This window comes from Lepidochelys kempii, chromosome 8 (genome assembly GCF_965140285.1).
Source record: "Lepidochelys kempii isolate rLepKem1 chromosome 8, rLepKem1.hap1, whole genome shotgun sequence".
NCBI classification, from domain to species: Eukaryota; Metazoa; Chordata; order Testudines; family Cheloniidae; genus Lepidochelys; species Lepidochelys kempii.
In genome coordinates this window covers 19,109,421-19,397,778 of record NC_136387.1, presented here as the reverse complement: position 1 = coordinate 19,397,778, position 288,358 = coordinate 19,109,421, and the positions used below count along the sequence as shown (strand labels likewise).

The 288,358-nt window shown below is 40.9% G+C and overlaps 3 protein-coding genes across 11 annotated transcripts; 2 read left to right on the top strand and 1 right to left on the bottom strand.

The window, feature by feature from the left end:
• Window positions 1-73,028: 73,028 nt before the first annotated feature.
• DRD1 (dopamine receptor D1) lies at window positions 73,029-78,766 on the bottom strand. The gene is made up of 4 exons (XM_073355770.1): window positions 78,627-78,766; window positions 76,997-77,904; window positions 76,703-76,841; window positions 73,029-76,401 (listed from the first exon to the last, which is right to left on the bottom strand). The coding sequence occupies exon 4, from the start codon at window positions 76,194-76,196 to the stop codon at window positions 74,841-74,843; it is 1,356 nt and encodes a 451-aa protein (XP_073211871.1). The 5' UTR covers window positions 76,197-76,401; window positions 76,703-76,841; window positions 76,997-77,904; window positions 78,627-78,766; the 3' UTR covers window positions 73,029-74,840.
• A 26,172-nt stretch (window positions 78,767-104,938) lies between these two features.
• Window positions 104,939-147,908, top strand: SFXN1 (sideroflexin 1). 5 transcript variants are annotated; one of them, XM_073355765.2, is made up of 12 exons: window positions 104,939-105,133; window positions 122,762-122,936; window positions 123,711-123,881; window positions 127,518-127,616; window positions 128,235-128,310; window positions 130,140-130,225; window positions 131,395-131,522; window positions 133,262-133,311; window positions 135,748-135,835; window positions 139,636-139,685; window positions 140,526-140,573; window positions 146,252-147,908. In XM_073355765.2, exons 2-12 carry the CDS (start codon window positions 122,767-122,769, stop codon window positions 146,714-146,716), a joined length of 1,431 nt encoding a protein of 476 aa, XP_073211866.1. In that variant the 5' UTR covers window positions 104,939-105,133; window positions 122,762-122,766; the 3' UTR covers window positions 146,717-147,908. The 5 variants fall into 5 exon arrangements, with proteins under 5 accessions (XP_073211866.1, XP_073211867.1, XP_073211869.1 ...); XM_073355766.2 differs by lacking the exon at window positions 146,252-147,908 and adding an exon at window positions 142,330-144,760 and having other exon boundaries at window positions 104,945-105,133; XM_073355768.2 differs by lacking the exon at window positions 146,252-147,908 and having other exon boundaries at window positions 104,945-105,133; window positions 135,748-135,845; window positions 140,526-140,579.
• A 17,806-nt stretch (window positions 147,909-165,714) lies between these two features.
• JAKMIP2 (janus kinase and microtubule interacting protein 2) lies at window positions 165,715-273,501 on the top strand. 5 transcript variants are annotated; one of them, XM_073355760.1, is made up of 24 exons: window positions 165,715-165,812; window positions 191,410-191,598; window positions 208,235-208,449; window positions 225,730-226,000; window positions 230,373-230,870; window positions 236,628-236,837; window positions 237,983-238,081; window positions 240,992-241,138; window positions 247,632-247,772; window positions 249,032-249,088; window positions 250,873-250,992; window positions 252,639-252,767; window positions 253,601-253,684; window positions 254,831-254,893; window positions 255,664-255,762; window positions 258,084-258,182; window positions 258,801-258,854; window positions 260,013-260,078; window positions 260,888-260,956; window positions 262,078-262,155; window positions 263,373-263,576; window positions 264,539-264,604; window positions 266,316-266,388; window positions 272,528-273,501. In XM_073355760.1, the coding sequence occupies exons 4-23, from the start codon at window positions 225,872-225,874 to the stop codon at window positions 266,364-266,366; spliced, it is 2,463 nt and encodes an 820-aa protein (XP_073211861.1). In that variant the 5' UTR covers window positions 165,715-165,812; window positions 191,410-191,598; window positions 208,235-208,449; window positions 225,730-225,871; the 3' UTR covers window positions 266,367-266,388; window positions 272,528-273,501. The 5 variants fall into 5 exon arrangements, with proteins under 5 accessions (XP_073211861.1, XP_073211863.1, XP_073211860.1 ...); XM_073355762.1 differs by lacking the exon at window positions 191,410-191,598; XM_073355759.1 differs by lacking the exon at window positions 208,235-208,449.
• Window positions 273,502-288,358: the final 14,857 nt, after the last annotated feature.

The window sequence follows — 288,358 nt, the reverse complement described above, 5'->3', positions numbered from 1 at the left end:
TTGTGAATAGCAGTACTCTGCGCACTAATTGAAGCCAACACAAGCTCTATGCTCAAGAAAGAGCCGTTAGCAGCAGAATTAGCTCCCCAGCTGATCTCAAATCCATTCTTAAGTGTGTACAGGTGCTATATCTATAAAACTGTCCCAGTTGCTGGGTAATTAATGACATCTTCATAACTGGGGCGATGAAGCAGCACATGGAATTGTGCACTGCAATCTCATTTTGCCTTTTAGAGTGCATTTCTGTCATTGGTTGTAGCAGGAGCTGTATTTTGTGCTCCCATAAGACACATTATTGGTGTGACAGTGCTCATATGGTATCCATAGTATTTCAGTTCCCAATAGTGGCAATAGAGAAAGAAGAAACAGATTTATGTATGTACAAGCTTGCAAAAAATGGATATTTAAAGTGAATATATTCCGCACTTCATGGAATATTCATGACTCATTTGTCTTCTTAGATTGCATACTCCTTGGGGCAGGGACCACGTCTGTGTTTGTACAGTGCTTAGCTCAGTTGGGGTCCCAATTCTAGTCAGGGCTTCTGGGGTTCCTGTGATATAAATATCAAAATAATAAAATGGTGAGAAGACCAGCTCTTGCATTATTCTAGTCTCTGAGACAGAAAAAACATCAATACAAATAGTAAAATTTGGGGGTTTCTGAAGAACCCAAGTTCACAGTGTCACGGTATGCATACAGATAGGATGAATATATTCAGTAGATCATAACCTTCACAGAGATATGTTACATGGCATATGTAGCATAAAACAAATTCCAGTTATGTCATATATACATTCATAAGCATATCATTATGGGGTGTAACATCACACACAGTCCTAGAGAGGCTTCCCAGTTAAAATCATCCTTATTACGTAGAGTATAATATACAGGAGAAGCAGTTTGGCAGACCAGTGTATCCTAAAGATTTATAGATTATCCGGTGAATTAATGTTCAGACCATTTTTCAGATGCCCATGGAAAATCTGGGTTCCTTGTGTTCAGTGCCTCAGAGGTAGTGCGGCTCTTGGCTACTGCATGCCTTTTCTAGACCTGCTCACCTTATCTTTTTAGGAACACACAGCATTTGTCTGGGGCCTTCCATGTAAGTACCTCAGTGTGCTTTATAGCAGTATTGGCCCATTCCCTATGTCCACTTAGCCTGCCACAGGAGGGCCATACCTCTCTCAGAGCTAACACTGCTACACACCCTCCACATCGCCCTCAAGTTAAGGATGCCTGGCTGTGATCTCCCTACAACCTGCGAATGTCACCGCTGCATGGGCTTCTTGGGGCCATTGGCAGCCAGCCTCACTTTACAGTAGCCTACACTTTGCACAGCATTATAGTGAGGGACAGCCCAGAGGATCGAGGAGTACGAAGGTCTCCCCTTCTCAACTGCACTGTGTGCTCCTTGGCCATAGCGGAGGAGGGATTTTTCCAATGCTAACCGTGCTAGAAGCCTAAATGAAGATAGCACATCAGGAAAGAGAGATTTTGCTGGTAGTGTCCATTTGCCGCTGAGAAGTGTTGGCTCTGCTGCAGAGCTGCTTATGCAAATTCAGCCTCATTTCTGCTATGGAGGTTCCCTTCTGCTGCATCTGTTCTGTCTCTAAATGGAAGAGTCGAGTTCTGAGGCTTATCAACAAGTCTAAGCTCATAAGCACTACACTGAGAAAAATACCCAAAAGAGAAGCTCTTGAAGAAGAGTTGCAAGAAAGAGCCAGGGATGCATCAAAAATGAATGCAGTTTGGTTCCAGGAGGTTCAAGTCAGGTTTCTTTTTCCCCCTTCAGAAATAATTTTTCCCCTATCAAATATTCTTGCAGCTGTGTGTTTCCAGTTTCTCAAATATACTGTAATTATGTCAGAACCAGGGCGATTGCATAATCTGTCAAATTGAACATGAACTGTCTCAGGATGACAGCTGCCCTGCAATAATAAGGTCTCAGTCAGAAGCCAGGAGAATAATCCCAGCCTTTATTACCAGAGGCAGAAAGAAAAGCATGGCTCAGTCCCCCAGCCTGGGTCACCAAGTGACGAGAGAGAGAAATTTCAAGCGCTTTTCAACAATGCATTTTTCCCCTGGTAGCAGACATACAGAACCTGCAGTTCTTCTTTTTGGATCTATCCCATTTGCTCATTAATTAACCAAAATAATCTCAACATTTAGGATAGATTGGTAGTGCTTAATTTGTGCCAGGGCTGAGCCCCAGCACCGATAGGCTTGGCAGTTCATAGCCCCAGCACCTCTGGGCTTCCTGCATCAGTTATGAATCTAAAAAACCTACTGGAGCCCCAGAACTTAATTGCTTAAGCCCCAGCACCTCTTTCATTACAAATTAAGTACAGCATATTGGCCTGTCTGAATTGGTATTTAGGATTCCTTAAGTACAGATGAAAGATGTGTCTTCTGAATGTAAAATCATTGTTATTTTTAGTGTGATTTTTGGATGACCTCTGACATATTTGTATCTTCTCTCCCCCCCTCCACCCCCGCCTGGAAAAAAAAAAACCCTTCCCTTTCAGTTCATGACTTTTAGGAGTGAGGTGTTTTTTCCTCATACATAGTTGTGTTGCAGAGTGATGGATTTCAAAAAGAAAAGATATTTAGTAACAGATATTGCAAACTGTGTTCCCTTTGTGTCTCCAATTTTAATTGCGCCCATAATTCAGATCACTTAGCTATCTAACTGCCAGTGCTCTGATTTCACCCACCAGCTCTCATTGAAGCTACAGCCTGTAATCTGGTTGGTATCTGGTGGAAGTACAGTCAGTGACAGCTACTGGATGCTCAACACTTTAAAAAACCAGGTTACTTATATAACTTCCTAAATAGGAATTTAGGATCATAACTTTAGGCAGCTCGTTTTGAAAATCTTGGCCCTGGTTTGCAGACAGCAAACAATTGTCGGTACAAAAGAGCACATATAATTTAATCTATAGTGTTGCAGGCTGAAGCTGGTTTCAAATTCAGATCCTTGAAGTCTAGAAGATGTTTTTCACTGGGTTTGTAAGGCAGATCAAATTTGAGCCTAGCATGCTTGACAGCATGAGTGATTATATCTGGATTGAATTCCATCACCCTTTGAAACTGTAATCTTTGGTTGCTCAAGATGTTTCATTTTGTGGGTGTATTTTTAATGCGTGGAAGAGCATTGAAAGGAATTTATTGTTTAAGCAATTTCTGGTGGGTTTGTCTGCCATAGACAAGAGTGAAATTCACTATTTAGCAGTCACCCAGACATGGGTAGCCTCCATGTTACTGCTTTTGAGACCTGAACCAGGAATGCTCGACCCTCAAAGTCCTCAGACAGCAATCCTACGAGGTGAGCATCCATCTGTGCTGTGTTAAACCAGTCGCAACCAGAAACTGCTCTTTGCATAGCTCATACTTTTTATTATTTCCCTTATGGTAGCCAAGATAAAGGGCTTCACTAAACTAAGTTTTGCACACTGACAGGGCTGGCCCACAACATTTTGGCACCTGAGGCAGGGAGGTCAAATGACGTCCCTATACCCCCTCACTTGGGCCAAAACTTTGAAAGGTCTCAATTCTGCCTTCTTCCTGTTCTACTCTTATGGTACTGCTCTGCTACCTACCCCAATAAAGGAGAACTAACAACTTAAAATGCCTGTTCAAAAATTTTAAGTAACACTTAACTTTCAAACGCCTGAACAGCAAATGTAACTTTTCTTGTCCGCATAGTAAACATTGGCATTATCTGTTTGAATAATCAAAGTGGTGCTTTCCGTGCCTTCTTGGTTGCAAAGATTTGAACTGCTTCCTGAAGGTCCACAGTCTGGGCCAGCTCATGCTCTGTTGAGATGATTGCAAGGCCGACCAGCCTCTCCTGTGTCATTGTGGAGCGTAGATGTTTTTTAATTAACTTCAGCTTGGAGAAGCAGCGTTCTGCACTGGCAACTGTTACAGGAAGTGTTAGAAGTATGCGCAGAGCAACAAAAGCATTTGGAAAGAGGGTGGTCATCTTATTTGTGAACATATATTCCAGAACAGCCTTTGGAGTTGATCCTGCTGAAATGTATCTTGAAAGGGCTTTCGGTTCATCACCTAAATCACTCGCATCAATATCGCGCATGTCATCATGTGTCAACACTGTCTCTAGTGCCCTGCATTGCTGGTGTAGGTCTTGTTCAGGTATAGTGAGGAGTTTTGGAATATCATACAACATCCTAAATATACTGCTGTGTTCCTTGAGCTGCATGAAATGTTCTTCAACTGACTGTATTGCACAATCGAGCACCTGGTTAAAGAATTCAGCTTTGAATTGTTGTTTGGGGTCTCTTATGAGATTATCCTGTGCCTTGTAATCAAAATGTCTTCTTCTTCAGTGACTCCTGTATTCTTGAATGGGTGGGAAAATATCTTCAGTGTGAAGTTCCTCTGCCAACTTCTGTGCACTCTTCAGAACGTTTTGAAATCCCTCATCTGACCGGTAAGATTGTAGGTATGACTTTGCTTTGTCCAGTTGTTCCATTGCTCCAGATACATCAAGGTCAACACCTTGGAGTCTCTTGCTTACAACATTTATTTCAAAGTTTGTCATGCCACAACACTAAGCCACACAGAATTTGAAGTTATGTATGTTTCTGGTGATTCCTTTTCCCTCTGCCACTGTTCTCCCACGAAGAGTTCCTGTCATAGCATTATCCTCCATAATGGCAACTATGGCATCATCTATTTTCCCAATTTGGTGTTTGATAGGCTTTATCGCCTCCACTCGACTTTCCCATCGTGTGGCACTCAGTGGTTTCAGTGTTCAAGAGGATGTTCCCAGATGTTGCTTCAAAATTTGCCATCGATGAGTTGATGCAGAGAAAAATGCATAGATGCTTTGAATTAAATTAAAAAAATTCAGCAGCCTCACTAGAAGCTGATGCTGCATCACTGACCACCAAGTTCAATGAATGTGAACTGCATGGGACAAAAAAAGCTCGAGGGTTTAACTCTCGGATCCATGTCTGCACTCCTCTGTTCTTTCCTCTCATATTGGCACCATTATTGTAACCCTGACCTCTCATGTCAGCTATCGCAATTCCCGTATCTTCCAGCTTTTTAAGAAGCACATTTGTGATACCAGCTCCTGTAGTATCATCAATGTCAATAAATTCTAGAAAATGCTCTTTGACAGTCACCATTGCAGGGACATTTTCACTTGGTTCTGTTGTTGTTACAAAACGCACCATTAAGGTCATTTGTTCCGTAAGGCTGATGTCAGGTGTGCAGTCCAAAATAACAGAGTAATATCTTGCTGACTTCAGATCTGCCACAATCTTCTGTTTGACTTTTGTTGCCAGTAACTGTATGATCTCATTTTGAATTGTTTTTCCAAGGTAGTGGTATGTGTACATTTCTTGGGTGGTGACTCTTCTTAGATGCTCCTAGAGTACAGCATCAAACTCAGCCATCAGCTCCACAATTTTAAGGAAGTTTCCATTGTTTGGCACATACAGCTGATCTGAAGTGCCATGCAGTGCTAGGTTTTGGGTAGAAAGTATTCTCACAATGGCAATGAGCCTTTTCAGAACATTTTGCCAGTAGAGACTCTGATGCAATCTTCTCTTGATGCTGATCTATGGTGACCTTTAACCTTAGTCTCATCTCAAGCTCTTTCCACCTATGGTATGCTCTCTGGTGATTTGCTGCCTTCTCATGGCATGCCAGATTTCTAGCCAGATTTTTCCAGTCCTTTGTTCCTGTGGAACCCAATGTGGCTGGAACATTAGACTGGAAGAATTTGCAACAAAAACAGTATGCAGCATTCTGGGTTTTTGAGTACATAAGCCATGGCCTCTCCACTTTGTCACCATTGGGGATTTCACGCCAGTAATGTGTTGGATGGAAACTTCTATTTTCATTGTCTTTGGGGAACATGAAGTTTTTCACTTGCTGTGGCCCATGCAGTACAAGGAAATCCCTCAGGCTACTGCTCAAGTGGGGCCACAGTCCTGGATCATCTAGACTTAAGGAACTAAACTCAGCAGTAGCTGTTTCTTGTGCCCCCACCACACTGTTCTCTGATCTACACTTTTCTTCAGGAATGTGCATGGTTACATCCATTTGAGATGGAGAAATGGATGCTCAAGTAGCTGCTAGGTCACTTGCAATCTGACTAACTGGAAGATCAGGCATCTCCTCACCACTTACATCCACACTGGGGCTGGAAGGCTCACCGTGAACAATTGTGTCTATGTATCTCAGGAGAGCTCCTTCCTGCTTAGATAGAAAAGCTTCCTTTGCTTGCTTTCTTTTTCTGAATGCTGCCCCAGAGGGACGTTTTCTTCTTTCACTCATGACTGCTGTTCTGTGCCAGCTAGAGTGGCTCTCAACACTCAGTTGAAAGGGACAAAGAAGCAGGCTGGTAGCAAGGCCTGAGTGAGGGAAGGTATCAGTGTCTTAAGGGCCTAACTGGCTCCTACTACTTCAGTTGACTGCCTGTTCTCCTCAAGTGAGTTCAGGGAAGCAGCAGGAAACAGGAAGCTCCCTGAGAAGCTGGTGTTAATCAGTCCAGGTTCCTGGGGGTGCTAGAGAGGTACATAAGAGGCTCCTCCTCCTCTCCCTCCCTGCAGCTCCTGCTGCTTTCTGTTATTCCCTCTCACCTTTTCTCCTGCCTGCCTTTTATGTCTCTTGTGCCCACCTTCCTCCAGCACAGCACTCCACCATCTCTTGACATCTCGAGCAGAGAGAATGCATATGCACAAGCAGCAGACACAATTTTCTATACTCTGGATCCTAGTGGCACGCCCCACCACAGTCTGGCACCTGAGGCGGCCACCTCAGTTCACCTCATGGTAAGGCCAGCCCTGTCACTCACATGGTAAGAGACATTCTAAAGAGTTTACAGACTAACCAGTCAAGTCAGACAAAGGGTAGGAGGAAAAACAGCGGTGAAGAGACTTGCCCAAGGTCAAACAGTACATCAATGGCAGTAAAAGGAATAGAATATGGATTTCCTGATTCCCAGCCCTGTGCCTTATCCATTGCTTCTCCCCTTTTCAGTGCCTAAAGCCACAGGGAAGACTTTAAACTTTAGCCCAAATTCATATAACTGAGGTTATTTAGAGACCTATAGACTCTCTTGGTTTAGATCCTAAATTAAAGAGCTTATTTAGTGTCTCCTTCCGTGTAGCAAGGTTAAGAAAAAATTCAACAAAGCATTGATTTTTCTATTTAATAAGATCATAAGATAATTTTCTAAAAGACACCCATTTACTCAGTGTTGTTGTCCGGCCTTTAACATTTCAGCTGATCCCTGAAAGCTAATGAGACTTCTAATTAAGGCTTTGTATTAAAGCCAGGCTGGATGTTCCCTGAATGCAGTACAGGTGCAGAAATGTAATGGCATAGCAAATGAGCCTAACCACTAGGTCTTTTATTTATTGTGTGAGTAAGATGTTAGAGTCCAGTCACTCAATTATATAATCCTTTGTTGTTTCAAAATAAATCATTAGCTCTGTATTATCACCCTAATTAGGAGTGGCATCTCTGGTGCTGCTGTGTTAAGGCTGCACTAGTATCTCAGTAATGAATGATTTTTTGCTTTAATAAAACAGACTGTAAAAGCCGAATCTAAAAAAGGTTTAATACACCTCAAACATACACATACACAGTGAATATATCAACACCTGACTTTTTTCTTTTGAATGTTGCCTTTTTGGACAGCTTTTCATTGAGCAAGATCTATTCCCTCAGTCATTTCTCCAGCTGAGCCAAATCCTGTCTCCTTTTTACTCGTGCTTTTTGCCTGTCAGGTCTGCAAACTTAGTTTGCAGTCATCTATAGACCTGCGTTCTCTCTTGCACTTTACACTAAACTCAGCAAGACTACCTGCTACCTCCTCCACAAAATCATCAACATCCAGCAAACACCCTCAACAGTTACTCTGCCGCTCCTATCTCTATGAATCTCCTGAGTTCCTCACCTCCCAACTCCAGTTTGTTCAGAAGACCGCAGCATGCCATGCAGAGAAATACAATCACATCCTCCCTCCTCCTTAAAGACTTACCCTGGTTCCCTCTCCACTGTCCATTTTATGCATTTATTATATAGGATTGTATATATTTGATGCATCACAGCCATGACATATAACTTTTTCTTTTGCTAACGGGTCACAGGAATGTTCTGGTTTGTCTGTGTGATGGCATATGCCTGGCTGTCACCTATATCACAGTCTACGTCTAGGTCAACATGATTGTCCACACTCTCTTTCCCTGCTGAAAGGTTACCAGGAAAGTCATTTAGCACTAAGGTCGCCTGGAAGATTCGCTGGACCAGATTCTATTCTATGGGAATTAAGCAGCATCTTTGCAGAGAGAGTATTTGCAGCATTTTCATTTTAGCATTAATCAAATACCAGCTTTAGTTAACTGAAATCACCACTGGCCCACAGCTATTAGTGTCACAGCAAATGCCAGGATAGATGGGGTGGGGGGGAGAGAGAGAAATTCCTCGGCATGGTGCAACAATAGACGTAGTGCTTATATTACTTCTAGAGAGTAAGGCATCATCTGTCACAGAATGTGAAGTCTCAATGCCCTATGCAGATAACACTTCTGTCCCCATATCTTAGATTCCCATCTCATTTAAGGGTAGGATGTGGCTTGCTTGATTAAATTATGCACATTAAAATATGAAGCATCTTGTGAAACTTAATAAGCACATGGGTTTCTTCTGTAGCTATTGCGACCATCTCTTGAAATGAATTCTGCTTGACCTCATTTTGTCCCATGGCAGCATCTGTTCTGCCGACTGTGATCTGGAGCTGCATCTCTTCCCTTCCCCCAGCCGATGTCTTCTCCACAGTATATTCTCGCTTGGCATTATCTAGAGCACAGCTCTTGCCCTAGAGCCTTCTTGTAAGAGAAATATCACAAGCAACCCTGTTCTCTCCCTAATAGAATGTCCGACTGCTCTTTCTCAAGTGACCCACTTAGCTCCTGTACAGCAGCAGGCTAGTTTTTTTCAGGACTTTGTGTAATGTATCTGTACTGGTCCTGTCTCCACCAGCTCCAGATCTGTACTACAGCCCATTGCATACAATCCCCAAAGCAAAGCTTAGCTAGCCTCACTTGAGCCCAGATGATTGCCAACAGCACGGGCTCAGTGCTCAATATCACAAACAGCTGGTTCCTTTCCAGCCTGGAGTCAGAAGGCATCATGAGAATGCATTACTTCAGTGCCTGACAACCTGCAGCCTTCTCCACTTCAGTGACTGGAAGGACCAACACAGCCTTGCTTTTTCCAGTGCTCCCTAATAGCCCATCTCTCCCCCACCAAGCACGTGCATGTTCCACCCTTACAACAAAACAAAATAAAAACAGACAGAAGATTAAAAACCTGACACGGGGGAAGGAGAGACAATGGAAAGAGAATCAAGAGAGCAGGGAGAGCTGAGAATTGCGTAGAGCTGTCCAAACCTCCCAGTTTTTGCATGAAAACTTTAGCTATTTCTGTGTGGCTACATAATAAATATGCCCTGCTGTAGTCTGGTGGATAGGCTCTGAACTGGGACTCAAAAGACCTGGGTTCTAGTCCCAGCTCTTCCGCTAATCTGCTGTGTGATAGTGGATAAATCACTTTGCTTCTCTGTGTTGTTTATTTACATTGTAAGTTCCATGGGGCATGAACAGTATCTTACTCTGTGTTTGTACACTGCCTAGCACAATGGGACCCCAACTTTGGTTGGGCCTTCTAGGCACTATTGTTATACAAATTAATAATAATAATTAATAATGAATTAATAGAAATAAAGCTGTTATTTTTGCACCATCTGTCAGGGAATGTGAAGTCTCAATGCCCTATGCAGATGACACTTCTGTCCCCATATCTTAGATTCCCATCTCATTTAAGGGTTTTTTTGTACCAGAAACTATAAACATTTGGGATTTGAATGTTTTCATCAGTCTGGGCCCCATTACTGGCTTGGTTTATCTTACATTTTTTCTCAAAAATATTTGCCATCCCGGTAAAGTTTTCTGTGAGACGGGCTTGGTTTTGAGTTCATAATGAAATGCAAAAATGTTACAGATATGCCACGTACTCTAGAATCAGCACGTCCATAGGGAGCTGCATTGCAGCAGTGGAAGAAGTAATCCTTGTGTACTGTCTGAATAGCTCAGTTTAAGCTTTGAGATCCTTCAGAATGAAAGGCACTGTTTAAAGATATAATTATGTCCCACATAGAGTAATCCAGATCTGCATTTATACCAGCCTCCAGACACCCATATGAGCATGCATAACAATAGACACCAACAAATAGGTAAGACATTCTGCCAGTCTCATGAACAAATTAATCGTATCTTCCACGCCAGAGAAGAAGCAATAAAAGGGAGAACCAGATGAAGGAGCCAGCGAAGGAGACTGGAAGTTACCACCAGTTGTGAGAGTCTGGGACTGTTGTTGCTGAAGAGATGCAGAGAAGGTGGGAGCAGACGGTGGAGCTGATACCCATCTCTAGTTGTAGGAATTTCAAGAGACGAATGTTTTGAACTGCACACAGGACTCACTCCATGAGAAAGCTGGAGGGAAGTGTGTGTATGTGTGTGGGTACAAGGTACTTGTTTCTTCAATGTTTTGTAATAGCAACAGGTGTGGAAGTTTTGGTTAGGAACATCAAAGGGCTACCACATAATAGTGGTTTGAGAGAAATAGTCACAACTAATCCTAATATTGCTTGTAGATTGTTTATACTTATTAAATGTTATTTGTTAAGAAATTGTATGTCTTTCTCCCTCAGAAGTGTAACGTCATATAATATTAAATCTTAGCCCTAGAAGGACTAAGCTCTGGCTTGTGTGTCAGCGAGAGAGTAAAGTGAAGTGCAAGAAAGGGGAAGTAATCAGATATGATATTACCTCAGCCCCCTTACTTGCTACAGTTCTAACTGAGGTTATTACGGGCATTACTCAGAGGTCCAGTAAACTCAGGAACTCCTTGTACAAACATTTAGGCAGAGTTCAGCTGCACAGAACACGCTACAGAATTGCAATCTAGGAGGAGACAGCTCTAGCTCTAGCTTTTTCTTAATTTTGGGAAACTGCCTTCCACTAATATCCAATTTGACTACTATCAAATCTGTTCATTTAAGATGCTCTGGCAAGGCTGGGAGGCCTAAAAAATAAACAACTTGTGCTAATTTCATTTCAAAAGCATGGTGGAAGTGGTTCCTGGGATGAGTCCTTTGTCATTTTCACCCATTTTCTGCACAGCTGCACCAATTTTGAATGAATTCCTGCAGCTTAGCAGGGGAATGTACAAAGGTGGGCTTAAGCCACCCTGATCATCAGGTGGCTACACGGTAGTCCAGTCACTTTAGAGCAGTAATTATTAGATCGTGTGCTGGTTTGTAATTTGAAGCAGTTGTTAATAATATATTTTTAGATCATAAATGAAAAGTTATATGTAGGATTCATACAGGGTTCATGCGCTTGGCAACATTCAGGGCACACCCGGAGTGTTGTATAGGAGCTGTGCACACACACCTCCTCTCAAGGGCACGAACCTTGGAATCTCACCCAGATGACATGAACCGTGGGAAGCCTCCCAGGACTGTGCTCAAGGCCCGAGAGCAAGGAATGCGGTCGATAGAAATTGGTAAATAAGAATGTTAAACAAAGCCAGTGTATTCCTTTTATCTGTTGGAGAATGTAACGCGCGGGGGGAGAGAAAAGAATAAAGGAGAGGGTGGAAAGCTGACAGGCAGAAGTCCGTTGGCAGACCAGCCTGTTTGCTTGCTTAAAGCTCTGTGCTGTCTTGTCATTGAACCGCAACAAGTTATACATGTTCCTTTGCTATGACAGTGCATGTAACCCAAATAGCATAATAAAGGTCCACCCTGCTTCATAAAAATAATTTCCTCTAAATTAGTATAAGGATAACTAAGGCAAAACTGGCAGAATTTTAAGGCTTGCCAGCTATATGTTGAGTTCTTTCTGTTTTGAAACTACATGAGTTCTCCAGGATTCGGTGAGACATCAAAACAGAAACATACAAGTCTGTTAGTGATCAAATCATCCAAGAGCCAGAAAAGAGAATTTTAATTACTTGCCAACCAACTGTACTGGATAGTCCAGGGACATGAATGTGAAAGTGTGACTAATGCCATTCTTCAGCCATCAGAGGCATATTTAACATTTTTATGTTACACATTATTTTGTATGTTATCCCTTTTATACTGCAGATATCCACTGTTCTAAACAAAACTGAATGACATTCTGGCCCACTTAAGTTAATGGATGTTGTGTCTTTTGCTCTAAATAAAAATAATATGAAGAAGCCACTGGATATAGCTGGGTCCCAAATAACCATCTTTATTCAATAGACACAAACATGCAATGCAAGTCCTATTATTCTACTGAATGCTGGAGGCATCTAAAACACAGAACATGGTGAGCGCCACTAGAGAGCTCACAAAATTTAAAGGGGCTACCCTACTCCTATTCCCGTCTGTAACAAAACTCCCATTGACTTCGATGGTGGCAGGATTTCACCCATTAACTTCACAGCATAAAGCACAGCAAAAGGCACTTGATAGATTGCTGTTGTACAGAGGCAGTTTACTTTACCGCTCCTAATGGCCTTTGTTTTTGCCATTGCTTTGAGTATATTAGCTCCCTGTTAACAATCTGAGTTATCCCAATACCATCAGATCACCGCGCCATTCCAGCCACACGAGCCTGTTTTAATCTGAAGCACTTGCAAAAGAGCTCTCCGGCCCACTCTTGGCCTGTGCTGCTGATGTGCTAGGCACGTGCCCGAGGGTTGGCAGCTTGTCACGGTCATTGACACTGACAGCTTTTACTATGTATTGCGGGCACTGAGGGCTCATCTACATGGCCCCGCAGTTCGCACTGGGGGTGGGGTGTGAACTGCAGGGAGCGCTAGCAGGCTGTGCTATAAATCCCATGTGTGGATGCTGTGGGCACAAATTAAAGGCCAACAGTAATGTGAGTTGAGTTTCAATGGGTATTTTCCAGATTTATAATATTCCACATGCTGTAAGGGCATTGTTAGACCTTCAGCTTGCAAATATGGAGCACATTGTTAATATAACAAAGGAGATAATGCTGGATGTGCACTCTTTCAGAGTTGCAAGAAAACCTCATATCTCTATGGTATTTAATGTTTTTTCTGCTCTGGGCAGTTTCCTATAATCTATACTGGCATTAAATCCATTATACAGCCAGTGTCATGGAAACACTGAAGCCCTAAAGAACCTTCAGAGAAGAAATAGAACTTACGCTGGTGCACCTTTCATAAAGAAAAATGTATTTTAATATTTAAAATGAATGTAATGTTCCTTATTGTAGGGACAGGGGATGAATAGGGATCGTATTACAGTGAATGAAAATGAAAACTCCCTAGAAACAAACTGGGTTGTAACCCCAACAGCCACAATACCAACTTCCTTAAGGGATCCACATTGATGAGTAGGCAGAGTTTGCCATTGGACTCTGCCTCAGCTCTAATAGTTCATGCTGAGAAGATGCTGACAACTCTTTGCCAATGATTAGACCAAAAACAGGATGAAAACATGTGTGTCATACAGATCTCCCTGTAACTTGAATTTATTGACAGGATGCAGGTATTGAGAGACATGAAATCAAAATCAGAGCACTCAATGCATTTCCTTTTTTCCTGGGTGGGAGACAGGCTTTTATTTGATCAGTGCCTGTGGCTCCCTAAGCAGCTTCTGATGTACAGTCTCACTTTCCCTCATGCTGCCACGATTATTTTCAGGGTTGTCTCCCACTGTCATTGCTGGGCGTTCCCAATAGCTCAACAGCAAACCGCTGTGTTACTAAAATACTCAGCACAGCTTCAGATCTGGGATGAATACCTTTTCCACCAAGGTGTCAAGCAGCCAATGCCAAATTTTGGACTCCTTTCCAGGGGGTTTAAATCCAGGAGTTTAAATCCAGACTCACTTTATTGACACTGACTTATACTAGTGTAACAGAGAACAGAATTTGGTCTTTTTTGTTTTTGTCTATGTGGAAAGTATTGCAAGAAAGCGATTTGTCATTCACTCACTCCTTGTATTTCAGATCGTATCTGGAGTCAGAAGATGCAGAGACAAATGAAAAACATTAAAATATTTTCAAACACCACAAAGTGGTTAATTTGAAGTTATGAACAAAGGGTAGGGTCAAGTCTGGTTTTATCTGTACTTGTGAACTTACCCCTCCATGTAATTTATATTCAGGACTATACAAATTTATGTGACTGGCTGAACTTGCTCTGTTCTGCAACTATCGGTATTAGTTACAGGAAGATGCTATTCCAAATAAATGAGACTTGTTTAGTCCTTGATCATTTTTGTGTATCTGGCCAGCATGGTGCAGTATGCTAAAATGCATGGCAATAATCTACATGTTCCTGACTGATTTAGTCCTTTCCGCCAGTGGACAAAGACTAGTTTTGCGCAGTTGCTTATTTCTTTCCAGTTTGGCAGGTGTTGATCCTCCACTAAGAGGCTATACAAAGCTCTTTGAAGTCGATGGATATTTTCCATTAAGTTTAATTTGCTTAACATCAGGCCTGAATTTTGTCCGTCTATGGAAAAGCAACAGCTTGACAGAGACTCCCTGAAAATTTCAAGCACAGGTCTCAAACTTTCACATGCTGGCGTACAGATACCTGAAGTCATTACACACTAAACGATGACAATGTTTCCTGACTCTCTTTCTTGCTTTAAGTATATTTTAAGGGAGTTTTGTTTGTTTTCCTTAATCTGAATGATGAGTTTTATTTCAAGCCTTATAAACAACCCAGTGTCTCCACCTTTGCTGGCTCCTTTCTAACCATAACTTTTATTTAAGGCAACAAGAAAGTCATGGTTGTTTGGTTCAGAAGTTACACCCACAGTTTGTTTCAAGGTGCAATTTTGATGCCATCATTTCAAGAACTATTAAAGAAACACACATGCATGTGCATAAACACAAAATAGAAACAAGTGCCAAATGTGAGTGGCATAGCAATGCTATTCACTGAAATTTGGGGCAGCCAGGCAAAATTTAAGTGAGTAATGTTGCACTCCGGTGCACAGGGTTGCAAAGCCATTCAAATTTGTGGCTACTATAAAAAGTTGCTGGGTGAGTTAAAAGTTGCATTTTCCACAACATAATCACAGATTTTTTTTATGGCTTTACCGATATAAGACATTAGCTTGTTTCTTCTTTTTAGAAATAGTGCTCGCTTTCAATTTTAAGTAATGGAAGGGTCACCTGACAGTATAAGTGGAATGTTAGCAGCCATCTTGGTTCTCATCATAATGTGATAAAGAGCTTTCACAAGGAATTAAGATTCCATCAAGAGCCGTTTCAAAAAACTCTTCATCAGTGCAACCTGTGGCTATTGTCTGGCTATCCCGGAAGATGGACAGGAGACACTGGATATGATTTAATTAGGTCGCAACTTTATTCTTAAATGTCTGGGAGTACCTGGCAGATAAAAGTGTATGGTGCAGGTAATTTCATAATCATTCAATATGTACCCAGGGGACTTCTGTGAGTCCTCCCCCTTATCCATTCTGGTACCCAGCCAAACCACTGCTGGAACCTCCCCATCCTTCCCATCGAATGGGGGCTAAGGGGGTGGCAATAAAGGAGGTGGGGAGCTGGCTCCCTGCTGTACCAGTCATAGGAGCCCTGAACTCCCCCTGTTTCCACTCCTTTAAAGAACTTCTCCTTTAAATCCTTTACCAATCCATTTTGTCTGATCACTGTATCCCTTCCCCATGAACTACCTGCACTGGACATCTGCCCCCCATTTATATAATGACTTGTGACATCATAGCCTAATTCCCATTTCATGTTCACCCAACTAAGCCTGAACCTGCTGTGGAGACGATGAAAAAAACCCACTTTCCCTTGGCCAATCTGTAGTGAGGGAAAAATTCCTTCCCAGCCCCCCAAGAAAAGAGCACTAGTGCAATGCCCACAGTGAATCCTTACAAAACCCAGTATGTCACCACTTTTAAGGGAAGGAGGGTGGATGCTGCTGTGCGTGATCCAGGCAAAAGAAGGCTTCTCCTGCACCACCATGGACTTGTATATTCCCCTCTCTGTTCCAATCACCTGGGAGGGGGGAGAGGTCAGCGTCCCCACACTGATCTGCTGCTGCAGTCGAAAGTAACTCTCTGGCTCTCTAGCCCTTAAAGGGTCACGCACCTTTTCCAACAAGCCAGACAATGGACCCCACCACTTAATGTGCGGTGAAGTCATTTTTATGAGGCATAATGGCCCCTCTCCCTTCAGTTTCCTCAGAGTTTCTCTCTATCCTTTGTCTCCTCACTTTGGTATTGCTTTGGCTACTGTAGCAAAAAATCCTTGTGTGTTTCTCCATGAATTCCTGGAGATTTACTTGGCTATTCTGGACGATGGAGAGTTTTCCCTTCAGGGTCCCATATATATATGTGAGGCCTCTTGCTATAGTGCTCATTTGTTTGTCATAAGCATGTTCCCTTTTTTTTTTTTTTGGTATCGCGCAAGTCACACAGCTATATAAGTAAAGATTAGCATGAATGAATCACTTCCCAAGTGCAAAAAAAATGATGATCTTTCACTACTATTGTGATGGATGTGGAGCCGCCTGTACTAATTTATGACTATTGTATCATGAGTGGGGTGATTGTGGTGCTTCCTGATGAGAGACGTATTGAGAGACACACAACCATAAGTCAATAGTAGGGTTGTCAGGGAAAAGATGCACCTGGGCAGGAAGGAGGACAACAACCCAGATAACACCCCCCAGCAAATATCCACAACTCCTTACTTAATAATGGTACCCCCGCCTCCTGCTGAGCCGCCCAAACCAATATAACCAGGGTCAGAATGCACAGGAAACCAGAGGACTTAGACTGGATTTAAAGAAACACACTCCCTAAAGCAGGGCGGAGGGGGTGAGGAGAGACAAGGTGAATCCAGACTCCAGAGGTTGGGGTTTGGGGTAAGAGAGGCCCACTTTGGGCTCTAGTTAAGCTAGTTTTGTTGTTTTAAAAACCCATTCTCTTATGTGTTTTTTTCCTACTGTTAAGATCAAACTGTACTTTGTTTTAAGAAGAAAGTTTGGGATCACAATATTCACTGCTGGTACAACCTCCCAAAAGAGAGAACCACAGGTACCAAGTCAAGTCAGACCTCTTGAGGTAAGCACGGTTAAAATACAGAGCACTCTCATATAAGGGTGGGAGAATCGTGGAATTCCAGCCCAGAAAAAGTCCGGGCACAAGGCCTGACACCTGAGAAAGTGCATTCAGAGAGACTAGAGAAGGGGTCACAGGTGGAGTTAGCCCTGAAATATGTCAACTTTCTCTTAGATTTTAAAAAAAATAAACACATATTTCAATTACATACAAATCATGCAAACGCTCTTGCATGCGCAATCCATGCGTGCTTAGTGTGGCACTCTGTCTCAGATGGCAGCTAGACCAGTGAGAGATTGATGAGCCTGCTACAGCTTTGGCTAAGAAAGATTTGTTCTTTAGCTCATGCAGTAGAGGCTCATGCATTAACTAGAGGTCTCCAGTTTGATGCCAGCCAACGACAACCACAACGACAACTGGGGTCTGTCAGTGTCACACATGCAGTCACATACCATATTCCACTTGAGAGCTCTATCTCAAAGGACTGAAGCCATTACCCCAGACATACATATCCTGTATCTTTCCTCTTAGCCTGTTCACCTGGCATCAGAATATGGATGAAAGATATCATTTTTCTTTTGGGATTATCAGAGTTTGATATTATAACAAATAGAGTTTCTTAAATGTACATTAGCGGGCACTTATAATATCTCAGATGTCACTATGATGCACAACCATGGACACTTGGAACTTCATGGTGACAACTGGGGACAGAACTTGCATGCTCTTACACAAAAAAGCTGAACTCTCCCACTTCTTACACTGAAGAACCTGAAGAAGAGCTCTGTGTGGCGTGAAAGTTTGTCTCTCTTACCAACAAAGGTTGGTCTCGTAAAAGATATTGCCTCACTCACTGTGTCTTCCTAAAGAAGAATGACCATTAGAGCAGAGGTTCTCAACCTTTTTCTTTCTGAGTCCTCCCTCCTCCCCCGCTCACCCTCATGCTATAAAAACTCCACGGCCCACCTGTGCTGCACTAACTGGTTTTCTGCATATAAAAGCTGGGGCTGGCGTTAGGGGTGTCAGGGCAATTGCCTGGGGCCCCATGCGACATGGGGCCCCATGAAGCTACATTGCTCAGGCTTCAGCTTCAGCCTACAGGTTGTGAGTGGGCTCAGGGACCTGGGCTTCAGCCCCATTCAGTGGGGCTTCAGCTTTCTGCCCTGGGCACCAGTGAGTCTAATGCTGGCCCTGCTTGGAATCCTCCCTGAAACCTGCTCAAGGTCCCCTAGGGGGCCCTGGACCCCTGGTTGAGAACTACTCCATTAGAGGTTAGAAATACAGGGCCTATAACACATAGCTGATGAGTTCTGATTTCATCGAGTAGAAGATAATGGATGCACATACATACTAGCCAGTTAATTAAAGTATTTTAGGACTAACTGAAATGGACATAAGCATTATTTCTGCTTTTAAAAGACCTCTGTCATAGATATGCTAATAAGAACAAATATATATTTAAAAAATGTGATGTGGTTTGTATAATTTGTCTGAGAATTGATGTCCCCTGAATACAAGAATACTCAAGGACCTACACATTGGGCTGGGATGGAGACTTGGCTCAGAAAGCTGTCTACTCATATTGCAATGAATTCATATACTTTAAATAATAGACACAATTTCCAGATAAATCTCACACATCCACAGCCACCACTCCATGAAGGCAGGACTAGAACTCTGGTTCTTTAGCATCAGAAAAACATAGCCCTCTGCACCTGGAGATCTCCTTCAGCTGGTAATAGTGATGGGTCTCTTATGCTGCCTGTAGATCAGCCATGATGGGGCAACATGATCACATGCACACAGTGCAAATACTTCATACCACATGGTTTTGAGTAGTTTAAAATCTATCCAGTCTTCAGGGCTTTTGGGAAAAGAGACATTCTGTTGCTTTTGAGGATCCTAGAATTCATCAAACTAGTTCAGTCTGTTTCCCCAAGGCCTCATTTCCTTCCAGACACCTCCATACCCATTCCCAACCCTACATTAATGTATTAGGAAAGAATAAGTCCAATATGAAGCCAAATATTGCTTTTTGATAAATATGTCCTAATTTAATTCTGTACTCTGGTCTCACCTGTGCACTGCATGCACCCTAGTGTCTGTAACTGTTGTTTGGCAGGTCTGCTATCACAGCATCTCACTAAAATTTCCCCCAAGTTTTCAAGGGCTTATCATTTTCAACAGCTCTGGAAAATCCAAGCCATTCAGATAAATGGAAGCAAAAACTGGCTGTACCTTGAGCTATAAAATAAACCATTATTCCAAAACCAATTAAATGTCTGAGAGATTCTTGCTCTGGACCTTGTTATGGACCTTCATGCTGCTGTGAAGAATGCACCCTTTGGAAAGTCAGGACTCTTAATAACATGATGAGCTGGGCTCCAAAGGACCCCATATGCTATATATAATATACATGTTTTTATTTCAAACCTATAGTTTTCCTACTGTGCACCTGCAAGGCAAGACCACTCTCCCTCCAGATGGCACCCTGCCTTCTTCGCTCTAACCTCCATCTGGAAAAATAGGACAATATCTGCCTCCAGACCTAAAACCAGCACTTGCTCCATTTATCAGTCAGCAACATGAGGCAGCAAGATAGCCAGTGCTGTCATAGTGGAGGTGGAACATTACATTGCTATGGTCACGCAGCTTTCCAATGGATTAGACCCTTGGGTCCCTTCCAAGCTAAACCCTCTGCTATCTCATTTTCTCAGCTCAGTTGCTGTAAGTGAAACACTGACCTAGCTTGGTCAGCACCCACATACTGGATTGGGATGGAACAAATGAAAGAGAAAGCTGTTAACTGGAAATGGGGGGCACTACAGTAGCTGAGTGCACTAGTTTTTCCCCTTCCAGAGACCTGAATTCAAGCCTTGGCTGAGCTGTGGTGGACATGGTAGGGAATCTTACAAAGTGACTATACACTACTAAAGCTAAGTCCTGATCATAGTCCAAGTAAATTGAGACCTCTGTTGGAATCAAGAAAGATTCATTCTACCTTCCAGGCGTCCGAGTCATTCTGCATCACCTACTGTTGCCTTGGATATACAGAAGACTCTGTGCATGCTTGTTCAAACCATTGTTCTTAGAACCTCACCTTAATAAGCACTAAAATATTATATTTGTAAAGTTCAAGCTGCTCTCTACAGCTTTAAGTGAGTCACAGAGAAGATAACATACCAAAGGCATAGTATTAGTACGTTCCTATTGATCGAAAAGTCATCATATCACAGGAATGAGGCACATATTTTAATGCCAGGGAGAACTCCCTTCTCTCCTTTTTTCCTCCCTTTTCTCCTTCTTGTTTCCTTTCTCCCTTTTTTGGGTTCTCAGTGAAAGTTCCCTTCCCCTCCTCTGGCCCCAATGGGGGCAAATCAAGAGGAAATCTTCCTGTTGGTATGCGTGGACAGTGTCTGCTGGAACATGCTGGTTGTAAGGATAAACCTTGACTCATTAAGAATTATAAACTGCCATCCACAGATGGTATCAGTTTTCATGCATCCTTGCATGAGACTGCATATGGCTAAAAGAATTTGGGCCAATTACCACCAACTAAGTTTTATTAGCAATTTCTCTTTAGCTGAAATGGAATTTTGGAGATAATCCCTGTGTGTCCTTCCCTCCCCTCCCCCCCGGCAGTATCCCAAGTTCCTGTAGGTAATTATAGTGGAACCTTCAGCTTTTCTGTCCTTTCTGATATGTTTATTTCTTCTTTGATAGTTGGATAATTCCATAGCAAAAAAATCTGTTCCTGGAACATTTAGGTTGCAGAGTTAAACCACCAAAGCTCAGTAAATACCAAAATATAGGTACCCTATTCAACCTTAACTCAGCCCCACTGTGTTTTCACATAGTGACAATAGGGAGAGATTTTTCAAAGGCACAAATGGCAGTTAAATGCATAACTCCCATTGACTTTCAATGGGAATTAGGTGCCTATCTATTGCTTGTGCCTTTAATAATCTCTCCCATTATCATGATTTCACAATCACAAATAGTAAAATGGAATATCAAACAATCTTTTTCTTCACAAGGTTGGTCTCACTATTAATATGATTACTCACTTCCATTCCAATTTCCCCCTGCAGTAGTTTATAGCCTGGAATTCAATTGATGTAAAGTTATTCCAAGTAGAATATAGCTGGGAATCAAGTGATCTGGGTCGCAATCCTAACTCTTCCATGGATGTTTTCTGCGATTACAGCCAAAACCTCTTCATTTTTATCAGTATCACCATGTGTAAATGGATTTAATAATAAAGTACCCATCTCATGGAGCTCTGTGAGTCTTAATACCATAAAATGTTTGCAGAGAACTTTGTGATCCTTGGATGGGTAGTACTGTGGAAATGCAATGTGGTGGTGTTATTATTTCAATATTTCTGGTCCCACCCATGACGCAGGAGAACAAAAGTGCATGAAAATGGGACAAAATAAAAAAAAAACAGGATTAAAAAAAAGTTCACAGCATTTGGAAACCTGTAAAATGATTTGGGGATCTGTTCCATTTTTTGGTGAAACACTTATTTTTATAATCTAGTTTGCCCATCACTAGTGTGTGAGGGTTTGACAAAGGGGAAAAAATCCTTGCTTTTCTTGAGTGCCTTGTCCAAACTTCTCCTTTTGGAGTGGATTTATTTTCTCTTTTCAGCCTGTATCACACAACAATATCTGAGCATTTGACTGGCAAGCACAGTGGTGATTTGTCATTCCATTTTGAAAGCAATGAATACTCCTCACCCCTCTTTCTTTAAGAGTTTGTTCCTTATCTATAAATAGCAGTATATAATCAGAGGCATTTCTGTTCATACCCTCAGTTCTGCTGCGGCTGCTAATGTTCACAGACTCATTTAAGCTGGATATTTTCTGTTGAAGATTAATGTCACCAGCACTACCTTTTCAACAGATTTACAGCCTTTATTTCTTAACGCTCATTTTATTTTGGAGCTATTTTCGGTACCAGCATCTCACCTGATGACGCACTATATTCTTCCTGCAAACTAAGGTAGAAGTTGTCCCTTCATGATTTAAGGAGAGATGTTTGCAATAATTAACTCTGAGGAATTGATTGCATTAAAATTATGGGCTGAATTCTGGTGATTGGTGACCACAAACACACGAGAACATATTGACTTCTAAGAGACATCCCAAGGAGACATTCTACAAACTCACCTCGACAAAAGCCACAGAGAGGTATTATAGGATATGGCTGAGGGTTTAACAGTATGATCTGTATCGACATGCTTCCTAAGGCAGTGATGGTCACGACACATAGCCCACTGTGTAACTGACGCCTACCTTTAGTAGGTATAGCTTGCCTGACTGGGACATGCCAGAGGCTTCTCTCAACCAGACCACTGGAGCACAGGAATAGTGTCAGTTCTGGGTATACCTCTATTGAGTTAGGGGAGCACCTTATGTCAGTTTTCAGGTCCTTATTTTAATTGGACATTGTCACTATTTATTATTGTGACAAATTCATGACCACCTTGGATTTTACCATACTGTATACCGTGATGTCTTGGAACATCCACGCATCAGTGATAATATAACCCTTGTTCTGATGTTCCAGGACCCTGATACATCAAAACATTTAATCTCATGCAAATGAGTAATCCCAAGTAAATCAATGCAACTACTCACATGGTTAGCAACACATTGTTCTTAAAGGTCTGATCTAAAGCCCACTGAAGTCAATAGAAAGATTCTCAGTCACTTCATTTGCCTTTGGATCAGGCCCTAAGTGCTTTGCTGGGTCTGAGCCCAAGTTAAAGGAGATTCTCTAGCTATTAGCAGTAAAAAGCCTAGGACACAACTAAGCAGTTCTGTTTCATTGGTAGACATAGATACTAGCTAATTCATTGTGATATTAAAGCTTTGGAAGGACATACCAGACCTCTTAGAGAAGGAACATGTTACAGGAATGATGACAAGAGCCCCCCATATGGAAAATGAAGGACTTGGAGATACTAAACGCATTTGGAGGCTACTTAAAAATTTTAGTAGAAAAGATGTCCAATGGAAAGGGTGATATCGAAGGTGCAGAGCCTCACTTCATGAAGCAATACAATCTCTCTCTTTCCTTTCAGCTATTTGGTGTGCTGAAAATCATAGGTCTGACCCAAAACCCATTGAAGTCAGTGGAAAGGCTCCCATTAATTTCAATGGGATTTGGATCAGGCCCTCTATGCTTGTCATCAGAATGAATAAAATATGGCATCACTTTTAATAACAGAGAACCTTCAGCTTGTCTATTTCAAGAACTTGTAGGACATCAGTAATAGTGGTGGCAGGAAATCATCATGCTGCACCCACTCCTTCTAAATAATGTAGTAACATTTTCAATACAGCATTTGAAAGCTGGAGATGCTAACAGAGAGATCATTTGTTAGCATGCACTCTAGCAAGGACAATGCAGATTTGCATTTTGCTGTGCAATTTCAGCTCTGGTGCCTGGTGGTGTGGGCGTTCCTATATTAGGAATTCCAGCAGGTAAATGGTTGTGACAGTGGTCACTGCTAGTCGTACGGTCATTTAGTGTAACTGTATATGAGAGAACTCTGAACGTTGCTCCAGCTTATTTTTAACTAGCTGCCCTGCCCTACTTGTTTATTATTTTTGATCCAAAGTACTTTTAATTTCAGAGGAATAAATGCACAACATGTAGCATGAGACACAGAGGCATACCGTGTGAACAACATGGAAGACACGACCAGGGAAAAAGGCTCAGAGTTTGAAATGGTGACATGTAAAGTGTCATCTAGTTAACAGCATGGATGCTTCTATGGCCTCTGCAGAAGGGACAATTGATCCTGTTGGAGCATGTACAATGAAGGCAAGACGTGGGAGCAGAAAGCCATTGGGGAAACCTAACTAAAAAGAGAAACCAAGAAGCATGTGCGTTTGTATGTGGGTTAAAATGATGGGCCAAATCTTCTACTGGCATAAATCAGCACTGTAGTCAATGAATCTATGTCCGTTTATGCCAGCTAAGGATCTGCGCCAATGAGGCAAGAAACAAAAACAAACAAAAAACCCCAAAACTGTCATTAGAAAAAAATGAGAGCCAGAAGAAATCAATAAAATACAGTATAGTATAGTATAACTTAGTATAACTGGGGGACTCTGAATGGCTGACTCAAAGGACACAATCTTCCTCCACTAATAGGAAACAAAGCCTGGAGGGTTCAAAATGCAATTTTCCCTACATCTGTAATAATGTATCACATTGCACAAAATCCTGGGGAAAATCTTTATTTGTTGGGAGTGGGGGGAGATCTTAGAAGAGGAGGCTTCATCACAGAGCCAAAATATTCATTACTGTAGAACAGATCACACACACACACACACATTACTACAATGACCCAAACTCTTCAAGAGTGCAATGATCTTTTCAGCTGACTGCTGAGAACTGGTTACATTCATTTCATTCTGGATACATCCCGACCGTGCAAGATGCAGAATTCCTATGAGTTTCTGAGCACCCTCAGCTCCCAGTGAAATCATTTTCTGGATTTTGGTAGACAGCTTCTTTTTGCAAATACAGACTAACATGGCTGCTACTCTGAAAGCTTCCAAGGTCATAATTTTTTTATTTTATGACTAAGACCCTGTATTATTTTGTAACATTACCCTGCAGGCACATATTTGTACAATTAACTATTCCACACACACACCGAGCCAGATTCTGCTCTTAGTTGCACCAGTGATATTAAAGCCAACGGAGATTTTTCTAAAAGAGAGCAGACTCTGGCCATAGCTGTTTGATTTTACAGTAGTCTCTATTCTCTCCCCTCCTGTCATAGTTAAGCAGAGGGTTCTTGATGCCTTGGGGTTTTCATTTCTATGTTGTAATTTCTCACTGGATGAATTAAACTCACCCTGGTTTCACAAGTTAATTGAATCTGTCTTTATTTACACATATATAGAAATTAAATAAATGTATTAAGTTTTCCCAAACATCTCTGAGTGCTAATTAAGGGGGTTCCTTCCAGCCTACTTACATGTACAAGGCAAATTTATTTGTGTGTTTAAAGCTGAGGTTAGTGAACCATTCCTTTCTCATCAAAATGGTAAAACTACTGGCTCGCTCAGCCAGCAAAGCAGTCTAGGGAACTGGAAAAGACCTACTGTACAGTAGCTAAGGAGGGCACATTAGCAGAGCATCAAAGCCATTCAGTTGTTAAATAGTTGTTAACAGCTCAGAAGTGAAAGACCCCAGGAGGTTAAGAACAGTATTAGGCATTATACAATTTGGTTCACAGGACCAGTAGGGAAATTCAGAAAGGGATCTAATCTGTTGTTAAACGCTGCCTTACGCATCAAAATATTAACTCAGATTAACCTACAGATTGAAGATGCATAAAAAATCAAAGAACTGCTTCTAAAATGCTTTAGGAAAGTCTAGCACTCAAAATATCAGGCCCAACCATGGGGTGCGGCTATGCCATGCTCAGCACAGGTCCTGAGTGGGGTCAAAGGTGGTTTCACGCTACCTTTTTGATTTGGGGGCCATCCATGGCTCAGCACAAGTTAGATCAACCTCTGAGCTCAGTGGCAGGATCAGGTCACTACGGTACCAACACTGCTCCCCTTTTGCTCCCACCAGCAGTGTGTGTTTAGGCCTAGCTGTTTGAAAACTCTGATGTATTATAGTGAGGCACATTCTCAGCGGACACAGAGAAGCATGAGAAAAGAGAGTGATTTATGAGGAGTTAGTTAATATCGTGCTGTCCAGCACTAGTCCTCAGTGGCAACCTTGATTTGTGACCAGAGGCATCGAAATTACGAAGATTAGCTGTTACCCATATACCTGTGGATTTTGATTTACTTAATGTCACTACAAACACAAAATGCCAGCATGGTTCTAAAGAAAGAGAGGGGGGTAATTGGGGTGTTTTCAGCTATAATGAGGGTGTCCTACCAATATGGTTTGTATGCTCACATCTTGATAACCCAGTCAATGCACAAAGCATTTCAAGGGCACAGTGTTATCATCTCTGGAGACTTCTGCTGTTATTTCAACAGTACATTTTAATATGTTATAGGAGGAAAATGGAGGGGAACATTTGTAAAATAACATGAAATATTTAAAATTAGGTTTGGATGAGAAATGGGAGAAGGGGGGAGAACTGTAGAAACTGTGGCTTCAAAAAATTCCCAACCCAGCTCTACTAAAAGTTCAAGCTTTTTAATATTCTATCAGGAATTTGAAAATGAGCACATTTCATAGCAAATTTCAAAGAGGTGCACACACACACAGTTTTCCAAAAAAACCTGACACAATTTTCCAGGGAAAGAGGGCTGGTTTCCAAGCCAAACTAGATGCATTTATGAATGAAAATAGGTTAATTTTTCCATCTAATATAGCTTTTGCATTGAAAAGAGTCATTTTTTTTAATTGCAAAGAAGAAGAAATATAGGAAGGGATAAAATAAATGAAAAAAATTGTGTGGAAATTCCCAAAAAAGTGTCAATTTTGCACTGCTCTGGTACAGATAATAACTCAATATAGACAGGCCTGCAAACATCCCCCCTGAAGTGAGAAAGTTCAAAATACCTGTTTTTTTTCATTGTCCCACTCACCATCTATGAACTTTCAGAGGGAAATTTGCTGGTAATGTTAGCAATTATGGTCCTGATTCTAATCACAGACTGATTTTACACCAATGCATTGTAGTCTGATTGTCCCCCAATGGAGTTACTCCTGATTTACACCACTACCCAAGGGACATCACAATGAGAGATCCGTGGTGTAAATCATAATCACGAGAGAGCTCAGACTGAAACCCTTTGAGTGTTTTTCTTTCTGAATGCATAAGTCAAAATCAGAGCTGCCGAGTTTCATCTGAGGTGCTAGGGTAACACTGACAGACCCCCAGTCATCGTCAGGTGGGATTGAACCTGGGATCTCTGGAGCTTAGTGCATGAGCCTCTACTGCAGGAGCTAAAAGCCACATGGCCCTTAGCTATGGCTGTGGCAGATTCATTAATCTCAAAGTGGTCTTGGTGCCACTCAAGGGGACAGAACACCACACCCAGGAGGTGTGTGGCTCACACTAGTACACAGTAGAAGACACATGGCCACAGGAGAAAACATCAATGTCTCCCATTAGTCCTGTGTCCCAGGTTAACTTTTCAGCTTTGTCCCCTACCCTCCAGGATGGGAGGAAGAAGCCTGGTTGTGTTGCCTGTGTTACTTATCCCAGTTTCTTTAAGGCATTGCAGAGCCATGATGATGTAGAACCCCAAAGCATTTTGATGTAAATATTGCTGTATGACAGTGTCATGGCATGTGTGGGTCTCACAAACTCCTTCGAAGCCGACCTGACTAGAGGTACCCAAAACCTAAAGCCAGCCCAGCCAAGCATCTAAAATAAATCTCAAAGGGACAGGCATTTAGAAACCCCAAGTGCATCCCTTACGATTATAAGAAAACTAGCAAAGTAGGTAAGCATTGGCAGCACTGCCTTCTTTAAACCCCTTTCCTTTGATACCAGCATCATCTATTTTCCTCTCCAAAAGAATACCCCTGTGGCTGTTTATTAAGGTAATCAGGACTACTTGAAACAAGAAAATCTGTAGCAAAGAACTCTGTGGGGATCAAGTAATTATAGCTTCAAGGCGGCTGCAGTTCCAGAAAAGATCAAGCTACCATCCGAGTGGAATTAAGACAGCCCTGGATTTCAGTGGAATTGTTTATTTACTTGCCTGCTAGAGAATTAACAGAGATGATTATAGCAGGTCTTTTCACTTGTGTTCAACCATGATGAGAAGCAGATTACTGCAATACCGCAAATGAGGCTGTCCTTGATGCATTTCCATCCTAAACAGAACCAGGAAGTACCAGACAGCTCATAAAAATTACTAATCTCGGGATCATTCTTTATCCTGAAGAGTTTTCCATAACCTAAACTCCTGAATTTAATTAGAGATGAGTCTGATAACATGCCCTGGATCTGAACACTCTAAAAATGTGAAAGGTCATCTTCACTCTTCTCCCTGTGAAACCATCTGAGGTTCACTGAAAATAGTCTTATGTACATATTCTTACTGTATCACAAACCCAAATCATTTGCCTTCATTGGCTCCATCACTAGGTTTGAAACGTCCCATTAAAGCAATGTCTCCCTGACACCGCACCACCGGTCCCAACTACCACCATTCACAAACACGCACACTCCCAAAGCCCTCCTGCCACAAATATAGCTACATACAAAAATCACCTCCATGATAATTGGTGGGGGAGTTTTAACTTGTATTCTGCACAGATAAAATGGCCTTACCTTCTCTGATGAAATAGCATAGTTTTCCATCACAAGGGTGAACAATACACTAGGTCAGAAAATGGTTTCTTCTTTCCCCCCACTGAAAATTTTGACAAACACAAAAAAACATGTTCCACTGAAATTTTCATGTAGCCAAAAACCTAATTTTCTGTCAAAAACCACTCTGATGAGAAATTTTTGAACAGCCCTAATGAGCAACTCACTAATGAGCACACCAAAATCACGAAAATCAAATATAGATTTGATTTCCAGATGTGATGGATTCTTTCCCTATGTCATAGAAATTAGAAGTAATGCACATGGATACATCAATTGAATAATTAAATGACAAAATCTTATTAGGTCACGGAGTTCCTGAGCCATCTCTTATTAAAGTCTCCCACGGATAAATTTAGTGGGGATTAGAACAGCTTTCACTCTCTCTCTACCCACAGTGTCCCAGGGTGAGTCAGGTGGATGCAGCAAAATGAATATATTTCTTCAAATATTCATTTGCATTTTTTAATTAATTTGCCACAATTGTGTTCCAGCTTACCAGCTGGAATATCCACCAGAAGAGGGCATTTTAATTAAATACTGGATAAGATTCAACAAAAGTAAATCCTGAATTTGTAAATGGGAGTAGTTCCCCTGGAAGTCTTAAGCGTTGCATATTCACTTAAGGAACACAAAAATATAATGTAACTTATGTATCTAATCAAAACACCTCAGTTTTCGTATATCAAATAATCACAATGGATGCTCACAAATGAGCTACAAACCAAAAGCTATTCACAGAAATTATTCAGCGAATGCTGACAAATAGCAAATAAACCTGAAATTATTATCTTCCTGCTGACAATTTGCAAACAGCAAAAAAGAGATTAAACTCATTGAATAAATTATTCGTTACAAATTATTCACCAAGATCTATCTCTAGACTACTAGACAGTCTTTAAATGAAAGATGAAAGCCTAGATACATAACAGTGAAGTATATAATCTGGCAGACATTCAGATATCATGATGATGAGCAAGGCATAGCAACCTAGATAGACTGCTTTTGTCTGTACTGCATGAACACAATCCCTGAGTTGGCACAGTATAACTAAATTCCCAAAGTTCAAACCGGGTTCAATGTATAACCTGGGATGGATTTCTAGGTGCTGGTCTCTGCTTTGTTTGCTCCAAATTTCCTGATTAGGAATCAAGTGGGGAAGTCCCAGAACATCATGACACATCAGCCCACCAGTCATGTGAAGGATTTTCAATGTTTCCCTTAAGAGACGCTTCCACAGTCTCACTGCTAGGAAATTATTCCTTTTCTTAATTTTAGCCCACTGCTCCTAGATATGTTCCCTTGTAATGCCCTAAAAATATTCCACTACTTCCTTTTTCCCCCCATCCTTCAGTTATTTGTAGGTGGTTTCATATCCTCAACTTTAGTCAGTGGCTACTTTATACAAGCCAGATCCAGATATGGGGTAACCCATTTAATGCCATTCATTTCAATTGACCTGTTTTAATTTTCACCAGCGAAGGATCTGTATCCACATGTTTCTTTTAAGCTTTTCTCTTAAATCAGAATTGGTAAGTAAATAGACAATGGTGGGCAATATTTTTGTAACTCAATTTCCCATCTGCATCAGATGAAATAAAGCTATTGTATATTTAAAACAGAATGTGGATGCATATATAGCAGTGTTTCACTGCGGATTTAAAGAAAATCTTCCAAAGACCCTTCTGGAAGAAAGAAACAATAACTCACAAGTGGAATCTCGAGTGAGTCACAATAGACATAGCTGCTTCGTGTGCTGCCATGTGTTATATTGCTGCCCACACTGCTTTGTTCCACTCCAAACTCTTAGCTGTGTTATTCAGGTGGTAAAACCTGGAAATTAGTGAAAAAAGGTCCCAAACACATATGAGGCCTCTTCCAGTTCCTCTGAGGGTGCCGTACAGGAATGGCCTCTGCCCTTGTGCTGTAGTAATCCCTACAGGTGTTATTGGCCTTATTCCGCAAAGTGATGTGTGACCCCGGCAGGTATTGTGCGTCCTTGACTTTGATTGGCTTCGAGGGGCTCACGGGAATGTCCTGTGTGAGAGGTTCTCAAACTGGGGGGCATGTAGAGTGTATTCTGGTGGGGGGGTGAGAAGCTTGAGGAGAGCGGCGGCTGCTGGTTGGGCAGCGACTAGCAGCAGTGGAGAAGTAAGGGTGGCAATGCCAACCTGGCCACCCTTACTTCTGCGCTGCTGCTGGCAGCAGCCTGCCTTCAGAGCTGGGTGCCCAACCAGCAGCCGCCGCTCTCTGCTCTGATGTCAGAGCTGGGTGGCGATAGATGTACTTGTGTGGCAGTGGGGGAGGGCATAAACAACTACAGCCACAAAGAAGGAGGGTTGCTATCGAGTAAGTTTGAGAACCACGGCCCTGTGTAAAGACAGCAGGAAAATGGAATCTGCAAAGGATCACTCAAGTGGTGGAAACTCATGTACATAATATTTTCACAACATCTCTTTACAGTCTCCACACCCAGTATCACCACCCATTGTTTAATCCAGTGTGGAGATATATGAAGCTGTTCCACTGGCCAGGATCAAATGGCTTCATATAATGTACTTCAGCCCTCCACCCTCCTACAGCCCCTGACTTGCTTCCTCCTACGGTGACCAAATTGCAAGTGTGAAAAATCGGGACAGGAATGGGGGGTAATAGGCCTCTCTATAAGAGAAAGCCCTGAATATCGGGTGTCCCTATAAAATCAGGACATCTGGTCACCCTACTTCATCCTGAACCCATGCTCTGCTCCAGAATTCTCACAGCGCCGTATGTACGAGGAAACAGTCTTACACCAGCTAAGGATTCCCTTATGCACTAAATCCTCTTTGTGCCAGCCAGCACCACAAAGGAGAGTTAAGAAAGGGCTGAGGCTCTGACCCAGTGTATTTATTTGTGAAAAGGGTACTTTATTTAATTTTTCATCTCTGTATCTCGCACAATTGTACAATTCCTGTACACTTACAATAAACAGCTAAAATCAAGATTATAATAAATGTTCCAGCACAGGTCTTATTGGATGGAATAACGCAGAAACATGATAGACTTTAGTACCACTTTGCTAGAAGCTGGGAATGGATCACTTGATGATTACCTGTCCCGCTCATTCTCTCTGCAGCACCTGGCATTGGCCATTGTCGGAAGACAGGATACTGGGCTAGAAAGACAGACCTTTGGTGTCATAGAATATCAGGGTTGGAAGGGACCTGCTCAAAGCAGGACCAATCCTCAATTTTTGGCCCAGATTCCTAAACAGCCCCCTCAAGGATTGAACTCACAACCCTCGGTTTAGCAAGCCAACGCTCAAACCACTGAGCTATCCCTCCTGACCCAGTATGATTGTTCTTATGTACCAGTAATTAATTTATCAGGTGGCTTGGATGGTGAAAGAGTAGTTGTCTATTATAGAGATGATGACTGTCACTTGAGGGAACAGAAAATATAATTGTGCTAAAATAACAAACACAACTCAATTTATTGGCATATGAATCATAGATATGTCTTAAGAAAAATAAAATGTAAGACCAAATTCAGAACATGCAAAGACTCAGAACAGAGAACATTTAAGTACCTCTTAGAGAAACTGCCAAAATGGTTTAATGCTTCATTTAAAAGTCTTCTATTTTCTGCTTCTCAAATTTTGGACACCTCCAGACTCAGCAGAGAAAAAAATGGAATTTACATGAAAATTATAAAGCATTTTACTTCTACAACCATTTCACTTTTTAAAAATGAATTTAGTACAGGTGGAGGATGCTGGATTGACAGCCCTAGAGACCGATGTATCTATTTATATCCAAGGAACAGGAAAAGCAAAGGCAGGAGCAGTGCAAGCTGCCATGGTGTCCCCTAATCTCCTTCCCTCCGGTGTCTCAACTCTGTTCTGCAGTGATTATCTCTAAAGAGTAAAATAGTGTCTGTCTTCACTCCCAAGCAGTCTTTGGCCTCTCTGCTGAGTTTATCAACAAGGACCAATGGCAATGGACATTTTTGTTACCGGAACATCTGGACACTGGAAACTAGAGCTGAGGTTCAGCAACTCTTTTCACCAACACCACTGAACAAATGGCAAGTCTTTGGTCACTATAAACCTTAGGCTAGATCTGAGCTAGTGACCAGGAGATGAAAGCTTCCACAATCTTGTCTGCTCATTTTTGGTATTCAATAACCAAGGATGAGTAACGATGCAAAGTCTACAATGTATAGAGGCTGACAATTAGCATAGTGTAGGATGATGCTAATATAAAAGGAAAGTTCCCCAGTGATGTGCTACAACTAACATAGACACAAACATACCAGCAGTTTATCCCATACTTCCTCCCACAAAGCATGGGTAAAGAAATGGGGCTTGTAGTTTGCCCTGAAAGTCAACAGACTGTACTAAAGATACAGAAAGAAAGAGATTAGCACAGCGCAGGAGTGGTATTTACAGCTGACTGTGCACAAAGTTTGACTTGGACTCCAAATTCATCAGAAATCAAGAGGGGTCGTCAAGAAACGTCAGGTCAGGTGTGTGGAAGATTCTGACCTGAGTTGGTGCAGTTAGCACAGTTTGTTGACTTTTCGTTGCAAGCCCCATCTCTTTACCCAGGCTTTGTAGGAGGAAGGATGTGATAAACTAGTGATATGTGTGTAGCTGGAAGGATATTTGCAGCAGGATACTTGGTTCAATTGTGATCTACAGTTGTGTATTTCCTTACCTTTTGTTTTGGGGAGGTCGCTGCTACTTTTTTTATATTTTGAAATTTTTTGAAAATGCAGTATTTTGAAAATGCAGTTAAAGGCACCTAGAATTAAGGATAGACATTTTTTCATTACTGTTTATAAATCTAAATAAATTAACAAAATAAAGAAAACTTGAACAAATTGATTAAAAAAAGAGCCACAAGTCACTAGGATCAGACAGTGTTCACTCAAGAATTCTAAAAGAGTTTGAGAATTCCGGGGGTGTATCCATATTTATAGCAGAGCTCCCTGGGTTTCAAAGTGGCTCTATCTAGCGACACTAAAAGAAGTAATCAGTAAATCTGACTGACAACAATGGGGACCTGTTGATGCTGACTCCTTCTCTAGCCCAAACTCAGTTGAGCGCTATAGATTGTTTCCTTCAGCCTTCACACCAATGCCTGTACATGAAAAAGCACTAATGTAGTCTTTCACATTCCCTCTGTAGTACATCAATCACCTTGTGCAGCTCAGATTAACCCTTTATACTGGATGTTAACTAATCCATTGTCCAATAAGATGTGCGTACTGTACAGGATTGAAATTTAAACAAAAGACCAAGATTAATTTTGCAACACATTTAGCTCTTAATCACTCAATTGTTCTCCATCCCCAAGCAGTGATTTAAACTTTACTGATGAAACAATCAGGTTTTACTGAATAGGTTGCTAAGCAATCTGAAGCCATCAAAGTTTAAATCCTGAGTGCTACCCTTTATTTCCTCAAAATACCATACAAATGAATGAGCCAAAATGCAAGCTGATGTTCTCAGGTTCAACTCTCAAGAGACTTTAATAGCCACATTCAGTGCTGACGTAAATTATGGTGTACCTAAAATGGGAGTAAATTGGTTTATAAATGGGCCAAATTTTGTTCTCAGTTACACCATAACAGTCTCATAAAAGAACATTTATATTGTCCCAACTAATAATCTCCAAACAATTGTATGTTTATAATTCTGTTGATTACCCACAGACATTTAATCACCCATGGCGGCTTAACTTTCAAAGCGCATTACCATCACTGGCTCATTTAATCACTTGTTTTAGACATAATGGGTTTTCAGCAGGAAATTGTCCTCGGGTGTTTTGACAGGTTTGCATGGCAGTTGATGGAAGCCAGTATGGGAGTTATTGATTGCTGATATAGTCATTCTCTGTATATTTTTATTCCAAGTGGGTAGGGACCTGGGGATATCTGTGTTCTCTCATGTGTTCTGAAAAGAATTACACCAATATAATAAATATTACTTTACAAAAACTAATACTCCATGTCAAATTTCTGATTTGATCTAGCTGATATGGGTTTTTTAAGTATGGTGGTTATTTGCGGAGATATTTTTAGAAAATATAATCAAATTACATTGGGGCTTTTTCCTTTTTTAATGATGTGTAAAAGTTGTATTGGATAGATAAGAACCTTTAACATTACACATAGGAGTGATACAGAATTTTGTGCTGTAATTCCCTTTTTTTACCTTATGTTGCAGGCTAATAAAATAATAGCCCAATATAAGGATGACAGAGCTGCTTTTCTCATTACGGGTCATATTTTCGCAGCATGCATGTTGATTTTTTAAATGAGACAAGATGTATATACAAAACTGCCAGATGAAGTAAATGTATTGATTTAATTGGAGCTACACTGAGATACTACATCAGCTGAGAATTTGGGCTCCTGATGAACACACACAACTCAGGGTTGGACATGTACACCAGGTGGTAGCACATGCAACTCAACCGTAAGCAAAACTGTGTGCCCACATTTGAGTACCCGGTTAACTTTTAGGTCCAAATACTTATTGTCCAGGACATGATGAAATAAATGGTCTCTCATGAATCAGACAGAAGACTGTGTGACAAAACTATATGTGCAGGTGTCACTGATTTCATTGTGGCTTCTGTCATGAATCAATGCTCAGCCTTGTGCTGCGAAGGATGTATGAGCTGCCAGGCCTGATGAGACGGGCCATCAGCTGTGGCTCAATAAGAAACAGCTATCCAGCAGGGGAGAGAGGGTCCTTAGGGAAGCAGGTTTCTGACTTGCAGGAACTGCACTTTGTTCCTTTCTGTGGTTGTTTAGCTACTTTGCAGAAAAGAAATTCCTTTTGAGGTGGTTGATGGTCCCCTACAGAAAGGGAACACCTCTATGTCATGTCCTCACCACAAGAGAAACCTACTTTGATCTCACCTTACCAAATGGGAGCCCTCAGTAGTTTGCTATCAGGTACTAGAGGTCTGGAACCCAGGCAAGTAGGCCTGTTAAAGGGGAGCCTTATCCACTGCACCACCAAACTGCCAGGGCTGATAAGGGAACTGTTGCTAACACCCCACCCCAGAAGCCACAATCCATGACTCAGCAGGGTCAGATGGCTTACAGCAGATTGCTGATTGGACACCACCAGGTATAAAGGTTCCTGTTCCTGTCCTATCCTGTGTCTGAGCAATTAGGTGTTAGGCCTGTTGCTGCCTAGATGTCCCAGATCCAGATCCAGATCCAGATCCAGATCCAGATCCAGATCCAGATCCAGATCCAGATCCAGATCCAGATCCAGATCCAGCCTGGCTCCTGCTCCTGCTCCTGCTACCTTGCCTGGTTCCTGCTTCCTTGCCCTGCCCTCCTTCCTTCCTTGCCAGTTGCTGACTGTGACTTCTGCCTCTGATTCTGGCTTGAATTCTTGGTGTGAGCTAACGACTGCTTGTTCTTGGAGAAGCAGCAGCAGTTCCCCTCTTACAGGGGATTTATTTTCTTCAGATGATAGTGGTGAACCCTTCCTGTGCAGCTCAGCAGTACTCCTCTAGCCCGGGTCAATCAGCATAGCGGGGAGCTGCCCTAGCCATGTCTCCAGGGTTCCAAGGTTCCAGATCAGAAAAGCCTTGTAACCCTTTTGCCAGACGTTGGCAGCAGCAGGATTCAAATAGTTAGGGACCCCTCTTAAAACTAACAAACACCACTAGCTCAAGCCCCTACCCAGAATTTCTGGGATCACTGAGACCTCCCTTGGACACCCTTAATAGGCAACACTTCCCCACTCTCAGGGAGGGGAGTCACTGGAGTTCACTTAGCTCTGCTACGCTCCTCAGTGACTTTAGCAAGTCCTTTCTGTGACACCTCCCAGCTTGCAGCCCTCTGCAATGGATCTCCCAGCAACGTGCTCTCAACTTAAAATCATCAGTGAAGGGGAGCCAGTAGCACGCGGAACCCTGAGTCCTGGTTCTTTCCGTGCAGTTCTGCCAGCTCATCAGTTCCGAGTATGCGTGCATTTATCGGTTCTGAAGTGTCAGTGGAGGAATCTGGGCAGACAGCTTATTTAAATGAAGCTTTCTCTCTCTGGACACTCTTTCCCTTGTAAATCAATGGATGGGGACAGAGCATCTTCCACTCTGCTGGTTTTGCCCATCTAGAGTTCTAGGGAAATAACTGATGCAGATGCTGTTGCTCTGTGTTCATGCTTTCCCCAGTACCCCACGAGAGATGGGAGCAGAGATATTCTTATCCTCTACAGCTTCAAGCCAAAGGAACATGCTTAACTTTAGGCACATGAGTAGCAACAACTCATGCATCTAATCTTCAGGACATGCTTAAGTCACAAGATCTTTCTGCGTAAGCATTCTCATGTGCTATGGTGAAATGAGGCCTAAGGATCTACCAACCCAAAGATCGAGGGAATTTTTAATATCAGTGCCAACGTGCAAAATATCTGGTAGTCTGGAAACTCAAAATACCCCAGACACAAAAGCTACAGGTTGTTGGTTTTTCAAATCAAATAAAAATAGACTATGAAAGCAATTGCAGATCTGAAAGAGAGAAGAACACAAAAGTTTGGATGATTTTTATATTGACTGTCTGTAGCTCTTGAACAGGCAAACCTGGGATGGAAATTTCATGGAAACAGGCTTCCCCAGGAGATCACTCATTCTTCTTTCTAGTGCTGTTCGAGCAGACAATGTGAAAATCGCCTGCAGGGGTCAACAGTTTATTCTCTTTCCCACTTCCTTTGGGAGGCTCCCATTGCTCATTCCCCTCCCCGCAAATCTCCTTATCCTCCTTCCCTTTGGATTCTGGCCTTTCTCATATCCCTTCCATCTTTGAACCAGAGTCTTAGCAGGTGCAAATTGGCATAGCTGCATTGTGGATCTGGACTACATTCATTTCTGATAGTCCCAGCTGCCTGTGTATCAGGCCTTGATGGGCAGGTACCACGGGGAGTGGAGCAGAATGTGCTACTTTGTGGTTTGCATTTCTCTAGAACTAGCTCTGTTTCTTCTGCATTGGTCACAAATACTGTACGAACCCAAAAATGCAAATAACTATTTAAAAATTACTTCCAAGTTTACTTTGAAAGCAAGGATTAGCGCATTCTAATTTGTCAGATGTAATATCTACATGTCTATCTATCTACTGATCAGTATGCTCATCACTGTAATAGCGAGGCCTCAGTGCAATAATCATCATTGTCTGGGTATGGGCCATCTATCTACTCACTTGGATAATGTTTTTCGGTAGGTTCTTTTCTTTTGTATTAGCCACGAGATCTTTCTGCATAGGCATTGTCATGCTCCCCTGTAATAATAGCATACATAATAAATGTGCACAGTTCCTTCTCTTTCTTTTTCCTGTTCCTTTTGATATGGTAGATTTACTAAAATATAAAATTTAAATATTTATACAGTGGGCTTTGTGATTAACATATTTTGAAGCTAATCATAATGGGGCTTAGATCACTTAGTAGATGTGTCAGAAAAATGATTAATGAATTCAGTAACAGGGACAGGAGGGAAGGTACAGAGATAAGTGTGAAAAGAATAATGCAAGTTAAAGAGGGAGCAGAACTAAGGAACAGTAAATATGAGGTTGTTCCATTGTTAACTCCCAGAGCATTTATTCAGTGAATACCCCTCCTGAATAATAAATATTTTCATTTAGGGCTGAATCCTAGTTCCACTGCAATCAGCTGTAAAACTCCCATTGAATTCAGTGGAAGCAAGATTTGGCCCTTTGTACATTTTGTGTTGTGATGTATAACTGGTCACTAGATGATCTATTGATTCCAATTTCCAAAGCTGCCACATGAACTGTGCTTGCTTTTATCATTTCAAATACTAACCATATGGGAGTGCAAGATACAAGAATGAACGGAGTGATTCTTTTGGCTAGATTTATAACATGAGTAATTCTCAGGTGTGCATGACATACCCAAGGCTTCTATAATGCATGTGTCTGAATATATCATCTCTTCCATATACAGTTCTTGATATTTTCAAATTATTATATAAACAGTAACTACAGTAGTGAATCATCTCATCACTGTGATGGGTAGGTATTAATATCCTCATTTCACAGATTTATTTAAATGTATAAGAGTATTGATCCAAGGCTCTAGGCATAATGCAGTCAATATTGCCAACCCTAAGTGTCTAGGATCCCCACAAATCATTATTTTAAAAATAATATATTTGGGGTTCTGGGTTTTCTTAGGTTTTAGGCTTCTTTTTGAAATATTTTCTCTGCTACCAGGAGAGCTAGACACTTTAAAAAAATGGAAGCAGAGGGTCTGATACATGACTCCAGAAGCTGGAGCTTTAATGAAAACACCAATTTGTCACAAAACTTCCAGTCAAATCATGAAAGTTGGCAAAACTGCAGTCCCTGGGACAGATAGTAACTAACTGCTGAGGCAAATGAAAAACCACATGGATTGGAGGGTTTTTTTGTTTTAAATCTCGTGGTTTTTAAGACAACCCCAATGGGGTTTTTACCACTTAGTATTAGCAATACTGCACCAGAGCAGGAGCAAATATTCACTCTCAAAGTTCTATACCAATCTGAGGCATTTGTTCTGCTCTGGTTTGTATGGCAGCCAAGCTTCCATTCAGAATCCCTTTCTAGTTTAGCACTGTGGATCTAATGACGAGAGGACTATGGCTGTTAGCGAGGAGTATTCATGTTGCCAGTTGCATACCAACCTGTCTAGCTGTTTACCAGGAATTAAAGCCAAGTACCCATTAGAGTACCATTGCTTCAAATAGTCCTCTGTCCATGCAATAGCACGCTGCTGGTGAGTACCGGAGTGGCAAGAATATGATGGATGCTGCGTTGCCATTACATTGTGTTTGGAAACAGAACACACACAACTTCCATTTTGACATAGCTCTGTAGGCATATGCAGACAGTTGACATGAACAATGATCCAATTTACATCATTTCAAATACCATGGTGAGACAGACCTTCCCAACCTCAAAGCAAATTTATTCCATTATCATCCGCCCCATAAACCCAGTTAAACCCATTCCCTTTTCAAATAATGCTTGGGAAAATAGGTGAGTCGTAGCATGTCTTGAAGCATATCAAATCCAGGCTGCGGCAGACTACTGGGGATGGGAGGAACACGTTAGGGTTCAGGAGCAGAGGTCCCCTCTTGGAGACTAGCCTGCCTCCAACACTTTCCCATTTAACTTGTGCTATCTTCTGTAACTCTCCTGATTGCAACTCATTACAGACAATGTCACACAGTGTACTGGCTAGTATGTCTCTGTACCCCTCCCCTCTCCTGGATGCAATCAGAAGAGATGAACTATGTGCCACAGGCCTCAAACGGTTAGCAATTAATGGGAATTCTTCTTTAGCTCCAGTGGAAGTGGATTGTCCTTTTGGAGGATGCAGGTCTAGGAGTTCTCCCCGCTGTTACTGTGAAGCTCTGAAAGCAGCACAGTGACTATTGTGAATTCCTAGATTGCTACAATATGTTAATTGTTGCTTAGCAATATTGTCCAAACCAAGTAGTCGTTTATTTGCATCCTTTTCAAACATTCTGCAACTTTTTGGGTACTTTACTTTAAAAAGAATAATAAAATATGAGCAATACACTTCTTGTGTATCTGATACACACAAGACCATGAGTTTATAAAAATATTCAGGAAACTACCATGTCGTAAACGTCACAGAATAAAGTTTCTCTTTGACAGTACAAAGTTAATATCAAGCCTTGAGCTTTTACAGCACTCGTTACTAAAGTCCCTTGCCTTCGTTACTGTAAATTTTAGTAAATTGAAAGAGTTGGCTTATGCTTATGCTTATGATGCTTAACCCCATCAGTTCCCCATTGCAGCTTTGAGGAAGAGCTAGGCTGATGAGGAGTATAGTTCGTATTTGGGTATTTGATAGCTGGGAAATTAATGTCAGCCTCTGGTGTACTTAGACACTTTCTAAATCTTCCCCTGACATTTAAGAAGCTTTGCTTTCTACTTCAGTTGCATTTAACACTCTGCTTTTGCCAAATACTTCTGGCAGGGAAAATAACGAACCTTCTTAAAATATTAAAGTCTCTTTTAGTATTAAATGTGTCTAGTGTGCCTGGGTTTGTCTGATCTGCAAACGCAATATCTGAAACTCACCTGTTACAAACATGCTATTTACTTTTCTTAGGAAAGATTGTAATTGAACATGAGCTGCAAAACTTTAGAAAACCAAAAACAAGGTAAGATCTTTTGGGGGAAATTGCAGAATACAGCTTCAGGATGTTATCCCTGGGGACTGATAATGAACTGCTTAAGATACCAGATAAGGTTGCAATTGTGCCGTCCTTTTGCACTCAGAATGACCATTAACTTCCTTGGGAGTTTTGGGAGCACAACAACTAATAGATCAGGCTCCTATTATCAAGCTGTAGCCTTGATCCTGAAGACATTGGGCCTGATCCACATGTAGTTTTTGTAGCAATATAACTGTGTTGGTAAAGGGTGTGATTTACTACTGTAATAGGTATACTGGTGCAACCCCTCAACTAGATGTAGTTATATTAGTATAATAGTGCCTTATATCAGTCAAGGTTATTCCTCTTACCATACTGAAATAAACTAAACATAGGTTTGGCAGAATTAATTTTTTATATAATTTTGATGGATAATATCGATGTTTCTTTTTAATCTTTTTTTTTCTTCAATTTTTATCCATTTACATTTTCACAGTTGTGCAAAATGATGGGTTTTAAACTTTTTTTTTTACTTGTATCAATTTCAGTGCTCACAGGTTTAGGAAATGGAGGAGGAAGTCAGACAATTTTTGAATGAGACTAGATGTTGACATTCAAAAAGTTAAAGTTTCATAATCGTTAAAACACAAGTTGCCAACAGCACGTCAACATATACAATGTAAACAACCTTAAATCAAATGCTATGATGTTCTCAAGCAGCATTTTTCTTACTTTGCCTATTTGTAAATTCTGATTATTATTCATGGCAATATTTTTCATGGGTTTGTGTGTGTGCGGTGCAATCGACTCTTACCAACATTTACTGATAACAATCTCATCCTTCCAAGACTAGCTATAAAGGGATAAGCAAATTTATACTGGAATAACTGCATGTACGCTAGAGGAGTTGTAGTGGTGTAACTGTACCTGTACAATTAAAACCGTACAACTCTTGTGTGTAGCCCCTTTGATATGTGTGTAACTTAATCAACTGCAGTGCTTGCAAGTATAAAGTTACTCACATGCAGAAGTGTTTGCAGCTTGGGGTCCTACAGGTGTAGGCTTCATTGTTCCTCAATTCTTTTCACCCTTTCTATTTCTAACCTATCCCCATCCCACCCCTAATGCTGCTAATGTACCTCAATCTTGATGTGCAGCATCCCCTACCATTCCAGTCCTCTGTCCCACATCTATGGCAGTGTACCACAGTCACAAATTGAAAAATGTCTTATTCCAGTACTGGGCCTCACTTGAGCAGGTATACTGGTGATCATGCCAAATGAGCTGTGGTTTTGTGAATGAACAGGATCATAACCCCTTCGTTCATAACCCTTCGTGTGTGTGTGTGAGAGAGAGAGACTTACTGAAAGCAAGATCTGAAGAAATGTCTCGAGAGATGAAAAGCTAGTAGTCAGCCAGAGCCTACACTTTGGGCCTGCTCCAAAACCCAATGGAAGTCTTCCAATTGACTTCAATGGGCTTCAGATCAGGCACTTAGTCCTCTAACACATTTAGAGCAACGGGGTATTTCTTACACAAAAGTTTAACTGAGTAATGGCTTTAACAAATCAACACAAGAGTGCATCAGTCGGCTCCTTAGGAGATCAAATTAAAAATTTATATTTAAAAAAAATCAAATAATTCATGTCTATAAAGTTATTTCAACATTTAACAACAGATGCTGCGATTATAAAAGAAGCCAAGGGAATTAAATGCCCACCCACAGGTTTAATAGGCTCTGGGCACCTAATTCATCTTCTTTGACAATTTCAGCCATAGCAATTTCCAAGATAGAGTAAGATTTTTTTATGCACTTTCTCTAATCTCTATTGGAATTTTCTTTGTATTTTTGGTTTGCTTGGAAAGGTGGTTTAAATAAATATTCTGTGATTTTTAAGAATCTCAGTAGACAAAAAAAGACACTTTCAATAAATCAATTATATTTACGTCTGAAAAACAAGAACTCTTTTAAAGGAAAAATGAACTGGCTTCCTGCAGAAGTTTAACCAGTGAACATAAATGTTCTACAGTGTATAGTATTTCCACCAAGGAATTAAGAAACGAAAAAAGGAATGAGATTTGGGGAGTGATGTACTTTTGTTGTGGGGCTCAGGAGAAATGCGTGTCTATCCTTTCAGACAATGCTTCTGAGTTTGTTCATGGGCTGATTTTGATAAATAACAAGAGAGCGAAGAATCCACTGAGAGAGAGACAAGAGGGGGCCTATTCCACCATCTCTGTCATGTGGTGTCAACACTGGGAGAGGGCAAGCAGGTAATCTAAAATGACTGAGAATACACGTCAGGGTTGCATTCCAGTTCTTCAGGGTGAATTGACTTGTGGGCATTTTAATTAACATACACGTCTAGTCTCATTTACAAATACTGAAATTAGTCGAACGTCCTAATATATGATTACCCCAAATATTCCTTTGAAATGTGCCAATGATGGCAACTGATCCCAATAGTTTTATTAGTTTTCAGAGCTCAGACTTCATTAAGGATAGTTTGAGGCTATTTTGTCTAGTTCATCCAAAGAAATACATCTGAATCCTTAAAACACTGAAAAGTGGGGGTGTATTTGATCCATCTTTCTAAAAGATATGCTCTAGCTCAAGCAGAAGATATGGGCTAGTTGCAGGAAGCGGTTGGTGAAATCCTGTTGCCTGTGTTATGCAGGAGGCCAGGCTAAACGATTGTAATGGTCTTAAAATCTATTAATTCAATGTAATCTGCTTCATGCTAGCTAAAATGGGAGACACACCAGAGTTATACACATGGGACAATTAATCATTCCATGAGAATGAAGATTTAAAACAATCTGGCCTCCTACAGGAGTTTTCAACCTCCAGCACTATTTAATATCAGTGCTGTATATGACACTTCATTTATACATCTGTTATTCTGTGCTGCAAAACCATTCAAACAGATGGTTCATTTTCACTTACATTAGGTGCACAAAGATGAGAGCCTTCTTGTAATAAGTGTGGATAAAGTTTGATCCATAAACATGTATATTAATTAGAGCCATATTTCCATAACAGGCTCCCGTTTTCTATACTATGGGTAGTTTGAGTTTCCAAATGAACACAGACCAATCCTGTTCTTCCTGGAGTTTAATCATTGACTTCACCGAGACCCTTGGTGTTGTGTGAAGGTGGGTCTGAGCCAAAATTTCAGACCTGGAGCCAAAGTTGGAGGGTGTCTGGATCCAGGGTTTTCACTCAGTCCAATTTCGAGATTTAAGGGCGGGGACGGGACTAAAGAGCATGTCTCTCTGAGCCATGTTTTGTCCTGTTCTTTCCTTGCCCCTTTCGTCATCTGAGAAATCTCTCAATCTGTAACTCATCCAGAATTAGAAACAGAACTATAGTGAGAGGAATCCAGAGCAATAATGTGAATGAATGATTGACTTTTTGACTATTAGAGTTTCTTCTATTCTTGTTTAAAATGAGACAGAATTTCCCTATTCTCCAAGCTAATAAAGCAAGGGTAGCAGCGGATCAAGCTTGCCTATGTTACCTCCCTTGTGACACCACCTGGACCTGGAAAGACTCCTTTTGTGGGGTGACAGAATAGTTCAGTCTCCACAAGCCGTTTAGACTTCACCCTTCTACTGAGACTGCCAATTAGGATGCTAATTGCTAGTGGTGTTTTCTGTGATAAACAAATCTAATCACTAGGAACTGAAATGAAACCACCAACCTATTGTGCATGGGCCACTGATTAGGGATTCAAACAAACAGCTTTCAGTTCCTATTTTCCTGGGCTGAATATCAATTTATGACTTAGAGGGGGAAGTCTCTGAGATGTCGTTCTTTAATATCTGGCCTTAAGCCCTGAAGCACAAGTTTTAATATCCTTTCCTTGCATGGATCAATAACTGGTTAAAAGATAGGAAACAAAGGGTAGGAATAAAATGGTCAGATTTCTCAGTGGAGTAAGGTAAATAGTGGGGTCTGCTAAGATTCCGTACTGGCACCAGTGCTGTTCAAAATCTTCATAAATGATCTGGAAAAAAGGGGTAAACAGGGAGATGGCAAAGTTTGCAGATGATACAAAATTACTCGATAGTTAAGGCCAAACTAGCCGACTGCAGAGTCACAAAAGCATCTCACAAAACTATGACTGGGCAAAAAAATGGCAGATGAAATTCATTGTTGATCAATGCAAAGTAATGCACAGGGGAGAAATAATCCCAACTAGACATACACAATGACGGGGTCTAAATTAGCTGTCACCACTCAAAAAAGAGATTTTGGAGTCATGGTGGATAGTTCTCTGAAAACATCTGCTCAATGTGCAGCAGCAGTCAAAAAAGCGAACAGAATGTTAGGAGCCATTCGAAAAGGGATAGATAATAAGACAAAAAATATCATAATGCCCCTATATAAATCCATAGTGCGCCCACACCTGGATTACTGCACGCAGTTCTGGTCAGCCCATCTCAAAAAAGATATATTAGAATTGGGAAAAGTATAGAGAAGGGCAACAAAAATGATTAGGGGTATGGAACAGCTGCCATGTGAGAAGAAATTGAAAAGACTGGAACCGTTCAGGTTAGAAAAGAGGCAACTAAAGGAGGATATGTGTACGTCCATAAAGTCATGAATGGCGTGGAAAAAGTAAACAGGGAAGTATTATCTACCCATTCACATAGCACAAGAACTAGGGGTTACCCAATTAAATTAATGGGCAGCAGATTTAAAACTAACATAAGGAAGTCTTCGCACAATGCACAGTCAACCTGTAGAACTCATTGCCAGGGGATGTTGTGAAGGCCAGAAGTGTAAATGGATAAGTTCATGGAAGATAGGTCCATCAATGACTATTAGCCAAGATGGTCAGTGATGCAACCCCTCTGAAGATGCTCTGGGTGCCTCTAACCTTTGACTTCCATAAACTGGGGCTGGATGACAGAGGATGTCTCACTCGATAATTGCCTGTTCTTTTCTTTCCCACTGAAGTATCTGGCACTGGCCACTGTCAGAAGACAGGATATTGGGCTAGTTGGAATATTGGTCTGACCCAATATGGCCATTGTTATGTTATGTTCCAAAATTGTGATTGTTGTTAATTATGATAACTCTGGATATTCTTGATATCCATATAAATATCCAGTCCCTTCTGAAATCTTGTCAAGTTCTTGGCGTCAGTGACTTCCTGTGACCATGAGTTCCACAGATTAATTATATGATGTATGGAAAAGTGTTTCCTTTTATCAGTTTTGAATTTCCTACATTTTAATTTCATTTACTGTCCCCTTATTCTTGTGTTATGAAATAAGGTAGATCAGGAGCTTATGTTCTCCCTATCTAGACTATTCATTATTTCATATACTTTTATTATGTTTCCTCTTATTCGTCTCCTTTCTAAAGGTCTCAATCCTAGTCTTTTCAATCTCTCTTCATATGAGGGTTTATCCAGGCCTTTTATCATTTTTGTTTCTCTTCCCTCATTTTTCTTCTCTTCTGCCATTTTTTTTTTGAGATGAGGTTACTGGTACTGCACACAATATTCTGGTGTGGTTACACCATTGATTTATATGAAGACACTACAAAAACCCCATGGTGATGGGTTAACAGGAGATGTATTCAATGTTCTATTGAGTGTTTTAATATCTAACTTTCTCCAAAATTAATACACTTTCCAGATCTAAAGCTTAGAAAAACAGCTGCGAACATTATTCAAGTGAAGTGGATGAATGAGTTGTTTACCCATAATAAAAGACGTTACACAGTCAGATTGCAGCATGGTTCTGAATACTAAATGTATTGAAAGTGACAAACATAGGGCAAACTCAGACATTTTGGATTTTTGGTGGGTTTGAAAAAAATTTAAGTTATTTGACAGTGGTGGTAGTTTGGGATGTTTTTTGTTTTCTGCTTTGTTTTTGTTTTTTTTTTTGGGGGGGGGGGGAGTTGCCATCAGCAAAAGAGCTGCTTCAGCTGAGGGTAAAAAAATGTTTTGCACTTTTTGAGGAAACAGACAGATGGTTAGTTATCACCAGCAAGATGTAGGAAATGGGCAAACACGACTGTGAAATTCACAAAGTGAGTGCATTCAAAATTCACTAGAACAATGAGATGGCACAATTTGACCCATCTGACATGTTACAACAGTTCACAAGAGCTTTAGGAGCAGAAGTGAAGACAGCGCCTTACTGTATTCAAAATGGAAGGGAAAGGTATATTGTAATTAGCCAAACCTCGCATGTGACCAAGACACTGGGGCTTACAAGGAATTACTTCCTGCCTCTCTATACTACAGTGAGTTGGAAAAATACTTCCTTTCCATATAGATTGCTTGGAGGATCATTCCGGGTGAAAGGAGCTATATTAATGGAAGATACAATGAAGCTTGTTTTACAGATGCTTCTCAAAGAACTGACAAAAATGCATGCTTATATGAGTTGGTCTTCTAATAAAGAGAGCAGAATTGCACTGGGTACATTTAGGGATAACTTTGAGTGGCCTCTCAAGACAGGAGGTAATCTCTTGTGCAGGTTTCAGTATGTTATATCAATGTACAACCTGTTCTTTGAAGATACTGTTACAGTTTCCAAGGCTGGAATCCCCAAATAGTGCTTCAATAGTAGATGAAATATTAAGAAACAATATCCTGCAAGATACAGAACATTGTGGCCTAGTCTAGCATAACTAAAGATTAACAAGTGCTTAAATTCTTTGCTGGATCCAAGCCTAAAGGACTGAAGTGCATTTATTTAACTGACACTGAACAGGTGTATTGGAGGTCACAGGCGTGTGTGTATGTGCGTCTGTGTGAGAACACTGTTTAGGTTCTAGAGATATTGAAGCCACAAATGATGAGTATCCCAGAGACATTTTACAACTACAATTTTCAAGGAAAGTGTAATCACAAACTCCCTTCTGTTATACATTGAAGAGAACAGTAGATCTCCCTTGTGGTAGAGAAAAAGACTGGCCTTGTAAATAAATTCTCCTTCTTTATTGGTGTGTGTTGGGGACAGGAGGAATTACTACCTGAAACAGAGCAGAGCTGAAAACAAACTAAGGTACATAAAAACAAAAATAATCCTTGTGAACGAAGCGGACTCTTCTAGCTGATTGTTAAATAATGATACTTAGGGGAAATGTTTTCATTTGGATCTGAATTGGGAAGTTTTTTTATGCTGGAGGAGATAGAAAGAAAGGAAAACACAAAATACCATTAACAGAAATTTCAAGTTACCTTTTTTAAACAGTTTGTATATGTAATGTATTAATAATCCAGACACCTTCAGAGCCCTTTGTGCTGGTAACATTGCTTTTAACCAGGTACCGTTCTAATAATTATTTTCTTTCAGTTTCTGCCTGTGTGCAAGTAAGGTCTGTGGGAATTATAAACCATTTTTCTTTCTTTTCTTTTCTTTTCTTTTCTTTTCTTTTCTTTTCTTTTCTTTTCTTTTCTGAGTCCCCCGGTCCTCTTTCTGGGGATGTGTGTGTGAAATTTGCAGCAACTTTATTTTGCTTGTTTGGTGCACCCTTGAAATTCCATGTTTGTGCAAATGGTCCCTCTGCTACAAAAAACATGCAAAAGAGCAACTTCTCACATGGAATAGCTGTGAAAATGTTGCTCATAAAAGGAGCCCATTCCCTCTGAAAATCTCACAAAACCAGCCCGATTTTCAGGAAAATGTGAAAAATGCTCAGATTTCTGCTGATTAGATCAGCCCGCTTCTTATGTATTCTGTATGAAGATAATTTCCTCATCCAAACTCAGAATCTAAATTAAGTTACATACAATCAGCTACACTTTTGTGTTTCTCTATTACCACTAAAAGAATGCAGTATTAGCAGGAAAAGCAGTCAATATTTTTGTTTTGTGTGTGTCTGAAGTAAAGCATCAGAAGCTGAAACTTCCTACAAGTTAATTTATCTGTATCCTCGTGCATTCCTCCTTTAGGGCTGGGGACATAGTGTTCTTTTGAACCATCCCATAGTCTCCATATCTGTACTCGCAGTATAAAGTGAGTCAGCAATGGGAATGTGGACTACATGACAAATATATATGACCCAGAGCTGCAATCTAGATTGAGATCGATATTGTGAAACCCTCCAGAGTTCAAGGATGTTCTGATCTGTGGGGGTGGTAAGATATAGGAACTATTCATGAAATTCTCATCCATACCCATATTTGGATGCCAACAGTCCTCCACCCCCGAAGTCTGTGGTATGAATTGGAACTGGAGGTTTGGTTCATGACCATCTCTTACGATAATTCCTTGACTCACCACCCACACACCCACTCTTCTTTTCCCAATGGTTTTTGGTATCTGAAAAATAGCAGAGGTTACATAATGCAGCATATTCTCGTAGAAATGCCTTGAAGATGGTTAAAAAACCCTCTTATTTTAGAAGGACTTTGACACTGAGAAAACTTTAAAATGGATCAGACTTACAGCATCCACTTCATGTTAACAAGTATTCTCCGCAGTTTGCCAAGTATTAAAGCTGGGATTGTGACTGCACCTGGCACCACTGCACAGTGGGAAATCAGACCCTACCTCCTGTCTGGGCATATTAGGGCTCCCTGCACTATGGGCCTGAGCATGAGGGGGTGAGTAGGGACTGCATGTGCAATGCTTCCCCACCTTCCCAAGCAGGGAGTGGGTGGCACTGCCTGAGATGCCAGCCCACTGAGTTTAGCTGGCGTGAGGGAGGAATTAGGCAGCCCCCTTTTCAGAACTGCAGAAAATTACTTTCACCCTGAGCATGGAAGAGCAAGGGAAGGAATTGTGACTGTGAATTCCATCTCAGCACTTCTATATACACACGGCTCAGTCTAAAGGCTCAGTCTGGTCCTAAAGTTGCTGGTATTTAAACTAGGGATGTTTCTCTTATTGTCCATCATCTTCCTATATGACTGTGCAATAAAGTCATTCCAGGCTGAATTTTCAGCCCTGGCTACCAGCATTGATGTACTATGTGCAAATGATTGGCATGAACAAAGATTGTCCTTTCTTCTTGCAGCCTGTGGGAGTTCAGTGCACTCGGAACCTAGCAAGTTCCAGCCCTCAGATGCTAGGGCTGAACATCTGACCCATAAGGACAATCACTCTTGCCATCCTGTCTTGCTGTGAAGTGAAGAATCATGACTTCATGGATGGAGTAGAAGAGGCTCTATTTCACGTACAAACACCTCCAACACCTGCAAAAGAAAACACTGGAACAAAACTACCAAGGCAATTTATTTCTGTGTGTAGTGTATATAAATCTTTTCTTTTTCCCTAATGGTATATTATATTAAAGTCCTTCTTAAATAATAACTAGAATTACCATACCGGAATAACAAATCCACCTCCAACCACCCCACGTCCTTTGTTCTTCCTTTGTTGTATAGAATGTGTAACACAATAGAGAGTACTAGATCATGGATACAATACTTTAAGAAATAACAGCTAAGCAACAGTGCTAAGCTGATTAACTCTAGTTCAGAACTGAACCTAAGCAAAAACCACGTGATGAGACACTATAATCACACGCTTGTATCTTGCGGAATAGGCCTAACCAATCAATTACATATGGGCCTGAGCTACAAAATTCATGCCTGAACAAGGATTTTAACTCAATCCACTTCATGAAATTTCAGTGGTGTTCAGACCTGAGAGTTTGATTTGGACCATTGCAGGGATAAGATCCAGCCATGAAATCAAAACCCTGTCTCTATTTGAATTCTAAGCCCCACCAAAGATTGGGAGTGTTAAAATCCAGGGTTTTGATTTGGGCCCATCTTTGCTATTGAGCTTAAGAAAGACAGTCTTACTGCAAATACATGCAAAAACAACTGATGAGAAATAAGTAACAATTTAAGTCTGTCCTTGGGTATTTCTCTCCAAATGTCCTTAACAAGCAACTCTAAGACACCGGCTGTATTCAGTTTAAATCCATGCAGTCCCCTACATATGTCTACTGCACCCCAAATTAGACAGTAACATGACTGAAGCTGTGGCTCTAGCTATTCAAGTCTTACAGTTTCTCTCTGGAATCATTAACTTCTAGTATCTTTTCCATGACCCATTCCTGCCTTGACAGACTGCCTGAAAATCCTAGTTCATTTTCTCTCTCTTAGGCTTATGCTTCAGTTCCTGAGTCACCTCACATCATATTCTAGAATGAATCTTTCATTTGGTTTGAGCCTCCTTATTAGCTTCTCATGGACTTAAGGACATACCTTACAGGTCCCACATCGAACAATAGACTTAATTCAGGATGTTTATATTTTCTTGACCTTGCTCTGAGTGCAGGTGATTCACTTCCTGTCTTCTCCCTCCCTCTGAAGCATACAATTTATGCCCTAGGGTACCATCTCTTCTAGATACATGAAGGAATAGTATATTTTATTCAGCCATTTCTTAGCTGTCTTTTTCTCTAGCAGATTGCATCGGAAACAAACTGCTACAGTACAGAATGCTTCTGCTGTGTGTGTTTTCCAACCCACAGCCCATTTGGTTTTCAAGGTTCTTGCTTGTGTCTGAAGATTATACTCCATCACACATGCCAATCTCACTGGCTCTCAACATGCTGAAGAAAGGGTTTAAGAAGAAAATATCTTGGAAACAAATCAAGCATATAATCATAAGAATGGCATTACTGGGACATACCAATTGTCCATATAGCCCAGTATCCTGTATTCTGACAGTGGCCAATGGCAGATGCTTCAAAGTCAATGAACAGAACAGGGGAATTATCAAGTGATTCGTCATCCTGTCCCAGCATCTGGCAGTCAGAGGCTTAAGGACACCCAGAGCATTGGGTTGCATCCCTGAACATCTTGGCTAATAGCCATTGATGGACCTATGTTTTTATTTAAGAAAAGCTTTAAGAAGAAAATATCTTGGAAAGAAATCATGTAGTCCCATCTGAGTTCCTCTTCTCTTGACAGGCAATGTTAGTTCTGAGATTAATCCCATACATTTTAGAACACAGATTCTGAACTAAACCATGATAAAACATCTCCTTATGATTATTTCAGCACCCAGCCAAATGATTGCTCAACCCCACCCCACCCCCCATCCCCCAAAATTGCAATTATAGCAAGGAAATAAGTGACTTTTCATAAAACAGCCTTCTAAATCTGGAAACCTGTTTTGTGTCTTGTTCCCAGCCTCAAATAATTCTCCAGTCTCTTGACTCAGTTTACCTTGGTCTCTTTCTCCTGTATTCCATCACCCCAAGATCAGATCTATTTCTTATATTTGAAACTAACCTTAGGACAAATCATAAACTGGAAAGGACCTATGTCTTCCTCTGCATTTGGAAAGCATCTAGCATGTTCCGGGCACTACCACAACCTAAATAACAGATAATAACCGTGTGAAGGTTAATACAAACTAAAATAAAACTTGTATGAAATATGTCTTGAGGGGAAAGGTTAAGGGACTTGAACTTTAACAACCAAGGCTGTGTCTACCATACATACCATTGGTGGTGGTGTGTAGGGTATGAGTAGTTACACACCCTGCATGCCGCCACCGGGTAGCTACTCCAGGAGTAGGGTGGCAGTGGGGAAAGCCTTTCCCCACTGGTGGAGACTTTCCCCACTGCCAGAGTCTCTCTGTGTCGTAAGGAAAGGCCCCTGTAGTGGGGAAGCAGCAGGATACTACACTGCTAAAAATAATGGTGTAGATGGAGAAATACGGGTTAGCCTAGCAGAGCGCTGTGTAGGCCATGTCTTTATTCACCTAAGCCGTCCCTCACCAGCTATACTGCTATTTAGGGGGGCTACATGTATATGTACACTACACACCGTAGGTGCTGGAACTAGGGGTGCTGGGGAGCGCAGCTGCACCCCCGGGCTGGAAGTGGTTTCCATCATCCACAGGGTTTACAGTTTGGTTCAATGACTTTTGGCACACCCACTATACAAATCGTTCCAGCCCCCTGCTACACACTGCCAAAAGAACCATGCAGTGTAGACATAGCTGAAATGAGAAACAAAATATCTGTCCCACCTTTTAGAACTAGCCTGTCCATGAACCTCTTCATCTAATTATCTTCAATTAATAGGTTATGGCCAATAAGGATCCTTACAACAGCATCCACTGTTTCACTTTACTCACACCCACATTTAAATGCCACTAATCCTAACATGGTGGCTTAAGGTCCAGATTCCCAGCTGGTGTAAATCAGCATAACTCAATCAAAGCCAGCAGTTTACACCTCCTGAGGATTTGGCCCCAATTGTACAAAGGGCTGGTGAGAAAAGACAAGTGATTGTCATAAAAATAAAGGGAAGGGTAAACACCTTTAAATCCCTCCTGGCCAGAGGAAAAACCCTTTCACCTGTAAAGGGTTAAGAAGCTAGGATAACCTCGCTGGCACCTGACCAAAATGACCAATGAGGAGACAAGATACTTTCAAAGCTGGAGGGGGGGAGAAACAAAGGGTTCTCTCTGTCTGTGTGTTGCTTTTGCCGGGATCAGAGCCGGAATGCAGGTCAGAACTCCTGTAAAGGGCTAATAAGCAATCTAGTTAGGTATGTGTTAGATTCTGTTTTGTTTAAATGGCTGATAAAATAAGTTGTGCTGAATGGAATGTATATTCCTGTTTTTGTGTCTTTTTGTAACTTAAGGTTTTGCCTAGAGGGATTCTCTATGTTTTGAATCTGATTACCCTGTAAGGTATTTACCATCCTGATTTTACAGAGGTGATTCTTTTACTTTTTCTTCAGTTAAAATTCTTCTTTTAAGAACCTGATTGCTTTTTCATTGTTCTTAAGATCCAAGGGTTTGGGTCTGTGTTCACCTATGCAAATTGGTGAGGATTTTTATCAAGCCTTCCCCAGGAAAGGGGGTTTAGGGCTTGGGGGGCTTGGGGGGAAAAGACGTTTCCAAGTGGGCTCTTTCCCGGTTATATTTTGTTAGACGCTTGGTGGTGGCAGCAATAAAGTCCAGGGACAAAAGGTAAAATAGTTTATACCTTGGGGAAGTTTTAACCTAAACTGGTAAAAATAAGCTTAGGGGGTTTTTCATGCAGGTCCCCACATCTGTACCCTAGAGTTCAGAGTAGGGAAGGAACCTTGACAGTGATAACAACACACCATTGACTGCCCTGAGAACAGTATTTCAAAAGGATACTTGCTTTTCTTGTTCATTTCTTCTGTCACTGGAGCCTGATATTAAATTGAAATCATTTCCTTTCATTTAGAGAGCAATGTATCTGAACAAGGTAAAAAGTATATCAGTTTTATTATTATTTAATGGAGAAAGCGGAGGTTAACTGACAGCAGAATGAAGAGGGATAAAATGGTGAGACTATTAGTTTCTGCTTCACAGACCGAGCAGTAATATATACTGTTACATTACATGGGATTCCCAGGCAGCTAAGCTGGTTAAATGAGTGAATGCCTGAGCCAAGAGTGATTACTTTGCAGATCCAAGATCCCTGGTGTTTCTGAAACATTATCTCATTACTTCCTAAATCATCCATAAGTCTTTTTTAGAATCTTTTATGAGGTATCATCTTGATCACCTGGAACCTATCAGCTCTGCCACCACACATATAAGTTATCGACAGCTCTGTGCACCAATATGTAAAACATAGCTTGACATAAATGAAATTCCAGGCAGGGACTGCTAGAGTATAGACTACAGAGAGATTGCAATTGCTTGTCCAACGTGCTCACTTTAACTTGCATCAGTCAGAAACAGGACCAGTGCGTTCATTATAGCTGAATACCTGCTGGATTTTCTGGAGGGCTTCAGATTCTATCCTACTCACGTTGAAGTCAATGGGAAATTTGCTACTGACTTCAATAGAGTAGGATCTGGCCTGCAGGTCAAAGCAGGTGTGTGTGCACACAAGTTAACAGATTCTATTGTCTGCCTTTCATCCATTTACCCAGGGTCATGGGAAATTCCTTTCAGGTTTCCATTTGTATGGGTTCTGTTCCTCACCCCCTCAGTTTCTTAGTGAGGTTCAGGTTCAAACAAATGCAAAATTGGAAAGCTAAACTTATCCAACTAGGTTTTTCTGGTTAAGACTCAAAACCACCATATATGGTTTGACATTCACCCACAAGCACCACTCCACACAGGGGTTGTGCTAAACTCAGCCCAGCTTCATCCAAAGGCTTGCAAACTCAGATATGACCCAGCTTTATCATTTGTAACAAGGCCCCAAATCAGGCAAGTTGTGTCTGGCTTTACTTTTGGTTATGAAAGTTCTCCTAATTCTGCAGACAGTTGTACCACCCAGTACCGAATGAAGCCGCCATGTTTTTGCTGCCAATCAACTGTGGTGATGCAGGAATCTTAAAGGGTTCCATTTCTTGGGGTTCAGATAAGCAGCACCAAGTTTAGTCACTTCTTTAAACTTCTTTGGTTTGGAAATATGGCTGGAAACTCCAGAGGCCATCATGAGATTTCCAGAACTTCCTAATTTCAGATCATTCAGAAAAATTAAATCTCATTGTGATGGCCATGAAAATTACATGAAAATTAATCGATGCAATATCCTCCCCACCTCCAACCTTTCTAAGCACCAGAAAAATGGATACAAATTGATTATGGAGCTGAACCGTAGGTTAGTTTTTTATTTCATTCCACACCAGTTTGCACGTTGCTCGCCAGCAAAACTCCCCTGGGGGATGCCTAGAAATGCCTGGAGGTAGCGTCTTTGTTAAAATCACACATCATTTAACTGACTGTACTTAGCAAAAATACCAGAGACTGAAGAGCTGCACAAGTTCTGGAAAGTTGAGTCTCAGCATCTGCAGTACCTGGAGCTGGGAAATAGAACCGCTGCACAAGATGGGCAGAGAATTCTCAATTCAGATGACTCTTCAGGATGAAATAAAGTTAGTGTGCTCAGCAAAGCACTTCAGCTGGCCTTTTGGGGACGGGCTAGGAATTTCTCCCATAGGCTACCATTCACGGGAGCGCTGTTGTGTTGACCTGCACAGCACTGAACAATAGTTCAGCAGTGTTCCAATACTTCATCAGTGTAATTGTTTGCTGTTGCTTCCACAGTACCAGCAGGCCACAATCATTTTCCAATTTACCAAATCCCAGAAACCTTTGCATCACCTATTCCCTTCGGAGGCAACAGAGACCATGTGGAAAGCCAGCTGCTCATTTTCATTTTTTACTCCCCCCCACCTGAGCTGTGTCAGCTTTAATAGAAAACACTTCTGCTGATTTCATTTCCTGGATGGCAACTGCTAGAGTTACCCTGAGCACACAGCTGTCCATCAAATTCATTCACGGAATCCCTGAGAGTCGCAATTGGCCTTTCCTGGATTTTTGTGTTTCCATTTAAAAAAAAAGTCACTTTTTATATTATTATTTATTATTATCAATAGTAATTAATGGTTTTCAATTAATATGGTCTTATTATAGTAGGGAGATGATCCAGTCTAATAATTAATGCAAGCGACCAGGAGCCTAGGCTCTTGGGTTCCATACGTCTATTCTTGGTGACCACGAGCAAGCCAACCAATCAGCATGTGTCTCATGTTCCTTATCTGTACAATGGAGGTAACAATACCTCCCAGCGGGGTGGTGAAGCTTTATTATCATTATAAATACTATCATAACAAGATCAAGCAATTAAATATTTTTTGTGCTTTCTATGTTTCCATTGGGCCAGATCTGACCACATGGAGTAGTAATATTTACTTTGCAAGGAGTGCTGTGGAAATCAGAAGAAATATGACAATACCTGCTCTACCTGAGAACATTTGTAAATCAGCAAAGCCAGGGAAAGAGGGTGGGGCAGAGGGCGGGAGTAAATAGCCTGATAATTCATGAGGCAGCAGTAGCTAGATATGTATTTGAGGGAATCTGTTACTATTGATCTCTTTCTGGAGTAAGTGGACATCAGAATTTTATTCTTCCAGAAAAGAAATGCAAGCAAAGTCCCAGGTTTGAATCCCGTTGAGCTCTGAGGAGGTTCAGATCCAGATCTTTGCAGCCTGAGCCAGTTACCGATTTCTAGCAGTGTATCTTGGGGTAGGGGTGAAGGGGCCACATGAAATTTAGAGCAATTGTGTAAGCTGTAAGAGCAAGCTCTAAGTGCTTGCAATGTTCCTTCAAGCCAAATGCAGTTTGTTGCTTCCCCTGTTTGTTGCTTTCCGTAGGGAGGCAGTACTAGGGAAAAGTCTTCACATATAGGAAAAAGAAAAGGAGTACTTGTGGCACCTTAGAGACTAACCAATTTATTAGAGCATAAGCTTTCGTGAGCTACAGCTCACTTCATCAGATGCATATCGTGGAAACTGCAGCAGACTTTATATATACACAGAGAATATGAACCAATACCTCCTCCCACCCCACTGTCCTGCTGGTAATAGCTTATCTAAAGTGATCATCAGGTGGGCCATTTCCAGCACAAATCCAGGTTTTCTCACCCTCCACCCCCCCACACAAATTCACTCTCCTGCTGGTGATAGATTTGTGGGGGGGGTGGAGGGTGAGAAAACCTGGATTTGTGCTGGAAATGGCCCACCTGATGATCACTTTAGATAAGCTATTACCAGCAGGACAGTGGGGTGGGAGGAGGTATTGGTTCATATTCTCTGTGTATATATAAAGTCTGCTGCAGTTTCCACGATATGCATCTGATGAAGTGAGCTGTAGCTCACGAAAGCTTATGCTCTAATAAATTGGTTAGTCTCTAAGGTGCCACAAGTACTCCTTTTCTTTTTGCGAATACAGACTAACACGGCTGTTACTCTGAAACATATAGGAAGGGAGTTCAGGAATCAATCAGAGAACACAATTCACCAACTCTTCATTTGTAGAACAGGATGTGTTGGGCTGTACATGAAATGTGCATACATTTTTAACAGTGAGACTAATTAATCATTGGAACTACTTATCAAGGGTCATGGTGGATTCTCCATCACTGACCATTTTTAAATCAAGATTGGATTTTATTTTCTAAAAAATCTGCTCTAGGAATTATGATGGGGAAGTTCTATGGCCTCTATTATACAGGAGGTCAGACTAGATGATCACAATGGTCTCTTCTGGTCTTGGAATCTGTGACTCTATGAAAACCCCTTGAATGTGGCTACTAGTGCTACATAAATCAAATCACCAAAGGCCTAGTTCTGTCATCCTCAGTCAAAACTGAAAATATTGTAATTGATTCCATAGTACTACCTGGGGAATAAGGCACTTCTCGGTGAGAAAGGATAACTGCTCTTGTCCCCTCTGCATTAGACTAAAGCAGCTTTTGCCTTTATGCTGCCTGGGTGCCAGCAGAGGGGTTTTGACAGGACAGGACAGACAGTATCCCTTCCCTCAGCTCTGGTGACTGGAGCCACAATGGCCTACAGCAAGCAGGAGGAGCAATTGGAGGGAAAGGCCTGCTCAGCCACTGCAGTCCTTGGCTTAAAGCATGCTCTGTAGCACTGTGGGAATGCCCCAACTACAGTCCAGTTGGCAGGCAGGAGCTGTGAGAGGCTGAAACATACTCAGTGCTGATGGAATTTTTGGAGAATTGAGTTGCCAAACTCTAACAACACTCTACTGAGCATGTGCAAAGTGAGCTTTTTCAAGGCTCAGAACTTAGCCAAATCTGGGCGGTTTTTCCGCAGGAACAGCAAAAGGCACATCCCAGACACCAATGTGACCCTTCTTCAAATTTCAAGCCCTTGCTCCAAAGCATGGAGGCACTTGAGCTTCTCAACAAAATTGCTGTAAGAACTTTTTTAACATGAGTAAAACAATACCCATTCCCCTAATCTCATTCTCAAGAATGGCTGAACTCTTTTAATTGAGCAAACACAGCCTGAGACAGACACCCACCATGGAGCATGTCAGCCTGAATGGTTAAAGTTTGGCAAAGTTATAAGCAACTGAAAACAGAGTCTTATTAGGTAGTGCTACCAGCCCACCTATAATATCAGGTTGGAGGGGTTTCATGTGCATTACATTGCAATAATGAACGGATGGTGACTCATGCCTTTTGAGGGCCAATTTCTGATCTCACATGCACCAGTGTAAACCTAGAGCAAGGCCAGTGAAATAAATGGTATTAGCCTGGATTTAGCTGGTATGGCAGAACAGAATTCACCCCTGCATGACTCCCAAACTCCCTTCCTATGCGTGCAGCCTCTTTACTACTATGCATCCCCTTGGGAAGAAGCATTTCTTGTGTAAAAGTGACAACAGGGGAAGCAACAAGCTGCATTCAGCTTGAAAGGAGCATTTCAAGCACTTAAAACTTGTTACAACACAATTGCTCTAAGAGGGCCTCCAGTCTCATGAGAATTCAGGTTTGTTCTCACACACGCGCACACACACGATACGTTGCTGGAATGGTACAGCTGCAAAGCTCTGGATCTGGATTTTGTCAAAACTGCTGGGATTTCAGATCTGAAGTTTTGATTGTATTTCTTTCCTGGGAATACAAAATTCCGATATCCGATTAGGCCAGAAAGAGACCAATAGCAACAGGTTTCCTCAAATACACACACAGTCTCTGCTGCCTCATGAAGTATCAGAAATGAATTGCTTTTTCCCTCCAACTGCCTCAGCCTTTTCCCTGGCCTTGCAGAGCTGAGATTGCCATATATTTGCTTCTAATCCTGTTGCTGCAAACTAAGCAGATATTAGAGTGAAATTAACCAGTGGTATTAACTAGTCAACTACGGTGACTGCCCTTGCCATCTCACACAGTGGCAGAGGGCCACTTTGAACCAAAACTCTTGTGATCTATAGCAGCAGTACCAACAGATGGGCCAATCGTGTTAAGCAGCAGCAGATTCACATAGCTATGACATAGCCATGGTGGCACGGATTACCACCTTGCACTGTCCCATGCAGATCTACTTCCTTTAGCCAGAGTCAGAAGAGATCCCAGAGGACTGCAAAAGAGCAAATATAGTACCGATCTATAAAAAGGGGACTAAGGAAAACCCAGGGTATTATGGACCAGTCAGCTTAACTTCAGTATCTGGACAGATAATGGAGCAAAAAAATCAAACGATCAATTTGTAAACACCTAGAAGAATGGTAAGTAACAGTCAACATAGATTTGTCAAGAATAAATCAGGTCAAACCAACCTAATATCCTTCTTTGACAGGGTAACAAGCCTTGTAGATGGAGGGACAGTAGATGTGATAGTATCAAAAGCCTTACTGAAGTTGAGATATATCTCACACGATTTCATAAACAAATTAGAGAAATATAGCCTAGACTAACCTACTATAAGGTGAGTGCACAAGCTGCAAGAATGGAACATCCAGTGAGGATCATCAAAGTCTCAAATTCTGGTCATGTCTTTCGGAAGCTCTCTCAGTACACTGTGCCATCCTATTCCACCACTGATTATGATCATTCCAACAGGCCCTCTTCACTGCTCATTCGAGACATTTCTTTTCCTTCATTGCCCTTTCCTCCTCTCTTCACTGACTTAACTCTGGCCTTAGAGTGCATCAATTCTGACCCACACTTCTTTTTCCACTCTTTCTCCACTGTAGACAGCTGGTCTTCCAATATAGTGGAAATCACTGTTGCTTAACTGTTAGTGATAGCTTCATCATGAAGTTTATCTGAATTGAATTGTTGCTATTAGGAGTCAATCATCAGATTCTGGAGTAAGATCAGAACTCCTAAATACCCATACATCCCTGGTGAGTTTAGCCAAGGGCTTCCAAACTAGAACATGAGTCAAGGTTTCATTGTCACCCCGTGGATATCAAAATGTATACTTTTGGCAATATTGTGCTGAAACCAGGTAGTCATTAAAAACAGTCTATGTGTGAAAGCAAGTTCTAACAGACGCATACCATTATCTGATCTCTCTTCTGATAAGCTGTGTGGTCCCAGTACCAGTACAAATCCAATTCCATCATGGCCAATTCTCCCATTCAGCTCTCCTAAGATGACAATATGAAGTCAGGATGATGTACTAGATATAATGTCATCTAACACGGCATAGAAAGCATTTTTTTCAGCTTCAGGCTTTGCATCTTGTGGCGCACTTGAGCTAATAACTACCACACATCCTACCATCAAACTGAAAATGACAGCCATCAGGCATGGAGAATACACCTGCCAAATCAGTAGTGCAGATCACCCATGGGGACAAACCCAGAGCAACACCAATGTGCCCATCAGGTGTATCATAGGCATGCAACAATTCAAAGGTCTGACCGCTATGAGTCAGAGTTGTGCTCTCCGTGTTCAAATTCTACCATGTCTCCTGCATGCTCAACATACCAGCCTTTCCAATTCTTCAGCCAGGAGAGTCATTTTTCCAATGGCTCTTAATGATTGAACATTCCACAATCCCATCCTGAGACTGACGTCACTGCATAAGTGGATTAACCATCTTTATATCCAGCACTTCCTCTCATGTCTGGTTTATGAAAGAGCCATTGTTATAAGGTCTGACTTCTCTGCATGTAGTAGAAGATTTAGGTGAAACCTGAAGCTTGGTTCCATTATGAATAGCAGAATGAAACTGCCAACGTTTTATGTTCTTTTCTTGCATGCGTGGAAGCTAAAGATGTTATATTGCAATGACTTGTCAGGCCATTGCCCAACCCTACCACGTTATCTGGGTTTGGGACCAGCACTAGGAACAAGGAACCTGTGGCATGGGTCTACGTTCTAAGTGTTCCATCCGAAAATCTCATAGCAAGAAGTTGCTCCCAGTTGCTGTGCATGATTTGGAAGAATGATAGTCTTAAGTATAGCTGAGTGAATTATTTGCAGTGAATAATTCATTCAAATAGCACAGCCATTTTTCTGTTAATGAATTATCTACGAAAAGACTGAGATTTTTAATTATTTATGTCTTTTTCACGATTATTTGGTGAAGGGTTTATGAAACATTATTACAGCCCATGCTCACAAATGAGATGCAATGACTGTTGTTTTGAGCAATTGCCAGGCATGATGTGCAATTCACCACTTACATCACACAGAATTGTTTTATTCACTGACTGGGTGACACGAAGAACTTCCAAGATAGTTAGGCAAACACTTGCGTAGGGCTGGGTTGGTGGCACACTGCGAACCAGTCCAAGTAAGGAGCAGCCAATAGCTATGCTGCCCTAGGAATAGGGCAGGGACAAAACTATGACTCAGAGTCACAATGGAGTCCCTGCTCCCTTTCCTGCACAACTTACTGTCACATCCACACCAACTCCGATGCACTGGTCAGCAAGTTGGAGAGGGGAGAAGGGAGTGCAAGGCTCTATCTACTCCCTAGTCCCTTGTGCGGGAGGCGAGCAGCCATGCATTAGCAACTGCTCTGGCCCCCACGACAGTTCTGAAGCAGAAGAATAAGGGGTTCTTTACACAAAACCCTTGGTCCCCTGAATGGGCGTGCAGCCAGGCTCTCAGCTGATCTGCCCATGTGAACACATACTGGGAAGAGCATTCATGACACTTTGTCTTGACATGAACATTTCTGCAAACAGTATTTGCCCATACGAAAGTTTGCAAGAAGCATGTAGAAGGAATTGTGAATACAATAGAAGCAAAAATGTGAGTTTTATTCAAACAAATGTTTCTAAATCCTTTTTTGCCATATTCCCCCAACTTTAATCTAGTGGCCTAGGACTCAGAGCCAGCAGATCTCTGTGCTAATCCCAAACCTTCTGGCACCTCCAGTTTTTGGGTGGGGGGCAATCTTGTGCTCAGCTAGCCAAGGATCAGGAAAATAGGACACTCCCCTATTCAGCTACGCCAAATGTCCCTCACCAAAATATTCCTGTGCTTTTTTTTTAAAATTAGAAAACAATTGTTTCTTCAGTTCAGAGACCGATAGGGCAGTATTTGCAGTCCCTGGCTCACATCTGAGAAAAAACAGAGATTGTTCCTTTAGTTTCAGTGTGGGGGGATGGACTTTGGCACCTGTGCTTTCTTATTTTAATGAAAATATATTTGTGATACGGGGGCTGCTCATGTCTGTTCGTGTCCCCTTGTGGCAAAATGGGGAGCTACATCAACCTGGCTCTGTCCCCCTTATGTCACCATGCCCAGTCAGTCATTTGACAAGTCCTTGTTATGACCAGAGCCACCCTGGCCTGGGTCCTCTGTAATCTCTGTCCCTTTCAGGATGGTGGGGAGTCAGTAGTTCCATGTCTCTAGCGGGGACTAATCAGCTCTAGGTCTCCTCCGTTTAAGACTTCCTCCAAAAGCCCCTGGCTGGAGTAGGTAAAGGAACCCAGGCCTGCCCACTCCACTGGGTTCCAGCTCAGGGCCCTTGTTTGGAACAGACAGAGCCAGTCCTTTGGGGCCCCCTAGCTACTCCCTACTGCTCCTGCTCTGAAGGCTTCCCCAGCCTCTTGTCCTGCTTCTCCCTCGTTGGAGTGTTGGTTTGTCTGGCAGCTTCTCACCAGCCAGCTGGAGCATCCTTTCTGGTAGTCACCCCACCCTCCGCCTTGCAGCCTTTCATCCTGACAGCTGCTATGTGGCTGCTAATCAGCTCTGGCTGAAAAGGCAGGCAGTTGCTTCATTAACCCTTTGGCTGCTGAACCAGCATGGGGTGCACGACAATATTATTTGTTTTTCTTTCCCTGTCATCCGCGAGTGGAAATGCATTTCCTGCGGCGCTCTGATTGCAGTTATCCATCACATGGGGAGTCCACTCGGAGAGAGCAGCACTTATGACATTAAAAATATATTCTCTGTGTAACAAAGCAAAAAAGCATGCCTCGAGGCAGCATTCATTTCAGCTCACAGAATGATTTTAGTTCACAGAATGAACAAATAAATAAAAGTCCAACTCGCCCCTGTTGGACCTCAGCTGGGGAGGTTCTGTGGGCATGGAGGTCATGTGATTCAAGCAGGCACTTGGGAGGTGGGGTTTTCGTATCTAAACTGCCTCTGCCATGGACTTGCTGTGTAGTTTCAGGCAAGACAGGTAGGCTGGGATTTTCAAAGGAGTTCAGTGTCCAGCTCCCACTGAATTTCAATTGGATTTGGTGCCCGATTCTCTTAGACTTCTTTGAAAATCCGAGCCTTAACCTCCCTGTGCCTCAGTTTCTTCATCTAGAAAATAGGATTAATAATACCTGCTAAGGCAAGCAGAGGACGAATGCTTCTAAATCCAAATTTCTCTGGGCTAGACAGAGAACCTTTTATACATACTGGTGAGCAGTTACTCACACATATAGTCCCATTAACATCAGCAGAGCCACCAATGTGAATAACTCCTCACTCCTCAATGAGAGAAAGCAGCATTTTGAGATCCTTGGATGGAAGGTTGTAAGGAAGCACAAAGAATTGTTGTTTTTGTAGCATACAGGAGAAGGAAAATGTAAATATCTATGGGATTCAGAGACTAGAGGTTCATTCACTGGGGAACTTTTAAAACTGACTCACGGATTGTGCAGAGGGAGATGGTTTGGCAGTCCAAAGTAGGCCAGATAACTCAGCAGCTGTGATGAAAAGTGGGTAGACAGCACTGCAGGTGTACATTGTCCTATAAACCTGAGAACAGTGAAACAGCCTTAATGCCAGTACTTCCAAATTCCTTTTGCACTAATGGGTGATGCTGTGATAATATTAGCCAAGATTCCTCCAGGGGGTACAAACTAGAGTGACAAAGGAAAGCAAAACCAAAGCTCTATGTGTCTTTCATAGCCTCCAGCTGCACTAAAACATGTTGTGATAGATTTGAATGAACTGCAATAAAATGTATAAAATGGCATCGCTCCCTGAACCTGTTATAATAAACAATAAATGGGTCTTCCCGGACATCCTGAGACTTAGAACTTATAGTCTTTTCAATCTTGTAGCTCACATAATGATTACAGAAGCCATTATGTAGGAGTACATCTAAGCACTATAAATAGCCCCCAATTTGTCTGCAATGAGGCAGAACTGTGTATTACAAGGTCTGTTTGTTTATTTATTTTTCCTGTACATATCTTTATGGCGTATACTGTACATACTTGCTTGACAAGCCATGCCAAAATGATGCACTGCATTTCAGATTACAAGCTATAACTCACGTGCAACTAACTGCTAACGTCAAGATCCCAGGAATCCATTCTATTATACAGCAAGTGGCTAATTTTGTCTTATCACATTATTTTTCTTAAGGGAAAAATATAGGGGCATTTTTATGGTACAAATTCAATGTTACCATTGATAACAATTATGGCTTATTTTAATTTGTGAGCACTTGAGTTATTGACATAGCTATAAATCCATTTGCTGGCATTAACAGAGGAATCTGTTAGAGCAAGGTGATAAAGGTCCTTGGGTTGGTCAATGGAGTGGGGAAAAGGGCGGGGGGGAATGACAGCCAAAAAACATTTGAATGGTGGATAGGCAAGGTAGCAGAATCCCCTACATTAAATCATGTGGTCAGAAGAGGAATTCCTATGTCATGTTAAAGGCCCAGGAACTGGCTGCCACAAAGATGAAGGAAGCCAAGGCTTCACCCTGGTAATGTTGTCTTAATATCAAGGTTGTTGTCTTGATATATGTCTCATATTCTTGAGTGAAATTCTTCTAATCTGCATAGCATTTTACATAATGCAGAGGATTGAACTGGATAGATCCAGTGACTACTAATGGGCAAAAAAGCAGAGAATCCCAAACTGGTTTGTGACACACTGGTTGTCCATGGAGCATTGGCTGGTAGTCCGCAGACAGCTACCTCGTCATACAGTTCTGGCTCCTCCTCCTGCTAAATCATACAAAAGACAAGTAAAATACATTAAATATTATATTCCGTGTAAGCCTGGAGTGAGGGGAAGCCACAGATAAATGCACCAAGAGGTTACATGGAAATAGAGAGAACGTGTGATTCAAAAAGGGGTAAGGCCCTCTCTTGGCATATGCACACGCGCACACAAACACACACAGAACAGATTAACTGCATGCAGTTCGGATCCTTAGATCTACATCTCCCACCCCTCCACGCTCCATGAGTGATGCTATTATACTGTAAACCTCAGAGGCCTTTTCACTAGTAGCTATTTCCTAGTTCTAATTTAGAACACGCACAAACAAATACAAATAAAATGGAATCAGCAGTCATTTTGAAAAAAGGAAATGACTGAAATATTGAATGCTTCATTGATTGCAGTCTGTGGCATATACAGCAACGTGTTCCTTCTGTCTCGTTTTCATAATTTTAGTGCATAAAAATTGCAAAATATTTGGCAACAGTATTACACAGCAGGAACTTTAGGCCCAATTCTCCTTTCACTTATACCATTTTTATGTGAGTGTGACTCCATTAATTTCAGTGGTGTTGCTCCTTTTATACACTAGTGTAAAGGGGAAGAGAATCAAGCCCTTTATGTCTGTCAACTATTATTTCAAGTGCCAAGCTCAGGAACAATAGGTTATTTTCCGCTCTGCATTTTATTGACTAGATTTTCTTTGTGTAAGTGTGTATGTATTGTGTGTATGTTTGTATTAGAGTTGAGAAAATACTGCAAAATAAATTCCAGATGTAATCCTTTGATGTTTTGCAAGGAATTTAGTGCCTTAGTGTGTTAGAGTTAGTTGCATTGACTATCATACCCACTGACTTTCAACAGGATTTGTGCTCCTAAATTCCTTAGGCACTTTTTAAAATGCCCTCCTGTCTTTCCTTTCACTGTGTTCACACCCCTTTCAAATTTGTATTGTTTGCACCCCTTCTGTGTACGTGAGCATTCTAGCTCATGAGTTCACTGGCCGGAATATTGGAGGAGAGAGCAACTTTTAAAGCCTTGGGCTTGTTCAGAAGTTGCACTGGTTTAACTAAGGGTTTGGTGTGGCACTGATTTAGTTAAATTGGTGCAAGTTTCTGTGTGGACACACTGCATTGGTTTAACTCAGGCTTACATCAGTTTACCTGCTCAGAAGCAAAGTTCATAGTTATTAAGTATGAATTATTCTTGACCAAAGAAGGGATACTGTAGTGTTGCTGAAAGAGGACATGACAAGACATAGGCAGCAGCAGCTTCCTCCACATTGTCTAGTCTCTAGTTAATGTTCCCCTATCCTGATACGAAGAAGCTACTTATTGAGGGGAGAGAGCAGGTCACTGGCCTAGGATCTATTTTTTGGCCTGTCTGCTGAGACTCCCAATGAGGGGCTAATGAATGCAAGTTATAATGGTGAAAACTATCACTTGGATTTATTGGTTCAATCATTTCTTTAATGCAGTCAGCATTTTAAGGTATCCCCTGACAGCAGGTAAAACTCAATAATGCACGTTGCATTACTTAGTGCCTCATAAATCCAGGTGACATGCATAAGAGCAAAGCGCTGACCAGTAATCTAGCATGTTTCAGGCATTTAGGACAGTCATCATAACTATATTTAGCACTAACATAATGCTTTTCTTTTCCAAATCACTTTGTAACCTTGAATTCAAACCTCACAATACCCTTGTGAGGTCAGATTATTAGTTCCATTCTACAGATGGAGTAAAATGAGACACAGCAAAGTTAAATGACTTGCCTGTGACCACAGAACAAATCAGTGGAAGAGCTGGGATTAGAATCCAGAAAATCCTGGCTACCAGTCTCATACTCTATCCATGAAACAATCATACCTACAGGGCACATTTTCCAAATCCCTTTGGAAAACACTCACCCATTAAACAGGAAGAAGGCCGGGGTAAGAGCTAAGCCAAAGTGTCTGAGTGAATGAGAGGGATAATGCATTAGGGATTCCTCATTCTAATAAAAAAGTCTTTTCAGTTTTAGGGGATTCTTTTCCATTGTTACATGGCAAATATTTCTTTCTTTCAACCACGCTCCATAGATTATCAGTGATGTCTTGGTATCAACAATATTTTGTCCTTCCAAGCAAACATTGAGTAGAGCTGGTTGAAATTTTTTGCACAAAATTCTGTAAGCCAAAAAATTGCCTTTTTTGTGAAAAATTATCAACAGTAATGGAAATTTTCTATTTTCTGTGAAATTTCATTGATATTTTAATCAAAATCATTTTAAATCATCACTTTTAAAAATTTCCCAATCATCCAGTTTTCAGTAAACAAAACATTGCTGATGATGTCAATTAAAAATTCAATTAAAAGTTTTGCAGAAAATTTCAAAAAAAGTGAAAATGGGTTCATTTTGAACCTCAGAAAATGCAAACGAGTTTGACATTTGAAAATTTTTCACAAAATCGTTTTCCCATATTCCAATTAGCAACAGCCTCTTTAGGGCTCAATCTTCCATTTCTCTCCCATTCTCATCGAGTGTGAGGTACACACAGAATTAAGGATGCAGTTCTAAATCTGCCTAGGAGGAGAAGCTGCTTCAACAAGAATGTTATAAAGATGATACATTTATAGAAAGATTTAGCTATAAAAGTCTCACAAAAACATAGAAAAGCAAAGTGACATGGAAATGCCAGCATATTTTTTATGCATTAGAAATCATTACACATACGGTTTTCAATAACCCTACCATTTATAATAACCCTTAGAAATCTAGAAACTGAAGTAATAATAAATAGCAAATAAATAAAAAATAATTCTTTGTAGTAATATAGCGTTTTTCAGCTAAAGATTTAAATAAAAAATCATTCTTTGTACTAATATAGTGTTTTTCAGCTAAAGATCTTAAAGCATATTATTTCTAACTGTTTTGTTTAATAATTTGTTTCTGTCCTCTCTCACACACACACACACACACACACACACACACACACACTTGTTTGTTATTGTAGGGCTTCCTCTGAGTACTCGATTGCATATACTGTTTTGTTGTTTGTTTTTATTGTAGGGTTGCTTGTGAGTACCATCTTGCATTTGTTATTGTAGGGTGCCAGGAGCATTGGGTCACATACAAAGGATTTCTAAAATTAAAGACTGATCGGTCTTAAGAATTTTGTCCTTTTGAGGCAGGCCCTGTGTCCTTGCTTCATGGCCTTTTTCTCATGTGTGGGGTGCTAAAACTCTAATTTCATACCAGTCACTGAATATTTCCTCTTGAGGTCAACAGCAAAAATCCTCAGTTCAAAGGAGGCAAGGATGAGGCCCCTCACTGTAGAGTACATTGTGCAGAAGTAATGAAGTAAATACGCAATCCTTTAAACAGCTGAGCTCCTTCAACTCCTACTACTTCAGTTGGACTTGAGGGTGCTCAACAATTTGCAGGATTGAATCTCATAAACCAGATATTATAATCTCAGCACTCCTAAAATTCCCATTGGTTTCACGACCTATGTTGGGCCTGATCTTGTAAGGTGCTGAGCACCTCCTGAGGATGCTGAGTGCTTTCAAGGGTCATTGATCTCGGCGGTAACTGAGTCCTCAGCATTTAGCAAGATTGGGCCCATAATGGTAGTGATCCAATTTCATCCTTGGGCTAGCACAGGAACTGGTGCAGAGGGAGGGGGAAGGCAACTTAGTCCCTGGTTCAGGCTAAGGCAGTCTGAGTGCTGCCCTAAATTGTTCCCCCGTTTCACCAGCCCCTATGAGCTATTGCAGGGTGCAGAATGGCCAAACCACAGGACTGCCCTGGCCACACCTCGTCCCTTCTCCAAACTGCCCACGCTGCATCTCCACCTCCAGCCAGCCCTGAAATGCTCTTTCTGCCAGGGCTTCTGTGTTGACACTGCAGATTACAGATCCAGCTCTGCGTTTGGCATAAAGGCCCTCACAATCCCACAATCAGATGGGGAAGGGCTTTCATCTGTCCTATATCTCCTTTACGCTGGCCTAGCTGCCACAAAGGAGCCACAGGGCAATGAAGAATCAGACCCAGAATCTCTATTACTACAATGGATTCATATGAATTCTCAGTTTCTACCTGTCTGTTTTAACAGCCAGTGATCTCTTTCAAAGCTACCGGGACAAGAGCATTGCTTTTGACTCCCGTCACATGGTTCTATAGGGAGACTGGAGCCAAGGATAGTTGTTGCTGTTCAACTTTACTTGTAATAGCCATTGCCTGATGCAGCCAACATCATTTGTCACTAATGACGTCAATGCTGGTTATGAGAAAGTCAGCAGCTACTTTGCAAAAGAATTTAGCAGCAGGAATTTTTCTTCTGGACTGTGAAAGCTACAGCCTGACAGGACCTAAACAAGGAAAATATCTTCAAAAGAGAAAAGCCACAGTCACAAGAAAGCCAATACAGACAGCATTCATCTATATTTTAACCAGTGTTTCCAACTATAAAATGAAAACAAACAGAACCATGTTAAATGCATTTTTTTAAACTCACGCTCATGATCACAATTACAATCAACTTATTCATAAGTAAAATCCATTTGGTCTAAACATTCAGCCTCAAAAGTGAATTCATAGAAATCCTAGGAAACACATTTCTAATAATAGTTGTCTGATATTCTGGGAAGGAATATGCCTACCTGGTTTGAGCACGGGTCTGGGTGACAGGACTCCTGGGTTCCATTTCTACCTCGCTGCATCTCATTTAAGAAGTCAGATAGGCTAAATTTACAAAAGTGGCCACCGATTTTGAGTTCTTTCATTTGTTGGTGGAAAATACCCAATCTAAGACCCTCAAATGGAGGCCTGAAAAATTAGAAGCCACTTTTTTGCTGGAAAGCTCTCTATCAGCAGCCCCGTTCGTAAAGATCATATCTGTTAGATCCAAATTGTGTAGCTTGTATTCATCTCTACCATTAAGCCCATCTCTAGTATTATACAACATTACAGGAAACTCTTATTTGATATTTTTACTTCCAGAGTGAAAAAAAGAGTTTGTCAGGGAGATGCCACAGTTAAACCTTTTGGATTAGAAAATGAGTTCTTGTATGACCAGTTCAGTGAAATTTACAGTGACAAATTCTGTTCTCAGATAAATTGATAGCAAGACATTTAAAATGGCCTGAAGTTCAGGGGTGGCGCACCAACAGCTCCTCTGGAGTTCAGTGAGCTTTGTGGATGCTCAGCATTTCTGAAAATGAAGCCATTGTTGTTGCCAAAAGGACTGGGACTGGATTCTGAGAACTGGTTTATTCATCCTGTCTATCTTCAAAGATTAAGTTTTTCTTCCCCTCTTTTTAATGTGTGATTGCTATAGACAATTTTCAGGTCTGTTGTATAGTTTTCACTCTTTTTTGCCTGGGAAATGGCCAAGTCCATTCAAGTTTTAACCTTGAGGACAAAGGTAGATATGGTTCATTTGCGTGTAGGTTGTTCTCAGTAGCATAATGGCTTCAGGGCCACCATTCGTTTGTAAATGGAAGAGGTTAAAACAATCTTCCGTCACAACGAAGTTATAAGGAAGAAAGGCTACATTAGATTATGTGTTACTGGGGACATTTCAAACACACAGCCATTTTAACTAGTGCGTAATAAGAGCAAAGGTGATGGAAACTAAAAAGCTTGCCTTGTGCTATGTGCTGTCAATCTTTTTGATGCTAGCCCTCCAGTGTACCAGTGGGCTGCCGCCATCCTTTCACATTCCACTCAAATCACTCCAGCATTTAGGAATCTTTGTATTGCCAGCAGCACAGCAGATGCATTTTACCTGAAGGTAGCTGGTCACGACAGGCTATGACCCATCCATAATATTCCTGCTATCCGTTGTGCCAGGGGGCCGGCTAGGGCTGGAATTTATCCAGCACCTGAAGGGTGCAATGGCTTCAGTGCATCTCGCAAACCCTGCTCTGCACCTGTACTCTAGCTGCAAGAGTTTTCTGAAAGCTAGGGAGCAAGGTGCATAGCAGGTAATACAGGCTTCTGAGAGGCTAATTCAGATTAGTGCCCCAGAGGCAGAGGGTGGGTCCCCTTGTATATGCTTTGGAAACTGCTGGAAGGGACTGAGAAACAAATAGGCCAGGGTAGAATCTGAGCTAGAGAGACACAGGTTAGACTGACAAATGAATAAAGGAATGGGGTAAATGGGTGACTAAGGATATGGATAAAATAGTAGTGTTAAGAATGAGATGTGTGGGTGGTAGGAACAAGGAAGGTAAGAAAGGGTTTGAAGGAGGAGGTAGAAAGAGAAAAGAAGGGCTGACAGAGAGAAAACAGTAGCATTGTCTCAGAGGGGTAAATCTCTCTCCTCTCCTGCCCTTTCTGAAGTGTCCCAATGCCTGTTCTGAAAGGGGGAACCCAGATTGCCTCTCAGAGGCAAGTTATGCCACATCCCCATGGACAGTGCCCCTGGCACTCCCACTGGTGCCCAGTCTTTCACTTTGAAAAACTGGTCAATCTGTGGGCAAAGGAGGCACTGGGATGGCTCTGGTTACCTGCAGCCTCTCCATTTGCTTGGGCACAAGCAACCACTGTATAATTGGGACAATAATGAATGTGAAGTAACTTTGAGTATTATGTTTAAACTCTATTTCGCCATTATACTCCAGACCAAAATTCATAACTGCGAGGTCTGGGGAATAAAAGGCCAAAGTCTAGAAGTCAAGGAGAGATTTGCCCAACTGAGGACCATAGAAAGTCCTTTTGCTTATATACTCTTTGAAATGGAAGCCAATCCTTCATACGTCTCAAATTTATTACAAATATCAGGACCCAGGCATCACCCCAGAGCAGAGAGAATCTCTGGCCAACAAGCTAAAAAAGACTCAAAGTAGGTTTCTGTTTTGCAAAGTGACTATCAACCTACACCTCCTTGCTCTGTGAAATGTGCATTTACAATCAGGTCTGCTGGTTTTACTGACTGAAATAAATCTGTATTATTTTTTACTCATGTTAGAATTGCAGAGCCAATACAGCTTGGGGAGAACGAGCTGCATTCTACTCTGGCTCAGTCCTGATTGCAGAATCTTTACTACTGGTAATACTTGAAGCAGAAAGAAGTGAGCTTGACTTTCCATTTTCAAAATGGATTTACAGGCTGATGAAGAGACAAGCCAGTGGGCTGGACCCTCAGTTGGGATAAATTTGCATAGTTCCACTGGAGTCAATAGAACAACATTGATATACACCAACTGAGGGTCTGGTCCATCTTCTTTTTACTTGTAAATGGAGTAGTTTTGAACAGAAACACACTGAGAGACAATAGTGATGGAACCTTACAATGCTATTTTTACAAATCACTTTGAAGAGTATCACAGAGTTTTAAAGAAGGACAACAAAAAGGCCCCAGGCGTGTAATTCACCACTACATTATTCCTGTTTTACACCAGTCCAACATCTTTGATATCAATCAGTCACCAGTGAATCAGGCCCTATGCATTTAAATGGTTCAGACCCATCATTTTAAAGCAGCTATTTCGAAATCAGACATCTGAGCCCTTTTAAATTCCAGTCCAGAATGAATGGCAGTAGCCAATTGAAATAGAAACATGAAGCCATCTCAATACAAAGGGCTTTCTTCTGCTCCTATGGAAAATTCCTATTAACCTCATTGGTACGGTTCCACATTAGGGCAAGTAGGAAAACGTTAATATGTCCTTGTCTTTAATGTAATCAATATGAGAAACAAAAAACAGAATATATTTAATAAATGCAATGTAGATTGTTTTATTTGACCTTCTGTTCACAAAATAATTTTATTATATGTATGAAAGCAGCATACAGGCAATAAAATTATGAAAACATTCACAATACATAAATAACACAGACCTGATGCAGGATGTATATATTTCATTAGACTTCTAATTTTTCTCTCAGTTTTCTTTTCCTGATAACACTTTTTGATAAAGGTTGTGAAGAGTTTCTCTGAAGGATATTTTGCTAACATTCCAAAAACAAATGGCTCTCTCGGAATGTGTCCGTATGGTAATGTCTGCCAATGACTGTTGCTAATGTTTACTGACTACTTTTGACATTACAAAGGAAAAACGGCAGGAATTTTGATTTCAAAGTACAATGAAAAAGTAGCAGTTGTCAAAATAAACATTGGCAAATTTTATGGAGCTCACAAGACATCGGGAAATGGGGATTGAAGCTCCATACACATTTAGAAATGTCTTCATCCAAAATGGAAATGAGGCACTATTCATTATTCAATGTACTATTAACATATTTAAGACTAAAATTAATGTCATTCTAGTTTTCAAGGTAAAGCACTAAAGTACCTCACTTGTTAAGTTATTCTGGCTGTGATGCATTAGCAGACAGACAGCATGATTTTTGACTACTGGTGTTTCTGTAATAATACAGATGGTAACGAGATTTGTCATATTTACTACTATTATAATCAGTTGTGTTTATTCAGAAAAGATATCCAAGACTTGAAATAAGAAAAGTCTGAGAAAGCTGTTTATCTTACATAAATACAAAACATTATATACTAATGATTGTTATATAAGAAGCTTCTCTTCTCAAATTGGATTCTTCTTAAGGTGGTATTCATATTTAAGGTATTTACAGATCCACAAACTGACATTCTAGCAAAGTCTTTGTAACATGAAACTTTTTAAAATAAATAGCAGCAATTCCTTTTATTTCTATAGGGGAAGAGCTTTCTCAACTTGTCAATCAGTCAACTCTGGTCCTATTTTTTTAAGCCATCCCACAAAAAATAAATAAATTCTACACAGCTTCAGCTTTATGAACTCCCCCATCTTTTGCTGTGCTTTTTATGGTTGCTTCTTCTTTATGTACTTCGTTGGCTACCCAGACTATCAGAGTGGGTTTTTTGTTTTATGTTTAATGGTCATTATTAAAGTGCTGACTTGTTGACTGGTCAAAATTCAGTTGTGAGACCCTTGAAATATCCTATTATTTAGACATTTTAAATAAGTTAAATAAAGCTAGATCTGTTATAACATATGAAAAATATCCATTTAAAACAATAAATAAATAAAACCAGTATCAACATATTATCTCCCAAATCTTTAAAAATACCCATTCTCATTTGTAAGGCTCAGCTGTTTTTCAGAAATAATTTAAGAAGGCATCTACCTACCTTTTTAATCCCTCAAACTTTACTTAGAACCTGGTAGCACCAGTAGTACTAGACATGGCAAATTAAATCCTCTCATTTTCTTCAAAGGTTAATTGTTAAGTTGTTAATGGGTTTTTTCTTGGCCCAATTTAAGACAGAAACCAGTTTCTATAAATACTTATAGAGCAGAAGAAATATTTTCTTTGACACTGCATTGTACCTAAATTTGTGTCTCTGTTTTATTCAGTATGAACAACACAGAAATACCTTTAGGTTTTCAATATCTTTTTTGTTTAAAATTTTATGTTTGATTTGAACACCCAGTAATCAAATCTGAACTTTGCATGACAGTATAATTCTCACTAGAGCTTGGTTTCTTACCAAAAAATCTTGTATATCTTTTTTGACTGTTAGATTTTGCTGGGCTAACTTCAGTGTTCATGTTTTATGTTGCCCATTCTGAGTGATGGGGTTGATCTTTTCCAAAGACACATCAGCTTCAAAATCCAAGATACCAGACAGTGCTGGAGACATTTTCTCCAAGGTCTTAGATAGTTCACCCTCTTCTTCCTTTTTCAGAAGTTCTTCTTCTGGGCAAATAATAGCATGTGGGATCAGATACACCAGGTTACACTCTTTTGGGCTAGACCCTCTGGGCTCATGATGGCTTGAAAAAACAACTGCCCCATTGTTGTTGATACTAACAGTCTCTATAGCATTGTTGGAAGTAGGGCAGAGTCTGTAGCATCCTAGCAGAGTTGAAAATGCCTTGCGGAAATCAGCATTGAAGGCATAAATGATGGGGTTCAGTGAGGAATTAGCCCATCCAAACCAAACAAAAACATCAAAGGTGGTGGAACTAATGCAAAAGGGTTCTGCTCCCTTGGATGGTGGGCTGGGCTCACAAAAGGGCACCATGCAGTTCAATATGAAAAAGGGTAACCAGCAGCATACAAACACCCCCATGATCACTGACAAAGTCTTTAAGACTTTTGTTTCTCTCTTGAAGGACATTTTGAAGGAGCTTTCTGGTTGTTGGCAATCTATACTGTTTCCATTCCCTGTGGTGTTTTGGCAGTTCTTAGCATGCACTGCTGCTCTTTCCAAAGCTGAGATGCGTCTTATCTGTTTTTGAGCAATCCTGTATATCCTTGTATAGGTGACAATCATGATGGCCACTGGGATGTAAAAGCTAATTAGAGAAGAGGAGATGGCATACATCCTGTTTAGACTGGAATCACAGTTGTCCATAGTTATGCCTTGGAAACTGGCATTTAGCTCTAAAGAGCTTGTGGTTGTAGCCTTGTGCCAGTTCAGCTGCACAGGAATGAAGGAAATCAATACAGACAAGGTCCATGCCACGCTGATCATGATGAAAGCTGCCTTGGGGGTCATTTTCCTCTCGTACCTGAATGGACTAGAGATGGCCCAGTATCTGTCTACACTAATGACACAAAGGTTTAAGATTGAGGCTGTGGAGCACATAATATCAAATGCCACCCAGATGTTACAGAATGAACCAAAAGGCCAGAAACCAGCTATCTCAGCAACAGCTTTCCAAGGCATGACCAAGACTGCCACTAAAAGATCTGACACTGCCAAGGAGATTACAAAGAAGTTGGTCACCTTGGACCTCAGATGGCGAAATCTAATGACAGCTGCACACACCAATGTGTTCCCCAGAAGCGTGGAAAGTATCAGCAAAGAAAGGAAGCAACCTGTAAGGATCCGAAAGGAGGAGTCCCTTTCAACGAGCAACCCTTCCCCGTCCATTGTGGTGTCGTTCCAAGTCATAGCTTTTTCTGAGGGAAAATCATATCATGAAAATCATGATGACATCAACTCCTTTGCTTGCAGAGACTACAGATACATCAGGCGTCCATTAATTACTCATTGCCAGGCAGACCGAAGGTTTGTGTTATAGTCTCTTCACCCTTGCGTGGACCGCATACTCCTTAGGAATCACATCAAGAGGCATCAAAAGCAGTGTGGCAAGTAGCTGAAATTTACAAACACAGTCAACTCTGCACCGATTTTTTTTTTTAGTAATCCCTTTCAAATTACATTGTACTGCTCAAGCACAAAATATCCCAATTAAAACAGGCCATCTGCATATGTCCTGTTTGAGTCCCCTACAAAAATACCCAACAGACAAGAGTGCAATCACTTTTCAAGCTCGCATATATTCCCACTTAAATAGGCTATTGATCCAGTGTTTCCAGTGTCCATTTGACTAGCCCTTCAGATCTACTGAAGCGTATTACATTAGGTGCTTTTGTTTCTAATTTAATTTCACAAACCTCTAACTGATGAGACGTTTTTTTTCTCCCCTTTTCACCCTCAGTGCATTCCAGCTACAAAATACATTGATTCTCTGTTTATGGGAAGCTTCAGGGAGCAACTCCTCATTTTGTTCCACATTGTTTAGGTCTCACAGTCCTAGAAGCAAAGAAAATAAATTTACAGTGTGTGTGTGTGTGTGTGTGTGTGTGTGTGTGTGTGTGTGTGTGTGTGTGTGTGTGTGTGTAAAGGCTTTCAGTAGAGAATGGCTTACTTTATTTATTTTTAATTAAATGAGAAAATCTGAATCCTACCTTTCACCTTTGATTTTCTGTTTGTCCTGGGATGAAAGTTTGTCTCTCCTTCTTATTTAGTATTTGAATTGCATAGCAAATCACATATACAAAACCAACAGAGAGGCACTGCATTGCATCAGGTGGGGAAAAAATAAAAGCCAATGGTTTAATCGGCAGGAATTAATTTTCAGATAAACAATAGGTCTGGTTTTCAAGCTCCTTCATAAAGATCTCTTGTTTAAAACTAGAGTCCTATAAGTGCATGACAGGCTGCTTCCATTCCACCCAGTCTTTGTGCTCAGCCTCCAAACTTTGTTAACCAGCTCAGTCCTGGCTAAACGGTCATCACCCAAGTCACACTTTGTACATCCCATTGAAGTGGCACATCAGTACAAATCATCCCAAACAAAGGCACGGTATTTCCAACACTCTAGCAAGATCTGAGTGATGTTTCTGTCTTTCAGTCTTCACTGGAAGAAGAAATAAGGGGAAGAGGAGGAAGAAATGGGAAAGACCTGAGCGGAGCTCCCTTCAGCCACTGATGTAGCTTTCAGGCCGGTGGCTACCATACGTTGTGGGAGTGTGTTACTATTCCTGTGGGAAAGAGTTTACTCTGACACTTTGCTGACAAGCTAGTTCTTCATAATCATCAAGGAATAATCCTCTTTCCAACTGCTGCTCCTCACAGTTGCATTCCAGGGATCAGGTCCAACAGCAACATGCCTTTCCCTTTACACAAAGCCCAGGTGCAGCAGGCTCTTCAGGATCTCCTGCACCCTGCCCTGGGATTTACATCTCCAGTCCCAGGGACTTTCCCTCCGTCTTGCTGAGTGGGGGACCCTGATAGCAAAGACTTCCTTCTGCCTGGGGTATCGGGTGGCAACATTGCCTCTCCAGGAAGTGTCTGTTTTACTTGGGTCTCCTTCCTAAAGCATTAAGAAAGGGAAAAGACAGACATGGGACTATGCAATGGCCAAACGCCGCAGCAGCCCCCCAGTCACTCCCTCTGGCATCCAAGGAGTGATTCCATAAAGAAGCATTTCCAGAGCATCCCACAGGACTTCCTCCTGTCTCATTGTCCCCAATCATTATGTAGCTTAGTAGGCTGTATACTGCACACTCAAGCCACACACACAGAGGGAGACACAAAAAGGGTAATAAATGCCAACACCCTGGCGTTTGATTGAGCAAAGGGTATTAATTTCAGCTGTCCTAAATGACATTCATCTCAGTGGCACACGGGGTGACACAGAGTATTTCACCATTTAAAACTAGATAAGGTTAATTAATTGACATGAAAAGTAAGCAGATGCAATTAACTTGTCCTCTTTGAAATATTCTAAAAAATGTAAATGACAACACCCATGTGCACACACATACATTCACTGTGCAAGTAAAGATTATACACAAACACTAATGCTCAGCAACCCATAATCAGACACAAAACACACACACACACCAAACACTGAAGAGTTTCAAAAAAACTAGAAAACTCCCAAACAAATTAAACAGCCACAAAAATGCACAGACACACTAAACACAAACAAATCACACACACATTTACACAGACTAACAAAAGACACAACATACACACCTGGACTTGACACAAAGACCTAGTCAAACTCTTTCCCCTGTGGCATGTACTCACCAACATAGGGGAGAAGTCATTTATCCCACAGGCTGGCTGTTATGGCTTGCAGATGAGGCAGGGATCCCAGCCGAAAGGACACTCGCCTCATCTTTCCCTGCTGGTTTATTTCTCGTTTCTTTCCCACCTCGCGGTTTTCACTCCACATCCACACACTCTTTGACGTTCATTGTTCACCACATTCCAGGGGTGCAGCAAGTCAGTGGGAGCCTGGCTCCCCCTGCTGGATGAACCCAGGTTTCTTTTCCACACATTATTTGACAGCACCTTGTGTGTGGGCGAAATGATGGGTGGAATAGAAAAGGAGAACAAGGGAGGATGGTGATTTCTCCCTTGGCTCCCAGATCCTTATAGCATAGGAGGGATTTATGTAAGAGGAGCCTTAGGCAGCCAAGCAAAGTAGGAAAGATTAAGACCACCATGCAGGGCACCTTCCCTAAAGGAAAGTGAATTCCTTTTGCTAGCTCTACGCAGCTGAAGACTGGGTTACAGAACAGACAGAAAATGGCACACATCTTCCACAGTAAATTGGAGGCTCAGACCAGTCTTTTGAACTTTCTGGCCAAAGTTCCCCCTTCCCCTCAAAAAACACCATCAAAATACAAGGGAGGAAGTTTCACCATTTCACCCCAGAAACAACAGGCGCAAACACATACTTAGGAGGAAAGTGAATCATGGAATCAACATGGAGTTTTAGGTTAACACACACACACACACACACACTCTCTCTCTTTACCATTTTAAATCAATCTTAATCAAATCATAGAATTAAATCTTTCCACTCCCCTCTTGACAGCTCTGCTATTGACTTGCAAATTGTGCCCTGCCCTGTGGGTTACTGATGCACTGAATGCTGCCCACAGAGACTGCTTGCTAGCCAAGCTGGCATCTGGAGAGAAGGGGAGCAGCAAAAATACTGCTTCCCAAGCTACCACAAAATGCTGCGTCTGACTCTTCTTAAGAGGTTCAGCCTTTTTGCCTGCTATTGCTGAAAATGAGAAACTACAGCAAGGTGCTGTGTCTCACACCAGTGCCTCTACCTGGCCAAGGTGGCACACCAGGCAGTCCTCCACCCATGGTTGTGCTAGACACGGTTCATACCTACAGGAAGGCAGTCCTTGCTCTGAAAAGTTTAAAATCTGGCTAGACAAGTCAGACAAAGGGTGGGAGAACATTAGCATTAATTCTCCCCATTTTACAGATCCCATCGACAGAAAGATGAAGCGACTTGCCAAGGTCACTCAGGAAAATTCTGGCAGAGTACAAATTAACCTCGGATCTCCTGACTTGCAGTCCAGTGTTTTACGCATAAGGAACATCTTTCCTCAAGCTGCAGAGTTTTTCCAAAAACTTGAGTTTTGGTCATTTGGCTTTATGTCTGTTTTAAAAATCCAAAGGACTCCATTTTCTGTAGTGCGAAAATCTGCTGTTTTCCAACCACAATTTTGTCTTTGCAAAAGTTTCCAGGTGAACCCTTGGAGCCACAAACTCAACTCAGTATTATGAGGCAGAGTTCTGGCTAGGAGCAAAAGAGAGTTAGGGCTAGAAATGCCCTTTTTCCCATGATGCATTTGAGCTCAGCTCTGGTCTATGCAATGAAAGAAGGTAAAAATGCTGCTTTGCATGTAAATCTCCATTGAACAAAAACCTTACTCCTCTGAAGTCAGTAAATGAAGATATAAGACATCATAGACAATTCGGGGAGGGAGTTAGTCTCAAAAAAGAACAAATCACTGAGCTGCCAAGCACTATCAAAGACAATGTCCTAGGGTTTATCATTAGTAAAGTTGGTTTTATGCCAGCTATAATTTTTCATAATGTCAGTTATAGCAGATAACATGAAACTAACCTTGACTAACTAACTGAAATGCTTGTATTTGCCTTTCTCTTTCTTTCCTTTTTTCTTTCTTTCTTTCTTCTTCTTCGTCTTTTTGAAATTGCTTCTTAGCAAGTTCTCGTTCCCACATCTTATTATCCTGTCCTTTAACCATCATCCTTGAAGGAAGGAGTAAAAAATAGACAAGAAAATAAATACTGTAGTGTTTGGTAATCGAGGTTGGCAGTCACTCTAACAAAATTCTTTGTACATTTTCTCTTTTTTTCTCTCTTAAAATATATTTAATCTTTTTTCAAAACACAAAAGTAGAGCATTTATTTAGCCTTCAAAACTCTCCAAATTCCTACTCCCATCTTGCAACAGAGGCCATTAGACAGCCTGCCCGATATAGGGAATCGTGGCTGCATATAGGAACTTAGAGCAAGGTTCTGAATTCACTTCCACTGGTGTAAATCTGAGTAACTCCTCCAGGTGGACTTTTCATCACTGTCATCATTCAGCCCTAGAATATTCTAGGAGAAGCCAGTATAACCCAAGGTTGGCTATAAACTGGTATCGCCTTTGATCCAAAATAGTTTAGATGATCTTCCAGGGTTTGGGGGAGAGGATGAAGATATGTTCCTACAGAGGGGAAAGGTTCTGTTTTGTTTCTTTAATTTATTGGTTGGCTGAGTTAATTCGGTATTTTTGTATGATTATTTTTTGTTGCTGGATGGTATTCATTTGGAACTATAAATTTAATCAATTGTTATGAAGCCTAAAGCTGTTTGTATGGGTGGTATTTTTGAAAAAATTAGTTAAAGCTAGAATAATAAGCCTGTGAACCTCCTAGAACCACTGAAGATGTGACATTCTCTGCTTGGTTAGTGATTCAGTGGTTGGTTTCAGAAGCCAGAACTGGTATGGATGTCTCCCCAACCTCTAGCATAAACGTAAATGTTCTCCAGTGGCAAATCTGTGGATGAAGACTGTGTTTGGTTCAAGAGAGGCTTGGATGGAGTAACAAAGCCCTGTAAATATCGAGGCAGGTTTTCAAATCTAGCATTTTATACTGTGAGCCCTGTGGTACTCATACATCACTGCAGATAATTTGCAGGCTTTTAAAACCTGTATGATTTAATAGTGTTTTAACCAGGTGAGTAATAAAATGAAAGCCATTAAAACCCCAGTATTATTAAAGTGAATTTAGTGCTGGTGTAAGGTGCCAGACTGACACAACCTTGGAAATCATTTACCCACAACAGAGGCTGGACTCATCTCCCCACTCATGTGCCTTTAACCTGTCATGGAGGGATTAGCTCTCTTCCAGGTCAGGACCTGACTGAAACAACCAGCAAGGGAGCAGTTATAATGGTGTTTCATGAGTTTCAGGAACAAGACCAGCGATCACCCCATTCCCATGTCACTTAAGCTACCAAACAGCTGTTTGGCTAGTTAATGTCTTTAAATCACTATTGACCTATGCCAGCATCAAACCAGTGCCCAAGAGTTGAAATCCTTTTTAGCACCATTACCAATCACCTCAGACAAACACAGCTCCCACAAACTCCTGTTGAAGTAATAAAGCGCATGAAGGGTTAAATATACAGGTCCCTGACTATATTGTGTAGCACCTTGGCACAAATGGTTTTAATCCACAAGGTCTTTGGAAAACTGAGTCAGAATTGAATGAGGTGTGAATTTTTCATCCAGAGATAAATATGCTCCTATCTTCAAAATTGCACACATACTAAAGCTGGGAGAAAGGCAGCTCATTTACAAAAACTGTTTACAGTGTGTGGCTAAACATTGTGCTCTTTTCACTCTGGGAATGAGGCCATGTGCATGGAATTTATTAGACATGAAATCAGCATGGGAATGTTAGCAGAGATAAACTCTAAACAAGTTTCCAAGTTTCCAAATAACTGTTATATTAATAAGCAAAAAAAACATAAGTCTTAGTGTTGCCTACTTGAAAATCAGTGGTTGTTGGACATTGAACAAAAAACCTCCTTAAAGATCCAGGAGCCACATCAGTTAAATTGATATTATCAGAGTCAGGCACCTCCAAAGGAAAAAGATGTGGAGTGGGAGGAAGTGCATGATGACAAATCATAGATATTATACAAAGGTGATAGACAGTTCTATTAATTACTTTGTACTATAAAGCCTCTTGCATCCAGGGATGGCAAAATAATTCACAAACAACTAAGACACAATATCCCAGTGAGGCTGGTGTTATGGCTGGTCTACAGATGTTTAACTAGATGCACAGAGAGGTTAAGCTCAAATTTTCAAAAGTGGTAAATTTTGGGTGCCTCTGTTTTTAGGTGGCCCAGCGTTAAATAGGTAAGGCTGGATCTTCATAAGTGCCCAGTAACCTCAGCTCCCACTGAAAAACGAGAATGGTGGGTGTGGAATCTGGCCACTTTAAAGTAAATGCCCACAGCTTTCATGTCTAAAACTGGGCACTCAAAAATAGAAAGTTTATGAAAGTTTGAGCCTAAATGACTTGCCCAGGGCAACTCAGTATGTCAGTGACAGAGCTGAGAATTTAATCCCGCAGTCTGGCTCTAATCGATAAACAATACTCCAACCTAGTTGAATTTACACTAGGAAACTCTGCATCACTTTATTAAAGGAGCTTACTTCATTTGGAGATTTAGATACCAGATTTTTCAAATCTTGTCATCTTTGTTTGCATGATTTTGCCTACACAGCCAAAAGGATCTACAATCGCACATACAAGTGACAGGGAGTGAGCGATAGCTGATGCTCAGAGTCCGAAGTTAAAGTTCTTTTCTTCTCATTCTCAGGAGATGTTTATTCAGCTTGCTGATCTCTGAAAGGATTCATTGAATATAAACCACCAAGGATCCCTTTGAAATGTAGCTCACAGTGCTTTATAACAAATTGATTCTCTTCTGAGATCAGCAAGCTGAACAAAAGCACTCGAGAGAGAGGGAGAAACAATAGAACTTATACTTTGGGCTCTGAGCAGCAGATGTCACCAAAACAATTCCCTATCCCTCCAGCCCAGGGGAGCCCTGTAGGCTGTAAACAGCCTAAATAGATATGAAGAGAATGATGCTATTTAACCTGCTGGTCCTATACAGTCACCGTTTACTTTTTTCATTAGATTTCGCCCATTCCCCAGCTCCACAGAAAGAAAAGTACTTCTCCATAAGCACACTAAAACTAAGCTCAAACCTGCTTCATACATTCAGTCGAATCAGAGTGGGGCTACACCACACTGGGAATGATCCACATAGGGAATTCTGAAACTCCTCAAGGATCACTTCATGGAGTTTCCATGCTATTGGTCCACAGCTGGACAAGAGGCTCAGGTTGCCTCCTCCCCCAGGGAATGAAGATGTGGTTCAGCCCTCAAAAATCACTGGCTTTCCAGAGATGTTAAGGCCCTGTGATTCCCCCAGCTCCAGCCTTCTACAACTCTCCTTCCAGATGACATAATTCAGCAGCTAAATGACCAGGGCTGCCTACTGCCTCTTTTCTCCAGGGGCGTGCAGAGATGGGATATCAAACTGCAGAAGGGCAATGTAAGTTAATGCTGATAAGAACAGCATTACCTTACCCATTAATGATCCAGAGGTTGTAGGGAGGCAAATAATGCTACAGAGCAATGGTCCCTCAGCACCCCCCTCTTCCCAGAACCACAAGGCTCGTGTCTGTTCCGGCTGCAGCAAAATAGGGCCCCACCTCTGGAAATCCAGACCCTGCAGCCAAGATCCTTTCTTTTAAAAAAATAAAGTGAAATAATAAAAAATAAATGAAACAAACCATCTGATTATTTAAAGAAACAAAATATACACTTGATGCATCATTGTACTTTATATTCAAATGAATGCAGACAAGTGTGGGCTATAACCGATGGGTATGCTGAGCACTGATGGTATGACTAGCCCTCTGATGATGGCAGACCAAAAATACTGAATGGGTCCCAGTCCTCCTCTTATGCATTAATGTAGGACCAAGGGTGGTTATTATTGTAACCCCCATTTGGTGTCTGCTAGCTCCTCGAAATCTGAACTGAGCCTCTAGGGCAGTGTTCTTCAGTTAGCAACCTGTGGGCCAGAGGGCCTTCCATTTGGTCCACCAGGTGTCAGCTGTTCTGTCCTTCTCCTCACTGGGGCCTCTGTTGTACAGGCAGCTCCACCCTGGGCTGCAGGTGGCTCTGGCCCAGGCCCATCCTGGCTGCAGCATCCCCATGCTGACTTGTCTCTGAGTACCTCCATCCACCCCACCCAGATTGGCACCTGCCAGCTCAGAGGATGCTCTGCAACCAGGAAGGGAAAGGGTCCACCTAACAGGGGAGCACAGATCTGGTCCACAGGCTGCCAGTTGGACGAGCCCCAGTAAAGCCCCCCTTTGTTATATTATTATTTTGGGCTGTGTCATTTCTTTGTTGGGGTTTGTGTTGATGTATTTGATTGTTTCTTGTACTGAGTTTTATACCCCTTGCCAGCAGTGGTAAGATTATTCAATTTTCCCAAAGGACAGATCCTTTGTATCACAGGCACAGCGAGGAGTCACCAGGGATAGAGGCATCAGGTGTCACAAAAAAGAACCCAGATTCAACCCATGCCCGGCGAAGGGAAAAGCCACCTCAAGGAGCAACCATCAGTGAGGAGGTCTGAGCGTACTACACCTTGGGCGAGGGGCAACATTATTATTATTAATTAAATTATTATTATTATTGCAGTTTGCTTAAAGACTTTTCTTTTGTTTTCACCCCAGCTAAGCAACATACAGAGAAGTAGAAACATGACCACATGAATCAAAATGAAGTAATCAATAAAATGTCAGGCACTTTCCTTGTAAAGCTGGCTTTGGCTTATTAATTAGCAAATATAAAATGAATAGCCAAAGCCAAAGGTACAGGATAATTCATTAAAATGAACTTAATCTGAGACATAATCAATCCCGAGTGGATGGCTAAGGGTGGAATACAAATAAACAGTGATGTTAGCAGCAAAACTGTTCATACACTGATGTGTGTTATACTGACTTATGACTGCAGCAAATGGAATCTGTAATAGCATGGTTTGCCAGAAAATACCTCAGTAAGTGGCATTCTTGATTTAAGGTTATGGCCCCAGTCCTAAGCTGCATCCCAGCCATTTGTGTTGGTCCACAAAGTGGATCCTAAACCCAATCGATCCAATCCCCAAAGGATCCTCTCCTACGTAGAGGAATCATCAGATAGCAAAGTGCTGACATAGCAGCTCCAATGACAAACATCTGGCAGTAGCTGGTATCGGATGTGTGGTGAGGATGGAGCATGTCTGGAACCCCTTTGCACCCCACTGATTTCCAGTTCCTGTAAGGATCCCTGGAGTCATTGTCAGCTGGCATACATTAGAACAGGCATCACACTTTTTATGTTGTATCCTGCCTATTTTTAATAAAAATAAATGCACATTTTCATGGACTTGACTTATTGCCAATGAGTTGAAATGCTGCGTACTGTACCTGCTTCAGCCTTTTTATAGTAGTTGTGCCCAACCATAGGTAGACCTAGTACTCAGCCTTGTAGTTTACCTATTATTATATTGGGCATAGTCCAAAATACACAGGGCAATATCCTCAATGATGAGTATACCTGAGAAGGAAGGAAGCAAAGTGCTCTTTGTGTTCCCCCAGTTTGGGGACTATTCCCCCTGCATTGTTCAGAGTTTTTATCACAGGACCAACTCAGCATGAAGCACTGCTGAGCTGCAGATAAGAATATGGCCCAAGTGGTTTAGAACAAATAATAGGATTTAGATTCATATCTAGTGTAGTACCAGGCAGGTTCTAAATGGAGTCCTTGATCTAACTAAGAGTTGGGTACAACCCCACTGGAAAAAAAACTTGAAGCTGATACAACATGCAACATCATACCTCATTAGCAAACAAGATCACATCACGCCTATGCTCCACAGCTTCCATTCTCATGAAAGCAAAGTTCTAAGAGCTGATTCTAATTTACAAGGCATTTCATGGTCTCGGAGCTTGCTACCTAAGAGACCAACTTATCCTTCATGATCCCCCAAGACCACTGCGCTCCATAGAGATGACACAGCTGTATAGGCCTAGGTTCTGACCATTAGGCCCTGGAAACAGAGTATTCCTGGAAGCAGCAATATGGCTATGGGCCTCTTTGCCACAACAGATCAATCTGAGCCTGATGGGGTGTTCACAACAAGGGGTAAAACACATCGACAAACAAACAGAGTTAGAGCACTGTCTTTCAGATGAGACATTAAACAAAGGTCCCTTCTGCCTCAATTGGAAGTTCAGGTGAAAATTAAAGAATTTACCCAGTGTTCTGACCTATTAAAAAAAAAATCCCAGCTCCGTTTTTCCTCTTGCTTCCCTCATTAGGATAGCCATTCCAACCACAGCCTTCACTGCAGTGGTTCCAGTGCTGATTTTGACAATGTCAGATGAGATCATTGCTTCATTCTGATCCCAAATTCATGACATTCATCTAGTCACAGTCTGCTTTGATACCCTTAATTCCTTGTCTGCCCTGTATTGCTATGTGACTTGTTTGCTGTGAGTGGAACTAGAAGAGCGGTCTCTGAAGGGTGGTGCTTTCCTCGTCTGGAAATGTTCTCTGCAATTCATCACAGATTTGTAAAAATCTGTCTCAGGGCCAGTGTCCTCTAATGTCTCAAAACTGTCTTGTGCGCTTAGTTATAACAGCACAAGGTCATTTTTAGGGCATGTTTATATTCAGCTATGGCAACCTTATAAAACCTAAATGTATTTTTTGTATTTATACCACTCTAAGGATACACTGGCTAGGTCCTCTGCAGCTATGAGGAGTACAATTGGCTTTGGTTTTTTTTTAAAAAGGGCATTTTCAGGCTAAAAATCAGACAAATTTAGAGCAGTTTTCTTTAACAATGTTGCTAATTAATTCAGGTTGTTAAACCTGACACCACCTACTTGATTTTTCATTATTTACAATGGTTGTTTACATTTTTTGCATTTCTCCCAATTTGAGCCATGAAAATAGGTTGGTCAATTCAATTTCACATTTTAGTCACTTTCATTTTCTTGGTGTCTTGCACTGGCAAAATGTTCCAATGCTTTGGCTGCAAACACAAAAGGGAATGCTTGTTTATTTGGTTTGTTTGGTTTTTTTTTTAAAAGTATCCCCCCTCCCTCCCCTTTTTTTTTTTTTTTTTTTAAAGCCACAATACCAATTCTATTTGTTATAGGTATTGTAAAAATGTGTTTTTGTAGAACCAGAATTTGGGATCAAATTTGACCTGATAGTGTTCCTACAGTGCTATACGGTGATTTGCTATAGACATAATGATCTACATGGTTTTCTGTTTCTCCATTCCTGCATTGAACATTGGACCAAAGTGGGGGGCAAAGCTTTAAGCCACCTTTGTACTTCCTGAATTTTGAGACTGAGGGTCTGCTCAGCTCTGGTGTAAGTTACAGCAACATAAGGCTCATTTTGTTCTGGCTGGGACAGTTCCCAGTTGGCTGTCTCCACCAGCCTGGAATAGCAAGAGCAAAACATACCCTGACCATGCCGTCTTCCTTCCCTTCCTGGCTCCTGGCATTCTTTTACACAAGGGAGCCAGTGTAGATCTATTGCAGAGGCTCTGTGCCAAGTGGGAAAGCCCCTAAGCCCAGCTACTCCGTTGTCAGTGTTTCCACTACTTTTACTAACTGCAAGGAGGTGGCAGAGAATCATCTCCAAGGGGTAAAATACACAGAGAGCTGCTAAATTTCAACCTGAAGCTTCAGGAAGATTTTCAGTAGATTATCAGCATGATCAGTTTCTCAGCAAGAAATTAAATGTGTAATGTTGATACTTAATGCAGAATAAAGCTAAAATGTGTTTGCAATTACATTTTTGTGTCTATCATATGTTCATCTTGAGATGTACAGGGGTGATGCACTTAGTTTCTTATCCTGCAAGATGCTGAGAACCAAAACTCCCAGAGAAGCCAGTGATGGCTGGATACCACTCAGGAGTAGGCCATATATTGGCATTTTTACAATCAGTTACCCTGAATTGCTAGTAGACAGACATCCACATCACAAAATCCACCACCACAACTGGCACTGATTGGCACACAGACTGGAAATCTCAGCAGAGAGGCAAAGGATCAACTGGAGCGCCTCTCTCATCCCTAGAAGTGATCCCTCCAGTTTTGAGACATGGTGGTGAAGGAACGGGATGACGCTTTCTGCTGCCTATCCTAGATGTGTATAGAAGATAAATAGAGGATGTTACTCCACAGGGCTGTCAATTTCACCCATTCCATGAGCAGTAAAATCACATTAAAATCCCTCTGGTAGTTTTAGAATAATCTAAGCCTTCAACTACTTTTAGCTAAAAGATAAACATGTTGAATGTCTCAGAGTGGATTGGTGAGGAATAACAGATGGGAAAGGGACCCTATAAAGGGGCTGGGCCTTTTCTGAGCTATAGTATATTATGGGATCTCAGTATAGGCCATATTTAAAGGTTCAGTGGACATTCCAGGCTGATTCCTATTTGTCATGCCTTTAAACTTACCAAAAATAGATCTTTGGGGCTGAAATTTCACATGCTTATTTTCAGCCAAAGGTGAATTTGATGGTGAAAATTTCGACAAGCTCCAACATCTTGCTTTAGAGTTTCTCACCTATGAAAATTTTACTTTTTTATCTTAGTTATTTAACGTGCTACTATTTTTTTATTTGCTTACATGACTATAATTATTTGCTTTGGAAAGTTCAGACCTGTCATCTTCAATGAGGGGAAGTCAATGTGACATGTTCAGAAACATTTGGTTTGGAGCTAAGAAAGTTGTTGTTAACGTTTGAATTCCTTAGCTGATTTAGGTGTGTCAACTCTGATCGTTCATGATAATGAACCTTCTAATATTCACTAGTGCCTCCACATCTTACAATGTTTCTTGACAGTCCCATGCTCTGTAAGAGCTATAACCTAGTGGCCTCAGCATAGTACTAGGAGCTAGCAACTGCTGACACTGACTCCCAGTTTGGCCTTGGACATGTCAGACCTCTCTTTCTCACTTTCCCTGTCTGTAAAATGGTGATAGAAATACCTTGAACTGCCACACAAAGACGTTTAATCACTCAGACACTGGGAACCGTACAAAAGAGTGAATGTTAAATAGGGAGATAGGGCAGTCTAGCACAGGGGTTCTCAACCCTTTTTTTGCTGAGGCCCACCCCAATATGCTATAAACACTCCATGACCCACCTGTGCCCCAACAACTGGTTTTCTGCATATAAAACCCAAGGCCAGCATTATGGGGTAGCAAGCAGGGCAATTGCCTGGGGCCCCCACAAAGCTACGTTGCTCAGGCTTCGGCTTCAGCCCTGGGTAGTGAGGCTCAGGGCCCTGGGCTTCAGCCCCACGCAATGGGACTTTGGCTTTCTGCCCTGGGCCCAGCAAGTCTAATGTTGGCCCTGCTTGGTGGACACCCCTGAAATCTGCTTGTGGCCCTGCTGGTCTATCAGACAAAGAACTCGACTAGGATTTAGGAGAGCCAAGTTCTATTCCTGACTCTGCCACCGTGATGCTGGAAAAGTCATATCACCTATTTGTGCCTCAGTTTTCCCTTCTGTAAAAAGGGGGAAATGATGTTGATACCCTTTGTAAAGGACTTTAAGATCTACTGATGACAAGCACTATATAAGAACTAGGTATTATTGAGATGAATTAATATTTTAATGCTGTTTGAAGATTAAAAAGGCTCCTTATATAATTCTCATTATGGAAGGCGAGCGATGCTTTTTGTCCAGGAAGTCATTCAGATCTACTGAATGGTGATCCTTGAAGCATATATATGTTCTAAAGTGCGGGACATCTTACTCAGGAAGACCACTGCTCAAACTTCATTTTGATACTAAAGATGTATATGTGCATCCTGGGATGAATAAATTATAGGAGTCATAGTAAATTTTGAAAATCAGAGGGCAGTGTCTGGATGCCTCAAAACAAATTGTGTAAACAGACTTCACCTTAATGATTTTTAGAATTAAACTGGAGTGGGCCTGGTGAATTAATTGGATGGCTGGCAATCTAATGCTCTAGGCTTTCTGGTTATCTCTGATAGCAGCAGCCGCTGACTCCTGAGGGCTGTAACCTTATCAGAGCTTGTAATTTAAGTAAAATAGGGCCCAGTGAATACTTGGAAGGGAGACCTCCAAGGAATAAAAGGAGTCTATGACCCATGCTATAGCCACTATTTATGCCACTGAGGAGTTCTTCTTACAATTCTACACATGCTCAACCTCGTTCTATTTATTTATTCTTATTCAGGAGTCTTTGGTATCTTGGAGAATGGTCAGGTCAGCCATTTTGAAGAGGAGATGGGCAGATCTTTGTTGTTCCTTTTTATCTGCAAACTGTGCTGCTCCTGAACTTTAAAATCAAAATAAATGCATATTAGCATAATATTTCTTACTCTGTGTATCTTCCTCGGTAGACTAATAAAACTAATTTTTGGTTTGAATTCACCTGCAACAATCTACAAGTGATCATTTATGTCTTCACCTTGCACTCACAGGAAAAAGGGGACCATGGGTTACTGATTAGGGGTCAAATTTTCAGCTGGCCCACAAACATGCATCCATCAAATAGTAAAGTGCATCTATTTGCGCCCACAATACACATTAGAGCTGTTTGAAAAATGGAATTATTCTTTAGAGGGGTAATTTTGACATTTCAAAATTACTTTCCATTTGAAATCTAGGCAAAACGTCAAAATAGCAAACATTTTCATAAAACCAAAAAAATCTGAAAAGTTTCAAATCAAATCAAAATGGAAATTTTTGACATTTCCAATTGAAAGAAAATATTCTGGTTGAAATGAAATTTCTCATTTTAAACATACACTTCCAAATGAAAAATAAAAGTTTCATTTCAAAATGTCAATTTGAAATAAAATTTTTCGTTTAGATTTTCCTGATTTGGGCAGAGAGGTAGGTGGAAGAGCATCAAATATCAACATTTTCCTGAAGAAAATTCCAATCTTGATGAAACCGTATTTTCTGACAGCAAAAAAGTTTTGGTAAAGAAAAATTCAGCCAGCTCTATCCCAAACTATCTTGATGTCCTCTTATTTAATTCTACTCCCTTTCCCAAACTCAAATGAGTAAGAATACTCTGGGCAATTTCCGTCTCCCTCACCACCCCCAAGCACCTTCTAACCCCCAGAATGCATCACACTCTACAGACAGTCTCATAGTTTTTTGTCTGCCCACTCACAAATGGTTCCTGGCTCAGCTTCAGCCACCTTGAACTTTCTGTTCATTGCTACAGGAAGAAGAACAAAATGGCTATCTGTCAACTATAGAAAAAGCTCCAAGCAGGGACCAGAGTAACCCTTACAGGAAACACAGATGTAATGAGGTTCCCATATTGCATTTTAACATGTCTTTTTCAAGGATATCCATAAATTCAGAAAATTGTGAAGCTTAATACAGTATTTGTTGTGAAAAATTAAAAATTAAATTAAAATTTCAAATATCTATATGAATTAGCTCACGTAGCTATTGATTTTGTTTACTTTTTACTATCTATGAGTAAGAGTCTCTTAACTTTATCACTGCATCTCCTTCTTTAGCTACATATTCTGATATCCTCAGTCGTATACAAATGGAGCTTGGGGAAACTATCCCCAAATACTAACTGTAAAAGAACCCTCATCAGAACTTAAATCTGCCCTCCCATGATGTAACCTCCAAAGGAGGTGGGAGGCAGGTTATATATGTAAAACATGAAGCTTGAGCAGTGAGGTCCTCTCTTGATGATTTATTCATTCCCGCTTGTTCTGTGCCTGCTGGGTCCTTTCCTCAGTGAAAATATTCCAACGAGAAAGCAAAAAACTAAAATAAAACTTTTTGCAATTTTCCTTGGGCTTGTGTGCCTCCTCCTACAAGAGTTCAGTACCTCTCTGGGGAATCCAGCCTTAGTTTGAGCAATACTTTCTCAAAGCTTATTGAAAAGCATATGGTACAGGGAGGATTTGTTGGCAATCCCCATGTGTGTGTTTTAGTGCTTTTTAATCATACCCTGGAGTGATTATAACTCAGAAGCCAATGGGCAGCTTTAATGTGTCCTAAACAATTTCAGCGAACACATACAAGATGGTCAGCCATTTAGAAAGTAATAATTAAATATTGTCTTTCTCTAAGCAGTGTAATTAGTTCTATTGTATTACAGCTAATTTGCATAATTTTTCCATTTCCTCAAAGCATCAAACTTCTAACATGTATTTCCCATCTATTAGCTTATGAATAATCAGACATGGGCCTGATCGTGTAGACCAGAGGTTCTCAACCTTTTTCTTACTGAGGCCCGCCTCAACATGCTATAAAAACTCCAGGGCCCAGCAGGGCTGAAGGGGACTTGGGGCTCCGGGCTGGGGGGACCCCTTGGGCATAGGCTCGTTTGACTTCTATTGGGGGGGGGGAAGCAAGGGTTGACAGGGCTCAGGCCAGCTCTGCACAGCGCAGTCTAGGGAGGGAGCGCCGCCTCCACCCCCAACTCACCTCAGCAGGCCATCCAACCTGTCTGGCTTGTGGAGGGTCGCAACCAAAAAATATAACTCAAAGGGGGACTCAGCTCAAGAAGTTTGAAAACCACTTAGAGTGTAGGCAGGATGTAGCTAGGGGCCATGTGCAGTGAGGAGTGTAGCTCAGGGTGCAGGCAGGGGGTAGCAAGGGGCTGTGCGTGGGCAGGGGGGTAGCTCAGAGTGCAGAGAGAAGGATAGTTAGGGGCTGTGTGCCAGGAGGGCTCCCCCTGCGGTGGCTGCTCCCCGAGGGCTCTGCCAGCCCCACCCGGGTGGCTATTACCGGCTGCGTGAGCTGTGAGCTGCGGAGCAGGCACCAGCAGCATAGAATCATAGAATCATAGAATATCAGGGTTGGAAGGGACCCCAGAAGGTCATCTAGTCCAACCCCCTGCTCAAAGCAGAACCAATTCCCAGTTAAATCATCCCAGCCAGGGCTTTGTCAAGCCTGACCTTAAAAACCTCTAAGGAAGGAGATTCTACCACCTCCCTAGGTAACGCATTCCAGTGTTTCACCACCCTCTTAGTGAAAAAGTTTTTCCTAATATCCAATCTAAACCTCCCCCACTGCAACTTGAGACCATTACTCCTCGTTCTGTCATCTGCTACCATTGAGAACAGTCTAGAGCCATCCTCTTTGGAACCCCCTTTCAGGTAGTTGAAAGCAGCTATCAAATCCCCCCTCATTCTTCTCTTCTGCAGGCTAAACAATCCCAGCTCCCTCAGCCTCTCCTCAGAACTCATGTGTTCCAGTCCCCTAATCATTTTTGTTGCCCTTCGCTGGACTCTCTCCAATTTATCCACATCCTTCTTGAAGTGTGGGGCCCAAAACTGGACACAGCAGAAGGCGGAATGCCACGCCTGCCCAATCCATGGCATCACCAGCCAGAGGAGCAGCTTCCCCACACTGCCTGGCTCTGGCTTCCCACGTACAACCTGGCCAGAGGGCTGGGCCTGAGGGGGACTGGAGGAGTGGAGGAGCTGCCCCTGGACTGCCCCACTCTGAGTAAGGCACTGCAGTTTGGGGGAGCGGGGGCAACACCCTGGTGCCCCGCCAACTCTGCCCATGGGCTCAGGGCTTCTGCCCACAGAGCGCCGGGACTCCAGTCCTGTGTGGCTCCCAGCTTGCTGTCAGCCCCGTGCTGTCCCAGCTTCAGATGGGGGGTTGGGGGCCTGCCAGCTTCAGCCCCGCTCCTGGCTTCAGCCTGGGGCGATGGGAAGACGCCGGGGCTTGGGTCACCGGGTTTCAACCGCAGGACTCCGTGGTCTTCCTTAAAGGGCTCATGGACGCCCAGAGGGCCACAGACCCCCGTTGAGAACCGCTGGTGTCGACTTTTCTTGGGTGAATAATCCCATTGACTTCAATGGAAATAATTGCATGAGTAAGGTCTGCAAGAAAAGGCCCCAATGTAGGGCAAACCCGTTCTCAAAAAGGGAATTTCAGTATAACTAGAAGTTAGAAAAACATTACAGTGCTTTGCATAGAAAACAATTGTGAGGTGATTTCTAAATAAAAATACTTTCTGTATTTGAGATTGCTGTAAGCCAGTGAAAAGACTCGGCAGAAAGCCATTTGCAATCAGCAATGTCTGGTCCTCAAAGGATAATGGAACATATATATTGCCATACCAGATGAGACCAGCGATCCATCTAATCTGTGGTACGGAGGTGGGCTGAGCTTCGTAGATGAAGAGTCTGGATGGGGCGCTGGGAAGCTTTTGTTATTATGTACAACCAGTTGGAACCAGACTCAGAATAAAGCAGATCTCTTGCAAGCACCTTAAGCCACTGAGTGATCGCTGAACACCATATGATACTAGGAATAAAAGGGATACATGAAAGTTGTTTAGGGATTGAAAAAGTTAAAAGAAGGGCCAGATACATTTTAATGTCAAATGAACAGTGACACTGAGGAAGCTGTTAAGTCTTGTTGCATATGCCAAAAATACAGGCCAAGTCAAGCAAAAGTGCCCATGTTGGTTGCACAGGAAAAATTAGCCCTCTGCAGCAAAGTAGGCATAGATTTGTTTTTGCTGCATGGAATATGTACTTGTCCTAGATTGTTGTTCTCACTTCCCCAAGATAGCCTTACTAGAAGTTACTACCGCTAAATAAGTGACTGTGCATACCAAATCTATTTTTTCTAGTGATGGTATACCTGACATAGTAATGTTTGGCCACAGTTTAATGGGCATACGTTTACACAATTTGCAGTGAAATACAGATTTAGGCATGTAACCACTAGTTCCCATTATCTGCAATCCAATGGGTTTGGTGGAAAACAGTGTCAAAACAATTAAGTGCCTACTGAAAATGGCTGGGAAGTCAGACTCTGATCTGTATTTAGCACTGTTAATTACAGAATGGCATCAATGAAGCACAGCTTGTCACCTGCTGACATTTTGTTCACACGAAAACAGAATGCTTGCACTATTAAAAATGGATGTCAGAGTCACTGAGGACTTGCAGATTTGTAACGAGACAGATAAGGCAAAACAAGAAACTCAGTCTGATTTGGGGGCCCAGGAGCTGCCACCATTTCATGAAAATCTCTGTGATGGGACATAACGGTTACAAACAGCACTGTGTCACAAAAGCTTGATCTGTGGTCCTATGAGATTGTCACCCCAGAGGGACATGTGCTACTGAGGAACAGGCGACAACACCTTCTCCAAATCCCAGAAGGGAAGGAGATAAAGGGGTACTGAATCTGCCATTTTGCCTCAGGGGGTTTCAGACAGGCAACAACTAGTGCAGATTTGAGACAGTGGAGCACCAGGACATGGAACAACCGGAACAAGTGGACTTGCCTCCTCCTCACAGCCATAGTGCCGATGTTCTGGGAGAGCCCTGTGGGTCCACATGACAGCACAGGGCACCTCAGAGACTAATTGACTATTGTTGGTAAGTGGCAGTTATGAGTTTGTTTATAAGTGTTTGTCATTGTGTGCTATAACAGTGTTGTTTTTAAGTGTTATTTTTATTAAGATTTGTGTTGAAAGGGAAGATGTGGTATTGGGAACTGTGCTTTTAAGGATTTTGCTATAGAGATGAAGATCTTGTCTGGCAGGTGTAACTCAGCAGCATCCAGAGAGAGGAAGAATTGTATCACTCACCAGAGAATCATTCCCAACCCTCCCTTTACCTGAATGTTAATGGATTGCTCGTAGGACCCTCTGTGATTCCTTCTGGGAAATCTCTGAAAAGGGACAAATCAGTATAAAGCAATAGACCATAACACTCATCTTCGAGCAGAGTCAGCAGCTCAGCACTTTCTAATGCCATCCACATCGCTTCAGAGAGGTAAGCATACTTCATTTCCCACCTGCTGCATACCTACCTTACACAAAGATCAGAAAAACCTGACATAATATCCCAGGCTTTGCCTTTAGCCTGTTTCAATATGTTGTATATGACACTGTGCTGCTGATAACCTAGTCTTGCAGTGCCCCTTTCAGGACATGTATGTTAATGGCGAGCCATAATGTAATATGCAGCAGTTATGCGATTAGATTTTCTCAAGCATCAATAATAAACTAGGTTTCAGAGTAGCATCCGTGTTAGTCTGTATTTGCAAAAAGAAAAGGAGTACTTGTGGCACCTTAGAGATTAATCAATTTATTTGAGCATAAGCTTTCATGAGCTACAGCTCACTTCATCCGATGAAGTGAGCTGTAGCTTATGCTCAAATAAATTTGTTAGTCTCTAAGGTGCCACAAGTATTCCTTTTCTTTTTGCAAATAATAAACTAGCAAGATGAAATGGATCTCTTGATCCCAATCCATGATATAAATACACTAATTTCTTAAGGTATCTGTGATTATTAATACAATAAAGAATCTAGTATGGGGGGTATTTTGTTGTTGTTGTTTTTTGAGGTGTGGAGAGCTGTGTAAAAGCAGAGATCTTTGGTATTCTAGGGAGTGAAGGGAAGATTTTGCTTCCGATAGTGAAGAAACTCATTCTGTAACAATACAAAGAAGGCTACATTCATCACTGGTGTAACTCCATAGAAGTCAATGGGCTCAATTCACATCTGATTTCCTCAGGGACCTCATTGGTAGCAAGTCTTTGTTGGGTGAGGGGACTGCAAGTTTTACACTACCTGGAGTGAGGGTTATCCTAATTCAATAAATACAGTTGCAGCCTCCAACTGTAGAGTTCTTGTGTTATTATTTATTTGTATTTGCTATTTGTGGGTGCAAATACTAACCTTTACAGGTTTAAATACTTGAACTGCAGGTGAAATCAGATACATACGCACCTAGGGCTGGATTCTGTACTCATTGAAATCAGTGGCAAAACTCCCACTGACTTCAATAATGCAGGATTAGGCCTCTAAATAGGAGTTGCTCCCATAGATAAATGCAAGTGTAAAATTGCTCCTGTAAAAGAAAAATGCTACCTTGAGGCTACTTCCAAAATAAAGGTCTAAGACCACACTGTCACTGGCCCTATATAGGTACACAACATGACAAGAAAGAATACAGAAAGCTTTTCCTTTCCACTTGAGTGGCTATAAAAATGGGCTACCACAGTCTAAATCCTTGAATATCTGGGGCCATCTGTTATGATCCTTACTCAGTGTTTATTTAATCCTTACGCAGGCAAACTCCTGTTGGTCTCAATGGGCTTATGCTTAATTAAGGACTCTATAAACATTGAATTAGACCAGTGGTTCCCAAACTTGTTCCGCCGCTTGTTCAGGGAAAGCCCCTGGCGGGCCGGGCCGGTTTGTTTACCTGCCGCAGCCGCAGGTTCGGCCGATCGCGGCTCCCAGTGGCCGCGGTTCGCTGATCCAGGCCAATGGGGGCTGTGGGAGGCAGCGCGGGCAGAGGGACGTACTGGCCGCCACTTCCAGCAGCTCCCATTGACCTGGAGCAGAGAACCGCAGCCAGTGGGATCTGCAATCAGCCAAACCTGCAGACGCAGCAGGTAAACAAACCAGCCCGGCCCACCAGGGGCTTTCCCTGCACAAGTGGCGGAACAAATTTGGGAACCAGTGTTCTAGAGGGTATGGCTTAGGCTGGGAAAGGCCCAGAATTAGAACTGGTATACAAATAGAGGGAGGGATTTCAATGAAAATGAAAAAATACTTTTGTAAAAATGTTATGCAGAAAATTTTGAGTTTTCACTGAAAAACTGAAAAACAAAAATTTTTGGTCAAAACTGGAAAAGTTCAGTGTGACACTAAGCCAGACAGGGTTAAGCAACCAGCAGACTGGGTGACCTGGAAGCAATCCTTGAGGACATATTAGAAGAGTATTGAAATGGTAAACAGAATACAGCCTTAGTGAAGGGAGAGAATAACCAAACTGAGAAGAGTACAAACCTACAGAGCATAAATTTACATCTTTGTAATTTAATAATGCATACATATTAGGTGGACAAAATCCTTCTGAAAACCAGATGACCAGAGCTAGACAAATAGTAAATACAAGAAATTATCTATATATGTTTATATTAGGGATGTCAAGAGATTAAAACAATAAATCGCACTGTTAAACAATAATAGAATACCATTTATTTAAATATTTTGGATGTTTTCTACATTTTCAAATATATTGATTTCAATTACAAAACAGAATACAAAGCATATGGTGCTCACTTTATATTTATCTTTATTACAAATATTTGCCTGTAAAAACAAAAGAAATAGTATATTTCAATTCATCTAATACAAGCACTGTAACGTAATCTCTTTATCATGAAAGTTGAACTTACAAATGTAGAATTATGTACAAAAAATAACTGCACTCAGAAATAAAACAATGTAAAACTTTAGAACCTACAAATCCACTGAGTCCTACTTCAGCCAATCGCTCAGACAAACAAGTTTGGTTACAATTCGCAGGAGATAACGCTGCCCACATCTTGTTTACGATGTCACCTGAGAGTGAGAACAAGCGTTCACATGGCACTTTTGTAGCCAGCATCACAAGATATTTACATGCTAGATGCACTAAAGATTCATATGTCCCTTCATGCTTCAACCACCATTCCAGAATACATGTGTCCATGATGATGATAGGTTCTGCTCAATAACGATCCAAAGCAGAGCGGACCGACACATGTTCATTTCATCATCTGAGTCAGATGCCACCAGCAGAAGGTTGATTTTCTTTTTTGGCGGTTCGGGCTCTGTAGTTTCCACATCGGAGTGTTCTTTTAAGACATCTGAAAGCATTCTTCAGTTTCAGGTGACATTGTAAATAAGAAGCAGTCAGCAGTATCTTCTGTAAATGTAAATAAACTTGTTTGTCTTAGCAATTGGCTGAACAAGGAGTAGGACTGAGTAGACTTGTAGGCTCTAAAGTTTTACATTGTTTTGTTTTTGAGTGCAGTTATGTAACAAAATAAATCTACATTTGTAAGTTACACTTCTGCGATATAGAGATTGCACTACAGTACTTGTATGAGGTGAACTGAAAAATAATATTTCTTTTGTTTATCATTTTTTCAGTGCAAATATATTTAATAAAAAATAATAATATAAAGTGAGCACTGTACAGTTTGTATTCTGTGTTGTAATAGAAATAAATATATTTGAAAATGTAGAAAAACATCAAAAATATTTAATAAATTTCAGTTGGTATTCTATTGGTTAGCTGTGCGATTAATCACAATTAATATTTTTAATAGCAGTTAATTTTTTTGAGTTAATCATGTGAGTTAACTGCGATTAATCGACAGCCCTAGCTTAAAATAAAAGGAGGGGAGAGAGGGTGTATGTGAAGATACTTGTGCTATTTCTTTAAAACTATACCAGGATGCAAGACAGTTTGTCTGTTTTCCATTGTGATCACTTTGAAACAGGGGGCAGGAAAGAGCGGGAGCAGCACAACTGAGTATCTCCCCTAACTTTCAATAATCTCATGAACAATCCAGTCCTTAATTTAAAAACAAAAGCTATGATATGCTATAGGTCAGATGTTAAGCTCTAAAGATCAAGAAAATGTTTGAAATCAAAGAGCCAAATAATTCATACATGATCATGTCAAACATTGGCATTTTTGTTTTTAGAAGAAGCCACTGTGCAAAAATATCTCCAATGATGTTGAGTTGTTTTCAATTACATTTTAGGACCAGGCACTGAGAGTAAATTTCTTTCCTGTCATGGGTTCTTTCCTTCTGCTTTCCTATGAGCATTTCCCTGTTGCTCCTTTTTTCTGCAATATTTATAAAAGCAGAAGTGAAAATGATAAAGTAAATTAAAAAGTCCATTTTTATTGTCAGGACTGGCCTTTGAACCACACATTTTCCTTTGAAGTTTTCATGAAATTGATTGATGATCCAATTTGCTTGTCATCCAGATGAAGTATATAACTATCCCGTTACAGAAGTGACCAGTAATACTGTTAAGTGTTATGTCAGCTTTTTCATTATGCACTTAGCTTCATGATGTGATCCAGAAGACCACTGGTGCCAGCTAGGAAAAGTTCACTATTCTGTGTCAGCAACTCCCATCAGGCCTTACAAAGTCACTACACCCAACACACTGTTTTCATAGTACTTATCCAAAAAGTATCTTGTAAGGTTGCAAATGAAAGCCAATGTCACACTGGTCATTAATATGATTATGAACTGTTTGTACTGACACTATATAAAGAATTATTTGACACTGAAATTAATTATTATACACTGAAATCATGCTTTAAAGTCTGCAACAAGGCAGAGTAGACAAGCAAATCTTCTGCCACACAAAAGCATGTCTATTTACCTATCCCTGTATCCAATGTAAATAAAGCATTGTAAAGCCAACACAATGGAAATCCTGTCTGTATGTGAAGTCAACAAAAAAATAGTGGGGAGAACATGTGAAACCAATGGGGGAAGCACACCAGAGAACAAGCAACAGGGGAGAAGAGTCTTATCTGGGGATGAACTTTAAGAGGGGCATCAAAAAGGTTTACTGGACTATTAGAGGAAGAAAAAAGGACCCCTTTCATATCCTTCACTAAAGAAAGCAAAAAGAGGGTGTTTTTTGCGTTCATGTAAATTGCATCCTGGCCATGTGGGCTTGCGATGCGGAGAGATTGCGTTAGGTGAGAAATTGCTTTGGAGAAGGGTTTTAGCATGTTACAGTTAAGTTTAGACTCTAAGAAGCATATTATCCCTTGTGTTTTACATGTAACCTGTTGTTCTTGTTATCCTTGCTTACAATCTCTTACATTTCAATCTTTGTAATGTGATGGAGTCACACCCGACAATTCTGGAAGAGTGCTCCTGTTGGGTTCCGTGAGATGGGTGGGCACAGGGCCGCCCACAGCTAAATGCCCCTCCCTCAGCCTAGGGGAGGAGCCACTGAGCCAGGGACTCAAATAAATAAGGGGGACAACAGAAGAAAAACAAGGACAGGTGTGAAGGTCAGAGGGTCAAAAGTAGGGAACCTGACGGGGACACCAAGCAGAGAACCCTGGCCAGCGCCTCAATCTGGAAGAACGGTCCTGTTGGGTTCCAGGAAGTGGGCAGGTGCAAATTATGGACATCTGCATCTAATTAAGGGCATACAATGACCTTTAAAAACCCCTTTTAGTGGGGGGGTGAGAGGAAGGATGAGAAGCAAGCTACAGAAGGCTTTTTTGCAGTGAGGGGAAAAGGGCTTCTCCTAGGTAAACAGATGTTTCTTCTCCATATGGGGAAATCTTGTGTTTGTTTCTGTTTGGAGAGGTTCCCCATGTAGCTGGGCCCAGAGTGGGTTAGAGATGGTGGCTGGCAATTAATAGCCAGCTTATTACCCAGTGGGATTTGGGAAAACCCAGTGGGATTTGGGAAATGTATTTTTTTGTTTGTTTAAAGAAGTCCCTTGGGCTAACCCTGTCCATATTGTAAACAAACCAATGTGAAGTAATACCACAACTCCAATGCCAGAGAGAGAAATGCTGAGCCCTCATGTGATGAAACAGGTGCATTATCACAGCACATAAACTCATATTTGTGTAAGCAGAGTCAGGATGAACTCCACCCTGACATCTGGTGGTGAGTTGTGGCAAGTGGTGGAAAAGAACTTCAGGGGCTGATCTCATTTGCATAGGCACACTCACCTCGCCTAGCATGAGCCCATAGCTGCCGAAATGGTCACTTTCGCTGCTGTGGGATCGCCAGTTTCTCTGTTATTGGGGCAGGATGAATAAATTGTTATTATCCTGATTATGTGAATCAAAGACAGTGCAACTGTACTTGGCTTTTTGTTATGGTGGAGGGACTCGCCATCAACTAAGTAGCACTCGCTAGGCAAGGGACATGGGTTCCAAAACTCTGTGAATGGAGAGAGAGGTTGGGGACAAGTATTAATATGGTGGTATGAGTCCCTGATGAGGGTCCTACATGCCAATTGCTCTTCTTCCTTTTCCTTTCTTCCCTCTTCTCCCCACTCTTCCCCTCCTCCCCCCCCTGTGGAATTTCAGAGCCAGTATTGTTCCATTAGGAGTTTAGTTACAGGCTGCTGAGCTCAATTCACTTTGGGCCAATGCTGCACCAGCACTGAGGCTACCCTACTACAAGCTGAAATCATGACAAAGCTGAAATCACTGATTGTTGTGTTAAGTAGTGGGGGGGCCTGAAGATATATTGCAGAGCAATTTTTGGGATGTCTGGAGCAGCTCCCGTGGGGGGGGAGGGGTGCTAGCAGAGCGATTTGTGGGTCAGCTGTTAGAGCGGAGCAGAGCCCCACGGACGGGTGGGGCAATCAGCTTCAGACCACGTAAGGTGCCCCTTAGCCCTCCCATTTCCACCTAGGCTGGGAGGTAAAGCTCTGCAGATAAACTTTCAAACTCTGCACTGACCAGGGACAGAGACTTTTGGGTTGTTGGACTTTGGGGACTTTGGGTGACTTTTGGTTTGCTGGACTCAAGAACCAAAGGGAAAGAACACGGCCCAAATTTGCTTGGGATGGGTTTTGCTCATGGGTTGTGTTATGAATCCTGTTGGTGGTGTTTCCCCAACATAATGCCACATTGTTTCTCTCTGTTATTAAAAGGCTCTTGCTACACTCAGACTCTTTGCTTGCAAGAGGGGAAGTATTGCCTCTTAGAGGCGCCCAGCAGGGGTGGTATATATTTGTCCCAGGTCACTGGGTGGGGGCTCGAGCCTGTTTTGCATTGTGTTATTGGAATGGAACCCCTAGATACTGAACCCGGCCCTTGTTGTTGCCAACTCTGACGGGCAGAAGGGTTACATTTGTTTTCACTTTAAGTAGATTCCAGTGCTGTGCTGTTATAAAGGATCTGATCCTGAGTTGTGCCAGCTAAGCAGTGTGCACGCTCTCTCTTTGAAGACAGCTTACCTTGTTATTGCTGTGAGTGTCTTGTGACACTGGCTGGATACGACAGCAGGGCTAGGATGTTGATATGTGTCTGTCACTAGCCTGCAAGAGGGTGCTTGGCTGTGACCAGAGGCTGTTGGTTTCAGGGAACAGAACGACAGCAGGCATTAGGCAAGACTCTCCACACTAAGAGCAGGTGGTGAGGTGTCTCACAATCGGAAGTACCCCTGCATGAGCATTACATGTGACATGTGATATCCCAGCAGCTTCACGTTATGTTAAACTGAAATCTGCTAGCCTGTAAGTATTCTGCCTGACAGGGCTGGCACAAGGTGAACTGTCCTGATGTCCCCTCTGCCCTTTTCATACTGGCAATCTCAGACTACTTAACATCAAGGAGGAATTCAATAAGAAACTTGTGAATGCAATGCAGGCCTTATGAGCAAACTTACAATAGGAAATCAGTGGGGGCAGAACATGTCTCCTCCTGAGCAGCCTTAAAATGCCATACCAGCGCACACAGCTACCATGCTGATGAGTGTGGAAGGGCTAGGCAGATACCCATGCCTTGCAATAGAAAGCCTGATTTGCTGCAGCACAGAAGTGCAAATACATATTTGGGGATTCACTGTATGAGCTTTGAACACCTGAAGTGTTGATTAGATCCTGGACCTATATATCTAGATCTGATTTATCTTAGAAGCAAATGTTTCAAGAAAAGCTAACACACACGACTTCACAGAAGTGTGAGTAACTCATCTAAATCAAACAGAAAAGGAGGACTTGTGGCACCTTAGAGACTAACCAATTTATTTGAGCATGAGCTTTCGTGAGCTACAGCTCATTTCATCGGATGCATTGTAGCTCACTGTAGCTCACAAAAGCTGATGCTCAAATAAATTGGTTAGTCTCTAAGGTGCCACAAGTACTCCTTTTCTTTTTGCGAATACAGACTAACACGGCTGTTACTCTGAAACCTGTCATCTAAATCAGTTGAAAATTAATCTTTTGTTTGAATGTTTAACGAAAATTAATGTTTTGTTTAGCACAGCTTCAAGTACCTGAAGACCTACAAATATAATTTTGAATTTACCTTGTTCATTTTAATTACAGATAATTGCATGTATTAAAAAAAATAATAACAACAAACCCTAGCGAGGTTTCTGGCTGTTCCAGGTCTCCCAGGCCAGCGTTGCTTTGGAGGCAAGTGTCAGATTTTGAAATGACACCTTCAAAATTGCAAAACTTTAATTGTGGAAAGATGATTGTAATGGGGCCCTTCTCGGACCCGGGCACCCTACAGGCCTCACGGGGATGGGCGGGCAGGGTAGGTGCTGGACCGAGGGATGCTGAGGGCGCCGCCGCACCCCCCGGCTTGACGTGTTTTACATCATCCACAGGGTTGACAGTTCGGGTCACTGGCTCCCAGCACCCCGGCTCTACCCATTGTTCCAGCCCCGCGGGCGGGGAGCGGAGCAGGGACTGTGCTTAGCCAACCTCTCACCGGGTTTGGGGCGGCGCAGGGAACGGGGGAAGGGCAGTGCCCTCTCCCCCCCCCCGGGGCTGCCGAGGGGCCTCATTACAGAACAGATATAACAAGCTACGGCTAATACCAATGATTTCCCCCACCCACCCGGCTGCCTGCCCCGCCCAGCTTTTCCCCGCCATCCGCTTCCCCCTCCCCCTTCCTGCCCCACTGCTCCGGCCTTGCTGCCCCCGTCTCCACCGGGGCCTGCCCCCTCCCCCGCTCGTCTCGTCTCGTCTCCTCCCCTCGCCGGGCCGGGCGCCCGCCTCCCGCTCCCGCCTGCCCGGCACTGGCTGACTCTCTTCCGGCGGCGGGCTGTGCGGAGCGGCGGGCGCGGTGAGTACGCGACAGCGGGAACCCCGCAAGGGTTAACGCCACCTGCCCTCCCCATCCCCGGGGCGCTGGGGCAGCCTCCCGGGGGCGGGCGGGTTAAGCTTCCTGCCGCAGCCCCCTCCACGCGCGGCGGACTGGGGGCTCCTCTGCCGGGCAGCCCCCACTGCAGCGAGCCCCTTCCCGGGCAATCGCATCCCCAAAAGACCGGTGACTGGGTGGCAGCTTCCTGGGGGAAGAGGGGGGGTAAATCCAAATGCAGAGTCCCTCCCCTCCAAGCAAGAGGGAGGCCTGGGGGTCACCCCTAATGCAGCAACCTCCCTCCAGATTGGAACCCCCCCTCCAATTAATAAATAGGCATGACATTGCAGAGTGAGCGGGGGGGGGGTCCGTGTTTGGCCCGTACCCTCCAGGGTTGGCTAGTAGCATGCCCAGGGGGACCGGTGGGTTCCTCTGTGCTGGATCTATTGCTCCTCGTGTACACCCCACCTATACGGACTCGACTAATGCACCCGGCTTGGGGAGGGATGTATAATCAAGATGAGGGCATTAAGGAGGCGGGGGGGTGGGGACACAGATTTATACCTAGGCACAATAAAGATCCTCAGTTTCAATCCTTTCCGGAAAAGATGCGTTATAATGGGGAAAAGTACCACGATGAGGGCCACCTGAGTGTCTAGATAAAGAGAAATAACCCCTGCTTCAGTTTCCTGTTGACATAGATAAGGGGAAGAAAACGCATTAACCCTCCGGAAGAGGCAATCATAGTTGCCTTTGGGGATGAAATGAAGAGTTTGAAATAACTGTTCCTTAACAAAGAAGCTCTTTGAAAAAACAGGGGAGAAATGTGTGGTGAATGCCCATGTGCGTGGTTCAGGGGCGGCAGGGATCAGAGGAGGGGTTGTAAATTGACAGCACGCTGCCGAGCTGGCTGCTGCTGCTGCTGCTGCAAACCTCTAACATCTGGAAGTGGCTTCAGTGCAGAATGATGAAATCTCCCTCCAAGTTACACACCAAAGATGGCTGCTGTATTGAGCCTTCTCAGCAGCAGGCCCTATCCATTTAACACAGACTACAGCTTTTGTTGCTAGGCTACAAACAGGACTGACTTTTTGCCTTATAAATCTATGTGGTAGTGGTGTTGTGATGGGAGGGGCTGGTGCTAGCATGTGATGTGTTTTTATTAATGCCCTTGGGAAAGTAGACATTTGCAATCAAAGCTTTCTGGTTTCTACGGATATTTACCAGCAAATGCTATTTTAGGGGAGAAAAAAATCTGGCTACTCATTTGTAATTTTCTTTCTCACTATCTTGCTCTGCTGCTGACTCCTAGTTATCATCTTTTTAAACTGGGGCTGCCAGCATAACGCAGAGAGGGAACAGCACTGCTAAATGACAGAGATAAATCTGAAATATGCTGAAAATTTGGCATCATGTAAAGACGCTCCTCTCCCCAAAATTATCCTCCCTTAAAACAATCTAGCACTAATGATACTTAAAATGAGAGGTGTTGGCCTGATGTCTCTGGAGCCTGAAGTCTTTTTATCATCAGAACAGTTACAGTAGGAGTAGTTGCAGTGTGTGCCGCCCCATCGTTGCCTTGTCAGACTGCCTCAGCCTTGAGGTAGAGGGGTCACCTTTTCCAGGTGGCAGGAAGTAGTTCGGTCCCCAGGGTCTTCAGGCTTGGCTACTCCACAGAAACTGTCAAAAGACACGTCATTGTGATGGGCATTTTCAGGTCTGGGGGAAGGATAATCCATATCCATTGGGGACAAGACTGAGACTACCCAAAAAGAGTACGTCTACTCAGTAGTTAAACACCTGTGGCTGGCCTGGGTCAGCTGACTCGGGGTCAGGCTGCAAGGATGTAAAATTGCTGTGTTGGGCTCTGGGATCCAATGAGGTAGGGACCAGGGGTCTCAGAGCCCAGACTCCAGCCCAAGCCCGGACATCTACACAGCGATCTTTAACTCTGCAGCCCAAGCCAGAGTCAGCTGACCTGGGCCAGCCATGGCCATGCCGCAGGTCTTTAATTCTAGTGTAGACATACGCAAAAAAGGTGACCAAGGTCGGATCACTTGATGATGACCTGTTCTATTCATTCCCTCTGGGGCACTTGGCATTGGCCACTGTCGGAAGACAGGATACTGGGCTAGATGGCCTTTGGTCTGACCCAGTAGGGCCGTTCTTATGTTCTTGAAAGGGCAGTGTGTTAATTTCAAAATTAAGGTACTGAGAATGGTTAGCAAATTTTTATAGCATTAGCATCCTTATAAATCATGCTGTGATGTTTGGCGCATCATAATAAATTATAAGGGTGTTGGCTCAAATTAATAGCTACTGCTATTAGCTTAAATGAGCTTTTGCATCACAGCAGTTTGTTTTCATGCCATCTCCCATTCTGATGGGCGAGGTTGCACAGGGCTTGAAAAATGTACCTAGCATCATAGGTGGCAGGTATAATAGGCCAGGGGAGGCTTTGCCTCCCGTAGCGCTGCCACTGGACACCGGTTGCAGGTTCAAGGGGGGAAATGTTTGCTTTTTATTATACTCCATGCGGGTTCCTTCCCTGTCTCATGCAGGTCAAATACATCCCTGCTAGTCTTTCTCTGGAAGCACTCTGCTTCTCCAGTTAAAGCTGGACCTCCCACACAACCTGCCTCCTCCCCATTCAATTTATGCTGGTCAGACACACAGTGTCCTCTGCTGGAGTGGCAGGAAGACCCTTGGCTTATTAACAAAGCCTGCTGCTATGGTGACAGGCATCTGGGGCCATTCTGTTGGATTTCATTCTGCTCAAAACCAGGGAGCATCAGGCTGAGGATCAGGGGGATGTTGGATAGAGTGAAGGAGAGAAACAGTGGGTCCCCTGTCTGCCAGCACAGCAGAGAATGCTTGAATAAGGAGGCCCTACAAAGCAGAAGGGTTGGGGGGGAGGAGGCTTTGCTGACACCAATTCAGCAGATCCCTCGTCTGGGATTATTGCCCCCCCACTAGTGCCTTTGCCTAAGGTTTTGGAGGTGGCAGTCCCCATTGTACATAAACGCTGCCTCCTCAATCATTAGCAGTGTTGGAACCGTCCCACCCACCCATCATAATAACATTAGATGTCCCCTTTTTACTCTGGAGCTAGAGATGTCCATCTGTAGAGTTAGGAAGGCATCACTGCATCAGTTTATACTTGGTTCACATTTAGAAGTTTATGTTCACAATTATACGGTCTGGAAACTTTATTTTATTTTTATTTTATTCAATGAACACTTGGATTCTGCAGAAACTGGTAACACTTGTACAGAGAAGATTTCTGCTCACCCAGGAGTTAATGAATTTGTCACTGTGATTTTAGTAACCAGTACAATTTAAAATGTTCTAAAATCTTAAATTCTGACTACAGCTAAATTCAGTGCTTTTCATTTGTATTTTAATGTGAGTAAAAAAGTTACCAAGTGTATCACCCTTCAAAACCTCATCTAATCTGTGACTAATTGAATCACATATAGTTGCTGCTTCGTTTGTGACTCTTGCTTCAGGTTACAAAGTAGCTATAGAACATTTTACATTTAATAAAGGAAAAAGTGAACTTTGAAACATTACAGTTGAGAGTTTAATTCCTGACGACTTCTGAACGTGCAGTTTTCAGACCCGTTGCAGCTACTGTTGTTATCCTTTAAACAAAGTTTAAAGTCTTCCCGCTGCTGCTGATCCCATGGTAAAACTAACAGTAGCCTTTGTACTAAAAACTGTTGTTTAGACTTTGCTCTGGTTTGTGATTTCATTTTCAGGGGAGGACGCTGTCACTTCTTACGATATTTTTAAAATTTATTCCCCATTAAGTTTGGTACAGGACACTTGAAAAAAAATTGCAGATGTTTCCATCTTATCAGAGAGTAAGTCAGAAGGGGCAAACTTGAGTGTGTTTGGTAGTATTGCTTTTAGATGCCCCTTCAAATTACCCTCCTAAATACCAGTAGGGGATCAGAAAAGATAAAAACTATTAAATGAAGTTTCTGTCAAAAACTGATTTTAAAAAATTAGCCAATTAAAAAATGAGTTGAGAGTGTCCCTTAAAGAGTTCTAATCTGTTATGCACAAACATCTTTTATAATGTCTTCTAAAGTGCCATGCACACCTAACTATATATGAAGATAAGGGCCCACATCTGAGAAGTCTAATCTGAGGCCATGATTCTGCTAAGAATTGCATATGGACTACTCACAGTGCATCAAGTTAAGCACAGGCATGGGTTGTTGTTGGGGTTTTGGTTTTTTTGTTTGTTTGTTTGTTTGTTTGTTTGTTTGTTTTTGCAGGACTATGGCATCCCTCGTCCCAACCAATGAAACTACTCACACACTTAAAATTATGTCTGTTTGTCATTGTTTGCAAGACCTGGGCCTAAATGGAACATAATGTAGACAAAGGAGGAGGAAGAGATGCAGGAGAGAAAGTTATACATAACTTTATGCATCTGACTTCTTTCTTAACAACATCTTTAAGATTGTATTAAAGTTAGACTAAACTGACATAGGAGAAGTTTTTTTACCCAACTAACTTAATCTGGAGGCAATGTGGTCCAGTGGATAGGACATTGGACCTGACCACTGGATGACACTGTTGTAGGAGACCTAGTTTATATTTCCAATTTTGTCATTGCCTTTCTCTCTGTCCTTTGACACGCTGTCAAGCCATATAACCTCTCTGTGACTCAATTTCGCCATCTGTAAATTCAAGATAATGATTCCTTCTTTCATGAAGCATTCTGAGATCTATAAGTGAAAAGTGCTTAATAAATATTGTTGTTTATGATATTTTTCCTCATAATCTTGAATTCTGGATTAGAACCATCTGGATCTATATGTCTGAGTTTTATTAAAAAGTAAATATACTTTGAATTCAAGTGGTGGATGTGTTGTGTTTCTGGAATCAGTGAAAAAATTTTATTGTCAAAAAGTAACAAATAAAAAAATACATGTTTATATATCCACAGCAGAAGCAACTGTTTAACTGTGTTATACAAAAATATCTTTGGGGTTTTTAATACTTTCCCATAGTGCATGTCCTTGCATTGTGACAATCACTTCAGCTTGACTGTTCAGTGTGAATTATGTAAATAGTTGACATGTCTGCATAATTAATTTTGTTTTTCAGCATCTCTGCTTATGAGCTATTTGAAAAGGAATGCTGACAATAACTGGAAGTTGAATACCTGATGAGATAATTGTGCTGCTTGTGTTTAATTTTCTCAGATTTTGAAGCCTCAGGGATGAAAATGTTGTGGCGCTATTGATTCAATACTCTTATTAAATAGATTATTCCACTTCTGATGGTGTTTATTAAATAATGTAATCTCTGGAGGTGATAAAATAAGATGCCAAAAAAAGAGCAGTAAATGATTTGATAGCTGTTGAGCTCTGGCTTCATCAGATGGCTGTAGCTGCTGAAATCTTTTTACAAGATTCGTTCATTTACTTCCCATGCATGCTCCCTTTAAAAACTTTTCATTGCATTTATCTGATTTCCTGAGTTATCTTAATTTTATGTAACCAAAATGTTCATTATTTTTCTTTTTTTGGACAATTTTATTAGTCGTAATATTCAGGTACAGATTTTGTATCACTAAAGACATAGTTCTGATCACAGTATAAATCAGGAGTAACTCCATTGGAGTGGAGTTAAACAAATGGAAAACTGGTGTAAGTGAAATCAGAATCAGGTCTTACATAATTTGTTATAAAATTTATTTGATCACTTCTGGTGTTGGATTTTTGTGCCTTCAGACTGGTTAAGTCTGGCATTCCTCTAGGGTAATTTAAAACTAGCTTCTGAAAATTAATGTATCTGACTAAGATAGAGCTGATTAAAATACTGTTACAAGACTGCATGAATACAAGGTATTGTACCAGTTCAAAGGATCTTTGGCTGCAGGCTCATTATTTCACCAGAAAAGAGAATTATGCCTTCCAGTTAAGTAGGGCATCTTCAGTACATTTAAAAATAGCCATGATAAAAATACCTTTGTGGACAGTTCCCATTTCTTGCTTCACAGTTGAAGTATTTTTTGTATATAGGAGTATCTTTAAGTATAGGGATAGTTTCCAAAGTATTTGTTAAAACACTTTGCTTGTATAGTTTAGTTTGTATGGGATTTTATGTACATCTTCACGATTTACTAACCGTGGATGATAAGTTATGCAGAACAGGAAAGAAATACATGAACTGTTTTTTCCATTCAGACTGTTGGCATCTACCTCTCTGTTGTTAACAGATGGTCTACCAACCAGCAAAACAAAACAAAAATTGGGATTTTACAATCCCAATAGCACCAAGGACAATACTACTATGTCAAAAATATTTCTGTGAAAAGTTTGTAAATTTGGCAAGACAAGGAAATATCCTTGCTCTTTGTTAGGTGTATACCATTTTAACAGTGCTTTCCACTGTGAAATCAGAAAGCTTAGCAGCCTCTTTTTCAACTCTTAGGTGACTGCAAAGTGTGGGCTACTTACACTATTGCTCTTTATGTGTTAAGAGGACTTAAGGTTTCATTACACTCAGATAAATTTATTGTCTGAAGTATATAGAATTATCTTGAATCAATGCATTTTCACTTGATACAAACTGTCTTCTTTGCTCCTTGGATTGTATCCATCACATTACTGGATGATACGATGTATTTTAGATTTTTCATACTTGCTTTTATTTTCTCAAGATTTGAGCATCTGCCAAATATACCATAAACAGAAAAAAATCCAGAGGGGGAAGAAAACTTTGTTTTCTTAGGCAGCTGCTAATTAAGTTCCCCATCTTTCACTGAACTCCATGTGGACTGACAGTTGTGCCCACACCGAGCTCCAAGCAGGATTGGGGCTAAAAATGGTGAACATAATTGTCATTGGTTTTCATTGTTCATGAATCATTTAACATTTTGAAATGTTTTACCTGTAGTAATGAAAAATATGGTGTTACAATAATTTTTAAAAGATAAGTAATGAACATTCTCTGCCATGAAATTTATCATTCTTTCCTTGGTGCATTAAGTTAATGTGACGGTGAATAAAAATCGATATTTTTTTGAAAAAATCACAAAGATCAGATTTTTTTATTAAATCAGATTATTTTAATTTGTTAAATTATTTTTTCTTTTTAAAAATACACCTCTTTAAAATATGCTAGGGCCTAATATTATTATTTCTTAAACATTTTAAATAAAAAATAAATATGCTGAATCCATGAGCATCTATCAAAACTTTGAGTTCAAGGCTTCTTTTCTATGTAAAGAAAGAATCGGGGGGAAAACATTTAACTTTTGAGGTCAAGCTTTGTGAATATGGCACAATAGACAGTAGAGTTTGATCTTGTGCTGGTGGGTACAAGACTCTGATGTCATCATAGGGGCCCAGCCTCTAATTCCAGGAAACACCACCAGGTATCTCGTTAGGATCATCCACTGAGCCAACCTGGGTGGTTTCATACTCCTGTTTTTTTGGCTTCGCCCTAATGGAGCTCTGATTTGACTCAGTTCTCAAATTATGAATATTTATAACCCCACCCAGCATGGAAACTTACTCTCCAGCACATGGAAAAAAAACTGATGTTTATGTATCCAAAATATTTAAGGTTAGTTTGTTTAATCAAAATAATCTTATACGCTGTTTTGTGTGTTTAATTAAATTCCAGTTACCATCCTAATGCAGCTTGATGCAAATCATGATCAAAATGTTAATTAACTAGTAAATAGGCAATATATCATTTGCCATTTTCTAACATACTAAAAATGTATGTATTAATAAGAATCTGAAAATATTAAACTATATAATTGCTTAAATAAATATATATAGTTATAGTGTACCCTCCTAGGTAGCAAAAAGATGGGCCAAATCTAGTGTAAAGGTTCTGTTTAGCTGTAAATCAATATGTTTTAATGGTCAGATCAACCAATGAGAGTGCGTCTTTCTTTAGAAAATAAGTTTAATCCACTTTTCCATTTCCAGTTGATGATTTATCGAGGCTTTCCACTTGGTGATTAAAATTGCAATTTCAATAGCCTTGATTTAAATCAGTCTATCAAATGAAACAATGTTGTTGGCCCTCTTCATCTTATTTAATTTGTAGTCATTTGAACATTCATCCTCAAGGAAAATGTAAACACTTGTTTTTGATAGAGGTGGCTCATTCCCATATGAAGGGTGTTTGTGGATGCAAAAGTGTCTGAGTGTAATTTACACAGAGAGGGTCCTACTTTAACAGACACATTATACCCCTTGTTAATTTCTTTTACAACTATAGATCTTAACCTCCTTGTGTAAATTACAGCAGTTCAGGCTTGCGTATTCTCACTTATAAGTCAGTAACTTACAGTTCACCTCTGAATTTGGCCTATTGAATTTGGCAGGATGGAAGCTGACTTAAAATTTTACATGCTCCACACCTCTCAAGGAAATTCTAGATATTTTCCCGTCACTTTAGTGCTGGTTGTATGATCAGAAGAAACACTAATATTTAAATGAATGCATAACTTTACAATGTTAGCATTACTTTGATGATTAAACCAACATTCATGCAGCAGAAGATTTTGTGTACAGTCCCTGGCACTGTGTGAACCTTATGTAAATGTCAGTACCTTTGTAAAACAAAATGACACTTTGAAATGAATACAGCTTCTCTTTGTAGACCTCTTTCTTAAATATGGGAAAGATTATATAGCACTGTGGAAGAATTCATCACATTAAGTGTTAGAGATTAAAAATGAGCTATTTGCAACAGTGAATCAAAGCAAAAGTTCATTACCTTAAATATATGAAACAGGTCAAATTGGCTTCTTTCAATTTACTGTACATTACAAGCTAACAAAATCTGAAAATTGTACTAAACTGTTAGTCAATGAACAGATAATTAATTGTGTTTCTTATTAATGTAGGTTTACATTTTTATTTATTATTTGAATGCTGGTAATATTGTTGATGCTATATAGAATTTAAAGGAAGGTACAGCACATGCCCCAGGAAGCTTGGAAAGAGTACAATTTAGATACACAACATGCTGGGTCTCAACATATGGAAGTAGCAGGATTTATTCTTTTCCCCCCTCTCTTTTTCTAAGCAGTATTTTATTCTTAGTAAAATGTATCTGCCCCTACTGTATAATGATTTGGCCAGACAAGTTTCTCACATATGATCAAACATTACCTACGTGGATCTGGTAGAATCACCTGCATCAGTATCAATAGTCTACCTATTAAAATTCCTAAAATAAAGTACCAGTTTATGCTTAATTGATACATCTCCCAGAGATCAAATTGATACCTAATGATATCAGTGGCACTGAGTCTTGCTTAATTACTTTTGGTCCTCTTGAAAATTGCTTGGAAGTTTCAGCTAACGCTTAATGTGTGCGCCCTTTTTGAGTAAGGCAGGACCAAGAGAGCATAAGATGCTTTTGATGCACTCTGTGGGCTGACTCAGTTTATTTCCACATGCTAATTAACAATCTGTAAAGCACATTAGATGACAAGTGGGAATTCTTTTTCTTCCTTCCCTCCCTCCCCCAACTGGATAATTTGTGAGAATTTATTTACTACACTATCATAGAGCAGTGGTTCCCAAATTTGTTCTGCCGCTTGTGCAGAGAAAGCCCCTGGCGGGCCGGACCGGTTTCTTTACCTGCCGCGTCCACAGGTTCAGCCGATCGCAGCTCCCAGCGGCCACGGTTCGCTGCTCCAGGCCAATGGGAGCTGCTGGAAGCGGCAGCCAGTACGTCCCTTGGCCCACGCCACTTCCAGAAGCTCCCATTGGCCTGGAGTAGCGAACCGCGGCCACTGGGAGCCGCGATCGGCCGAACCGGCGGACGTGGCAGGTAAAGAAACCGGCCCAGCCCGCCCGGGGCTTTCCCTGCACAAGCGGTGGAATAAGTTTGGGAACCACTGTCATAGAGTATGTAAGTAACTGCTGTAGCAGAGATGGTTAAAGATTAGTATTCAGACATTCTGGGTTCTGTTCTTGGCTCGGACTTGCCTTGTAGCCATGAGCAAGATATTACTGCTTTGCCTCAGTGTCCTTATCTTTAAAATGGGGGAAATGATACCTCACAGAGGTGTTGAGAAACCTGATAAGTGTTGTCAAAGGTCTTTTGAGAACCTTGTTGAAAGTCACTGTATAAAAGTAAAGTATTATTAGATTTTACTGGTCTATTAGCAGTTACTTAGTTATCATGAAGAGTACCTTCAGCATTTCAAAGTACCTTTGTAAAAAGCCTGTCATTGTGCCAACTTGTTTCTTTTGAAGTTCATGAATTAGAAAGGTGTTCCGCTTTTTGGTGAAGGAAGGTTGCCAACTCTCTCTAAAAAAAATGCAAAGAGACAGTGCTGTCTCCTAACTAAGATTCCCTTCCAATATAATAATAGAAGTAGAGTCCCCAACCTCCCACCCGCATATTGAATTGGTTTTATTATCCTTCTAGTATCCTGGGGGACTTTGAGCTTCTCTTGTGTAAACTGACTGTGGAACTTTGAAATATGAGAGATAATGTAAGTTATCTGTATATTTAACATGTACTGAAACTATATTTACAGTACGTTTGGCCAACAGTGTTAGTGCTCTTTGAGTCCCCTGGTTTATGGTTACTTATTTTAGTAAATATACAGTAGTTTTGAATATATTTACGGTACTTGGAAAAATCCCCACTTTCCTGGATCTCTCTCTGAAAAGGAAAAAGTGAAGTTCGTAATGGAACGAAGTTATGACAGAAAGGAAGAAAGAGGTAGTAAGTAGAGCTGGTACAATAATAAGTGACTATATTTTTAAAAGTTCACTGGTAATTATTGAATAATTCGGTTGACCTATACTCCTATGCAGTATTAGACTGACTCCTTAATTGGTCAAAGGATATTTAGTGAATATATCATTTGATGACTACTTGTGAAATTCATTGAATAATTATAAAAAGAAAAGGAGTACTTGTGGCACCTTAGAGACTAAAGGTGCCACGAGTCCTCCTTTTCTTTTTGCGAATACAGACTAACACGGCTGTTACTCTGAAACCTGCCATTGAATAATTACACACAACAAATTTTGTTTTCTGTTATTCAGCTAGGTAATAAAACTGTATTAAATAGAAAGTTGATTATTATGAGTACAATATAGAATTGCAACAACAATCAGCACATAAAGGTGCCATTTAAACTGCAAGGCTCTGGCCTGAAAAGGAGTGGTGGCACTAGTACTTTTAACCTTGGCAAGAAGATGTAGCTCTCGGGCTAATAGGTGTTGGGCATCAACTGCAGTAGATAAACCTTTTTTATCTGGGGACCAATAGTGAATTCTGCTGCAAGTGAGCAGTTTCCAGTTAGGTCAGTGGGAACTCTTCATGTGCCCTAATCATTACTGGAAACTGTGTGTCTTTATTTCATCTTTATGTTTTCGGGTTTCACAAGTTTGTGTTCTATTTCACATTTAGGTCATGTGATTTTTTTCAAGTCCCATCTGTTGGAAAGACCTTGGCACACTTTGCTTTGACAAAGCCAGCATTCAGAATAGCTCTTTTGCCTTTATTGCCAAATAATCCAACCTCTTAATCCAATGCAATTGTCTAAATAAAAGATGTGAGAACATGAACTGCTTTGCGAGTCTTTGAAATGACCTGTGACAGCAGAGGCTTCTGTTTATTGAGACAGTAACAACGTTCCTAAAACAGCATTGCACAAGCAGTGCATCACAGACCTCCTGTTGTAAAATAGCTAGGCTAATAACACTTGTCGAGAGAAACATTTAGATGCTTAAATGATCTTAACACATTAAGAGTATAAACCAGGAAAACAGGCTTAAAGCATCAGACAGTAGTGTTCACTGGCTACAATATGCACTCATGATTTGTGCTTTTTGTTTTTGTTTAGTCAGATGTTTGCAGCCTTTGAGTGAATACCTCTTTATACTGCTAACCTCTGCACTACCAGGACAAAAAAGTGTCTATTTATTTATACAATTTACAGTTTTTCTAGTGCCAGAATAAATTAGGGGACTAGAAACAAAAATACATGTGGTTCCTGACCAGGAGAAATATGTATGCATACTGTAAACTTTGTTTATGAATTTTTAGCAGGATAGCAATCAAGTATTGACTGATGTTTAAGTCAGTAATAAGATTTGTTGTCTAGCACAGTAGAATGTTTGTTAAAGGATAATCTTGGAACTGGCTGAAAACAGAAATCTTTTTAATGTAATGGCTTTGTTATTTCAATCTTCTGTGTTTGACAGTATAGACTAAATGTAAAAATATTATATCATGACAGGAGATGATTTGTTTTTATTTAGATTGAAAACACTATAAACTCAAACCTTTTTTTCTTCTAAAGAATGGTTGTTTAACTGAAAGAAATAGTGTATAATTATCAGGGACATGCATAAAGGAATAGTATTAAGGTAAGTGGGAACAAACTATGACTTCATCAAGGTCATTAACAAGTTTTATTTAACAGTGTTGGTCCTTGTATGGATCATTGGGTCATTCCACTGTTAACCATTTACTGTGCTGGAAGGTGACTCCTAATCTGTTACCTGTCTTTCAACCAGTTTCTTTCTAATCCATGACAGAACTTTGCTTCCGTTGACTACTTAGTTTCCTTCAAAACCTCTTCTGATGGACTTTGTCTATTCTGTTCTGGAAAGCCAAATGAATTGTATTTGCCAATTCTTCTTTTTCCACTATTAAATGTCATGTATAACACAGCTGCTCTGCATACTTGGTAAGATTAGTTGGAGCCAATTTTGCCTTCACGTGTGTGCCAACAGTCATTGATTTTGGTAGGAGATAAACGTGGGCAGAATCTCAGTGACAGGTCTTGTGGGGATTAAAGCTTAGAAAAGTATGGTGTCTTTCATAATATGTGAAATGTAGTAAGCTATGCATGGTGTGTGACCACTAGGCCTTCATTGTAATTTAAATAATAAATAATTATAAAAGCATTCTAAAGGTTCTAGATGCTGTGTAGACATAAAGGAAGACAAAGCCCTTTCCCTGAATATCTTATAGTTTAAAAAATCTTTTCGACATAAGTGCATGGAGAGGGAATATCTTTGTCACAGCCATCAGTTCTCAGTATTAACTTTGTTTACAAAATAAATTTGTAGTCCCCATGACATATTTACAAAAGGATTTAGGGGCCTACACCCCAGATTTAGGTATTACTGTGATGCACAAAACCCGCACTTGGCTGCTGCCTAACTCTTTGAGTGCCTAGGCTCAGTCGTTGCCTACATTTTCACTGTAAAAGTTACGTAGGCACCCAAGTTTCTGCCTCTGGGCATGCACCTAGCTGCCTTAGTGAGGCACCTGGAGGAGGGGTGAGAGACACCTTTTCAAATATCTTCTCAGGCAGAGGGGGGGAATTGAATCAGGGTGAGTACTCTGACCATTGGTCTAAAGATTATAAAGAAAGGTATCTCCCTTTGGCTAGCTTAGGTCACTTCTGACCTAGAGTGCTGGGGCTTTTGTGGATCCCACCTATGTTTCCTCATCTATTGTATAGGGAGTCTAGGGGCCTAACCCAGGGTTTGTAGATTCCAGTGATTTTCTAGGTACCTAAAAGTCCCTTTGTGGATCCGGGCCTGACTTTCGCAAGTGGTTAATTTCTTGATTCCAAGGACTCTGAGGTTTTTTAACCAATAGCATCAGTGGTCTAAATCAGCTTCCTAATCTCCAATATGAATATGGGTGGCATTTTATATCTCTCACAACCTTTTGCTGTTTTGGGCTCCTTAGGATAGGAAGAAGACCAAGAAATTTCTATCTGTAGATAACTTAATTGCTTTTCCAAAGGCTTCCAAAGTGCTCTTGAGGTGGAAAAAAGGACTTTGAGTAACCGTTCATGTCTGTGGGATGTGTTAACCTCTCCACCTTTCATGAATGGACTAGTTCTGTTTTGGTGTAAAATTCGTATGTTGAAGACGTTTTTACAAGTTGTGTAATAAAGTGCTTCTTTTTATACTTTTTTCTCTACACATCTAATTTTGATCAAATAGTCAAATGCAATTCAAACAGCTTTCATAATTTGTGCCTGATCTTTATCCATTAGCGAGCAAGCATCAACTAAGTAAAAAAAGAAGCTAAGTTAAAATGAAAATACTCATCAGAATTTGTTCTCACAGAACTATCCAGGTTCAGTAACACGACAACCCAAGTTTAATTGCTGAACTCCAGTGTATTCACTAATTTTCTCACAATCAGTATTTGACTTGTCTTTGATCAGAATATGAAAGAATGCCGTGTGGAATTTGTGACATACTCTACTACAGTGTAGACTAATGAGCAGCTGTGCCACCCTTGCTCTGCAATCTTGGGTGCTTTATGATGCCTTGCTGAAGCAGTTCCAATCTGTGCTACTCACAAATAGCCTTCCGGCATGCAAGTCACTTCCTGAGTGTCTGTGTGTAACTGCAGCATGCCAGCCACACTTGAATTACACTCTGGCTCTCACTAGCCTTTGTTGTAATGCAGGGTGACCCCAACACACTCCCGGTCTTAAATTTCCCCCCAGAAATGTATGTCTTGTACTGCCCAGCTCTCTCCTGGATAATACAAGTTTAAATGAAATCCGTTATTTCTTTAATGGAAATAATATGCACGCAAGTCACCACCCCAAATGGAGTTTTCCAAACACTTCAGTTTAAACAGTCTGGATTAGATATAACAATTAAACCAGTTTATTAACTACAAAGAGAAGGATTTTAAGTAAGTACAAGTTATGAGACATAAAAGTCAGAAATGGTTACAAGAGAAATAAAAGTAAAACACAACTGATGCCTAACTTAACAAACTATGTTAAATTCAAAGCAAAATTTTCTCACCACATGCTTTCAGCAGTTTTACTGACCAGACTTCTTAGGTCAGGACCCCTTCTCCCAGAATACAACTTTTGCTTCCTTTGGTGCTTCAGGTGCTTTGAATGCAATGGACAGGGAGAGCGAGACGGGTGCCATGGAGTGTTTGTCCCTCCTTTTTATGATGCCAGTCCCCCACTTGAAAAAACATTTCCAGCTGGTACCTGGAGACAAAATGTCCAGGGGGAAGGATGTTCCCTGCTGCTTTTTTCTCACCTGTTTGAGCTTCCTTTGTTTCCCTTCCTGCTTGATGACTCTGTTTACTATATAAATGCAAATTAAGTATTTTTGAGACAGACCTATTTGTCAACCTCAGTTTGGAATACGTATTAATAACGCCATACAGTGGAATCTTATAACTTCACATACAATGTTGCCACACATATTTTATCAGGTCAGTATTCACCAGCAAATTATGAGTTTTCAAATGATACCTTACAAGACATGCCTTGTACAACAATTATTACAGTAGTGTGTAGGCATGTGAATATAGGGGTACATTCTGTCACAGGGGGATCACTTTTTTCCTATGCTTTATGTCTCATACAGTACAAAATATAAAACACACTAGGTTATTACTCTGCCAAGATCTGTATAGAAAAGGCTTGTCTTTTAAAATATATTTGGGCCAAGTTTCAGTGTTGCACCATATCAGGGATAATTTGAAGATCAGTGTTTAAAATATGCTATTTTAAAAGTTATTTTTATTGACCTATCTAGTTTATTTTAAATTCTGCTTTAACATTAGAATATTTCTAACTGACCTAGATCTGATATTTTTAAAGATTTTGTCCTAATACCAAACTTCTCCATTTCTCACGTTATGATGACAGAGGGGGAAGACTGATATAAATTACTGTACAGACAAAACTTTGGAAATTTCTTTTTATCAATTCTCTAGCTATATAAATCCTGTTAAAACTTATCCATATCTGGTTATGTTTATGGCTCTTGAGTGACCCTTAAAAAGGTGTTTGTAGATCAGGCTATGAAAATATTCATATAAATAACAAGGCCCTATCATGAACTTTAATGGTGTGTCTTCTCTTTAATGGGATTTTGCAATATAGATTTATATTTACTCTACCTGTACAAGTTAATTTTGAACAATTATTGAATCAAAATCACACTATATAGTTAATTTTCATCTGATAGAATCTTGAAGCTCCAGTTAGATAATAATGAACCCAACAGGGATGCAAATATCTTCAAGTTTGGCATTTTAACAATTAAAAGTCTTAACTTTTGGAACTTCACCTGAACTATTAACTAGATCTTACTGGTACACAGTGTATTGGTTTCTCCTGACAACAGTACAAATATCATTCTCACAAAACATTTTTCCTTTTCTTAAGTCTAATTAACTTTGGTGGTTTGTTTTGGGTTTTTTATTTGTTTCAGAACATTGAACAGATTGTAGAAATCCACTTTTAACAATGCTATAGTTGATACAGCCTGTATTATACTAGGAACTGCCTTCTTTCATCAGGATGCTAAAATTGTTTTACAGTCAGAAAACTTTTAATTTTCTGGGCCCTAGCCCCTATAGACACGGACATGCTCCATTCCCAGTGACATCAGTGGGAGCTGAGCATGTGCTCTTGCTGATATGATCTTTTGTCTGCTTTTGCCATAGTGTCTCTACAGTGAAACTGTCATTCTCTCAAGGTCTTGTGTTTGATCACATAGTGGATTGTATCTGTTTGCTTTTCTCTTCTTTTTCACTGAAGTCTGTAAGTCTGTGGTTGTTTTCAATACTAGACAGAATATCGTACAGTTTAAAAATTCATGTTTAGAAATGTATTGAAAAAACATTGTTTTTATGGTCCCATATAGGCCCTTAAGAAACACAGTGGTTTGTCTTTAACATCACTTCTCAGTTAGATGTATAAATTTGTTTATTAACCCCAACCAATCATTATTCATTAGCATTTTCCATATACTTATTTAGTGATTAGACAGAATGAATGGTTGAGCAGATGATATTTGGTCTTGGTGTGGAAGCAACTATTATTACTGCAAACTATGAATAAGTTACCCTGTTCTACTGAGGTGGCAGAACACTGCTAGGTCTGTGAGGTTAACTGGCAGAGGTGCTCTTCCCGGCCTTTATGCCTAGGAAAACTGGCACACCTTCTTCGTATTATGGATTGCTGGGTAACACTTTTTAAAATAAAGAATAATCTACAGTAAAAGATATTGTATTGTGTGTTTCTAACTTTAATTTTGTTTTGCTGTTCCAGAATTTTTTTACAGGCTTTCTCACAAAATACAGTGGTAGAAGAATAGTTCAACTCACTTAAAGCATGTCTTCTCAAAACATTTCATTTTTAATTCTCTTTAAGTCCCCTTATTCCAGTCTGGTGGAGTGTCGCGAGAATACATAATTAATTCAAGTAAAGCAAATACTGAACTAGTATTTTGCATTATCCATTATTTTGTGAGGCTATTATCAGTAAAATTCTGCTCTTCGGTTACTCATCTTCTGAGAACCATTCTTTTACTGTGCAGCTATTTAAGAGAAGGAATGTAGAAATATATATGTATGTTCAGATCAACTTGCACTTGTTCCTCGTGTGACTGACAGCTTTGTTGTTTGTGGAAAGCATATGGGATAAATGCATTGCATTCAAAGTATGTACTTGCTCATTTAGGATTTTTAATGGAATTTTAGAGTGTTTGGCACCTGGCAAGATTACACCCTTAGAGGTTCTCGGTACATTATTACAAGAATTATCAAACTGAAATCTTTTTTCTTTGCACATAGAGTTCATGAAAATGTCAGCAGATATACCATTAAACATTAATATCAAGGAACCCCGTTGGGATCAAAGCACTTTTGTTGGAAGAGCCAATCATTTCTTTACTGTAACAGATCCCAGGAATATTTTATTACCTAATGAACAACTAGAAAATGCAAGAAAAATCGTGCATGATTACAGGTATGATAGTTGGATATTTTTGGCCATCAGTAATAATGACAGTTTTTTTCTTGGACCTTAAGTGATTGTGGTTTGCTAAGTGTCACTCATATCAACAGGTGATTATATCCATCTAATGAAATATTTTAAACATTTTCAAAGCAATATCGCTTCCTTTAGGTATTCTATTGTATCTTCTTGTAATGCCAAGTATATGTGATATTTATGTTTCTGGAGTTATGAATTAGCATCTAGAGTTATGAATCAACAAACGACATGGTCTGAGAGCCCATGCTAAGAAAGCACTCTGGTCTATGGATGAGCTGTCTGATTCCAATAAATAGTTGGTATGGCAGCAATACTGAAAGCTAACTTTGACTACTTGTTCTATTATTTGAGATAAATAGCTTCTCAGATACCTGAAGGTAAATTTTCAGACTTGGGCATGGGTTTTTGTCTGTGTGATTATTAGTGACTTTAATGGAAGTTATATAGCTGAAATCTCTACACTGTTTTGAACAGGTAGAAGTTTGTTATGGACAGTATCAGGTACCTAAGGTACCTAACCATTGCAGGGAATTTTGATTCTTTCTTCAGCAAGCTATGTAAAGGCAAGTCTACCAAATGCACTTGTCAGTGGGATTCTTAACATGCAGTACAATAGAAGCTAAAGTACAATACTCACTTCTATCTTTTCAAATTTATTCTGTTGATCCAAAAGTCCTTTGGTACCATATTTGTTTGTTTTTACTAATTGCTATATTTTATAACCACATTTTTGTATTTGTTTCCAAGACAAGGCATTGTGGCTCCTGGGTTGACAGAAGATGAACTATGGAGAGCAAAATATGTGTATGATTCAGCTTTTCACCCGGACACTGGTGAAAAGATGGTTTTGATTGGCCGAATGTCAGCTCAGGTGCCAATGAACATGACTATCACAGGTTGTATGATGACCTTTTATAGGTAAGTGATGCCAATGTAACACAAACATTGTCAGTAAATTAAGTAGGTAATATTTAATGTGGTTAGCTCATCCGAATATTTTAAAAGATGTTTTATAAATACTTTTTTAATATAAAATTTTGCCTCCTTTTCTCTTCTGTCCTTGTATCCCTTTTACCTGCATTTATTGCTAGTTTCCTGTAGAAGTAGCTGTGAGGTGAGCCTTTTATCCCACTCTAATAATTCACCAAATATCCTGCTTTTCCTCATTTAACTGAGGAAGTTGAATGTTCCAAAATCCCATCCATATAGGAGATTTATCTGGAGAACTAAGAGGAGGAGATTGTCTGAGAATTCTCACTGTAGAGATCTGGCATGTAGGATGCGCTCTGCAAAGTAAGTGTTAGACTGAAGGATGTTTATCAGTCGTCCAGTCCCATGTCCCTTTTATTACCTCTCTTTTCCTCAAAAGCACCTGAATTATCCTTACCCCAAACCTTCACAAATTCAGTGGAGTCTACTTTCAAAGGCTAGTCTTAGTAACTTCTATGAGTAGTCTTTGCACTAGAATTTTATTTTAGTTTATTTATTTATTTCTGAAATAATATTATTTTTCTTAGAAGAACCAGTGGAGGAGTTAGAAGCAATAACATTATTGTATTTGATTCAGGGATTCCAAAATTATCCTCACTTTATCTTATGTCCTCAAGAAAAGGCAAGAGCCGTTTTGCAAGATATCCTAGTTCTGTGTAAAAGGATCTTAGCCACCAAGCCCCAGCTAGGAATGTCAGAGAAATCCATCAGTGCTGCTGTTGATCGCTGACACTTCTGTCTCTTGACAGGCTTATGTGTTGGTTCATTATATTAAAATTCAAAGCCGTGAACTTTGCGAAGAAGTCACTAACCATTAACATGCTCACAATATTAGCAGCCTGTTACAGCATATGAAGAAGCAGATGGCACAGAGTCTATAAATAGGGTAGTCCAGAAAGTGTCATACATCCCGCTTCCGCAAAGTAGTTGTCTAGAAAAAAATAAAGGTAACTTTCTTCATATGCAGGTTCCATTATATTCTTACCTACAGAACTAATAACCATGAACACTGTTTTATGCCTTTTCCTAATTCCCATCTTTCTTCATATCCTTACGAGACACCGTCCGATTCAAAACTAGGTTGTATCAATAGTTATTTACTAATCCAGAAGACACTGGTCTCATTTGGCCAGATCCTAGACAGTGCAAAGAGATCAGAAAGCTTTCTTAAACAATCAGCTGGAGAGTGTTCTTGCAGAAGGGAAATCCTTGGATGATGTAAAGCAGGTATAGCCATTTCTACGGCACCCACTCCTTCCCTGTTCCCAGCACAGAAGGCAGGAGGAGGTGTGTCAGGGGAAAGAAGAGGCATGGTTGGAGTGTCTTGCACTCCAGGGGTCTTGGGCCATTGGTCTTGAAACATCTTTTAGGGCACTGTTGCAGTTGGTATAGGATGGAACAGCTCTGAGGTTGCTCCAACTTCCCCTGGGGCTGAATCAGCCCCATCCATATTTTCCCCTTCTTTTCTTGGGTCCCCTGTTCTAAGCACAACTAGTTAGTTCTGAGGATCTAGACCTTTGTCTTTTGCAGACTTTTCCTTCAGAATAGAAAGGAACCACTGGAACATACATGAGAATGGAAGGAGAGCCTATGTGTTTGTTCAAAAATACCATTTAGGTATTGTTAGTCTGTCTACCTCTCCTGGTGATACACCGGCTGAAGTGGCTGTTTTGGGTATAGTATCTCCTTGTCGTCATTAAATCCAGGTGCAATGCTTCCTGTCACTGAATAACAGAGAGCAGAGCACATGCATTCAACATGCTGAGAGCTAAACAGGATGAGATAGAAAAGAAAGGGAGATAAGGTAGGTAGGTAAAAGGATACGCATGCACATGAGAAAGGAAAGAGAAGTGACAGAGATGGAGAGAATCCAGCTATTAGTTCAGGGTTGCTTTGAGATCTGAATCAGATGTTAGAAAGCAGCAGGAATAATGAGGCATATTTGAATTGCTTGAAATTGAGATTTCTGATTTAAGATTTTTTTGAAAAAAAAATAAGATCCAAGAAAGATCTTTAGATTTGGGATTGAAAATCTCCAGCAAATATAGTTTCTTTATTGTAGCATCTCTGCGTTGTCTCTCTGTCCATTCAATCGGTATAAATGACTTGCTGTGTCAGTACTTCCCAACAGCTTGCCATCAGTCTTTGGTCTTGGACCCTATTAATAGCCATACTGACCACCAATGCAAGGTTTCCTTTCTGTCCTTATTTCCATGCCCGAGCAAATAAATAAATTTGCGCTTTCATGCTCCACTGAAAGGAATCACTGTGGACAAAAACTAGTCCTCAATAATAGCAATTCCCTTTGATAGCCCGACCTTTCTGATCAAAATTTGAAAGCAGCAAATTACCTACGGTTTGATCCTGCAAGGTGTTGCGTGTTCTGGCCCCAAAATATTTTTGAGCGTGTAAGTTGTCCCACGTAAGCAAATGAGATGTGCATAAGTGTTCTATTGGATTGAGGACAAGAGTATTCGTCAGCTAGCAAGATTGAGCCCCTGCAAGGATAATAAAAAGAATCTATCAGTCAAAAAACCCCAAACCAATGAAAACAAATATTATTGGTGCAGTCTATATTAAGAATCGGAAAAGATTTGCTGATCTCTGTGTCCTTTGTCGCTGCTAATGGCTTGTCTTCTGGAGCTTTTCCACTGAGCAACCTGGTACTCATAATATTTAGTTGTCTGAAAAAGGCCCCACAAGTGCAATTGACTTGAATTTAATAGGAAGAATGTTCTAATCTATATTCTTTGTTCACATAAATGGGATGTTTTCCATCTCAGAATTCACAGTGGAACAGTTACCCCCCTCCCCCACACAGGCATTTTTAAAGCACCCATCTTGATAATATTATAGCAGTCATATCAGATTTTCAGACAGTAGCTTTGGAACTTGAGCATGATCTTTAGCTTTCTTGCTACCCCAACAGTTAAAGTGTTTAAATACTTTCAAGGTAGGATTTCTGTCTTGAGGCATCACCTTACTAGCATTCAAGCAATTTAGAAGAGGTCTCAGAGACTTTTTTTTTCAAATGAATCTGTCATTGAGCCTATATTGAAACAGATTTTACATTCATTCCTGTACAACATCAATCTTTATTGTTAGTTGAGGCAAAAATGTTTGCTTATGCTTTGAGCTAATAATGAAAAAATCATCCGTTGACTCCTGAACTCAAACAAATGTTTCAGTTTCATAGGACATGTTAAAAATTATGTCACAGTAGCAGACTGAAGAACATTTTGGAGTAAGTGGATTTAAAAGGCAGGAGTGTGTGTGTGTGTGTGTGTGTACAAGAAATAACCAGGTCTGTAAATGTAGTCTATTAATTAAGGTTGTGCTTTATTATACTGCCTGCTGCTATGGTTTTTAGTTGTGTTTCTATGTTTGTTTTTAAAAGTATTCTGTAAGAAACTAGTTTCTGATTGGCTGAAGTACTTCAGAATAACTTTGCTCAGATAAATAAGAACAGTCAAGCAGCTCTTTAGGTTCATACTTGCCCTGCTTGGTATAACATTTTTTTGTTGTTAATGTCCATTTTAAAAACACACTTTTTCTTGTTTTAAGAACTAGTCCAGCAGTGGTCTTCTGGCAGTGGATTAACCAGTCCTTCAACGCTATTGTAAATTACACCAACAGGAGTGGAGATGCTCCAATTACTGTCAGGTCAGATGCTTAACCAAACAGTTCGAATAACTTTGTAACCAGCACTGCCATCTGTCTGAAGATGGTTGAGCTTCAGTAATTTCTGATACAGTATGTGGACATGAGTCACTGCACAAATCAGCGTGAGTGCGTGCTAACAAGTTAGAACAGTTGCAAAGAGATGCTTGAGACTGATTTGCGGTTACAATTATGTTTAACCTTTTAAAAATGAGTATAACTGCCATGAGTTAAACAATCTTTTAAATGCCAACATAATCTCTAATAGAGATCTTCATTGCACTCTTTAACCAGTCATTTGAAAATGCTAAATTAGCTTGTTACCTTGTCAGAAGCTTTGGTTAATGTCTTTAATTAAGGACATCAACAGGTTAAATATAGGGCATATGATCCTTCACAGCCTCAGTTCAGAGAGTTGGACATAGGAGCAAAAGCTAAAATGCAATGAACAGGATGAGATGCAGAGAGAAATTTGATTCCACATTAATAAAATGCAGCTTTGTTTTTAAACGAAGTTATTTTAGTACAGTATTGATTCACGTTGTTTTAGAATGTGAAGATATTACAAGCTAATACAAACGCAGGTTGTGCAAGTGCAATCATTTTTTATTTTTGTTTTAGCCAGCTGGGAACGGCTTATGTTTCTGCCACGACAGGTGCTGTAGCAACAGCTCTAGGACTTAATGCACTAACCAAGGTATTGAATTTTCTTAGTTAAACTTTTATGTTTAGTAGAATTTTAGTGGCTGAGTCATCCTCTGGTACTTCTACATCTTGTTAAACTCAATTCCCATTATGGAACTATAATCACCTACTGCTCATTTAGAACTGCGGATTGATTTTTCAGTGGCCCGTCCCTCCCTCTTGCTAGTGCAAATTGCATGTACTCCATTTTTACACTGGCAGTGTTACATGTCTAAGTATCTTTTGGAAGAAAATCAGGAAATTAGACAAATAACCACTAAGATATATATGCTCATAATCCATTCATGTGACAAAATATGCAGGAACATTTTTTGTAGATGCAAAACTGCACCAGCAAACATGGAGGCTGAACCTCAGTCTGGCTGAAAATTTGGCCATATGTGTCAAAGGCTATGGCTATTTCTGCAGTCAAACTGCAATCAAAGATGTGGCTCAAGTAGGCATACCCACACTAGCTTTAGTCAAGCTAACATGGCTAAAAATAACAGTGAAGACATGATGACACAGACCTTGGCATAGGCTGTACGAGCCCTTCTGAGACCCTGAGTATGTACTTGTGGTGTTAGCCATGTTAGCTAGATTAAAGCTAGTGTGGGTATGCTTCCTCCAGCTGCAATTATACCTTTGATTGCAGTTGAGTTTCAGTGTAGACATAGCTGAAGTGTGAAATAAGTAGTTTGACATTTAAGCATAAAATAATAATTATGTAGGCTGTAGTTATTCATATACCTATTTATCTTCTATTACTTATTGTTATTGTCAAAACTCCTGAAAATTTGTCAGAAGCTTTTGCCAATGAACTTAGTACTTGTATCAAAATCTTTGATTAAAACTTCTAAAATTGGCAAGAATACTATATTTTGCAGTAGCAATACTTGCAACAGTTTTCACTACCTCCCTTTTTATATTTATGTTGCTTTCACTTTTAAAATGTAGGGAATTGGAGTTTTCTTATCACTCTGATCCTGCACAAGGGATTCTGTTGAGCTTTCAAGCTGAAAGGCTTATATATTCTTGTTCCCAAAATGTTTAATTTTAATACATGCTTGAGCGCTCCAGTGATGAGTGAAGATACATATTTCTTTTCTTGCGATTTTAGCAGTTTTTTGCAACTCTGTCTCAGACTGGCGTTACAGAGTTCATGAAGCTGCTATGGAGTATGTCTGCATGTTTCAGTTAAACTGATTTCAGGTTAAAAATTTGTCTAATTCTTTAACTAAATCCTCAGATTTACCATGAAAGAAGACTCTTTATTTTTCCTCTTCCTTTACTCGCTTCCCCCCAAAAACTAATAGCATGTCTTACATATTTTTGTCAAATTTCAGTTTTGGATAAAATGCAGTAATGACGAAATGTTCAAGAAGATCTATTTTAAGTAGAGCATAACAGATTATACAACATATTGATTTGATCAATAGCTTCTGTATAGTCAGTGCGCCTAGTTACAAAGCTACTAATATTGATGTCTGATGGATATAACCTTTCCAGTGGATGGAATTAAATGTAAGGTCTCTTTGGTGCCACTCCTTGCTATTATGCTGATAGGTGTGTCAGGAAGCTCACACTTCTAGGCAAGGGTGATGCTAATAGTCAAGACTATCTCCCCTTCAACCTTCCTGCCAATGCTTACCCTGACAGAGAGGGTTGTCAGTTTTGTCAGTTAGAAGTTTTATGTCAGATATTTTTCCCCTTGACTTCACAGTGGGTTCTTTCGGAATTTTAAGTCAGAGAGAACAATCTGCTTTATATGTAAAAAAAAATGGCTTAAGACTCTTAAAAAAGATTGTGAAACCTGAAAACCTTTTCCTCCCCTTTTCACAGCATGTCTCGCCCCTTATAGGACGTTTTGTTCCTTTTGCTGCTGTAGCTGCTGCTAATTGCATAAATATTCCATTAATGAGGCAAAGGTAAGAAAGAGAATGTGATACATTCATTCTAGAAGAAATGTAATTTTTGTGGCAACACTTGCCGATGAACTACTTGTTTTGTTTAGTTAATTTATCAGTTTTGTAATGTTTCTACATATTTTAGCTGTTTTCAATGTCGTGTATGGCATTTCAAGGGAAGTCTTTTTCAGGTTTTAAAGGCATTTGCTTAAATATCACAGGTATAAAATAGAACATCTTTGTTCTCCTAAGATAAGTATCCCATTAGATCTTTGCTCTTGGATCTCAAAAGCCAAGTACCTGTCCTTCAAGAGCTGATATATAGAGACTTATAAGAACATAAGAATGGCCATAATGGGTCAGACCAATGGTTCATCTAACCCAGAATCTTGTCTTCCAACTGTAGCCGGTGCCAGATGGTTCCAGAGGGAATGAACAGCCCAAGGCAATTTATGAAGTGATTCATCCCCTGTCATCCAGTCCCAGCTTCTGGCAGTTAGAGGTTTAGGGACACCCAGAGCATGGGCTTTTATCCCTGACCATCTTGACTAATAGCCATTGAAGGACCTGTCCTCCATGAATATATCTAATTCTTTTTTGTTGACTGTGCGTTGTGTAGAGAAGTACTCTTTAGTGTGTTTATTCCCCCAGCAAAAAAAAAAATCCCTATATTTGGCCTACAAGATTACAAAAGAAATATTTTTGTTTGGCACCGAAGGAGTTAATTTTTAAAAGCTCTCAAAAGTCTTCATTTAAAGTTCATAAAAGACGAAGCCTGCGTCTACACTGCGCACCTTACAGCTGCGTGGTTATGCCGCTGCAGCCGCACTGTTATAAGGTGCATAGTGTAGCCGCTCTTTGTCGCCAGGAGAGAGCTCTCCCGGGGACAGAATAAAACCGCCCCGAATGAGGGGCAGTAGCTTCGTCGCCAGAGAAGAGAGCGCTGTCCCTCGCAGTGCTTTCCTTCATCAAAACTCTTATCATTCCGGGGGGGTGTTTTTTTCACACCCCTGAACAACAAAAGTTTGAACAACAAAAGCAGAGCACACGTGGCCTACGTCACTTGCTTGGAAGTATTTTTTCGATTTGACACAGTTAAAGGAGAAAAAAGCATTTAGGATCAGATGACTAAAAAAGATAAAAATGAGTGCCACTAATTGTTATTAAACCATTTTTTTTTAATTCAACAGGGAACTCAAATTTGGTATCCCTGTTACAGACGAAAATGGGAACAGGTTAGGTGAATCAGCCAAAGCTGCTCAGCAGGCCATTACTCAGGTGGTTATCTCAAGGATTCTCATGGCTGCCCCTGGCATGGGTTAGTATAACTGTAGTCAAACATAATGATTGTCCTACAGTTGTTAGAATAAACAGCTAGAGAGATTCTGAATTCTGTGTAAATGTTTCTCTACTAGATCAAACCCTCCTAAGGTTGTAGAGACAATAGTTTCGCCTCTGTTTAGACCAGTGGTTCCCAAACTAGGGGCGCCGCTTGTTCAGGGAAAGCCCCTGGTGGGCCAGGCCGGTTTGTTTACCTGCTGTGTCCTCAGGTTCGGCCGTTCGTGGCTCCCACTGGCTGCGGTTCGCCGCTCCAGGTCAATGGGAGCTGCGGGAAGGGCGGCCAGCATGTCCCTCGGCCCATGCCGCTTCCCGCAGCCCCCATTGGCCGAGAACGGCGAACCTCTTCCCACCCCTTCCCCAAAGTCCCCACCCCAAATCCCCGCCCCTGCCCCGCCTCTTCTCCACCTTGTCCCCTGAGCGCACGGCTCACCGCTCCTCCCCCTCCCTCCTGGAAAGCGCTAAGCGCCGCCAAACAGCTGTTTGGCAGTGGGAAGCGCCTGAAGGTAGGCAGAGGAGCAGTGACACAGCGCGCTGGGAGGATGGGGGGTGGCAGGTGAGGGGAGCTTGGTGGCCGCAGGAAATAACTTGGGGGGGAGGGGCACGAGGAGCTTGGCAGGCCACAGCAAATAACTCCGCGGCCCATATGTTTGAGACCCCTGGTGTAGACAGAGCCTTAGGCCCAGATCTTCAAAGATATTTGGCTCCTTAACTGCCATTGAAATCGATAGGAACTGTTGCCTAAATACTGCTGAAAATATGGGTCTTAGGCTGCTGTCAATGAGTGGAGGTAACTTCTACTCAAATGGAACAGAATTAGTAGCTAAAATTCTGGACATATTTAACCAGTGCCAGGTTGCTGAGTGCTTGACCAGATTTTAAATAGGTGAGAAATTCTCCATTCCAATGTTTTAGAAGACAAGTTGTCAAATAAAGATAAGGAGAGATTGTGGGAGGCAGAGGGGAGCAGGAAAAGAGAAGTCAAATCAAAATGAAAAACAGTGAAATCTTCATTATGGTACTCAGTTCAATTGAAATCTTAACTGACTTCTTTAAATTGTCCTCCTTTTAATCAAGGCAGGTGCTTAATTAGGATGATAGATCACCCATTGAGGTGTCTCGATTAAGATGATTCTACTGTAAGGGACATATTTTTTCTGTGCTTAATTTTACACTAATTTAGGCTGCTAATACCTTGACAATGTAATCTCATAATGGATGTGCATTTTAAAATTTGTGTGCAGGCTGGTAAAACCCAAGAGGTACAAGGAGACAATGGTTGTTTATGGTGTTATCACCTCCTTACTGCTGTTAATAGGTTCTGCTAACCAATGCTTTCAGCTTACTGAAAGTCAGGTGCTCTTTTTGACCTGAAGTTGTGGGGACAGTGCAGGTGCCTACACAATGGGAAAGGAGCACTGGGAGAAGATGAGTCTGCTCCAGAATGAGGAAAGTTTACAATAGACTGAATTGTCCAAGCAAAATGTTTGCACACATTGATAGAGATATGTGTAAATATTTAAACTGTCATAATTAAGCTATTTGAATAGGTTTGTTCACACTGCAAGAAGTCACAGAAAAGTATTCCAGATTCTAAAAGTGGCGTAAGATTTCCAACTACTGTTCTAAACTACTGCAAAAAGGTTTATGGAAAACTAGTTTTTGTTTGCTAAGATGTAAGCATTTGTTTTGTTTTGTTTTTTATTTTCTCACTTTCAGCTATTCCTCCCTTTATCATGAATAGTTTGGAAAAAAAAGCCTTTTTGAAGGTAAGCCTCAGTTGCTTAAATATATGCATATCGGATATAGTCACATGTATTTCATATACAAAGTATTAAGTAAATGTTACATGAAAATGATTCTATGATCTGACAGCTAACTATTATATTCCCTAGTACAGGGAAAGTTTTATCTCTGAATATACATAAAGAAACATTTAGAATATTTTTAGTAATGTGGTTTTGCCAATTAAATTATTAAATTTTTTACTGAATAGTTCGGAAATTCTGTCTAATGGTTAAAGGTCGGTCTGCCAGTCATGACTCTTGTCATGTCACCTTAGGGCTCAATCCTGTGAGGAGCTGGGCAGCTCCTTGAAGATATGCAGTCCCCTCAACTGCTGTTGAAGACAGTGGGAGTTGAGGGAGCTAAGCCCCAGTTCACGAATGCAGTTCAGAACATGCTTTACGTTAAGCACATGCAGAAGCCCCATTGAAGTCAGTGGATCTTAGACATGTGCTTATGTACTTCAAATGAGTTGCTCAGCACCAAATAGGATCTAGCTCTTTAACCTGCCTGTGCTTCAGTTTCCCCATCTGTAAAGCAGAAATAATAGGGTGTTATGCTTGCTTAAGGTTGGCAGAGTGCTTTCATATATCGCTCTGATCAGAGGTGCTATCAAAGTATTATGAAATATTTTAATTATTCATTTGAACAGTCCCTGTCCTTCACCTCAGCACTGTCTAAATAAAAATTCTATGAAAGGAATGAGTAGATTACTCTGCATAGCATCATGTATGTGTAGATGACATTTTGGTCAAAATCTAGGGAACATTTATCTGAATCAGCTAACACAGTGGGTTGCGCACAGATTGCAATCTGATTGCAAATGATGTTTGTGTCACCTGCCTTTCCTCAGTTCCCCCCACCCCAAAAAATGAATGAGCCTACCATATTATAAAATACAATAACTATGTTTTTTTAAAAAAATCCAAAATATGCAATTCTTCTCTGTTCAGCAAGATTTGCTTGTTTCAGTGCAATACTTGTAAACATTGAATTTATTACAAATACAATGCAAATCATTTTAGGGTTTTTTTTAAGTTTGGGTCAATAAAGAGAGGTTCTGCTTAGCTGCAATCAAAAAGTATCTTGAAGTGGAAAAAAATGTGGTTTGAAAATGACCCATTGGCATTATGGGCAAACCAAATATTGGGTGTGCGTGTTTCAGCAAGTATGATATGTTTCTCATATTTTATTTAAGCTAATGTAGTGTGATATCCTTATCCAGTTGTTCATATTATGTTGGTATAAATCTAATTCTGATCTATTAAGGTATTTTGGTTAACTTTTACATTGTGTGTATGCATGAGGTTGTAATCAGCATCAATAACATTGTGAATAAAACATCATACAGATTTCACATGAGACCTGAGCCAGGGCTGTATCTCAGTTACAAAGATAGAATTTCTTTGCCCATTAATGTCCCTGGCTTCCTTTTGCATGAGTGGCTATGGACAATCTCATATCTTTGTATGGGAAAGACACAAGTTGAGTCAGGAGCATGCTTATTGTTAGAAGCAGAAAAGAAGTATTGTGTATAAACTTACCGACACTCCTTGGAAAGGTATATTTTTAGGGTAATCAGTTTTTAGATTACACATTTAGTTGTCTCTGAGGAATTATTTCTTATATTTCTGTTCTTCATAGTCTTTATATTGTTGGGTTTAGATTTCACAACTACACTGCTGAAATATACACGTGTGTGTAGGGTAACCAGATAGCAAGTGTGAAAAATCAGGACTGGGTGTGGGGGGGTAATAGATGCCTATGTAAGAAAAAGCCCCAAATATCAGGACTGTCCCTATAAAATCGGGGCATCTGGTCACCCTACGTGTGTGTGAATATGCATGTTCGTAAGACTGTTTAATTTTTATTTTCTTTTGTCCCCAAATTTAGAAAACTACATTTTCCTGAAGTGCTCACTTCTTCAGAAAATTGTGTTCCTCACAGTGCTAAAACAGGGAATATAGCTATTGAATTTTGGAATGAAAATCTGTACTCTGTAGGAGACTTAAACTGCATGGTTCTCCTAACTGATAGGAGTGAAGCTCCCATGTACACACATCATATTTTCCCTAGTATAAAAGAGATATATATTGATTTGACCTACCTCTTATTCATGGACTTCTTTGACCTTTAGACTACTTGAGGCATTATAACTACAGCAGTGAACCTGAAAATTTACTGTCCATAAAGAGCAAGGACATTTGTTTTCTGAAATCAAAGGGGTTGCAAAGGTAGAGCAAAAATGGTTTTACATGTGCACGGCGTGAAAAAATTGTCCTGTGTCATATCAACTGGCATGGCAGAAACATGACATTTATGACAAAAAGAGTGAGGGAGGAATCAGTGTGTCTTTGGAGTCAAACTTCAAGTATTTGTTGTGCAGTATAATCAACATAAGGGTGTTGTGAATTTTGCAGATCAGCACACATGAGAGTTCTTCAATGTTCTTTGGTACCATCATGATCGTTTATGCTCTCCTGTTCCTTCCTCTCAGCCTCACAGACTGTGAGTTCAGGTGAAACCTTGCTCTGCAGTTAGTCAGTGGTAACATTTGGTGTAGATTAGTTCTAAAACTATTAAGGAATGAGCTGCATTTTTAACTAGCAGCTTGTGCATGTCCTCTTGAGGTTTCCAGAAGCACCATTCCATCTGCAGTATTGTGACACCACCACCTACAATCTGCTTTACTAACACATGTCCCTCAGTCTTCGCTTTGCGCACCAGCATTCCAGAAAATAATTCTTACGTGCCTGTAAAAACCTTTTTGGGTATGTCTACACGGCAATTAAAAACCTGCACCTGGCCTGTGCCCACTGACTCGGGCTCGCAGAACTCAGGCTAAGGGTCTGTTTAACCATGATGTAAACGTTTGGGCTCGGGCTGCAGACCAAGCTCCGGGACCCTCCCACCTTGGGGAGTCCTAGAGCTCAGGATCCAGCCCAAGCCTGAACATCTACACTGCAATTAAACAGCCCCTTGGCCCAAGTCAGATGGCATGGGCCAGCTGCCAGTTTTTAATTGCAGTGAAGACATATCCTTTGAGACCAAAAAGCCAGAAAATAAGCAAATGCATGTCAATCAGCAAGTCTTCATTTCTTTATATCCTACCATAGAACATCTTCTCTTTTTTCTGTTTCTTCATGTCTAACAGTTTTAATGGTATCATGGTAAACTCCATTGATATTTGAATTAAAAACAAAGGCTATATGACTATATGATTATTATTTATATTCATCATCTCTGTTGACTCATGCTTGGGTATGTATGTCTGAAAACCAAGTCACAATAGCTGCTGCCAGTGGCAGGAGCCATGAACTGTATAAGTATAAAAATGCAGAATTTATAGATGCACCTCCATCTCATCTAACCCTTCCATTAGAATGTTTTGGATGCTTCTTCCATACAAACTTCTGAAAATTCCTGTTGCCGCCTGAACTTTGAGATTTTTAAACCACTTCTAACGTGGTTCATAAATTCATATAAGTTCACATCCTACTTTCTCTTGTTGCTCTGTACATCATTTCTGATACTCAGATTGATTCCTGTGCATTTTTTCCCCTTTCATGTCATCTAACCATCTAACCAGATTTTCTTAGTCTGCAACTGTAACAACCATTACAAACTTTTTTTCCTAATTAGGAAGAAAGCCTATTCTGCAGTCTTTTCTCATATAGTTCTGCTCTTCAAAGAACTATCCTATGATGCATTCAAGTTCCTTCCATATACCTCTAATTCCTTAACTGCTTCCAGTAATGTTATTTATTTATATAATTGCAAATAGTGCATAGTCACATTGGGCAAGATGGCAGATTCAAAAGTTCTAACAGTGAATAGAAGCAGTAACTAAAATACCAAGTTTTCATATTTAATTGTCATTTCTACAACCTCGTTATGTACACTATCCAACAATGACACCTGCCGCACAAACCATCTGGAAGCTAAGTCCTGATACATTCAGAACTACTGTCTTCATGAGTTCAAAGAGAGAATTCGTATTCACCAAATTATTTTGTTATCTTGTGCTTCTTTGTTTTTGTTTTCTCTCCAGCCAGATGCACATTCTGCATCTGATGCCTCTAACTTGTTTTTAGTTAAGTGTATTTTACTTATGCCTCCTTGTTTGGTTGGATTTTTTTCACCCTTCCAGATATTTGTTCTTAAAACTGATCTTTAATGCTGGCTTCTTCCTCCTACTCTTTTTAATATTAGCATAGTCTAGCAGTATTCTTGGAAAATAAAGGTCAGAACTTTATCTGCATAACAGGCATTTTTTACATCCTACTGTCATGAAAGAAAAAACGTTTCATCAAGCGAACCAGTTTATGCCAGTGATGCTGCCTAGGCTGTTAGACACACCTGTGTTTTTCTGAGTAGTATCCCACTCAGATGAAGGCTGAATACCACTCTGCTCAGCTCTATCTTATTATACCCCAAGTGACCTGATGCCTCTGTATTATGAGAATATCTCAACTCCCTCAGTGTTCAATACTTGGAATCTCTCAACCATAATCCTCCCCTTGATCATAGCCTTTCACAGTAAGGAATCTGACTAACATTCCCAAAAGAGAATAGCAATCCCACAGTCCTCTGCTGCTGGTACACAAACTGTGATAAGCATACAGTCCCTGAGCACTTCTGCTCCTGTGATGCTGTTCCCACCGTCTCTTGTCATTAACTCTCCCACTGTATGAAACTAAAGCCTTTTGAACCAATCTATATGGGGCAAAGGTCAGATGAAGATGCATTAGTGGAATGTCAGAACAGTGCAGCACCACTGAATTCATCCTCCTTTATTGCCTTGATGCTGCTTTTTTCCATCTGTTGACTACTTTGGTAGCTAATAGATGAATTGGACAGTTCTCTCCTGCAACCATTTCTGGACTACAGACTGCCTCAAACAAGGAAGGGCACAATCTGCTATGTTACTTCCTCTCTCTCTGTCCCTGAAGAAAGAGCTAATTCCTGTATTGTTTTCCCACTTCTTTGTTTCTGCTGTGATCTTTTAGCACCAACCTTGTCATACTTACTTTCTTAAATTCCTTTTTGCCTTCATTCCCTATTGCTTCCATTTTTCCCTTTAAAATACTGACATTCACTTTGGTTGTTGATTCACCAGTTTCCTACAGCTGGAGGAATGCTTCTTGTGGACACATCATCTTTATACTTACCTACTGTAGTGTGTAATCTGAACTAATTAGCTGCTTTATTTCAAATCAACATGTTACGATAGCAATTGTGTGTTTCATGCTTTTCAGAGACCTTCATTTGATGGTAATGAAAAAGCCCATCACAGCAGAGTTTCATTAAAATGTTTGGTCTTCTTTCATTAGTATTTAATTTCAACTAAAATTCTAACATAGTATTTTTTTTAAAAATCGCCGAAAGACCTACAATAAAAGTTTTGTCTTCTTTCTAAGTACATTTGATGCGATTTGCAAAAGAAAGTGCAATAGAGATGAACTGGCCATAAATATCACATTTGTATAAAAAAAATTTTTTTTGCTTTGCTAAACAAATCACAGCTTCTATTTTATGCTTTTCTTTAATTGTAAAAGGAGTGGGGCCCTCACACACTTGCACAGTTCTAGTTTTATCCATAGGAATTTAGAGCCAGAACCTCAGCAATAGCTGAGAAGCACACAGAGCAAATCAAGGGGTGAGGAGAGGTTGGTGCAAAACCTTACCTTGGCACTCCCATGATCCTTAAGCAGCTGCTGGCAAGTCCTCAGGCATAAGTTAGAGCAACCTGGGTGCAGACAGATTGAAACAGTAGTCAGGATTCAGTACAGCATAGGGCTGTCTTCATGACCAAATTCCTTATGCTGGCAAGGAAGTGGGCAGCATATGAGCCTCTATTCTGGCATATGGTTCTTTTTCACTGGGCTGAACCTCTCACTGATGCTGCTGCTACATTCTGAAGTCAGTGCTACACAAAGTGGTCTCACCGTGGAACTGGCCCCTAGACTCAAATCAGAATCCAGTCATGAGCAAAATGGGTTGTCAGCCATCTATTAATCTAGTTCCTAGTGGAGACTTATTCAGATCTGATCCAATGCACACTGATGTCAATGGGGGTCTTTCCACTGTCTTCAGAGGACTTGGGACCAGGCCCTCAAATTTAGCAGTGTTAGAGGTCAGGATTGAAGTGTGCTGGCAAAGCAGTGGGGAGAACTTGCACCATATATCTGCACCATGTTTAGCTCTTAACAGCTGTCAGTCTGTTTCTTATGAGTACACAAAATCTCCAAAAATGTTGGGAGGGAAAAGCACACTTCATTCACTATGTAATAATTTTTTTAACACAGCGGTTCCCGTGGATGAGTGCCCCCATTCAAGTTGGATTAGTTGGAGTCTGGTGAGTGAGTTTCTTGTCTACTATTTTTAACAGATGTGACTATAGCTTCCTTGGAAGATGTAAAGAGAAACAATTTGCAAATGTTTTAAAAAATCAAGGCTGTATGTTTTTGGGCAGTAAAGCCAATGAGCATCAGAAACGATTCATTCCTTCTGTGAGGTGAGGTGTTAGCGAGATTATATCGCTTACATCTGCTCATTCTATGTCGTATTACTTATTCGTTTTTTAAAAATGAATCACAAATCTCTTGCTTCCATTGCTTCTTTTATGGTAGCCATCAGCGTGGAGAAATTACAAATGTAGATATAACCAGCAAAGGAAGGGGGTGCGTGTGGTGGCTCAGGCCTACAGCTGATTAAAATAAGCTGTTTTAACCACTGCCTAAACAGGTGATAATGTAGAACCTATTCCTGTAATGTTGTGAATGCCCTCAACTCACATAAAAAGAAAAGGAGTACTTGTGGCACCTTAGAGACTAACAAATTTATTTGACCATAAGCTTTCATGGAAGTCAACGAGGGGCTTGATTCTTCACTGCCAAACCTCTTGTGCATCACTTACATCTATGCAAAGTGGGTATGAAATGTCACCAAATCAGATTTTCACTGCTTTATATGGGTGATAGTGCTTAGCGCCCTCTTTGCCCTCTGCATAGGTGTAAATGACCACACATGGTGCAAGGCAGTGGAGAATTGACTTCACTAATCATGTTACAGGACTGGGCCCTACCGTCCTTGAGAAGGAAAGAGAATAAAATGATTGAATTGTGTGTCTAGCAATGTCTTTTGAAAAAGTAGGATTCTACCCTAAATATTGTAATCTTATTTTTGTCTTTTCTAGTTTGGTGTTTGCTACACCTCTATGCTGTGCATTGTTTCCTCAAAAAAGGTACATGTGGGTTTTTTTATTCTTTTAATGTTGAGAGCCCAGAAGCACGCAAGGCATTCCACAGCAAAAAGTAAATAAGTGTCCCACCCCACCTCAAAGAGCATACAGTCTAAATTCACCTATGACAAGTGTGGGTCATACACATAAGGGAAGAAAGAAAATACTGGTGCCACAGTTACTTAGTAAGGCAGGTGTGCATATTAATAGTTTCGTGTAGTTGGGGAGCGGGGTTTAACATCTCATAGGCTGAGTGTCAGAAATGAGTTTTAGGAGGGGTTTGAATGAGAGGGGAGGACCTGGGGTTTGAGAGGCATTCCTTTGGCAGGGGCAGTTCTGAAGAAGATACAGAAGCAGGAGTGGAGGGGATGCAAAGGAGATGTTAAAGTAATGGAACAGAGAGAATAGGGTGAATGGAAAAAAGGAAATAGTTGAACATATAGATTGGGGTTGAATAACGTGGGGCCTTGAATGTCAGGACAAGGAGTTTGGATTTGATACACAGCACAGTGAGGAGCCAGTAGAGGGATTCAAAGAGGGGGAGATAACGTGGTCAAAAGGATGCATTTTTGTGGCTTAAGGTGGTGGCGTCATTTTAATGTACACAAAAAAGTGGTAAGATCCCATTTATTTTCATTTGGAAACTCACACTGAATGGAGTTCGCCACCTGAACTGTGTGTGCTTTATTTGTAGTTTGGGTAATAAGATTGTCCTCATCCATGTTAATGTGTCTCAAAACCATTAGCTTTGTTTGAAAATAAATATGGAGCTGACATTCATTGTCCATGAGATCCTAAAGGAGCCTGGGCAGACTAAACATTAAGGTCAGCTCAAATGTAATAAATTATGTAAACTTGGTGTAAAAACTCCACTGATATGTATTCTTTCCTTTTGTCATTAATGGAAGTCATGATTACTGCATCAAGTGGAAAAAATACTTAATGTGATTTAAATGTTGCAACTGGAGATTAGTTGGTTATCAAAGTTAGTGGGTGAGTTCACTAGCTTTTCTCTTCTGGAAACCCTTGGTCTCATTCTGATCTCACATAATTTTTATACCGGTGTAACTCCCTTGATTCCAACAATACAGTTATGACATTGTTTGCCTTCCTGGCTAAGAAAAGGCCAAATTGTTGCAATAGCAAGGAACATGGCAGGGCTATGTTGAGTTGGATTGGCACAGTTGTACTGGCAAGTCAGTGTAGTGAGCACTGCACTCTTCCTGAGTCAGATCAGTGCTTCTTGAAATTCATCTTCATGTGTCCTGAGTTGACTCTCTAATTTTATAGGGAAATCAATTTTTAAATGTATTTAAGAAATTGTAGATGTTACATGACTTGTCAGATGAATTTGTTTTACAAATGAGAAATAAATGTTGCATCTACAGAATAGTTCCTTTGATTCAACAGAATAAAATAACACAGTCGTCAGAAGCAGCCAAATACAATATTTTCTGAAAGTCTCGTAAAAGGGTATAGTTTGTCTCTTCCAGCACTAAATTTACATGAGAACCTAACCAGCAGGGTTGAAGTCCAAGGTACTAGAACAGCAGCTATTTCTTGAATAGGCAGAACATCTCATTACCAAGCAAGTTAAGTTATTTTGCTTCTGATGTAAGAACATCATCTTGGGGGAAAAAATAGATCCAGAACCTCCTCCTTTCCTAATCCAAAACGCCTTGAGCAGATACATCATCTTTTTTAGTTTAGATCCAAGCATTTTTATGTGTACTCATTTTACTATCTTTCTTTTGCTCAGTTCCATGTCCGTAACACGTTTGGAGCCAGAATTGCGAGCCAAGATCCAAGAGTTCAGCCCTGATTTAGAACGTGTGTACTTTAATAAAGGATTATAATTTGAGGAAGGTAGAATGCCCTTCGAGGAGAATCTCTTGAGCTCCTTTTTTAATTGCGTGCCAATGTTGGTGAAGAGAACTCTATTTTGGCCTCTCCTTTTATTGTTAAACAATTTTGACCATCCATGTTATTTTATATAAATATATTTTAAAAAATTATGATAAAATTATCTTAAATCACAAACTCATTACTGTTGTATTGCCCATTTTGTAACCATCATTTTTTTAACTGAAAGTTTAATTGCACATATCCAAAAATGTTTACATTAGCTTGCAAGCAGCTAAAGACAAAACTCCTCAAAAAGAAAAAAAATCAAGCACACAAAGAAAATCAGATGATCTTTTCTGAAATTTGTTACCTGTTCCTAGGGTTGCCAACTTTGTTTGGACAAATTCCTGGAGATTTCATCACATGACATAATCATTAATTAAAGATTAATCTTTAATTCCTGGAGACATCAGGACAATCCTGGAGGGTTATCGACCCTACCTGTTCCACTGTGAGTGGGCAGGAATCCAAATTTTCATTTTTCCCTCAACGTAGGGAAATGTCTTTCTAAATGTCTTTGGCCCCAAGGTTCAAGTTGTGACCACAAATCCTTTTCTTCAGGCCCTCCCTGTCCAGTGTTAGCGTTATAAGAGTAATAACTCCAAAGAACAGTTATACTGTGGCCATGCCCCACTAGCCTCATTTGCCATTGCTAATAAATAGCAGAAGCAGTTAATTTTATTTTGCCTTATTTTCTTGTGTCTTATAATCTTCAAACTTCATGGAAAGTTCCTGGGGTTTCCTTTTTAACTACATTCAGCACATACAGTCCTGCTGTGTTCAGTCCTTTAAGAGTGCTCTTGTTTTCTGAGTAATCAGTATTGCAGCAGTACAATCTGCCAAACTTTTTTGCATATGATGGTTGTTTGGCCAACCTCTCTGTTCCTGGAAAAGCACAAAGGAAACATATTGTATGCTGCTGTTTTAATCAATTACTGCACAAAATTACTGAACGCTTTCTATTACATTTCATCATATTCTCAGTGTATCCAATAACACACCCATTGTATTACCCAGGCCCACCTATATTTAATATACAGTATACTTAATGTAACATTAGAAAGCTCAAACTTAAAGAGCCAAATTCTCCACTGGGACAGATTTGTGAATCTCCACTGACGCTGTGCCAGTTTGTACCAGCAGAGAATTTTGTCCCACATTTTTAGATGTTCAAAGTAATATACACAATGACTGGTGAGTGTTTTACTGACAGTATGTTGTTATGCAGTGACTATATAACATAGCTAATGTCTGGCAGTTTAGAGAACAGTCTAGTGGCAGATTTTGCTTGACTGTGATCAGAGTGAATTTTCTCATAAAGCGGAGATTTGTTTGATGGCTTGTTACTTTTATGTTTGATCTAAAAGGATTAACAGATCTGAAGCTTTAGTCCCCTTAAATGCCACTGAGCCTTACCTGCATTTCTTCTGAAATTACCTACCTTCACATTTTTGTCTTAACCTTTCTAGTTGGGAGTGAGCTGGTTTCCCCAGTGAATTCTGACTCTAGATATATTTTATTGCAATAAATAGTTCTGTATGAGAAGAAATGAAAAACATAAATTCCAAAAGATTTGTGTTATGCTTGAATGCTTTCGGAATACATGTAGAAGTGTATACACATCTGCAGAGGAGCCAGGAAGGAATTTATTTAATTTTTACAATCTCCTATTTAAAGGAGCTTGTCTCATTTTTAAACATGCCATTTCTCCACCCATTGATTTTTGAACTCTTGCAATCAGATATATTTTATGTGAACTCACTTACTCAGTTTTGAAAAATCTGAAATGTGCAAATGTTCTATAAAAATGATATAGCCTAGTTTAAAGAATGTTATTGATAGATTTCAGTTAAATAAAGGAGATTCTTCAGTGACCAAAGTATAGATCTGAGGAGAAAAAATATCATGGGTATATATTTTTTTGTTAACTTTCTTTTTTGAAGCTTCAGTCTATTAATGCTTTTCTACAGAACTAATATCTGTACAGTTTCATGATATTATTAAGCAGAACAAAATAGTATAAAGATCAGACAATTTATACTGATCTGCTAGAAATAGAATGTTTTTCAAAAAATATTTCCAAGTAAAGTGCAATAAACTCTTACTTAAAACTAGAAAAATAGAATAGTTATATTTCCACTTGGGGAATATAATTTTCAGTGATGCAGTGACTGACTACATTTTTAATTTAAGTATTATCACAATGTCTTGCCAGTATTGATGGAGTTAATGTTCTATTTAAAGTGAACTAGATAAAATATTAAATAAACTCAGACTGAAATTAATTGATTTTTTTCTTATTGTATTGTCTTCTAAATATAGATTTTTGTACATTGAATTTTATGGTGCAGTCGACTCTAGCTCATCATCTTTTGCACCTCAGAGGCTTTGAGTGCTGATGTCTGAAAATTCATAATAAAGCAATCAGTAAAACTTCCTGTGCATGGGCCATCATAAATAACTGTTTCACAGCTCCTTTAACAGCCTTAGGCAGGTACAACCCTAATGTAAATCTGCCATAGGAAAAAAACTGAACATTAATATTGACAGTATGTGGATTCATAGTTAAATAAACATGTGGGATCTTTCAGCTAATATTTAAAAACAAAACATACTTGTGCAATGTTAAGCAATAAAAGCACATGGCGGAGAGGGGTTCAAAGGTATTTAGGGCAGTTGGGCACCCACCTCCTGGTGAAAGTCCGTGGAAGTTGGATGCACAACTCCTAGCTATGCCTTTGAAATTCAGTGGCAGTCTTAGACATTCATTCCTGGGCTGTCAACCCTCTACCGATATATAAGCATATTTCATGCCAACAGTACTTGGACCAAAAAAAGCCCACATATTTACTGCTGTCATGTTGGAGGCTCTAAATTTTCAAGTGGCGCAGTGAATTGAAATTTTGGAACTTTCAGTTTAAAATAGCAGACTCTGTATAACCATGTATCCATTTGGCATGTTTGCTGATATGTCTAGTCTTTTCCTCCCTCAATCTGTCACATTTCATCGTGTGCAAACAGACTTTGCCCCAGGAATATTTATCTCTGAGTACCAAGAAATGAAGTCAAATTTAGGGCACTTAGAAGTCATCTACAATACTAAACCAAAAGTTCCTGTCTGCATGATGTTACCCAGACATTCCACTTTGGTTTCTTAGGATTTTAATCTTCCTTAATAGCATGGTACCTTAGGTAGACTTTGCAATTGGTATGTATTCATAGGATGGATGGAGGGACTGCAGAATGTTAAGCAGTCCTTAAGCAGGCAAAATTTCTTTGGCTGGTGGAATTTCTCCCATGGAAACCTGTATCCTGTACATAAATGCCTACTTCAAAGACATACAATTGTTTATCTGCTAGGGGATCATAAGCTAAAGGAAGTTCCAATCCTAAATTTCATGAAAATTCATGAATTTAATCATGAGCTTGATCATTCCTCCTCTGTACAGAAGGGAGATGTTTTAATATGTGATTTCAAGCACCTGCCCTGGTCCTGGGCATATTTGGGGCATGTCTGTGGTGTGAGTAACACCATCTCCATCGCAAACTTCCTCTTTTCCTGGTACCCTGAAGAAGCCCCTCCACAGAGCTCTGGGTGGTGGAGGTCCTGCAGCAATGCTAACAATGGATGGAGGGACTTGGGTAGGTTCACCTCTGGAGTGAAAACTGTTCTTGTGGTTTTACTCTTTACTCCCATCTGGTGGTAGAGAAGAAAATGATTTTCTGAAGAGGTAGCAATTGTGTTTGTGTAACTGATACGTATATTTGTATTGCAGATAGTGCCTAGAGCAGAGGTGGGCAAACTACGGCCCGCGGGCCGCTTCCAGCCAGTCAGATGTTTTTATCTGGTTCTCGAGCTCCCGCCAGGGAGCGGGATCAGGGGCTGCCTCACTCCGCCCACCCAGCGCTCCCCAACCCCCGACTCTCAATTCCACCATCTTCCGGCATGCGCAGAGCCACACTGTGCAGGCACGACTTCACCGCACTGTTTCCGGGATTGCAACCCCGCCCCTACGCGGCAGTGGGCCCAATCCCCTCCCAGTCTCCTACGGCCCCACCCTCGAGAGCCTCAAAACAGCCCAGGGGCCGCACCCCTCCCAGCTAGAGTGCCTCCACCCATGGCTGTGCCTGGTACGACCATCTTGGTGTCACTGCCAGCAGGGCCCCTAGGAGTCCCCGGTAGAGCCCGCTCCCCCCTCCGCGCCACACCCCATGAGTCCTTTCTCCCCACACCTCGGTAACATTCCTTATAGAGCCCCTCCATCCCCCCCGTTACACCCCATAGAATCCCCCTTCCTCACCCAGCATTCATGGCCTGGCATACAATTTCCATATCCAGAGGCGGCCCTCAGGCCAAAAAATTTGCCCACCCCTGGCCTAAAGGCACCCCATCAGGGATCAGAGCCTCTCTGCTGTAGGCACTGCACTACACACACAAAAACACTATCCCTGCCCCAAATGTTTACAATCTAAATAAATTCTTAATCATAGAAGCTACCATGGAAGAAAACTCACTCATCAGATCATCAAGTCTGACCCTCTGCCAATGACAGATATTCTGTATGATGCATGTATTGTTTGTGTGTAAACAGTGTCTATATATGAGACAATCAAGTTGTTTAATTTCAAATCTCTGGTAATCTTGTGTTCATATCAGGGTGAACTGTGGCTTTTGTCCCTCTTCATATTGAAAATATCTATCCCCTGAAGCTTTTCACAGGCAAAGAGTGGTCTTTTGTATAACTTTGTAAAACCAGATCTACACTGTGTGTGGATGCTCCTCCCAAAACAAATTTGCCAGTTATCCCATTTATTCAAGGATTTTAGAAATCATTTGTGTTGGGAGATGCAACTGATGAAATAAAAGTTTTTAAAATAGCATGTGGAAAGAATTAAAAAATAATTTAGCAGTAACGATCCAGCAGTGAAGCATTAAGAAGAGGTAACTAAAAAGACTCCTATGGGCCATTTGTGCTAGAAGGCCCATTCTTACCCATATATATCTGTGAATATTCTAGATTTTCAGACAACACAGCTGTACCATTTCAATGGACAAGTTGAGCCATTTTTAGAGTAGTTTCAATTCATTGAAGTGAATTTGTTCCCTGGTAAACATCCAGTTAAACAGACATGTCATGCTATTAGGTTACCAGTTGAATGGATCCTGCAATGCTTTAAATACAACATACTCCATTTAATCAGGACATCTACCAGGGAACCTGCTTAGTGAGAGTAAATAGCAATGACCGGTGCTTAACTGAGATAGTACTTTCAAAAAAATTTCATGTTGGATGCACTTGGCTTGTGCTAAAAGGTTAAGTGATATTTAACCATGTGTTGGAGAGGTGTGAAATTGTAGGCTTTTGTACTACAAAGGTTTCCAAAGATAACTCACAAGAGGAAGTACTGGTAATAAATATTCACTGCATTCAATATTTTCTGTCATTTTGTTTGGTCCGGTTACTTATTTCCTCCAGTTCTTTCAGCTTTTTTTAACAAAATAATCTCTTCTCTTTTGGGGACAAGTGAATAATAGGCCTGTCCAGATACCTGATGTGTCCTAATTAAATAAATTCTGCTGTGCCATCTAGAAGAGACTGCATGAAAACTAACTTGTGTTCCTTCATTAACAGCAAGTGATCTGAACATACTCTGTTAGGGCAAATGTAGGATATGATCTGCCACTTACTCGTAAGTTTTATACATAGGGTTTTTTTAAGTTTTTTCTTTCCTTTGCCAGAATTTAGTCAGCTTTGTATCTCGGTTATTAAGATACTAGAAAAATCAGAACCCACCTAGATATACAGAGGGGTTAAGTAGAGCCCTTTCATTGATCACATGGAAATGCTAAAATGGAGGGAATAAATAGTATCTCTTTCAGGACTAGTGGTAGTTTACTTTGTTTTGGATTTTTCTCTCTCTGGCCCCGTTAGCAGTGCAATTATAACTAAGATAGATGACTCATTTACAACAGTTGTCTCTTGACATGGTTACACAGTTACGTTGAAAGGTCGATGGAATCTAACCTGTCTCTATATAAGATTAAAATCTTGGACTGTTGAAGCCTTTAGCTCAGTTAAATATATGTGGTTGAACCTTATCAACACGACAACTTTTAACTGGGACTACTGACTTGCTTATAATTTTATAAAAGGGGCCTTTCTCTCATTTGTGTGTTTGATGCAATGCATTCTTTTATTCTGGACCTCTACATTTTCTTTTTTGTTGTATCTATCTATATATAGAGAGAGATGATATATATATTTTTATATAAAAACTGGAAAAAACTCAAATCTATATTCACATTACATGTATTTTTGCAGCTATTATGCTGAATATTGTACATTCAATGAACACCTCCATTTACGCTTAATAGAGACAGGCTGAAAGAAAATCAACATAACTCCCCTATTCGGAACATGAACTATGCCATTACAGTAAGCACATAATGCTAACGTGGAGTTAAAGCAACATGTGCCCTTAATGTTTATATCACACTGTTGTGCAGCTTTATGGTGTATATATAAGTATCATAAATAGTTCTTTTTTAAAAATTACAGTGGGTATAACAGAGAGTAAGCACTCACATTTACCCTCTGGACATTTGGTTCAAATGCTTGATTGGGTCACATAGGAATTAATAATCAAACTCCCTTTCTATTCTCATGTCACAAAACTACCACCCAGGGCGGGAACAGAAAAATCTTGCTCACTGCTGGCTGAGTTATATTGGAGGTCAGGATTGAGATGTGTTGGCAGAGCTCTTTGGGGGCAATATTTGTCCTGTGCCTGAAAGAAGACAGGTTTCAGAGTAACAGCCGTGTTAGTCTGTTATTCGCAAAAAGAAAAGGAGTACTTGTGGCACCTTAGAGACTAACCAATTTATTTGAGCATAAGCTTTCGTGAGCTACAGCTCACTTCATCTTTCCTCAGTATGCATCCGATGAAGTGAGCTGTAGCTCACGAAAGCTTATGCTCAAATAAATTGGTTAGTCTCTAAGGTGCCACAAGTACTCCTTTTCTCGAAGGCAGACAGACACCACAGTGATGGTTAGCAATAGAATACACTAAGATACTCTCTAAGTATACTCGCAACTAGAAAGAAAAAGTCACAATCGCATATACCCATATTTCAGTTTTTACATGCTGAATTGCTACTGAAATTTAGAAGCAATACTGGCTTGTTCATGAGGCCCACTAGAGGGCATCATCTTCCACAAAACTAAGCTAATATGTAGCATACTGACTGTGAATTGTTTTTTCCTCTTAAATAAAAGGGAGGGGTGGCCAATGGAGGAGATATAAAAGGAGCAGAAAAGGAAAACTATGTATTCTCCCCACTGGGCATTATTTTTTCCCATATTTACACCAGTAAATGCTGCATTGTAAGCATGTGAGTTACACATGCATCGAGAGCTGCGGTTCTCAACCAGGGGTACATGTACCACTGAGGATATGCAGAGATCTTTCTGGGGGCACTTCAACTCATCTAGATATTTGCCTAGTTTTACAACAGGCTATACACGAAAAGCACTAGCGAAGTCAGTGCAAACTAAAATTTCATACAATGACTTGTTTATACTGCTCTATATACTATACACTGTAGTGTAAGAACAATATTTATAATCCAGTTGATTTATTTTAAAATTATATGGTAAAAATGAGAAAGAAAGCACACTATTAACTGAAAAATTGCTTAGTATTTTTGGGTCTGACTTTGTAAGTAAGTAGTTTTTAAGTGACATGAAACTTAGGGGTACTCAAGACAAATCAGACTCTTGAAAGGGGTACAGTAGTCTGAAAGGTTGAGATCCACTGATCTAGAGACTGACCATACTCTACAGTACTAGAAGCTCTGGATACATGTGAAAAGATAGCAATGCTACTGAAAAGATACTTTATTGAAGTAATTAAAACCACCTCTCCGACTCCAGGAAAAGACCGATCATTCAGTTGCATCATTAATTTTTTCCAGGGCTTACTTATGACAATAGCTCTGAAATAAAGGTGCGGTTTTTGTTTTGTTTTTTTGCTTTTTCAATTTTTGTTTTAATTACAGTACTGCTATTGGTGATGTCACCTCATGTTTTCCTCTGACCCCCAAAGGAGTAATCACCACCATCACCCTCAATATAATTTCTTGGTTTGGTTTTGGGCAGGACTGTGTGGTTGCAGACACTGTGCCTGCAGATGCTGCTGGATGAGCCAGTAATTCCAGAATCATTCTGAAAGTGGGCATGGCCAGTACTGGGCATGCTCATTAGCTGTTTGAAGCTACTTGGGTGATCTCTATTGTGGGCAAGCAGCCTGGCAGGACACACTCAGAGTCACTCTCCGAATGCTGAACCAGTGGGAACTCAAGGGGAGGAGTTTATAAAGAGGAAAACTTGGAGACAGGCTGAGAATCTCAGCAGTAGGGTGGTTCTGAACAGAATGTATTCTAGGGACTTGGTCAGTTCATTAGATTTAGACTGCAGTCTCCCTCACCCCACTGGGAAAGAAGAAGAGGATTAAAATTGCTACAAATTGCAGACTGTTCTTGCAGAGACTCAAAGGGAGTTTGAAGGAGAGTGCAGGACTACTGCATGTTTCTTGTTCCCAAATTGCAAATGTTGATGGGAAAATAACATGGTCAAATGGAATAGTTATTTAGAATCTGAACAAAGGTTCACGGTCATGGTAGCTGTAGTATTTGACCAGCTTGGTACTAAATTCTGTGTACTTAATATGTAAACAGAACATGGATAGAATTTTCCTGGTAGTTTCCTTTAGCTCTTAGCAATATAAATCTGATTTATTCCATCTTAAATGATAATATATAGTAATTATTTCTTCAGAGGGCAAATGTTCCTAATATATCACTATTATAGAGTTGTTTTCAAAGCAAGAGTAACAATTTAGACAATACCTCCCGCCTACAATGATTGCCAGATGGAGGCATTCCTTATTTGCATGGAAGCATTGTTTGGCCATTCTGCAATTACATTACTTAATTGAATTAAGCTGCTATCTGAGATCAATACTTTTTAAAAATGGGGTCTTCTAGAGAAAATTAATGTGCTTCTTGAATACACGGAGCCTAATACTGCTGTCCTTAGTCATGGCAAACGCCAAACGATGGCAAAATCAGGCCCCTAGTCAGAATGTGCCAGATTTAAAAACAAAGCTCAGATGGAGTGACATTAAAAGGAAAATCAGAAGTTGCACCCATACGTTCTGCATGGACAGGTTGAAACGTGAGGTGTTTGGAAGAATAAAGTGTATTGACTGAGCTATGATAGCGAAAGGACCTAAATAACATGCGCAATAAATAGACAAAATAACTCTAACTGACATTTATTAATGGTATATATCAAATGAAAGGAAACTGAAATAAAACTAAATAGCATGTTGCTTAGCAGTGTTTTCGGGCTATTTTGTTTCATAAAATGTCTTTCATACATTACACACTGAAAAACAAAACGCAGTGAAACTTCCCTTTAGAAGATCCCTCCAGGGACCTGCAAAACCCTTGTTTCCTAACACAGATAGAGATGGATCTCTAGTTAAAGGTCAAGTTATATTGCCCTGGAAACCTAAAGGATAATTTAGCGCTCAATGACTGGGGGTCTGCCTCTTGAAACTGGGGTTGCTAGTGCAGATTTCACTGCCTATACAACATGTTTTCCATTGGAATGCTTAAAATAAGCCCCTTCCCCCCAAAATAATGGTAAATAATCCAAATAAAAGAAAGGCCCAACAGTCCTGTGCTTTGCACTTTCACTTCCTCCTATGCAAAGGTGCTACCATCAGTCAAAATGGATGAAGAATTCTGATTCTGCTGCATTTTGTATCCTTTCTTCACAGTTGTTGATGACACAGAAGGTGCAAGGCAGAGCAGATTCAGGAAGGTGTTTAATGTGCTACAGCAACATAGCAATAAAAGTGTTCTAAATCTTGACGTGTATACGCATGCACTGGATGATGAAATTTATCGCCAAAGAGAGAGCTGAAACCTGCGCACTGCTACAGCCCCTTTGCATCAAGCTAAGATTTTCTCTATTTAGTGTAGCTTTGGGAGAAATATGACATAGAATGTCAACTTCCTGTTCAACAGACCTGCTCTTCAGGTGTATACTGAGTTGAATCTGTATAATTTTCTGAGAAATTATTCTTCGCAATTTTTTTCTGCTGTTCACGTGGCAAATCTTAGAGTGCTGTGGAAGAGTGCTAGACGCGAGTATGATTTGTCCATTGTTACGCTCCAGTTGCAGAACCTTTGTCATTGCTGTTGTCAAAGAACGCAGCTTGTCTTTCTGACCCCCCATCCTGTGTTTGCAGTGCTGTTAGCTAGCGAAACTGTCTTTTTACTTGTAAACAGAACAAATCTGAGAGGTATTCATAAACCTGGAACATTACAGTCATTGTCTAGAATGTGGGCCAAATCCTCAGACCCAGTGGTATTGCTTTGTCCCACACCTGCAGCTGCTGCTCTTGAAGTGTTCAGTTGGCATGGGCCACACAAATAAGCCACTATCCAGCCTGTACACATGAAAAGACAAGACAAAAGATCTAAGTCTGTTAAAACAGTGAATATATTCGTACCGAAATATGAGGAAGCATTGAGTCCTTCACCTATCTGGGTAGCATGATTATAAAGGATGCTAAACATCACTTAGGCTACGCCTGCACTTGGAACCAGCGGTGTGATTCCCAGCATGCATAGACATACTCACGCTAACTCACTGAGAGCTAGCTTGCTAAAATAGTTGTGTAGTGGCAGTAGCATGGGCAGTAGCAAACAGTGGCATAGACTAGCTGCCCTATGGGGTCCAGACAGGTTTGGGTCAGGGCCAGCCAGCCCACCACTCATTGAAGCCCATAGTACCATGGCTACACTGCTTTTAGACCACTAGCTCAATGAGAGCTTGTGTAAGGACGTCTACATGAGCTGGGAATCACACCCCTAGCTCCAAGTGTCGACATAACCTTGGACATCTCACACAGAATTGGGCTCGCAACTGCTACTCTAATGACATTCAGCCACATTTGGAGAAGCAAACGTATTTACTCTGAAGTGGAAAATGAAATTGCTGCAGTCTCTTGCCTTCAGCATTTTGATATATGCATGCGAGACATGGGGCGAAGGAAACAGAGCATTAAGAGGTTTTTCTGCCTTTTGAACTGAAGTGCCACAAGTGATTGCTCCATGTTACATCATACGTGGCTAAGAGGTAATTTCCCAAGTTAACTGGAGTGACACCTGATATCAGGGTGACCAGATGAAGAAAACGTCAGTTGGTGGGACACGTGGGTTGGATGAGGAAGATTGCCGCAAGACGTTTTGTAGGGGCGGGTGCCAGCCCAGGGGAGGCCACAGCGGGTGTGGTTTGATGATGTGGCTCACTGGACAGGATGCAGTACAGTACTCTTCTCAAGGCTGTTTGAAGATCACAAAAAATGGAGGAAGATTGCTGACCAATGATCCCATGTGCTGTTTACTGCTCATTGTAATGTGACTTTATGGTGCTTTGCACCATGAGAATAATAGTAATTAATAACAGCCTTTTCAGAGGGCGTGGTAGTGAGCCTTCCCATGGCAGATGATCAAGTTCTACACATTCAAGAACCCCCTTTTCCCGCTCCACCCCACTGGTCAGTCAAGCCTTTTCTCCATGTTTTGATGTCTTTATGTGGCTTTTGTGGTCTATTCTTTGCTTCAACATTGGTCCGGATGGTGTTTGAGGATCTAGTTGGCAGGATTTTAGGTGAGCAAGAAGCAAGCGCATACTATCCCCTAGAACACTGTTAAGGATTGAGGGGATCTTTACCTGGTGCCCCCTCTAGAGCAAGGAGCCATCTGGCACTGCCTAAGCCATGTGTGGCAGTAGACCCAAAGCCATACTAAACAGGACTAAACAGGATAAGGGTTATCCTCAAGGAGACAAATAGTAAGTTGTTGGTACAGGTCTCCAAGGTATGATAGGGAAGGGAGGCAGCTGGAGGGAGTTTGTGAGGAGAAGGATATAATACAGTCCAGCTTCAGGAAAGGGTCCCAAGTGAGGCTAATGCTGTGCACAAAGATTTATGGGTATCAGTAGAATTTAAGTTCACTCGATGATTCAGGGTTCCAAGCAAATATTTCCCACAGCCCTACTTCTACTTTATAGAAGAAAACAATTAACCAACAGGAAAGATTAAATTAGTTCACCCCAGCCTACAGTCAACACTAGAATCACAGAACACTTCCCAGCCACACACTACACTAACTATTAGATGGAGCGAAGAATGTTCTGTCTCTGTATGCAGTGTGTTTTTGGCCATGCTGTTTGAGAACTCATCCAAGCAGCAGAATGCCATCATTCATAGAAATGTCTTCTGTCATTCTAATAAATAAAAGAGACAAAGAAATGAAGCCTTCACTTACAGGGATCACTGAGAATGCTACAGGTCCCTAGAAAGTATGACCCTCACAAAAGCAACTCCCTTGAGGGAAAGGCAGTGTTCCCTTGAGAACACAGTGCAGGACAAATGGAGGAGGAAAGCAAACCAGACTTACTACTTTTTCAGAGGAAGGCACTGAGATACTTGGTTCAAGATTTTTAAATGTATCTCCGTAGGGCGTGGACAAGTGGTGCTTTCACCTTGCTTAAATCAGTTAAAATAGGATCAGTGTCTGCAGCTGTAAACCAGCTCTGAGCACATTTTAGGGCTTGTCTACATGAGGATGTTACACTGGATCACTTTGCGCTAAGTGCAACAAATTAACTATATTGAACTGAAGTTCACTCAAACCACTTCGTTATGCTGGCTTGAGGCACTGTCCTTATTAATGATTAAGTCCACAGAGCACTGTGTTTGTTTGAGCTAACTGTGCAGCATTCTGGGCATTTATCCCCTGCTGCAATGTTCTACTGCTCAGTTCCAGAGAGCTCTGGGAGTTTTCAGGCAGTGCATTGTAGGTTGTCTGCCAGAACCTTCAGGAATTCTGGGACTTGTGGTCAGACTAACAAACTTCCATGATTCCTCTCCTGGCATCCAATAATTTACCCATATTTTTCCAGTGCCATGTTTGAACTGCTGGCAGGCAGCATGGAGGACCCACTGCTGAACACCACAGTTGTGACAGTCATTAATACAAACCGGGTGAGGCACAGCAGTTGTCATTTGTGCAACCAGATGGATATGGCTCTGGCTTCCAAGGCTGCAGCAATACAACTACAGGTAGAGGAGTCGCAAGAGAATGAAACTGAGCAGTTACTTCTGCTGGGCGTTTATCTGGAACAGCTTCACTTGGTCAAGTGCCGCTTCTGGGCTCGGCCAACTAGCAGTGACTGGTGGGACAGAATAGTGATCAGGGATTTCCTTACGCTCCCCCACCCCGCCCCCCGAATTTCCCCAACACCCCGCCCAGTGCTCAACTAGTGCAATGTTGCCAATTTAGTCGTTGGTTAGAAATTTGAATTGAAATTGAAACATTAATACACACTTCAAAAGCATATACAATGTATGATAAAATACTTGTACCTGGAAAAGTATAATAGATTTGAAAAGTATGAACAAAGACCAGCTTCTTCACACAGCTGTTGTTTTTATGACAACGTTGGCGCATTATTTTAACAATGTTGGCCAACCTTATCATTTCAAATTATGATTTGTAAGCAAGGTCTGAATGAGCTCTCCCCTGATACCTAGTGATGAGCCAGGATGTGGGGGGGGGAGGCTTCAGGACCAGACAGTATTTACATGAACTCACCTACTCTGCCTAGATATTGAGCAGACAGAGCTGTGTTGCTCAAGTGATCAATTTTGGTTGGTGTTGGGAGTTTCTGTACTAAACATTTTTATTATATTATAATTAATTTTTACATAAGACTGGCCATATTGCGTCACACCAATGCTCCAGGTAGCCCAGTGCTCTGTCTTCTGACAGTGGCCAATGCCAGGTGCTTCAAAGGGAATTAACAGAACAGGGCAATTATTGAGTGATCCATCCTCTGTCGTCCACTCCCAGTTTCTGGCAAACAGAGGCTCTCAGAGCATGGTGTTGCATCCCTGCCCATCCGGGCTAACAGCCATTGAAGGACATATCCTCCATCAGCTTATCTAGTCTTTTTTGAACACTGTTCTAGTCTTGGCTTTCACAACATTCCCTGGCAAAAAGTTCCACAGGTTGACTCTGTGTTGTGTGAAGAAGTACTTCCATTTGTTTGTTTTAAACCTGCTGCCTATTAATTTCATTGGGTGACCCCTAGTTCTTGTGTTATGTGAAGGAGCTTATTCACTTTCTCCATACCAGTCAAGCTTTTGTAGACCTCGAGCATATTCCCTCTTAGTCTTCTCTTTTCCAAGCTGAACAGTCCTGGTCTTTTTAATCGCTTCTCATATGGAAGCTGTTCCATACCCCTAATCATTTTAGTTGCCTTTCTCTGTACTTTTTCCAATTCCAATATATCTTTTTTGAGAGGGGGAGACCAGAACTGCATCCAGGATTCAAGATGTGAGCATACTGTGGATTTATATAATAAAAGTGGAGGAGCTTGGTTTGCCAGACTGATCAGTAAAGCCAATGCTGACAAACTATGTGAAAAGACTGCAAAACACCATCCTCTGGATTGCATCGACATGCAGAAAGCCTTATAAGCCAGTCATTGTCAAAGCCAATTTTAGAAGTTCTTAATGAGTCTGTTAAAAATGCTGGAGACACAACACAGTTTATTCAAATACACATGGCTGTCACATCATAATTTCTCTTTAAGCAAGAGATACCACACATTATAAACTGGAGGCCAATGTTAAGTGCATTGTCATTTGTTCATCCTGAAGTTGGACACTAGTTCCGGCCAAGACTAGCAAATGCTCACTATCATTCTGCAAGAAACTCAACTGACTGATTAGAAGCATGCCATGCAACCGTGAAAGACAGCAGTTGAAAAAGTGAAGAACTCGCTCACCTCATTCAGAAAATGTGCATACATGGCTGATGAATGCACCAATGCAAATGGGTGTCAAGTATTGTCACTGCGTATGGTGATCTTGATATCAGTGGTAGGCCAATAGATTAATTTCTAGATGTTCAGGTTATAGAAGACACATTGGCTGCATCTATGACAACCCACATCTTAGAAGAGTTAAATGCTTGTAAATTGAACCCCAAAGAGACAGCTGCTTGTGCATTTGATGCAGCTGCAAACTTCTCTGGAAGACATAGTGGAGTACAAGCTTTGCTCAGAGAAAAGTGTAACTCTAAACTCTCCAATACACACTGCAGAGGCCATCTACTCCAACTAGCACTAGTATGAGCTACAGAATTTTCAAAAGGCATTTAAAAAACCATAAATTTAACATCTTCATTATACTCTTTTTTCAGCAAGAGTCCAAAAGGACTGAATGTCTTGGAAAATATAGAAGATACGCTGGGACTGAAGTTCAAAGTAGTCCAACCTGGGAAAACCTTCTGGCTTTCTCATGAGCGATCCTTGGCTGTTGTCTTAAAATTACTGCAACAATAATTATTGGCTTTGGAAAGGATCTACTGAGATGGGACAGATCTAAGTAGTGAGGCTGTTGGACTACTTTTACTCCTTCGTTCAGAGAAGACAATTGCCATTCTCTCCTGTAAGTCTACTGTTGAAACCACCTGGGTCATTAAACAATACCATCCAGGCATCTGCTACAACAGTAGTAGATCTCTGTCCAGCAATGGAAGCTATACTTGGATCAATCAGAGAGCTATCAATTGAAAATGTACTGGAAGAAGCAAAGACTTCAGTTCAGAAGTTGACTAATTAGGGCACTTATATTAACTCCTCAAATGAAGAGGACAAGAAGTGTTTGTTAAGCCAGCTGAAAAAGTAAAGTGCACAGACTTGATTCTTACATCTCTACAACAGCAATTTCTGGATTCTATCAATCTCTACGTAGCTTTTACAGATGCCTGTGTTATAAAACACCAACAGCTGAGTGGAGTGAGGTACTACCTGTGATGGGGCTGCAATGGGATCAAGACAGAACAGAGAATTTGAACACTGAGTGGAATATCATACGATGAACAAATGAAGATTTGACTTCAACTTCTTTATCATCACTAGTGGTTCCACCCAAATTTTGTGCTATGTTTCCTGGGATTAAAGAAGTAGGAATTCATCTCTTTCTACTCCCAGTCACAACAGCGACAGTTGAGCATTCTTTTTCCTCATTGAATAGAATTTTGTGTTCTGAAAGAAGTCACCTGCTGCCTGATCATGAGCATATCATGAAGCACTGGAAGGACTAGACACATGAGAAGCCACCAAAAATGAATGCACTGCATTAGAGAGTTCATTAACTGAGTTGTGCAAAATTACAACAAGAAACCAAGAAGGATATAAATATAGTGCTTCATAGTAGGTTTGTGTAGCCAACTTTAATTTGTGTGATGATTTAAAAACATGAGTTACATCTAATAAAATGGTCGTGAAACATTTTTCAGTTTTTACCATGGTGCCATACAGCAGCCCACCTTCACCCTAATGGTCTCACCCCTCATCGGTCCTCAGCTCCCTCCCCCCCACCATATTTTTGAACACACACACACCCTAATTGCAATTCTGGGGAAAACACTGATAGTGATTCAGAACTTCAGGATGTGGAAGACTGCCTTCCTAAAGAGCAGTGCAGAGCTCACCTTAGAAGTGTTGTGGCCGAACACCATCATGACAGTCACATGCTTTCCCACAGTGGAGGGAACTATCACTGTCTAAAGTTCACTACCCCTGATTGCTACTGGTCAGTAGCTAACCAGTTTGGTGTTGGTAGATCAACAGTTGAGGCTGTTGTCATGGAGGTTTGTGATGCTATGAGGAGGATGCAGCTATGCAGGTCATTAAGCTTAGCAATGCACAGAAGGTTATTGGTAGCTTTGCACAGGGCTATTGATGGGACATATACACCTATTCTTTGTCCCCACAGCAGGCCAAAGACTTTATCAACAGGATAGGATATTTCGCCATGATACTGTAAGGCTGTTTTTTCACCAGTATTAATCTGGGTGATCTGGCAAGGTCCATGGTGCCAGGATGGTTAAAAATTCAGGCCTGTCTGCTGGAATGAGCAATGGAATTTTTGCTCCCAGGACCACTATGAACATTAATGGAGTTATCATTCCTCCTGTCATTCTCAGAGACCCATCTTACTCTCTGCTTCCCCTGCTCACAAAGCCATACACCGGACACTTGGACAAGAGAAAGGAGCAGTTTAACTATCCCCTGCATAGTTGCAGAATGATAGTCCTGTATGCATTTGGAAGACTGAAAGGCAAGTGGCAGAGCCTCATGACAGGGCTGGATGTTTCTCAGCATTATGTACCTAGCATGACAAGTACTTGGTGTATTTTTCAGAACAGCTATGTGAGTGAGGGAGAAATCCTGGAGGTGGGGTGGGAGTAGGGGAAGGCCTTTCAGAACGCTCTGGATAGCTAGATAGGGTGCCTCTGCAAAATGCCCCAAGTGATGAGGGAAACCGGGTCAGGCAGGCATTGTCCTCCTATGTTAGAGGCCGGGGCAGTTGTGGGTAATGAATGTGCTATAACCAAGGACATGGCTGAAATGCATTTGTGTATTGATTTTGTTAGGAATTAATATGACAGCGGGGATGTTATATAACTGATGGTGGGGAGCTGCTCCTCTGTGAAAGTTTTCAGCTGAGTTGTAAAAAAAAATGTACTGAGTTTATAAATAACAGCAGTAATGAAGCTGCTTGAATTTTAAAATAGTAAACAAGAACACAGCGCTAAAGCCAATGCAATTGGGGCATGCTCAGAGTGTGGAGTGCTCACAAAGGCCTGTAAGTGGGGCACTGTAAACTGTTCTCCATCTCCGGGGAGGGAGTAGGTGGGGAAGGGAGGGGAAGGAATGCTATGGGAAGGGCCTGCTATTTGGTTGATTGAAAGGGAGGTCCCAGGATGGTCTCCATGGTTTGGTAGAATAGGATGCTGGGCTTGACCTTTGTAGCAAAAGCTGCTGCATCACAACTGTTTGACTCTGCACCATCTGCATCATGTGTGTCCCTTTCCAGGTCCGTGCACTCCATTTTTGAGTGTTCCAGAAAACCTTCCCTTCACGCTTCTGCCTTCCCAACCATCTTGGGCTGCAGTTCTTTGAACATTTCCTCTCTCGCCTCTTTTTTTCTTCAGCAGTTTGTCAGCCTCTCTGCAGGTGACAAGTCCCCTATATGCCTGGACTGTGGCATTGCAGGTGCTAAGGGAACTCAGAAAAAACACAAGTACGAATTGCCCCAATCTTAGTTTCCATGCCAACAATGATAAAATGTTGCTTTCACCATTCCCATCTTCTCCTCTCACTCTGGGGTTTGCTTCAAGATGGTAAGAAGTTTTGCAAATTATTTTCTCCTCACATAGGCCCCCTGTAAAGAGGCTGAGGGGTGGAGTAGGCAACGGTGGTGTTAGATGGTTGAGGGTTTAGGTGGGCTTGTGATGATTTCCAGTGAGTGGGGGCCTGTGGTTTGAGGTGAGTGGAGGGCGGGTGGGTGGGGGCAGCAGAAGGCAGGTTAGTAATTGCATGCTGCTGCAAGAGTGGAAGGGACATGCTAGGTAGATGGGCAGTCCTGAGATAGCTGCACTGCTTTGCAATGTGCATGCCCAAATAGAGCACAATCTTTGCTTTAAGTTCTCCCGCTGAGCCCAAGCATTTCAGAGAGCCGTGAGTGCCTGACAATGCCTTAAAATACCTATGCATTTTGAAATGTTTCCAAAGCCTGATTCAGGTAACTTACACACAAAACCTCATTAGCTAAAAGCTGAGGGCACTTATGAAACTGTGAAGACAAATTACTTTTTCTATTACTTTTCTCTTTCAGTTTCTGCTACTACAAGAAACATGCCTGCCATGCAAAGCATTTGATTTGTTAGCCCCTGTGGGGCCTACATCTTGAGCACGGGAAGGGGGTGCGTGAGGGATGGACAGAGGAGGGAGTGAGACAAAGCAGCTCGGAGGGAGAGTGGGGTTGGAGGCTGCACATGTGGCTACTGGTGGTAATATTAATACTGCAAGGACATAAAACTTTATAGCTTTAGGTCTCCAGCATGGATGTCATTTTGAGCACCTTGTGGGGAAGAGGTCAAAAGCTGTATAGGCAGAGAGAGGCTCCTAGCTCCACCCAACGTGGCAATGGACAGCCAGTACCTGGGGAAATGTTTCTGAAATCCCCCTATTCAGTTGTCTGTATGGGGTTCTTTTGTATTCTCCAAATCTACCAGGTCATAAAGTTCTTGGCTGCCCAGAAAAATGTCCTCTGGTTGGACCCTCAGCTATAAGCGGGGTCAAGGGAGTTTGTTGTGGAGTCTTGGGTGCTTTCTGGAAAACTGCTTACCACATTGTTCTTGGGTGCAGTAGTGGCATTGTTTGCAAAAATGCCAGCAGTGACACAGTTAGGAATACGACCAAATTCGCTGTGGAGTTACTCCTGTTCCAAGGAGGATGACTTACTGTGGCCTAAAATGCCAAATAATTGGCTTTAAAAACGATTGTTTGGGGATGTAAGGCACAGGAAAGAGAACAAATTGCAGTTACTCCAGTATAACATCCCCTGTCTTGTTTTTCTTATGCACCTTCAGATGTCAGCAGCCTCTGCCACTCTGGGAATACTTCAGCTGGATATTTCAACTCCCTGTAGACTGTAGCCCTTACTTCAGATCTGGTTACAATGATGGTAGTAGACTCATGGTTTGATACGCCAGCTCTAGTCAGGAGTAACTGCACTGAAATCAGTTAGGTTACACTAGTATAACCCTAATCAAGCCCTCAACAGATGAGTATTCTGGAGAACAGGTTTTGTTCGACACTACAGCCTCTTGGATTTTACCCCATGGTTGCTATGAAAGTTGTTAGTTAATGTGAATTAATCTATACAAAGGCTTTAAAGTGAAGCTCCATACAAATGCTAAGTGTTGTTAATGGATAAAAGGCAGGGTAGAATTTGGGTTCCTGGCTGTCCTTTATATGTTGGTAAATGTGGCAGATGCCGTTCTTCTCATGGCTAGATTTTTACTGCCAACAGCTAGAAACGTTACTTTTTATGACCTCTGAGTCACAGGTTTTTTGCACCAGAATTCATTCCAAGTCACTAAATCCTGGTTATTCTAAGAAGAATCACAGTGGGGCGAATTAGTTGGCAATGATCCATGTGGACAATGGGACATGCATAAAGACAGAGGCAGAAGCCACTACCCACTCGACCCAACAAGCTTTTCTTGTGGAAGCTGTTCTACCCTCAAGGCTGCAAAATTGTCCAATTATACAAGAAGTCAGAATTTAGCCCTGGATTCCCTTGAACCATTTTGACGTAAATAAACGTTCCCATCCTGTATATACCTGTCATTATGACTTTATGAAGTACACATAGTGGGTGATATGTATGCAATAACCAAAAGCCTGGTTTCTCAGGTAAAAATCTGAAGTATGAGCCTTTGCTTTAGAGAAGTAACAATTTTAAAAAGAAAGCAAATTGCAATTCTGTCCTGCAAAACGTTATCTTAGGACTGAAAATCCACAACAGGATAAAAGAAATCTCTATGACTATGTGCACCAGATGGGTTCAAATTGTACTTGCAATTTATTATGCAAGTTCCAGCTAGCATGATTTCAATCATGGGGTCTGATCTGATTCCCAAGATAGTCAATGGAAGTTTTGTCTTTGACTTCAATAGGTGCAGAATCAGGCCTGAAGTATGACAGTGTCTTATTTTTCCAAAGCCAACTTTGATGGTGTCTGTTTTAGTAGTTTAGCCATGTGGACTCCATGCTATGGGACTCCTTGAAAATTTACTCTGAGTCTTTATAGCTCAATTTTTTGTACACCCAAGACCTTTTATTCAAAACAATAGTACTTGGGTCATAATATACTCTGTTACACTGGTGTAAATCCAGAATAATTCCACTGAACTAATTTCTGAATTCCACTGAAATTGGACACTGTCCTTTTAGCTATAAGATTCTTTAGTTTACAGCTAGGGTTTAACAATCGGTATGCACTTAGCTCATGGATGAATTACAAAAACCACATGCTGGACATTAATGCTCACTCCCTTATTCTTGATTTAATGTTTACTTAATTGTGTGCCTTATTTGTGTGTGAATTCTTAGTAAAACATCTTGTAAATGTACCAAGAGTCAGTGTAAGAATGAATATTGTATAACATGATGTCAAAAAATCCCTTGCTCAAAAGTAGAGACTGACCTGGAATAGTAAGAGTGCAGTGGTCGCCATCAGAAAGTCAATATTTACCAAGAGACACCCCATGGTGATACCTGAGTTACTGTAAAATATGTCTGTGCTTAAAACAGGCAACAGCTAATGGTGGTATCTTAGATACCATAGTATGGTGCCTGAGTAAACAGGCACTTTTTAATAGCAACCACTGTAGTAACTAAAGAAAAAAACATAGAAAAAGTCTCTATTCAGAATATGACCTTTCATAAATATTACACCCAAAAAACTATATTAAAAAATGTTAAAGATGCAAAGTCAAGCTCTTAAAATTAGGAAATGCCAGCATTAACGCTGTCTGTTCAACATTAATTTAATTCCTTTATGTGTATATATTATGAAACAGTTACATGATCACATACTACTTTTGTCACATACTACCCCTGCCTCATTCAGTGCCCAGGGAGGGACGGTGCTCATGGAATGGACTATTTATTTTTATCCTCATCATTTAGTGTGTGGCCCCATTAAATATAGTGAGGGACCAACAAGCTACACTGATGTGATTTATTTGCCTAAAAGTTTTCTTAGGACATTATTGTGCCATCTAGTAGGTGTTGTGCAGGGTGATGTACAAGTAAATACTGCATTTTTCCAAGGCTTTTTGCTAACAAATGTAAAAGGTTGGTTTTAATTGTGTTATAGCGGCTTTCAGTGTTTCCTGGTTCGTGATTCCCCTCCCACTTAGCAATAAAGAAGGGCAGGGTGTTCATGACCTCCTGATAATTGTTTGCAACTCTCCCCACAGCATTGAGGGTTGTGACCCCTGGCTGAGAACCCACAAGTCTTTGTTAAGAAACCCTTAGTTATAAATAAGATCCAGCAGCCTGTAGTACTTGTCCCTGATTTGCACCTTACTTTGTAGAGTTTTTGGCCAGCACTGTAGAATACAGGGTACTTCAGATTTTACTGAAGTGGAGGTGGCATGTGGGGCTGCCGGTCTTTTGCCAGGGAGAGGAGGTTGGCTGAGGGGGTTTCCTGCAACTGGGGGTCCTATTTCCGATCCTGCCTTCACTCACGTATCCGGGCAGAGGTTCCTTTCAGCAGCATCCGCTGGTTCCCTTGACCGGGGTTCTCTGCTCAGTGTCCCCTTCAAGTTCCCTTTGTTTGACGCTTTGACCTTCACTCCTGTCCCTATTACATTTTTGGTTGTCCCCCGTAATTATTTGAGTTCCTGGACCTTGTGGATCCTCCTCACAGGCTGCAGGAGAGGTACCTGCCCACTTCCTGGGACCCACTATGAGGACCCTTTTGCAGCTGTCCAGCCTGACTTTGTTACACTAGATGTCTTACAGGTTGTCTTTCGCTATATATGTTTCAATAGTTGTGGCTCGGTTCATTGGCTTAATGAAATTGCCAGCTCCTCACCACTCTTCACGTCCTTCCATTTAACCTTTGCAAAGCTGCCTTTTCCCGCTGGCCTCCTCTGCTGCACCCTCAACACCTGCATTTCCCAATGCAGAACAGCTTGTTGTGGGCAGGCAAATGCCCACTGTCCCCTCCTGACGTGAGGGATTCATGCCCTTGACAAGCTCACACCTGTCAGCCCTGCTGACTCAGCTAAGGAAGCTCTCCAAAACGGGACCTTTAGCATCTATAGGGGGCCCTGCTTAGCCTAGGGCAAGTTTCGCCCTTTTTGATGAGCTGTAATGGCCACTGAAGTGTCTCTCCCTTGGCTGAAGCAGCTTCTGGGAATAAGCCTCAGTCTCTCCCTGTTCTTCCCTCCCCCATCTCCTCCTTTTCCCTCCATCTTTTATGGCTGTTGCCATGGCGCCTAGAGAGAGCTCAGCGCTGCAGCTGGGGAGGGAGGAGGGAGCAGCAGTGCCTTCTGCAAGTCCAGGCTCTTGCTCACTGAGCTCATCACCCTCCTCCTCCTCCTAGGAGGGAGCTGGCTGGCTGCTGCTGCTGCTGCTCTGGGTGGGCGGGTGGTTTACATCCTCAGCATCACCAAGCAGAGGGCCGGCGGAGGGCGGGGGGGGGGGGGGAATCCCAGCAGCTGCTGATGTTGGGCTTTGAAACAGCCTCAGTAACAGGGAAAATGGATTCAGCTTGCACATCCCTCGCCTTTCAGCATCTTCTCCTGGTTTCGACATGGTGAGCAGCAGAGCCAGCACTGCCTTTATTGCTGTTATTAATGATTGTGGCGGAGGGTCATTATTCTCACGCTGATGATGTATTTTCTGATCCGGTTGCTCTGAGTATCTTTAATATGTCTGTGAAACAATGACTTCCATCTGAGCTATTAGAGAGAGCATGGGGGCTGGAGAGAGGGAGAAGTGGGAGGGATGGAGTGAGAGAGCTGGAGATATAGAAAGATGGAGCAAGGAGCAGGTGGGCTGATTAGGAACAGTCTTAGTAAAACAATATTCCAGGAATTCATCGTAGCTAACCTCATGCTCTGAACACCCCTCAAATCCCTTTTTTTATTTGTCATCTTCTTTCCTTTCTGTTACAAAATGGGATGCACTGAAGATGGTTGTTAATCAAAAAAAAGGAATGTATTTTTTCAAAGGGCTTAGGCTGAGCCTCAGTAACTCCCAGATACTGGGGTTGGGCCTTAGTGAAATAGCATTTGCGGTAGTAAGTGCAGCTAAGCCAAGAGCAGTGTAGAAGAAGCCACTCTGATTAATTTTGTTTGCAGCACAGATTTACCTATTTTGTTTTGCTGTGGCTTTGTGTGAGCTTTCATTTTTAGACTGTCTTTTTAAAAATGTTTCTATATAGATCTTGTTGTTATGGAAGAGGGGTGTGTGTATGTGTATAAATTTTCTCAAGCATTGAGCTGCATGTCTTTGTATGTACAGTACATGTGCTGTTGTCACTGCCAGTAACGGAAGAAACATTCCAGTTGGGGTGGTGTAAGATTTATTCTTCAGTTACTGAATTATTGTCCCTTGGTTTCATTATGGCACTTAGGATAGACCTATATCATATCATCATTGGTCTGTTTTATGGCACTAAATAGTAATTTGTTTCCATTAATATAAATGGATATAAGACACTGAACATACACCTTATGGCCTGGGGATGGATGCATAGATAGCTCTAGGTATAGATATTAAAAGTTTAAATTAAGATCTTGGGAGAAAAAATGTCAAACCATATTTTTAAACCTATGGATTTGCACTCAGAAATGCCCCATGCACCATTGTACCAGGAAAAGTCAGATTCTCCTTTCTAAATGCCCTGCATTCATTGTGCTAGATTCTGCCTTGATGTACACTCCATGAACAGCTTGAACTCTGGGAAGCGTGTTAGTGTCACGTAGGGTCCATTTTGTCCAATAATACTGGATTTGATCCTTCAATCCTGGCTCAGGCAAAATTCCCATTGTTCAGGCCTGCTGTTGTGTGTTCATTCCACCAGTGTACAAACGCCAGGCCAAAATCAGCTGTGCTCTAAATGTTAACATGATTTACATGCCTGCCCAAATTCTGATTTCTCTTATGCTGGTGTAAATCCATGGTAATTCTATTGACTTCAGTAGGTTTACACCTGGTGTGGGTGAACTCATATGTATATAGTAACATAGCTTGCAGTGATTTGGCATTGGGACTAAAAAGTGAGTGTCATATAAATAGATCTGGCGACTAAATTCAGCCCAGGCACAAGCAGGTGCAATTAAGTCAATGGATGTTGCACCCACTGAGCCAGAATCAATCCTATCTTTAAAGGGGCTGAGTCTGCACCTCTGGGAGATTCACCCTCAGGGGAGAGCAGGAGGCGTTTCCAATGGGAATGGGCAACTTCATCTTTGTTGGGAAATTAGTGGGAATCCCCCCAGCAGAGGTGGCTGAGCGGAGTTGCTGACTTGATGCATCTGACCATACCCTTTCCCAGGACAGCCTTGTTGACTTTTGGAACTCCACCACCTATAAGTGGATCCTCTGGAGCTCTCCATCACTGCAACCTCCCTCCTGTTGGACTTGCTGGCTTGGCTATTCTGCGAGGGTCTACACTGGTTGAGGCTGGCCCTAGCCTTGGAGTTGAATTTGTCCACTTGTTTCTGCAGTGCCCAACACAACCCTGACTAGGATCTCTAGCTGCTATTACAATACAAACAATAGGTAACTGCCTTTGGCTGAATTTGCCCCAGCATCTTTCAGTGTCCTCTGGTCATACTGTCCTTCTGTTTCCAGTGGTTATTTCTAGCTCAGTAAGCTTTTAAACACAGGTCTTCTGTTATCCTACTCTCTTTTGTTTTAGCCTCTACTTAATGGGAAGATAACACTGGTGCAGCACTAGAATGTGGTTGTACAGAACAAACAACAGGCTATTATCATTTATAAATGCATGGTGGAACCATCTTGACCTTTTATTATTATCAAAACTTTAATGCAGCTGGAAAGGGGATGCATAATTTCTCCATTGTTATTACAAAGGATAACTGACTTCATAGTATTCAAGTCAGAGAAACACTGTGTAACTCTACTGACAGTATGATGCCAGAGTCATTTTCAGGTTTTGGTTTCTATTATCCATCCTTTTCCTTTTATTCCTTTTATCCAGTTAATATCACAGTTTACAAATGCATAAAAGCACTCCTCTTACCATAAAAAGATAATAGGCTAGATTCTGATCCCACTAACACGGGTTTAAATCCGGTATAACTCTAATGAAGTCAATGGATCTAACTCTGGTTTCACTCCCAGTATAATGGAGTCACTCCTAATTTACATCAGTGTAAATGAGAGCAGAATCAAGCCTATTAGTGGACCAATGTGGTCCAGTGGTTTAAGCCTAGAAATTAGTAAAAAAGGAAGTTCTAATCCCTGAACTGACACCAGCTCCATCTGTGGCTTTGGTTATCTCATGAACTCTGCCGCCTGTGAAATGGGCAGATAACAATGACAAATTTACTGGGGACCCCAGGAACAGGATGAAATGCTAACGCTATGTTTACTGAATACTTTCCAGTGTCACGTCGTGTGGAGTACTAGCAGCTTTAAGCTGACAGAGAGCTCTGTGGGGATAACTTGAGAATCAGGATATCTCCATCTTTACAGTCACCCTGGGTGAGAAATAACACCAACTGCCCATCTCTAGCCACTGCTTCCCATAATCCCTCCCCAAACACAGCAGTTCTTGACACGTTTCTTGTTCTCCCCCCGGGGTTCTTGGACTTGACCCTTACAACCCCATCGCCCAACTGGTATTGGGAGGAGGGAAGGACACAGTGAATCATGGCCTTGCACATGGGACTTCAGTCAAATAGCTTTGCAAGCAAGACCAGATTTGCTCTTGATTCTGAAATGATTAATACAGTTGTCAAAGGAATGAAATAATCTGAACCCACAACCATTGTCTTGTATAAATATTGAGACAAATCTCGGCCTCTCTTCATTAGCTTTCAAGGCTCCAATTGCAACACAAATCTCATGTTTCTGCTGCAATGAGGCCCAGGCAGAGATACCATGTATGGGAATTCTGCCAGTCCCTGCTGTGAGAGTGGAATGTGGGCAGGCCAGGGATATGGAGAACGTACAGCCTGGGAACAGGGAAGACCCAAATTCACATCTTGGTGGGTTGTATCCTCCTCTTCTTCCATACGTGTTAGTAGCAGCCACATCCCAGGTTCTACTGGTCCTTTGTTGTGTGTTAAGGGGAAACACTCATCACGCCAGTAGATGCCTTGAAAAAAGCCCTTTTACTCAGGCTTTGCTCCTGTGAACAGAATATGGCCCCTTTGTGACATCACAATCATTTCAATGTGTTTTATCTTAAAGTGGGTTGAGATTGGATCCTAGCATGTTGAGGATATTATAATACAAGACACCAGTGAAAAGTCTGATCCTTCAGCACTTACTCTGGCAAAGCCCCATATAAATGCTGGCCACCTCAGAGACACAGGAAGGGGATAGTGATGTGCGCCTTCTCGGAACTCCCTAGCAATGGATGCCCTGGTGCTCCCAGAGACAGAGTCTTTTTCATGCTGTGAACAAATTCCTGCAGTTCCCATTGGGTCAGTGCATCTTTTGCATTTCCTCAGCTACTTGGCTTGAGTCTATGTAACCCACTGGTGAGCATGTGTTAAAAGTCTGCCACTGTGCTTGATCCACAGAGGACATGAGTCTATTACAGTCATAGTTAATAAGACTTTGCTCTTTGGTTCAATCTGTAGCAGCTCCTGCTTGTTAGGACTGGGGACATCCAGCGCTATCTCATAGACTCAGAACTTTAAGACCAGAAGGGAACATTTTGCTCATTTAGTCTGACCTCCTGCACATCGCAGGCTACAGACCTTCACCCACCCTTCCTGTAATAGACCCATAACTTCTGGATGACTTTCTGAAGTCCTCAAATCATGTTTTAAATACTTCAAGTTAAAGAGAATCCACCATTTACTCTATTTTAAACCAGAAAGTGACCTATGCTGCAAAGGAAGATGAAAAACCACCAGGGTCTCTACCAATCTGACCTGGGGAAAAATTCCTTCCCATCCCCAATATGGTGATCATTTGAACCCTGAGCATGTGGGAAAGATGTACCAGCCAGACACCTGGGAAAGAATTCTCTGTAACTCGGTGCCCTCCTCATCTAGTGTATCATCTCTGGCTGTTGGCGATACTTGCTACTAGCAGTTGCAAATGGGTCACATGCCATTGTAGGCAATCTCACCATACTATCCCCTCCATAAACCTTATCAAATTCAGTCTTGAAAGAAGTTAGGTTTTTTGTCTGCACTGCTCCCCTTGGAAGGCTGTTCCCAAACTTCACTCCTCCTATGGTTAGAAACCTTCATCTAATTTTAAGCCTAAACTGCTGATTATCAGTTTATATCCATTTGTTCTTGTGTCAGCACTGGCGTTTAACTTGTATAAACTCCTCTCCCTCCCTGGGAGGTGTCCCTCTGATGTATTGATAGAGACAATCATATCTCCCCTTAGCCTTTGTTTGGTTAGGCTAAGCAAGCCAAGCTTCTTGAGATTCCTCCCTTTAAGGTACATTTTCCATTCCTCCAATCATCCCAGAAGCCCTTCTCTGCACCTCTTCCAGTTTGAATTCATCTTTCTTAACCATGGGAGACCAGAATTGCACACAATATTCCAGATGAGGTCTCACCAGTACCTACTGGTAGTACCTCGCCTTGGTATGTTGGTGGCTGTCCCACTCACATGCCACAATAACCCCATATGTTATTTACAAAGAGTTTTAGCACACAATTTTATCTATGGCTGAACTAAATGTTATGCCCCCTCCTCTCACATGGTCTTGACTTGCTGGTGTTCAGCTGTGAACAGCCAGCAAGATGAGAGCAGGAGTCATTGCAGAAAAACTAGACATTTTAAGTAAGTCTCCATCTTGTAGAATCTAATCTAAATTGGCATCATAAAATATTTGCATCCAAATTGAAAGCAAATGGCCATATTACAGCTTCCTTGCAGAGCTTCCATCCTACTTTTAGTTATAATTTTCTATATTAGCATTTTTTTATTGATTGACTTCATTTTTATTTTCTACCTGTCACAACACACAATTGGAAGGCTCATAGGACCAAAAGAAATTAACATAAAAGATGTGATACTTGTTATTTCAATGATACACGTGGTACACATCTCCTTCATAAGTGTTCAGTACAGTAAGAGTTCTTTTGTACAATAAAGAACAAAACTGAAGAGATGAAAGCTAAGTAGCTTGAGAATGCTAAAATAATTTCTCCTCTCCACAGCGGAAGCCATCTATTTGATCATCTCTTGGCTTCATTGTTCACATGTATGCCTTCTGTTGACTTTGTGTAATCCAGAAGTGCACAATGCAAGCTGACTTGTCAATGTTACTTTGATTTCTGCTCACTTTCACATTCTGATTCATGGACATACTTTTGCCATATTTGGGTTTCAAGACAAGCAGGAGAATGCTTAAATTGACAAGGTAATTGTTTTCATTGAACTTAAAACAGAATTCCTTACATCAAGGTATTGGGCCACATCCCAAGATGGTGAAATCACTCTGTTAATTTATACCAGCTGAAGATCTGGCCCCGTGTTGGTTTTTAACATGTTTATCTTTTACAACTTCGTGGCTGGATTCTCCATGGCGGGGTCCCTTTAATCAACATTTAAACCTGAGCAAAGTGGTGATGGAATGCTCAATACTGTCAGAATTGTCCAAAAATCTTTCAGACCCCCCCAAAATATGAAATTGGCTTAAAAATCGTGATATTAACAGAAAAATTCGTTTGGGATTCTTTCAATTTCCTGAGGACGCTCTCTCAGGTCACATTTTCTGGCTTTTCTCCATATCCACTAGGGTTAGAAACATTTAGTATATTTTTTAATGAAAGCTGAGATTCTCACATAATCACTTGCCTCCAGGAGCTGGGTCTTTCAGAAAAACACCAAATATCGCAAGCCTTATGATAAAATCACAGGAGTTGGCAAAACTGAATGCTACCAAACCAGAACTGTGGTATTTTTACACCTATGCAAAGCAGGATTAAATGATGACACAAGGGATAGTGCAGAATTAAGCACACAATTTGGGACCTTGATCTAGCTAACAGCTGGGATAGTCGACTAGTAAAAAAGATGAAAAGTTCAAATCTCTTCATGAATAAATGCGTTGATCACAGTTCACCACAATTTGCGGAATCATATTTGTTTAATCTATGAGTGTTTAGCTGGTTGATGAAGAATTGAGAGAACGTCACAAATCCTCAAATTTTACAAATTTTTTTAATAATTTTTCATTCATCTAAAAAATCATAATAGAAAATCATTGTAATCCAATCTGGGAGCATAAATAAAGCCATGTCATTTAGGTAACCAATCACAAAAGAAAAGAATAAACCAGTAACAGGAACGTGGAAAAAAGGAACAAATTAATGAATGATCCAGAAGGTGAAAATTATTCCTATAAACTATTTGTCAAATATTTAGAAACAATGAATACATCTCAAAATTGGGTAATCCAAAAGGGGCGAATTTTGTTACAAATATAACTTTAAATGGAATAATAATTCATCCACCTTTACTGGAGATCATCTGTTGGAAAGGACAGACATTGCATTATGCTAGTTCTTTCCTAAATTTATAATTTACAAAATTGTTTTGAGTTCATTTTATAGAAAATAAAATTGCTGACCAAGAGCAATTAAATATTTTGAATTAAAATTATTTAGAATAACTAATGGTAAAATGCACATTGCTTTCCATTTTCAGTCTGCCTAACTTGGTAGCCTTCATTTTCCCAAATGAGCTAATATGCTCTAATTTCTGTTTAGTATCATGCTTCATTTCTCAATCTTCATTTTGAACACTACTGAAATTATGTTTACTATGATTTCCTTGAATATCTAGGGTAAAGGCTTATGCCTTATGTTACATGGACTGGGGTCAAGAAAGATGTCTTATTGTCACCCTGGAAAGTGAAACTCTAAAGGGGAAAAACATCTGTGGACAGTTGCATGAGAATCTCAGCTTTGTTTAGAGAGAAATCATAATGAGTGAACAAAATAAAGTGAAAAGTTAAACTTACCTTGAATTGTAAAAGCTTCAAGTTCTTTTGATTGAATGATTGAACTTGTGACATTTTTGTTTGAAAGTTTTTACCACACTTTGTGCTTTCATCTCTTCCTCAGCTACCCTTTGCAGCTGCATGGTCTGACTCTAAAATAGCTGCGGTTGCTAACTTACTGACATAATGGAGGCTGGCTTCTTTTCTGATTTGCCTCAGTTTTACTCTAGTGTAACTCAGAGGTGAAAGTAAGCCGGTACAGTCCAGTACGGCGTACCAGCAAGAGCCAGTACACTGTGCCGGACCGGACCGGCTTCTCCAGGCTGGCATTTTAAAGGGCCTGGGGCTCCCCGCAGCAGCTGGAGCCCTGGGCCCTTTAAAGTGCCACCCGAGCCCCGCTGCCGGAGCCCCTGGGGTACTGGCAGCAGGGCTCTGGTGGTGATTTAAAGGGCCCAGAGCTCCACTGTGGTAGCGGCGGCTGGAGCCTGGGGACCTTAAAATCATCCCTGAGTCCCGGGGCTCCCAGCCGCCTCTGCAGCTAGTAGCTCTGGGGGTGATTTAAAGGCCCCAGGGCTCCCAGCTGCAGCCGGAGCCCTGGGGCATTTAAATTTTGATTTAAAGGGCCCAGGTATTTAAAGGCTCCGCCTCTTCTTGTTGAGGCCATGCCTCTTCCGGTTGAGGCCACACCCTCCCTGCTCAGGACTTCGGAGTACCGGTAAATCCTTTAAATTACTTTCACCTCTGGTGTAACTCCATCCATATGCCTGGTTTACACTGGGTTGAGAGCAGAGTCAGGCCTAAAGATTTGGATAAAAATATGCTGAATCAAACTCCACAAATGGTGGACAAGCTTTTCTGGTAGTATTAAGGTGAGATAAAAACTACTCATGTGAGCAAAGGTTGCAGAATTGGGCCTCACATGTGAGAAAGAAGGGGTAAAGCCACTATGATGCTGAGTAATAAGAATGCATAAATAAAATTACAAGACAGTAAAATAAATAATTTAACGTCAGGCTACAATTGAATGCTTTGTGCACAGAACATATTGGATCCATGTTCCGAAGTAGTACTGTTGGTATTAATTAGCACTAAGCAATAATATTGGGATACAAGACTCCTTGGTTCCATCCCTACTTTGCCACTGATTTGCTAAAATTCACTGAACCACTTTTCTTTAAAATGGATATAATATTACTTCCCAGATTCTTCTCTGTAAGTCTTAACTATTATTTCTAAAATCCTTAGAGGTCCTAGGATCACAGGTGTTAGGTAGAAATTATTATAATAATAATATCTTTATTTTATTATTGTTATGCATGTATTTGTTTTAGAGTGATGAGGGCCATATAAGAACCTAGACTGATAGCAGGCAATTAGCTTCCTATTATTTCTCTGATCCAGGAACATATTTTTTGTTCCTAGGTTACCATACTTTTGTGTCATTCATAGACAAGTCACTCATTTTATATTTGAACTGCTGTTGTATTGATGTTTTCTGCCTCTGGCATTGATCAGAGACAAACTGAATTGTTATTTTTGCATGATCCACCAGTAAAATTTGCCATATTTTTCATGATTCCTTTTTTAGTAGGAGAAAATATATAATTCCACTAAATAACAAAAGCCTCAGTGTCAGATTATTTTTATTAGTCTGGAACTAATTTTACACATATATAGGAACAGCTAAATTTGCAGACAGTGTTCAGCAATTTATAGCTAAAAGAGTGATTGCATTAATTAATTAAGCTGTAAAACTTTAACTGTACAATTTCATTTAAAAGAATAGCTAATAAGCACTTCACTGGTGCAATTGAATAGTAAGTAGACACCCGTCCAGTTTCACTGGCTAGCTTTACTGACCCAGTGACATTCATGCCATATTCACAGGCTTCTCTGTGAGCAGTTCCCTTTTGAACGGCTTCATATATTTTTTGTAGGTCACAGCATGACCTACATGTTACCTCTGTTTTGGAATATATGGTCAGCATCTGTGATCTGTGTGGTGGCCTGTATTGCTACAGGGAACTCAATGAGGGTGTAAATAGCTTCTTTGGATATTGGTATAGATTGATGTACATAAGCTTTGCTCCTATTTAAATTCTTCTGTACATATGTGGGAGACGGGAAAGGGAGTTCTTGCTTCTGATGCAGCTAGTAAGAAAAAATACATTATGGGCACATGCAAACTTTGTCTTGACTGCTTTTTAAAATCTGATTTTAGATGCTTTGTCATTACATGTTTGGACCAGTTTCTCAGTGGGAGTAAATAAGTGTTGTTCCATAGCTATGCTGACTTATGCCAACTGAGCATTTGACTGGTAATCTGTTTATAAGCTGTTCTTGATGACTAATACAAATCATATTGTTATCATCTACATGTCTTTACCTATTTTGTAAATAACACCACATGCTATTAAGGATAAATGATTTGTAAAACCACTTCATGTACCACTTTATATTATTTATTTGTTGACATCCAAATTGTGCTGTTCTTACTCACCAGATCAGTGCAATTGAGAGTAAAGGTGGCATAATATGGTACTGGATTTTTCTCTGGTTGGACAATGAAATTGTACAAGTCCCTTAGTTGAGTAAAGACTCCCTACTATCAAATATTTGGTGGAGGTCTTTTTCTGAGAGCTGTCTGTTGGGTTTTTGTTATTTAATTGTTTTGGGAATACTTTTTTCAAAGAAATGAGTAAAAATCACAGCAATTCAAGAACAGGAAAAAAGACCAATCCAATAAATAATGTGTTCACAACAAATAAATTGACCGTTTCTAGTGAATCTGTTCCTTACAGTGTTCACAATGCTTCTCTCAGGTTAGGGTATTCCTACTATAGCATATCTATCAAAATCAGATGTAGACAAAGTAAGAGTGTACATGCCCACTATTTACCAACAACAGGATTTGTTTGACTGAGACTCCTGTTATCTTGCTGAGAAAGAGGTAAGTGGCTTTTGCTCTCTCCCTGGGCAGGTGGCTCATTTCCTTCTCTAGACAAAAAGGACTGGGGATGGCTTCTCGGGGAATGGGTTGCCCTGAAGCAGAAACCGTAAGAGAAACCAAAAATGGGGAGAAGGCTTGAGCTGAACTTCAGTTCTGTTATCGTTTGTTTGTTTCTTCATTAATAAAGCCAAAACCCAGAAAGGGGTTAAGTCATTGACTTGGCAGTGTGCGTGTTTGCTTTAGAGCAGCCTGGGAAAGGCACCTGCTGACAGGCGCTATATGACATAGTAACTAATGACCATTGGGCCAGAGTGCATTCCGCAGAGGGGCCAGAAAATTCCATGATGTCACCTTTGTGGAGATTCCACTGCATCTTTTCATCAGGGATAGGGGACTTGTTTCCCCTTCCCCATGGATGAAACCAGGGGTTCCATACCACAGATCTACTGGATCCCTTTGGCTGTCCATACAAAATCCTCCACATTAGTTCTGGGCCGCCTTAGAATCTGACCCAGCTCTTGCTTGCCCTTGGAAACCCTATTTATGGGAATGCTACAGCATGGAGAAGCCTTTGTGGGAAGGGGGAGATCCATGAGCAGAAAGTCCTTTTTGCATGGAACAGTGCTGTTGCTAGAGCTTGGCACGCATGAGAGAAATATGTGGAACCCTAATGTCAAGAACAGCCCAATTAAGTTCAAGTGTCTTCCCAAGTACAGTGTCTTGATAAACTAAGAATGCACCTTCAACAGTAGTTACATAAGACAGAGTGATTTCGAAGCCAGCACTTCTTCTCATTTGCATAGTCTTCTTGAAACTAATTGCTATATTTCTGTCAGGTTTGTGACATTCCAGATGGTGGCCCCCACATTTTCCAGGCCAGAAAATGGTGTCAGACGGGTAACTGGAGTAATGTCTATCAGATCATCCAGTCCCATGGTAAAACCCATGGGAGAAGACAATAGAGGAGAAAATCACCCCAAAGATTCTCTTGAAGGGATCTCCTGCATTGCCCTATCATCAAGGTTGTCCATAAACTTGGTGGTCCCAGGAGATCCATAGGATGCCAGGGCCACATTCATGAGTGTTCTGTGCCTCCACCATGACTTTGCCCCCCACTAAACTCCCACCTTCCTGACAACACAGCTTCAGAGACTCCTCTGGTTTCTGCTGCCCCCAGGATCTCTGCTGGAGGCTACACACGGCGGATAATACAGTCAGCAGCTGTAATTTTTTTCTAACATATTTCCACAGGCCCAGAATGAGGGTGATGTGCATCCACCTGGTCCCACCCACACCCTGACCACTCCTCCTCCATCAGCCCAACCACCAGAAACAGGGAGTACCACATGAGAGAGTCCCCTTCCTGTCCTAATCCCGGCTGGACAAACTGGGCCTTGATTGGAGCATTTTAGAAAGACTAACCTAAAAAGTTTGCAAATATTCTCAAAAATTCTTTATAAAATAAACTAATCAATGTTTACTTGATGCCTGTGAATCAGCAAAGAAGGCAGATCAATAAACTCACGACATGATGGATTTGCTCTGCTGTAGCAGCACTGAGCTCTCTTGCTGGTTGGTTAGATTAGTCCCATTAACTCTACAGAACCTCATTGTGATGACAACACTTTTACTGTGTATTTTAGTTCTAATGAAATTGACTTATAGCACTGAGTAGAGCCAAGCAGGACTGTCATTTTTTTATTACAAAAAGCTGGAATATATTTTTTCTTTTGCGTTTTTGTTTCACAGCCATGGATAAGTTCCAGCCAACATCCTGTCTTGTCTGGGGTTAGCCTAACAATTATTCACATGCTTCTATAACACCTTTCAGTCAAAGAGGCTGAAAAACAAGATGTGGTTCAACTATAAAAAGGGACTCTGGGTCCAATCTTGCAAACCTTACCCACGAGAGTTAGATGAATAGATTCTAAGGCCAGAAGTGACCACTGTGATCATCTAGGCTACTCTTCTTCATGACACAGGCCACAGAACTTCCCTGAAATCATTCCAGTTTGAACCAGAGCCTCTCTTTTAGGGGGAAAAAATCCAAACATGATTTCAAAATGGCCGGTGATGGAGAATCCACCACAAGACTTGGTAAATTGTTCCAATGAGGTCAATGGGACTGCTGACACAAACAAGGATTATGTATGTGAGAAAGAGATGCAGGGAAAGGGATTGCTTCCTAAAAGAAAATCCACTGTCCAAATCCACTGACCTCAACAGGGTTACACAACTGTGCATGAAGGCAGCATTTGCCTTGATTATTTGTGATGATCCTTGATAAGGAAAGACACCAGCTTGGCTCTCAGAGCTTAGATTGGGTTTGCAGAGCTGGCAGTTAAAAAACCCACCCTCATTTGTAAGGTGACTACTTAACATGTAGTCAATGAAAGACAAAAAATCATGGAGCTTTACTATGCCACTGTTATAGTCACATTTCAGATTAGAACAGCACTTCAACCAAGCAAGTATCTAAATACTCTGTAAAGAGGAACATGTGCTTCTATTATACACTACACTACACTTTGGTAGTTTAGATTGAGTTGAAAGTCTGGCCCAACATGATTTCACACACGGAGTCTGGAAACTTTTTATTTCCTTTTTTGTAACCAAGTCACATTTCTATATGTTGAATGACTGTAGTCCACTTCTCAATGTATCTAATTCTACTGTAACTGCCAGGTGAGGGGAGGGACCTGTGTCCAACATGCCCTCTGAAAAGATGCAGATAACATTTTGGCTGCTGTTTTATCCCCAGAGAATACTAGAGTATTGGTTCAGCAGATCCTTACTGAGTTGCTTCTAGTAACAATAATGCTTCTGTCCTCTTTTGACAGTTTCCATGGAGCTAGAAGCAACTTGGAAATTTTGTGTTCAAATTTTAGTGCAGGAGTCAATGGTAATCTTGGCATGTGTAATAGGTCTGTGGCAGGGAATTTGAAACTGTCTTCTTTAAACTGAGCCGTGAACTTAGTGAGAAATTAGACTACAGGAAGTTGTGAATTTGAAGGAACATTAAAGCATCTCAAGCACAGAAATGTTGCGATAATAATAATTAATAACCTGAACCTGATGCTAATTAAGATTTTGCATGTTGGGGTGAGAGGTTGTGAAGATATGTGTACTGAAGATCTGTATTTCTGCATTAGTTGAGTAAAATGTATGTAACCTGTAAACTCATGAATTTGCCCGGTTCTGGGTATAATCTCCTTTTAATTCCCTGTCAAAATCAAAATGCAGAACAGATTTGCCAAAATGCTTGCAGACCTTTAGAGTGACAATGGGTTGATTCTGGGGTGACCTTGGGGGACTGATTTATGGCTTCCCGCTGAAATTATAAAAGATCATGGCTTTATTAATTATATCCATTAATTGCTTTATCGCACCTTACGGTGGAAGATCAGTGCCAAACCAGTTAATAGTTCTTTGTCGCAATGTTCTGACAGGCTAAAGGCACCATTAAAGACAAACATTATAAGGCAGAGCACATGTGCAGTGGGGTGTAGCACCTAGAGGTTGAACGCAAATCCAGGTGAGATTTGGTAGTTTAGATTGAGTTTTGCTTTGGGTTGTGGGTTCATTCAAACCTGACAATCAAATTTAACACTTCTGCCCTTCAGTTTTCCAGAGTTCCAGATAGAACCCCATTGTCTTCATGATATATTTGCATTTGCGGCATTGGTTCCAAGAAGAAACTTTCTGTTACTAGTGGAATATTACACGCTGGGGAGATGTTTATTTTATATACATAGTACTTAGAGCCCAAATGAATATATAACCATAAATCTGAGGTGGGGATTTATATAATGTGTAGGGTCAAATTCGTTGATGGTGTAGATTCAGGTAGCACCCCTGACTTCAATAGAGCTGCACAATTGTGCCAGCAGAGAATTTGGCCCATAAAATGTTTAAATTTTAATATTTTTCAACTTATAAAATGATGCACCTTATACCAATGGCTGTAACTGCAGAAGCTTAGACGTTAACATTTGCAAAGGTGACAAGTGGGTTTATCAAGGATTAACAGCATTTGCAGCATGGAATGTTTAATTTCAGGCCAAATCCTGCAGACATGGGGGACAACTCGTGCTGAATGTCCTCAGAGTTTTGCCCGAATAAAGTCTCCAGAAGCAAGCATTTAGTTTGCTTGGTGTGACACAGAGATGAGCCTGAACTGCTAAATTTGGATTCTGGACCTGGAATCAAACTTTCCCAAAGATCAGGATGGTGGAGCAGCTTGAATCTGGGAATTTTGGTTTGGATCATTATAAAGTCTGGCACTATTTGGACCCAGGGTTTTGTTTCAGGCATATCTTTTATGGGAGGGTTGCCCAAGCTGAACCATGAAAGAACAGCACAATAGAAAGGTTGGTAGGTGGAGTTCTGGGTTAGCGTGTTAGTCATTAGCCTGACAGGAGTTTAAATGCTGACTCAAGTCTCAAAGGAAAATGAATTTGGTCTCATTACAGTCCCCATTTGTTCGCATTACAAAAAACCACCTCACAATAGTATGAATGTCAATCTGTCCTCCAAAGAGGCCCAGGATTGAAACAACAGGAGGTACAGACTGGGACTGAAGTAATTTGGAAAAGCTGTGTCTGAGGAATCGTGCACAGAGCCTGCCTCCACTATACCTGGCTCATGTCAGTGCCTCCTTTCAGAAGCAGGAAATTAAAATATTACTGAACTAGATCCTGCTTCTACTGAGCTCAGATGGAGTGAAGCCCCATTTATATGGAAGAAAAATAAAACGCCCCTCCCCAGTTTTTAATTACAATCCAGTTATAGTGCACCTGTTCAGTGAAAATAAAACAAGAAGGTTCCACTGTAATAGACTATAGATCAACGAGCATCAGAAATACTTATCTAATTGCCTGTCTAACTTAAGAATTTCTAATGCATTCATCACCAGAGTGGTTAAGGTGCTGAATTACCCTAAGCAATACTCCTCCTGGAAGTTTGTACCTTTTGCAGGATTAATCAGAAAATGGAGTTACAGTTTCATGTGTATAGTATTTTGTGTATCTAGAAATAATTTTCTGCTTCTGAAATATTAGGACTGGCTAATTCCAAATCTGTGTAGATTTACCATTGTGTTACACAGGAAAATACAACAGCAAAAATTAGCAGTGCACCATTGATCTAATTTCCATTAGGAAATACTTTCACTCTGATTTTCCCGCTAACATCCTTTTTTCCAGTGCAGAAACAGAAGAAAAGCTTAAACCTTTAATGGAAAAAAAATATAGTCACCAAGTGTTTAATGAGAAAATCGAGTCTTTGGTGCCCACTGCTTGCATTTCTGCTCTATTGTCCCTTGGTTCAGACATCAGTGCAATTACTGAGCTGTTCTCTCCCATTCTCCTGCCCTTCTTTGCTTTGTTACCTTGTCACATAGAAACGTTAGAAGGAGGAAGAATTAAAACAAATTATTTTCCTTAAAATGTTGAGTGCCTTCAAATATACTTATCAGGAAAGAATATGCACATCATGCAGAATTGTATTGTGTCATGTTATATCTTTCACTGTTGAAGAAAAGGATTAATACCTTCAGTGAGTTAATACCCTCTAAATACTCTGGAGTAGGGACTGACAATCATGCTGAACTGTGAGATGTGTTTTGTGCTGTTGATATTATATTCCTTCACACAGAAGAGCTGAAACTGGCCTCCTCCTCAATAAATCCTCTGACTCCATCAGAATCTATTTTTCCCCCCTTAGGCCTCACAGTATCAAGCACATTGGTTTAAAAAACTAGTAAGATCATGTACACATTACCCTTGTCCATCACTGGAAGGAGAAAATCAGTATTTGCATAAACACCGCACAATCCCATACCAGCCCGAACCTGGAGAAATCTCTGGAATCCAAATGTAGCAAGGCCACCTCAATAACTTTCCCTGAAAACAGGACATTCAAGATAGGACAGTCATCACTGGCAAGGCTGAGCATGACCCTGAGCATTTTTGAGCAGTATTTGCTGTTTGCCATCATGATGTAAGGCACAACAGTCCATGTTATTAAATGAGCCCAGCATCCTCCAGCTCATTTTGATCATCAACAAAGGATGATGTACATCTTACAGGTGGCTGGGTCAAGTGCGACTCAAAACCTCAGGAAGCAAAAGTGGGGAAGATTAGTCATTTCCATTTCCTCCTTTTAGCTCCTGCCATTTCCTCCTTTTAGCTCTGACAGTGTTCCTAGGGAATTGACACGTTCAGCCCAAATCTAAGAAATATGTTAATGTGTCTTCACAACAAAATCCACTCAACTTTGTTCGGGTCCTGTGTTTCCTTGAGCCCACGTGATGCCATCTGGCATTCACTGTGACTTTTACCCAACCATAAGACCCTGCCAAAGAAAACTAGATCCAAAATCTAAATAACAGGAATTTAGAATAGAACTGGTTGGAAATTTTCAGATGGGAATTTTCAGCAGGAAAATAGAGATTTCAGAAATTTAAACATTTGGTGGGTATGTACTGATAAGTCAAAATTTTGATGAAAATATCATCAAAGTGTTCTGTTCTGATAAGGTCAAAGTGCTTCATTTAGACTCTAGTGTTATGACTTTTAATATATATTATATTAGCCAAAATGCTAAAGTCAAAATGAAGTGCTTCACCCTTATCAAAAATGAAACCTTTGGTTAAGTACATTTTAATATATAGGAAACAAAAATCTGGGGAAATTTCTTTTTTGTGGGAAATTTCTACTTTTTGTTCTGATTTGGGACCAAAAAGGAAATTTAAAAATGTAGGCATTTCCTATAGAATGGAAATTCTGTTTTGACTAGCTCTAATTTTGAGGCCCCTGAGCAACATTCTTTATAAAGGTTTATTTTTGCAAACAGTGTTTTCAAAAGCTCAGTTTAAGAAAAGGCCTTAACAAAGAACACTAACATCAGCCTGTGAAAGAGGGCGAAAAGGGGGAAAGGTTGGTCTCTCAGTGTTAGTCATCTGGTGAACACGTGATGTTGACCAGAAGTGCATACTTATGGGGTCAGACCCAGTGGTGTCACAGTATTAGGGCCAATACTAAGGGTAGGTGCTGTACTCTTAAAGGCTGAGAAAGTAATACCTTGAATTTACATAACCTTATCTGAGGATCTCACCTCATCTTACAAAGGAATGTACTATAATATTTTCCCTGTTACAGTGGGGACACAGAGAAGTGGCCCAAGCACACACAGTGAGCCATTGGCAGAGTTGAGAATAGAATACAAGTCTATTGATTGCCAGCCTCTTTGCTCTTACTACTAGAGATGTTACCAAATGTTAAACTGCAGTGCTTTTTGCTCCCTCTCTGATAACCATACATATGGAAGTGAATTTACTTTTAACATATAGCGTAATGCGTCCTTGTTTCCTAGCCCAACCTTTCTATGCCCAAATCTAGCCTGAGTCATTACTGAGCACATGGTGGCCTCTCTTTAGTATTGTAGTCACTGCACTGCCAGCATCAGGATGGCTTTAATCCAAAAGGCACTATCATATATAAAAGAGCATGTGGTTCTTTTTTCTGTTTCATGTTTAGAGACACAAAAAGCCACAAAGGCAACTAACCTTCTCGTCTTCTCTCGGGCAACTGGGTGCACTTTCTGGTCAACAAGACCATTTCTCTTGTGTTCTTCTGTGAACAAGCAGCTCTCTCGGAGACACCAGTGAAAGGGCATTTATTTGCTGTCAAGTCATTTATTCATTATGTGCATGTCTGAGACACATTAATGACTGCGAGATATGCCAAGGAAGAGCAGTTAATGGCCAGTGGAGCGATTTATTTTTGTTCTGTGTGTGTGCAGATGTGTTTTTAAAACACCACATGCCACTGAGAGCCCTGGGTGCAGGATACATGCTCGTCAAAAGGGCCATATATTTTCTTTTGAGTCTGAAGAGAAGGAGACATGAAGAAGGTATTTACTGGCAAACTGAGTCCAGTTATCCATTTCATGTCTGTGGGAGAGCTACATATAAGCTGTCCAACAAGAGTGCTTTGTTGGCTAACCTAGACAGTTTTTTCCCACAAAAAGGCATTTTTATAGTTTCAGGTGAAGGTTGTAGCCATTTAAATGGAGCCCAACAAAGGGACAATCACTAGCCAATCCAAGCCATTCACATTGGGTGTATATATATGATTCAAAAAAAGAAAAATCTATAGCCCCTGATTACCACCTCCTGCCAATCCCTCCCCCTCCTCTGATGTCCCCGTGCACAGGAGAAAGACAAGAATGTCAAGCAATGGCCATTCTAAACACTGAACTTGTAAAGAGCTGCCACAAATGGCCTAGGAAGTGTCGGGCAGACCAAATCTTAAGAAAATGTAGGGCACAACCATCCAACGGCAAGTAAACAGAATGAATGGTCCAGTTTCCATCTTTTCCATCTCCATTACTTTTGACTGGGTGACAAAGTAGCAGTAATCCTGTTCAACAGAGTGTATGAAGAACGACCCAGCCAATGCCATGAAAACATCCAGAATAGTGAAGGGGGAACACAAAGGGTTAGGTGAACCTTTTTGAACCTAGTAAGAAAAAAATCACAACCTCCACTTCTATTTCTACCATCTCATCACTGTAGATCACTGATGGCATCTTAGCACCATATGTAGTGGGCCCCCAGAGATCCTAGCTGTTGCGTAGCTGCCCCGCTGCACAGTCTGAGGACCCACAGATCTCCATTTTGTCACAGATATTTTTAGTAAAAGTCAGGGACAGGTCACAGCTTCCGTACATTTTCTTTATTGCTGGAGACTGCTCCCTGACTTTTACTAAAAATATCTGTGACAAAATCTTAGCCTTATTTATGAGTCATAGTTACCCTTTGTAAAATGGGAAGAGCAGCAGGCAAGCAAAGAATGTATGTGCTTGTTATTTCAGTATTAAAACTGAGAGGAAAAGATCAAAGGACAGCAAGGTCAAAATTACAACTATGTCTTCGTCACCTTCATAGCTGATGGAAGAATGGGAAAATGTATTTGTGAACCATCTATTTGACAACTCAAGGGGAAAATGTGTCAAATTATTCGCTGGATGCTATTCAAAAATCTATAGAACTGGCTGAAGAGTGGAAAATGTATTCATGATAATGTATTCAAAGAAAAATGCCAAATTAATTGTCTACATTATTTTGAATTAATAATTCAACCTTCTCTAGCCAATTTCAATGTTGTTGATTGTTGTATTTTATTTTTCATGAACAGAACGTTTTGCTATGAGATTGGTTATGTATGTGTTAAACTGCCCTCTAGTGGGTGAAATCAGAACTGCTCAACTGTCTGTCACAATGCTCTTTACTGTGATCAGCTAATGAAAATTCCCCATTAGGTCATAGCGTAGGGGACTGGGGAGCTTATCTTTGGCTCGAGAGTTCTACCCCTGCTGCTGCTGCCCTGAAGTTCTGAGTGGTCAAGCTGGACTGCATGGTGACAACTGTGAAATGCATATGGATTTGTAACATTTCACCAAAGGTTGAAGTTGATCCAGAAGCAACTCAAATTGGTTAGGACTTTGGGATTAGATCCATGTCCTTGAAATAAGTGTCAGAAACAGAAGAGGCAGAAGGGGATGTCAAGAAGGTTCTAAACCTGACACTGGAACTTGCTGTGATATCATCTAAATCATGTAGAGGCGTCAGGTAGGTCCTTCTTTTCACGTTAGTTCCAAATGCCATGACAGTATCAGATTTAAGGGAGTCACAGTTCAGCTACTGTCATTTTAGAAGAATACTTTTGTCTTTGTTTACATTTAAGTCAGTTGAATGAACACGTACAGGTAGCAACTCAATTTCACCAGATGTTACAGTCAGATGGCATGTTCCAATTCCTCTCTTTTTTGGTATAGTGAATTCTACAGCTACATTCTTGAAATAATAAATTCAAGCAGAAATGAACTGGTAAAAAATGAAAGCACCTGAACCAGGAATCTGTTAAGCCTCCTGGGCTTATTTGGGTCTCGTCAGTTGCATGGAGTGAAACATTGCTCATTGCCAGCAAACTAAAGAAATTTAACACACATTCGAAACAGAAGCAAAGCCAACAGTTAACATTTGCTAATGGTGTAGATGCTACTTGGTAAGTGCACATACTACCCACATTGTCTGGATAATAGAAGTGAACTCGATTTTCAATCTAAATTCATGCAACCCCATCTTTAATTTTGTTTTCTACAAATTCTACCATCATTTATACCAAGTAACTCCATGGACTTCAGAAGAGAGACTCTGGTCTTATACTGGTGTAACTGAGATCAGAACCTGGACCTTAATAAGTTAATTAATACAGGGATCATGAAGGATTCCTCCTATATACAGTATTGTGTAATTGGGCCAGGTTTATTTTGAACTGGGCCTTTCCCTGAAGAATCAGGTATCATCTACTGCTAAGGACAGGACACTGACTTGACGGACCAAAATTACAACCCAGCTAGGATCTATGGTATCGCCTATTACAAGAGTAATGGCTTAAAACTAAAGATTGGGCTGACAGTGGTCTTAACTACATGTTTTGATAACTGAATCTACAGACTAAATCCTCAGCTGTTGTGAACTGGTGTAGCTTCGTTGAAGTCTATTGATTTATACCAGCTGAGGAGCTGCCCATGCATCTTTAGAAATGTGCAAAGAATAAGTAGAGACTCCCTGGAGCCATGGGGGAAAAATCCTACTTTTTGAGGGGTGCAGCATTAGATGATACTTCAGTGACTCAAATATCTCGTCAATGGTAAAAACACTACAAGAGCAGATATTTTGCCATGAAAAATAATATTCATCAGAGTGTCTTCTACTCATCTTTTCCCTACATGCCCCAGCTTTGTTTCTTCAACAGTATAGACCATTACTGGAACAATTCTGTGTGTGTCACTATCAGTCTTACATATTTGCACCCATATCGCAGAGTCAAACTGATGGGAAAAATATCACCTGAAGTTGTCTGTGACAGTCCTGAGACTGGTATCTGGGATCAGCATGAAACTTCACCATTGAATATGAGTTGGGTGCACAAGTAGCTTGAGACTTACTGTTGTTCAGTTCAGTGGACTATGCCTAGCCGTTAGCATTACCTGCATCCCACTTTTACCTGTGCTGGAAAGAAACTACCTTGCACACCTTGCTACATACCAAGGAAGGGTGATCAGGCATAAGGTCTGAGAGGAACATTTCCCCGCAATAGTACTTAGCCTTCCTTTTCTAGTTACAGAGAGTAGCTCTGATCATGAACAATACATGAGCCCTCTGAGTTCTATTATAAAATAATTGGTATTGTTATTTTCAGGGAGCAGTGAGATAATCAATGATAATTATTTGCCACACTGAAATGCAAAAATGTTCTATTTATTGAGCAATGTTTAAAACAAAGTACTTGAGATATCTTCATGTGATCTGTGTAGGATGAGTCCTTGAAAGCCAGGGACTCATCCCATATGGATGTTATTCTCTCTGTTTGTAAGAGTTTACCCTGGTGTCTTTTGAGAATACAACGACTTTGTAGCATTCTGTTACTGCTTGTGAGCGACCGTCCACTTGAGAGGTGGTTGCTGGAGCTTGTGAAGGACTTTGATATGTCTTCTAAAATCAAACTACTACCCGAGTGTTCAGGTAACTATCCAAAATAATGCAGCATATTGCTGAATACAATATCTATGTTGAATACTATACACATATATACACACACCCCTTTATTTAAATGTAAACACTTTATAAATGTCAAGATGATTTATCATCATTGTCGTAAATACATTTACAATGATTAACTCAAATGGATGAACAGAGCCCCCAGCATAGGATGTATGGCAAAGGTCAGGTCTCAAATGGAGGGAAGTCCACAAAATTTCCTTCTAAGCTGATGACATCTCAGTAGAGTAATATATATATACAGGGGTGAGATTTATTAGCTGTCTGTCCTCTGTCGTAGGATACTTTAGTATTGTACCTTAGTGGGTCACAGAGTCAAGACACAATTGTAGTCCTTTCATATGATCTTGAATTCACGGTCCTTCTGTATTTTCTCTGGTCTGATTTCCAATATCTTGTAATCCAAACCATGCCTCCATTTTGGCAGCATTCATAAGCACCTCTACAGTGTCTGTCATTAGATAAAATCTGGATAGGTGCTGGTCTGCCCTGGGCATTTTCTCTTGGTTGGGATCAGTTTAATGACAGTGGAGTTGATGCATTGGCTTTTTTATTTATTTTTTTTCTCATCACCTGCCCTTTCCATTGCCTGCAAGGATAATGTGCTATTAAAATACAAAGGCTAGAAGAAAAACAGCGAGGGCAGAAACCGATTTCACACCTGGTTAATACTGGAGCAATTCCCGATGATTCACCAATGTAAGTGAGATTACAAATCAGCCCTAAACTGCAAAAACTGGATTATTGCTTGTTTGTTTAATCTGGATTTCAACAGAATTAATTTACTGAAAACCATATTGGTTGGCGATTCCTTGTATAAAACTGTGTTATAAACTGAAGGTTGCATGAATCTTTAGTGCTTGTGATTAACTGCATGGAATGTGCTTTTAAGCGCCTTTTGCAACACGAGTAATAAATCATTAAACAACTAGGAAGGAACGATTTTGGGGGTTCACTTTAAATGCAGTGCCATGTTCCAGCTGCAGAGAATGCCGTCTGTGTTACAGAATGTAGAGATTGGTGCCGTTATTTGTGTTCCACAAATACATGTATGTCACAGACACAAGCAGAATCAATGGGAGATAGGTGCCTAAATATCTTTGAGGATCTGAGAGTTGGGCATTTTACTATAGTGGTGTCCAGCAAATGTGTATATGGCCACATCCTGTTCTCCTCGTTCCTGAAAAACTCAGGAGTTCTGCCTGATTCAGGACTGCAGGAGTCTTCTGTTTATATTTCACTTCTCTAATGCCATCTCTCCAACGAGCCTTCTTAGCTCAGACCCCAAGTTCCTTTCCTATCTGAACCTGAGGAAGAATTTGTATTTTGGGAGAAGAATAAGCAGTCCAGATTTGGAGCTCTCCATTTTCTTCATAACCTGGGATTCAGTAGAGAAATTATTACTCGAATTAGCAAATTGCCTTTTTAAAATCTTTGTACATTGATGAGATATTTCCCTTTGTATTTGATAACAGAGAAAACACCTATTTGGCCGGGCTTCTTCATCACTTCCTCTAGCTGTCTCTGGGTTTTGTTTTTCTCACTCCGAACTGTTCCTGTTTGTATCCAAACTTAGCTGTCAAAACATGTTTGTGGTTACATGCATCTTCTATGACTGAGCTCCGATGCAGTCAAATTGCAGAAATCTGAATGCTACTGAATAGAGAGCAGAGATGTAATGCAAAGAGATGATTCTCGAAGGTTAGGTGGCTTGTGGGTACCAATGTGCTTTCAGCATACACCACTCACAAAAAAGAAACAAGCACTTGATATATAGTGAGGTGAGTATGTTTAGTTTAAATTAAAATGCACTTGTGCTAAATGATGTTTTTTAGTGGCACTCCACTGAGAAAGGAAATTAAGATGGGTTATAGTGAGTTTGTCAAGTGCTCGTTAGGACTGCTGAAATATATAGACTCAATCTGGGGAGCTGTAATTTCTCAGGCTCTCTACCCACCATTCACTGTGGTATTTTGGGCACCATTCAAAGAACAAGAAGAACATTAATGAATTAACTGACTCATTCCTCAAGGTGATAGGCAGTATAGTTGACTGATATTCTGTGATTGAATGCTATTGTATTAGTCTTCCCCAGATCCCCAGGTTGGTGCAGTAAGCAACACTGTATATTCACTTAGTCTAGGAGAAAGACTGTTCCCACACAACCCACCCCTGCCCCCACTGAAGTCAATGGCAACATTTCCATGCACCAGTAAATGTACAGAATCAAGTGCCTAATCTAAAAGGTTCAAGTTGCCTCATGACATTTCCGGTGGAGATTTTAAACCACTCTTTGACAGCCCAGTGAGCAACTATTAGACTGGACAAATCTATAGCAGAGAAGGAAAGTTGAACCCTTCATTTTTACAATGGCTTAGTGCCAGGTTATTTTGCCCCGCTTTTTCTATGACTTTGATATACTGGGAATCTTTCATGTTCAGTGGCCTTCAAACTAGGCAGCCATTGCATAATTAAGGACACCTTTTCTGCCTGTTTTAGAAAGAGTGCTTTACATCTTTCCCCCGTAATGAGGCCTGCAGGGAGATAAATTCAAGACAGATTAAATGACTGTATGATGGGTCCAGTAGAGACTAATGCTTTATCCTTTACAAATACAAATAATGTGCATTTCAGCAATCTTATAAATGGATTGGGAGTTTCTGGGGCTAACAGGGGGATCTCTCTTTCCATCATCTCTGAATGTTCTTATCTGGATCAATTAAAATGCTTTACTAATATACATTTTGGGCAGGTTTTAAGATCTTTGTGGCATGGACCTTATCTTTCTATTTGCTCTGACGTACACACCTAGGAAGATATATAAATCAATTATTATCGGAACCTCCTTGAATGTTTGGGAATTGGTGGGGCGTGGGGTTGGAATTCAAACCTGGAACTGAATCCAAATGTCACAGCTTCAGGGTGCTTAATATGTGGATCTGAATTCTTCAGCCCAAGCTACTCTCTCTATATATTGGGCTAGACTCATCCATGTCCCCTTTGCATTGCACTGGCAAATAGAGCTGAAAGGAAATTGTTTTCCTATCCCATGAAAAATTTTGAGATTTTGAAAAATTTTCCCATCTTGAATTGGGACGAAAAGTCAAAATCTTAAAAACAAAATCACAAACTGAAAATATGGGGCACCTTTTTTTTGGGCGGGGGGAGATCAAATGAAACAGAATGCTTTGATTTTGACCATTTATTTTTTTAACTGAAACTACTTTCAATTTTGAAATAGAGAAATCATTTCAAATTGGAAAACTGACATGTTTCATTTAGACAACATTGAAATGAATCATAGTGACAATTTCAAAACTTTTATTCTTTTCAAATTTTTTTCCAGGTCAGAAATTAGTTGAAACTGAGCCTTTCCCATGGAAAGTTTTGGTTTTGTCTAGTCGGCATTTTCTGATTAAAAAAATACTTTTGTCTAAAAATTCCCAGCCAGCTCTACTGGTGACTGTAATCCCAGTTTGACTTTCTGGATGAATCACGTTTGTGGCTGCTTTGTGGCGCCAGAGTATCACAAACCAGCTGGAGCATCCAGCCCATTGTTTGGAGGTGGCCTGACGGGGTTGCTTTGGTGGGGTGACTAGTGCTCAGGGCGTGGACTGCTCCTGCTGACTGACTCCTGAACATTGCTTTTATCTCAGATGCCATGGTGGTGGAATTCTGGAAAGGAGGATTAACGGGCCAGAAAAGTGGCCAAATATTCAAGACAGGACTTGGTCACATGCAGAAAAGAATCTCCTCTTACCCCAGAACCAACAACAAGAAAAAATAAAGCCAACAAAATATTGACACATAGGATTTTGAACAAGGAACCTAAACGAATCTCACTGGTTTGTTTGATGTTTTGAGTCATCTATATTAATGTTCTAGAGCAGTGATCTTCAGACTTCAGTGGCATTACCCAAAAGAGCCACAGAAGGGCAAATTCATTGTTTCATTTGCTACAGTACTATTAATATTTAAGCAGTATGACAGGGGAAATATTTAGTTTCTATACAGCTATATCTATATATTATTCTCCCTGCAAATAAGTTAATAACTTAGTGCAAGTTGATAACTTAATTGATTAATAACATAGTAAAAGCATCCTGATTGGTTAAAGCTTAGATTGGTTAATAATGAAATCACACAGTGTTTTAGTATCATGTGCCACAAAGAGCTGCAGAGACACATTAAAGAGCCACTTGGGGCCCACGAGCCACAGTCCGAGTATCACTGCTCTAGAGCATCAGATTATTATTATTTCATATGTGCTTCATTACTGAGTTTGGGAGAAAATCTTTGGTCTGAAACCCAGTTACATTAGCATACACAGATGGATCAGAGTAGTAATCCAGGAAAGCTTACCTGGATCTGCCTTCACAATGATTACTGCTCCTGAATGCCCCACTCTTGACCTTATTCCTTGAGCACTGTCCACTCCCCAATTCCCTATCCTTCCTCTTTCAACCCTTTCCCCATTTCCCAAAGCAGTCTAAGCATGTTTTAGCCATGAATGGTAACAGCGGATCATATCAGACAAAAATGCAATAGCACACCAGGAATGAAACTTAGAGTTGTCTAAAATCCAGAATTTACTATATGCAGTCCAGGATTAAAGGTGAAAACATCTCCAGTGATTAAGGTCTCTCATTTTGCAATGCCTTGCAGTATTTGGCATGTAGGAGCTTGTCCTTCTAATGGTGTACAGACTTCATTACTAGTTCTGTGACAGATTTTAAGATATTGCACCTTAAAAAATAAGTCATGGGAGTTAGGCACTTAGGAACTTTTGCAAATCCTACTTGGTGCCAATCTGCAGCTTTCGGTGAAACTCTGGCCCTGAATTCCCTAGATTGTAGCTATAAAGGACTGCTATCCTCCGGAGCCCAGGCACAGAAAGGGATGCATCGTACACACTGAATAGTGAATGCTTTAATGGATGATAATATGCACTGATGAGAAAAAGGATATTTCAAGCAATGATTTGTTTAAAGAAAAATATTATATTTGGGATTTTCAAAGATGCCTAAGGAAGTTTGGTGCCCAGATCAATCCCACTGAATTATCGGGGGGAGGGGGGAAATCCAGTAACTGGAGGTTGATATACAGTATTCGTCTTTTTGGCTCAAATTCTGTTAAAAGTCTAGACGATGAGAGAGTCACAGGACAGTTGACTTCTTAGTATGTGTACATGGCTATTGTGAGCATTTATTTATCATTTTTTAAAAGCTCCACTGGGTTTTTTGCAGTTTAGTTTGACATTAACGTGGATGTTCTCATGGTTTTTCTGTTTACCTGAAATGGAGCAAAAAAATGGAGCTTGGTTTTTTACTTTATTCAGCACTTTTGCAAGTGCTATTTATGAGCAGAGACTTATTGATTGACTATATTGAGTCTCAACAAATCAACCTAGTAGCATTCAGAGTTAAATTTAGCTGATCAGACGCTTTGCTTTACCCTAAGGAAAGGATTATTGTTTGCAGTTACATATTATAGGGCTCTCAATTCAGCCTCCAATTTTGTGGGCACAGTCAGTCAGTCACATATCTAAAACTGATTATTTGTTCCTGCAGTTGCACATATGTGCTAAAAAGGGGCCATATTTAAAAATCAGGCCCGTTGTCCTTTTAAAGAAAGAGTTCTTTAGTGAGTCAACTAGTTTTTGGAGATAGCTCTGAGCTAAAAAACCTCAGATCTGAACAACCACAAACAACAACGCTGGAGCTGAACCCAAAATCTTGCAATTGACTCCTAACACCATAATGGGCCAGACTCTGGACCTGAATATTACTCAGACTTTGAGATTTCCTAAATCCATATCCAAGTTGGGCTCCAGTCTATGGCTTGCACCTGTCTTCTTTAGTACAGTCATATGGGTCACTTACAACTCTAAAAACTAGTGTTTTCTGAAAACGCCCTGAAACACACAGGTCCGCTCTTGCCTGCAGCTGTTCCACATCAGAGTTTTCTCTGGATTATATTGCGATCTCTTTAGAGTCAGAGCTGAAAAAAAATTTCTAACAAAAAATTTCACCAGCTCTACTTAACAGTGAGAAATACCTCACTCGTTGAATAGTGTCATTGGAATAATATACTTAGGGAAGCTGGCCCTCTATGATTGAATGAACATATTTCTATAAACATGCCACTGGTTTATACTGTTCTTCCTTGGAATAGTCTTTGTTAGCTGCATCTCTCTCTCTCTCACGTGAGAGCAGGGACCAGTGCTAGCTGCACAGAGTTCTGCTTTGTCAGCACAAGACCCTGCTTCGGCGCACATCAGGGCTTTCATAGCTCTCTGCAGCCTGACGTTTTGGAGAGCCAATTAAAGAAGATAATGAGGTGCGCTGGCTTTGGAGGAAATTGCTGTGCAGAGGTGTTAACTGGCAGCAAGTGGCTGGGAGAGAGAAGATATGGGTGATAAGATGACAATAAACGTGTATGCGTGACTGGAGGGCTCCCTTCATTTATCCGCAAAGCTAAAACCTCCTATAAAGGTTGAAGTGCTCTATGTGTAAGCTTGCTTGCTTTAAAAACACTTGGATACCCAAGTCTGTGTCCTCGTGTTCCCATTGCAAGGTATAAATGGGATTAAATACTGAGGGCTGAAGCTAAAATCTCCCCCCTAGACAACCACAAATTGGCATGGTTTCATCTCCCACTAAGGCACTGAGCAGGAATCTTTTCCTAGGCTCAGGTGTCAGATCCCACAGGAGAAACTGGGTGTGGAGGGGGAGGATGGGGTGTAGGCATCGCTTTCTCCCATCTTCTATTTGATACTGAGTCCCCTCATGAAACAAGACTCAGAGCCATCAGGAAATCATAATTCAGTCACCAGATCCTCACCTAACGTGTTACTGGGATTACAAGTCCCTGAGGTGCTTATATGTTATATCCTTATTTTCTTTGTTGCTTCATTCTTTGCACATGGGAAATTAATTTTATTCAGACAGCATGATTTTAAAATGGAAATCAGTGATACGCCTCTGTTGTTCTGAGTCAGGCCTCTGCAGGAGTAGTTTCAACTGGTTATATGCAGAGTATTCGGCAGTGGAAGGGAGAACAACAGGTACATGGAAAAAAAACATGCAGTAGCTTGTTTTAGGCCTGGACACTTCTTAAAGATTCTTGAAACTATTTTGATCAATGGTGGTAGATTTGGGGGAAAGGAGGCAGCAAAGTGTCTTCATATGAAATCATTTAAAGAAAAATAGCAAGTACTTCCCACCAGCCAAAAATTGGTGACAGCTAAGGCTACATTTTTTAAAAATAAACCCTTAATTTATGCCTGAGATATTTGTGTGTGTGTGTCTGTTTCTGTGTCTGCATGTATGCATCTGCACACACAGGTAAGTACAAAACCAGTCACTCATAACTTTCTGTGAGTTATAAGCACACAACCGTATGCGCCAAATGCAAGTGCAGTAACTTCTTAGCACCTGCACACAGATAATTTTGCATGCAAAAATCAATATCTGTTTTTAAAAATGGACCTTGCATTTGAGCTGTGCAAAAAAGCTAGCACACTGTGCAAACGACAAAATAGCGTCAATGGTTTTCTTTACCATACTTTATTTTTATTAGAATAGGACAAGAAAAAAGAAGGAATGGGCAGAGGCAAGAAGGGTCTGTGCAAAAGTGGTAGAAGAAAATGATGACCACAGATCTTTTTCTTGAACAAGGCCCCAAACAATTTACATCATACAGACATAGGCTTTATCAGTCACATGTACAAACTAGAGCATGCTGCCCTGTGGCTGTTGGATTAGTGAGTCTCATGCATCTTCATGCTCAACTAGACTTTATCCACAAAGAGTTTAACGTGATCACATTTCTCTTGTGCCCATACTGTTTTCAAAGCGGGAGCATGGAGGCATTTCCCATGACCTGTTTTATTTGTAATAAAATAAAATAAAATAAAAATAAAATAAAAGGGAAGCCAATCTCAAGCACCTAATAAAGACCTTCCCCACAGGGGCAGCACAGAAGGAACTATCCAGACCCTGGGTTGCCAAATTAATATTCACTGTTGTAATATCAGTTGTTATATACTAACAGGAGATGACAGGCCAGTAACTAGAGTGCTTAATACAGTTGCTAAACAGAAGGCATTGCATGGGTGAGCCACTATGGGCTGGCAGAAAAGGAATCCTTCACATGTGCATAGGTTCCCATGAAGTTAACTGGGGTCCTGTGCATCCCTTTTCTCAGGGGACTGAGACAAGGGGTCTGATACTTACAGATCCACTGTTCACTAAGATCCACATTTCTCACTAAGGAATGGATCCTGAACAGCATCTTCAGTGCATTTAGTGTGATGAGACTTTCGTGCAGAAGACACTCACAGTCTTTCTTCCTACTTCTGGGCTCAATTAACTTTTTTTTTTAATTAGAGAAGGGAAAATAAGCTTTGTCAATTGCAATGTTAATCACACTCACTTAGCTCAGCTGCAGCCCCTTCTTGCTGTATCTTAAGTTAGGGAGGTGCACAGAGTCTTGTGCTGCCATCATGTTGGTTTGGATTTTTATTTTATTTTTGCTGAGTTTTTAATACACTTGCTATTTGACAGCTTGGCAGCTTTGGTGACTGAGCATCCTCTGTTTATTCAGAGACCAGGCAAGGAAGTACCTGCTTCCCCTACTGTACTTCCTGCTGGAGAAACCACAGGTTAAAAGGATAGTTCAGTAACCATGACCCATTCAGTCCCCAGTCTGCCTATGCATACTGCTAAGAAGGGAGTCTAATTAATGACAACAGCAGTGATGTTTGTCATGTGGGCACCTATCCACTAAAGACACAATTGAAATGCTTTCACCTAGGCCACTAAACAAGCCGAACTCGGGCTGGATCTGAGCCTAGAGGAGAAGGCCTCTACTGACATTTATCCTGAAGCCATCTGTCCTGGGACATTATCTTGTGACAGTAGCCAGTGGCAGATATGGGGGGGCCCAAGGTATATTACTCAGCAAGTTGCCTCTTGCATCCTCCTTTGGTCACTTGTCTGTAATTGTCCTGTGCAGGCAGAAATGTCCCAAAGTAGCAATATTCAGAAACCGCCCATGCCTCATTGTGCTTCTGGTTCACACAGTCAGAATTTAGCTCTTAGTTAGTGGTCATACAGCAGGCCTCCTTGTACATCAGCACAAAGGTGCTCTGCTTCATTTCATATGTGCTGAGTGAGCATACAGGACAAAAACAACGAGGAGTCCAGTGGCACCTTAAAGACTAACAGATTTTGTTTTTGTGGATACATACTAACACAGCTACGCGTCTGATACTTGGCATACAGGACAGTATTTCATATCAACGAGCCACTCAGACCTCTCCCAAAATGCAATTAGATGGGTTTTCCTGGAAAAGAAACATCCTGCTTAACAGATGGTAATTCAAAATGGAGCAATAATGCTACAGTGACCTCCGGATACCGATGGAAGCCACGAACACAGAAAGGGGTGATCAGAGTCGGTTTTCAGAATGAGGTAAAGATTCAATTGTATTTTACTCAAAACAAAACCATAGCCTCCCTCTAGCTCCCCCATCCAGAGCATGCATTGAAATCCTAAGTGTTTTAGGGCCATATCATCTCCTATGCAGGCTGGGGGATAGGGTACAACACAGGGTACAGGAAGTGAGTTGCCTTCGTATTCTACCTTTTCAAGGCCGTGGATTGTCTCCCCACATAAGGCTGGCCCTCAAACCAGCAGAGTCCACTGAGGTCTATGAGGAATCTGTAGAGGCTCTGGCTCTGCACTAGCATCCAGCTCCTTGCCTGCCAGGGAGCAGTGCAGGATTCAAATAGCAGTGAGAAAAAGCATACAAGTTATGAGGAGAAGATCATCACTAATTGAGTCACTAACGTCCCACAGAGTGAGGTACAAGATGTGGAAAGGCCCTCACATCTCCATGCAAATAAGGAGAACAATTGCCTGCAGAGGATCTTCTGAGGTCTGAGAGCGGAGAGCCAATGCCACACAAGTGGCGTTCTCCCATTTCATTCCCTTCATTAGGGTTTGCCAGTTTTTCATCCTCTCCCAAATTGGGGTGATATGCCCCTTATTCTCTCAAATGTACAAAACTCACTTGTTTTAAAACACTATAAGTAGGCGCAGCCAAGATGGCACAACCAACAGCAACTGACTATAACAACTCACCCATCACAAATTATCACTGAGGATAGAACTCAGGATTTTAGCAGCACAGTACAGACTCTACCACTTAAGCTAAGGGAGTAATTCCGTGATCTAGCAGCAGTAGTAGGCATTTTTTCTGTATGTGCACCAGTCAGCACATTACAAAAACAACAAAGAGCTAAAGTTGGAAAGCCACAGTAAAAAATAATAGAATAGAGCAATTGCCAAATAGAAGAAGAAAAAAGTAAAGAATAAAAATAGGAAGGAAAATAACTAAGGTGGGCGATATCTGTAGAAAGGGAAGAGAACAGAAAATTACAGGAGGCTGGAGAGAAGCTGGCAGTAGATTTGCTCAGCCAGTCATATTTCTCTTTTACATTTAATGCTGAAGATTACAATGTACTTTCATCCAGGCACGTCCTTTTTTATGGCTCACTCTGCTCTGGGAGGTGGCACAGCACTGTCTGCACACTCAGTGCTTGTCATACTGTGGGACTAATATTTTCCTCAAACCTCTGGAAACGTGAATAAAAATAAATTTCCCCTGCCTGTTTGTATTATGCAGCGGAATGTGAATTGATCCAAGAAAAGTCTGAGACTTTTACTACACTAGCAATTCTAATTAACTGTAAGTGCAGCCATGATCTCTCACCGATAAATTCACCACACCTTGTAGCAGTGTGTTAATATGTCTCATAATAAGCACGGCAAATGCTGCAGGGAATTCATTTCCATTTCCAGGGATGCTAGTGTCACCACAGATCCAGGACTTGCTTTTAGTCTAGCACTTTATGGGTAAATTCTGTGTTAAAACAGAATCATGCTGCTTGCTGTTGTGTCCAAACTGAATTTATCATGGTTTGAGGAATGGGCTTAATCCTGTAATTTTGGACTGAAATGTCCACACAGGATTTTTGGAAGCACACAAATATTTCTATTTTGCTGAGCCGAAATTTCTCATGTCTCCAGAGGGCTCCTGGAGTAATTCCCACTGATTACTGTGACACACACTTGTAGAGGGCACAGCTGATCTATAGCAACTTTCAGTGCTACTGCATGCTCCTGGCTGCAGTAGAAGTTATTGTTATTAGTCAGTTTCCTTAGAGGAATTTGGCAGACCCTTCAATTGCTGGAGATGCTACATCTATTTAAATCAATGAAATGTTGGTGAGGGTCCCACACTGAAGGGAGCGTAGTGAAGATTTTTTAACTCCCTTTATTTTATTTGTATAACGGCAACATTGTAGTGTGAGAGGTACATTACAGTCAGGGCTATAGACTCAATGTTCTTTAGGCGCCTAACTCCCTTTGAGAGTCTGGAGCTAAATCCCTTCCCCAACAAGCTTAAAACCAAGGGTCTGATATTGCGTGTTGCTGTGCACCCTCAATTCCCATTGGCTTATTTGGAGTTGAGGGCACTTAGCATTTTTCAGGAGGTACTCAGCAATGGGGGGGATTCGGCCCCAAACACCTTCTTCCCCAACTACAGACTGCTGAGAAAGCACTTCTCAATAATTCAGTTGGCACTGTGTCAAGCCCCCTCACCCATAATTCAGCACAACACATTCCAATGCACGAGGTGCTCTGTTCTTTCCTCGCTGCAGAAAGGGGTCAGCAAGGAAGCCTGGGAGAAGCAAGAATTTGGAAATCCTGCTCCTGGAGTTTTTCAGGATATTGGCATGTAATTCAAGTTTAAGGCAGTCAGAGCATTACAACAGAGAGCTGAAAATTCACAGTTCCCTTCCCCCACTCCCACGCAGACAAGAATAGGCCAGTTTGACAGGTAAAAGAACAGCTTCCAAATGAAAGAGTTGACTAATCCTCTTTAGTTACGCTGGGTGCCAAAGGAGTCACTGTAAGGCAGCTATTCCACACAAACAGACACACAACATAAATTACACTTCTAATGAACTCTTAATCAAACCTCTTCAATGCACTTATAAGTTTGCTCAAGCTAATTCACAAAGCAGGCAATAGTGCCTAGGGGAAGCCATTTGGAATTGCAAATTACAAAAACGACTTTAGATTCTCGATGGTAGACTGGCCACCTTACTGAGGGAATGCATAATATATTCCCTTCTGTTGTGGAAAGCTGCCCCCGTACCAGTACAAAGCCTCTATGATAGGTAACTACAGAGCATGGTCACTTTGGCCTTTGGAGTCTGATAGCAAGGGGATAATTTCAGGAAGAAGTGGGCAACATGAAATTGTGGCAGCTTATGTGAATGCTTTTCACTTTACAGTAGTTGCCTGATTTTGAAGGCACAGCAATGCACAAATGCTAATTGCTCAGGCTTGCTTGACAAGGTACTGTAGGCGCTGTATGATTATTCTAATTTAAACAACAAATTGATTGTTTCTGTGTAGCTTAATCTGAACAGCAGCTATTCAGACGCATATTGAATTATTATCTTGTGTATAAATAGACAAAGAACCTGATCTAAACGGTATTAAAGCCAATAGAAAATTCCCCTTGACTTTAATGGACTTTGGATAAGTACCATAATGAATAGGGCTGTCAAGCGATTAAAAAAAATTATTAATTAAAAACCTTAATCGCGATTAATCGTGCTGTTAAACAATAATAGAATACCATTTATTTAAATATTTTTGGACGTTTTCTACATTTTCAAATATATTGATTTCAATTACAAAACAAAGTGTACAGTGCTCACTTTATATTTATTTTTGATTACAAATATTTGCCTGTGAAAAAACAAAAGAAATAGTATATTTCAATTCATGTAATATAAGTACTGTAGTGCAGTCTCTCTATAATGAAAGTTGAACTTACAAATGTAAAATTATGTACAAAAAATAACTGCCCTCAAAAATAAAACAATGTAAAACTTTAGAACCTACACGTCCACTCAGTCCTACTTCAGCCAATCGCTCAGATAAATAAGTTTGGTTACATTTGCAGGAGATAATGCTGCCCGCTTCTTGTTTACAGTGTCACTTGAAAGTGAGAACAGGTGTTCGCAGGGCACTGTTGTAATCAGCTTTGCAAGATATTTACATGCCAGATGCGCTAAAGATTCATATGTCCCTTCATGCTTCAACCACCATTCCAGGGGACACACGTCCATCCTGATGCCGGGTTCTGCTCAATAACGATCCAAAGCAGAGCGGACTCAAGCATGTTCATTTTCTGCATCTGAGTCAGATGCCACCAGCAGAAGGTTGATTTTCTTTTTTGGTGATTCGGGTTCTGTAGTTTCCGCATCTGAGTGTTGTTCTTTTAAGACTTCTGAAAGCATGCTCCACACCTCATCCCTCTCAGATTTTGGATGGCACTACAGATTCTTAAACCTTGGGTCGAGTGCTGTAGCTATTTTTAGAAATCTCACATTGGTACTTTCTTTGCATTTTGTGAAATCGGGAGTGACGGTGTTTGTAAATCAAACACGTGCTGGGTCATCATCCAAGACTGCTATAACATGAAATATATGGCAGAATGTGGGTAAAACAGAGCAGGGGACATACAATTCTCCCCCAAGGAGTTCAGTCACAAATTTAATTAATGCACTATTTTTTTAATGAACATCAGCATGGAAGCATGTCCTCTGGAATGGTGGTCGAAGTATGAAGGGGCATATGAATGTTTAGCATATCTGGCACGTAAATACCTTGCAGCTCTGGCTACAAAAGGGCCATACAAACGCCTGTTCTCACTTTCAGGTGACATTGTAAATAAGAAGCAGGCAGCAGTATCTCCCATAAATGTAAAGAAACTTGTTTGTCTTCGCAATAGGCTGAACAAGAAGTAGGACTCAGTGGACTTGTAGGCTCTAAAATTTTACTTTTTTTTGTTGTTGTTTTTGAGTGCAGTTATGAAACAAAAAAATCTACATTTGTCAGTTACACTTTCACGATAGAGCTTGCACTACAGTACTTGTATGAGATGAACTGCAAAATACTATTTCTTTTATCATTTTTACAGTGCAAATATTTGTAATAAAAATAATATAAAGTGAGCACCGTGCACTTTGTATTCTGTGTTGTAATAGAAATCAATATATTTGAAAATGTAGAAAAACATCCAGAACTATTTAATACATTTCAACGGGTATTCTATTGTTTAACAGTGCGATTAATCGTGATTAATTTTTTTAAACTGAGTTAATCGCATGAGTTAACTGCGATTAATTGACAGCCCTAATAATGAACCAAACTGCTCTCAATTACCAGTGTAAATCTAGAGTCACTTTATTGAAGTCACTGGCCACTCTGCATCCTTCAAACTGCTAAACATAGAAGGGATGATTTCCTGGGACATACACAAGGTCAGCCTCACAACATTTCCCAGCCCCTGCCCTTGGAGATCCAGCGGGATCTAATCCTTGAGTTCTATTTCAAGGTTACTTGCTGAGTAACTTTGTGCAAGTCACTTAACCACTGAGTCCCTCACTTTCCCCTCTGTCAAATGAGTACTCAACCCATGTAAATCTTTAGTTATGGAACCTGAAATCTAACAGAACTCACGTGGTTTAGGGTTTCATTACAAGGTTCACAGTACTTCTGAAGGAATCAAGACCTGATTTTGAGCAATGTGAAACCGATTTATGATTTTTCATGATTCCAGTATGAAATCAGGTTAAAAACAACTCTGCAGTTTCAACTAGTTTTCCCTTCAAAGCAGAACACAGCAGGATGAAACTGAAGATCAGGTTTGCAAAAACTCCAGTGAACCAACCTCACTGAGTTTCATGTGGCTCTCACAATCATATTTACCCACCTCTCCGTGATTAAATAGTGCTCGCAAAGAGCTCTGAGATCCTACGAAGGAAGGCATGATAGAAATACAAATCTGTGGCCAGCTAAGACATTACAGCCCAGATTCATAAAGATACTTAGGTGCCTAATTCCCATTGAGTTCAATGCACCTAAATACCTTGTGCATGTGGACTGTTTTTTTGTCACTGTGCTGCACACCAGTACCACTCAGAAGTTCACAGAGGGGATAGACCTCAGAGCCACCTGCTTCAAAAGCACAGAAGAATCTACTATAAATAGTATAGGACCTATGGCTCAAACTGGATTAGTTTTAATTCTATTCTGTAATGGCCAGTAGTGAACATATACACTAGTAATTATTCACAGTACTTTTATAATTGGGGCTCAATCCTGCTCCCTTAAAGCTCAATGACTGAATTGACTCTAGTTTGAAATGCAATTGGGCTGTACATCTAAATAGTAAAGCTGGCATATGAGTCCTTGAAATATCTTACAGCTGATTATTTTTATTTGCATTGTACTGAATAGTCTAAGCTACTGAGAAAATATTTACTTGCATCTTAACTCCCGTTCTTTGTGTCTCTCTATAAGTCTCTGAAATTATAGCCCATTTTTTTGGTGCAAGAAACTGAAATTTCATTTGATTGCATGAGAATTCAAAACCTAAATTTTTTTCACTAAAGATAACAAGCTACATTGCCTTTGTTGGTGCTATTAATATACACATCTATTGAAAAGAATATGTATTATTGCTCCTTTTATTTGGAGAAACTTATATTTATGTCTAGCTAACGGATGTTCTCTCCTAAACAATAGCCAGCTGCATTGTTGAAGCATGACCTTGTAGATAAAGGTGATTACAAGTAACAAAATACAGGAGCTTTAATAAAAAGTAATGGCCAGATGTTTCTGTAGGAGGGGAAACTGCTCAGGGTGACAGATTTATAATCAAATTTATCAAGAATTGTGAGTCGTATTACTAAAATTGCCATTCACCCAGTATCCTGAATAAAAACCGGTGTCTATTACTGCTCCTGTTTTTACTGTATTCCTAAAATATTGCTGTTTAGCTAATGGAGACTCATTACTGGTGGAAGCAATGCTTCAGCAATGTAATGGTTCAGCTGGCTTTTGTTAACCCACCTATGTTAACCCACTGCTAAAATGTAATATTTTCAGTCTTTGCTAGATGTTAAAAGGTATTTATTCAGGAAATTAAATAAGCAGTTTAATGAATGAGGTGCTGGGGAGGGAATGTGAGTATGCTGTAGAAAACACACCCGTACACATGCGGCCATATGATAAAAGGTCCTCAGTTCCCATTTAGGCATCAAAATAAGGACCAGGTCTTCAAAAGTGCACTGGCAATTGTTTTTGGTGCCTGACAGGGAGCTGAGGACTTTTGAAAATTCTGGGCTTATTGTCAGGTTTCAGAGTAACAGCCGTGTTAGTCTGTCTTTGCAAAAAGAAAAGGAGTACTTGTGGCACCTTAGAGACTAACCAATTTATTTGAGCATGAGCTTTCATGAGCTACAGAAAGCTCATGCTCAAATAAATTGGTTAGTCTCTAAGGTGCCACAAGTACTCCTTTTCTTTTTGGGCTTATTGTGAGGACATGGGACAAACAGGTCGTACACCAAACAACCATCTTACAGTCACAAATAAATTGGTTAGTCTCTAAGGTGCCACAAGTCCTCCTTTTCTTTTTGAGAATACAGACTAACATGGCGGCTACTCTGAAACAGTGACAACAGCAACACTGCTCCATGGATCAGCTGTCAGACCAGAGGAGGGAGTCAGTCACCCCTAACCGTACCTAGAAATTGACCTTTTTGGTAACCATTATGTTTTCCATACCCAAAAAAGCCAACCACAGCTTTTATTTGTATATGCATGAAAACAATCAACAAAGAAAGAGCAAATGACAATATGAGACAGAGAGAGCAGTGTGAGCCACTGAACTGGCTGATAACATTGCCCTCATTAGCAGATGGGTAGAAAGAGCTGGTCAGAATATGGAGGCTAAGGGAGTTCCAGTGGAAAATTTTGAGGTTTTGGCAAAAAAACAAAACCAAAATATTTTGATTATGAAATGCCACCACAGTGCCTTGTGTGATTGTATTTTGGGTGTCTTATGCTCCCATTTTCCTCTCTAGGACTCCCCATCGGTGAATCATGACTATGGTTTAGGCTCAAATTCATCCCTAGCATAAAAGGATGTTCTTTAATTTCAGTGGTGCTGGAACCACATACAACACTAGGGTTGAATTTATTTTGCAGAGTTAATTTTCTTTTATGACCTGGAAATGGTTAATCTCTGCTACCTTTTTCAAACCTCCTGCCTGCAACCATCTCAGATGTGTGATGATGGCGGTGCTGTAATTGCAAAATTCCACTAATCTTCTGCTATCTTCCTGGGTGTACAGCAACTTCAGAAACTTTTAGGGCATCAACCTCAAGAGAATAACTTGTTATATCCAACTCCTGCTTAGAAACCCATCGGAAAAGTGATACACCCCTTGGAGTGCCACATCCCCAGCTCTATTTAATTTGGCAAATTGAAAGCTTTTGTTGCAGGCATTTCAGAACAGGCACATGGTAATCAGCATTAGTTTCAATGGGAAACGGATTGGGTCCCTTCAGTGTACACTGTTTACATTGATGGATGAAGAACAGTTGAGTATTCATCAGTCAACATGCCACGCTTGACATCTGTCTCATCCTTATGTTTTACAGTTTTCTCCTTCTTTTTGTCGCCAGCGAAGGCGCACACAACACTGATCGTCCATTACTGTAACACCATACCCATGTTTTCCCCATTTAGTATTTACAGATCTACTAAAGCATGTGTGTCCTTTAAAGGGCTTTTAATATTGCTAGTCACTTTTGGTTTGATGACATTTACTTTTTCTCAGTATTTTGCATGTGAAACAGAAATAAAATAACAAACAGGGAATTATCACTGTGAGATCAATGAATGGATGACACACAGTATTTGCTGGAACAATCCTTCAAACTTATGTCAGAAATTCCCACGCAAAATAATGCACTCCTTACTTACTAATTACTATTTATTATTTTACAGTGCTAGGCACCTCAGAGCACAGCTAGGACGAGAGGATCTTTGCCCTGGAGAGCATACAATCTGATATTGGACACGAAAATCCTATGGGGATAATGAACAGTGCAGGAGTTAAGGTGACAAAGGAAAAGAGTCACCAGCAACACTATCACACAGTTACTCAGCTTAGTACATGTACATGACATGGTTGTCCTGCAACAGAGGATTCAATATTTGTACAAAGGTTGAAATAATTGTCTCATATATTGAGGATGGCATGGAGGATGATGAGTCTTAAGGAAGGATTTGAATGAGAAAATGAAGAGGGGAAAGTACTCAGATATGTATAACATTGGTGTGATGGGTTGAACGCCCCATCCAGGGTGCCACCAGATGTGCTGTTTCACTGGTTCCACCCCTTCCACCAGCCTGGGTTTCCTAGCTGTGCCAGGCCCTCAAACACACACACAGGTAGGGCCACACCCAGCTGCAGACACAGACTGAAATAAGCTCTGTGTGGGAAGTTTCTGCTCGGGGATTTACCCAGCACTCATGTGCACACCTCCTTTGGAGTGTAAACGCAAAATAATATTGTCTTGCACTGTTTTGAAAGATCTGCACAGCGCAAGCTCATAAAAATTCGCCCTCTCCCTCAATGTGGAGAGAGATATGCACAGCTTTTGGGTCCCGCGCTCCAGATATGAATTGCACAAACTGGGTTTTGAAATAAACATGAAATAAGTTTATTAACTACAAAAGGTAATTTTTTGTGATTATAAGGGGTAGCAAACAAAACAAAGCAAATTACTGAGCAAATAAAACAAAACATGCAAACTAAGCTTAATACACTCAAGAAACAGGTTACCAAATTTCAGAGTAGCAGCCGTGTTAGTCTGTATCCGCAAAAAGAAAAGGAGTACTTGTGGCACCTTAGAGACTAACAAATCTATTTGAGCATAAACTTTCGTGAGCTACAGCTCACTTCATCGGATGCATCCGATGAAGTGAGCTGTAGCTCACAAAAGCTTATGCTCAGAAAGATTTGTTAGTCTCTAAGGTGCCACAAGTACTCCTTTTCTTTTTGAGGTTACCAAATGTAATTTCTCTCCCTAAATGTTGTTTTAAGCAAGTTCCAGTTATTTCTCTTTACAGACTGGACCCCTGTCTCAGTCTGGACTCAGCCCCCACCTTTCCCTTCAGATGTTTTTAACAATCTTCCTTCTTGGACAGGGAGTCAACAGAGAATAGTCCTGTTCACCTTACTCCCCAGCCTTAAATAGAATTTACATAAGGTGGGAACCCTTTGTTTCCCGTGGAAAAATACCAGCAGTGTCCATGGTGGTACTCTGTACCAGTTGACATCATCCGATGACCCTGCAGGGTCAAAGCAACATCCCAGGAAGCTCCTCAGGATGGTGGGAGATTAGTATCTTCAAAGTTCTATTGTCCTTCTTAACCGGCTCATTCAGGGGGATTGCCTACTGTCTGGTGGGTGTTCCCCCAAATACACACACAGTTGTAATTGTTACAAAGTCTATATTCCTAACCTCAGATACAGAAATGATACATGCATAAAAATTGGATAAACACATTCAGTAGATCATAACCTTTTCAATGATACCTCACATGACCCATCTTGCATAAAACAAATCTTAGTTAGGCCATATTCATATCATAACAATATTTCTATGAAGAATATGGGGTGTAACATCACAATTAGAGATGGACAGACTTTTAGGAAATATGGATACAAGCTTTAAAGCTCAAGTAATAACTAAAATATAGCGGCGGAGGTGGTGGAGAGGAAGTAGATGAACAGGAAAACAGAACACAATTTATACAATGGCCCAAGATCATAAGCAGCAAAATAATACATGATAATTGGAGTGAACTGTTGGCAAGAGAGCTATCAAATCATACAAAGAAAAGAAGTCTTTAACCTGGGCAGTGCAGCACATGGTATGGACACAGCAGAGTGCCACAGCTTGGCCTGAGATAAGCATCCATTTTCTCAGTGTCTTTGGCTCGAAAGAATCAACAGTGCCTTTCTGATTCAATTTCATCCATCTGCATTGAAACCTCACCCTCTGAGGCTGTCCCACAGGGTTGGATGGTAAAGCTGATAGCACACAGAAGCTTCAATGCTTCCTTGAAACAGCGGGTAAGGAAGAAGCAAAAGCAATGGGAGAAGCAAAGAGAGAATTCAGTGCACTGGGTCAGGAGACAGTAAGTGAATCTGAGAGATACAGCATGATCATGTATGTGCCCATTGGAGCCATTGACCACAGGCTGAGATGGGTCAGAAGTGACAGAGACCCAGGGCTAAAATCAGAATACAACAGCAAGAAGGACTTTCCCCTCTGGGGCCCTTCTGGCACATTTCCACAAATGCTTGCCCAGGGTCATCGATCTAGGAGAAGTACTTGGAATTGGTCAAAAAAGGAGAACTGGCTTTATCAAAATCACTTCCCAAAGAAGTCTAATGAGCCCTGAGAAAATAACCCTGACAAAATAAGAAATCAAGAGACTAATGATGACAATTTCCCCGTTTGCAGGATCACTTATGTTTGAAACTGGAGGCTACAAATCCTATATTCTGATTGACTGAGTAGAGTTTGATAAACTCTATTATTTGATGACCTTAAGGACAAGGACAAGGATAAGAACTTTGTTGTGGACACCCATGTGATGTTGTACCCCATGTAATTGCTGGACCTAGACTAGGAGGAAGTCTAGTCTGTAAAAGAAGCTTATTGGAACATCTCTGAGGGTGAGATTTACCTGCATTTAGCTTTTTACTGTATTAGGCTTAGACTTGCATGTTTTTGTTTTATTTTGCCTCGTAATTTACTTTGTTCTGTCTGTTACTACTTGAAACCACTTAAATCCTATTTTTTATATTTAATAAAATCACTTGTTACTTAATAATTAACCCAGAGCAAGTAATTAATTCCTGGGGGAGCAAACAGCTGTGCATATCTCTGTATCGGTGTTATAGAGGACGAATAATTTATGAGTTTACCCTGTATAAGCTTTATACAGAGTAAAACAGATTTATTTGGGGTTTGGACCCCATTGGGAACTGAGTATCTGGGTACTGGAGACAGGAGCACTTCTTAAGCTGTCTTCAGTTAAGCCTGCAGCTTGTGGGCGAGGTGGTTCAGACCTGGGTCTGTGTTTGGAGCAAGCTAGCGGGTCTGGCTCAAACCAGGCAAGGTGCTGAAGTCCCAAGCTGCCAGGGAAACTGGGTTTAGAGGTAGTCTCAGCACATCCGGTGGCAGTTCCCAAGGGGGTCTCTGTGACCCCACCCGTCACAACCCAGATATGGAGAGGAGAGGAGATGAAAACGCAAGAGTGTCTTATTCTTTCTATCGGTGTGTGCACGTGCGTGCTCATGCACATGTATACACAGACTCTGCTCCTAGCTGCTCTAACACCAGGCGGTATTTATGTATTCTAGTCCTAACACTGCTCCCAATTTGCTGAAATGCTGAGCTGGCATTTTGGCAGGTACTTACTTTCTTTCAGTAATCACAGAAGCACAGAAATTACAGATGAGAAAGATCAGTTACGTCCCATCTACTCCTTCGCCCATGCAGCAGTGTTGTTTTTACTATACTCTCAAATATATTGACCAGTCCTGTTTCAAATTACTTACCTGACAAGGGGTCCCTGTCTTCCCACCTGGACACTCTCCCACCATGAGGACCTCTTTCTTGATATGCTTCTTCCTGAGTGATCTCTTACGTAAGTACCTGGAAAAGCTGCCAAAGGAAATATCACATCAGTGCAAAAAAGGATTTGGTTGTCCTATTTTTTCATTGGATATTTTTCCCACCTGTCCCACACAGCTACTTCTTTTTGCATTCTGCCCTAAGCAGCATTTAAGCTGCATAATGGTAGCGCTCCAGCTGAACATGGATCCTACAATGTCTGAAATGAGGCACAATCCCTAATAAAAAGAGCTCCCTGGCACACATCACACTGGAGTAACACCAATTTGTCACTTGAGCCACAAGCACTTCGATTTTCTATGCACCTTGCAGTGGGCTCCAGTATCCTGGGATACACATCCTGTCACATCCATGGCTTCATTGTAATGCTGGTGACACCTCTGAAAGCCCTTTAGAATTGTCATCTCAACAGAATGTAATTACCTTGAGTGAAAAAAACACTAAGAGATATTTTGGATTCCTCTGTGCCATTGACTTCACTGCACAATGGTGCTATGATTGGGGGGAGGGAGCCATATGTGCATGCGACAGCCTCCTTCCACATGCACAGTGGGTGATAAAACTTTAAAGACCTGGGGCCTGATTCTGCACTCAGTTACACCAGTTTTGTAACATAATAATTCCAGTGGAGTCACACCAGGGCAAAACAGGATAAACCCCATGGTAAATCAGATCACTTTTTACAAAAGGAGAGAATAATTCAGTTAGGTGAAAGCAAGTAATTTGAATATATACTGAGACTTTTACAAGCTTCCACAAAGAGGATGCACAAATTGCTTAACTCAAAGCATGCTAAGACTCCCTGTGAGGGATGAGCTCACACACCCCGGGGTCCATTTGCTAAATTTGGGCTATGTACAGAATAACCTCAGATAATTACTTGTAGATTTCAACAGTCATACATTGACAGAGGGCCTATTGATAATGCTGTATCTTTCTTCAGACCTCAGGTGGTATATCTGTTAAAATTCCACCAGTCCTGCTTGAAAAGAGTGTTCTTTTCTTTACAGGTACTCAGTATTACTCAATTAATTTCATCCTGCAAGGCAGGAAATCATCAAATGGTCAGGCAATTTAAAGGCCCAAGATTACCTGTGACCTCCTTTTTATGTAATTTATATGTATGTCTTGAATAGTTTCCTTTTCCCACTTTAGTTCTGCTTCTGGTGCTCTGCAGACTTTCAGTTTTCTATTCTTAGAAATGTCCTCAAGGTCAGAATAACACTTTGTACATCACCTTCCTGGTATTGCTTATTTAAAATCAAGTTCCAGGGAACGCCTTTTTTAAAAGGGACACTGTCAAAATTCACAGACCCCAAAAATGCCTCCCTCCTTCCCCAACCCACACATTGACTTTCTCAGATCTCACAAGCTAAGCAAGGTCATATTGGGAAGATACGTGGCTGGCACCCTTCCTAGAATAGTGAGGTGTGCTTTACAAAGCAATGCTGATGATGTGGTAGTTGACACTCTTCTGTCTGAATCAACCCTGAACCATTCTCCCAGCACACTGTTAGAGTGGATGGCATTTGTAAAGGCGATCTAAAACCAAGGTCTTGACTAACTGTGATCTTTAGCTGCAATTGGATATGGTGGTCTTCTTTAGCTCCTCCCCTAAACTGTTTTGTGGTGTTGATGTGTGTTTTTAAACAGCTGCTGCATATCAGATCACAGGTGGCTGCATTTTAGAGATGGATAGCTGGATCCCCCTATGCTTGTAAAGTGTCATTGAGATCCTTTGGGATAAAAGACATTATATATACGTAGATATAGACCCATTGAGCTAAATTGTGAGTTGCCATGTGCAAGTTTACTGGGGGCAGGGAGAGGGGAGACAGTGCTTTCCTTTCTTGTGCATGTGCCCAGGAGGCTCTTCTGAACCCCCCTTGCCCACAGGCTCCTGATCGTGCCAGGAGATACATGCCTGAAACGCCTACTGACCTCCTAGGATGATTGGGCCTCAGGATTGCCTTCTATGATGAGATAACTGGCTCTGTGGCTATGGGGAAAGTGGTGGACTTGACTTTAGCAAAGCTTTTGTTACGGTCTCCCACAGTACTCTTGCCAGCAAGTTAAAGAAGTATGGATTGGATGAATAGACTATACGGTAGATAGAAAGCTGGCTCACCTGCTCGTCCCCTGCTCACTCCATCCCCCCTCCCTCCATCGCTCGCTATCCCTCACCCTCACTCACTTTCACCAGGCTGGGACAGAGGGTTGGGTTGCAGGGGGCGGAGCAGGGTGTGGGCTCTGGGAGGCAATTTGGGTATGAGAGGAGGTGCGGGGTTGGACTCTGGGAGGGAGTTTGGGTGTGGGAGGTGGTGCGGGGTTGGACTCTGGGAGGGAGTTTGGGTGTGGGATGGGGTGAGGGGTGCAGGCTCTGGGAGGGAGTTTGGGTGTGGGGGGGGATGCGGGTTCTGGGATGGTGTTGGGGTGCGGGCTCTAGGCTGAGTCAGGGGGTTGGGGTGCAGGAGAGGGTCAGGGGTTTGGCACTTACCTCAGGCAGCTCCCGAAAGTGACCGGCACACCCCTCTGGCAGCGGCTCCTAGGCGGGGGGCCCAGGGAGTCTCTGCGCACCGCTTCCCGCAGGCACCACCCCTGCAGCTCCCACTGGCCACAATTCCCAGCCAATGGGAGCTGCGGAGTCAGCGCCAGGGGTGGGGGCAGTGTGTGGAGACCCCCTCCTCAGGGGCCGCAGGGATGTGCTGGCCGCCCTTTTAAATCGCCCAAGCCCCGGGGCAATTGCCCCCTTTTCCCCTCCCTCATTGGTGGGCCTGCCTCCTGAGGTCTCTTCCATCCCTAATCTTCTGTGATTTCAAGGACTGCCAAACGCTAGAACCAACAGCAACGTTCAGTGGCTAGCAGAGCTCAGACAGCATAGCCGGGAGCACACACTGCATCCTTTTAGCTGAAAAAGGGGCAGCCTCTCTCAGCAGGGAAGTGTCATGTGCACTAGAAATTCCTTTTAGCTGAAAAAGGGGCAGCCTCTCTCAGCAGGGAAGTGTCATGTGCACTAGAAATTCAGGTCCAGAGACTCCTCCCACATACACCCAGCGTAGCTCTACCAATTTTAATGGTGTTATTCCCAGTTTACATTGGTGTAAGTTAGAAGAGACTCAGGCACTCAGATTTTAAAGGTAAAGGTTGCTGTTACTTTAAGGGGTGGGGGGGTTATATTTGGAGTCCTTCTGCCTTAACCAATTCCCTTTAGAAAACAAAACATGTCTTGGGCAGCCACTGAATTATTTGAATGAGAAAATTCTGCTTGTGAAGCAGAATCAATTCCAGGGTCTCGGTCCCTCAGAGTTATGATTGTTTGGCCTTCCACTCCAGGCAGTTCAAGAGGGAAAAAATATGCCTTGTCAAGCTGAAGTGCAGATTCCATCCCTTTACCTCTGAAGCCCACCCCCCACCACCACCACAGCAATATGTTTCTGCAGCCTGGCAGGCAGTGACGATCACCTCCATTTGTTTTGTGTGTAAAAATCACAATGGACGACAGGGCAGCCAAATGGGACATTCCATTCCAGTGTTTTCAAACTCTCCCTGATGGGCTCATTGTCTGATATTGGCAAGACTGCAACAATTTGTCAGCCCCCACACCAGGAGACAAGAGGACCAAAGCCTTTCACAGACATCTGCAAATGGGATGTGAGTTCATTTTTGTCCAGATGTTTTCTTCTTTTTAGAATCATTTTGAATGGGGATATTTCATTATCAATCTTAAAAAAGGATCGTTGGGAGATATCTGGCTCCCACCCGCCCCACTTAGCCAGTACTTTTCTTCTATTTGTTGTCTGGAAAACACTGAATCCTTGCAAAACCAGCTTTACCACACATATCAGTGTCCTATCATGTAACACCAGATAACAGATCCAAATTCAAGGAAGCTCTTAAGCACATACTTTGAGCACGGGTGTTTTCCTGATAGGGATACTTTCCAGTTGGACCCATAATGAGTGGCTCTCTTTAAGTCTTAAGCCCTTCCCTCTTCCAACCTAAAAGTTTATATAAACTCTCTGACAACATTTTTATGTCTCACATTAATATTTAAGAATTCTATACATTCTCAGCCATACAAGGACAGGCATTGGCAGCCGGCAGGCCTACAGCACAGCAATATCCTACATACCAAAGCAGGCATGTAAGAACAGTGAAGTGCTTATAAAATCTTCCCTTATTCTGTGTGAAAGCAACTTCATCATGGATTTTGCATCTCCATATGTTCTCATGATTTCACAGTTACAAAATATCAAGCTATGTTAGGACCTTTTAAATTGCATCTGCAAGACATGCCCAAAGCAATTGCTGTTTGAAAGCCAATTATAGTAGCTCTTTTGTCTATTCTCCCACTATTTTATTTTATGTACTTATACATCAAATCCTCCTACATTACAAGAAAGTTCTTCAGATTGCAGTCAAGCATTCCAAAGCTAGGAAATGACAGATTTAAGATTGCTTGTGCAGCCTTCATTTGACCCACCTTGTGCATATGCATCATGGTAAAGGCTTTAGTTGCATAGCTTCACTCAGAGCACCGAATGGACAGTACTTACTGAGGGTACATCTACACAGCAAAAAACACCCAGCAGCTGTGAGTGGTCAGAGCCCAGGCAAACTGACCCAGGTTCGTGGGGCTCACGCTATGGGGCCGGGTTCTGAAACCAGCAAAGGGGTCTCAGAGCCTGGGATCCAGCCCAAGCAGGAATGGCTACACTGCTATTTTTAGACCTGTAGCGCCAGTTGACCCAGGCTCTGAAACTCGCTTCCATGGGGAGAGGGGGGCGGGGAGGGAGTATTGCAAAGTAGTATTCAACTTTTTATTTTCTTCTCATGTTCACGGTGTGGCCCCATATCCCATTTACTGCACACTACTCGAACCCTGTCCAAAAGACAGAATTACTCATTTCTTCATGGCCTTTTCAATGGCACTCATCACTACAGTATCCAAGCGCTTCCCAAATATTAATGGATTTATTTTCACAACACCTCTGTGAGATTAGGAGGTATTATTATCCCCATTTTACAAGGGAACTGAGGCACAGAGAGATTAGAGCCAAAAATATCCACTGATTTTGGGTTCCCAATCTGAGACACATATAAACTGATTTTTTCAGAGCACTTATAGTTATTTGCCACTTCGTATGTCAAAGCTCAGTCTCCACTGACTTCAGTTGCAGCTGTGAGTGGTCAGTACTGCAGATCAGGCCCCAGGGTCTCAAGTCAGACACTCAGAAATGAGGAACACACCATTAGTGATCACCTGTGAAAAGTTCAGTTCAAGAGACTTGCCCAGCATCACACAGGAACTCGGTGGCAAAGGCACAGTTCTCCAGGGCACCACTCAACTTCCTTACGCATGAGACCATCCTTTCTTTTCGTGCATTCCCCTGCCTCATTCACTGTGCAACAAATGAAAACGGGGTCCTACACTGAACATTCTCCTTCAGTACACCACACTGACTCATGAAGTGAGCTGTAGCTCACGAAAGCTTATGCTCAAATAAATTTGTTAGTCTCTAAGGTGCCACGAGTACTCCTTTTCTTTTTGCTAGAACAGGTTTATCCTGTGCACTTAATGAGGCAGGGGCCCGGTAGAGAAGAGGGTATGTAACCATGTAATTAAAGATTGTGTCATAATGCATACGCACAAGGGAGCCCAAATAAGGTTTTCACTATTCAGGCTTCTCGGCACAGTCCTAGTCTCCCCCACCAGTCCCATTCTCTTCCTGAACATGTTCCCAATTTCCCACCCAAACGATTATCAGTTCTTCCAACCTAGCTCCGTGTCCCTGGTCCCCTTACACAGCCAGTCCCAGTCCCTGCCTTCCTGGCTCCTCCTCCTCCCATCTGTATCTCTCCTGCTCCCAGCTTTGGGGAAACTAGTCCATGCACAACTTTTGCTGGGCAGACATACTCTTATTGACAATGAGGGTCTCATCCTTTACCTTGTAGAACTCCCATTCACTTCAGTCAGTGTTGGATCAAGACCTGAATCACAAACATGTCCTAGCTGGTACAGTGGATTATTACAATATCCTTCCTCCTGGAAGCCTGCGTTCAAATACTGCTTGGGACCCATGGAGTTTGATTGCCTTTGTTATATGTGTAAACATAACAAGATCAGAACAGCACTGCAGTCTAGCTGTAGTATAAACATATCAGACAGTCTCAAGCTAGTCCCTTGAGGATATGTGTCCATGTCACCAGCACACCATGCAAAGTGAAACAATACATCTTTTTTAGCAGATTCAACTCAGTAGAATCCCACGGGTATTACAGGGCAGGTTCAAGGTACACAGACAGCTCTGTAAGCTTATGCCTTCATGGTACAAATCCCCTCACTTTGTAGCCTTTTGGAACTATTATTTCTGACTGTCTTAATTTCAATAAGACCATCAGTTCTCCCTACATTTTGTAATTAAAAAAAACTCCAGACAGACAAAGCTAGTTGAAAAATGTTCCACAAAACATTTTTCTGTCAGAATATCCAGTTTCATCAAAATGGAAATGTTTTATGGGAACTTGTCAATTCTGACAAAATCTTCAACAGGAAGAAGACAAAACAATTTGTTTAGACTTTTTCATTTTGTTTTCTGTTGTTTAAACATAATATATTAACTATAATTATCATAACATATTAATTATAATTATGTTATATTATTATCAAAATGAAGCAATTCAATATTATACAAATGAAATATTTTGATGTTTCAGAATTTTTCAAAATTTTCATTCCACAGTAAATTTTGAAATTTTGAATTTTGACAAAACAAATTTTGAAATGTCAGAATTTCCTGCAGAATGTACATTCCAATTTCCCTCACTTTATTCACAAATAATACTGTGCCCTTCTCTAATGACCCCTTTAGATAGAGGATTATTATCACCCCTTCTTACAGATCCAGAAATTCAAGCACAGAGGGTATGTCCATACCCTTCCATCTATGTCCATACCTCTTCCACTCACAAATTGCACTAACCTAGAGTTAGGACCCATGGGATGGAGAGTCTAAGCCTGAGGATACGCCTATATGGGGATAAAAAACTTCCAGTTAAGGGTCTCAAAGCTCAGGCTCCAGCCCAAGCCCAAATCTTGACAGCAATTTTTAGCCCTCGCAGCCCAAGCCCCACGAGCCCAAGTCAACTGAGCCAGGCCAGCTGCAGTTTTGCCACAGGTATTTTACCCCTTTGTAGACATACCCTTAGTCAAGCCCTGTTCCTTTGCAGTATAGTTGCAGCCCCACTCGATTCGTGCTCTGGGAGTCCACCAAAAGTATCCCAGAATTCCACGGGCCAGCTATTTTTGTCCTCTGGAGAGTCAAGTTTGGTGGACAGTCAAGTTTTCCCTCATTGCACCATGAAGAAAGGACTAGGGCAGCCCCATTTGGGGAAAGTTCTAGGACGTATGGGATATGGCCAGTTGGACTCGGGCCCATGTACTGTAGTGTAGACACTAGAGCCCCAGGTTGGGACTCAGGGTTCAACAATTCCTAACCTGGGGTTACAAATTAGTGTGGATGCTCAAGCCATAGGTTAACAAACCCAGAGTCTGTTCACTCAAGTTCTATTAACCCTGGGCTTACATTGCAGTGTAGACATAACGAGAGAGGTTGAACGTCTTACCAAAGTCACACAGAATACGACTGGCAAAGTCAAGAACAGAATCAATATCACCTGATTCCTGTGCTGTGCTTTAAGCCTACAAAGTTATCCATCCCTCAGTCCTCCCCACTACATAGGGTATAACAAGTGAGGCAAAGAACAAGTCTGACAGCAGCTACAAGTAATGAACCCAAAGCTCCAGAGATAGTCATGTAATTCAAAATATCACAAGGGAGAGATACTGTAGGCCCAAACTGACCTCTAACTAATTTCCTGCCTACCTAATGTTCTTATTTCTCTTTCCAATGTCCTTGTAATATTTTTCATATTTGCTTTTCCCCCCTCCAAAACAGCTGCTTCTGCTGGGTTTTTTTCTTTCTAAATACAATGTTGAATGCCAGCAGCTAACTCTCTTTGACGACCTTATAATAAACAATCCAGTCGGAATGTGCAAGAGTAGAGAAAGAATTTTTATAAAGAAACCATTCTTTTTGAGTCCTCTATGGGATGAACAGCAGTAAGGAAATAAGGATTTATTTATTTTTTAGCTTGAAAGGAATACCCTTTCCATTGTACCGTAGTCATGTCAAGCATTGCTGCGAATTTTGCAAGTTGCTGCTCATTTAGCAATAATTTCCTTTTCTTAGGCACATCTGACATGTACTAAGTTGGCCTGTGAGAGAGATAATTTCCTTGTTATTGGTAGATTGCAGCTTCGTTTTGATAGCAAACTGCGCACGATGACAGGCTAATTGCCATTCTGGCCTGTCGGATAAGGAAAAAAGGGTGCCAAAAAGACAGGTTGGCAGGCTGCTATTTCACACCCAGAATTATTCCTGCTTCACCATCCAGACTACTTTATGGAGACTACTTGGTGGGGAATAGAATGAATCAGATTTCTTTGGTTAGTGATTATTAGTGCAAGGCCATATGCTTTTACTTTGTTTGTGTAAAGCAAAAGGGGTTTCTGAGACTGGGGAGACAGCTGAGCTGTGTGTAGCCAGGTTATTTCAGTGGCCCAATTAACAATGTTAATTTTGACGCAGCATCTCTGAAGAAACAGGGCCTTGAAATATTATTTTAAGAAGGGGATTTTATATGCTGCAAATACAGGAAAGTATTTCAGTCTCAGATACGTAGGGTGGGGCTTAGCCCTCGGGATATGTGCAGCGCTCCTATGAATATCAAGAGGACAGCTAAGCTTGTAGGGTAAACATAATATCACAGGCAAGCCCAAGATGTTCTGAGTGAAGCACTTAGCCCACACTAATTTAGGCCCCAATCCTGCAAAGATTTTTGTGCATGTTTAAATTTACACATTGTGAATAGTCCCATTACTCACCATTGGAGCTATTTGAAAAATGGAATTTCCATCCCAGGGCTTTGATTCAGAGTACCATGATGCATTGCCTTTCTGGAAGACTTGCTTTAGTCACATACAAGTTATCGGGCTCCATACAGGAGAAATGGGAAGTTCTATGGCCTGTGTTATGCAGGAGATCAGACTAGATGATCTAATGGTCCCTTCTGGTCTTAAAACCTTTGAACCAGTGGTATGTATTAGGTGAAATGCGAGTCAGGACTCGGGTTCTAGTCTCATCTCTTTCACTGACTCCAGTATAACTGTGGACCCACACACAACAATTTTTTTAAACTTAGTTTCCTAAAGTTAGGCACCTGAATCCATAGTCAGGCACTTACTTACATGGCCTGATTTCCAGAGGTCCTGAGCACCTGCAGCTACTACTGACTTCTATAGGAGTTAGGGCTGCTCAGCACCTCTGCAATCACTTATTTCCCCATCTTTGCCCCAAAATGTGGATACTAATTCTTGCCGATCTCACAAGGCTGTTGTGAAGTGTTGTTAATTGATGTCTGCAAAGGACGTTGAGATTCCCTGATGAAAGGTGCTGTGGAAATATAAAGCGTTGCTTGTAAGCTTGTCAGATTTGTTTTATTGGTGATCTCTACAGTAATTCAAGAATTAAAACTGATCAGAACGCCTGATGGTTTCCATGTGAGGCACAATTAAGGAGGTGTGTTGCAAATGGGACCCTTTGTGTGCATTATTTATATTAAAATGCTTTACCCTGTAGCTCAGACCTTACATGCAATGTTTCATCCTATCAATGTTAGCAAGTGAGCTGTAAACCCCTGAAACATAGAGCTTGGAATGGAAATGCTGACAGACTTTAACTAGAGAGGGATTCAGGGCTCCACTACAAGAAAAGGTGCTAACAGAGGGCCCTGGATTAAACCCTGTGGTACACTTTGGGGTACATTAAAGCACTGTATGATAGGCTCATCTGTGGCTATACATTGAGTTCTGCTTGAAAGACATCAAGATGATGTCTGAGCTGGTTAATACAAAGTGGTCACCTTACTGAAAACATGAAAGAGGTCAATGAAAAGAGCAGCACAGACAGGAGTTATGAGCTAATGGGATTTAACAAGTGCTTTAAGTCTTCATTTGTCTCCATCCCTGCATGGGATGAATTGAAGCGGACTCGAAGTTACCTACGATTTTGTCAAAGTCCAGCTAGTGAGCAACCAGAGACAAATGTTTCAAGATTTTTGACAAAGGAAGTGTTAGACTGGGCTGTAATTAAGACCTGTCCTATCACATCTTCTTGTAATTGGGTCTGGACAAAGCTTGACTCTTTCTTATTCTTAATCTCGTTCGCATGGATTGAAAGGTAAACACCATCACACAGAGTCCTCTACCTAGCATTATATTATCACACATGTGCTCTTACATTCTTTGGCACAACGGGATGCAAATTTCTCTAAACCGGGTTCTGAATTTGCACTCATTGATTTCACTGGCAGTTTTACCTGAGTAAAAATTGAGCTAGGATTTGTCACATTCAAAATATTGTACACCTAATTCAATGAGACCATTCATAGGCACTAGGTCCAAAACACCAGGCCTTTACTGGGAACATAAAGCTTTATGTTAAAGAATCTCAAAGTACTTTGTTATGTTAATTATTTAAGCCTCACAACTAGACTTGGGTGGGAAATGGTTTTCCCATCCTGTGGATATTTTCAAGAGTTTGAAGCTTTTTCCCATCTTGAATAGGGATGGAAAGGCAAAATCTCAAAAATATTCATGAATCAGTTTTTTTTCCATTTCAGGTCAGTTGAAACATTTCATTTCAATAATTTCAGAATGTTTATTCTTTTTTAACCTTTCCCACCCCCCCAGTCTAATTAGCTTACATTTTGAAATGAAAAGTCGTTCTGAACTTTTCACTTAGAAAATGTCAAAATGAAACATTTTTGACCATTTTGAAATTTTTTTGAGTTGGGAAATTCATCAAGCCCAGCTCAGATTTGCAAACAGTTTCAATTTTGACGAATTAGTATTTTTGATGAAAAAATTACTTGTTGAAAAATTCCCAACCAGCTCTATTCACAAGGCCCTTGTGAGACAGGTTATTAATTAATTATTATTATAATACCCCTTCTACTGATAGGAAAAGCAAGGCATAGAATTAAGTGAACTTTCCAAGATCATACAGTAAAGCACTGAGTGGAAGGGATGGGAAAAGAACACAGGAATCATTTATCACAATCCCTGATCTAACCACAAGACCACATTGCCTCTCTTCAGAACTGCCTTTGATCTGGAGAGGTCAGTTTTAACCTGGCTCATGTTACTGTAAGTTTTCTTAAGTGCTACTGCAGACAGACAGTCTAGCCACAAGGTTATCTGCAATATGTATTCAATGGATATTCTTAACTACTTTTGTGGATTAGACTATAGCACAACTCAACACCCTAAATCTGTCTCTGCATTAAGAAAACAGTGAAAGTGAAATTCACCAGGGTACAAATGTTTGTATCAGAAATGCTGCTACGTGTCTGGTAGTTCATTTGTTTATTCTGAACTTCTCTTCTAGCAGAGCATGTGATCATCACAGATTATGTATTCAAGGTCTCTGAAAACTGTCTCTAGGGTGATTAAGACAAGAAAAGGCAACAGGTCATCACTGAATGCTAAGAATTTTGTGCAGTTCAAGTGCTAAGCTGCGTGTCTCCACGCCCCAACTATCCATGTCTCCAGAGATATTTCAGTTGTTCTCCAAAGGAAGGTCCACATTATCAACCAAACTGTTTCCACCACCAGTAGGCATGACAGCTAAATCCAATTCAGAGTAAGGCTGTAAAGTGGACAGAAGGTGGCTGCTTCCTTTCCAGGTTGTTATTTTTGCTAATATAAATACTATTTTATAGCAAATAAGGTAGTTTCTGAATGTTATTCTATTGGAGTACTTCTGGAGTTTGAAATCCCAGTTACCACATATTATAATCATCTGTTTGTAGGGAAAGAGGTGTTTTTAAGTATGTTTTGGTAATACGGGTAATGCACATCTAAATGTAAGAAGTCTGTCTGCCAGTTGGCAATAGATCAGGGCTGTAAGAAGATTCAAAATCATTTTTCTGAGCAGGACACAATCTTGGAGACTTTATAGTTGTTCTTTCTTTGTTGTTTTCCTTGTTGTAAAGTAAAAGACTCCACTCTGCGAACGCCCACAGACCACTGGCTCAGCAGAGAGGCAGCTGGAGGCCACAACAGATTTTAAAAGATGGAGACAAGCAGAAGCATGTTGGAGCCTAAGGCTATGGCTACACTGGAGAGCTTACAGAGGCACAGCTGTACCAATGCAGCTGCACCGCTGTAAGCTCTCTACTGTAGCCGCTCTAAGCCAACAGGAGAGAGCTCTCCCATCAACTTAATTAATCCACCCGCACCAAGCAGCAGTAGCTATGTCGGTGGAAGAAGCTCTCCTGCCGACATAGCGCTGTCCACACCAGTGCTTAGGTCGGTATAACCTATGTTGCTCAGGTAGGTGCCTCACTTACACCCTGAAACACATAAGTTATACCAACATAAGTGGTAGTGTAGATATAGCCTCAGATGAAAGGGAGCCGAGAGCGTTATAAGATGAAAGAAAAGGCGTACTTGTGGCACCTTAGAGACTAACCAATTTATTTGAGCATGAGCTTTCGTGAGCTACAGCTTCATCGGATGAAGTGAGCTGTAGCTCACAAAAGCTTATGCTCCAATAAGTTTGTTAGTCTCTAAGGTGCCACAAGTCCTCCTTTTCTTTTTGCGGATACAGACTAACACGGCCGCTACTCTGAAACCTGTCACTATAAAATGAAAGGTCTTGGAGAGGCCAGCAACACAATGGGATTCTCTGCAGGAGGTCTGGAAGGAGCTCGCAGCATGTTGGAAGTGTCTGGGGCCTGCTACATGTTGAGGGAAGATCAGGAGAGTATAATGGAGCTGGACACCTGAGGGAAGAGAGATAGATCTTTATAGCTGGGTCTCCAAATAGCATGTACAGTTGCAAGTGCAAAACTGCAGGCACTCTTAACTATGCTTACAATTGCACCAGTTTGTAGTAGATACTTCACCTGATTTGTGGGTGCAGAACAAACAATCCCAGAGCACTTTTTATGACCAGTAGTAGACGTAAAATAAAAAGTTATCAAATTCAGAACACAGTTGAGGAACTTGTGATCTGCTACTGACTATGGCGTGCACACACTGACAGACTAAACCCCTCCAACACATTGTTTTGAATTATATGCTCATCTCGATTTTTAAAGATATAACATCCGTCCATCCCAGGATAACGGTCTTTGGAGAGATGATAAAACTGCATATGCAAAAGACCTCAGGACTGTAATAATTCACTGAATATGTCCTTTGTGCTGCTAAGAGTTAACACTGAATCCCAAGATGAAATAACATACTTTCTAACTTTTTGTTATCTTCTTTTTGATAGTCATGTACCTTTCAATCTCTGAAGGTCCACATTTGCCCATTCCAGAGAGAAAGTTATTACTGTGAAAGATCAAAAATAAGCAGTACTTTGCCATCTGGTCATTATTTATTAAGTTTACTGATTCTAGTATGGATGTTACTAAACCATCTAGCGTAATGCCCATTAAGTCTATTGATTGTTAAGAATCCATAACATGCTAGTGATCTTACTAGTGATTAGAGTCTTGGGACACAATACTCCACACACCTACTTCATGGCTCAGTGCTTACTGAGCCCCACTGACTTCAGTGGGGATTTCCCACGGTAAGCACTACACACAATTCTCAGTTAGTGAAGGATTCGGCCCCAAAGTACAAATTCAAAGTAATTCCATCAAGTAACCCTTAACAGAATTTGGCCATAGGAATTGCAATTAGTTCACATGCTTGTAATATTTGTATTAATGCTGATTATATGAGTGTATTGTATTATTGTTATACTGGGTTTATATCCACTGTCATTGCTTTGGTCTTTTATATCCCGTTCATAATCCATTATGAAACAACCTTATAGACCCATACTATCAAGTAAACTCAGCCCTGTGGCTGGTAATAATGCTAAGACAGCATTTTAAGATTTGTAAGCAAAGTGGCCCAGTGCATTAGCTAAAGCTTCTGTTATCTCAGCAGTTCAGTGTGTCATAGCAGCTTCTGTAAATTGCTTGCTATCCAGATGCTAAACCCATGTTTTTATCTGCATAAAAAAGGTATAATGCATATTTGATAAACTAATAAGGAGTAAATTACCTTTTTGGAGGAGACTAGGAATTTATTTTGTCATGCCTCATTTTAGATCCTCTCTTTACTTTCACATTTCTAACCTCAAGTGGTGCTCCTGTTGCAGTTTAACATGATTTTTCTTGCTGTGATTCCAGCCTGCTCTATCTTCATACGCACCAGCTATCTGGGTAACACTGAGACATTCCATCTGTGTAGCAATGATACGTTTAATCCTCATGCTTTATGCTTTCAAGCATAAATATCCAAAGTATCTCATTCCTGAACTAAAAGCATCCATCTTTTACGGCCTGCTGCCTTGCTATGGGAGGCTGACCTTAAAGTAGCTCAGCACACCCCAGGGCTACTACTGCAGGACTGCAGTCGGTGATGCATGCCATCTGCAGTATTATTAGAGTGTTTGAGTCATGAGATCACTTGCAGCCAATCAGAACTGAAGTAGGCTCAGAGCCTCTTGTACCCCCTGCTCATTGGGGTTCTGTAGTAGTACAGCCAGGAAAAGTACTTACTACTGTAACTGTAGTTCAAGTCTTTAAAACAATCACTTCCCTGCAGGGAAGCCTCTCCTGTGAATTTTTAATCTATTTTCTTTCCTGCTTAGCTCACACATTGTTTTGTTTCTCCAGCTCAAAACCTTGCATGGTTAATCTTGAGAAAATTCAACCTTTGTTTAAACCCAAGCAAGTCTTAAGGCATTAGCATTCATATGTCATAGGCAGTCAGATTTTCACATTCTTAACCATTCCCATCTCCTTCGCCTCATTTTCTGAGTTTGAGCTGGACATTATAATGTCATCCCTGCTGTGCTGCATTACAACACAGATGACAAAAATGGGCCACTTATACTATACCGCTTCCAGAGTAGATTTTCTTTCACAATATTCGCCCACTCCTAAAACAAACATGAGTCTCAATTTACTGTAATCTTTGGGCTCCACTCTGATCTCAGGTTTCAGAGTAGCAGCCGTGTTAGTCTGTATTCGCAAAAAGAAAAGGAGGACTTGTGGCACCTTAGAGACTAACCAATTTACCATTGCAACTCCACTGGAAACAATGCACTGGTGTAACTGCGAGCAAGATTAGACCTTCTGTCTTGCATGGGGATTGTGGAGGAAATACTGGCCGGATTCTGATCTCCGTTACCATAATGTAAATCTAGAGTAACTCTATTGATTTCAAAGCAGTTATAACAGCGTAACTGGGAGCAGTATATGGAAGCTTAGTTAAATGGAATTAGAGGATGACATTTTCAGGATACATTTCACAATATACAAGTGGAAATAAAAATTAATTCAAGGTAACAAGAAAGAATGCTAGTTTGTTCACTGTATGACAAAATTACTAATGTGGATTGGGTTATTTCCCCAAAAGGTGTCAATCATCCTTGGGAATCATAGTCTTTGTCTCTGATCCATCTAGAGAAGTGGCAGTGGGACTACCTGTTCTCCAGTAAATATGGGGAAAGTTAACCCTGGTCCTTGCACAGGTGACCAGAAGAAAGGATGCGTGGGGGAGGATGAGAAACACAGCCGGTACACACTCTGCTATGATAGTCCTAGACTTCTCCAGATCACCAACCATGTCAACGTGTATGTTGGTTTTCTGCTGTGAACAATTGTCGTGTAGGACTTGGAGATGCTAGGGACTTAATGGCCATGGATCTGGCACTGCCAGCATGCCTATGAAGGTAGCCATCCCAGGTCAGGATGGAGACACTGATTGATAAGGCAGTGTGGAGGAAACTTGTTCCGCTACTGCCAATGCTGTGTTTATTCTGCACAGAAGACCTCTTTATCCGAGGCTTTGAATCAGTGGCAACTAACAGAACCAGAATTATTTTTAAAAATCTCTTTGCTCAGCTACAGAAATCCTTAAGAAACAAACTGCCTCCTACTTCTTTGCAGAATGCCCCCTGGAGGAAACAAGAAAGAGGGAGGACATTGCTTTGAAAGCCATTAGGCATGCCAAGCTTACACATAGCAATTTGATTGTGCTAAAATCCCCCTTGCAAGTCTCTGGACAGAGGTCACAGTGTTTGGAAAAATGAACTATTGTCTTAATGTTTTGTAACCATATGAACCGTTGTGATGCCACTGACCCACTGACAAATAACAGTGTGTCTTATTTCTCGCAGGGCTTCCAAAGCGGCTGAGGACAGGACCTTAAGGAATGTCACACAGTAGGTGCTGAGACAACTTGCACTGAACGGAACAAACAAAGATGGCAGTCCCTATTTGAAAGGAATTAAACGCATAGACTCTCATTAGGAAGAAACAATGTCAAAAAAAGGACGCAGCAAGGGCGAGAAGCCGGAGGCACTGATTGTTGCCCTGCAGGCTGCCAATGAAGAGCTCAGGACCAAGCTCACAGACATTCAAATTGAGCTGCATCAGGAGAAATCGAAGGTGAGTGAAGAGTCAGTATTAAATGACAGTACCTGCAAAGGAGAAAAAGATCTGGAAAAGCTGTATAACAGAAAATCAAGGCGGGCACACATGCTTTTTAACCAGAAGACAGGGCCTGATTCTTCTGTACTTACACCATTTTTATCCTGACTTCAATGGAATTACACTTTGTTTACATGGGGGTAAGTTAAAGGAGACTCAGGCCTATGAAGAAAAGGATTGTTGACCTCAAGATCCTGGCTACGTTCCAATTAGTTAGATTTATCCTGACACCCTTAAATTCAGTGTTAGTTCTGTGACTACCATGTTTTTCATTTATCTCTGCCTACTGTGTTGTGTTGCTGTGCATTCTCGAAGGACTTATTTCGGCCACTCCAAAGACGGTTGCATTTCACTAGTGAGTGAAGTGCTCCATAAATATATAGTGTGTGATTCTGTGCTGTACCTCTAAGGCTAGGTGCACTGCATTGTAAACCCAACTCTACAGGACCCAGGCCTGTGGAGTTGGTGTTTCCTAGCCCACACTTGAACTTCTACTCTGCACTGTAAATTGCTAGACCCAGGTCTCACAGTCATGCTAGCATCCATGCAGCACTTCAGAGTCAGACCTTCTGACTTGGGCTCAAACCTGAGTCAGAGCCTCAGTTTAATGTGCAGTGTAGACCTTCCTTACGGACCCTACCTTTGAGCGGGGGAGGATCCACAAGGGGAAGGGTCCCAGAGCTCAGGCTCCAGCCTGAGCTGAACATCTACATAGCAGTTTTTAGCCCTGAAGCCCAAGCCCCACAAGCCTGAGTCAGCTTACCTGTGCTGGCCGCAACCATGCTGCTGGTCTTTTATTCAGTGTAGACCCTTAGGGTACGTCTACACTGCAAAAAACCCCAAACCCATGGCAACAAGTCTCAGAGCTGTGGCCTACAGATATGGGCTCACGTTACCAGGCTAAAAATAGCAGTGTAGATTTTCCTGCTTGGCCTCTGAAACCCAGCGAGTGGGGTGGGAGTCAGAGCCTAGCTCCAGCCCAACTGGGAACATCTACACTGCTACTTTCACCCTCATTGCACAAGTCTGAGTCTATAGACCCAGGCTGAGCCTCTCTGCCCTGCGTCTTTTTCTTGCCATGTGACATACCCTAAGAGGTTGGAGAGGTTCCCAGCACTCAGGGTCTAAAGTACAGCAGCCTCCCAGGGATCTCTATGGGACAGATCTCTTCAGTGCTGTAGGCTGTGACCCCACCCCAACACATGTCTATTGCCTCTTGCCCCAACCCAACAGCCCCCTGAGGCCTGCAGGACGTCTTCAGGAAGCAGCTTTACAGCTGACTGAGGGAATTCTTCCTTGGCAGAATATGGGGCTTTTAGGACTCTTCATGCCACTCCAACTGAAAGGAACCGGAATGGGGGTGACGGATGTCACCCACAGTGTAAATTTCTAGCTGTCACTGTGCACTTGCTCTGCAGAGAAGGTGCAGATAGCCTTTCCACTTCCTGCCGGTCGTGCCTGAAGAAGTAGATAGTTTCAGGCTGGCAAAACGTCATCAGTTTTGAAGTTGCTTTGCAATGAAATGGGTTTTTTCCCACTGCATCACTTCCTGCTTTCTTACTGGTGCTTCTAGTCGGGAGCCCATGACATTACACCTGTGCCCTGGAGTCTCCCGTGCATTGCCAGGTGCAAGAATGTTGCTTTTGTCCTATAAAGCCTTATACAGAGAGAGCTAAGTGTCTCCTGGATGCTAATGAGATAGCGGAACTCTTTAGTTTTAACAAGATGTTCTTTATGAGCAGCAAACAACAGAAGTCCCATGTTATAGTTGCTGTTGATTTCCTCTCACCGAATCCTGAAGTTATGGCCAGTGTTGTCCACATGCTAGGACTCTGAATCTGCCACTGAGCCACAGTAGCAGTTTCAAAGGGCAGCACTTACTGATGTGTTTTTTTCCCCCAGTTGATTGTAATTGAAGCCTGTGATGGAAATTCTTTGATTCCTTCACAGATAAGCATGGCCTCAGGAAAACAAACCTAGGCTGGGCTCCTCGGAGCTTCCAAAACTGAACAACAGCAAGTGCTTTAGTTTCCATCGGGTCTTTTATCATGAAAGGCTTTCTTATCCACATATCAAAGCTAATGGCAATCTCAGAAGCCCATTGGCCTGTTGAGTGGAAATCGGTTTCTTTAGTTGTAGCAGAAATAAAATGAAAGAACAAATAGACAGTCTGGGATAATCTGTGGGGGGGTTTCTCCCCTCACCCTCCAGTGAGATGTATAGTCATTAATTGAAACCCATTTTAACATGGCAGGATTCGCAAGCAACAAGGAAACTGACACAGTCATTCTTTCGAATTCATCCTGCATCTCAGACTTTTACAGCAGGCTGATCTCAGAACCTGGAAAGGCACAATGGTTTTTCAAGCCTTGGCACTGATGTCTTAGCAGACAGGCAGGGATTAGCTTCTCTTCTTAGAAACCATAGGCTGGCTGCCAGGAACTTGAAGGAGTAGTGAGTTTCTCTCATGCTTTCCACTTTGTTTTCTCACTGACCCTCTCTGTCTTTATTTCCACTGTAACCATAGGCTAATAGTACAGTTGCACCACTGTGGTATGCTGTTAGCTGTCAGGGAGAGCTGTGAGCACTCAGCCCCTTTGAAAAACAGAGCGCTCGTATTTATGTGCCTAAATACAGAGCTTAGGGCCTAATTTTAAACAGCCAAGTTTGACAACTTTGACCTGGGCTGTTGCAGAGCTTGGTGCCCTAAGAATGAAGTTGAATATGAGTCACCATGTGATGCAGTTGTGACAAAGGCTAATAACATTCTGTGGTGTATTAACAGGAGGGTCATATGTAAGGAATGGGAGGTAACTGTCCCACTCCGCCTGTCACTGGTGAGGCCTCAGTGGGAGTACTGTGTCCAGTTCTGGGCACCACACTTTAGGAAAGATCTTGACAAATTGGAGAGATTCCAGAGGAGAGCAAAAAAAATGATAAAAAGTTTAGAAAACCTGACCTAAGAGGAAAAGTTAAAAAGAACTGGGCCTGTTTAGACTTGAGAAAAGAAGACTGATTGGGGGGGGGGGGGACATGATACCAGTCTTCAGATATGTTAAGGGCTGTTATAAAGAGGACTATGATCAATTGTTCTCTATGTCCACAGAAAGTAGGACAAGTAGCAATGGGCTTAATCTGCTGCAAGGGAAATTTAGGTTAGCTATTAGGAAAAACTTTCTAACTATAAGGGTAGTTAAGCTCTGGAACTGGCATCCAAGGGAGGCTGTGGAATCCCCTTGATTGGAAGTTCGAAGAACAGGTTGGACACCTGTCAGGGATGATCTAGCTTTAGTTGGTCCTGCCTCAATGCAGGAGGCTGGACTTGATGACACCTCAAGGTCCCTTCCAGCCCTACACTTCTATGATTCTATACGTTGCTCATTGGATTTTTTTTTAAGAAGCCCTAAGAAACACACTGCTCATTTTTAGGATCTGTCAGGATAACTTTGGTGACCTGAAACTGAAGTGAAACTGCACTTTTAGGACTCTTTTCCCCCTTCGAGATATATTTTGGTTGAGAGTATATCTGAGACCACCTGGGGACAGAATGCAAGAGAAACATGTCACCTCAATGCATATTGCATATGGCATTCGTTAGCTTTAGCAAATCCCATCCTTCAAATCAATTACGATTGTAAGAAGGCACCACCCGTGTCTCCTGGGGGGCTTTCAACTGAGGTAGTATTTTATTAATTATTATTCATTTTTTTATCTTTCCTTGTCTTTCTCACTTTAAAGGGTTTGCTCACTCTCTGAGTCTTTATGGTATTTTTTAAAGGAAATTGCCACGGGAGTTTTTATCATCTTAAAATCCTTCTTTTCCCTTCTTACTGTAAATAATAAGCCTGTCACATTCAGTTCTTATTGAAATCTCTTTCTTCATCAAATTGCATTTCTTCATTGCATGTTCACAGGAGTTTGATTTGTAGGGTTGCTAACGAGCTCTAAGATAAGGTTAGTGAAGATTGTTGGGTTGCTCTGTTATTGCAGGATGGGTCATTGCCCAGGCAAGAGGCTTCAGTCATTTATTTTAATGAACAGCAGTGAAGCACTTGTGTTGAGAAAAAGTATGTAGGGACAAATGCTTAAGTCCTCACTGAGGAAAAACTCCTAATGAGGTCAAGGAGACTTTTTGCCTGAGTAAAGACGGGATAAAGTTGAGTAAGTGCTTTAGGATGTGGCCCATATCTTGTCATACTGAGGGTGAAAGAATCGATGAGTGTCTCAGGTGATTTCCCTCCCTGATTTGCTGGAGTGTATGGGTACTTCAAATGGACATGGTTTAGAACATATTTCTGGCAGCTGATTTTCTTTTCTTCTCAACCTGTAGGTCAGCAAACTTGAAAGAGAAAAGATTCAAGAAACTAAGCGGATCAGAGAATTGGAGCAACGCAAGCAGACTGTGCAGATCACTGAACTTAAAGCCAAACTCCATGAGGAGAAAATGAAAGAGCTGCAGGCAGTGCGGGAGAACCTAATCAAACAGCATGAGCAGGAAATTACTCGGACGGTTAAAGTGCGAGACAGTGAAATCCAGCGTCTAAAGTCAGCACTGTATGCTTTGCGGGATGGGAGCAGTGACAAAGTAAGGACAGCGCTGACCATTGAGGCTCGTGAAGAGGCCAGGAAACAATTTGACTCCGAGCGCCTTAAACTTTTGCAGGAAATTACTGAACTAAAATCTGCCAAAAAGCAGGTGGACGAGGCCCTTACCAACATGATTCAAGCCGATAAGATCAAGGCGGGTGATCTTCGGAGTGAGCATCAGTCCCATCAGGAAGCCATCTCTAAGATCAAATGGGAGAGTGAAAGGGATATTCGCAGACTGGTTAGTAATCTCCCTATGCACCAAACAGCCAGGGTGACTCCTTACAGCCTTGTTGATTTGCCTCAAGTGCTGATAGGTTTCCTGTTCAGTCAGACCCGGGCAGTGCAAATTAGTTTGCAAACAGATTAAAATACTCCCAGTTACCACATCTCTCTTGGAATTGGGTGAGATGAAGTTGGTGGGAGCTGCTGGTGTGAACTATTCATGGGGCTACTGGAACCCAGGAGGAAATATGCTAATGGTATATTCTGTAACAAATTGGTAGTTTGTGTGTGTATAAATAGATACGCACCCACACCACTGCTGCCTTTTCAGGATGGAATCAGAGCGTCTCCCCACTATGGCCCTATACTGCTAACAGGAATTCTCTTTTAGCTTTAGTGGTAGGGGCTGTGCTTTGGAAGCAGGAGGCTGTCAGCGGACTCACTGCATAAATATTATACCTGCCATCTACAGCAGGAGTCGTCAGTTACTACTGTGCTATCCATGGCCACTCAAAACTTCACCACAGCAGCCGGAATAGCCCCAGACCCTCCTTCCCCGAAAACACAGGTCCCCAGCACTTAGGTGAAAGGAGAATTTCATTGTGCAGTATAGGGCATAAAACATGCAGATTTATAGCTTTACCAGACTGATAGATGTAACACCTTTGCATCCCAAACGTGGCATAACTCTTTCTATTAGTCTTTCTATTTCCTCTCTGCTTGCCCATGTGCATTTCTTTTTCAAATGTTCTATGTAGGGGAAAGTGGCATTCTCCTTCCAGTTTGCAGTGCAGAAGAAGTAGCTCTATCACAAAGAACATTGTGGTGATGTTCTTCTCTGCAGTGACTTTGTCTTTCTAGCAATCGTGGTTTCCAAAATTAAACCACCTGCACTGCAGGTGCTGGGTGTTTTAGCTAGAAGTGGGACTGAACGAAAGCCCTCAGCTGTACATCCCTGAAATCCAAATCCAGCTCAAAAGACTCTCTCTTTGTAGACATGAATGATCCTAATCTTGCCTTAGGGCTAGTTTGTGCCATTGAGCCATTAGACTGTGTAGGAAGCTGTGCAGCCCCAAGGGACAGTTCTGGGATGGATTATGCCTCAGGAGAGTGCCAGGAAATGCAAAGGGGGTGTGTGGGGATCCCTCTCCACAGCCGTGGTCCTGCCCCTCTCTCCAAAGCCCTCAGCCTCTTTTGGGCAAATAACACCCCTGGGGTGCACAGAGTTCTGTGACTGACTGTTCCTGGTTCTTGCCCAGCATGTTGACAGAGGGAAAAGGCTTCATGGGCTTTCCTTCTTCTACCAACATTGTCCCAGTCACCAGTGCTAGTCCAGCACCTAATAGTGACCCAGTCACCAGGCACAGTCCGACACCTAATAGTGGACTGAACAGAACCATTGGATCCAAACACCCCAGAACTTGGCAGGTGATGGAAATCTAGATCCAGATTTTGTTGCTGGGGCCCATCTATAATTGTTAATTCATATGCAACATAAAATCAAATTAATCTTCAGAAGCCAGCAGCATGCAATGTGAAGGTCTCCAGCAAAGAGGAAATACTGGGTTTTGCCACACTGCGGTTTCCTCCAGATATTCCATGAGGTTTCCTACATGTTAATAAATCTCAGGTTTGGATTTTCAGCAAGCAGAGGATTTATCTTGCTGGCTCAGAATACTGGACCATCAGTTCCCTCTATCAGTGTCCAAACCTTGTGCTGCAGAGGAAGATGGGAACAAAAAGCCCAGGCACCCAGTCAAATGCACAACACTAAGCAGCACTTAGATCTGCCAGCGATAGGTACTTCATTATTTCAGATAGAGAGAGAGAGAGAGATACTCCTCCTAAACTCTGTACTGATGAGCTTAGATCCCAAAGCCTTAGCTTAGCTGTGTACAATATCTACAATTTTTATTATTGGCCATAAAATTATTATTATTATTTATTATTATTATTAGGGCTGTAAATCGCAGTTAACTCACATGATCAACTCAAAAAAAATTAATCATGATTAAAAAAATTAATTGCGATTAATCGCAATTTTAATTATACTGTTAAACAATAGAATACCAATTGAAATATTTTTGATTTTTTCTACATTTTCATATGCATTGTATTCTGTGTTGTAATTGAAATCAAAGTGTATATTATTTTTATTACAAATGTAAAAATGATAAACAAAAGAAATGATTATTACAAATGTATGATTATTACAATTATGTATGATTATTACAAATGTAAAAATGATAAAAGAAATAGTATTTTTCAATTCACCTCATACAAGTACTGTAGTCCAATCTCTTTGTCATGAAAGTGCAATTTACAAATGTAGATTTTTTTGTTACATAAGTGCACTCAAATCAAAACCATGTAAAACTTTGGAGCATAGAAGTCCACTCAGTCCTACTTCTTGTTCAGTCAACCACTAAGACAAACAAGTTTGTTTACATTTACAGGAGATAATGTTGCCCTCTTCTTATTTACAATGTCACCAAAAAGTGAGAACAGGCATTTGCATGGCACTTTTGTATTTACGTGCCAGATATGCTAAACAATCGTATGACCCTTCATGCTTCGGCCACCATTCCAGAGGACATGCTTCCGTGCTGATGATGCTTGGAAAAAAATAATGCATTAATTAAATTTGTGACTGAACTCCTTGGGGGAGAATTGTATGTCCCCTGCTCTGTTTTACCCACATTCTGCCATATATATTTCATGTTATAGCAGTCTCAGATGATGACCCAGCATATGTTCATTTTAAGAACACTTTCACTGTAGATTTCACCAAACGCAAAGAAGGTACCAATGTGAGATTTCTAATCAGCCTAAGGTTTGAGAACCTGAAGTGTCTTCCAAAATCTGAGAGAGACGAGGTGTGGAGCATGCTTTCAGAAGTCTTAAAAGAGCAACACTCTGATGTGGAAACTACAGAACCCAAACCACCAAAAAAGAAAATCAACCTTCTGCTGGTGGGATCTGACTCAGATTATGAAAATGAACATGCATTGGTCTGCACTGCTTCAGATTGTTATTGAGCAGAATCCGTCATCAGCATGGACGCATGGACAAACACCTGTTCTCACTTTCAGGTGACATTGTAAACAAGAAGCGGGCAGCATTATCTCCTGCAAATGTAAACAAACTTGTTTGTCTTAGTGATTGGCTGAATAAGAAGTAGGACTGAGTGGACTTGCAGGCTCTAAAATTTTACATTGTTTTATTTTTTAATACAGTTTTTTGGTACATAATTCTACATTTGTAACTTAAACTTTCATGATAAAGAGATTGCACTACAGTACTTGTATTAGGTGAATTGAAAAATATTATTTCTTTCATTTTTTTACAGTGCAAATATTTGTAATCAAAAATAAATATAAAGTGAGCACTGTACGCTTTTTATTCTGTGTTGTAATTGAAATCAATATATTTGAAAATGTAGAAAACATCCAAAAATATTTAAATAAATGGTATTCTATTATTGTTTAACACTGTGATTAATTGCGATTAATTTTTTTTAATCATGATTCATTTTTTAATCGCTTGAGAGCCCTTATTATTATTATAAATTTAATTTAATTTAAAAGGAAATTGAAATTCTAGTTGAGCTAATAATATACCTGCAATGCCCCAAACATGTATTTGATCCATTAGTGTCAGGATAAGAGAAGATTTGTATTAGATATTATATGAGTTCTTACTGCATGTTGTGATTATGTCTCCATCTGCAGTTGCTACCTACCAGCTTTTCTAATACAAATGATAGTATGGAAAGATTTTAAACAGCAGAGGGGAGCAATGCTCTCTGCTTTAGTCTTTATGGTGTCATCAACAGTTATAGAAACAACACAGAAGGTCAAATTCAGTGCTGGGGTAAGTGGCTACAACTCCACTGGCTTCAAAGGAGTTATGCTCACTTGCAACAGCAACGAATTTGGTCTGGAAAGTTGAATTCACAATTTGGCAGGTAAGTGAAAAAAAATTCAAATTAATTACTTTTTCATTTTTAAATTGCTGGGCTAGACCCTAGAATGGTGTAGATCGTAATATTGCCATTACCCAGTGTTCAGAAAAAGTGGGAAATCAGACCCCCGAAATCAGGAGACTGGTTTAGTAATCATGAGAGTTTCAAAAGAATGAATGTTGGGTTCTTTCTGGTTTGCCTTTTGCTTTTTTGAGCCTTTATGGTACTCTTGTGTCATATTTTCAAGCTTCGCTCTGTAATCCTGAGGGCTAGAATCTTCCTTTTTTTCTTAACTGGAAGCTCAAACTCTCACACAATGGATTTGGGCTTTAAGATAAACACTAAATAGCATGAGACTCACAACAAAATTGTGAGAGTTGGCAACACTAGTCAACTCAGCCCTGGATGAATATTTTGTGAGTGAAATGGTATTTTAAACAGAAAAATGGTCCCTTTTAAAAAGCTTTTGTTTGTATAAGTGCCATGCACTAGGTCAGACTTTGATCTCATTTACGCCAGTGTAAATCCACTGTATCTCCACTGGAATCAATGGGGTTGCATCAGATTGATAAGTGTGTAACAGAGATTAGAATCTGGCCTAGAGTTGCCACCCGTCCGGGTTTTACCTGGACAGTCCACATTTTGGCTTCTGTGTCTGAGTACTATCTGGCCCATTAATTTGAAAAATATACTGTTGGGAGGATTTCAGTATGCATGAAAGGCAACAGGATCAGTAAATATCTTTGAGGCTCTGGGCAAAATTCAACACAGGCAGCATTCGGGTTTTGGGGAAATGACTCATGTAACTTTCACAGATTAACATGCATTTTTTTCCCTGAGTGTTTTACAAATTCTGAGTCACAGAATTTCCTTAGGCTCAATGGCATTTAGCTGGCTCATACCTATCTTTAAAGTTTTCAGGGCTTACGTGCAGTGATCTTATTCTAAACGTTAGTTACCCCTTTCTCTTCTAGTCTTCCAGTGTAGCTGCCTGGACAGCATCAGTCATCCAGATTCTAGTGGAAGGGATGAGACACTTCAATATGTGCTGGATCTGCGTGGAACATTAGACAGGAGTGATGCAGCTAATGAAACTTATGGACTTGATTCTCCATTCATTAGAATGACACTGCCAATAGGGAGCGGAGAATGAGGCCCCTAGACTGCAAGTCTACTAAATAGAGGGGACAGATCCTCAGCAGATGTAAATCTATGAAGCTGTGCCAATTTACACCAACTGAGGATCTTACATCTGTGCAAAGTGAGTACACAGACCATATCCTCAGCTGGTGTGAATCAGCATAGCTCCATACCTGGGGATCTAGCCCAATCATATTAATTTTGATTGTTTTACACTTACTTTGAACTGGTACTGGTGCAACACCATCAACTGTGGTCACTCTGGCTGGCGCTTTGGTCTTCCAGAGACTGTGCATGTTTGATGATGATGAAGTTATAGATTAAACCCTTGGTCTGATTTTCAGAGAAGGTGAGCACCTGCATCTCTTATGTACATCAGCAGGGAGTGAAGACCTGGGCACCTTTGAAAATCAGTCCATATTTTGTGCATAGATATACTTCTGTATCATTCAATTTATGGCCTTTGCTCATCATAGACTTACTAATCCGATGCAATAACTATTTGTTTTTTATGATGTTGAGGAAGTGTGTAATCCATGAGTTTGGTGTACTATTTAACAGCAGATGCAGCAGTGAACAACAACGGTAAGGTGATCTCTCCTTACTCCTGTAGTGCTGACATTCTGTTGGGCTTGTGCAGTAACATTGTACTTTTATTTCTTAATTAAGATGGATGAAATCAAGGCTAAAGACAGAATCATCTTTTCCTTGGAGAAAGAACTGGAGACCCAGACAGGCTATGTACAGAAGCTCCAGCTGCAGAAGGAGGCTCTGGATGAACAGCTCTTCTTAGTGAAGGAGGCGGAGTGTAACATGAGCAGTCCCAAACGAGAGATCCCAGGAAGAGCTGGAGATGGATCAGAACACTGTAGCAGTCCTGTAAGTAGGTTTAAATGTAATCCAAAATACAAACAATGGGCTTTATTTGGATTACAAAATTATTTTGCCCACTTCCTGCATCATTTTCATGTTGCTATAGTAGTTAAGCCTCACTCTGTGAAGTGTCTTCTAGTGGTAATTCTAATTACAGGAAATAGTTCTTGGCACAGGAAATGTCTACTGGACTAAACTATTCAGGGCCTATTTCTTTACTTACACTTTTGTGCAAAGCAGGTATAAGAAGATAAAGGCAGTTGAGAATGACAGTGTTTTCCTTGCTTTCCAACTTGAGTTTTGTTCTGAAAAAACCCTCCTAAGTAGAGTTGTTCAGAAAAGAAGGGGGATGAGAGTGTTTCTGAGGAAAATTTATACAAAAATTAAACATTTTTAGTTTTTGTCACAATTTTCATCAGAAATACTTAATTTTTAATCAAAAAACAAAACCAGAATTTTTTATTCCAACAACTGAAAAATGAAAACTTTCATCTGAAAATTGTCAGAAACTGAAAAAAAAATCCTATGGAAAAAATGTTCAAGGAAAGCAGGCACTTTCTGAGAAAATTTTAAATCAACAACCTAATTTTCCATCAAAAAAGTTCCAATGGAAAAATTTTGACCAGTTCTGTTCCTCGGTCCAGAAACCCCTTCTATGAATCTTCCTCCTCAGATATAGCTTTCAAAGTCCAAACGAAGCAGCCTTGAAGGCTCAGGTTGAGACCTATCCAAGTTTCTCCCTTGCAAATGTTTATGTTTCCCTTTGCTTTGAGCAGTTAATGCTTCCTGAGCTAATGAGTTCAGACTAATTACCTGAGCTTGTACCTTATGTGGTCATCAGCACCAGTGCATACTGAATGTAAACTGCTACCAACAGAATGGCATGTCATTTGCACCCACGTTGCACGAGTCAATGACCACACAAGCTGCATTAGATAGTACAGAATGAGGTCCATGCTGTTTTAACTTTTACCCAGCATCCAGGTACTTGTGACAGACGTAAATGATGTCAACCTTACAAATGGGTTTCGTTTCATTAGAAAATGATGATGTGTTCGTCTTTTTTGTGAGCATTCCAGTCCATTTGTTTCTTGTCCAATGGACAGTTTCAGAGGACCTAGAAACTAAATTTTCTTTCTTTCAATTTACAGGATTTACGCAGAAATCAGAAGAGAATGGCAGAGCTGAATGCCACTATCCGGAAGTTGGAGGACAGGAACACACTGCTTGTAGATGAACGAAATGAACTGGTGTGTGCTCTTGTCTGTGTCAGATTGGGGAGGCAAGGAGCTGTAAAGAAAGGAAAGGAAAGAAGAGGAGCCTCCAAGGGTGTTAGAGGCAGAGAAAGTTCATACTGTGACCACCCACTACCTCTAGGGCCCAGGGGCATGAGAGGGTTGGAAATGGCATTGTGGTACTCAGGAAGGCTCAGCTGCCTCAAGGCCTAAGCCAAAGCCCATTGAAGGCAATGGTAAGGGGCTTGGGATGAGGCCCTCGGTCATTAGTCCACCACATTCACTGCCCTCCTGGTATTTTCTGTCTCTTGTGTTTCAATTTAACACACTACCATTCTGTATATCATGGAATGCCTCAGAAAACACCTCATAAAGCACAACATGGTAGCGCATTACATTTAAACACACGAGGCAACAGTGGGCAGCCACGGCCAGCCCCGGCTGCCAACTGAATCCAGCTCCTGCATCTCCTGGCCCACTCGCCCCAGCCCTGGGGCCTCCTCAGAGGGCTCTGTGGATGATGCCAGTCTAGGTCTCAGATCCACAGTTCATAGGGGTCGAGGCTTAATCTGCCACAGTTCAGAGGGTTCTTGAGGAGTTTACCAGGAAATTTCACAGTAACCCCGTCAGCCAATCTGAGATGGATTTCCTGTTTCACTGGTGACCTTTTTTCTAGTTCTGCTACAGATGAACAGCCCATAATCCCTGAACTCCAACAAGGACACTGTGTCACAATAAATAACTTGGTAAAATAATTAGAGTTATAAATGCAATACTAGTATTTTAAAGATACACATGATATTATACACTATAAAGCTTTTGATTAATATACTCACACCCTTTCTTGATGACCTGCTGCTAAGACACAAAGGCCCAGCCTCCCCTCAGGTTCCTTAATTGTTGACAGGGAGGTGCAGAGTTTAGAAGAAACTAGAGCTAAGAGCTATTGCAGCTAACTTAGAGTTTTACTTAACTAACTGACTTAAAACTTAAAATTAAATTAACAGACTAATAAACTAAGAACGAAGAAGCGTGGAGCTTAGAAACTTAGAGAACAAGCTCCCAAGCACAAAACTTAGAAAACCCCTCAGAAACTTAGAAGCTTAGACACTTTTTTGGCAAGGTGGGTCACCCTCTTTTATAGGGCTTGAGCACTCAGGCCCTCCTTCTATGTCCAAACTTAGTTTCCTCACCCACTGAAATGTTGGGGTACACTTACTCCATAGGCTGGTATGTTTGTACATATTGATGCCATATACATACATATTAATGACATTAGATCATTCTTACATTTGTTATTTTTGTCCTCCCGGTTATTTCGGTTATTTCCTTGTGGTGTACCTGTTTACAGAGAGTATGAACTTTGGAAAGCCCCCTATGCCAACCTGCTTCAACACATCCTTTATCTATCTATGTTAAAGATCACAGCCATATATGGACCTTATGCCTTAACTCATCACTATTTACCTAGGTGAAAGGTCCCAGACATATGTGTGCTAACTTTGCTATCTGGGTGAAAGGTCCCAGACATATGTGTGCTAACTTTGCCTTAGCTCAATATACAGAATGTGGCCTGTAGGTCCCTTGCATTACAGCCAAACTACTTTAATATAAACCTGTAAACCTATTATAATAAAACAAATAATCAAAGTCATAATAAAATAAGAAACCTATAAGAAAAGATATATAGGCAAGCAAGCAGGCTAGCCCTAGAGGCTACAACAATAAATTCATTTCTTTATCAGATTGACTCTTAGAACAGGATAGGTGTGCCTTTAAGTGAACATCAGTGCTTTTTGACCTTCATCATTTCTGCAGTTGTAGTAAAAGATTAAGTTTTTGAAAAGCAGTGCTATTTCCATTACGTTCATTGTGGAAGCAATAACCATGATTAACTCAGTATGTGTTAATATAGATATCTTGTGTGCCTCAGTGGTATTAATTAATACTTGTAAATGATGTCTTACCAACATTTCAGTAATACAGCAAAATGCATTACTTTTATTGATTTGATTATGTATCTCTCTCAAAAACTTGGCTTCTAAAAGATTATACCATTAACATTCACCCTACTTTGCTCTTATGGATACAAACTTTTAAATTACTGAAGTATTTTTTAATGAGAAAATGCCACTTCTTTGAAAATGACTGTAAACAGACCTTAGATAATGGGCATATTTATTAAATAATATAGTATGACTAAGTACTGTGCCATGGAAGGAAAACGCCCAAAGGACAATGGAAAAGGGACAAAGGGCTTTATGCCTAAAATGGCAACTTGAGATTCCTCCTTCCCTGCCAGAAAGGATTGTTTTGTTTTGTCTTTTTAAACAGGAATTGAGTGTTATTCAGTGGAACTCATCTTGTAAGGAAGGAGGACATTTAAGTGGATAAGAATATAGACATTGATATATTAGAACATGCTACTACCTACAAAAATGCCTTCTCACTGTTAAGCAATGGTTTGATTAAAATAAATCTACTGTTTTATACAAATATGTATATGTTCTGTTGTCCATCAAGAGCCCAAGCTATGGATGTGATATTTACTATCAGCGTAACTTGGGCCATTCAAGGACCAATCCAACTCTTTCTTTTGGTAAGGAAGTCAGTATGACACAGTCGACAGGTTCTATTCCCAGCTCTGCTTCTGGCCTCCTGGGTGACCTTGGACAAGTCATGTTGTCTCTCTGTGCCTCAGTTTCCCCATGTGTAAAAGGGACCTCCTTTGTACAGTGCTTTGAGATCTATGGATGAAAAGTGCTATATGAGAGTTAGATGATATTATTCTGTCAGTTCCGTTTCATACTTTTGTTCAGGGCTTTGTTGGGACAATAGTCACCTGGGAAGGAGAGAGAAGGCAAGAGCCCACAGTGAAGGAAGGAAAATCCATTTTTAACTTGTCATTATTATTCATTATTACAGTTGAAACGTGTTCGAGAAGCTGAAAAACAATGCAAACCTCTCCTTGAAAGGAACAAGTGCCTCACCAAGAGAAACGATGAACTGATGCAGTCTTTGCAGCGCATGGAGGAGAAACTCAAAGCAATCACTAAAGAAAATGTAGAAATGGTTGGTATTGAACACCAAGCAAAGATCTGTATATATATGCACTTCCACAGGCTTCAACGTGGTCTTTCATAAATTAGATTTACAGGCCTTCACCATGAAAAACAGCTGTGCCCTCAGTTCATGTCTTACTCTGACATTTTTCTTCCATCCAGGCCTGGCTGTAAATACTTTATGGAAGGGAAAATATTAAGAGCTACATTTTCAGCCAGCTTCATGTTGGTCTTTGCATTTGCATTTTTATGTGCACATCTGTGGCAGATAAAGAGCATCATCTGCTTCACAGAACCCCCACATGTCAGGCATTTGGGCAGTGTGGGTGCATGCATCATTTGTGGGCATAACTAGATGCATGTGGAAAAGTGGGTATACAAATGTGATGTCTGGAGCTGTAAACTGCACCACAAATGGGAGACCTGGAACTGTAAATTTCACCCGAAATATTTGTTCTATTTTGTGTGGTTGCTTTTTTACATGTGGGAAAAGCTCTCTTCTTTATAAATCCATTAACATGGAACTGCTGCAGTTTTCAAAAGGGTTATAACACTTTCCTACACTCATTTTGGTGTTTTGGCATTAACAAAATGCACAAGTAATATCTATGGCTACAGCCAGGAATAATGCAGGCAGGTGCTGAGCAGCCTGGCCCACATAGCATTTGCTAATGTATCTCATCCCTGATTTGTGATTTCCACTGCACATCGCTTGAGCAGGCTGGTTGCTTTTCCATATGGGTCCTGCTCCACTGGTGATTAGGAGACTATCAGATTCATTTTAATTTTTTCTGCAAGCAGGGATTTCACATCCAGCTTAACAGAGGTTAAAGTTACAGGGTTAATCTACCCTAAAACAGTGTAACCAATCCATGTCCTGCAAACAGGCAAATCAGTGTTGACACTATAGACATTACAACACTTGTTCTACAGCACTACAGACTTCTACCGCTTCCACTCAAAGAATTCTCCCTTGTGCTTTCTGTGCGCCAGTCACTAGAGGGCAACATCATGATATATAAATAGTAGGGCTGTCAATTAATCGCAGTTAACTCATGCGATTAACTCAAAAAAATTAATTGCGATAAAAAAATTAATCACAATTAATCGCATTGTTAAAAAATAGAATACCAATTGAAATGCATTAAATATTTTTGGATGTTTTTCTACATTTTCAAATATATTGATTTCTGTTACAACACAGAATACGAAGTGTACAGGGCTCACTTTATATTATTATTTTTATTACAAATATTTGCACTGTAGAAATTATAAAAAGAAATAGTATTTTTCAATTCACCTCATACAAGTATCCTTCATGTGGGAACAAATGATACGGCTAGATTCTCGCTGGAAAGTATTAAGGGAGACTATGTTAGGCTGGGGAGGACGCTTAAGGAAATTGAGGCTCAGGTGATCTTTAGTGGGATTCTGCCTGTTCCTAGAGAAGGGCAACAAAGGTGTGACAAGATTATGACTATCAATAGATGGCTTAGGCAGTGGTGCTATAAGGAGGGCTTTGGGATGTATGGCCATTGGGAGGCATTCATGGATAGAGGACAGTTCTCTCGGGATGGACTTCATCTGAGTAGGGAAGGAAATAGACTTCTAGGATGGAGGCTGGCACAACTGATTAAGAGAGCTTTAAACTAGGAATTTGGGGGAGATGGTTGGGAGATGTCCAGGTAATCTCCACGCCAGAATTTAGCATAGAGTGGAAAGAAAATGAAGTAAGAGTGGATACAGCTGTAGGTAGGAGGAAGGGCAGTGTAGATACAAGTCTAATAGGTTATACTGGTAGTAAAATAACCGTGCCTAATAGGGTACAGAATGTGAGTGAGGCCAAACAGCAAAAATTAAGATGTTTGTACACTAATGCAAGGAGCCTAGGTAACAAAATGGAGGAACTAGAGTTACTGGTGCAGGAAGTGAAACCAGATATTATAGGTATAACAGAGACCTGGTGGAATAGTAGTCATGACTGGGCTACAGGTATTGAAGGGTATGTGCTGTTTAGGAAAGACCGAAATAAAGGTAAAGGTGGTGGAGTAGCATTGTATATCAATGATGAGATAGAATGTAAAGAAATAAGAAGCGATGAAATGGATATGACTGAGTCTGTCTGGGCAACAATTAAATTGGGGAAGAAAACTATTAGAGCCTCCCCTGGGATAGTGCTTGGGGTGTGCTATAGACCGCCGGGATCTAATTTGGATATGGATAGAGCCCTTTTTAATGTTTTTAATAAAGTAAATACTAATGGAAACTGTGTGATCATGGGAGACTTTAACTTCCCAGATATAGACTGGAGGACGAGTGCTAGTAATAATAATAGGGCTCAGATTTTCCTAGATGCGATAGCTGATGGATTCCTTCAGCAAGTAGTTGCTGAACCGACTAGAGGGGATGCCATTTTAGATTTGGTCTTGGTGAGTAATGAGGACCTCATAGAGGAAATGGTTGTAGGGGATAATCTTGGCTCAAGTGATCATGAGCTAATTCAGTTCAAACTGAATGGAAGGATTAACAAAAATAAATCTGCAACTAGGGTTTTTGATTTCAAAAGGGCTGACTTTCAAAAATTAAGGAAATTAGTTAGGGAAGTGGATTGGACTGAAGAATTTATGGGATTAAAGGTAGAGGAGGCCTGGGATTATTTTAAATTAAAGCTGCAGAAGCTATCAGAAGCCTGCATCCCAAGAAAGGGGAAAAAATTCATAGGCAGGAGTTGTAGACCAAGCTGGATGAGCAAGCATCTTAGAGAGGTAATTAAGAAAAAGCAGAAAGCATATAGGGAGTGGAAGAAGGGAGGGATCAGTAAGGAAAGCTACCTTATTGAGGTCAGAATATGTAGGGATAAAGTGAGACAGGCTAAAAGTCAAGTAGAGTTGGACCTTGCAAAGGGAATTAAAACCAATAGTAAAAGGTTCTATAGTCATATAAATAGGAAGAAAACAAAGAAAGAAGAAGTGGGACCGCTAAAAACTGAGGATGGAGTGGAGGTCAAGGATAATCTAGGCATGGCCCAATATCTAAACAAATACTTTGCCTCAGTCTTTAATAAGACTAAAGAGGATCTTAGGGATAATGGTAGCATGATAAATGGGAATGAGGATATGGAGGTAGACATCACCATATCTGAGGTAGAAGCGAAACTCAAACAGCTTAATGGGACTAAATCGGGGGGCCCAGATAATCTTCATCCAAGAATATTAAAAGAATTGGCACAAGAAATTGCAAGCCCATTAGCAAGAATTTTTAATGAATCTGTAAACTCAGGGGTTGTACCGTATGATTGGAGAATTGCTAACATAGTTCCTATTTTTAAGAAAGGGAAAAAAAGTGATCCAAGTAATTATAGGCCTGTTAGTTTGACATCTGTAGTATGCAAGGTCTTGGAAAAAATTTTGAAGGAGAAGGTAGTTAAGGACATTGAAGTCAATGGTAAATGGGACAAAATACAACATGGTTTTACAAAAGGTAGATCGTGCCAAACCAACCTGATCTCCTTCTTTGAGAGAGTAACAGATTTTTTAGATAAAGGAAACGCAGTGGATCTAATTTACTTAGATTTTAGTAAGGCGTTTGATACTGTGCCACATGGGGAATTATTAGTTAAATTGGATAAGATGGGCATCAATAGGAAAATTGAAAGGTGGATAGGGAATTGGTTAAAGGGGAGACTACAACGGGTCCTACTGAAAGGTGAACTGTCAAGTTGGAGGGAGGTTACCAGTGGAGTTCCTCAAGGATCAGTTTTGGGACCAATCTTATTTAATCTTTTTATTACTGACCTGGGCACAAAAAGTGGGAGTGTGCTAATAAAGTTTGCAGATGATACAAAGCTGGGAGGTATTGCTAATTTAGAGAAGGACAGGGATACCCTACAGGAGGATCTGGATGACCTTGTAAACTGGAGTAATAGGAATAGGATGAAATTTAATAGTGAGAAGTGTAAGGTCATGCATTTAGGGATTAATAACAAGAATTTTAGTTATAAGCTAGGGACGCATCAACTAGAAGTAACGGAGGAGGAAAAGGACCTTGGAGTATTGGTTGATCATAGGATGACTATGAGCTGCCAATGTGATATGGCTGTGAAAAAAGCTAATGTCGTCTTGGGATGCATCAGGAGAGGTATTTCCAGTAGGGATAAGGAGGTTTTAGTACCATTATATAAGGCACTGGTGAGACCTCACCTGGAATACTGTGTGCAGTTCTGGTCTCCCATGTTTAAGAAGGATGAATTCAAACTGGAACAGGTACAGAGAAGGGCTACTAGGATGATCCGAGGAATGGAAAACTTGTCTTATGAAAGGAGACTCAGGGAGCTTGGCTTGTTTAGCCTAACTAAAAGAAGGTTGAGGGGAGATATGATTGCTCTCTATAAATATATCAGAGGGATAAATACCAGAGAGGGAGAGGAATTATTTAAACTTAGTACCAATGTGGACACAAGAACAAATGGATATAAACTGGCCACTAGGAAATTTAGATTAGAAATTAGACGAAGGTTTCTAACCATCAGAGGAGTGAAGTTTTGGAATAGCCTTCCGAGGGAAGTAGTGGGGGCAAAAGATCTATCTTGCTTTAAGATTAAACTCGATAAGTTTATGGAGGAGATGGTATGATGGGATAACATGGTTTTAGTAATTAAATATTCATGGTAAATAGGCCCAATGGCCTGTGATGGGTTTTTAGATGGGGTGAGATCCAAGTTACCTGGGAAAGAATTTTCTGTAGTATCTGGCTGATGAATCTTGCCCATATGCTCAGGGTTTAGCTGATCGCCATATTTGGGGTCGGGAAGGAATTTTCCTCCAGGGCAGATTGGAAGGCCCTGGAGGTTTTTCGCCTTCCTCTGTAGCATGGGGCACGGGTCACTTGCTGGAGGATTCTCTGCTCCTTGAGGTCTTCAAACTACAATTTGAGGACTTCAATAGCACAGATATAGGTGTGAGGTCTTTTTTAGGAGTGGTGGGTGAAATTCTGTGGCCTGCATTGTGCAGGAGGTCAGACTAGATGATCATAATGGTCCCTTCTGACCTAAATATCTATGAATCTATGAATCTATGAATCTAAGTACTGTAGTGCAATCTCTTTATCGTGAAAGTGTAACTTACAAATGTAGATTTTTTTTCTGTTACATAACATCACTCAAAAGCAAAACAATGTAAAACTTTTGTGCCTAAAAGTCCACTCAGTCCTACTTCTTGTTCAGCTAATCGCTAAGACAAACAAGTTTGTTTACATTTATGGAAGATAATGCTGCCTGCTTCTTATTTACAATGTCACCTGAAATTGAAAACAGGCATTTGCATGGCACTTTTGTAACTGGTGTTGCAAGGTATTCAAATGCCAGATATGATAAAAGTTCATATGCTCCTTCATGCTTCAGCCACCATTTCAGAGGACATGCTTCCATGCTGATGATGCTCTTTAAAAAAAATAATGTGTTAATTAAATTTGTGACTGAACTCCTTGGGGGACAGTTGTATGTTCTGTTTTACATTCTTTGTGTTTTGTCAAATCTGCTGTGAAAGTGTTCTTAAAACAAACATATGCTGGGTCATAATCTGAGACTGCTATAACATGAAATATATGGCAGAATGTGGGGTAAAACAGAAGAGGAGACATACAGTTGTCCCCCAGGGAGTTCAGTTACAAATTTAATTCACGCATTTTTTTTTTAACGAGCATCATCGGCATGGACACATGTCCTCTGGAATGGTGGTTGAAGCAAGAAGGGACATATGAATCTTTAGCTCATCTGGCACATAAATATCTTGCTGTGCCAGCTACAACAGTGCCATGTGAAGGCCTGTTCTCGCTTTCAGGTAACATTGTAAACAAGAAGCAGGCAGCATTATCTCCTGCAAATGTAAACAAACTTGTTTGTGGGAGCGATTGGCTGAAGTAGGACTGAATGGACTTGTAGGTTCTAAAGTTTTACATTGTTTTATTTTTGAATGCAGTTATTTTTGTACATAATTTTACATTTGTAAGTTCAACTTTCATGATAATGAGATTGCACTAGAGTACTTGCATTAGGGGAATTGAAAAGATACTATTTCTTTTGTTTTTTACAGTGCAAATATTTGTAATCAAAAATAAATATAAAGTGAGCACTGTACGCTTTTCATTCTGTGTTGTAATTGAAATCAATATATTTGAAAATGTAGAAAACATCCAAAAATATTTAAATAAATGGTATTCTATTATTGTTTAACAGCGCGATTAATCGCTATTAATTTTTTTAATCGCTTGACAGCCCTACTGCATAGCCTCATGCAGAATAAATTACAATTTAACTCCCTGACATTCTCTCCTTTTTACAATTAAGGGATGGTAAAGAGTAGTAATGTCATGACAATTTTGCAACTGATGCAGATTTAAAAGAACATGAAAACATTGCCTGATTAAAGGGGGGACTTTAAAGTACTGACTCTCATTTTATCTTTCTTTATTTCTCTCTATATATATATGTTTTGTCTTCTAAACAGAGAGAAAAAATGACATCACACCCTCCACTGAAGAAATTAAAATCTCTCAATGACTTAGATCAAGCTAACGAAGAGCAAGAAACTGAGTTTTTAAAGCTTCAAGTTATAGAACAACAGAACATAATTGATGAGTTAACAAGGGTATGTCTAGCCCATCAGGAATTAAAAGCAATCACATATAACTGACATCTTCATCTCATAACAGACAGGATTTGAGTGGTAACATTTTAATAATAATGATGCTTTATTATTTCTAGGATGTGAATTTTAAAATACAGTCTCACAGTACAATTTTGTGGGTGCAATTATGTGTGGGCACAGTTTGTGTCATTTTGTAGATATGTGTAATCCAGTAATTAGATGTCTAAATGACAATTAGCTGTAAGAAAAAAATAGTTACAAGAAAGAAGAATGATGTCTTATTCAAAATCAGGTCCCCAGTGTGTTTCACAAAATGATATCCTAAAAATTAACATGTAAAACAGTAATATAGTTCCAGGATTCAATAAAATAGAAAACAGCAAGCCTAAAATATATACAGTAGTTGCAGAATGTCTTATACAATTAGATATATGCAATATAGTACAGAATACAGATGCAGAGTTCTGTATAGGGAAGAGAGAAAAAATAAGTTTGCAGCTGAGAAATAAAGTGACGCAGAGAGAGGATTGGTCCAGATTTTGGAAACTGAAGAGTGAGAAGACTTTGTACCCCCACGGGAAGACTGGTTTTAACTAAGAAAACAGGGGTCTCTCCCCAGTTTTAGTCTTGCCAAAAGGATACATTCTTCATTGCACTGTTCACCTCATCAATAATACTGTACGTCTGAATCTTGGGTACATCAGTGAGGTTAAGAAGTGCTGATGTTAGAATCCCCTTAAGAAGCCTCAGATGTGACACAGAAGCAGATGTTGTTAGACAGCCGTTCACTAGTAATTTGGATACAGCTCTTCATGTTAAATGCCCCTTTCCAGGACATTTGCAAGATAATATGAACAAAATCAGATTCCACAGAAATCTGTTGCATCGTCTAAGACATCCTGCTTGGGAAACGGACATGAAGTCAACAATAACACAGCCCAATGACTTTGAGATAGACAGATATCAACGATGCATCTGCAGACAAGGCAAATAGTATACTTCAAATCTCATGGCCCCATCCCACTCCCCATGATGACCAGGCCCTGTACAAATTATTTAACAGAAATGACAGCTACACGACATGAGTAAATGGCTGGAGCTTCTTTTCAGATGTCATAACTTCTGGTCACCCTTTCAACCTTAAATAGCAGTGTTCTGCACAAAGAACTAGATCCTCAGCTTGTGTAAATAAGACTAACTCCATTAAAGTCAATGGAACTATGAAATATTGGATCATATTTCTTAACTGTATTTTCCAGGATAGGGAAAAGCTGATTCGTCGCAGGAAGCATAAAAGAAGTTCAAAGCCAATTAAGGTAAGAGGAAAACTACTCTGTCTTACTGTAACAATGCCAGTGGGCTTTTCAGGAAAACAATCCGTGAAAACCTGAGGAAACAGATGATGTTTGGTTGCAGTAAGCTCCCTTAGCAATGGGGTTCAAAGGAATCTGAATTTCTTTGGAAAAGCTTTTCAATCCTATTTTTCCTTTAAAATAATAACATAATTATTTACCATCTGCTTTTCTGTAGATACCAATTTCAGGTCCTGTTGGGATCATATTTTTGTCCTGAAAGACTCTTCAATCTGTCTGCTGCTGTTGGTTAATACTAATACTAATCCAATCCTGAAATCCTTATTCACGCAAAACTTCCATTGACTTTAATATTCTCGTAAACTGAAATCCCTGGCCCAGATCCTACGCAGCACTCAGCTCAGAAGAGAAGAAGGGTGCAGAGGTCTTAAGTCATTTGTGGTGCTCTGATCCTCAATCTAGTCCAGTCCCTGCAATAATTTAGAGCAACCCGAGGGATGAGATAATTTATGCCAGCTGCCAGTGCTTCCATCAGCTGGATTTAGGGAACCCCCAGCCATGTCTCCTGTGCCTTAGAAACTGCTAGGTTAGCTCTGTGCCACCAGAGGACTCTCAAATGGCCAGATTCACCAGGTTAGGGCAACTTTTCTCTGCCAGAGTCATGCAAGTCTGTCCTGTCATTCAGCAGAATCAGGCCCAATAAGTCCTATGGTAAATTGAGGTACTGTCACATAATTTCATTAAGGATTTTAAGGTTGCACACAACAGGCAGAACTGAGGCTAAGGAATGAGCCCAACATGTCCCTGTTTAACTTTATTTCTAAATAAGCAACCAGAAATTGTACTGCTCAGTAGGGTATAGCAGTGCTCTTCATTTCTAAAAAAAGTACACATACACAAGGATTTCTCAGCATCTTCAGTTCATCCCTTCTGCATGACTCAAACAGTGGGGATTTATTAGAGGGCTGTAATCTGACAGCATTAGAAGAGAAAAATACTGTAGTGCAACAGTGCATCTTAAATTCTTATTGATCCATCTGTCTGCATAAGTATTCTACTGTGTGCCAAGCATTAAATGCTGAAATCAGTATCCTGAAATCCAAACCTGCTGGTTAAGCAGTTCTACCATCATAGAATGTGACTCACATTTTTTCTGTGATGTGTTTAATTCAGTCTAGGTGGCAGGATATTCAACCTTAACCAAAACACATAGTTTGAACAGCATTCTCGCTGAGGTAGCAATTACCACACCAGTTTTACTTTCATGTAAATCCACTGACTTACTCAAGATAGACAGTGATAGGAGAATCAGGTTCATCATCTCAGTTCTGCACAACAGGACATCTCTGGTATTGTGGCATTGTTCTTTAAGACAGGACTAAAAGATGGTTGCTCTGAACAGCTTTATGTAGTAACAACATATGATTCTATTCCCTTCAGATGGGGGTGGAGGCTTCTCTCTTGGGATATTGATACTCTCTGACGCTACATTGTCTGATAGTTTTAGACTACAGGCCAGATACATAACTGATGAGAATGAATTAGCACAACGGACCTCAATTGAGGGGACCTCAATTCACCAGCTGATTATAGGGACCTATGTGTGGTTCCCTTCAGAGGGATCTGGTGTATGGAAATGCAATCTATGGCTCTTTTGTGATTCTCTTGTGGTTCTTTTAAAGTGCCTACTAAAGTGTTTTTGGAACTGGCTAACACTGCCCCATATATAACCCCATGCTGTTTGCCTCCAAAAGGGGTTCAGAAACCACATGTTCTTCCTGTTTTAGAGACATATAGTGGATACTGTTTTTGGCTACGATGATGACTCCTTGGACTCTGAAACCTCATCCATGGCCTCATTCAGAACAGACAGAACACCAGCAACCCCAGACGATGACCTGGATGAGGTAAGAATTGGCTGCCTCGCTATAATTGGAGCTAGATTTTGAAGAGAAATTAGTTCCCAAAACAAGCAGCCAGGGCCTCAAACATTGGGTGTACAATGGGTGCTGAGCTCTTCTGTCAATTTGGCCTCAGTTTTAGACATGGAGATCTTGAAAATCTAGCCCTGAGCTTTTTGGAAATCTATCCCCTAGAACCTGCAATAAGAATCACTAAATATGCAAATTATCTGTATTGTTAAGCTTAGGTTTCATTTCTTTCCTATTACTTTGCTGAAAAGTACTTGTAGTTGGTACTAGTCTGGCCAAACAGTTCATCAGTCACATCCGCCAGGCAGAAAACTGAGCCCTGAATCAGTCCCTCTGGGTAGTTCTGCAAGCCTTGCTTTTCCCAGTTCACCTTGAATGTCCATGGCTCAATACTCCCCCATCAGTTTTTCGGAGTCCACAATTCTCTCCAGGCCCTGAAAGTTCCTTAACTGAGCATTGTACTTCCATTAGTAATGAACCACAGACACACTCACGTACTGACACCATGAGCCTCATCAGGGACAGAACACAGGGGCCTTCAGCACCAAAAGCAAAGAATGTACCACCTAAGCGAAAGTAGAGTTCGTTTGCCTGCCCGGTAGTGGAAGACAGGGGAAAATCCACTAGAGGAAGCCATGATCCCATGCACAAGCAAGCCCATGCACCACAACATGAATGATGCAGTCATTCCAGAAGGCACCAACAATGGGGCAGTGATTAGTACTTCTTGGGAAAAGATACCCAGGTAGAAAAACTTCCTGTCTGCTCACAGTCCTTCAAGCATTGTGCGGCAGGGTGGATGTTGGAGACAAAAACATTTTTTTGAATCTGTAGGTCTCATTGCTGATGCAAAAGGTAATGACAGGCCTTGAGCCAGAGTCTACTCTCACTTACGTCTGTGTCAATCTGGAATACTTCCACGGAAGTTAGTGAGCCATATTTACTACCCAGATCCCTCTGGCACGCGCAAGTCAAACTTGGTGCAGGAGGGTAGTAATATAATTTGCCCACACTTCCTGCTCTGCCAGGATGTACAGCCAGAAAGTAGGAGGGGCTAGCTGGGAAGGAGGCAGGGCCAGAACACCCAACGGATGTGCTGATTCAGCTGAATAAGCCCCAGCCTTATTCTAACACTATGCTCCAGGACACAAGGCAATGGCAGTCCCCCTCCAGGAGTGAATCTCTTCTCAGATTTAGATGCCCTTTCAGCGCATAGAGTGACAAATTGTATTTTCCTGTGCCTCAACGGGAGAGTCAAACCTTCTTAGTGATGTGGAGTTACTCTGGATTAACACCAGTGTCACTGAGAAACATGGTAGAAATCTACAAAACCTTGTGATCCAAGCAGCCCTGGTCTGTTTTCCTGACAACTTGCTAAAACTGATATAAAAGTAACTCCAGACCCAGATTAAAAATCCATAAACATTTTCGAAATTCCACACCTTTACCACCACTACAACACGCTCATTACAAATCTGTTTTGACTCAAGCACTTTGGTTGATAATACATGGTAAAGTTGGAAACCTACGTTGGCCACAATAAGACACATTTTAGGCACTTCTCTCCTTTGCAATGCTCCTGTGTCTGCTGCTTGTACAGCACATTCTTTCTGTTCATACAGAGTTTAGCAGCAGAAGAATCAGAGCTGCGATTTCGGCAGCTAACAAAGGAATACCAGGCCCTGCAGAGGGCATATGCATTACTGCAGGAACAGACTGGAGGCATCATAGATGCTGAAAGAGAAGCCAAGGTCAGTCTTTGTCTGGAGGGGCGGGTGCGTGTTCAGCTGCAACTAGAAACTAGTGCATACAAACCTCCCAAAGAGAACATCAAAGTGGCATCTAAGACACGGTTGCTAAATGACAGTTTCACTCATTTTGCAGAGCATATTTAAAGGGGCAACATTATTAAAGATGGACACAATGGATGGACCCATAATATACTATTTACCTGCTGAGCCAGGAAAAATGGGTGATTCTGTAATTGGTACAGACAATTCCCCATTTTGTGCATCAGGGTGCACGTTTTTGCAGGCACAAAGGACACCTGTAGGTTTTTGTGGGTTCAAACATTTCATCTTCTTTTGAACATGCGTTTGAAAGTCTTTAACAGGTGGATGTAGTTATTCTGTAAAAGGTGCTAATTATCCAGTTTATATTAAATCTTCCAAGACTAAAAGATTTCCCATCTGTAGTGTGGGGATAATTTCTTTCTCCCACCTTTTTCCTATCTTGTCTATTTAGAATGTAATCTCTTCAGAGCAGGGACTGCTTCTTGCTGTGGTTTTGTACATTATCTAGCACAACAATCTAGCCCTGATCTTGGTTGGTACTACTGCAATACAATGAACAGCAATTATAAGTTTTGGGGCCTGATTCTCCACTGCCTCGGCCCTTGTGTCATGATTTATGCCAGTGTAAACCAAGTGTAAAATGGGCATAAAATGCAAACAAGTCAGACTCGTAGTGTTTTACATTCACTTTGTAGGAGGCCAGACTGCTGTGCTCAGTTTCCTATGCATTGAAAATCCAAAAAACTGTATTTCTGCTTGTTCCTATTTAATGATGTAACTGACTTTAACAGGCACAGGAGCAGCTCCAAGCAGAAGTCCAGAGGTATAAAGCAAAAATAGAAGATCTGGAAACAACTTTGGCACAAAAAGGACAGGTAGATGCTTCGTAGTGGGTATTTTCTTTGTTGTTTTGGACTGTAGCTAATCTCTGCTTCTGCTCACATAGGCATGAATGCAGGCCATCAGAGGTCCTGGGTATAGTATCTTGTTTGCTTCACAAGTTTTGCAGGACAGTAGCACAACAAGCAGTTACTACTGTGGAGTACTGATGCTGCCAGGGCTGGGTTTAGACTTGTTAGTGCACAGGTGAGGATTAGATTACAGTTGTCCTTCAAGAGACCCTGGAGAATTTTTAGTAATGGTAGCCGCTAGCAAAATAAGTGCTTTGTGATCGCACTCCAGCTCAGAGAAAAGATATCAAAGAACACACATCACATCCTTTCTTGTCATGTTGAGAGGCAGAGACATTATTAACAATACTTCGCATTTCTATAACAAATTTTGGGTCTGATTTTATGCTGGTATCTCCATCAAAGTCAATGGAATTGCTCCAGATTTATATTGATGTAACGGAGATCGGATTCTGGCCCTTGACTTTCAGATCTTTACAAAGCCTAATTACAGCTTATTTAAAGTTCTTTATAAATACATATTAATTAAACCTCAAAATCCCAAAGTAGCTAGGGGAGAGGGGGAATCACTTCACCCACCACTAAAATGCAGACTTCTGGGTAGAATTTCACATCTGTTTAACACCACACAGGATCACTGCAGAACAACTGAGGACAGGAAATTAACATTGACAATATTTGAAACTTCAGTGGGAATTTAGGTTGGTAGAAGGCTGGGTGGGACAATGAGATTAACATCTGTACTCTTACAAAATGTGCCATAGGAACCATGAGTGCTCATGATCCCATTGTACATCCCAATACTTGTTACAGCATGTCTGTGACACCATCGTGGGGCATTGTTTCTATACTGGCTCAAAGGGAAGGAGCACCACATTCTAATGAAAAGACTTAATGGGTTCAGAAGCTTTGCTACTCATTTATAGATTAATATATTGTTATGAACATACAGCTACTATAGATTCTACCTCTGTTAGATAGAAAAAAGCCTATCACGGTAATATCCAACACTGCACATTTGTTAATCATGTTCAATTTCATGTGGACTCCCAGGCTAAGCACTGAAATAGTTACCCGATTATTATATAACAGTGTTACTTTACCAAACAGGATTCCCACTGGGTAGAAGATAAACAGCTTTTCATTAAGAGGAACCAGGAGCTTTTGGAAAAGGTAAGTTTTAAGGCCTCAGGTATTAGAGGTTTTTAGGGGGTACAATATGCATACACATTGTGGATGGAGAATTTGGTGCTTATGAATGTATTGAATGGTATGGACAGGCTCTGCTATTCTATTCCTAGGTTTAGTCACACAGGTCTTCATATATAGGCCATGTCTGACAGGCACAGTCCCTACGGCAACATCACTACTGCAAGGCTGGGACAGGGACTGCCAATCATGTTACATTATGCTAAGTCTTTACTGTTGCTATCTAAGGCTGGAGATTTTGATTCTGTGCTTAAAGTGACAAAACAGTGCTTCTAGAAATAAAAAGCATCCCCTCCTTTTAGCATCAGTACTCTTTACTACGGGATATATATCGGGTACATTTGTCCAAAATGTCTACGTGACTTAGGAACCTATGTGATTGCCTTTCAATGGCACATAGGTTCCTAAATCACTTAAGTGTTTTTGAAAATGTTACTTATAATCTTTTAAACTGAGATTTTCAAAAGTGGCGAGGTACATAATTCCTTTGAAACTTCCAGCCATTGCCTTCAATGAGCTTTATAGAGTTTGTTTTCAAAGTTCATCTGTAAAATAAAGTTTGATCAAGTAAAACAGCAACTTTGGAAACATCTTCCTGTTTGGGGTTTTGCACCGTTTGAACCCTCTTTATTCTTTGAGCTGCCAGTTCCTATCTTTGCGTTTTGGTTTGTTTTTGGAACAATCAGTGGTTTTGAAATGGCAGCACAAACCATTAATTCAAATATTTCTACTAGATAGAAAAACTTGAGGCAGACAACAGCCGATTGCAACAGGAGCTGCAGGATGCCAGGGACCAGAATGAACTGCTGGAGTTCCGGAATCTAGAGCTTGAAGTAAGAAACTGCAGTTTCTCATTCTCGGATGAACTGTTTGAGAGGCAGCAGTGTCTGACTATCGTTAGAGCAGGGGACTGAGAGTCAGGAGACATAGGTTCTAGTCAGAGGTGACATATGGCAGGGGCATGCAGAGTCACATCCTCCCCCCACCCCACACAGATTTGCTGCTTGGCTTGTACTGAGCATGCTCACATGGACTGAGCGTGCTTAATAATATCTGCTAAAGCCAGTGCCCTCACTCTGACACCCCCCACCCCAATTGGAGGTATGGTTCTAGACTTATCTCTACTTCTGATTCACTGTGTAACTTCAGGCTTGTCACTTGACTTCTCTGTGTCTCAGTATCCCAATCTGTAAAATGAGGATAAGGAGATCCCCAGATAAAAGACATTATACAAATGCAAATTATTGTCATTAGTGTTTCATAGATAGTAGTGTCAAAACCAGGACAGTGCCTGTGATCAATAGAATCATAGAATATCAGGGTTGGAAGGGACCCCTGAAGGTCATCTAGTCCAGCCCCCTGAAATGTCTTGTTCTGTGCTGGTACAATGCCTAGCACAATGGGGTCCTGGTCCTTACCTGGCACTACTGCAATACAAATAATAACTAATACAACAACAACAGAGTCTGCAGGCAGAAAGTACCCAGACTAGCCAATCAAGTCCATGCTCTGCCATTTTAGAGGCACTATACCCCCCACTCAGGCCATCTCCACTTGCTGATCATCTCTTATTATGACTTTAACAAGAATCACCCAAGTTTATACACTTACTGAAGGGGATACTCTGACCATGGATAAGCCATGGAAGTTCAGGTTCAGTGTCACTCGTGGGAAGATGAGGAGGGTGACTCTGAGCCTATTCTGCCCTTTCTATTAGTGTGCCTGGATCTGGGTTTAGTTGTATTTACTCTGCTTTTGGAGTCCAAGAAAAATAATCCTGCCTTGCTTTGATTTTCCAGCCCCATCCCTGTTTTATTCTTCTGCTGTGGTTTTCAAGTAACATTTAGGGCTTCATTTGCTTACAAATCAGAGCTTATAGGTATCTCAATCCTTTCCTAACTCCCACAAAGAAGAGTTGTGACAGATCCTTTCTGATAAATCTTACAGACAGCCTCAGCTGTCAGCTGTGTTTCTGTTTGATATAAAACTAAATTGACAAATGGCTCAATTAAATGTCCCATAAACTAAAATACGTTTGCAAGTTAAATTTGGGGCCCACTCCACTCCCTCCTATGTATGATTGAAAGACTCATAGAAACCAGATAAGACATCTATATAAAATCTTTTTCCTCTTGGCCTGAGTCCCATAGAGCTGGACAAGTATTGCAAAATATGTTCAGTGAATAGTCATACAAATTATTAAATGGATCAATTTGTTGTGTTCATGCTTACTTTGAAATTACTTTCCACAAACATTATAGGGAATGAGTTTGCAGGGAGGAATATTTGCAGGAACAGCAAATTTTAACAAAGTAATGGAGTTTTAATGTGAGTATTCTCACCAGAAACCTGATTCTAGGGCTATGTCTACACAACAGCTGGGAGGGTTCTTCCCAACATGGGAAGACAGACATGCACTGGCTCTACTCAAACTCACTCACTAAAAATAGCAATACAGCCACTGCAGAATCGGGGTGACTCAGGCCAGTCACCTGAGTACGTACCCAAGAGGTTCAGTGTGTTTGTACTTGGGCAGCTCACCCCAGCTGCTGTCTGGGCTACCGGGAGAACACTGCTGGTTTTAACACGCTAGCTTGAGCAGAGCTAGCGCATGTCTGTTTAGCCATGCTGGGAAGCGCCCTTCCAGCTGCAGTGTAAACATACCCTAAGAGTTCCACTCATCTAATCAGGGGATAGCAACATAGCCTGGGATCACATGTCCAACCAAATTAATCAGCACCACTTGAATTTTGAATATTTTCAGAACCTATAGACCAAGAATTATTCACCACCATTATTTGGCAAATAATTTTGGATTACAAATAAATCTAATGAGATAATGAGCTGCTCCCAGGCAATTTGAAATCAGACAAAAGAGACAAAATCCATCAAATACATTATTTGCTGCCAAATATTTGCCTGGGACTGGAATCCCATACCACTTAGCACACTGCATTTTTTTCAGCCTTAGCTAAATTATAATGCAATTATTTTTTACTTTTTTATAAAAAGTAAAAAGCATTGACAATGTAAAGCATTGACACACTGCAAGGCATGATAAACCAGACAGTGAATGTGTTATCTGATCACTCGATGCTCTACATAGCTTATTCATTCTAACACATTCTCCTGTGCATTTCCAATATGTTTAAAGGAAAGAGAAAGACGGTCCCCACCTTTTAATCTCCAAATCCACCCATTCTCAGATGGTGTAAGCGCTCTGCAGATCTACTGTATGAAGGAAGGTGTCAAGGTATGTTAACATTACTATAGGCAGAGCTTTCAGCTCCACCTTTAACTAAGGTTGCCCAGCATTTCCCATTATGAGACCCTGTTTTCTGTTGTTTATTACTTTGCCAAACTTTAACCATGTGGCCTGAGTATTAAGTAAGAGCTTGTCTACACAGACACATCCAGGAAAATTAATTAAAGATGTGACTTTGAAGTGGGTTAGTTAAACCACATTAAATCCCTCTGTGGATGCTATTATTCAGAATTAAAGTGTCCTTTAATTTAGTATGGTTTATCTTAATTCACTTAATTCTGAATGAGGGTGTTCACACAGGGGTTTTAACTAATCCACCTCAAAGTCACACTTTTCATCAATTTGGATTAGTTTTCCTGGATGTCCCCATGTAGACACACCCTAAGAGTTCAAGATGGCTCAGGGGGAATAGGATCCAGACCCATATTGGTAATCACTGGTTCAGAGTCAGCTGAAATCAGCAGTGTCTGAAAATCATTACTATCTCATGGCTGACTATTTGCTATTACAAAATGTTTTGTTGATCTTGGTCCTGTTCCCAGGGGCCAGATACCACCACCATGATTAAACATGCATCTGACACCTTTACGTTATTCTGTGTTGTAGGATGTCAGCATTCCAGACCTCATAAAGCAGTTAGACATCTTGGGTGACAACGGGGTAAGTCAGAGTCCTGGATAGCTTTCCTGGTAGGCTGTAAAAGAAGAAAAGTATGACAGTATATTTACCGTAAGATTATGTGTTAAAGAGTCAGGTTATAAGGATCATTCTAATAAAGGGTCTTGTTAGTTAATTTCCAGAAGTTAAGGATTTGGGGGAGCTGGGGCATCTGGGTATTGGTAATTGGATATTGAGCCTTTAATCTCTGAGTCACCAAACTGAATATAGTTCCAGTCTAACTGTTATTGGTATTTGATAGTCATTTGGTAGCCTGTGTGAATTGAATTGGTGGTCTGAGCTGACCACATCTCAATTAGCCTTATGGTACCCCTACTGACAACTTCAGGAGACAGACCTGGAATTAAATGGGCAGGAATATACATTATCCCATGGACCCTGAGCCTGCCAGAACATGGAGGAGGGTGTTTTCAAAGGGCTTTGTAAAGGAGGGTCACAGTGCTGCTGCCTGTTTAGTCCCTGCCATATGGATAAACAGACGTCAATTCCCAGGACTGTCAAACTAGCCCCTTTTGACAGCACTAAATTCACTTTAAGAAACTGTATAGGAAATTCAAATGAAAGCAATATCAGTACCTACTCAGCTGTGGACCTCACTCATGCTGGTGTAAATCAGAAGTAAATCCACTAATTCCAACGAAGTTACACCAGTGTAAATTAACCAATGTAACTGAGGGGAGAATCAGCCCATCCTGTTTATAAGGAGTCTAGTTTTATTCTGCATTTCACATCACATATCTTTGGATTGGAATGTCCAGTCAGTCTGCACAGGTTAGCATTATGCAGAAAGGTAAGAGTCGTCACCTTTCCCAAGGTAGGATAGAATTTTCAAAGGGTCCTTAGGGAGCTAGACACCCAGCTCCTATTGAATTTACATGGGATTTGGACACCTCACTTGGTCAGGTTCCTTTGAAGAGCCTAGCTATAAATAACCAATAGTCTGTATACTCTGTATTTATTGACACCTGTTAATGTGTTTGTTTGTTTGTTTGTGTAATGCTCTGTGCAATACACGACAGAGTTCCATGCAAACTGTGGAAAGTGAGAACAGAATGTGGATTTTCTTCTAACAATATAAATATGCTTTTAGAAAACTGCTATCCCTTCCTTAGCTTGGTTTTCTTCTTTTTCACTTTACAGAATTTAAGAAATGAAGAGCAAGTGGCTATAATTCAAGCTAGCACTGTGTTATCCTTGGCAGAAAAGGTACAATTTCTGTGGTGCTTGTCTCTCAAGTGTATGCACTATTTAAGGCCTATTCTACAGTAAAAAAGGCTTACTGGAATACTTTTGCTGGCATAGCTTATACTGTTTCCCCAAAGCCAATAAGCTGCCCAACAAATGCACTTTATTGCGGGTATAATTGCATCCACACTAGAAAAGGTGCCTGTATAGAACTGGTATAAAAGAATCACACCCTCACTGACATTACCATACCTGAAGAAGTTTCTAGTCTATCTCTATCCTAAGCTATGAATTTAGATCTGTAACAAATGCAGCTTCCACACTAAATGTAAGTAGTGACTGTAAACTTTATAGAGGAAAGTTATGCAAAGCCATCAACCATATATGGTCAAACTAGCAATGGACTGGAAGGCTGGGATTCTCTAAGCCACCTAAGGAATATAGACACACAATTCCCATTGAAGTAAATAGGAACTGTGTGTCAAAACCTCCTACTTGGTTCTGAAAAATCTCATCTGAAATATTTCTGTTTAAACTGATTTGTTTTTGCAGCTCAGATAAAAGGGGTGACAAAGGAGAGAGTGGCATAATTCGAGCATAGCCAGCTCTATGCCACTCAGGGGTTCCCCCTATGCCTATGGAATTTCCAAGTAGCTGTCAAAGCCATCTGTAAAGCTATTTTGTGCCACACCCTTAGTAAGGGGCTCTGGCCTTCTGGTTACTGAAGTCAGGCAAAATAGAGGGGAAGCATTTTGGCGGGGTCCTGTTTGTCACTGGGCACTTTAGTTGCAAGTGCTGTGGGTTACAGCTCTGTGTTTTGCACCCTCTAGTGGATCCAGCAGATTGAAGGTGCTGAAGCAGCTCTACACCAGAAGATGATGGAACTGGAAAGTGACATGGTAGGCAAACATTTTTGATATGTATCTATAACAAACCACTGAATATTTCAAAATATTTGATGTCTCAGAGAGTCAGAAAAAATAATCTTTTAGCAAATAAAATGAATTATATCTTCTTGATCACCGGTGAATCCATAACATTGTTATTAGTTTTCTTTGCATTTAATAATTGTGAGAGCGTGAAGTGGGATTTTTCATGATTAAATGCTATCAATGTTCATCTCTGATCCTGTCTTTTTTTCACCTTTACATGGTGCTAATTGGATATTATTATGGATATAGGGCCCAGAGTTTGCTGGGTGCTTTTCAGGCAGGCAAATAGTCATGATTCTTGCCTCACAGCGTTTACAGACAAATACATGGCATGTATCAACTGGCACTGAGAAATTTAAGTAGAAAAAAAACCCTGAATTGTAACACTATGTTGTTTAAACACACTTTAAATCAAGGGTTATTAATTGTTTTTTGCAAAGGTCCAAATTTCTTGGTCAAGGTATAGACAAGGTCCAGACTCTAGAGAAAATAATACATAATAAATAATAATAATAATAATAATAAGTAAATAAAAAGATTTTGAGGTATGTTCAAAAGCATCTGGTGACCCAGATTTGGCCCACGGTTTGCCTCTTGACTACTCCTGCTTTAAATCCTTAATATTTTAAAGGCAAGGAGTTCATAGCTGAATTGTGCTTAGTATAACTACAGCAAGGTCAGGATTTGGCTTCTCTCTTAGTCTCCTTAACTGGAGGAAGTAATATACCTAAAAGATGAACAAGTTTACATGGACTGTAAAGTAATCATAATGGTTCAAATTGTGCTCTTAGTAACACTGGTCTATTTCTGAGCAATTCCACAGAAGACAACAAAGTCATTCTGGAGTTACTCCAATATAGACCAGAGCACATTTCTACTCTATTACCTTACCAAAGCAAACATAATTGTTTTTCCTTCAGACTTTGCTAGATAGTAATCTGATATTAACAACCATGCAAAGTCTCCATTACTGACAGATCTCATAAATTCTTGCTCCCATCAGACATCTGTGGTTGATCAAATAATACTTTCCATGGCATGTCAACTAACAAATTCATTTTTTCTGTCAAAATTATTGTTCATTGTAGGAGCAGTTTTGCAAAATAAAAGGTTATTTGGAGGAAGAATTAGACTACAGGAAGCAAGCTCTTGACCAGGCATACATGGTATGTACAAGGAAAATGCTACAGCACACGCCATAACACGACACAGATTCTGGGGGCAGAGAGGGTTTTGCACATCCTTCCTAACTTTTTCATATCTGCCTTTCTCCATGCTGCTAAACCACCACCTTGCAGTCTGCACAGCCTCAACATGGTACTTGACCTCTTCACATCATGAGAAGCCGGATACTCTAAAGTAGAAACTCTTCCTAGTTAACAGTAGATGTCCTTCATTAGAGTTACCTTGCCCAGTTGGAGTCTTGCAGACAACCAGAACTAGACATGTGCAGGAATATTTAAATATCTCCTTTAGTGAAAGTCAGAGTGCAGGGGTGGCCAAACTGCGGCTCGCGAGCCACATGCAGCTCTTTTACAGTTAAAATGTGGTTCGCGTAGCCCCCTACGTCCCCATTCTCCATCTACCAGACTGGGCGGGAGCTCGGGATCGCTGCCTTGCAGTGGGATGGTGGGGTAGGGGAAGGGGGGTCTCAGGGCTTCAGCAGGAGCAGGGCTGAAGCCCTGAGCCCTGGCAGGTGCACCTAGGTCTTGGACTTCTGACGATTGTCATATGCAGCTTGGAAGGTCAATAAGTTTAGCCACCCCTGTCATAGTGAGAAGATAGTATACCAAATTGCAACCGATTTTATTGGAAAATACCAGCCCAGCAAAATCTGTTGTATACAGGGTTTATACCTGCTGAGTGCAGCTTTGAAGTGTTTCATGTATAAGAGGAAAGGATAAAGTGATGAGCTACCCAACCCTGCATTAATGAACATGTTCATGTATTAGCAAGACTAAGACTCAAGAGAGAAATCTGTATCCTGGCTGTATGCTGATCTTTCACCCTTATTCCTTTTTAACAGAGATGGTCAAAACAATTCAAAATGTAAATGTCAATGAAATTTTGCTCAGTATTTTGATTTGTGATTTTAGACAAAACTGGTGAAAATGCTCATGAAAATTCCATCCCAGTTTTGACCAGCACCATAGCGGTTTGAAACATTTCACAATTATGGATTTCAATGAAAACATTCAATGGACATTTTTTGCCAAAACATGGAAACATTTTTGACCAGCTCTGCTTTTTAATCTTGCACACACGTATACCTAGGAAGCTTCTTGTATGTATGTAGACGCCTGAATCTATGACCAGAAAAAATCCCAGCTACATTTAGTACAATGTCCCATCTCTAACCAACTTTTGGTGTTCCATCAACTAGAGAATCCAGGAGCTTGAAGCTACCTTGTACAATGCTTTGCAGCAAGAAACGGTGATAAAGTTTGGGGAACTGCTAAGTGAAAAGCAACAGGAGGAGCTGAGGACAGCTGTAGAAAAGTTAAGACGGCAGATGCTGAGGAAAAGCAGAGAATACGACTGCCAGATTCTTCAAGAGAGGATGGAGCTGCTACAGCAGGCACATCAGGTAGTGCACAAGGACCAAGATCTTAGAACAAATACATCCATATTGTTTTGCTGTGTAAGAATTCAGATTATGGTCTAATGTTTCTCCCTAGTTTATGAGAGATCCTGGTTCAGTTGGCCTGTTTTTCACTGCTGAGGTGTCTAGGGCATATAAATACCTGCGCTATGCATGCAAATGCAGGTTTCACTATCTTCTTTATGGAGGCTGTGGGAATATTTTGCCTCTTAAAGTTCAAAACCTAACAACTCTCTCTTCCGATTTACTGTTTCATGAATCTAGCCTCATAGCACAAATCTCAAACATAAGTTATTGGGCTCAGTGCAGGAGTGACTGGATGAAATTCTCTGTTATGAAGGTCAGACTGATGATCTAATGGCCCCTTCTGGCCTTAAAATCAAAAGTGATTTTAAAGAGTATCCTACGATAAGTAACAGTATCAGTGTCAGCTATGAACAGTGCACAGATAAGACCGACTTGCATAAATGCTGGAACTAGGGGTCACACTCCCTGGTTGAAGTGGTTTCCATTATATACGGGGGTTACAGTTTGGTTCAATGGTTCTCAGTCCCCCCACAATAAAAATTGTTCCAGCACTTTGATGACATTCTTCAAATAGGTGATGAATGGGATTTTCTTTCTAATCTCATCTGTTCCTCCGCTCCCAAAGTGGGCAGTTGCTAATTAATCTCTCTGGGACATAATCATTGCATTTAACGCCTTTCATTTTCAGAGATCAGTGTGCACTGATGTGGGCATGGCAAATCAAGGGGTGGCAGAGGAGGAATAGTGGTGACAAAGGATTTTATGCCAATGCAGAACTGGCTGGATTTCTTAGTTGTTCATTTCCAGGATCTTTAAAATTTGCCCCAGCTGGGTGATTTGTTCAGCTGAGCAAAACAGTTAACATTTTCTCGTCTGTGCATTCAGAGTCTGGAGTTGGTTTGTTTGCTTTTTATTTCTAGAGGATCCGAGATTTAGAAGATAAAACTGATGTCCAGAAGAGACAGATCAAGGACCTAGAGGAAAAGGTTGGTTGTTTTACAGATTTTAAAAGAATCAGATCAGCTTTATTGGGTCTGAGACAATTATTTTAGACTAAAAATCATAAAAGTATTTGCTGACCTAACTGAACTATGTTAGTGTCTCTCTTTCCACTTCATTTTCTTTCCATTTTATGTCTTTCATTATATCTAGACAATCTCAGATCTGTTTTTCCCCTTCCTGCAAACTCTCTATTCCCTTTAGGAAACAATATTTTTCTATAAAATTATAAACATCTTATTTAAAATATGATTATGTAGCAAATTATGTTGAGGCAAATGCTGAGGTCCTTACTCAGTCATTACCCAAGACTCTTTATATGCAGGCAAAACTCCCGTTGAAACCAAGGTGAGTTTTGCCAACATTAAGAATTGAATGAAACTGAGTTAAGATTTCCAGATTGTGCCCCTCAGTCATACAAGTTTAGGGCCAGATTCTGATACCATTACCCATGTTGAAACCAGTGGGGACTAGAGTAAGATACAACACAATGTGACTAAGGGTACCAGAATCCTGCCCCATTACTGAACTGTGACATCAAAAGAAACTGAAGATTTTTTGCTTATTGACTTTGTTTATACATTCCTGAAGTGAAATGCAATGGGCCTAATCACAGGTTCACTGCAGTCAAAGCAACTGAGACCCAAAATGCAGTAGGCAGCCAACTAATTCAAAAGTTGCTAAACGGCTAGAAGATAATCCCACCTCCTGTGCCTGATGATTAAATAAAGTCTTTTGTGGATCTGAATGCTCATTTTTGCCTTCACAACTTCCTTTAAACTATGTCTAAAGGAACATGACCAATTTACTTAACAAGCAAAACAAAGCATAATAAAGAAAAAATCTCAGGGGCATTGAAACTGTGACAGTAGCCAGTTCTTCACCAAAAAACATCTAGTCTAACAGTAATCCGATTAATAATGGAATAAACATATATTTTAACCCCTTAGCTACACACATTCTTCTTTTTCCACTTTGCTGCCAAAGTTTCAGTGATGTTCAATAGAAATCAAGGGCATGTGCAAGAGTATATAATACATTTACAAGCAGAAAATGGATCAAAAATTGGGAGTGTATTACGTTGTAACCTTTTATTTAAAAAACAAAACAAAATTTGTGACATGGTTCAGTGGAGAACTGTGATGGAAGACATTGGATGGCCACATTTTCAAACCACAAAAATTCTCCTCCCACTAGAAGAGCAAGGATCATGATGGAAGAGATCCAAGAGTCAGTTATTAATAGTTCAGTATGAGGGACATGTCTGATTAAGGTCAGTGTTACATCATGTATCCATGATCTTTGCATGTTTACTAGTATGGATAGTGGGCACCATTTTAGAAACCAGATGCCAGATGCTCAGTTGGTATAAATCAGCACCAGTTTGTGACTTCAGCGACTCTACATTGATTTACACCAGCAGAAGATCTGGCCCAGTGTTACCATGTGGTGTTGGATGCATTCATTTTGATGATGAGTTAAAAAAAAATGATACAGTCTAGTTTTTTCACACCAGGAAGAGGGGTTGGTATTTGCAGACACAACTGGAAAACATGTTTTCTGTATGCGTAATTATTTCAGGTCTCATGCTAAACTGAGTTTATCATTGTCATATGAATTGCAAAGAGAACTAGCTCTGACCCGTAAGACAGTACAGCAAGATTTTTTTTTTACATAATCTTCTTTTTTCTTCTGCAGTTTCTGTTTCTATTCTTGTTCTTCTCTCTTGCCTTTATTCTTTGGCCTTGATGTCAATGTGCCTCTTGGAAAGGTAAGGCCGCTTCACAAATTTCCATGAAACTAGTGTTTGTCCCATAGATTCTTATGAAATGAAGGCCACATCCTCAGTTGGTATAAGTTGATCTGGTTACACTGACTTCAGTGGTGTTATGTCAGTTTACACTAGCTGAGGGTCTGCCTTGAGTTTTTAAACTTAACGGTCTCCAGATCACAGAAGGAAGGATGGCAGTCTTGTGCTTAAGGTACAAGACTATCAACCAGCTATCATGTTTGGTTGCTCTCCATGTCTTTGTTGCCTCCAGACTGGATTACTGCAATGCACTGTTCAGGACACCACCTGAAGAAATTCAAAGTGGGGCTGCACAGGGAACATATTTCACCAGTTCCCCATTTCGCACTGCCTTACATAGTTCATTTCAGGTGCAATTCAAGATAAGATAACTTATAAGCCCTTTATGCCTTGAATCCTGTGTGTCTGAGAAAAGCCTCTCTCAACCTCTGTGTAGCTGAGAGAAGCCTCACGCTCAGCCCTAGCAGCTGAGATCAACTGAGAAGCTCAAGAGAATAGTCCTGTTCCTGCAATTCCTTGCTCATGTGAGGAGTGCTAACTCACACAAGGAGCCACATTGACTGGGATTCCCTTTCCACTGACCAGGCAGAACCCAAATTGGGTGATCTTCAGGGCACATCCCAATCCACAGTATGTTTTTTGATAGGTCTATACCCCTGGCTCTTCCAAACAGTTCCAAATAGACTGTCCCATTTTGGAGTTACCAACATTTTAAATATATTTCCTGGCTCTAGCAAACAGTTTTTTAGGGGATTGCATTGTGGTATCCCAGCCACTGACTAGAAGTTCCTGACACAGGACTTCTGAAAGATGACCCAGCACAGCAGCTGGGACACGTTTTGAGGTTATTCACAGTCAAGCTGGAAGGGCATGTCGAGTGGGGTCCCTCAGGGATCAGTTCTGGGTCCGGTTGTGTTCAATATCTTCATCAATGACTTAGATAATAGTATAGAGAGTACACTTATAAAGTTTGCAGACAATACCAAGCTGGGAGGGGTTGCAAGTGCTTTGGAGGATAGGATTAAAATTCAAAATGATCTGGATAAACTGGAGAAATGGTCTAAAGTAAACAGGATGAAATTCAATAAGGACAAATACAAAGTACTCCACTAAGAAGGAACACTCAGTTGCACACATGCAAAACGGGAAAATGACTCCCTAGGAAGGAGTGCTGTGGAAAGGGATCCGGGAATCATTGTGAATCATAAGCTAAATATGAGTCAACAGTGTAACACTATTGCAAAAAAAAGCAAATATTCTGGGATGCATTAGCAAGAGTGATGTAAGCAAGACAGGAGAAGTAATTCTTCTGCTCTACTCTGCGCTAATTAGGCCTCAACTGGAGTATTATGTCCAGTTCTGGGCACCACATTTCAGAAAAGATGTGGACAAATTGGAGAAAGTCCAGGGATGAGCAACAAAAATTATTAAAAGGTCTAGAAAACATGACCTATGAGGGAAGATTGAAAAAATTGGGTTTGTTTAGTCTGGAGAAGAAAAGACTAAGGGAACATGATAACAGTTTTCAAGTACATACAAGGTTGTTACAAAGAAGATGGAGAAAAATTATTCTTGTTAACCTCTGAGGATAGGGCAAGAAGCAATGGGCTTAAATTGCAGCAAAGGTGGTTTAGGTTGAACATTAGGAAAAACTTCCTAACTGTCAGGGTAGTTAAGCACTGGAATAAATTGCCCAGGGAGGTTGTGGAGTCTCTGTCACTGGAGATTTTTAAGAGCAAGTTAGACCCTGGGGGTACACAGCGGTCTTCTAGGGGATACATCAGCTCAGCTAGATATTTGCCTAGTTTTACAACAGGCTACATAAAAAGCACTAGCGAAGTCAGTACAAACTAAAATTTCATACTGACAATGGCTCGTTTATACTGCTCTGTATACTAACTATACACTGAAATGTAAGTACAATATTTATATTCAATTGATTTATTTTATAATTATATGGTAAAAATTAGACAGTAATCATTTTTTTCAGTAGTAGTGTGCAGTGACACTTTTGTATTTTTATGTTTGAGTTTGTAAGCAAGTAGTTTTTAAGTGAGGTGAAACTTGGCTGTACACATGATAAATCAGACTCCTGAAAGGGGTATAGTAGTCTGGAAAGGTTGAGAGCCACTGGTCTAGATAATACTTAGTCCTGCCTTAAGTGCAGGCAACTGGACTAGATGACCTCTCTAGGTCCCTTCCAATCCTACGATTCCTTTTGTCCTCAGAACTTGCACCTGCATTTTCTGCTCCTCTGGGCACAATTCACTTCAGCTATGGATACAAATCTCAGTATTTGCACCTCCAGATACACCATTCATAGAATATCACAGTTGGAAGGGACTTCAGGAGGTCATCTAGTCCAACCCCCTGCTCAAAGCAGGACTAATCCCCAATTTTTGTCCTAGAGCCCTAAATGGCCCCCTCAAGGATTGAACTCACAACCCTTGGTTTAGCAGGCCAATGCTCAAACCACTGAGCTATCCCTCCCCCCATTGTGGGATTAAAGCAGGAGTTAGAGACACTAGCACTCTAATTTTACCAATGCAAATTGCACCCAGGAGAAAGAAAACTTGGTATTCGTTTTTGCAAATGTACCACATAAAGTCTACTTCAGGGGCTCAGTTCAGGTAACTGTGTTTATAAATGTGTCCCTGAGAGTACATAGCTATGATCAACTTTTTCTCCCTTTCTATTCTGTACACAATATGCCTTGACACTGTAGAGACTTGCAGTGTGGTGCACCTAATTGCATTTTGCACCAGTATTAGCCCTGATCAGGAAATGTACTTTGTGTCAGCAACATTTTCAATAAAAATCAAAAAGTTTTCATTTGCACTGAAATTTTTGTTCAAAAGTTTTCAGGTTTTTGAAGAAAAAAAATCCAAAAATGTTAAGCCAAAATGTTTCATTTTTTCAACAAAACCCCCCAAATGTCATCAAAATGGCTGACAGAAATTTCAACATTGACCCCAAAAAAGCCATTTTTTCATTGAAAAAACATGAAGAGCTGGTTGAAAATTTTCATTTCAATTAGCACAGGAAAATTCCAGGTCCCAGCTTAGACTGGTTCATGAATATTTGATGAGAATTTATGCATATTATTAGAGTGCCAGAGAGGAAGGAAAGGGGGATTTTCAGGTACAGAAATAAGACGGAAAAGCCACAGAATTAGAGTTTCAGAGAAGGGCTTTTCGGGAGCCATAGGTGTAAGCCAGCATCTTTAGAAATACACATTCCCTAAATTAGAAAACTGCCTACAGTTTCTAAATGAGATTCCTGACTCCTTATTGTCTGAGAGCCTGTGGAAATATTTTAAACATGCCCTTTAACACTGAGTGGCTGCCTGCCAGAAGAAACTCTTCAGGGAGAATTTGTATGCCTGGGTTACATGGTGACTTTCAAATTACAGTCTCCTAATTATTTCCAAAACATACTGAAAGTCAGTCCGAATTCCTGCTCCCAGACGTGCCACCTCCTCCCTCTGCTTTAGAGCAGGAGATGAAAGCACAGTCACATGGGAAGAAAAAATCAGAAGCAAAGCTGAGTATATTGTAACCACCATATTCGGTAATTGCCAGAGTGACCTATTTGGAGAGCTTGTCCATCCAGGTAATGTCTGGCTAGAGAAAGCTGATGAGGGTGCTTCAGGTTGGAGCTCCTCATTAACAGACCAGTAAAGACCATGCAGAAGATTATCATTTCTGTTCATTTGCACACAGTCGTCCTTTAACCTTTAAGTGACCCATCTCAGATTTCTAGGACATAATGGAATGTCTGCTAGACTCAGGCTTGAATTCTCAGCTGTACTGAACTCACAGAGCCAGGGGACAGTCAAGGGTGACTCTAAACCATTTTTATGCTTCCCCCAATCTAATGGATTGGCTGGAATTATAGTAGGCACCCAGTGTAAATCAGAGCAGCGTTAAGGCCAATCTAATTTATAGTGGCTGGAACAATTACCTAGGAACCATTCCACTGGATCAGGATCCACCCACCTCTATCCCAACACATCTCTTCCCATACCCTTTAACTGATTTTACAACAAGGCCAAATTCAGCTCTTATTTACACTGGTGTAAATCAACAGTAACTTTATTGAGATAATCAGAGTTACTCGATGTATAACACCAGTGTAACTACAGCAGAATTTTGCCCAGTGGAGTTACTCCTGATTTACAAGGCTGCGATATGAGAATCAGGCTTACATTTCCCTGCCTTAGGGAACCATAAAAGTCTAGGTAGTCATTCAGGCCCAGATGCTCAAAGGTACGTGCTAGATTGTCTAATATGATTAGATATCTATGCTCACGTCTTCCTTCTGTTGCTCCTCTCTGTGCCTGAGTGTAGTTACAGGAGCTATGTCTAGCTGGCAGAATCTGGCATTTCTAAGCTATCCTGTCAGATAGCTGAAGTTCCATCCAAAGAAGAGACTCGTTCATTTGTTGTTTTTCATGCAGAAAATTAGGATCTCAGACCCATGCCCTGCCTGCCTGCCTTCCTATGAGCAAGGAGGGGGATTTAGATCAGCGGGAAGGCGGGCAAAGTGAATTTTACAGCTAAATCTGTGTAGAGAACAGAAAATCTGCCATGACAATGGAAAAATTACAAAAGTACACAGGGATATAAATGCAGAACATAATGAAAAGGCATCTTCCAATTCTGTCTAAATCCCACGGGTGCAATTTGCACCAACTCATCTACCTCCCCCACCCTGATGTGCTCATTCCTTACTGCAAGCAGGGGAGGTAGCACATGAACATTTTGGGAGAGGTATAGGTAGCCTTGAAAGAGGCATTGCCAAACAACTCTGCATTAGCATCGGATGGTAGCATCTCTATAGTTCAGTCTAGCATACTATTTAACAGCTGGTTTTCAAAGTGCTCTAACATCCACGTGCACACCCAGATTGCCTTGAAATTTGTATTGCCTCATCGGGGCTTGGGGTAGGGTTAGTGGTGCAAATTTGGGGTCATTTGAGTAAGGAGTCCCAAAGTAGTGTCCTAAAAAAAAGTCATATGACATCAACATTCTATGGTTCTTATAATTTGGTGGGGGAAGCACAGGAAGCAAATGGATCAGTGTCTTTGCCAATTGCCATAGTACTCCTGGATGCCAGTTTTCTTAGATGCTGTAATTTTTAGACTTTAAATAGATCCATTTGTAAATCTTCCTTGAAGTGTAGCTGGAGACCCATTTTATGTTCAAAAAGAGTACTTTTTCCATACCTCTCTTTACAGTTTATCCTCTCCTCTTCCCTTAAGCAGCTGGGGGCATACAGCGCTGAAATTTCAGATGACGATTCATGGCCTCCTAGGGTCAGTACAGCTATCACAGCTGTTGCTTTCAGGAACGATGGAGACAGGGTTACAAAGGAAGTAAATAAAGTGCTTGAATGGGTGAAAAACTGTAGAATCCATTTGTGCAAAACTCTCAGGAGTCTGTTGATATGAGATTCCCCTAGTTGAGAGGGTTTGGGAGGAAAAGATGTGTATGTGCAAGGACATTCGGTTTGCCTGGATTTTGCACCCTGTGAATTTGTTTCAGAATTTAAATAGACCTGAAACCCCAAAGCAAAACTCAGAAGAAAAATGCCAAGTTTTTCCTGGTTTAAGCAAAGCCCATAATCCTTCCCCATCAGTAATAAGCAGGGTGGATGGACTCAAAACTCAGCCCCAAACTTGGTCCTGGTTCATCCAAAACACAGTCCAAGTTCACTTCAAAGTTTCATGAACAAAGGGCTTGGGGCTTGTCCTTTAACCAAGACAGTTCCATCTGCTTTCATTTCTCTCTCCTTGTAGAAGTTTTAGACAGCTCTGGTAGAGTGGCCTGGCTTAAGCCCTACTCCACTGAAATCAATTGCAACATTCCCATTGACTTCTAGGGTGTAGAATTTGGGTTCTAAATCCTTGGCCTGTGGTAGCAGAGGGATATAGCTTGCTGTGTTGAGGAATACCATGTGTTAGATTCCTGACTAAATCCTTTCCAGCAATGGAAAATCTCCAAAACCCTGTGCGTGGGTGGGAGGGAGGGAGTGATGGACAGATAGATGCAATCTCTCCATTTAGCTAATACAGATGTTTTTCTTTTCTATTTTGTAGAGTGCCAGACTACACAGATAAGTCCTTAGAAAGGCAAATGCTTCCAAACCTATGAAGAAGAGAACATTGTTTACACCGATTTAAAAATACAACCTGTAGCCAAGACTACAACCACCATGTATTTTAAAGCCATTATTCAAGATTTGTTACTTGACAGTTCCTGTCTAAAGCTACAATATATGCTGCATTTAATGAAGTTCTATATGTCAAACTAAGAAAAAAGAGAGGGGGGAGAAACAAACTGTGAACATATTAAAAAAATTTTAAACAGAATCAGCAGATGAAGTACAAATGGGCATTGGGCATGGAACCAAAGTTACAACAGAACAATCTATCCCTGCTGTGCAGGGGGATATTAAATGTAACAATGACACCCCATGGAAAATAAATCAATATTAAAGGGACAGAGCAGGAGAAATGCTTTTGAAAACTGTGAGGGGATACTGACAATAAAATATTCAATTTGAATCATCCGGCTTCCTTACAACAGGGACTCTCTTTCTCTTTTTGGTTTAAACTCAGGAACAGTGACAGCTGCAATGTGAACAAAAAGAAAAACATACTCTGTTTTGTTTCATGATGGGCGGAACTGGGCGTCATGTCGTGCGTGGTGGGGATGTTAACATACCATCAGCAAGCAGGGCAGACGAAGGGAAGAATGTGGGTGATGGACCTGATGAGGATTTCTGACAATGCTGTAGCCTTATCTTTCTTATTGATCGCTCCATAAAGAACAGCACGTACATTGTTAGATACTTTTCATACATTTTAAAGACTGACACACTGAAGAAACGACCACACTTGATTTCACAATTACTCCCAACGTGTCTAGGATCACTGGAATGGGGCTGAAGAAAGAAATAATGTGTCGGGGGGAGGGGGAGAGGGAAGAATGCCTATGTTATCTGATCCCATAGAACACTGATTTCCAAGCTTGTCTAAAATTGTATGCTAATGAACGTGTGAAACAGTTACGAATATTTCGGTTTTGTTTGTCAAAGTGATTTTGTCAGCGGGCTTCCTGACAAATGGTGCATGAACCAAAAATAGGTAATAGTTGGGCAAAAGCATCTTTACTAGGCACAGGACAAATGTATCACTTGTCATTTGTCACAATTAAGGACCGGTAGAAGTAGTTTGCCTTTCAATGCAACACTTATCTCCCTGTTACAATGCACAGGACCTGATCTTACTACCCTTAGGGAATGTCTACACTGCACGCTCTTTACAGCGGTGTGCAGTGAACATACATGACCGCATGCGCCCCGGTGCAGGGTCAATAGCAGTGTAAGTGAGGCATTGCTTAGGCGAGTAAAGATATGCCAGAACTTTAGCGTACACACCCTACAAGGATCTCTACACACCCAGGCAGTGTCTCCCCATTTACACTCCTATTTTTAGCACTGTAGTGTCCTGCTGCCATCCTGCTGCAGAGTCTTTCCCTGCTGCAGGCAGGAAAGGCTCCGTCAGGGGAGAGGCAGTGGGAACAGGCTCCTGCAGCTCCCTGTGGTGAGGAGAAGCTCTGACAGCAGAGAGCTATTGGAGCCTTTCCCCACCCCAGAGAAAGACTCCAGCAGCGAGGGAAGGCTCATGCAGGAGGAGGCATCAGGCTAGCTAACTGTAGTGTGGATGCAGTCTGCTTTTCACTGAGGCATGTCACTACATGCCCCAGTGAGTGTGCTGTGTAGACATATCTGCTTACCTGAATAAGGCTCTTACTCACACATGTAGTCCTATTCATTTGGCCAAAGCTTGAGAAGTGCTGAACACCTGCAACTCACAGGGAGAGTTAAATTCACCCCTTTCGGGGGTGGGGGGGGAGAAAGGCAGCATTATCTAATGGCTGCGGCACGGGAGTGGGAATCAGAAAATTTGAGTTCTATTCCCCACTCTACCACTGACCTGCAATATGACTTGGACAACTAATGCCATGCCTCTGTTTCCATTCCCCTTCGTTTATCTTGTCTATCTCAGTTGGAAGGAATATCTCTTACGATGTTTTTGTCTAGTGCCAACATAGTAGGGCCATGATCTTGGCTGGGGACTCCACATGCTACTGTAATACAAAAAAATAGTAAAGACCAGCACACAATCTGTGCATTACTTAAGCCCTCAAAATAGGTCTTAAATTGGACTTAAATAATATTTACTTCTTATACAATGCTTTGCATCAGTAGATCTCTAAGTACTTTTCAATGGAGGTGAGTATCATTATCATCCCCCTTTTAGAAATGGGGAAACTGAGGCACAGATAGGGTGACTTGCCCCAGGTCATCCAGCTGGCCAGTAGCAGATTTGGGAAGTCCAGAGTCCCAGTCAAGTGTTCTATCCACTTCGCCACGTTGCACAGGTCTTGTGGGCTTCTGCAACATGTGAATTTCGTTTCAGGTACTTGGCATCTCCCAGGGTCTACCCCGCTGGGGCTGCTCACATGTGTAAGCGCTATTCATTCGAGTAATTGCGGTATTGTATTCCATTCTACTACAGGGGGCTCATTTGTTTGCTGCATGCCAGTTTGGAAGCTATTTGTCAATGGCTTTTTCTCCTTAAAATAATTTAAATTGCAAAACCACGTCATCTTTTTAAGATTCTGTTTTAGCAAAGGAGTCCATTGAATTCTGCATCAGGAATATGTTTGTTACCGGTCAGTAGATGGACACGTTGAAAAAATGCAATTTCACTGCATGTTCTTTGTTCAGAGGAAACCCTGCGGTAGAAGGCACCGTATGTGCTTTCCAGAGGTGCTGCTAGCAGTACAGTATTGTAGCTCCAGAGCCAGAACCATGGGGAGTCTCCCACACAATTATGCCCTGTTTGTATTCTTGAACAACCTTTACAAAATCTTCTCAGTTACAAAAGACAGTTTTCTCTCTGATTCTGTTTCCTCTGTTCTGTGGCAACACAAGTTAATTTCATACCCATTTGTCAAACATGGTATGTCTGCACTGCAATTAAAAACCTACCGCTGGCCCATGCCAGCTGACTCAGGCTCGTGGGCCTCAGGCTAAGGGATTGTTTAATTGCAGTGTAGACGTTTGGGCTTGGGCTGGAGCCCAGGCTCTAGGACTCTGCAAGGGCAGAGGGTCCCAGAACTGGGCTGCAGACTGAGCCCAAACATCTTCACTGCAGTTAAACAGCCCCTTAGCCAGAAGCCCTTAGCCCGAGTCAGTTGGCACAGGCCAGCTGCCTGTGTCTAGTTGCAGTATAAAACTACCCACGGTGTCCTGTGAAATCTCAGGCCAGGCACTATTGCCAACAGAAATAATAGGCTTTAGTTAAAGATGGCAAATTCTGGGCTGGACCCCATCAGCCTTCATTCAGGTGAGTAGTCCCAGTAAAGTCAATGGGCCTGCTCACATGAGTAAGAGCTACCAGATCCTGCTCTGTATTTTGCGATGTTGCATTACCTCATGATAACCCGTGGCCTCAGTTTCTACAAAATGATTTTTTGTCTTACACAAGACCATTTGGTTTCTGTCAGTCAAAGCAAGGGTTTGTAAAGCAGAGAAAAAGTCCAGTTTCAGAATAAACCTTTGACTTCCTTTGGGACAGACTTCTCTATTTAGAACTTCTGAAATACACTGCACTTCCCAATGAGTCTTTGGCTCCCTTCTGCACTCAGAAATGCATCTGGCTTCGGTTTTTGTCTCTGATTGGTATGTCTCATCCTTTACAACTGTATTGGCAGAGTTGACAGGTGCCGCATCGGTCATTCGTTCTCCTCTTTGTCTTTATAAAAGAACTTATGCAACCTTTGGGGGGGTGATAAATTTGGAGTTCCATAAATAGAGCATTTTTAAAAAACAATTTAAATGGCACTTGCACACTCAAATCAAGAAGATAGATATCTAAAAGCAAAACCAAGCAAGGTGCTGAGTGCTCCTAGCTCCTGTACTGGAGATGATGAGCATCCTTATAAAAAGTTACTGCAGATTACTACAGTAATAGTTACTGCCGTATCACTATTGCATGCCATAGCATTTGGACGATTACTGCACCATGCTGTGGTACTTCCTTTTTGTAAGGGCCCGTTGCAGGATTGAGCCCTAAATACCCAATTCTGCATGTGTTATTGCCAGGTGCAAATTTGTTTTATGGGTTATGCAAGCTACTGCATATATGAAATTGCAGGAGTAAATTTAGAGGCAGGAGTGGGAGTGCCTTTGAAAATGTAGTGCAATGGGTATTTCCATGTGAACTGCAGCAAATTCAAACCCCACCTGAGCAGACTTGTTGGAGGTTCACATGTCCCTTACCCGTCCTTCAGTGCAATCCATGCAGATGTCATTTATTCATTTACAGTGTACAAAATGGTCCAATTCTGATCTGTTACCAGATATTACCATGTATTTGCTATCTACATGTGTTTGCTTCAACTTAATACATTGTCTCTGTTTGAAATGTTCATGACTGAATGGATCAAACTCTGTCCCTAGACCTGTGCAACTCCATTGACTTTAGTTGGGTCAATGAGATTATATGGGCCTGACATCGCACTATTACAAACCATGTTTAGGGACCAGTCTTGCTCCCACTGAATTCAGTGGCTATACTCCCATTGGCAGCAATGGGAGTAGGTTCAGGCCTTACAATGTAACAAAGGGAGTTAGGATCAATCCAGATGGAATTCCCCAGCACTTGAAACCTACTGTAAAAGCGTATGTATTTCAAGACAGTTGTGGTTATTACAACAGGTTATGTGTGTGCATGCTCATCCTCTCTCTCTCTCTCTCTCACACACACACTCACTCCATCCTTTTTGCTAAGGCTCTGGAGGTGGGACAGATAATCCACAGTCACCTGTATGTCAAATTGTGAAAATCCTGCAAGATACCACTTGGAGTGGATTGCCAGTTCCTCCGGAGACTTGAAAAACAACAACAACATTTACCCCTCCGCAGCGTAACACAAACCGTGCCTAATACATGCCCATTGACATCAACTATATAAACTTTCTACATTCAGCTAGATCAAAATGAGTTCACCTTTTAAAATATATATATATATATACACACTCATATACCTGTATATATATATTTGTATGTGTGTGTGTATATATACACATATACACACACACACAAATATATATATATGCACACACACACAAACTGTACATATATATATATCCCCAGTGTATATAGTAGAATGTTGTTATAGCTTACAAAAGTGTACTTCCAATCCTAGGAATGAGGACTTGGGCCAAGGGTTGTTTGGATGACATGGCTGATTAAACTCCTTGTGGTAGGGTTGCCAATTTTGGTTGGATGTATTCCTGGAGGTTTCATCACACAACATAATCTTTAATGAAAGATTACTCTTTAATTCCTGGAGACTCCAGGACTATCCTGCAGGGTTGGCAACCCTACCTTGTGGTTTAATTTTGCATCTCACTGACAACTGGTGTCTTTTTTACGACCACTGTCCTGCAGCTTTATTCCTGCTCTCTCCATGTTGTTCCTGAAATTCACTGGGCAAATTATTGAGATGCCTCCCTCAAATTAGCCTAGTAGTGAATATCCATGGACTTTCCAAAGGACAATAGGTGATCCCGCACAGTTCAGCAGTATTAATATCACCATGGGTCACAACTCCAAGTTCTCCTTTTGCAATGCCTACAGGATGCATTACTGAGCTTTTCAGTCTCTCATCCTAAACTCAGTGGGAGTATCCTCTGAATCACCAAAACTTCCAATTCCATTGCATCCCATGTAGACTGAATTGGCCAGGCCTTCGTTTTCACTGAGTCTATGTTCAATAAACTGCCTCATAATCTTTGGCAACCCAATGGAGTTTATTTTCTCTTTCGCATCAGCACCTGTACATATTTTGCTCCTGTTTTTGTGTCTATTCCAGAAGAAAACTGTAAATGAATTGGCAGAATGACCCTTTGATAAACTCTGTATATGTATATGTACTATATGTATTAATGTGTAGATGAGAATCCTTATTGTATGTAAAGTTTTATGAATGGTTATTTTTTAATTTATGTATTTAATATAGGATTCAATGACCTCTGGTGTTTTAGTTTGTATAAAAAATAAAACAGCAGCATTTTTAAAAAGCTCAGTTTTCGTTCACTGATGTGTTCAGAGACTATTTGGATTCTGTGTGAAGGTGGCATGTAGGGCTGACAGGGACCTCAAGAGGCCATCTAGTCCATCCCCGCCCTGCACAGAGGCAGGATTAAGTATACTTAAACCATCCCTGCTAGGCCTTTGTCCAAACTGTTTGTAAAAACCTCCAGTGATGGGGATTCCACAACCTCCTGAGGTAACTGTCCCGACACTTAACTATCCGTATAGACTTAGTTAGAAAGTGTTTCCCAATATCCAACTAAGCTGATTACGTCTTGTCCTACCCATGGAGAACAACTGATCTCCATCCTCTTTATAATAACCTTTTCCCTATTTGAAGACTGTTATGTTGAAGTGGAGAGAGCAGTACACCACAGGTACGTACACACGCAGACGCAACTACTATAGGCGGGCAAGGCAGATAACGTCTCGTCGTAACATAACATACTCTGAGTACTGACTTTATGAGAGGCTCCACTCCCCTTTGTAGTGGACTGGAGATAACCAATTAAAAAAGGCAGGGTGGGGGGCAATTCACTTCCCCCAGTAGCAAGACCGAGGCCAGATTTGCTACCTTTTAGAGCAGGGGTAAATCCTGCCTCTCCTTCCAGGCTGATACTGAGGAGACGGGCAGAAGGGGGTTGATGATCAATTTGTTTCTAGAGAATAGCTGCGGGGGAGGGGCGTTGTTGTGATTGTAGAATCTGGACGCGGTTTTCAAAGGGACCTTACGCATGCTCTCTCCATGCGCTCGCAACCACCCAATGTTTTCAAGCACTAACGCCTGTCAGTGAACACCCTGTCACCTGCACATAACAGCATCAAGCACAGTAAGGTATCTGCTGCCCATATGTCACAGAAGCGCAAACAGAAGCAGCTGTTTGAAACCGGGGCCCGTGCTTATTTTTCTATTATTATTTTGTACATACACCTCAGATGTCAACAATTAGGCCCATTTTATAAACAAATCAAAAAGCAGGGAGCAGTGGAGTAACCCCATCAGATGGGGGCTGGAAGTGGCATTTCAAGTTCCTGTCCACACAGCACTCCTTTCTTTCGCATATTTCACTTGACAGAATCATCCTCCATAATATGTCAGGTTCCTGTTCACCACAACCCTGATCTAACTTAGCTCTTCACATTGATTGAATCAGCCACAAGCTTCTCAAGTCTCCAGTGGACTATATTTAATAGGTCCATGGAAGTTGGTAGACTTTATTGTTAACAAAACTTTCCTTCTAAAGAGTAAATTCCACTGTGGCCAAGGTTACTCTTGCAGCCCGGCTTCTATGCAATGTTCTAGACACTGAATTACCCCTGCCTGCATAGCAATGAGTTCCGCAACTTTACTCGGAATGGCTACAAAGAAAACTTGAAATCACAAAGTGCAGCAATCTCCCAGTAAGCCAGTGGCCATTCCATTGGTAAATCCCTTAAAAGAGAATAAATTCCACACAGTTGTATATGCTCAGGAAGTATAACTGCAGTTTTACTAGATTATATTTTGTGGCAACTTTTTATATCCGCATGCATCTATTACATAAGATGTTGTAAGTATGTTATGTTATCTCAAAGCGTTTAGTATTGTGTAAGGTGATAGAATGAAGTATGAAACAAGGGCACTAATTACTTAAATAAGTGATAAAAATGTGGAAAGAAAGTTTGTACATACTCTCTCTCTCCTTTTCTAAAATGCCCAATCCCCAGACAATCCACATGGGCAGATAGCTGCCTGCACCCTTTAAGAGGTTATTGTCTCAGCAGGTGTCATCCTGTTTAAAGGGATGCTGTCAGGTAGTGATGGGCTTAAGCCACAGCATTTGGGCACTGAGATACAGGATTTTGTCACAAGCCACTGTAATGTTGGGGCCGGATAGAAAATGTAAATCCAGATCTGTCTTTGGATTTCAAACATTTCAACATCCACAGTATTCAGGGATGTTAGGACCTGGATTTTTTATGTATTAGCTTTTTGGTTCTCTCCCTCTCTCAGGTGCTTATAGCTCGCCAATCACCACAATATCTAGGCATCATCTTTGTCTATTTGTGCCCATTTCTACTTCAAGATTTTCCAAAACCACATTGACTTGCTCACACATTTTCTCTTTGGCAGCCAGAGACTCAGCATCCCAATGAGCTCGAGCATTTAGCGTTTCCTCCAGCATCACACTGCTATCTCTAATTACTACCCCAAATATGACTAAATTAAACCTCAAGCTAGAGTTCCAATATGCCATATACACTTTTTTTTTCTTTTTTTTTTTTGCCTCAGTGCTGATGAAGTTCCTGAGTCTCATCACAAGATGGCAGCATGTTTCTTCCAGACTCCCTCCCCCACCCAGACAAGGGTTGGGTCACTAGAAAATCTGAGGAAGTCAGTGCAGTTTTCCTTTGTGAGTTTCAGTGCCCCAGTTTCATATCTGTTTCCCCAAATATCTGTTCCTCCATCATACATACACACAAAAGGGATGTTAATCGGAGAGCAAGAGTCTCACCCTCTCTGCTGCTACACTAGGTCACAACTACAAAAAACAAAGCCCACTCAATGTACTCGTTTTTAAAAGAAATCCCTGTGTTTCATCCTGGAGACTGGGCCAGCTAAGCAATGGCAGATGCAGTAAATTAACTTAGAAATCTAACAGACTCAGCATTCACAGTCAGCCTTGGAACTAATTTTACACACACACACCAATTCAGTCTCACTCTTGTGCTGGGGCGGGCACAGGATAAGGTCAGTCTGAATCACTCCCTAATTTTCAGCATTTGAAAACACAAGTATTTTTGCCTCTGTTTATAGATATAAAAAGTTATTTATTGTGTCTAGCTTTTTTCTCCCTGTTGGGTTCTGTTTGCAGCAAACATAGGACTTTTCTCAGACTCATTTGCTTGAGCTTCTCATGTACCTTGGGCCCGACTCTGATCTCAGCTGTGTTTTGTGTAAATCTGGAGTAACTCCATGGATTTCAGGTTTCAGAGTAACAGCCATGTTAGTCTGTATTCGCAAAAAGAAAAGGAGTACTTGTGGCACCTTAGAGACAACCAATTTATTTGAGCATGAGCTTTCGTGAGCTACAGCTCACTTCATCGGATGCATATCGTGGATAAAGTCTGCTGCAGTATCCATGATATGCATCTGATGAAGTGAGCTGTAGCTCACGAAAGCTCATGCTCAAATAAATTGGTTAGTATCTAAGGTGCCACAAGTACTCCTTTCCATGGATTTCAGTTACTCTGGATTTACACCACTATCAACAACAGCAGAATCTGGCCTGCTCATCTTACAAACATGAAGAGCTGAGCAATTAACATGTAGTTAGTTGTCTGTTTAGTGAATTTCCCATTTGACTTTGTGAATTGTCTACAAACGGACCACAATTTTCTTTAATGTATTTGTAATGTAAAATTCTTAAAGCCAAAGTATTTCTACAAATGCTTTTTGGCCCGCAGCTTGTTCACAAGCAGATCATATTAATATTCAATAATCAGCATTATGGCTACTTTGATTGCACACCTTTGTCAGATGGTATTGTTTCTCTTCCTCACTGGATGAGCATAACTCATAGAATCAAGTTTTGTGTGAATTCTCACAAATTAAGAATCTGAAATTCTCTTTCTGTGAATATATACACTAAAAATTCACAGTTTTTTTTGCAAACATCCCAACCAGTGAACTCATTCTCTAGAATATTCATGAAAAATAAATGCAAAGGTGGCATAAACATAGCTGAATTTACATACAATTCAAATGAACCCTGATGGGAAAATGTTTTGCAGTAACTCATCCAGCTCTAAAAATACCTGAACCAAAACCAATATTCATAATGAGGGGAAACAGTTGCATTTTTCTCTAATTCCTTCTGGAGTTCACAAGCCTACGGTGCAGATCATAATATTTTCCACTATCATTTGCAAGCAGTGGACAAGTTCGTTTCATCTGTTACTAATCTTCCCAAAAAAGCAGACTTATGATTTAGATACTTTTAATGCCTTTACCCCCTGCATAGGAACGCCTGTGGAAGTGATATATTGCCCAGCTTAAAGTAAGCATTAGAAATGGTAATAGTGGCATTCTGTTGGCATGTTACTTCTTTCCATGAAGGAGAACAAAGGATGCACTTGTGTTTTTGTTACAGACTATCATTCTGCACCATTCATGATTAAAACACCCCCTTGGGTTAATGAAAGAACTGGACCAGGTTTGCTGGGAGAAAACAGAGCGAGATTGAGATTTCTTGTGCTGTAAAACATTGCACAAAGCACCAGACATACTGTGATGTTGTCTAATTGAAATATAATCATGCAAATCATTGTTGCTACCACTGCTATATAATTGCAGCGAATCTTATACAAAATATAACTCATGGCCAGAAAGGGATAAGCAGCTTGCAGGCTGGATGACCCAGAGCCAACCTTTAAAGTCATGTTAGAAGGTATGCAAATGGTAATTAGGGCCATTCATGATAGATAGGCTAGAACTTTGAAATGCAAACCTATAGTGTTAGAAGTTAGGGGTGATACTAATTGCAAAAAGAAAAGAAGGACTTGTGGCACCTTAGAGACTAACAAATTTATTTGAGCATAAGCTTTTGTGAGCTACAGCTCACTTCATCGAACTTTTGCGGATACAGACTAACACGGCTACTACTCTGAAACCTGTAATTGTATATGTGTACTCATAAACATTACCCATGTAAACAAACAGTTCCTGTCTGTCACTATAGCTATTGATTCAGAGATCAAAAAGGGAATATTAACATTTAGATTAATCTTGGGTGAAATAATATCATTGTCAATATGTCTCTTTGAAGTTTGTGATAGACTGCCTAAACGATAAATTGCCCTATGTTAATTTGTGTAACTAATTACTGGTGGTGTTTAGGAAATGGAAGGTTACATCAAAAGCCTATTGTTTACCTCAGCCTGTATTGTCAAGTGGATGCTAGAACACTATATAAAAATGGCTTGGGTCCTGAACCTGTTATCTCAGATTTGCTTAAGCTTCATCAGGGGAAGTTTAAGTAGCAAGGTGAGATCCCAGTTAAGCTGGTACACCCTGGATATAATATTGGACATTGGCCTATAACCTATGGACTAAATTCTAAAAGAACTCTTTGCAACTACAAAGCTCACCATCTCTGCTATAAATCTGAACCTCAAGAATTGAACTCATGTCTGTATGTATATTGATCTTTTAAGTACACATTCTCTCTTTTTTTTTTTAATAAATTTTAGTTTAGTTAATAAGAATTGGCTATATACATGTATTTGGGTAAGATCTGGAAGATTCATTAAACTGGGAGATAATGTATCCAGTCCTTTGGGATTGGTAGAACTTTTTTATATGGTGAAATAAGATTTTCATTAATCTTCATCATGTCTGACTTGGGTAACTAGGTGGAGGCCTGAGGCTGGGTTACTTTGAGGGAACTGTGTTGTTGGCTTCTGAGTAACCAGTGAGTTATAATAGAAGCTGTTTAGTGCTGGGTTGGTAAATCTAAGTATTAAAATTTCCACCAGCTTTGGGGTGGTCTACCCCATTCTTTGCAGTTCATCCTAATTGAGTTACCTCACCTGGCTCCCCTAGGCATCCCGTCACACATGCTCTGAAATTAGCACTCCTATTTAAAATGTTTATATAACCATCTCCTGCCATCAACTGACATACTATTGTAAAGTGACCTTATTTGGGGCCCCAGAAGTATAAGAACCTTGTAGCAGACTAAACCAGTTTCTCTGCTGTTTTAACCCTTAGAACCCTAGCATCTCCCAGACTGCCCCTATGGGAAACAGAAAAGGATTTAATAGAGATGACTATGGGGAGGATTTTCAAGAGTACCTACCTTCCATTAAAAGTCAATGAGAGTTGGGTGCTGTCAAAAACCTTGTCTTATATCTCCATGAATTGTTACCAAAGCAATCAAGGAAGAAGGAAAAGATGTCTTGACCCTTTACACGAGATGCTAAATACTCCACCTCTTAGAGCAAAATCATTCCTCCCTGCCCAACAGCTTCTCACTGAGCAAAGATTCATTGTAACTGGGAATTAGGCTACTAAGTCAGTCTGGGCAATTCAGCAAGGAGAAATGTTTCCCAAAGAGCTTTACTCCTCCAGTCTTATCACCAGGAGTTTGAGTTGAATGCTCATTAACAAGCAAGAGATAAGAAGTTCCTGATCAAGCTACAGCAAACCTCTAATAACCCAGAGCAAAGCTCAGCCTACTCTATAGCTGTTATATTTGGCTCATTCCCTACTAACATGAGCAATTTTCCCAGCTGCTTCCCAGGGAGCCATTTTATAGGGTTCTTTCTCCAGAGCCCTGGGTTCTTGATTGGGGCCTTGCCATGAGCCCTGCCTCACTACCTTAACTCCTTCCACCCGAGGGGGACTACGGATACCCAAGAGACTTCCATGTCCACCCGAAACTGTGCCACACAGTTTGCAGATGGCAACACATTGAAACAATCCTGCCTTCAAGTTTAAAGGGAATATAATTCATTCTGAGTTCAGCAGGAGCCAGCTATCAACTGTGCTGATTTCACAGGTATTACTGTTTAAACAGTAAGGCTCTTCAGACACAAAGCCAAAATTAAAAGGGACTGAGGCAAACCTTCACCTATATTTCCTTCTCTGAGTGCTGCTCAGATGAGCTGATGCGCTGCAGTGGATGATTAAAATCTCTATGATGCACTGGGAACTCATTTAAGATATTTAAATAGAAATTTTACAAGATGGGCATGAATCACAACAATGGATTGGAACAGACCTTTTCCCCCTACCTCATGACTGCTATTACCCTCCCTGAACTGTGAGAGAGATCAGATCCCAACTTAACAGCTTGCACCCATATCTGTAATGGGCAGAACTGGATCAGCATTACAGCAGGGCGACAAATGGTTTTCCTGTCCTGTGAAAATGTTTGAGATTTCAAAAAAAATTTCCCATTCCACATCAGGATGTAACCAAGATTTTTTTTTTCTAATTAAAAAAAGAGATAGAGTTCAATATGGCAATGTGTCCCTACCCTCTGTTTGCCAGAAGCTGGGAATTTGATGGATCACTTGATGGTGACCTGTTCTGTTCATTCCCTCTCGGGCACCTAACATTGGCCACTATCGGAGGACAGGATACTGCGCTAGATGGACTTTTGGTCTGACCCAGTATAGCTGGTCTCTTGTTCATTCACTCAGATTCTAGTCCCTGCTCTGCCTGATTCCCTGCTAGGATAAGGCTATTCTGGGGTGGGGCTTTCTCAATGGCTTCTGTGGCAGCTGTTCCACTTTGAATAAATAATTAAATAGTCATGAGGCTAGGAAAAGAGTGCCTCTATAGCCTGGTAGCTAAGGTATTTGCTTAGCATGTGGGAGTCCCAAGTTCAATTCCCTACTCTGCCTCAGTCCATTTTTTCTGATTCAGAGCAGGGACTCGTAGCTGGGCTCCCCCATCTGGCCTTACCATGGGGCTAAAGACTCTTTGGGGGTGGGTGGGTGGGAGCTCTCTCTCATTTTGACCAGGAATTCCATTGAACCTAAGGAAGTTTACTCAAAACTGATATTTTTTCACAAGTTTTGTGTTTGATGAATCTGCATTTTCCAATGAAAAACCATTTCATCAAAAATTTCCTGACCCTCCCTGTTCAGCATGTGACTGATCAAACTTTAAGCAGGTTCATGTTTGAAGCCAAACCTTGATCCGAACTCCAGGGCCATGACCTATCTCTAGTAACGATCAGTAGTATTATGGTTAAACAAGGTTTTTCTCCTCCCCAGTCCATCTTCCCTTTCTATTCAACGCCACTGCACAGTCATCTTACTGCCCATCCATATTTGCATGGCAAAGACCTGGCAGGTTGCAAACACCAATAATGACTTTGCTGCAGGACCAAACAGAACGATGTGATGCTGAGCTGAGCAGGCATGAGTGGCCATTATTCCAAAATGAATCCTGAAATACTAGCCAAGGGAATGCAGACACTGAAGAATACATTCCTTTTGATAATGGGTCTGGCTAAAGCACAGGGCTGGGCTGGGCACCAGGAAACCTGGGGAAACCCTCACTCTGCCACTGATGCTTTGTTTGACCCTGGGCATGTTACTTCACTTCTGTTCCTTAGTTTCCCCATCTATCAGATAGTGAGGTTTAATGCTTTCATACTTGGACACTTAGAAGGGCGACAGTGAAAAATAAAAAGACTCTTTCCTTAGGCTTGTTCACCCTGAGCATATTAATCCTTGATGGGACATGCTGGAGTTATTGAGCCTTGTGTTGGTCATGTCACAAGTAATGTCTGTTATCGGCAACACAGTAACTCCCAAACATTGATATGACAAAGCCTCTAACTTCAAAACACAGTTGGCACTTCAAAATGCATCTCCTCCCACGAATTCCCAGGGCGTGTTGCTCTCCTGAGGTTCCACAACCCCCATCTGCTCCAGTAAACAAACTGGGCTTGTCAGGCTTTTGCTGAGGTTTTCATTCCACAGAGGAGAATCAGTCCTTTTCATGCTCCTACTCAGGGCAGCAGCATAGTGATGCTTTCACTGCATTTGTTGTCAGAGAGACCAAATATTATTCTGTCTTTTTGGGGAAACCCGTAATCCCATAGGCGGAAGGGCAGTGCAAACAGCATGCACCACAATAGAGCCCTTGTAGACGCTTGCCAGGGGAAGTCTTAGAGGAGCAATGGAAAACACATTTTTAAAGTGCACAGATGTAGTTACTCATGCAATTTACAATCTTTCCACCCTTTTATACTCAAATCCATAGCAAACCTAGATTAAGTATATTCTATAGCTACAGCACGTCCTGATGCAAGAATTTCCTGTTTACTTAAGCTGTTATTCTTTTCCATAAACCACTGGGAACTGGATCTTTAAAGTAAAAAAGGTATCTTTGTATAAAGATAACAAAATACATTAAATGGATCCAACCTGAACAATCCAGATCTGGACCCAAATCCAAATTTCCACAAAGCTCAAAGGTATGTATTTCTGGCCCATCTATAAAATACTCTTAAAATAATGAATGGAACAAAAAAGTCGAGCTATGCACTCATCTTTGCCCTTGTTTATAATACCAGAGCACAAGGGCACTCAACATTAAAAGGTAACAAATTTAGAATGGAATGAAAGGGAACCTTTATGCACATAATGTACAATAGGGCCTGTGGAACTCACGGCTGCATGATTTTCAGGCCAAAAAATTAGTACTTTTTTTTAAAAGAACTATATGTGACATTTCTTATGAGTGAGAAATGGAGCCAAGCCACAGATTTACGACGTGGTATCTGGAGTCAGATTTCAAATATTCCTAAAATAAAACAATGGATGGGGTTATTCAGATCTGGGCTCATTAGAAGCTAGCTGTTAAAGTTGAATCTTGATCCTGGTGTGGGCTCTTCAAGGAAATTCAAGGATGTCTGAATCTAAAACTGCCTCTTCTTTATACAGACATGAATAAGAATAGCCTTTGCAGCCAGGACATATTTTATTAATACTTATGGTTCAGAGCATGAACTGATCACCAAATGTGGACAGAAATAAATTCCCCCCGGTGTACAGGTTATTTATCTATCTCTCTATCATTCAGAAGTGTACTTGGTTTTAAAGACAGGTGTCAGAATAGCAGCCATATTAGTCTGTATCCGCAAAAAGAACAAGAGTACTTGTGGCACCTTAGAAACTAACCAATTTATTTGAGCATAAGCTTTTGTGGGCTACAGCCCACTTCATCAGATGCATGCAGTGGAAAATACAGTAG

Excerpts from the sequence above, each read along its gene's own strand:
- JAKMIP2 (XM_073355758.1), top strand. The coding sequence starts at position 225,872 with ATGTCAAAAAAAGGACGCAGCAAGGGCGAGAAGCCGGAGGCACTGATT. Across the intron at positions 236,838-237,982 it reads CAGAACACTGTAGCAGTCCT|GATTTACGCAGAAATCAGAA; the intron begins GTAAGTAGGTTT and ends TTCAATTTACAG. Across the intron at positions 249,089-250,872 it reads GAAGTTCAAAGCCAATTAAG|AGACATATAGTGGATACTGT; the intron begins GTAAGAGGAAAA and ends TTCCTGTTTTAG.
- DRD1 (XM_073355770.1), bottom strand. The coding sequence starts at position 76,196 with ATGACTTGGAACGACACCACAATGGACGGGGAAGGGTTGCTCGTTGAA.
- SFXN1 (XM_073355765.2), top strand. The coding sequence starts at position 122,767 with ATGAAAATGTCAGCAGATATACCATTAAACATTAATATCAAGGAACCC. Across the intron at positions 127,617-128,234 it reads GATGCTCCAATTACTGTCAG|CCAGCTGGGAACGGCTTATG; the intron begins GTCAGATGCTTA and ends TTTTTGTTTTAG. Across the intron at positions 140,574-146,251 it reads GCATTGTTTCCTCAAAAAAG|ATAGTGCCTAGAGCAGAGGT; the intron begins GTACATGTGGGT and ends TTTGTATTGCAG.